Genomic DNA, 288,358 nt, shown 5'->3' on the forward strand with positions numbered 1-288,358 from the left:
CAATTTACCGGGGCAGCTTCTCCACACAGGGCTATATCGCATTTTGCGTTGTTACTGACAATGATCGCTACCAGTGAGCTTTTTATGAATGAGCGATTTTCCACTAAATAAATGTCAAGCTTATTTACGTTTTTGGGGGTATATTTTCAGTTAGCAGATGGTACTGTTTGAATCGCGATTCCATCTTCTACTGCCGGTAACGTCGTAGAATAATCTTCAAAGAGGGTTCTTTATTAATGAATGAATGCAATATGAGTAGGCTAAATGCCTGAAAATATCATGAGAAGGGAAAAACTTAAAAGGATGTTTAAATCATAGAGATAACCCTTACAAAAAAGTATATTAAAGTATACTATAAGTATACTAAAATATGGATAGTACACTTTTAGTTAACTTTTGATATACTTTTAAGAAGTATGCTTTGAAAATAGTTCACGTTCCACCCCATTACAGTCGCGACCGTTTCTTACGTTCATTTGTTAAAGATTTGCCACAGCAACTAAGAAAAGAAGCCTCCTACATTGATATATCTAAACACTATCTCAAACTAACAACGTGTAGCTTATCATAATTGTCTTGTCAATTTTTACACTTGCTCCCAACACACCTGATTCAAATGAATGGTCGTTATCCAAGCCTGATAACGACCATTCATTTGAATCAGGTGTGTTGGAGCAGGGAAACATCTAAAACATGCAGGACAGGGAGGCCCGAGGACCAGGATTGGGAACCCTTGCTTTAGAGTATTCCAAGGTATACTTTGAAGTACTTTAGGAAGTATACTTCATGAACTGAAAGAGCACTACACAGGCTACTTTACAGTATTCAAAAGTAAACCTCAAATACACTATAAGTGTACTTTAAAGTGTACTAAATGACCTAAGAAGTGGGCCAATTCAGTTTACTTAGTACAACATAGTATAGAAATAAGTACACTGCTAGTACACTTTAAGTACCATGATAATAATATACTTTTTATACTTAAGTATACTTACAAATTAAACTTGAAGTATACTTCTTTTTCGTAAGGGTAGGTCAATTTTTACACCGGTCTGCCAAATGTGTTCGTTTTGATTCAGCTATGAGGCTGCCTCTTGCAGGGGAAATGAGAAGACATCTATTTCATTCTACACTTCACTCGTATTTTGAGTTGTAAATGAGCAGCAAAAAAAAAGATGCTTTTAAATCTATGTAATCTTTATAAATAATACGTATGCATTTTATATAAAATATACAGAAATATCAGTTGTAAAAATGTCATAAAAAAACTGACCCCTGTGCAACCGACGCAAGCAAGCACACCCTACAATTTCCCCAGAAATTGGACCCTCTTTAGTTATGTACTTAATTTAATGAACAATACACACACCTCTCCCCACTCAGATTTCTTGCTCATACTCATTCAATTACTCAAAGGCTTAACGTAATCCATTTGCGAATACAGAATATTTAATAGTCTGTTTATTTTGAGGGGACTGCTTTCAGCTCTGATTAGTATTTAACTTTGCAAAGACACTCAAGATTACTCATCATCTGTAACAAGTGTCTTTATTCGACAGTGTGCCTGTTTTGAGCTGCGGTCCACTGTGAATTGGGAGCTTCCCTGTTGGTTCCTATCGTTTAAATTACTCTGATGAATAAAGTCAAGGTGTGGAGATTGTCTGGGACATGTCTGAACCATTTCTGCAGCTCTATAAGAGAACCAGTCTCAATTATATACCTTGAAAATCCTACGGCCAACAATGTCCTCTCTTTACCTCTCATGTCTCTCATTAGAGAAACCTTTTGCTGTGATATAATGAGGGGAAGACAGTCAAGCTTGCTTTGATGAAAATGAATGTGGAGAATCAATGATTGTGCTGAAATTGTTCCTTGTGTGATGTGGGTTGTTTGTGCATAAGTTTCCACTGTTTGTGGCTTTTTTGGATGAATTGCCAAGTTTTTGTTAATGGCACAGTACATCAAGATATAAATCAAATACCCTGTCTTGTTTTGTCGTGGCATATCCTGAGCATTTTGAAATGGGTTGACAGGTGGAGCACAGACCCAATTAAGGAGGCAATCCATAATCAATGCAAGGGGGATTTTGCTGATGTAGAAATATTTTGGGGGTAACATGTTATGCTAAGTGTACTCTATGTGTAAATGAATATTATGACATATATTAGCATGGATAGTAGGGGTGCAACAATTCAACAAGCCCACGGTTTCGGTTTGGTTAGTTTTTTTGGGTCACGGTTTCGGTTTTGGTTTGGTTTGTTTAGCAAATTAGGGGGAAGAAAAAAACATTACCATTTCAGTGTTCTCTGTATTTTCGGTGTATTTTCTGTATATCCGGCGAAGTGGGAGGTCCCTAAGCGCAGAAGTGGGGTGGATCCGGCGACTCATAACGGGGGTTGGAGGAAACCGAAAAACCGAACACAAAGGAATACACTGCCTACATAGCTTCTCTGACAAAAAAACCTGCTTGTACATCAGGGCAATGTATATTTTAACTTCAGAACATGCACTGCATGTGTGTGAAACGTAAAAAAATAAACACTGCAACAATCGTTTTTACAAGCAGCAATCCATCGGATTAAATTAACCAAAAAACGGATGAGATGGAGGGTCAGTTAGAGACAAACAGTCCATCATGTGACCATGACCATGTAAACAGCACAGGCTAGTTGTGGGATTTATAGTGAGACTGACCGCCCGTGAGTGCTTTGGGAAGGCGGAGGAGCTCACGGCAGCAACCGCTGATCGTTGAGGACAGTACTGCGATCCTTGCTTTCATGTCAGAGTCTCTAAAACACCAGCAAGTCTTCAACAACATAAAACTCGCTAGGAGGGTTTGGAAAGATCGCCAGATATAGCGAGAAAGTCGCTAAGTTGGCAACACTGCTCTGTGGGTGTTTGGTAAAAAAAAATAAAAAAAAGGGTTTCTCGTAGATCCGAAAGAGCGCGGTTACATGTAAAACCGAACCGAGGGTAGTGTGTTGAATGGTTCGTTTTTTTCCGTTTAGTTTTGCACCCCTAATGGATAGGTATCCCCACAAATGCAATTGTAAAAGCTGTTGTCATTGGTTGTAGCTTTGATATCATGCTTAAAAATAAATAATGTTGCTAATATAAAATGGTTTGGTTTGTAGTTTGTTGCACTCACTAAATTTGAACAACCTAAGCAGAACCCAATTATTTGCCCTAAACATCTGGAGCAAAATTAATTGCACTGCTAATTGGGAACATGGGTGGCTTGAGCATGACCTTCAAGTCAAATGGCTAGTTACAACCTTTGTGAGTTACTCAGTAAAAACTATTTTTTGTTCAATCACAGATTTTAATTCTTCCTGGACAAAATACATAGACAGTAGCTCTGTTACAATTTGAATGATTATTATACATCTGTCTCTGTGTCAGGCTGCATGACAGCTGCATAAACTTCGTATAAAAAACATATATTATCCTGACATCAAAATATAAGATGTGGGTCCCCACTTGGGGGGCGGTTGGGTGGTTGGAAGAGGTTTGGGGCAGTCATGGCCGTTTGTTATAGTCTTGGTAACCATTGGTCAAATAGTTCTTTGAGGGTATAGGTTGGTTGAGGGGCAGTTCTATGTGCGTATGTGAAGCCCTCTGTGACATGCTTGCGTGTAAAAAGGGCTATACAAATACATTTTGATTTGATTCTTGTAGATTCTGTCCATGTAATATTCTGGGGGTAACATCCATAAAGGCTAATTTCCATATGCTGCAACAATTAGGCCTAATAACTTTTAATTTCTTGCACCGTTTTGCACACAAATCAGTGTTATGCCCTCTTTGCACTTCATGACTTATGATCCATTTGATGCACAGCACAGTATAATACTGTATAAAGACCATGGCTTTAAGCAGATTATCCACAATGTAATTATTTCTCTAAGAAAACAACAAACAGCTTTAACACAAAATGGCAATACAAAATATACTGTGATCCTAAGCCTTTTAACATGGAACTTTAGAGTGCATAGGATACATTTCATTCACTGGAGCTATGTTCTCAGTAGCCTATTGGAAAAATACACCAAGTGTGCAAAATATATACAGTATATGCAACCTTAAAGCTTAAATGACATATCAACAAATTGAAGACAACAGTGTTGATAGATGCTTTGGGATTTATTTAGATCAATGTGTATAAACACATTTGTCATCTGGAAAGATTGTGTTTTGTGTTCTTTATTTCTCATTAGATGCTGTTTTTATCCTTTCACACTTCTTGAGTACACATACCCATTACCATGAATGATGTACATCTAATTTTCTCTTCTACAATATCAAGTGAGCTCACTGCCTGCTGAATTGTACACAAACTCACATTCTATCCATTCCCCACATGAAAAAATATCTTTTTGCAATTACAAAGAATAGCAAGAACTGATCATGCATCAACAACACTTTATGAATACTTCAAAGGGGAAGATTCTGTGTATTTACTAAACACTCAAAAGAGCAAAACCATATCAAGGTACAGACTGAAATGCTTTAGGGGGTTTCTCAACCAAAGAGTAATTTCTTAGCTTGGCTGGATAAAAGGGGTGACTTAAAACGCTTTACATTAAGGTTCTACCGTGTAACTACATAGCAATACCTATAGCATTGTAGTTATATAGGAACTGCTTTGTAGTGATGCTTCTTTAAGTTTTTAACAAATTAATGCATAAGTGTCACTTTGCATGGGGGAAGTTGGGTAAGTGGATGCTATGGTGACAACTTTCAACTGCCCCTTATACTCATTTACATAGAAATTGCTTTTACTGTATGTATTACTACGTAATTACATAGTAGTTCATGTTACCTTAAAGTAATATGTTGCCTAGTCATTTAATAATAACATATTTGGGTTTTAGAAGATTTGTGTTCATGGCACTTACACTATTACTATTGAAGCCAAAGGTGATCTTCTACTTGATAATTCTAGTCATTCAGTTCCACTTAAAACTTTTCCATGAAGAACTGCAAACATGTCATACACAACAGCCTCCTTCCTGTTCACCTAACCCATCAGTCCTGTTTTTTCTCCATCTGTGAGAGGGTTGAAAGTGAACACTGGGTTGGGCTTTGTCATTTTCCAGCACATTGAATCCATTCATTATACATGACAAGACAGGCTGCCACCTTCCTGGAGGACAAACAGAGAACAGGTGCTGCCCATTCTGTTCAGTTTTCACCACTTCCTCTGTTACAGGAAGTCCTTATGTATGCTCACTTATCTGTGATGATGTCAATAGGTTTGTGTTTTTGTCTTTGATACGTATTATGATAAAAATGTTAGTGCAAAATAGAGTGGTGAAACTGAATTAAGTGTTAACCAAGTGGTTGGTCACAGAGATTAGACTTCCAAAAGAACTCAACATGCTGATGAACACATCAATATATATTTGATTTATACTTCTATTATGCAGTATAATGAAACATTGCTTGTGGATATTTGTGGGGAATGCTCAGTACTAAATCTTCCAGTGTGAATAGAGCAACATTATCATTTCATCTGAATCAGACTAAAACCTTCTAATTTGTTCCTGAAAAACAGTACTCCAGGCTTCTGTGTGGCCAAAAAAATTGAAAATCAACCTAATTTAATGATAATCAGCTTCCCACCAAAAATGACACAAGGCATGCTGATTATGGTTGACCTGTCTTTGATCATCTGGTACAAACGGGTCGCTAGTAAATTGTTCTGAAACACAATTAGGAGCCATTTTCTAATGCTTTACAAGTTCCTAACCCTTGGGGTCAGATGGCTGAGCGGTTAGGGAGTCGGGCTATTAATCAGAAGGTTGTTGGTTCGATTCCCGGCCATGCAAAATGATGTTGTGTCCTTGGGAAAGGCACTTCACCCTACTTGCCTCGGGGGGAATGTCCCTGTACTTACTGTAAGTCGCTCTGGATAAGAGCGTCTGCTAAATGGCTAAATGTACCTAACACATGCGTTGGTCAATTGATCTGCTAAGAGTTTGTTTTGGGTTTTTGAATGACGATGGATATCCACTGCTCTATCGCCACACCAGATAAACCAAATTGTCAGTAAACTGTTCAGAGAGACACACTACAATGTGACTGATTGGAATAAACAATGGCATACTAATTAAGACTTTTATTGAGTGTGGTGACAGTATTATTTGACAGCGCTACAACTCTATATGAAACATCTGCCAAACACACAAAAAACATTACAGTGACTTTTGAATGACTTTGGAAATGGCTTGAAGTAAAATGAAGGGAATTTAAATGAATACATGAATTAGATACAGAAAACTGCTGTGTCACTCATTTACATTTACATTTAGTCATTTAGCAGACGCTCTTATCCAGAGCGACTTACAGTAAGTACAGGGACATTCTCCCCGAGGCAAGTAGGGTGAAGTGCCTTGCCCAAGGACACAACGTCATTTTTTTTTGGCACGGCTGGGAATCGAACTGGCAACCTTCAGATTACTAGCCCGACTCCCTCACCACTCAGCCATCTGACTCACCGCGCTTTTATGGTCAGTGCTACTTCACTGGTGACAAATACGTGGGTATATTTAATAATTAAGGATATTTTGTAAATGAATAAAAAATAAGCGCTAGACCTCTGCAGCTGGTCTGTTGGATTTTAGCATTTCATTTTACACCCATAAATTATGGAGTCCTGTCTGCAAACCTGCATTTTGAATATTTCATTGAAGACAGCAAATTCCCCTCCAAACCAAGCCAATTAAGTAAGCCTAGAGTTCCTGTATAAACCACAGTCTGACGGAGGCACACGATAAAGAGTCAAGTGAGGTCAAGTCACACAGGAGCTGTATTATCACCCTTGAGTCATCTGCATTGGTGGGGTTTATTCCAACCAATATGTCTGTAACCTCTGTAACCTCTTTATTAACCTCTTAAAATAAGTTTGTCAGCTCTGGTCCAGCTCTGGTCCAGCTCTGGTCCAGCTCTGGTCCAGCTCTGGTCCAGCTCTGGTCCAGCTCTGGTCCAGCTCTGGTCCAGCTCTGGTCCAGCTCTGGTCCAGCTCTGGTCCAGCTCTGGTCCAGCTCCTTTTTCCACAGCATTCTATAGCCATTACTCTTTAACTACCTGCCCATGTTTACAGAACATGAGTGCTTGGATGGTAATTGAGGCAATATGCTGATTATTTTAAAAAGAAAAACAGTAAAATGGAGAGCCCCATTGATAATTGGGAGTCAGGTGGCTGAGCGGTTAGGGAAGCGCGCTAGTAATCTGAAGGTTGCCAGTTTGATTCCCCGGCAGTGCAAAATGACGTTGTGTCCTTGGGCAAGACACTTCACCCTACTTGCCTTGGGGGGAATGTCCCTGTACTTAATGTAAGTCGCTCTGGATAAGAGCGTCTGCTAAATGACTAAATGTAAATTTAAATAATTTGTTTCTGCTGTTAACTATTTATTCATCTTTTAAACATAATATCTGGGTCTCCCAAAAATACACGATTTGATGATCCATACAAAAATACATACAAGATTTGTTCTTTAGGCTTGAATGAGGTTAAGTTATGCTTTGTTACAGATTAATTTACCTCCACTTTGGTTGAAATGACAGCTGCACAGACCTTTCACACAGGGCTTTGGTCAAGGTCTTGAAATAACTCTTCAATTCTAGACTTTAAACAATGTCTTGTTTTAGCAGTTATGCAGTAACCATTAATATTTTGTTTATTATTTAAGTGACAAACTGCCAAACACAGGCCAAGAACGTACACCTTCTGCAGTCCTGTAGGGTATAATTTAATTTGTGTACAAAGCCAATTTATATTCTGTAAAGAGCAAGAGATTCTTAATGCATCCATGCTACAAGCTTCAAAGGTTCATGCTACAAAAGAAAGGAAAATAGAAACAAATCAGAATTATTTCTGTGAAAACAGTATTCTATTTAAGAATGTGTATGAGCTGCCAAGGAATGTGACATGTTATATTTTCAAATAACACCTCTATTGATCAATCAAAAAGGTTACCACTACATTAAACTGTGGGCATACCAGATGAAAAATATAATCACCACTGACAGTGGGCTGCTGATGGGACTTATTTTAGGGCCTTGCATGAGTATGAATTATAAATGGCAGCAGTGAAGTCTTTAACTGCAACAGATGAGCTGGAGACTGACCAGAGCACCTCCTGGGGGAGCAAATGATAAGAGTGCAGCAGCCTGGTGCATACAAAACTCTTTACTTAAAGGCCTTTGTGAACTCAATGAACAAGTGCCTTCTCTGTTTGTCTCCTATGTACTGACTAAAACAGCCCCATGTTGACTTCAGCTGCTGCCCTGCTGGGTTTGTTCTCCTCAATTATCTGGTGCACCTGGGTCTGTGTGTGCTAGATATCTTGTTTATGTGTTAAGGTAGATGCACTACCGTCCAGTGGAAGGTCACAGTTTTATTCCATGGCTGAATATGAAGATTAATTATTTTGTGTTGGCATATTAGATATACTGTACAAAACTGGGATACACATGCATTTTTTTTTAGATAATTAACAAATAACTTGGTTTTGTTAGTCCCACTCTGTAAACTCTTTGAATCTCCAGTTGCACAATGAAGAACTAACCTCTTTAATTACAGCTTGCAGATTTTTTTTGATTTACATACATTGCTCATTACATACCCTTCATTTTAATGATTAACATCAGATACATGAAAGCCTCAACCCAACAAAGTAACTGGTGTCACCAATGAGACAACACACTAGAACGCAGCCAAAATCCTTTCGGAGGGCTGTTTGGGAAAAACAGGCTTCTTCCAGATCTCTAACAAAATTATGTCACGGTGTCTAGCTATGTGCTATCGCGTTGATTGCAACCCGCCTTAATTGGCATGGGCACCTCAGATCAAATAGATCAGCAACCTAGATTAAACAAAAAATGGACCTCCAATCAAGCCATATGTCGCCTGCCGTGTATTATTGACGTCTCCACCTCTTGTTTATGTCGCTCCCTTAATTAAAACGTCCTCCCATAAGGTGATATTCACTGCCAGCATCAACAAATGACGCCCTCCAGCAGTGCCAGTTTGGGGAGTAATTACTGGCCAAGATGGGCCAAGCTGTTCTCTGTGGCACACATCTGCCACCTTGTCACCACCGGTGCTGAGTGGAACACTCTGCTGTCTCTGTGTGAGGCAGAGACCGCTGCTGAGAAGGTGTCGTAGACAAGGAGAGGTGGTCCACGCATAAGTCTTGTTTAAAAGGTGCAGACGACATGATGGACTTGTGGTAATGAGGCACACTGCTAAGACTGACCCGTGGTGCCTTGCCATCTGGGAGGCAGGTGGTTGACCAGGCTTTGTGTGGCCATGCCAAGGGCCAGGAGATCACTGGCTCCAACTAGAAAGTGGAATAGGGGACTCAACTGGGCACCAGCAATTATCATGAAATATTCATAATTATGTTTGCAAAGTAATTACAGTGCTGGTGTCAGGGTGTGAGGAGGGGTAAGACCCAAATGCACGAGAGATGCGAGGCATGGTTGAAACAAGGGTTTATTCTCAAAAACTGGGAACAGATAGGGTACTCACACGGACAGGTATGGTAAGGACAAGACAAAGACTGGACACAAAACAGAAACCTAAATACACAGAACCAAACGACACACTAACACAATAACGCTAACGAGAACAGGTGAAGACAATGACAGGGAAACACTAGGGCAGGACAAAATACTGAAACCGAGGGGGGGGGGGCACGGCTGTGGCCGTGACAGCTGGTCATTATGTTACATTTCATTACTATGTCCACCATTTTGTCTTATACAACAACATGTTTTTGTAGCTATCTTACAAGACTTGGATTTAATGCTCTTTAATTCTGTGATTATTGGTAACATTTTTGGATCATAGTCGAGATTATTTGCACAGAAGTGATCCATAAGAATGATATAGTCAGTTCAGAGTGTTTCCATAGCTTGACTTACTTACATAAGCTTACCAAATATGCCTAATTTGATGTGTCTGATTTGTAAATTGCTAAATGTTTCCACTGCCATCTATAATATGCTATATCTAATGAAATGTCTCAGAAAAAATACCAACCCAAACCAGACACCACAGTAGAAATGTAGATTACTTAGTCAGAGCATTTTGGTTAACCCTCACGCTCTCCTCATTGTCTATGCAGCTTGAACTGTATTTCTTTATCCTTCGCACTGTCTCGGGGTTGTTGTGACCCACAGCGTGGGAATAAAAGGTTTCACTTTATTTTTTTATTATGAAACGTTGTCAGAAGACGGCTGTGGGTCACAAGGAAGCGGAGACAGTGCGAGGGTCGCGTAATAAACAACGCAGACGATGCAGTGTCTAACAAAAAGGCAGAGACAGCGCAATGAGCAAGCATCTCCCTGGTGGTCTAGTGGCTAGCCTGTGGGGCTTTCACCTCCGTGGCCTGGGTTTGCTTCCCGGTCAGGGAAAATCTGGTTTATTTTTTACCGTTCAGGGTCAACAGGAACCTCTCCTTGGCCGAAGCCCAGCTCGGTGGGGAATGTGGGCAGTATAAATGCGAACAGGATTTGCAGACATGCCTCTTACACCCGCGACAAACGGTGAACGTTTTACGGGCCTTCTTCACCAGGCAGACTTGACATCTCTTCCTCTTACTGGCAAGGACCGGCGAGGTCGGTCCTGCCGACGAGGAGGCGGCGGCGGCTGCTGCGCCATCCTCTTCGGGTTGCCGTTGAGGAGGTGGATCGCGACAGCTGGCCATCCGGAGATCTTTCACAACCGCAGCAGCCTCTTCCGTGCGGGGCAGACATCGTCTTCTTTCGATGAGCGGAGTCACAAGGGCCCTTCCGAGCTGCTCGAGGAAGAACCTCCTCTTGTTGCGCTTACGCGGCATCCAGTTGGGGTTGACCTCTCTCCATATCACAAAAGCGTTGTAGGAGGAGACGTCAACGTTGTTGCTGAAGATGACGAGGGGCCAGCGGGCCGTCTTCCTTTTACAGCTGTAGGCCGTGATGACCTTATCCAGATTGTCGACACCTCCTTTGTTGCAGTTGTAGTCTAGGACGATGGTCAGTTTGCCGTCGTATCAGTCACTGATTTCAGCGACTGTGTGGCGTGTGCTCATGAGTAAAACGTTCTTATTTTTCTTCGCGAGGTAGGAAACCAGAGTGGTGGTGGGAGTGAAGGCGAACAGCGACGACAGCACCCGTTGCCTCTTCGTCACTAGCAGCTCGGACAGGAGCTCGGTCCTGTTCTTTCGCACCGTGCCAACCATGGTCATGTTTCTCGTCGTCATGAGCTCTCGTCCGAGTTCGTAAGAGGTGAAGAAATTGTCACACGTGACATTGCGAACCCTCAGGCCCTCTGTCACGTCGAGCACGACGCGCATCCCCTGGTTCTTCTCTGGGAGGTCCATCGGCTTCCCGGTGTAGACCTGCATTTTCCAAGCGTAGCTTGATTTTTCAGCGCACGCGACCCACAACTTGATCCTATATTTCGCCTGTTTGCTTGGCATGTACTGCTTGAAAGAGTTGAGAGAGCCCAATGACACCTACCTAATTCGACCGCCATAATTGACAACGCAGACACTGCGGTGGGTCACAACGACCCGGAGACAGCTCCACCTAGTGTTAACTAGTGATATAACCTGATATATAAACTTCTGGGGCGGGCGGCGGGTTCATAATTGACAAAGCAGATACTGCGGTGGGTCACGACGACCCGAAGGTAGCACAAGGGTTAAAAAAAAAATGCTTCACTTTATTTTCGTATTAGGTAAAGTTGTCGCAACACAACAGTGGTTCACAACGACCCGAGGACGGCGCGAGTGTTCCTCCTAGTTTTAACTGGTGATACGTATCTACGTTTTTGAATTAGGAAGAGTCGCACCGACATGGCGATGGCAGGGTTAATACAAAAATAATACTTAATTTTTTTATTAGGTAAAGGTATCGGTAATAGGGAGTCAGATGGCTGAGCGGTTAGCGAGTCGGGCTATTAATCAGAAGGTTGTTGATTCGATTCCCGGCCGTGCCAAATGATGTTGTGTCCTTGGGCAGGGCAGGGCACTTCACCCTACTTGCCTTGGGGAGAATGTCCCTGTACTTACTGTAAGTCGCTCTGGATAAGAGCGTCTGCTAAATGACTAAATGTAAATGTATCGCTACACGACGGTGGGTCACAATGACCCGAAGGTAGCACAAGGGTTAGGTAAAGTTATCGCAACACGACGGTGGGTCACAATGACCAGAAGGTAGCACAAGGGTTAGGTAAAGGTATCGCTACGCAACGGTGGGTCACAATGACCCGAAGGTCGCACAAGGGTTAAGATAGTGTGATGATAGCATGTGAAATTCTAATGTTTGAAATCTGAACCTAATCTATTGTAAACCTTCCAAGAAAAATATTGACAGAATTGCCTTGTGACAATGATTCCCGAAAATAAACAAAATAGCATATAAAAAAAGATAATCTTGCCAACAGGGGAGTATTCAAGTAAGCAGGTTTAGTGAAAACCCTGAGTTGGGTAACCCTGAGATGAAGCAAACTCTATGTGTCTATGTCCTTAGTAACAAACTCTGTGAGGATTATAAGACCACAATTAGATGTAGCCTACTTTTATTCCCTGATGAATACCTAAGTGAACGTTACCGTTTTCCATCACTCTAAATAATTAGTAATAGTAAAATAGTTTGCAACATTCTCAGCCCTTACATCGCTAATGTGGACGTGCACTCGGAACCGACTCAATGCTTTTTGGCACTGAATTAAAGAAAAATCTTGAAAATGTAATTGGTCTTTTTTATTGCCAACAAATAGAAATCCAACAGTATTTAGCCTATTGTTCCTACAATTGATCAACATTATTCACCTGTGACCATGTAACTGGTGTTTTTAAGTTCAGCCTTCCTAATCTTCTGCCCTGGTACCCCATCTCTTGGTCAGTTTTTTTGCACTTGCTTCATGAGATGCAATTTGTACAACTCCTTTACTGGTAACTGGGAATACATTAGATGACATTAAAATCCACAGATCTACATGCAGAATTCACCTGCCAGTACTGAACACCTCACTGTGTGCAGCTATGCAGGCTGATGGACCACCTCTTCTGGAAATGCACATCCAAGGTCAAGGTCAAGGTAAACTTTATTATCCACAAGTAGGAAATTCATATGGTCACCATTACACGCTCCATTGTTAGATAGCCTGCTGCATACAAATAAAAACATAAATACATAAATACAAAAGCATTAAATACAAAAACAGTTAACATTGTAACATATGTAATATATTAAAATACAAAATAAACTAGCTGAATGCTAGCTGATTGTTGTACAGCCTAATTGCTGTAGGCACAAAAGAATTGCTGTACCTTGTGGTCCTAATTTTCCTTTGCAGTAGTCTGCCACTTGACCTGTTGCTTTTCTGATGAAATTTTGATGAAGAGGGTGGGTTGAATCATTTATAAATTGTTCTGTCTTTTTAACACTAAAATTGTTGTACAATTGGGCTACAGATACCTGATCAACTCCAATAATCTTACTGTCTGTTTTGACTATTCGTTGCAATTTATTCTGATCCTTAATATACATGTTACCAAAGGCACAAATAAGACCAAAAGATAAGACACTCTGCAAGAGAGCTTTGTAAAACATCTGAAGAATACAGCTGTCTATTCTAAAATGGTTAAGTTTCCTCAGAAAAAACATCCTCTTCTGCAACTTTTTGGACTTATTTTGTGCACATTCATTAAAAGTCAGTTTATTATCTATTTCAACACCCAAATATGTGTATGTTGTGACCCGCTGACTACTACACCATTTATATTTGAGGGTGGAACTATAATTCCCTTTTTACTAAAATCTATCCTTTGTTTTCTTCGAATTAACCACAAGGAAATGATCTGTACACCAATTAATAAAACCCTGCACCTCCCTCTCGAAGCCCTCTAGGGATGCAGTATTGGACTGTACTAATGCTGTATCATCAGCATATTTAAAAAAGGTGTGGTTTGAGATGGTTGCTTGGCAGTTGTTAGTGTATAAGGTGTATAGAATAGGGGACAGAACATACCCTTGTGGTGCCTCTGTGTTAATGGCTTTTAACGATGTGACACATGAGTTAAATTTGACCTGTTGGCTACGGTTCGTCAAAAAGTCAAATATCCACAAAACTAGTCTTGGGTTAACCCCAAGGTGAACCAATTTTTTTACCATAAGGTGGGGCTGGATTGTGTTGAAGGCACATGCCATGTTCAACAGGATAAGAATGTGCTGATCGTTTTCTATTAATTGTTCTCATCATTTCAGTGCACATTAAAAACTAACCATTCCACACAAGATTATAAATAAAAGTAGGCCTATATGGGGGGAGAGCTACCAGTAGCTACAATACAAGTAGGCCTCTCTGCGCCCCTCTCTGCGGCAGCAGTCAAAGTCTCTTTATCATCCTAATAATCATCCTGTGATGAAAAGCATACTGTAGCGACAATGCCTTCGGTAACCAGAATTCCCTGCGGCAAGCTGGAAAGGCGACTTATAAGTGTGACAGGTCCCCCTGTCTCAGATCAGCATCACCAGAGTACTAAGAGGGCACTCCCTCTTCACACCTGCAAACCATTAAACCAATCAGTCCACTCCCTTCTGCTCTGTATTTAAGCCAGTCACTCCCTTAACTCTGTGCTGAGTCTTGTTAACGTTATAGTGACATTTCTATGCAATATACGGATAGACCCTGTGATATACTGACCTTGTTTTTGCCCCCGACCTCGTATCTGCTCCACCTGAACTATTCCTAGACGCCGTGATCCACACCCTTGCCTGTCCTGTGGAACCTGACCAAGCCTTGCCTTCATTGCCCAGTCCACCCCTGTTTGACCTACGCCAGTGACCTGACTACCCTTTTGGATTTCCTCTCTGGCTCTGGTAACGGTGTATGACCCCTGCTTGTCCGACCACACCTCAATAAACCTGCACTTGGATCCAGTACCCGTTGTCTTGGGAGTCTGTTCATTACAGAAGACTCAGCCTTTACCGACATGGATCCAGCGGAATTGAAGAATGCCTTGACATCTCATGGAACACTACTCGGAGATCACGACTCTCAGATCCGATACCTAGCTCAATCTCTGAGTGAATCAATCAGGGTGGATCATACACGTCCACCCTCCCAGGAACCTTCACCTGGGTCAGACCACGTAAAACCCATTCAGTTGGCTATCCCAGAAAAGTATGACGGCTCTCCCGATGGCTGTGATGGCTTTTTAGTGCAATGTTCTCTCTATTTTGCACACCAACCAGCTGCGTTCTCAGATGACGGGGCACGGATAGCCTTTTTGATAACGCTACTACGCGGAAGAGCGCTACAGTGGGCTTCAGCCATCTGGTCCCGTGGAGGAGAGCTGACACGTTAATTTACGGACTTCACCAACCATTTCCGGGAAGTCTTCGATCATCCAGCTGAAGAACGGTCTGCGGGAGATCAGCTACTCGGTTACGCTTCGGCAAGGATCGCAGTCAGCAGCCGACTACGCTATGCGCTTCCGCACCCTGGCAGCTGCCAGTAGATGGAACGATCAGGCCCTACTGGCGGTCTTCCGTCAAGGACTGTCTCGTGAGTTGCAATCCGAGCTTGCCTGTAGAGACCAAGATGCAGACCTAGAACAATTCATTCAGTTAGCCGTACGCCTTGATAACCTGGTTCGGTCAAGAAGACACCCGCCGGTAATGCCCACTGTGCAGACGTACAGTTCTCAGACACACGCTTCCGCTCCCCAAGAACCTATGCAAATTGGACGTAACCACATCACCATGGAAGAACGAGAGCACCGGATGGCCAACCGGCTATGCCTGTATTGCGGAAAGCCCGGCCACTTTCGCAATCAATGTTCCATGCGAACAAGGACCGCATCCCAGAGACCTCTTCTATTGGTGAGTATAATTCAATGCCCCTTAGTGTCTCTTAAGCAAATGAAGGTGTCCGGGGAAATCAAGTGGAAGGACACGTTACTCTCTGTCTCTGCCCTAGTGGATTCCGGGTCTGCTGGCAACTTCATAGATGTCAACACTGCAGAGCGTCTTGGTGTCCCCCTCCTGCCCTTTAAACCCCCTCTGCGGGTCAGTTCAGTAGACAACCAACCAATTGGGACAGGACATATTTCTTATCGAACGGAAACCCTGTCACTCACAATAGGAGTCCTGCACCAGGAACCAATATCACTGATGGTTATTGATTCACCTGGTACCGACCTCATCCTAGGGCTGCCTTGGTTCTCCTATCATGACCCGGTCATCTCCTGGAGCGATGGGGAACTGCAATCATGGGGGAATCGCTGTTTCTCTCGTTGTATACCTGCTGCCTGTGGTGCTACTCATGTGGAAAGTCCCGAATTGTCAGCGCCATCAGAATCTGAGTACTGTGTTCAGTAAGACCCAGGCAATGCATCTGCCCCCACATCGCCCTTGGGATTGTGCCATTGACCTCCTCCCAGGAACCACACCGCCTAGAGGTCATGTATATCCCCTGTCCGTGGTAGAATCTGAGGCAATGGAGGTGTACATACAAAAGGCACTGGAATTGGGTTTCATTCGCCCCTCCACATCGCCCGCCGCGGCAAGTTTCTTTTTTATTGAGAAGAAAGGAGGGGGCTTGAGACCCTGTGTGGATTATCGGGGCCTGAATGATCTGACTGTCAAATACCGCTACCCATTACCGCTGGTTCCTGCTGCACAGGAACAAGTAAGAGGAGCCCGTTACTTCACCAAACTCGACTTGCGTAGTGGTCCGCATACGAGAATGTAATGAGTGGAAGATTGCATTCATCACTACCAGTGGGCACTATGAGTACTTAGTGATGCCTTATGGACTTGCCAATGCCCCTTCTGTCTTCCAGGCGCTGGTAAATGAGGTCCTGCGTCTGTTTCTGAACCGGTTTGTTATAGCTTACATCGATGATATCCTCATATACTCACCTACATGGTCTGATCATGTCTCAAGTACGTCAAGTCCTCGCACGGCTGCTTCAGCACCAGCTCTATGTCAAAGCGGAAAAATGTGAGTTCCACCAAACCGAAGTCCGCTTCCTGGGCTACATTCTGGATGCCAGGAGCAGTTGCATGGATCAGACCAAAATCACAGCAGTGACAGATTGGCCACGTCCGCAGTCGATACAGGAACTGCAGCGCTTCCTAAGATTCGCAAACTTCTATCGGCGGTTTATACGCAACTTCAGCTCGATCACGGCATCTCTGACTTCCCTGTTGGGGGGTGCAGCACGGAAGTTGTGCTGGACGGACGGGGCTGCCCAGGCCTTTGACAAGCTGAAGACCCTGTTCACCACAGCCCCGGTATTGAGACATCCAGACACCGCGCTACCCTTTGTGGTGGAGGTAGACGCCTCGGAGGCCGGAGTTGGGGCCATCCTCTCACAACGTCAGGGTAAACCCCTGAAGCTGTTCCCATGTGCCTTCTTCTCTAAGAAACTTACTACAGCAGAGCGGAATTATGACATAAGGAACAGGGAGCTGCTGGCTGTTAAGCTGGCCTTTGAGGAGTGGAGGCACTGGCTGGAAGGAGCCAAGCATCCGTTTTTAGTCCTGACTGACCACAAAAACTTGGAATACATCCGCACTGCCAAACGCCTGAATCCCCGTCAAGCCCGCTGGGCCCTTTTTTTCACTCGCTTCCACTTCACTCTGTCTTACCGTCCAAGAACACCAAAGCAGACTCATTATCCCGCCAGTTCGATGGCTATCAGGAACCCCCTGCCACTGAACCCATTCTGCCTCAGACAGTAATCGTCTCACCCATCCGCTGGGAGATGGAGGACCAACTCCAAGCAGCCCTCAGACAGGATCCTGCACCACCTGGATGCCCACCTGGATGCCCACCAGGACTGACCTATGTTCCGGCCACTATGAGACGCCAACTCGTCCTCTGGCTCCACTCCAGCATCAGGTCACCCGGGTATTCAACGCTCTATAGCCCTCACACAGACAAAATACTGGTGGCCATCGTTGATATCCGATGTGAGAAAACTGGTCCGGTCCTGCCAGGTCTGTGCTCAGGCGAAGGCATCTCGCTAACTGCCAGCTGGACTGCTGGAACCACTTCCCATTCCACAACGCCCCTGGTCCCATATAGCTGTGGACTTTGTTACAGACCTTCCCCGCTCCCAGGGCCACACCACCATTCTAGTGGCAGTAGACAGGTTTTCGAAAGCCTGTCACCTAGTGCCTTTGAAGGGACTACCCACAGCCCTAGAAACTGCAGAGGCACTCTTCACCTATGTGTTACAGTCCTCAGTTCACCTCTCGTGTCTGGGCATCTTTCTTTCGTCTGCTGAATGTCACCGTAAGCCTGAGCTCAGGGTAATATCCACAGTCCAATGGCCAAACCGAAAGGCTGCATCAGGAGATCGAACGCTTCTTGAGATCATACTGCAGCAACCAACAGCAGGACTGGTGCCAATACTTACCATGGGAAGAGTACGCACAAAACTCATTGGTGAGCAGCTCCACCGGTCTTACACCGTTCCAGTGTATGTTGGGATACCAGCCCCCGCTATTTCCGTGGTCCGGAGAGACTACTGTCTTGGGAGTCTGTCCGTTACAATAAGGCGTAAGATAAGCGTTAGAGTTTCTATTGTTGTTTGTTCTGTTTTGATATGTATAAAGTTATGGTCTGTTAGTTTGGATAATTTGAGTAATTGTAGTCACCCTGATTGTGAAGAGATCTAGATAGATTGCTATCCAAGCTGTCCGAAGTGAATAAACTGGAAATGTTCCTCGACTAATAAATGGTTGCGAGCTATTCCTTCCCTTCAATTCTCTATGTAAGCCAGGAGTGTTAAACTCATTTTCACCGAGGGCCACATCAGCGTTATGGTTACCCTCAAAGGGCCAGTTGTAACTACGATATAACGATGTTTACGATGTAAAAACATTCGTTTTTTGCTGTAGCTTTTGTGAACATATTCTGCAGCCATTGCAGTCCGCCTTTTAAATCTGGAACAATCATGCTGTTTTTCTTGGAGGCTAAATTTGGCATATTTATCTCCGTGTTTGGTGTCAAAATGCAGACGGAGATTGTAGCCTGTACTCTTTAACGACCGACAAATACATTCCGGTTTTTATCCTTGTAAACGTGTATTTGTTTTCACATCTTTCTTGAAACTGCCTTCCATCCAGGGCCAGATGCAGCCTGCTTTGACTGGGGGTGCAGTGATCTTTTTGGGGGGGTATCATGATTATGGAAAGGGATCGTATTATTTGTTATATTTATACAATTTATGAGACTGCTTATCGATCCGAGTGTTAATCAGGCGCGGCGCCAGACGTTGTAAACATTCGGGGATTAGCCCAAATTTAGGACGTATTTTGGGTTTGATGTGATGCTAGATAGTGACTTCCACAGTTAATGCGAGCGCGCACAGTGCGCATCAGGCGAATAGGCATCAGCCTATTCGATAAGGTAGCTGTTGCGCTGCATTATCGGATTCGTAGTTTGTGTGTTATTGGTGCTTCATATCGCCGGGCCATAAAAAAAAGATGTATATAATGATCCCGCGGGCCGGATGTGGCCTGCGGGCCTTGTGTTTGACACCTATGATGTAAGCTCTACATTTTATGGGGTTACAGCTAGTATGAGTTGAAATAGGCACAAAATGATATTTATTTTCTATCATGTAAAATATAATTAAAAAAACAAGGTAACGTAGGCTACAATCACAAGGTCATAGGCCAAAGCAAAGTATACATTACCTGGTCGTAGTATGTTTTTCTGTTTCAATTTAAGCTGCTGCCAAGGGCGCTTTTCGCCTGTGGGATGCACCTACGTGAACATCAAATGTAGGCATCGACTTCAGACATCCCAAGTCTCCCGGAAGTTCCGGGAGTCTCCCGCATTTCAATAGTGGCTCCCTGATGCCCGCAAATGCTATACAATCTCCCGGAAACCGTGGATTTTGTTATTTTGTTTTGGTAGAGACAGGTGCATATTGCGCGTCCTGATAGCGTCCCGGGGGGGGGGGGGGGGGGGGGGGGTGGGGGTGTATGTGCTGGTTGAGGGGTAACATCATTCGTCCGGATTGCGTCCCGAGGGGGGGGGAGAAGCCACCTCCCTGAAATTAGTCTCTGCAGGTTGGGATGTATGCGACTTGGCCAGCAATTCACTTTCACAACATAGTCAGCTGCTTTCAAATGTGCCAGATAGCTAACCGAATGACAACAACTGCACAATATACCGAAACCAGTAGGGACATAACACCGCTTCAGCTTATATCCGTTTCCTATGTAACGTCACATCAATATTGCTACATGTACCATCTCTTTCTGTGTGAGAAGAATATGAGAAGAAAGGTATTACTAAACATGTTAATTAATAGTTCATTAAATGTGACCTAAAGTGGATATACTTTCAGTATAGATCCGATAATTTTGTTACATAAATTAATGTGTTTACGGATGTCAAAACTGCCCAGGGATGCGTTTCCCGATAACGATGGATCGTAGCTGTTACGAGGGTTCTCTACGATCAAAATAACGATCCATCGTTATTTCTTACATGTTTCCCGAACATGCTCGTAAGGAGAACCACGTGTCTTAAGTTCCAAGTTCCTGTCCATTGTACTGAAATGTGATTCTTCTGATGAAACTTTAAGACTATTAAAACGCTAACCAAAATAATTGACGAATTACGGTACACATTGTGTATTGTATCATATATTCATTGTTGCCTGTCCCATCCTTACATGTTTTTGTTTTTTCACCTTAACCCTCGTGCTGCCTTCGGGTCACATGACCCAAATGTTCATAACGAACCATCGTTGTGTTTACCCAATTTTACCCAATACAAAAACAAATAAAAATAATTTTCTTTTAACCTTCGCAATGTGGGGGGTCTGAGACAGCCCAACGGTTAAAAGAAAATGCTTCACTTTGTTTTTGTATGCGGTAAAGTTGTCGCAATATGACGGTGGGTCACAGTGACTGATGGGTCAGAACGACCCGAAGATAACACAAGGGTTAAAGATCCATGCATGTGAGAAGCAGGAGCAGGGAGAACAAACTCCAATAAAACAACTATTTCTCAAATTACTTTTGCATTGGTTTTTAACTCTTCTTGGTACTCCACTTTCCATAGGCAAATATATATATAGTCCTATATTTACTACTTGATTGAACTACAAGGTTAAAAATCATGCATATAAATGGTATCACACATGGCATGTCCCAGCTAGCAGCCTAAATAATTCAATGTACAAATACAAGCATCTCAATCCAACATATTACCTGTCTTATTTTCTAGTGTTGACTATATCTACAATCTTGTAATAATAGGTTAACAGCTTTCCAAGACCATGTGTGCAATCTCATGATTCTCACATATTGGCCACAAATGACATTGTGACAAATGACAAACACATAAGTAATGAAAACCCCATGTCTTCAACATGGAATAATCAACTCTATTGATGGTTGATCAATTATACTCATTATGAGTGTATCATGATAACATGATGCTCCTGAACCTCATAGAAGCAGACCTGCAGAGGCTAACAAGGAGGTACTTTGCACTGACCCCTGAAACCCAACTACTGGCAGTGTTAAGGTTCTATGCCACTGGCAGTTTTCTGGATGTTCTTGGAGATGGACATGGGCTCTCCAAGGCCTCAGTGTCAAGATCTGTGCAGGCTGTCACAACTGCATTACTTTGCCACATCCCAGACCACATCCAATTCCCTACAACCAGAGGGGACAAGTCTGCGGTGCAGGACTTAGGCTATCTTCAATGGCTATTATGATTTTTGTATGAGTTTTCACTCCCTCCCAGCCCCTTCACCCTGTGTGACTTCCCAGTCAACACTGTGGAGTCCTTCCATTTCCTGGGGGCTACCATCTCCCAACATCAGGCTCGGCTCTGCCACCAGCCTCTTCATCCACGGGGCTTGGTGTGCTACCAGCCCTATAATTCTAATAAACATCTTCAATGTTCAATTGTTGTTGTGTTAATGCACTCGTAAAAGTGTTTCGTTAATGCATTTCTAGTTACTGTTGCACATTACAACAGCCATATTTCAATTTTATAGTATTTTGAATAAGACTGACATTTGTTTGTTAAATCTACCTTCGTTTATTGCGCCAAACCCACCAAATCAAATTATTTTGTGTAACCTAAATTTACTTGAGAATAAACCAGATTCTGATATTTTTTCAGCACTTAAACTTGTATGGTTCACTAACAAATATCCCAGTTCCAGCATAACTGGTGTAAGAAGAGAACCAAAATAATCTTATTTTCCATCTGAAGTTACTTTCAGCATTTGTCTAATGTAGTTTTCATGGTCGGCCTACGTGCGTCTCCACTGAAGGCCTTTAAGGTCAATGGGTAGGCCTACTCCGTTTTCCAAAAAACGGACACATGGGAACGCTTTCGTCTACGTGGAACGCCCTCTCGGAGCTCGTCGTGCAACTCCTGAATTTCCTAACTTTTCGGATAGCTACGGATACCACCTTGGCTGTGATAGGTCCGCTAACGAGTGAATTGTAGCGGTGAATTGTTTTCAGCAGGCCTTGGGTCCTATTTTAACGATCTGTAAGGCAGAGTTTCTGGGTACATGTACAGCTTGTGTCTCTGTAAGGTCAAGAGGTCATGCAGCGAGGCCCCCTCTGAGCAGAATATAGCATGCAGTCCAGACTGTGGGGAGACAGTGAGGAAAATCATGTACAAATAAGGCTTATGTGATTAACAACCACTTCACCTGCTGAACGTTCTAGGGTGTCAATACATTGACCACTGAAGACCCGTTAAGGAAGCAATTCTGTGCATTCTATATCTGTACTGTCCAACTCATGTATTTAAGCACGACTGAGAGACAGAGTTCTCACTCATGCCATCAGCTCGTCTTGAACTGATTGTTTGATCCGGGCCGCTCGACTAATAAACCAAAGTCAACTCCTCTCCTTTGTTGTGACTCCTTCCGGCCTGCCTTCTCCAGAATTTACATCTTATCACCATCTGAAACGCAATTATCAAAACTCAAATCGCAAGTAACTTTGTGGGCGGGACTCCGGCGCTGTTGCTATTATACTGGCGGAATAAATGACTTAGCGCCTAGCGCAAATCCAAAATGGGTTGGTCTGAAGTAGCAACATTACTAATGGGTGTGGTTTAGGCGTAACGTGCAATAAACCAATCAGAGCGTCATCTCACATTCCCTTTAAGATCAGGCGCACTTGTTCCATGGCGGATTGCTAATAGGTGCGTTCGACATGGACTGACTTCATGCAGCCGGCTGCAGGCGGACGACTTGAAACAGTGAATTCTGGTTAGACTTTTTGTCCGACTTGAGAGCGCATTTTCTCAAGAGCAACTGCAAGAGTTCTAATGACGACACAGCTATTTCATTATTGGCCAGACTCACACACGACAACTTGGACGAGTGTTTTGTAATTATTCTGACACCTTCAGTTTCGCCAACGCTCAAATCCGGACCAAACAGTTTAATTGGGTGTGCTTTGCCTTCGGCAAGGGCACAACCTTTGTTCTCTCACATATATATTATTATTATTTTTTTATTTTTATTTTTTTGTCCCCCTAAAACTCAGTCAATATTTGGCCTACATAGACAACGTAGGTGTCAAAAGTTTCGTCTTGGTAGCGATTGAGTTGCTTCTATTGGAATTTACGTTCCGTTGCATAGTTTAGGCTTAAGTTAAGTTTTTGTGGCGAAAAGTGAAGCTAACGGTGGCTAATTTGCTAGCCACAGTCACTGACGTTACTAACGTCACGAAAACACGCGTGACTACCTTTGGCAGAACATTCGTTTCGCATCTGTTAACTTGGGGGATAGGCTAACTATAGCTTTACTGCAAGGCAGCTGCAGAAATGCCACAAGAAAAGAGGCCAGGGTGATAACTATTTACTCATTTTACTTTGTGATATGACACACAATTGTGATGTGTAATGTACAATATAAGCTGATATTATTAAGGAAGTACATCTACTTTCGGAAACAGTAGTCTACTATTTCACTGAAGTATTAGCATCATGACATTAGCCTGTGTTGCCCGGGCAACACATACTACAGTGGTCTATGATGTAGCGTTATCTGTTTTCAATCGTTAAAACAAACATTCCTCACATATACATTTTCGTTGTAGGATTTATTCTGACATTAGAAAACGATTTGTTGGTGAAATTACCATTACCTGTGGTTTCAAACCAGTGTAGCTCACTGCAACGCTGTAGCTTACGCGAGACACACTACAAAAACATCTAAACTACACAGCTGTTTAGGAAGTCAAACGGCAACAGAACATGTTCGGCACTCCCCTTACTTAAATCAAAAGTCTATCTAACTACTAACCTGAACTTCATTGCCACAGCCTAAACGTTGTCAATCTGTTCATGAAAATAATTAATTTCATCTTAAACCGTACAACAGAACGTTAAATCCAATTCAACCAACGCAATCGCTACCAAGACGAACACAGCAGTAGTCTAGTACTGTACCGTAGTAGTACAATTTACCTGGGCAGCTTCTCCACACAGGGCTATATCGCATTTTGCGTTGTTACTGACAATGATCGCTACCAGTGAGCTTTTTATGAATGAGCGATTTTCCACTAAATAAATGTCAAGCTTATTTACGTTTTGGGGGGCATATTTTCAGTTAGCAGATGGTACTGTTTGAATCGCGATTCCATCTTCTACTACCGGGTAACGTCGTAGAATAATCTTCAAAGGGGGTTCTTTATTAATGAATGAATGCAATGAGTAGGCTAAATGCCTGAAAATATCATGAAAAGGGAAAAACTTAAAAGTTTAAGTCATAGAGATTAGGTCAATTTTTACACCGGTCTGCCAAATTTATTCGTTTTGATTCAACGATGAGGCTGCCTCTTGCAGGGGAAATGAGAAGACATCTATTTCATTCTACACTTCACTCGTATTTTCAGTTGTAAATGAGCAGCAAAAAAAAATGCTTTAAAATCTATGTAATCTTTATAAATAATAAGTATGCATTTTTATATAAAATATACAGAAATATCAGTTGTAAAAATGTCATTCAAAAACGGACCCCTGTGCAACCGACGCAAGCAGTGCACACCCTACAATTTCCCCAGAAATTGTACCCTCTCTAGTTATTGTTTATTTTCCCACCCCTAAGTCTCAGTCAATATTTGGACTACATAGACAACCTAGGTGTCAAAAGTTTCGTCTTGGTAGCGATTGAGTTGCTTGTATTTGTATTTACGTTCCGTTGCACGGTTTAAGTAGAAATTAAGTTTTTGTGGCGAAAAGTGAAGCTAACGGTGGCTAACTTGCTAGCCAGAGTCACTGACGCTACTAACGTCACTAACGTCACGAAAACTCGCATGACTATCTCTAGCAGAACATTAGTTTAGCAGCTTGTTAACTTCTGGGAGATGGCTAGGCTAACTGCTTTACTGCAGCTGCAGAAACGCCACAAGCAAAGAGGCCTTGGTGATAACAATTTGCTCATTTTACTTTGTGATATGACACACAATTGTGATGTGTAACGTACAATATAAGATGATATTATTAAGGAAGTACATCTACTTTCGGAAACAGTAGTATACTATTTCACTGAAGCATTAGCATCATGACATTAGCCTCTGTTCCCCGGGCAACACATACTGCAGCGGTCTATGATGCATCTGTTTTCAATCGTTAAAATAAACATTCCTCACAAATACATTTTCGTTGTAGGATTTATTATGAAATTAGATTACAAGTAAACGATTTGTGGGTGAAATGATCATTACCTGTGGTTTCAAACCAGTGTAGCTCACTGCAACGCTGTAGCCTACCCGAGACACTAGTGAGTAGCTAACATCTCCACAGCTGTTTAGGAAGTCAAACGGCGACAGAACATGTTCGGCACTCCCCTTACTTAAATCAAAAGTCTATCTAACTACTAACCTGAACTTCATTGCCACAGCCTAAACTTTGTCAATCTGTTCATGAAAATAATTAATTTCAGCCTAAACCGTACAACGGAACGTTAAATCCAATTCAACCAATGCAATAGCTACCAAGACGAACACAGCAGTAGTCTGTACTGTAGTAGTACAATTTACCGGGGCAGCTTCTCCACACAGGGCAATATTGCATTTTGCGTTGTTACTGACAATGTTCGCTACCAGTTTTTATGAATGAGCGATTTTCCACTAAATAAATGTCAACCTTATTTACGTTTTTGGGGGCATATTTTCAGTTAGCAGATGGTACTGTTTGAATCGCGATTCCATCTTCTACTGCCGGCTAACGTTGTAGAATAATCTTCAAAGGGGGTTCTTTATTAATGAATGAATGCAATATGAGTAGGCTAAATGCCTGAAAATATCACGAGAAGGGAAAAACTTAAAAGGAAGTTTAAGTCATAGAGATTAGGTCAATTTTTACACCGGTCTGCCAAATTTATTCGTTTTGATTCAACTATGAGGCTGCCTCTTGCAGGGGAAATGAGAAGACATCTATTTCATTCTACACTTCACTCGTATTTTGAGTTGTAAATGAGTAGCAAAAAAAATATGCTTTTAAATCTACGTAATCTTTATAAATAATAGGTATGCATTTTGATATAAAATATACAGAAATATCAGTTCAATCAGGAGAGACCAGGGGCCTGTTCCATAAAGGCCACTCAAATAAGTTGGACTTAAAGTCCCAAACCAGACTTGAATTAGCTTAACAAGTCAAGTGGGGCTAAAGCGGTTCCATAAAGGCCAATTTCAGCTCACGCAGTCCTAATAATTCAAGTCAGATTTAAGTAGTCAAGCTAATTGCGCGTGCACCCTATTCTTAAGCAGCCAGAGAGGTAAAACATGGATCATATAATCCACCACGGCAAAAGCAATGCACACGGCCACGTGACTTCTTCCAGAAAGAACGTTCCCTTTAAGCCGTGTACTATGACAGCTCCCTCATCCACCGCTTCATCAAAATGAAACGACACACCATGATTGACGTGAATGATAGGTCGAGGTCCTTTTTTGGACCTTTAGTTACTTCGTTGATTAAAAAACAGACACCCTCTAAACACATGTAAATTTACTTTTTTGACATTGTTTTAAATAAATAGCCTACTATTAATCAATACATTACCCAGTAGCCTAACTTTTTAACATGGTTGTGTTGGGAAAATGGAGGATATAGATGTAGCCTATGGATTTAGGTGTGTTTTGCAATTGTATACTACTGTTAACAACTATACAGCTATGCTAATTATACTCAGATAATTTAGATTGAGATAGGCCTATGCCTGATGCCTAAACATTTGAAATCACAAACTAGGCAAGCCATAGGCTACGTTTAATGTGGCGTGTATCAAATCATTGTTCATCATCGTTTAATGCATTAGGCTAAATGTTGTAGCCTATGTAGGCTATTTAAGTTGATTTTCTATCAATGTTGAACATATTGAACTGATGAGAAAATGAGAATATCCGTGGTAAATCATCGTTTTCCCGTTGGGTCAGTGTTACAGGAAGGTATGGTTAAGCACCAAGTCACGCTAAGCCTGACATTAAGCCTGCCCCGGACCAGAATAGTTTCGCAGCCTAAGTTGCCATAGTAACCAAGTTCGAACTATGTTGAGCTAGCTTTATGGAACCGAATGAACTAGAAATGAGTCCGACTAACTGACATAAGTCTGGCTTATTCGGTAAACTTGCTTCATGGAACAGGCCTCAGGTATGAGTAGAGTGATGTTTATTACGGAATGGTAATTGTACTACAAAGTTTGGAGCTTAGACCCCGTGGGGAAGCATAGATCAGAGGGCGCCTGCCCGACATCCGAGAAGAATCCCCCACAGAGTCTAGACACTGATGGCGGTGGCGGCAGCCGACGACCAACAAGTCGAAGACAGAGACAGGAACCGGGCGGCGACGGGGAGGTGGAGGGTCGCGCACTTGATAGCCTGGAGAAACTACACGGGGAGATAATCTTATTAAAAGACACGATCATGTGATTCTTCGACAGCGTTAATTGATAAACAAGAGCGATGATCGAACCGTATGACAGCGCAACATAGGAAAGAGGGAAAGAAGAGCTTTCTTAGTGGGGGGAGTTAGTAGTGAAACATTGTCGAAGATGCCCGAGTGCGGGGAGCGGTCTTGCCTGACTGAACTTGCGCTATGCTTCATTTGTAAAAATGGCATTAAAAAACGGACCCCTGTGCAACCGATGCAAGCAAGCACACCCTACAATTTCCCCAGAAATTGTACCCTCTCTAGTTGAATAAAAAATTTGTTGAAGGGTTTTAGTCCGTCTCTTCACTAACGGAAAGACTAAGTTTAATTATAAATAAAGTAAAGTAAGCAAACAGCGCTTGATCGGCCATGACTGACGTCAACGCAGCAAACCACGAGAAGCTGGAATGTCCGACTTTACAGAGCCGTTTTCAACTCCTCCCCACTCCTCTCCTCCTACTCTCGTCGGTCGTTTCATGCAGCCGCAGTCCATGTCGAACGCACCTATTATAACGGCGTATTTGCCAGGCGCACGCCAGGAGCGGTTCACAGCCGAGGAGACCGACGTTCTCGTCAGGGCCGTAAAAGATAGAGATGTGACATTGTATGTGAAAGGCAGAGTAGTTTTCTCATTGCACGTTGCCCACTCATGCTGCTCATTCAAATTCTTCGTCTTATTTTTATATAAATCATAAATCAAAACAATGTGACGCAGCTTCGCCAAAAATTATAAAATAGCATCTGAATAAAGTACGAAATATGCTTCTGTGTCTCCGTTTACGGATGGGCGGGCGCACGGATACGCATGGATACGGACGGATAGACTTCGTTTATGGTTCTCCGTAGGCTGTGGGTGCTGAAAACAATTCACCGCCAGAAGAGTAGGTGGCGCAACGGTTTTTTGTAAGTCGTCGTGGAGTGTTTATTTACCTAGGTTATCGAGAAGTCGGAGCAAATTTACAAATTAGCCGTTTTATCAATAAAATACGCACATTTTCAGCAACTACACTACCCATTTTTTCGTCACATTTTAATACAGATGCTGATTTACATGTACTGTTTAGCTAAAATATGAATTCTAAAAACTTACAGCAGTGGCGGTCAAAGGATTCTGTTCGTCCTGTTTATTATGGCAACCCCGCCCCTGACGCAAGCGGTTCTTAATACTGACCAATCACAGCCAAGGGGGTCTCCGTAGCTCTCCGTAGCTCTCCGAAATTACGACGGACAGTTAGAAAATTCAGGAGGCGCACGTCAAGGTGTCCGAGGCTGTCCGAGGGCTGACAGAGAGCTCGTAGAGGGCGTTCCACGGAGACAAGGGCGTTCCCATGTGTCCGTTTTTATGAAAAACGCCGAAGCATATATCGGCCTTTAGAAAATGCAGGAGGCGCACGTCAAGGTGTCCGAGGGCTGACGGAGAGCTCGTAGAGGGCATTCCACAGAGACGAGGGCGTTCCCATGTGTCCGTTTTTCGAAAAACGCAGAGGCATATATCGGCCTTAACGCGCCATTGACTTTAGACTAAGTTGGTTTTTCCCATAGACACATATACATAGACGCCCCATTGTCTGCTTCAGAAGCTGCAAGCTCGCGTGTCAACTCTCCGCCTATCTTGGGGAGGTGATGACTCACCTGTAAACAAACGCAAGTGAACGGTGGAGCTGCGTCTTTTCTGGTTAAAAAGCACTTTAGCGTGATCTATGTGGAAAAACCACGTAGATCATAAACCCTTGAATATATAAACGACTCAATGGAATCGGTTGAGCAATGTAAACGCTGAAGTGCTTCTTAACCAGAAAAGCTGCAGCGCCACCGTTCACTTGCGTTTGTTTACAGGTGAGTCATCACCTCCCCAAGATAGGCGGAGAGTTGACACGCGAGCTTGCAGCTTGGCAAAAAATTGACGATAAGCTAAATGCGTAAGTTTTGGGAAAATGTATAGGCCCATCTTAAGTGCCTCATTACCCCAATCAATCAGATCACATTTCTTTAAATGTGCCTGCTGGCAGTAGTCTTAATGGAAATTAATAATCGAATGATATCTTGCTAGCTAAAATAATGATCTCAACTCTTTCAGAATAAGTAGATAAAGACAAGTTCAAAGAGTATCTAATTGATACGAATTCATAGACACTTATGAGGATATATGTACTGAAAGCGCTTATATCATGTACTATATATGTGTATATGCATGTAGGCCTATGTGTAAATCCCTCTTTGATTTCATTGACTGGGACATGGCAGGGAATATGATTAATTGATTCATCAGCTGGTTTTGACTTGTCGTTATTAGAACCCGTGCAGTTGCTCTTGAGAAAATGCGCTCGGCTACACAGCCGGCAGTTCTCGAATCGATCTCACGGTACTTTGATGGCTACGTCACAGTGACCTAGCCTCGGCGCCGTCTCAAGTCGGACAAAAAGTCTAACCAGAATTCACTGTTTCAAGGCAGCCGGCTGCAGCGCTGCATGAAGTCAGTCCATGTCGAACGCACCTTTTGTTCTGAACATAACTGGGTGTGCAGACACATACGATACGTTTCTCCTCCATCTTGAAATTGTAAGACCTAGAAATGTTTACCATGAACAACAGTTGCTACGTTACAAGTAACAAGAAACCAATTTGATTGGCCAACGCTAGCGTTTTCACATTAGGGTTCCTCCGGTAGGAGGGAACCTATTGTTTTTGTTAGTATTCTTATTCTTATTTTTCTTCTCCTTGCGCCCCAATATCTCAAAAAGTTGATTGATACATTGATACTACATCCAAGTGGGTACCCCCACACCAAATATGGGCCACATCGGACCATAGGGGCCGCCACAGGCCACGCCCAAAAGTCAAATTTTCAAAGGGATGGCATTTCCACCCCATTGCTCCAATTCATCTGAAACTTGGTGTGCATGCCTCATTTTTCATGAGGAACAAAAAAGCCTCGAGGACCCATAAGGTCCGCCATGATGGATTTTCCTGTACAGTGATAATTTTGGAAAACATAAAAAATTCCTCTTCTCTTGAACCAAAGCTCTAATTGACTTGAAGTTTTGTACAGATATGTATCATTGATGTATTTAAAAACTTTACTTAAGACAATTGAATCAAATACAGAATGGCTGAATTTATGTAAATGTACACATTGCCTCAATATGTTTGTGTCACTAAATCAAATGTATATTTGAAGGATGGTTCAAACCTAATAGGTTTTAAGGTGACACGCCCCTGAAGTACCATGCAAAGTTTCACCTTGATATGTCAAAATATGACTGAATTACAGCTGTTTGAACTTGGACCAAATCTGACAATGCTCGCCATTGGAGAAACGGCTTTTTTTATTATCCAGTTACTGAACTTTGTGTAATCCATGTCTGGGAATGGCTCAATTGGCTGAGATGTTGTGCTGGTAAGCAAAGGGTTGTGAGTTCAAAACCAGTCAGGTGCATAGTTTATATTTTTTATTCTGACAAAACGGTTTCTAGTCTTCCGATCAATCCTCCGGTTGTAAAACATAGCAATACGTGTTTATTTGAGCCCATCACAACACTCCGATCATCTGTTTAGCGAGACTGTGTAAACCATTGCAAAACAAGCCAGGTTCACCACAGTAGCTAGCTACTTGTAGTCTACGCATGGTAGAGATAACTCTAATGGATAACTCTATGGTTAATTTTTTTTTTATTTGGCCCAATGATACACCAGGTCACTCACTACTCCCAGACCACTAATGGCCCATGTACGCCCATAGGTGGAGGTGGTGCTCGGTCATCCAGGCGGAGATGTCTGTGAGGCAGGCCTCAATCCTAGCTGAGATCCCCGGATCGGTCGGGGGGAACGACAGGTACAGCTGCATGTCGTCAGCGTAGCAGTGGTAGGAGAAGCCATGGGAGGTGATGATTGGTCCAAGTGAGGTGGTGTACAGAGAGAAGAGGAGGGGTCCAAGGACGGAGCCCTGTGGGACACCAGTGGAGAGCTGGCGAGGGCCTGACAGTTTGCCTCCCCAGGAAACCTGGTAGGATCTTCCCGACAGGTAGGATGAGATCCACTGGAGTGCAGTGCGAGGGGTCAAGCAGGTTGTTCTGAGAGAGAAAGTTAGACAGTTGGTTAGATACAGCACGTTCAATTGTTTTTGAAAGGAAGGGTAACAGTGATACCGGTCTGTAGTTCTGGAGGACGGCAGGGTTAAGGGAGGGTTTTTTGAGTAGAGGGGTAACTCTAGCCTGTTTGAAGGCAGAGGGGAAGGTGCCAGAGGTAAGAGAGTAGTTTAGGACATGGAGAAGAAAAGTTATGATGGAGGGGGAGATGGTTTGAAAGAGAGGGGAGGGGATAGGATCAAGGGGACAGGAGGTGGGGCGATGAGAGAGAATGAGGTCAGAGATCTCTGCCTCAGACAGGGGAGAAAAAGAGTTTAGACATTTAGTTGGGTCAGTCATGGAGGGTGAGAGGGTAGGAAAAGTGGGTTTAGGGAACCGACTGCTAATGTCGGCGACTTTTTTCTCAAAGAAGCAGGAGAAGTCGTCTGCTGTCAGGGTGAAGGGAGGTGGGTTAAGAAGGGTGGAGAAGGTAGAAAAAAGTTTGTAGGGGTTTGAAGCGGAGTTAATTTTGTTCAGAAAGTAGAGGGTTTTAGCACCAGTTATGTGAGAAGAGAAGGATTTGAGGAGGGAGCGATACTTATCAAGGTCCAGACCGCCTTTGGACTTGCGCCATCTCCTCTCAGCTGCCCAAAGGGTGGACCATTCTTCACGAATAACATCCGTAAGCCACGGGCAGGAGGGAGAAGATCGTGCAGGCCTGGTTGACAGGGGACAGAGAGAGTCAAGTGATGCAGTTAAAGTGGTTAACAAGGTGTCGGTGGCAGTGTTAGTGGGGTGGGACGAGAACTTGTCAATGGGGGGGAGGGAAGATGTTACAATAGAGGTGAAATGGGAGGAGGATGGGAGCGGAGGTTGCGCCGGAAAGTTACAAGTGGAGGGGAGGTAGAAGGAGTTGGAGGGAGAGAGATAGAGAATTGGATAAAGTAGTGTTCATAAATATGCAGTGGGGTTACAGAGGTTAAGTCAGTGATACAGTTACGTGTCAGGATGAGGTCTAGCTGTTTGCCTGCCTTGTGGGTCGCCGGTGTGCTCAGCAGCGTCAGGTCGAAGGAGGTCAGGAGAGACAAGAAGTCGACGGCCTGCATTCCTTGGAGGTGGATGTTGAAGTCCCCAAGGACTATCAGGGGGGTTCCATCATCCGGGAGGACGCTGAGGAGCATGTCCAGCTCCTCCACAAAGTCGGCTAGCGGGCCTGGTGGGCGATAAAGAACAATTAAGCATGCTTTGATAGGATCAGTTAGCATCACATAATGGTGTTCAAATGATTTGGCAGTAACAGGGAGTGGTGTGGATGTGTATTTAATATGTGGGGAAAGAAGCAACCCTGTTCCACCACCCCGCCTGGTTGAGCGGGGTGAGTGAGTGAAGGAGTGGTTGACGGAGAGAGCAGCTGGAGTTGCAGTGTTCTCAGGGCGGATCCATGTCTCTGTCAGCGCCAGGGCATGAAGAGAAGCATGAGATGCAAACGCTGGGATGAAGTCTGCCTTGTTCACAGCAGACTGGCAGTTCCAGAGCCCTATAGAAAGAGAGAGGGCAGGTGGAGAAGATGTGGATAGGTACTGAAGGTTAGAAGTTGACCGTATATACTTTGTGATATATCTACGTCTACGAGTAGTGTAATGAACAGGAATGCTCAGGAAACCCATGCTGGCTATGAATATGTTCTAGGTAGAATAGAATATAAATAGGGTGATACTTATCAGAAGAGGTGATCCTCCTCGGTGGACTCCCGCAGGTAGACTCCCTGTCTTTTTTCGACCGAGTATTTGTGCACCGAGGCTGCCAGCCGAGGCTGCCTCTGCAGTGCTAATCGCCTAAATATGCTAAAGGCGCAGCTGACAATGTCCCTAATTATGTACACAAAGCCAGGGTCTCACTCGGTGGCAAGTACCCTGAAACTCGATCTCTAGCTAGCTACCTATTGACCAATTTAGCTGCTATACCCTTACCCTCTGTCCTTGAGGCAAAGTTTTAGCTAAACACAAATGAATGAAACAAACTCTGGTTACTTAGTCAGATGGCAGTCACAAAGTACACTCAGTAAGACACTATTCGCTCGGTTTCTAGTCTTCCGATCAATCCTCCGGTTGTAAAAACATAGCAATGCGTGTTTATTTGAGCCCATCACAACACGCTGATCATCTGTTTAGCGAGACTGTGTAAACCACTGCAAAACAAGCCAGTTTTGCAGTGGGAGTCAGGTGGCTGAGCGGGTGGCTGAGCGGTTAGGGAATCGGGCTAGTAATCTGAAGGTTGCCAGTTCGATTCCCGGCAGTGCCAAATGACGTTGTGTCCTTGGGCAAGGCAATTCACCCTACTTGCCTCAGGGGGAATGTCCCTGTACTTACTGTAAGTCGCTCTGGATAAGAGCGTCTGCTAAATGACTAAATGTAAATGTAAGCCAGGTTCACCACAGTAGCTAGCTACTTGTAATCTACGCATGGTAGAGATAAATCTAATGGTTATCTGTAAGTAAATTGATTGTTCAGGTGGATCCCTTGCCTGTTGCACAAATTCATTTCAGTAACCTAAGCCAGGACACATTCCCACTGATGCTAGGCATGATTTAAAATTCCCTTCCATGACAAGTTATGGCACTCCAAACAACTTGTTTAAAAAAACGATGAGAAAGTTATTCTTTCCAGCAGCAACCCAGTCATCCCGTTGTCCCGTTTTTATAGGAAATGTACAAGCAGTTTCAACTTAGGCTGAATCTAACACCGCTTACCACAGGAGAAACAGCTTACTTTTTTATACAGTAACTGAACATGACAATATTCAACACTGAGAATAGCTCAATGGGCTGGGATGGTGACCTGTAAAGTATAAGGTCGTAGGTTATAATCCAGCCATAGTCTTTTGGCCTGTCATAATTTTGATTATCTGTTTAGTTCAACAGGATGACATCTTTCTGAAGTACCACAAACAATTTCACCTTGGTATGTCAAAATATGATTGAATTAAAGCTGTTTCAACGTTGGCTGAATCTAACAACGCTTACCACAGGAGAAACAGCTTACTTTTTTATACAGTAACTGAACATGACAATATTCAACACTGAGAATAGCTCAATGGGCTGGGATGGTGACCTGTAAAGTATAAGGTAGTTGGTTGGAATCCAGCCATTATCTTTTGGCCTGTCATAATTTTGATTATCTGTTTAGTTAAACAGGATGACATCATTCTGAAATACCATGCACAATTTCATGCAATTTCACCTTGAAATGTCAACCGTTTCTCAACCTTTGTCAAAAAGCTGACCAGAGATAATACTAATGCCCTTTCTATTCATACAATCTCAACAGATGGTGTGTAGCAAAGAGGATAGAGAGACTGACTTGTAACCTTATGCTCATGAGTTCAAATCCCCATTCAGCCTGTTGTTGGCCAAACATGAAGTAGTTTTGCTCCCTTGTTGTCCAACTCTCGATCTTCTGCAGTGTACATGTTTATAATATTTTGCCATTTTGCAGAGGAACCCTCATCGCTGCTTGCAGCTATATTTATAATTAGGGTTCCTCCACAAATACATTGAATTATAAATACATTGATGTATTTAAAAACGTTACTTAAGACATTTGAATCAAATACAAAATGGCTGAAAGGGGTGTATTTCTGCTCCCTGATCGGGGCTGTTTGGTCCCTGTACGACCGGTGCAAGAGTTTGGTCCGCATTGCCGGTAGTAAGTCGAACTTATTCCCGGTGAGGGTTGGACTCCGCCAGGGCTGCCCTTTGTCACCGATTCTGTTCATAACTTATATGGACAGAATTTCTAAGCGCAGCCAGGGCGTTGAGGGGGTCCGGTTTGGTGATCTCAGGATCGGGTCGCTGCTTTTTGCAGATGATGTGGTCCTGTTGGCTTCATCGGGCCGTGACCTTCAGCTCTCACTGGAGCGGTTCGCAACCGAATGCGAAGCGGCTGGGATGGGAATCAGCACCTCCAAATCTGAGGCCATGGTTATCGACCGGAAAAGGGTGGAGTGCAATCTCCGGGTCGGGGAGGAGATCTTGTCCCAAGCGGAGGAGTTCAAGTATCTCGGGGTCTTGTTCACGAGTGAGGGAAGGATGGAGCGTGAGATCGACAGACGGATCGGTGCGGCGTCCGCAGTGATGCAGGCTCTGCATCGGTCCGTCGTGGTGAAGAAGGAGCTGAGTCGAAAGGCGAAGCTCTCTATTTACCAGTCGATCTACGTTCCTACCCTCACCTATGGTCACAAACTGTGGGTAGTGACCGAAAGAACGAGATCGCGAATACAAGCGGCCGAAATGAGTTTTCTCCGCAGGGTGTCCGGGCTCTCCCTTAGAGATAGGGTGAGAAGCTCGTTCATCCGGGAGGGGCTCAGAGTAGAACCGCTGCTCCTCCGCATCAAGAGGGGCCAGTTGATGTGGCTCGGGCACCTGATAAGGATGCCTCCTGGACGCCTCCCTGGTGAGGTGTTCTGGGCACGTCCCACTGGGAAGAGGCCCCGGGGAAGACCCAGGACACGCTGGAGGGACTATGTCTCTCGGTTGGCCTGGAAACGCCTCGGGGTCCCCCAGGAAGAGCTGGTGGAAGTGGCCAGGGAGAGGGAAGTCTGGGCCTCCCTGCTTAGGTTGCTGCCCCCGCGACCCGACCCCCGGATAAGCGAAAGATGATGGATGGATGGGGTGTATTTATGTAAATGTCCACATTGCCTCAATATGTTTGTGTCACTTAATCAAATGTCATTTTGAATGATGGTTTTTCAAACCTAATAGGCTTTAAGGTGACACCCCCCTGAAGTACCCTGCAAAGTTTCTTGATATGTGAAAATATGACTGAATTACATCTGTTTGAGCTTGGACCAAATCTGACAATGCTTGCCTTATTTTATTATCCAGTTACTGAACGTGGCAAATATATGATATAGATATAGATATAGATATGGGAATGGCTCAATTGGATGAGATGTTGTACTGGTTAATGTAGGGTTGTAGGTTCAAAACCATTTAAAGGCAATTATTTTTTTTGGGGACAGAACGGTTTCTAGTCTTCCGGTCAATCCTCCGGTTGTAAAACATAGCAATGAGTGTTTATTTGAGCCCATAACAACACTCCGATCATCTGTTTAGTGAGCCTGTGTAAACCACTGCAAAACAAGACAGGTTTACCACAGTAGCTAGTTACTTGGAGTCTATGCATGGTAGTGTCAGATTCACAACCGAGTTAGCTTTAAGCATCCTGTAAAGTAAATTCCATGTTTTGTTTCTAAGTACATTATATACGTGTGAAATGAGTTCCTGAAAGCATGTGCAAAGCGCTAAAACTTTGTCACACTGAAATGTGGAGTTAAACCGAAGAACAGTTTCTCTTCCGTTTTCAGATCAGGTTTTAATGGGCGGAGCCAAAAAATGCCCTATCTACATCATTTTGCCCTATCTACGTCAGATCACTGAATGGCTCCTCCTGCTGTACTGTTATTGTAGCCTACATCAGCTAGCTAGCTAGCTTCAGGATGTCTCCCACCACCCGCAACTGCATCTTCCCTGGATGCAAGAACTCCAGCTGCGCTGCAAGGCCATTTAAGTTCCCTATTGATAATGAAAGGAAAAATAGGTGGATAGATTTTGTGAAGAGCCACGCTCATGGAAAGCTTCGGATAAACTCCAACAGCCGCCTTTATACTGACCATTTCACAGCGGATAGTTTTAACATGGACCAGAGACAGACGGGGTTCGCAGACACACGGCTTCTCTTGCAGCGCAGAGCCATACCGAGCATCGCCCTCCCGGCCGTTCCTCCTCCGGTCGCACCTGGACAATCCACCGCTGCCAGCAGTTCATCACTCTGTTCTGTGTACTTGTTATAATTATACTAGATAACTTTTCCAGAGGTATCTCTGCTATGAGTTAGTGCAAACCGCTAAATTGATATTAGGCTACTCGGTGTAGAATGATGGTATTTTGGTGAAATGGTAGCTAATTTGTTAGAAGTAGCCTAGTTGGAGAGCTCACTGTCTGCTGTCTCTGGTGTCCATTTTTACTGTTACAGCTCAGTGGAACATTTCATTTATATGCATCTAGCTGGGTCGGAGGTAGGCACTAGGCAGCGAGGGGCGGAGCTTCAGCTAAGCGACAGGCCCCCCCAGTCTCAAGCAGAGAAGACTGCTGATTTTTTCACGATTTCAAAGCCTTATTTAACATACTTGTCGGTGTTATTTTTTCATTAGAATTTGGATGGGTAGTTAATAACACATTATTCTGTGGTGTGGCAAACTTAAAACTTGTTTCCAGGTCCACTTTACAGGATCTTTAATGAAGTATATTTATTGTTCAGGTGGATGCCTTGCCTGTTGCACAAATTCATTTCAGTAACCTAAGCCAGGACAATTCGCCACTGATGCTAGGCATGATTTGAAATTCCCTTCCATGATAAGTTATGGCACCCCAAACAACCTTTTTAAAGCACTACGAGTAAGCTTTCTTTACAGCAGCAACCGTCATCCCGTTGTCCCATTTTTATGTCCCATATTCAAATAGGACTAAATTACAGCTGTTTGAACTTTAACCAAATCTGACAATGCTTGCTGTTGGAGAAATGTCTTATTTCCTGATAAAAAACTGAACAATCGAATGGCTTAGTAGGATGAGACACAATTCTGATGTGTGAAGGGTGGTGGGTTCTAATCCAGGAAAAGGTATAAACTAGTGGTGGGCAGTTAATGCACGTTAAAGTGCTGCGACTCTTATCGGCGATAAAAAAATATCGCTGTTAATCTATTCTCAAAGTTGGGTTGGGAGCTGGGTCTATACTGCGCAAGCTATGATGACTTTCACGTTGATATTTTAGCGCGGATGTATACCTAGCCGAATTGCACTGTAGGGGGCGAGAACGAGTCTTCAAACCTGTGTGTATGCCTTGTGTATGAAATTATCACATCAAACGTGACGTGCTAACATGGATGCAGCTATGAAGCAGCCTGGTTTGCTTCAGGGAAAATTTATTTTTAAGAAGCTTCCCAATGGAAACCTCGACAAGACTAAGGTTGTTTGCACCTTGTGCTATGCGGAATTAGTTTACTGTAGGTGTTTTTCCAGTCTCAAATACCACCTAAACGCAAAGCATCCCTTAGCTAATGCGGAAGATGCTGGGCCAAGCACTGATGTAGCGCAGGGGAAGAGTCGTCGTCAAACTACGATGTTTGAGTGCAACCGAGGCAAGCCCGTCAGCACAGCTCTATCAGCCAAGCTAACTAATCTAATAAACAGTTAATAAACACAAGTACATCTTATTGAACATAATTAATTTTCATCACCAATTATCATAGTAGAACAGCTTTCTCAAGCAGTTTGTGATGCATTTTGGAAACAGGAGATGAGATCCTGGTCTAATGCGCCACCTGGCTTGAGAAACCCGTTCTCAAAGACTTACTTTTAGTCATTATTTGGGTAGCACACATATTCTGAATGCCTTCGGCGGAATTCAAATGAGACATTTTAATCTAGATGAATCTAGATTAACGCCAAGATTACAGTGAGATTAATCTAGATAAAAAAAAAAATCTATTCCCAACACTAGTATAGTAACTTTTTTTTAATTTTTATTATGACAGAAATTACAGTTTCAAGTCTACTGGTTATTCCCAGTGTAACTATCTATTATGTAAATTTTACAACATTTTGAAGGAGGAATCCGCCATTGCTGCTTGCAGCTATATTTGAAAATGAATTGGAAGCCGACGCGCCGCCCGCTCCGCTGTAGTGGACACGCACCGTTAGCGATCTACGACTGCTCTGGAGCTCTAGTTAATCTACGAGCATTTTCAAGTGCCTCTTTAGCTACGGTGGCTTCGGGAAATGGCCCGTACAACTAGATCCATTGTACGATGGACTCATACGACGCACCCCCAGTTAGCCTACCGCGATATAACTAATGCGATTAACAAAGGCATTCGCAATTAAATAAAACTAAGGTAGCCTAGTAAGGAAAATAGGCAAATTATGTTTAGTTATTTTGAAGCAAATTCGCTTTTACAACAGATAATCGGCTGCTTTCAAAGGCTGGCTAGCAAACAGAACGACAATATAAAGTGGATTTACTTTTAGTAAAGATCAGTGAATTTTGTTACATACATTTATGTGTTTACTGATGTCAAAACTGCCAGCACATTGCAAATGTAAAGCGCTGTTTGGTGAATTAGGCCTACAATTATGACAACTGGCTCAACCATTGTGCATGTAATTACTTCTGTTATGAACTAAATGTTTGTGGTGGTAAGACAATTAAACAGTGAACCAATATAGTACATTTTGATCAACATAACATGAGCAATTTATAATGTAGGAAACAGCAGACAAATGAAGGCTACATAATTATTTGCATGAATTTAGGCTACCACAGCATTGGTAATTTGACTAGAATAGATGTTGAACAAGTACTTGAGAGCTGACAGAGCATTTCAATTGTGATCTGAAAAATATAGGTACAAAAACCACTGAGAAGAACTGTCATCACCAGCTACATCACAGGCACTGCACTATCTATCTACAATTTCAGAAATGAGTGTGTGTCACCAACATCATCGAGGGCACTGTGCCCTCTATAATTCCAGGAATCTCTGTGTGTGTGCCACCAATTTTATCACAGGCACTATGCACTATCTGTATTTGTAACACATATACGGGGATCACATCTTAATCACTGACTGCATCACGGGCACTGTGCACTATTTTAACTAATTCAAATAAGCTGTTCTGGAACTGAAAAGTCAGAGTATCCCATTTTAGGGTAAATCAACTCAGAGTTCAGGGTTAGGATTACAGTTTGTTAAACCCGCATTGTGGAACACTCCCCAGGTTTCAATAGTATGTGCTGGAGAGAGAAAAACAGTACACAAGGCACAACACCTTGAGATCATCATGGCTGTCTTAAGACATTTCCAGACCATCCCTCAAGTCTAGTTCCAAGGAAAAACAACTATCGTCCTTTCTCCATACCACTTGTTAAAAGGTCATTTTGAGTAATGTATTTTTTTTAATATTTTTTCAACATTTTGTCCTTTGGCAGAGCATCGCAGTATTTTATTAACTCTCCCATTCTGCTCTCAGAGTTGATACAGATGCATGCAGGGCCTCAAACTCCAGGCTTAAAAGATTTACTGCCAAGCACCCTAAGGTATTTCATCATTTGCGGCACTGCCTCTGTGCAAGTAATTATCTCCATCTGTAAACACAACTCCCCAGAGCTTGTCCACCACTCCACTATTGAACTTCCTCCCAGCACATCAGAGTAAATGCGCTGGTGCAGCAGGCTGTCTGGTCACTTCATTAGAAATGCTTCACCTCATGGGCTTTGTCACCCCCCTTCATCAGACAAAATTAAAAGTGAACACCGAAGAAAGAGGCTAAGGTGGTTAACCTTAATATTTCGGATGGTGATTTGATAGGTTTAACTCATGTTTAGGATGATAATTTGATAGGATGCCTTTTTGTAATGCAATTTATGAAGCAATTAGGATATTTCCCACCTCAGCTCATATTCAGAAATAGGTAGATCTTTTCTTGCATGGACTTAATTTGAAATTAACTTTAACTTTACTACTCCAAAAGGGTAGTAAAGTAAAAAAAAAAAACTACTTTTGGCACTTTGTCAAGGTTACATAAACTACTACCATGTAACTACAAAGCCATACATATGGTAACAAATTGTCTTGAAAAAACAATGCTACGTGCTTACACATTGTTTTTGTTATTACACAAGTGAAACTTGGTATGGGAGACATTGGGCTTTCATTGGGTGAATGTTAACATTGTTGATCTTGTTTCGGTAACACAACATGCAACTGCCCCTTTACAACATCCAGGTACCCTACACCCCTTCCCCATAGTGTTCTTTCTTACACTTTTGTAATAACCTTTACCATTAACACATGTAGGTTTAGATTGTACCACTTGTAGTAACATATTACATTTACATTACATATAGTCATTTAGCAGACGCTCTTATCCAGAGCGACTTACAGTAAGTACAGGGACATTCCCCCGAGGCAAGTAGGGTGAAGTGCCTTGCCCGAGGACACAACGTCATTTGGCATGGCCAGGAATCGAACTGGCAACCTTCAGATTACTAGCCCGACTCCCTCACCGCTCAGCCACCTGACTCCCTGTACATATGCATCTATACTTTATTTATAATTATTGTGCATATGTATGAGCTATATGTATGTATGTATGTATGTTTTGTACATTCCCTTTATGTAATATGTGGTAGTCAGAATCAGAATCAGAATGGGATTTATTCGCCATGAAAGTTAGCACAGACAAGGAATTTGCTTTGGCAGGAAGGTGCATACAATAAACATATAGGGACCTAAAATTTAAATATGTGGACTATCTATACTAAGGGTACATAAACTAGCAGTACTAAGTGGAATTAGAATTAAATAAAATATACAATAAAATAAAATATAAGTTGCCGTAATTTACAATATAAAAATACAAATATTATAAAAATACAAATGGACAAGATACAATTTTGTAAAGCAGTGCAAAAAGCAGTGTGCTTTAACCCTTGTGTTATCTTCGGGTCATTCTGACCCATCAGTCATTGTGACCCACCTTCGTATTGCGACAAATTTACCTCATACAAAAACAAAGTGAAGCATTTTCTTTTAACTGTCGGGCTGTCTCAGACCCCCCACATTGGAATGGTTAAAAGAAAATTATTTTTATTTGTTTTTGTATTGGGTAAAATTGGGTAAACACAACGATGGTTCGTTATGAACCTTTGGGTCATGTGACCCGAAGGCAGCACGAGGGTTAAGCAGGAAGTCATTAGAGTCAGTGTGGTCCCTTGGCCTTGTTGAAGAGGCCAACAGCGGAAGGGAAGAAACTGTTTTTGTGGCGTGAGGTATTGGTCCTGATGGACCGCAGCCTTCTGCCGGAGGGGAGTGACTGAAACAGGGAGTGTCCAGGGTGGGAGGAGTCGGCCACAATCTTCCTCGCTCGCCTCAGGGTCCTCGAGGTGTGCAGGTCCTCGAGGGTAGGCATATTGCAGCCAATCACCTTCTCAGCAGGGCAGAGTTGTTCTGGCTGCACCAGGTCACCAGGTTGGCCGCTTCCCACCTATAATCAGACTCGTCTCCACCAGAGATGAGCCCAATAAGGGTGGTGTCGTCCGCAAACTTCAGGAGTTTGACGGACGGATGACTGGAGGTGCAGCTGTTGGTGTACAGGGAGAAGAGCAGAGGAGAAAGGATGCAGCCCTGAGGTGATCCGGTGCTGATGGACCGGGAGTCAGAGACTTGTGTTCCCAGCTTAACGCACTGCTTCCTGTCAGACAGGAAGTCTGTGATCCACCTGCAGGTGGAATCAGGCACGTTCAGCTGGGAGAGCTTGTCCTGAAGCAGGGCGGGGATGATGGTATTGAAGGCAGAGCTGAAGTCCACAAACAGGATCCTGGCATAGGATGCTGGGGAGTCCAGGTGCTGTAGGGTGAAGTGGAGGGCCATGTTAACTGCATCGTCCACAGACCTGTTGGCTCTGTAGGCAAACTGCAGGGGGTCCAGTAGAGGGTCTGTGATGGATTTAAGGTGTGCCAGCACCAGGCGCTCGAAAGACTTCATTACCACAGAGGTCAGGGCGAGGGGTCTGTAGTCATCGTGTCCTGTTGGCGTTGGCTTTTTGGGCACAGGGATAATGGTGGAGGACTTGAGACAGGCTTGCACATGGCATGTCTCAAGGGAGGGGTTAAAGATGTAGGTAAACACCGGAGACAGCTGGTCAGCGCAGTGCTTGAGGGTGGCTGGAGAGTCCGGCCCAGCTGTTTGCGGGGATTCTGCCTCTTGAAAATTCTGTTAACTTCACCCTCCTGAGTGGAGAGAGTCGTCACTGTAGAGGGGGGAGGTGGGAGGCCTCCTGGGTGGGAAGGGGTAGTTTAGGACTGTCCAATTGTATTTCAAATCTGCAGTGGAACTAATTCAGGTCGTTGGCCAGGCGGGAGTCGTTAGTGGAGTGGGGAGCTCTGGGCTTGTAGTTGGTAATCTGCCTGAGCCCTCTCCAGACAGAAGCAGAGTCGTTTGCAGAGAATTGGTGTTTTAGTCTCTCCGAGTACAGTCGTTTAGCCTTCCTCACCGCCTTGCTAAACCTGTTCTTCAACTCTTGAAACTATCTTTGTCCCCACTCCTAAACGCGGCCTCTTTTGCTGACCTCAACCTTTTGAGTTTAGCTGTAAACCAGGGTTTGTCGTTGTTTTAGCTCACCCTGGTGCGTGCTGGTATACAGCAGTCCTCACAGAAGCTGATGTATGATGTCACAGCCTCTGTGAACTCATCCAGACTATTGGTAGCAGTCGTGAACATGTCCCAGTCAGTGCAGTCCAAGCACGCCCGCAAATTCTCCATAGCTTCACTGGTCCACTGTTTTGATGTCCTCACAGCAGGCTTACAGCACTTTAGCTTCTGCCTCAGGAATCAGGTGGACCATGGCGTGGTCAGAGTGACCCAGTGCTGCTCGGGGGACCGCATGGTATGCTTTGCTGATTGTAGAGTAGCAGTGATCCAAGGTGTTTCCTTCTCTGGTAGGGCATTTGATGAATTGTCTATATTTTGGGAGTTCTTGAGTGAGATTGCTTTTGTTAAAGTCGCCTAGCACAATAACCAAGGAATACGGATTTTCATGCTCCACACTCAGTATCTGGCTGGCGAGCACACGTTGAGCCTGGTTGACGCTAGCCTGCGGAGGCATGTAGACGCCAACCAGAATGAATGATGCAAACTCTCGTGGCGAGTAAAAAGATCTACAGTTTAAAAAAAAATATTCCAGATCAGGAGAACAGTGCTGCAGAATCACTGTCACATCTTCACACCAGCCACTGTTAATGTAAAAACAAATACCACCGCCTTTCGTTTTGCCAGAGAGCACAGGGTCACGATCCGCTCTCAGCAGTTTGAAACCTGCTAGCTGTAGCGCAGAGTCTGGGATCAGTTCACTCAGCCATGTCTCCGTAAAGCACAAAACGGAAGATGAATGAAAGTCTGTTTTTCCACACCAGTAGCTGAAGTTCACCCAGTTTGTTGCTCAGTGAACGCACGTTGGAGAGAAATATCCCCGGTAACGCTGTGCGTGCACCACGCCGACGGAGTCGCACCAGAGCACCGGCTTGTTTGCCTCTCCTACGACGCTTCGCTGCTAGGACAATGCCGAGGGTGGCTTTCACTATAATTCCCATATAATTGTTGTAGTCTGATGTTTAGAAGTACTTCTCTTGTTTGAGAACCCCGGAAATCTTGGCAGAACATTGAATTAACAGACAAAACAAGACAAAAAAGAGCGCACCTAACGACCGAGGCAGCATTCATCGGCGCCATCTTGGATCTCAGTATGTAGTCAGTATGTCTGTATGTATTTGTTTGTGTGTACCCCTCTTGTAATATGTTACGTGTACTTTTTTATCTGGACCTTGAGTCTGCAAAATAAAGTTATATGATGTAGTAACACATAGTAGTAACATATGTTTGTAGTTAATGTAAAGTGTTGGCCATCTCTTTTTTTTTGCATATTCAGTAGTTAAAGATCCTGTAAAGCAAATGCCATGATTTGCTTCTCAGTACATTATATACGTGTGAAATGAGTTCCTGAAAGCATGTGCAAAGCGCGAAAAATTTGTCGCACTGAAATGTGGAGTTAGACCGTAGAACAGTTTCTCTTCCGTTTTCCAGATCAGGTTTTAATGGGCGGAGCAAATCTACGTCAGATCACTGAATGGCTCCTCCTGCTGTACTGTTATTGTAACCTACATCAGCTAGCTAGCTAGCTTCAGGATGTCTCCCTCCACCCGCAACGGCATCTTCCCTGGATGCAAGAACTTCAGCTGCGTTGCAGCGCTATTTAATTTCCCTATTGATGAGGAAAGGCAAAATAGGTGGATTGATTTTGTGAAGAACCACAGAATGGAAAGCTTCGGATAAACTCCAACAGCCGCCTCTGCAGTGACCATTTCACGGCGGATAATTTTAACATGGACCAGAGACAGACGGGGTTCAGGAACACACAGCTTCTCTTGCAGCGCGGAGCCGTACCGAGCATCGCCCCCCCTGGCCGTTCCTCCTCCGGTCACACCTGGACCATCCACCGCCGCCAGCAGTTCATCACTCAGTTCTGTGTGCTTGTTGGGCATGCTTTGCCTTCGGCAAGGGCACAACCTTTGTTCTCTCACATATATATTTCTTTATTATTATTGTTTATTTTCCCACCCCTAAGTCTCAGTCAATATTTGGACTATATAGACAACCTAGGTGTCAAAAGTTTTGTCTTGGTAGCGATTGAGTTGCTTTTATTTGTATTTACGTTACGTTGCACGGTTTAAATTACGTTTTTGTGGCGAAAAGTGAAGCTAACGGTGGCTAACTTGCTAGCCACAGTCACTGATGCTACTAACGTCACTCACGTCACGAAAACTCACGTGACTATCTCTAACAGAACATTAGTTTTGCAGCTCGTTAACTTCTGGGAGATGGCTAGGCTAACTGCTTTACTGCAATGCAGCTGCAGAAACGCCACAATCAAAGAGGCCTTGGTGATAACTATTTGCTAATTTTACTTTGTGATATGACACACAATTGTGATGTGTAACGTACAATATAAGCTGATATTATTAAGGAAGTACATCTACTTTCGGAAACAGTAGTCTACTATTTCACTGAAGCATTAGCATCATGACATTAGCCTCTGTTCCCCGGGCAACACATACTGCAGCGGTCTATGATGCATCTGTTTTCAATCGTTAAAATAAACATTCCTCACAAATACATTTTCGTTGTAGGATTTATTATGACATTAGATTACAAGTAAACGATTTGTGGGTGAAATGATCATTACCTGTGGTTTCAAACCAGTGTAGCTCACTGCAGCTAACATCTCCACAGCTGTTTAGGAAGTCAAACGGCGACAGAACATGTTCGGCACTCCCCTTACTTAAATCAAAAGTCTATCTAACTACTAACCTGAACTTCATTGCCACAGCCTAAACTTTGTCAATCTGTTCATGAAAATAATTAATTTCAGCCTAAACCGTACAACGGAACGTTAAATCCAATTCAACCAACGCAATAGCTACCAAGACGAACACAGCAGTAGTCTGTACTGTAGTAGTACAATTTACCAGGGCAGCTTCTACACACAGGGCTATATCGCATTTTGCGTTGTTACTGACAATGATCGCTACCAGTTTTTATGAATGAGCGATTTTCAACTAAATAAATGTCAACCTTATTTACGTTTTTGGGGGCATATTTTCAGTTAGCAGATGGTACTGTTTGAATCGCGATTCCATCTTCTACTGTCGGCTAACGTCGTAGAATAATCTTCAAAGGGGGTTGTGAAGTCGGTATGCGTTACACGCTAGTTTGCCCTTAGCTGACTACGTACTCGGGTAAGAGAGTAGCCACAACCTTCAGGTGTAGTAGAAACAGGTTTATTGATGTTTAACCTCCAGCAGGTTAACCGAGTGCATTTGGTGCTTGCAGTAGAATAAACATACATTACAAGAATTATTTGTACATGTTTGTGTGGTTTCTGTAGAATAAACAAAATACAGAATATAACATATATATACATAATTAGCAATATGTACCAATATACATAAATATATGCATATCTGAACAATATACATAACTACATATCAATTATGAATATATAATTCACTATTATGAATTGCTATGCAAACCTATTGCTATGAAATAATAATATATTAATACCTGCACTCAGTGTATCAGTAACACCGTAATCACAATGCTGTTACGCTAACTCCAAGCAACCAGCGATATCAAAACAATTGGATCTCCTGGGGCCTGTTCTCTGTACGTCGCTTATTACATCCGAGATCAAATGACACATCCAAGATGACATCATCTTACTTTTCATGATCTGGCTAATTCGGTTCTTCGAACACACTTGTTGTTTATGATTAGTATAGCTGGATTGAGTTATACGTTGGTCTAAAAGGGGGTATGTATCGATAGTAGAAACCTTGATCAGCAACGTTGCTATTGGCTGCTCACATAAGTCTATGGCTGCTCACCGTGGCCAAAATGAGCGCCCTGTTTTTTCCGCAACAGAGCAACAGCTTGTTCGAAGGTTACTCCGAATTTGAAGATTTTATCAGAACGCCAGGGAACACCTCAAAGTCTGCAAAATCCAAGAAAGAGGGCTGGCAAAAAGTAGCAGACCAAATTAAATGTAGAGGAGTGACGAGTTGTATCACTTATTACAGTAAGCTAGGCCTATGTTTTTTTTTATTTTCATACTTTCATATTTTCATTTATCATCTTTAATGTCATATGATGTGGTTTCAACAAATGTATTATGTAAATGAAAAACTCACAAAAAAACGATAGGCTATCCTCTCAAAAAGTATGCTAGCATAATATCGCGCTATGCTTAAGGAGCCTATCTATCACGCAATGAGCAATTAATTCGGTTTCATGTTAAATTCTGCTAATTATTCTTGCACCTTCTGCAACAGGTTCCTGTAGTAAAAACGGACAAGACATGTCTGTGACAGACTTCCTGTATCACCTCTGCTTGTAAAGCCTCAATCTAATCGTGTTTACATAAAATAAACCTGCTCCCGAGCAGGTTTAAGCTTACGGACCTGTTGCTATGACAGCAAGTCCAGGATGAGCTTTGAAGAACCGAGCAATCCAAGATAATGACAAATCGTCAACAATCAAATCCAGCTAACTGAGTTAGCGACGTACGGAGAACGGGCCCCAGATCAGCGTCGGAGACAGGCTAGAACAAATCGATGCAACGTAGGCGAGAAATAACTAGTTATAACAGCTAGTGCTTGTAAACATCACATGAGGAAAGTAATGCTAGCAATAACATGAAACCATATACTTACATTGGCAGTAACGCACACGGCGACACAACATTAACTTTATGCTAGCATGACATATTGAAAGCACGTCCACTCGTATTAGCAGCTGGTATAAAAAGGAAATGGAAAGTTTGTACGTGTGCGCAACACCTCGGCCCTAACAGTGACGTGAGCTCACAGTCCAGAATGGAGTTTTCCACAGGGGTTCTTTATTAATGAATGAATGCAATATGAGTAGGCTAAATGCCTGAAAATATCACGAGAAGGGAAAAACTTAAAATGACGTTTAAGTTATAGAGATTAGGTCAATTTTTACACCGGTCTGCCAAATTTATTCATTTTGATTCAACTATGAGGATGCCTCTTGCAGGGGAAATGAGAAGACATCTATTTCATTCTACACTTCACTCGTATTTTGAGTTGTAAATGAGTAGCAAAAAAAATATGCTTTTAAATCTATGTAATCTTTATAAATAATACGTATGCATTTTGATATAAATTATACAGAAATATCAGTTCAATCAGGAGAGACCAGGGGGGTATTCCAGGTAGCGGGTTTAACAAACTCTGAGCCTAACCCTGAACTCTGAGTTGAGTTACTTTACAATTGGAAACTCTGAAAACTCGGTTCCAGAAAAGCTGATTTGAATTTGTTAACTCAACTCGGAGTACGTCAACTCTGAGTTAAGCGCGCGCATGAGAACTATTAAAAGCCAACATCAATGGAGCTCCGATATTGGGATCAACCATGGCACCCAGCAACAAAAAACCTTGTCCTACTTCACCACACTTCAGATATAAGTTTTATTTCGTGTTCAATCTGAGCACATATTACGGAAAAAAAGCAAGACGGCTGTAGCAGCGTATACAATTGACGTGGGAGACAAACTGCCAAGTCAATGCATACATTTGATGTAATAGCCAGTCCATACCGTTAATATTACAGAAGAAAAAGTGGGACACTTAATAAAATAGCATGTTCAATGTTATATTAAATATAAAAACATACTACAAACAGGTCAAACATATTTTGCTTAAGCTATACGCTTGTGATTGTAGCCTCGAAGTCACCTTGGTTTTAATCATATATCGACATGATACAAAGTAAATATCAATTGGTGCCTATTTCAACTTGTAATAGCAGTTTCCCCCAACAGAATGCTTTTCAAATCAAATCAAAATGTATTTGTATAGCCCTTTTTACACGCAAGCATGTCGAGGGGTTCACATACGCCCATAGAACTGCCCCTCAACCAACCTAAACCCTCAAGGAAGACAAGGAAAAACTCCCAGAAAAACTCACTGCAGGAGAAAAAATTGAAGAAACCTTGGGAGGAGCAATTCATATGCATATTTTCAGTTAGCAGATGGTACTGTTTCAATCGCTATTCTATCTAATACTGCCGGTGACAACGTTATTACTTAGAATAGCTTGTTTCAAGGGGGTTCAGCTTGTTTCAAAGGTGGTTCTTAATGAATGAATGCAATGAGTGGGCTAAATGCTTGAAAATATCACTACTGTAGAAGGGAAAAACTTTAGGTGACGTTTAAGTCATGGTTAGGTTCATTTTACATAACATTTAGTCATTTAGCAGACGCCCGTATCCAGAGCGACTTACAGTAAGTACAGGGACATGCTACACTTTTTGTATTTCGAAGTGTACATGAGCAGCAACAAATGTAGGCTATGCTTTTAAATCTATGCAATCTTCATAAATAATAAGTAGGCATTTTTATATTAAATATACAGAAATATCAGTTGTAAAATGTACAGTTAATAAACGGACCCATTCGCAACCGACGCAAGCAAGCACACCCTACAATTTCCCCAGAAATTGTACCCTCTCTAGTTAATGGATTGCTTCTTGGACTTCGATAGTAATGGGGAGACTGGGGTGCTGCTGACTCATCTGTTGTTAAGTCTGTTAAAAGGGGCAGGGAGTCGGGACAATGATTTAATCTGAATATCTTGCTAAATGTTTCCCTGCACTGATTAAATGTTGATGAAATGTAGGCTAACACTGTACCCAGCTAACAAAATGACGTCCCCAGGACGTCCCTTGTTTGGCTACCCAACTTTCTTGGTAAAAAAAAAATGGTTACTGATTGAAACCCTCTCTTTTGTCTATCCTCTCTTTCTTTTTTCTCTGATCTTTTCCGAAACCCTGATTTGTGTTTGCGGCCCGACATTCTAGCGACTATAGCGCATATATGACTGCAACTAAACACCGTCACCGATAAGTGCGCTAAGGCAGGATCAAACCATTTCATGCAGATACAGGGGGATGGTCGGTCAATATGGATGTTTACTTTTTGTTCAATAGGGATATTTAACCTTTATTGCCAAACACAAGTAAAAACAAAGAGATCATTCATTGTATTATTATATTTTAAATGTATTATATACTAGATGGTTTATGTAATATCATTTGATATTACTTTTTGCCTATTTTTTGGGGCCCCTGTCAGTCAGGGGCCCTTAGTATCGTCCTAACTTTTCCCCCCTATATGGCGCCCCTGGGTGGAGGGTCGCGCACTTGATAGCCTGGAGAAACTACACTGGGAGATAATCTTAAGGCACGATCATGTGATTCTTGGACAGCGTTAATTGATAGACGAGAGCGATGATCGAACCGTATGACAGCCCAACATATAGGAAAGAGAGATAGAAGAGCGTTCTTAGTGGGGGGAGTTAGTAGTGAAACATTGTCGAAGATGCCTGAATGCGGGGAGCGGTCTTGCCTGACTGAACTTGCGCTATACTTCATTTGTAAAAATGGCATTAAAAAACTGACCCCTGTGCAACCGACGCAAGCAAGCACACCCTACAATTTTCCCAGGAATTGTAGCCTCTCTAGGTATAATTATACTAGATAACTTTTCCAGAGGTATCTCTGCTATGAGTTAGTGCAAACCGCTAACTTGATATTAGGCTAGGCTACTCGGTGTAGAATTATGGTATTTTGGTGAAATGGTAGCTAATGTGCTAGAAGTAGTTGGAGAGCTCACTGTCTGTTGTCTCTGGTGTCCATTTTTACTCCTGTGTTACAGCTCAGGGGAACATTTCATTTATATGCATCTGTATGTTTCACTCATTGAACAAATAAATTCTAATTAGTGTGTTTGCTGCAAGCAAAAACACTATTGTTATTCTGCATACTTATTGTTGGAATGCTGCTTCAGCATTCCAAGTATTGTTCTTTGAGTCTTTATTGTTGGAACGCTGCTTCAGCATTCCAAGTATTGTTCTTTGAATCTTTATTGGGTGTGCTCAAGCCTTCGGCGAGACTGTCTGAATCGCGATTCCATCTTCTACTGCCGGGTAACGTCGTAGAATAATCTTCAAAGGGGGTTCTTTATGAATGCAATGAGTAGGCTACATGCCTGAAAATATCACGAGAAGGGAAAAACTTAAAATGACGTTTAAATCATAGAGATTAGGTCCATTTTTACACCGGTCTGCCAAATGTATTCGTTTTGATTCAACGATGAGGCTGCCTCTTGCAGGGGAAATGAGAAGACATCTATTTCATTCTACACTTCACTCGTATTTTCAGTTGTAAATGAGCAGCAAAAAAAAAATGCTTTTAAATCTATTTAATCTTTATAAATAATAAGTATGCATTTTCATATAAAATATACAGAAATCAGTTGTAAAAATGTCATTCAAAAACGGACCCCTGTGCAACCGACGCAAGCAAGCACACCCTACAATTTCCCCAGAAATTGTACCCTCTCTAGTTCAAGCATCTTCTTCTTCTATTTATATTTAGTCATTTAGCAGACGCTCTTATCCAGAGCGACTTACAGTAAGTACAGGGACATTCCCCCGAGGCAAGTAGGGTGAAGTGCCTTGCCCAAGGACACAACGTCAGTTTGCACGGCCGGGAATCGAACTGGCAACCTTCGGATTACTAGCCCGATTACCTCACCGCTCAGCCACCTGACTCCCTATTTCTTCCAAGACACCTTTCAGCGCCTTCAAATCTTCAGCTATTAAAACCGTTCAGCTATCAAAAAATTCAGCAGTTTCAGGCCATGGGTGCTATGACTTTTCAGCTTTGTACCTCTTATGCTTGAATTAATATAAATCAATATTCATAATATTTTTAACATGGGTTTCCAATGGAGTTTTCTTTCAAATCCTCTCAAACTTATTTAAACTTCTTCAACTTCCAAATCCTTCTTCTTCCTCAATCTTTCAGCTAGAGCCACCATTTAAACTTTAAAATGTTGACAAAACCCTAAACTATTTTTAAATAATTCAGCTTTTTGATATCTATTCAACTTTTTTCAATATCACTGATTATGTTTCATGACTTTTTCAAGCCGTTTCTGAGATTTACATGGGCGTGTACGTGAAACCCTAGAGTGCAGACTGAAACGCTTAGAGTGGACGGCAGCTTCGGATGTCGTTGAAAAAATCTTTCCAGTTTGCCAGCATTGCCACAATTTGCGCTCTTCATGCTTCGTTTTTGGATCAATAGATAGCTAATTTTGTGCTGGTCGTAGACAGTTGTCTGTTGAATCCAACAGACGTAAACATTTGTTCAGAGCCCCACGAAAGCGAGACAAAGTCCAACTCTCGCCCCATAGAGACCAATGCAAATCTGGTGACAAAATCGTCAGAGAAAGCAAAAAGAACAAGATTTTGAAACTGCCGGTAGAGTCGTATTTCTGACCGCACAGAAATATAAAGGACATCTCTGGTTTCGGCAGAGTCTTGGGTCTCGGACAATATCCTCATTTTTTGGATTGGACGTATAGTTTTGCGTCTAGGTCAACTTGTTTGAGGTGTGGATGCTAGGTAAATGTTCGTTTTTCTCTCTGCCTAGCTCGTTAGCCATCACAGCTGCTCCATCACCGTGGCAACCAAACAAACACGCACCAGGAAAGCAAAAGGAACACGTTTTCGAAACTGCAGGTAGAGTCGTATTTCTGACTGCACAAACATATAAAGAATATCTCTGGTTTAGGCAGAGTCTTGGGTCTCGGAAAATATCCTTATTTTTTGGATTGGACGTACAGTTTTGCGTCTAGGTTATCTTGTTTGAGGTGTGGATTCTAGCTACATTTCTGTTATTCTCTCGTGATGGCTCTCCATAACTAAAAACGGTTCGACTTTTTTTCCACAATCGACCAAATTGGCCAAACAAGGTATGTACATTGAGCTTAAAGTGTACATAATCTAGCTAGATCGTTTTTATTGTAGCAAGTTTCACAGAAATCTGCAAAAATCGAGGCTCAAGACTGTTATAGCTGACCGTCACGAACAGCCAAAACCCGGGGCTGGGTCATGTGTTTGCTGCAGCTGGCGTTAATCCTACGAACAAACGCTTCGTAACTGGAAAGTTTTTACTTTTAATTGACATATTGAACACAGATGTTAAGTAAATTGTCTTTACTCTAAATATCTTCTCCGTTTTCAATTTGAAGCAGTAAATCTAACACAGTAGGAATTCTCCCACGACATCCGCTCGCTCTGCTTTGACTAACAAATATGTTCTCAGTCCACCATACATTAGACGAGCTAATTTTCGAGCACTTTCGATACAAGATACAGGCCATGTTAGAGTTGAATTGTGTGGGCAATGTAGAACAGCAGACAGATTTGAAATATGATCTTTTGTTATGGCCATTCTAGTGACACTACGACTGTCATCATAGGCGAAACCATGTCACATAGTTAGCTACGTTTTTCCAGACATGATATTCGTTACCTAGCTACAAACAAATGCTTCGTAACTGAAGAGTATTTACTTTTTATTGGCGATATTGACAATAGAGGTTAAGGAACTTGTCTTTAATCAAAAGATGGTCTCCGTTTTCAATTTGAAGCAGTAGATATGGGTTACTGTAGAAAGTCTCCCATTGCATCCTCTCTCTAGCTTAGCTTCGGCTACAGATGGACGACAATCACTATGCATGCATTATTCACGCCTACGGTGTTAACACTTTCCTGCCTGAATATGCAGACTTTTTCAAATAATATACCTGAACAGTTTATACCATTTTGAAGACAAGATTTAGGGCTTTCTAATGATGTAAATATTTATATGATCATGTTAGGCAAATCATCCTTTATCAAGACGATTTCACGGAGCCATTCTGACAAAAATCTTCTCCGTCTGCATTACTTTTTTAGTTTTTTCTTTTTTCATTTTTAACCACTTTCACTACAAGATAAAGGATATGTTAGAGCGTATGAAATGTGCGTACTTTTGTCGTGAATTCAGAACAGCAGACAGATTTAAGATAGACTATTTTGTTTAAAAGTTATGACCACTGAAGTGATGAGTGGGATAACGCAATTCCAAGCTAGCGCGATGGCTCTCCATAACTAAAAACGGTTCTACTTTTTTCCACAATCGACCAAATTGGCCAAACAAGGTATGTACATTGATCTTAAAGTGTACATAATCTAGCTTGATTATTTTTCTTTAAGAAAGTTTCACAGAAATCTGCAAAAATCGAGCCTCAACACTGTCATATCCGACTGTCACGAACAGCCAAACCGGGGTCACGAAAGGTTTACTGCAGCTGGCGTTACTACGAACAAAAGCTTCGTAACTGAAAGGTTTTTACTTTTAGTTGACGATATTGAACACAGACATTAATAAACTTGTCTTTACTCTAAATATCTTCTCCGTTTTGAATTTGAAGCAGTAAATCGAACAGTAGGAATTCTCCCACGACATCCGCTCGCTCCGCTTTGACATATGTTTTCTCAGTCCACCATACATTAGACAAGCTAATTTTCGAGCACTTTCAATACAAGATACAGGCCATGTTAGAGTTGATATATATACATAATTGTGTGGGCAATGTAGAACAGCAGACAGATTTGAAATATGATCTTTTGTTTTAAAGTTATGGCCATTCTAGTGACGAGTGCTTACAACGCTAGCTACGACTGTCATCATACAGTACTGTAGCTGCCATAGAACGGCGAAACTGGCTACGTCTATCGTTCGTTACCTACAAACAAATGCTTCGTAACAGTATTTACTTTTTATCGGCGATATTGACAACAGAGGTTAAGGAACTTGTCTTTAATCAAAAGATCGTCTCCGTTTTCAATTTGAAGCAGTATCTAGCTTACTGTAGGAAATCTCCCATTGCATCCTCTCTCTAGCTTCTTCGGCTAAAGATGGACGACAATGACGATGCATGCATTATTCACGCCTACGGTGTTAATACAGTCTGTAAAAATACCACTTTGACACACTTGCAAGAAATGATCCGCTGGCTAGATGTAGTATGATCTTATTTACCACCCACAATAGTTCTGCATTTTTTGCAGCAGCATTCTGAGTTAGAGTAGCTAGCTTTTCCAGTTGCACAACAAAGTCACATAATGTGACGAGATTTAATTTAAAAAACTCACCAGGGACAACAACAACATCGGCAACCCTGCACTATGGATTATTATTTTGATGTCATCTTTAAATTAAGTGTGTGAACAGGACTGGTTGTGCAGGCACACATGATTATTTTCTCCTTCATCTTGAACCTAAAACCTAGATTCTAGGTTAGAAATGTTGACAATGACCAACAGTTGCTATGTTTCAAGAAACAAGGAACCAATCCGATTGGCCAACGCTCTTCACTGTTCCACTGTTCAAACTTTTTTTCTGTTTCTACATCTTTCAATTATTAATACTTTTCAGAATGGGTTTTATTCGCCAAGAAACATCACACAGACAAGGAATTTACTGTGGCAGGAAGGTGCACACATTAAACATATAAGAATCTTAAATAAGAAGTGTACAAGTCTAACTAATACGAAGGGTTTAAAAATGTAAAAGGTTTAGAATGAAATAAAATATAAAATGGCTCTAACATAACGCTTTAACATTTATGAAATTAAATAAGATACCCTTTTCATCACTCTTTTTTCTCCTTTTTCAACCGTGAGAAAATATTGCAATGCATAACAATGACAGATATACTTTTAACACTGTCTCAACATTTTGGTTTCAAAGCAACACTTTTTTTCACCTTCATACTGCTGACATACTTTTGTCTGCTATGATATTGATAACTGTTATGCAATATACTCTTCATCGCTATATTTGCTCATTTTTCTAACTTCAAACTTTTTTCTGTTTCTTAATCTTTCATTCTTTAATACTTTTAACGCTTAAAAATGTATGAAAGTCCATAAGATACTCTTTTCATCACTGTTTTTTTTCTTCAATTTTCAACAGTAAGAAAATATCGCAATGCATAACAATGACAGATATACTTTTAACACTTTTTCTCACCATTTTGTTTTTAAAGCACATACCTCTTTTACATTTTTTGTAAAACCTTCACTATTCAAGCCATCAAAACAATCGTTTCAACTGCTTTCAGCAAACACACACATTTTCTTCAGGAAATGTACCTTTCTAGTTCTATACTGTTTTGTTCGGCTTGACGTAGCGTCAATTATCTGGGTCGTTCCTCCGTAAGTAGGAAACCTATTGTTATTGTTAGTTTTATTAGGGGCCAAGCAGCGAAGCTGCGAGGCACCTATTGTAATTGGTAGTATTATTATTAGGATTCCTCCGTAAGGAGGAAACCTATTGTTATTGTTAGTTTTATTAGGATTCCTCCGTAAGGAGGAAACCTATTGTTATTGTTAGTTTTATTATTAGGGGCCAAGCAGCGAAGCTGCGAGGCACCTATTGTTATTGTTAGTATTATTATTATTAGGGTTCCTCCGGTAGGAGGAAACCTATTGTTATTGGTGGTATTATTATTATTATTATTTTTTACCCATGGGAGTCAATGGCAGCCCCTAGACCAGTACCGTAAAAAGTTGTGAAATTTGGCATGTTGAAACTGCAGACCATTAGTAACTACCATACCAAACATGGGCCATGTGAGACAATAGGTGGCGCTACAGGCCACGCCCCAATATGTCAATTTTCAAATTGCTGCCATTTGCAGGCCATAAGTCCCAAAATTCTGAAATTCATTACATATGCCTTATTTCTCATGAGGAACAAAAAAGCCTCTGGAAGCTATAACGGCCGCCATATTGGATTTTTCTGTGCAATAAAGATTAAGGAAACACGTTTTATCGCTACTCCTCCTACATTTTTGGTCGAATTTTCCTCAAAATTGCCATAGATGATCTCCAGACTGAGCCTCAAAAAAATTTTCGTAGGGATTTCTGATTTTCAAAACCGTTTGTCCGGTAGAGCCAATCAAAATCTGAAACAAAGCAACCAAACAGGACGTTTGGTCAAATCTAAGCAAATCTTTGAGATATCAACACCAAACTTGGTATGTCACGTGGAAAACACTACAACATGTTACCATGTGCAAAGGCAACTTCATACCTCAAAAAATGATTGATATAAAGCAAATCGAATTTATCGCTAACGCTAAAATAATGCATTACACATCCGCCGGCCAAAAATGTATACTCTGATCCAATCACAAGTTCATATGAAGACTCTTGAGAATGTTTAGTATACAAATCTGAGAAAAAGTCGACTGTAAGATGAAAAGTCGATTTTTAGTGAATATTTGAAACATGCATGCTTGGCTAATTGCTCCCCTCGCCTGCTCCAAATTCTCACACACTCAGCCTTCCCTTGACACACACATGCTTTCTTGAAATTGTGTGCTGACCAAGCCCCCACCCCGTTTTTTAGCCCCTGTTTCATTTTGCTTCCAATCGCAGCTCGCCGTTACGAATATAAATTCTTTTTCGGCGGCCATTGTTGTTTTCAACTGGAGTCCCGTGATAGCCGTGTTGGAGGCAGCCACTTTCGGTAAGTCCTGTTTTTACACATTTTAAGCTAGAATTAATGATTGGGTTTGTGAAAGTACACTACTCTTGAATTATGGTGAAAGTTTAGCACTTTTAGACCTTTTAGATCGTGATTCTGAAGTGACGGAAAACCGAACTCGAAAAGTAGCTACTGTAGCTCTAGCTTTTTTCCTCTCTGTTTTTAATTAGTGAGTGATTTTGCATCTCGGCGAATTGTTCATCAAAAATGTCGAGGAGAGCAGCCTTTAGGAGAAAAAGCAATTCCCCACAGACCTGTTGGCTCATAATTGTGATTTGGGGCGTGAAAGTCTTTGTAATAAGCCTATGCGGCAGGGAGACCGCATAGGCGCTTAGGCGGCAGCCTTGCTTTCGTCGCGTCATGTTCATAAGTTCACCATTTTACAGTTACGTCTACACGAAAAAGGTCGAGGAGGGAAGCCTTTAGGAGATGTGGGAATTGTGCTTTTAGCCAGATGCTCCGATAATTTTTGTGTTTTGTGGACTTGCAATTGGAGTGATACTGCGTCCCGGGGGTACATTGTTTTGACGTTAGCCTCAGAGTCAGGCTCGGCTCGCCCACTGGCAGTGTGTAAACAATTTTGTATTTCACTCAATTCTACTCCAAAAACGTCAGGGAGGACTGCTTTTTGTAGACAAGGGCCTGCTAAAGATAGTCAGTATATCTGATTTTTCAAGGCAAGCCTGTTTCATTCGTCATATGCCCTGAGAAAGCGACTTACGTTAGCCAGGCTAGTTTAGCCAATTTCGGTAAGTCAGGCTATTTAAAGGTCTCTGACAGTCAGAATCACTGTTAACAAGCAAAGGTCGAGCTGGTCTTTTGTCAGATGTGTATATATTGACCAGTTTAGAGGTAAATACTCTTGCCAGAGCCTGGAATCGAACCCGTGTTTTGAGTGACTGCATGGGTCTCCATGAGGTCAACCCATTTGGATTCAAGTTCAAGTAATGACACTGCATTTCACAGTCAAAACTGAAGTTTATATCAAGTGTAGATGGGAAAAGCTTCATTTTTCACAACTGACATGGACCCTTTCTTCACTTTGACAGGTCTGGAGGGTCATGCAGAGGCCTGCTCAACAGAGTTCAACAGAGGATGCAACAGACTCGAGGATGGTGAGATCCACACAGACCCCTTGCTGGACTACCCCTCTCTAGCTGGACAGCTTCTCTTCAGACCTGACCCCAGGACAGCTTCATCCAGCTGGCCTGCCTGCCTGCCTGCCTGCCTGCAGGCCCTGCTTGCCCCTGCCTGCCAGCCCTCCAGAGACAGTCACCCCACAGACACAGTAGCTCTGCAGCCTGCTTTTTTGAGGACATTGATGAAAAAGGACAAGCCAGCATTACTTTGATGAAAGTCTAAATGTTTAATCCTTTCCATGTGCCAGTATGCCAAGCTGCTGACTTTGTGTCTTAAGTGATGAAACTAGTTCAAGTGATAGACTTTTGACCTGAATCCAATGATTATTCATCTGAATAAAAACCACTCAAGAGAAGTACTGCTTCTTGGATCATTTGTGCTCCACATCAGTACATCTCACACATTTGCCTTTGTTTCCATGGGATTCATGGAATTGTTAGTTTCTGCTCCACCATTTCCACCCTAGTGTAATAATAAGTATAATTTAGGACAGCAATTACATTTTTGTGTTATCCTTCCGCATTAGACACATTTAGTCAATGTTCTTAAACTCAACCGATTATTGTAATTTTACCATACTGTTCATATTGAACAGACATCAGTGTTTACTTGGAAAGATGACTGTATATTTCCACTTTTGATTTGTATTTCCATCGTAAGTTTGGTCTTTAATTTCATTTGGAAGTGGTATTAAAAGGTCTTACATTTAACTTGTTTATACCTGTAGACACCCTGTGAAGCCCCCACCCCCCACTCCAGAGACAGTTGGTGACAGAGAGGTGCAGACATTAAGTTAAACATGCCTTAAGAGTAGAGTAACAAATAGAGACTAAATGTGTAAATGGCTGTTGAAACTCAGTTCTCTGAGTTGGTGCATGTCAGTTTAGGCAAAGGTAGCCTTTTAAACCTCTAGGTTTAAAACAAATTCAGATTTGATTGGAACTCTCTCTTTTATACATTTATAGTTGGATTTGACATTTAACAGACATTTAATTCATTTAGCGAGTTGTTTAACTCAAACAACCATAACACGGAACATATGGTATACAAAGCTGCAGTCAGATTTGGCGAAATTGTTAGCTTGGATGTTATCTTTACATATAGACAAGTTTATGAGCCGTTTCCGCTCTACTTCCTAAACTCCTCCCTTCGATGCAACTTCCGTTCTGGCGAGCTGGGTTTGTTTTGCTAGCTAGCTCCGTTGTGCCGACAAAGCACTGATATCGCAGTGACAAAGAGGATATACAATTTACAACATGAAGAAAAGTGGTTCGGGAACGACGGGTGCGGTAGTTGGTGGCAAACACGCGAGAAAGCACCTGAACGAGTGGTTAGATAGAGTGCTACGACCACCAGTTTTAAAACCTAGAATCGCCTCTAGCCTGTTACAGTTATACTACAGTAGTATGGTTATTGTTTGTAGGCTATTCACATTTTGTTGGTGTTACTTTGTAGTGGATTTAATAATTATACATTGATATGTGGATATAATAATTCAAACCTTTCAAAGTGCCAATACACACATCTGTAAAAGCCCGGCATGAGGTGTGTAGCCAACCGGTGCTTGTTTAAAGCAGTCATAACCGGGTTCATAGGAAGAATAGATAGATAAGTAGGCACTTCAGGCAGTGACAAGCCACTTAAATAAGGATAACAGTGTACTGCCTGTCTTGTCCTTCTGAAGTTGTTAATAGGCTGAACATCAACATGTAACATCAATAGCCTAGAAATTCCAAACGAATTAGCTTTCAATGTTATGTATACCTAGGCTACTTGGACCGTGTCCTGGCAATAAATAAAGAAACATTATGCTACATGTTTTGCCAGGATAACTGGCAAGACCATTGAATGTTCATGATGTTCCTGTGTGTTTATTCCTTTGACTGGGTACAACAACGCGATCAGTCAACCGACTATAAATGTTTTTAATGCCGGGCTACGAATTTATAGAACAACTTCTGTCTAATACGTGTGGCATCCTTTAGCCAAATAATTAGCCTACATTTTGCTGAGAGATTGAAGAGCTACACAAAAATGTTCTAATGAATCACCGACTAAAGTCATCTTCTGACATTGCCTTTTCTCCACGTTAAAAGCTACAAAATGATGGACTGGCAAAAGCTTTATAACTATAAATCTACTCTAAAATGTACTTAAAAGTATGGCGACGACGTTGGCAACTTATCCCGTAGTAAATGTCAAACGACAAGTATGTCAAAGTAGTAGAACCGTGATCCCAAGCTAGCATCAACATCGCTCTGTTTACACCGGCAGACGCTTTGCAAACCACTTCCGGCGGAAATGAAATGCATTTGTGTAGAGTTATGGCGGCCCCCTGGGATTTGGCGCGTAAACTTGTCTATAGATGGGGTCTTGTTGATGCGCACGCAGCTTCAAGGCAGAAAGACGCGTTCCATTTCACTTTTACTGTACCTACACCTTTAATGTTCCCGCCATCCCCCCATTTCTGAATAAAGTTCGACTAATCTGATTTGTTGATTTCTGTTGCTATGAAAACCAGTTTAGCCAAGCTATCTAACATTGTTTTTAGCTAGCTTGCATTACCATTCAATTGCTAACAAAACATTAGTAAAAATAGCTTGCTAATCGGGCAGAACTTGAACTCGGGCAGGAGACTCTGAGACCTCAGCGCGCCACTAGCATCTCGTCATATCACGCAGTTGGAGCACAGCTAGATAATCAGCGTCAGCGCTCTTGGGTACCCAGCATGCAGTGCGGCATTTAAAAAAACAACAGCTACGCAAGGGATTTCAGTTGTTGTGTTCGTTCAGTTAGATGTTTGTAATGTTATTGTTTGTTAGTTAATATAATCTTGTTGGTCACCTTGAGTGTGCATGCTGTGTAGTTTAATGGGAACAGAGAGTCGGCCATTTTACTATCACAGGCTATACTTGCAAGGAGCTGAACGTGGGCTGTGCCCTAGACCAGACCAATTGCCTATGAGGCTAATCTTGATTCTGGATTGACTGAGATTCTGGAAAGAGATTTACTCAAGAAGAGAGTCAATATCTGTGGTTTTCAAGCCATCTTTGAGAACATTTGAAAACAATGTTGCGGTTAATATGTTTTGATTGTGGGAGGCAACTTTTGGACTACACCTAAACCTCATGCGGCCACCGCACCACATGCACTGGGAAAGAGGGAAACGGCATGGATGGGGAAAGTGTGTGGGCAGAGCAAGCAGTAGTAGTACATAAACTACACACGTCCTTTACTAAAGTGTATTCTGACTTTCATAAAGTTATTGTTGTAATCAAAGCTTTTAAAGAATGGATCTCTGCATGATGGGCCTGACCAGAGCACAGGTGGCCTGACAGAACACGCTTCAAAGTTGTCACTTTCAAAAGGGTGGCATTTTAACCCTGTCAGTCCAAAATGTCTAAAAGTTGGTACGCATGCCATATTTACATTTAGTCATTTAGCAGACGCTCTTATCCAGAGCGACTTACAGTAAGTACAGGGACATTCTCCCCGAGGCAAGTAGGGTGAAGTGCCTTGCCCAAGGACACAACGTCATCTTGCACGGCCGGGAATCGAACTGGCAACCTTCTGATTACAAGCCCGCTTCCCTAACCGCTCAGCCACCTGACTCCCATATTGCCAATGGGGAACAAAGAAGTCTCAAGAAACCATAATGTCGGCAGCATGGATATTTCTCTACAGTGACAATTTGTGAAGAATTTCAAAAAATGACTTCAAATCAGCCATTGATCCAATTGTCTTGAAATGTTGTGTACATGTATGAAATACATGTCTGTGTCATGTCAATTTTGTAATGGTTTGCAAGGCTGAGGAGGAACCCGCCATTGCTGCCTGCAGCTATATTTATTAGGATTCCTCCGTAAGGAGGAAACCTATTGTTATTGTTAGTTTTATTAGGGGCCAAGCAGCGAAGCTGCGAGGCACCTATTGTTATTGTTAGTATTATTATTAGGGGCCAAGCAGCGAAGCTGCGAGGCACCTATTGTTATTGTTAGTATTATTGGGTGTGCTCAAGCCTTCGGCGAGAACACAACCTTTGTTCTCTCACATATATATTATTATTGAATAAATGTAAATTATTATTATTCTTTTTGCCCCCCTAAAACTCAGCCAATATTTGGCCTACATAGACAACGTAGGTGTCAAAAGTTTCGTCTTGGTAGTGATTGAGTTGCTTCTATTGGAATTTACGTTCCGTTGCATGGTTTGGGCGTAGGTTAAGTTTTGTGGCGAAAAGTGAAGCTAACGGTGGCTAATTTGCTAGCCACAGTCACTGACGTTACTAACGTCACTACGTCACTAACGTCACGCAAACACGCGTGACTACCTTTGCCAGAACATTCGTTTCGCATCTGTTAACTTGGGGGATAGCTAGGCTAACTATAGCTTTACTGCAAGGCAGCTGCAGAAACGCCACAAGCAAAGAGGCCAGGGTGATAAATATTTACTCATTTTACTTTGTGATATGACACACAATTGTGATGTGTAATGTACAATATAAGCTGATATTATTAAGGAAGTACATCTACTTTCGGAAACAGTAGTCTACTATTTCACTGAAGTATTAGCATCATGACATTAGCCTGTGTTGCCCGGGCAACACATACTACAGTGGTCTATGATGTATCTGTTTTCAATCGTTAAAATAAACATTCCTCACATATACATTTTCGTTGTAGGATTTATTATGACATTAGATTACAAGTAAACGATTTGTGGGTGAAATTATCATTACCTGTGGTTTCAATCCAGTGTATCACTGCAACGCTGTAGCCTACGCGAGACACTACAAAAACATCTACACAGCTGTAGGAAGTCAAACGGCGACAGAACATGTTCGGCACTCCCCTTATATCGCATTTTGCGTTGTTACTGACAATGATCGCTACCAGTGAGCTTTTTATGAATGAGCGATTTTCCACTAAATAAATGTCAAGCTTATTTACGTTTTGGGGGGCATATTTTCAGTTAGCAGATGGTACTGTTTGAATCGCGATTCTATCTTCTGCCGGTAACGTCGTAGAATAATCTTCAAAGGGGGTTCTTTATTAATGAATGAATGCAATATGAGTGGGCTAAATTCCTGAAAATATCACGAGAAGGAAAAACTTAAAAGGACGTTTAAGTCATAGAGATTAGGTCCATTTTTACACCGGTCTGCCAAATGTATTCGTTTTGATTCAGCCTGTCAGCTGCCTCTTGCAGGGGAAATGAGAAGACATCATATTTCATTCTACACTTCACTCGTATTTTCAGTTGTAAATGAGCAGCAAAAAAAAGATGCTTTTAAATCTATGTAATCTTTATAAATAATAAGTAGGCCCGATGCATTTTTATATAAAATATACAGACGCCTGTGCAACCGACGCAAGCAAGCACACCCTACAATTTCCCCAGAATTTGTATCCTCTCTAGTTAGGATTCCTCCGTAAGGAGGAAACCTATTGTTATTGTTAGTTTTATTATTAGTATGTAATAGTAACCGTATGACTGATTTTCAAAAATGAAGTACCATTGGATTCCCTGGATCAAGACGAGTTCAACGCACCCTATGACGTCAATTTCCGGTTATATAGATTTTCCGCTATTTCCGGTTGTATCAAAAACCTTTGAAAGCCTACTCCTCCTACAATTTTTGTCATATCTTCTTCAAAATGACCAGAGATGATCTTCAGACCAAGCCTCACAAAAGTTATCCCATGGCGTTTGGATTTTCTAAACCGTTTGTCCGGCACAGCCAATCAAAATCAGCAAAAAAGTAACCAAACAGGAACTTGGGTCAAATCTCAGCAAATCTTTGAGATATCAACACTAAACTTGATATATCGGTGGACGACACTACAACATGTTACCATGTGCAAAGGCAACTTCATATCTCAAAAAATGATTGATATAAAGCAAATCGAATTTATCGCTAACGCTAAAATAATGCTTTACACATCCGCCGGTCAAAAACTGATACTTTGATTCAATCACAAGTTCATATGAAGACTTTTGAGAATGTTTAGTACACAAATCTGAGGAAAAGTTGACTGTAACATGAAAAGTCGATTTTATGTGAATATTTGAAACATGCATGCTTGGCTAATTGCTAACGAAATTCTCAATGAAATTTCTCCCCTGCTCTTCAGCGCGCGCGTGCTCCACATTCTCACACACTCAGCCTTTCCCTTGACACACGCGCGGGCTTGGCGAGACGCATACACAACATTTCAGGAAATTGTGGGCTGACCAAGCCCCCACTCATTCCTTGGCTTGAAGTGAAGGCCCTTGTGGATCTTGATGGTAATGCATTTTAGAAAAAGTTCTCAAAATCCTGAAACATTGATAGTATAGGCCAGGAGTAACTACCACACCACAAATGACGCACCATTATCCATAGGTGGCGCTACGGCCAAGCCCCAATTGTCTATTTACAAAGTGATGCCATTCTCATCCCATTTGTCCCAAAATTCTGAAATTCAATTAGATATGCCTTATTTCTCACGAGGAACAAAAAAGCCTCAATAACCTATAACGGCCGCCATATTGGATTTTTTTGTACAATAAAGATTTAGGAAACACGTTTTTTCGCTACTTCTATTAAAATTTTTGTCCAATCTTCCCCAGAATTGCCAGGTATCATCGTCAGATTAACCCTCACTGAATTCTTCAACAGATTTTTGAATTTCAAAACCGTTTGTCCGGTACAGCCAATCAAAATCGTCAACAAAGCAACCAAACAGGAAGTTGGATCAAATCTCAGCAAATCTTTGAAATATCAACACCAAACTTGGTGTGTCACGTGAAAGACACTACGTCATGTTCCCATGTGAGAAGGCAAATTAATATCTTAAAAAATGATTGAAATAAAGGAAATCTAATTTATTTCTAACGCTAAAATAATGCTTTACACATACGCCAGTCAAAAAACTCTGATTCAATCACAAGTTCATGAAGACTCTTGAGAATGTTTAGTACACAAATCTCAGAAAAAGTTGATTGTAAGATGAAAAGTTGAATTTAGGTGAATATTTGAAAAATGCTTGCTTGGCTAATTGTTAAGGACATTTCCAATGAAATGTCTCCCCTGCTCCTCAGCGCGCGCGTGCTCCACATTCTCACACACTCAGCCTTTCCCTGACACACGCGCAAGCTTGGCGAGACGCATACACAACATTTCAGGCAATTGTGGGCTGACCAAGCCCCACTCATTGCTTGGTCTTTAGCAAAGGCCCATGTGGATCTTGATGGTATTGCATTTCCGATTTTGTATGCAATGGTAAAAAGTTCTCAAAATCCTGAAACATTGATAGTATAGGCCAAGAGTAACTATCACACCACAAATGGCCCAATATCACCCATAAGTGACGCTACAGGCCACGACCTGATACACAAAGATACAAGGCTTTCTGGAATGGGTAGGCTCACCAAGCCCCCTCCCTTCACTCCTTGGCTTGAAGTGAAGGCCCTTGTGGATCTTGATGGTAATGCATTTTAGAAAAAGTTCTCAAAATCCTGAAACATTGATAGTATAGGCCAGGAGTAACTACCACACCACAAATGACGCACCATTATCCATAGGTGGCGCTACGGCCAAGCCCCAATTTTCCATTTACAAAGTGATGCCATTCGCATCCCATTTGTCCCAAAATTCTGAAATTCATTAGATATGCCTTATTTCTCATGAGGAACAAAAAAGCCTCAATAACCTATAACGGCCGCCATATTGGATTTTTTTGTACAATAAAGATTTAGGAAACACGTTTTTTCTTTACTTCTCCTACAATTTTTGTCCAATCTTCCCCAGAATTGGCAGGTATCATCGTCAGAGCAACCCTCACTGAATTCTTCAACAGATTTTTGAATTTCAAAGACATTACATCATGTTCCCATGTGAGAAGGCAAATTAATATCTTAAAAAATGATTGAAATAAAGGAAATCTAATTTATTTCTATCTAACGCTAAAATAATGCTTTACACATCCGCCAGTCAAAAAACTCTGATTCAATCACATGTTCATAAAGACTCTTGAGAATGTTTAGTACACAAATCTCAGAAAAAGTTGACTCTAAGATGAAAAGTTGATTTTTGGTGAATATTTGAAAAATGCATGCTTGGCTAATTGTTAAGGAAATTTCTAATTAAATGTCTCCCCTGCTCCTCAGTGCGTGCGCTCCACATTCTCACACACTCAGCCTTTCCCTTGACACACGCGGAAGCTTAGCGAGACGCATACACAACATTTCAGGCAATTGTGGGCTGACCAAGCCCCCACTCATTGCTTGGTCTTTAGCAAAGGCCCATGTGGATCTTGATGGTACTGCATTTCCGATTTTGTATGCAATGGTAAAAAGTTCTCAAAATCCTGAAACATTGATAGTATAGGCCATGAGAAACTACCACACCACAAATGACCCACCATTACCCATAGGTGGCGCTACGGCCACGCCCCAATTGTCCATTTTCAAAGTGATGGCATTTCCACACCATCAGTCTAAAACGTCGGAAACTATACATGCCTTATTTATAATGGGAAACTATACAGTGGTGACCCATACAGTCCACCATGTACGGTGAACATTTTGAAAACGTACAAATATCTTCTTATGAACCATGACTCCAATTGACTAGAAATTTTGTTTGATGTGTAGGCCACACGTAGTTATGCTTGTTTGCTACCACAATAGCTATGGGAATAAGAGTGAATGCAATGAGGAGGTTATTGAAACGCAATACTCTGAGTTGGTGCATGTCAGTTTAGGCAGAGGTAGCTTTTTAAACCTCTACAGCCATGCCCCAATTTGCCTATATTCAAAGTGATGCCATTTGCATCCCATTTGTCCCAAAATTCTGAAATTCATTAGATATGCCTTATTTCTCATGAGGAACAAAAAAGCCTCAAGAACCTATAACGGGCGCCATATTGGATTTTTCTGTACAATAAAGATTAAGGAAACACGTTTTTTCGCTACTCCTCCTTCAATTCAGGTGCAATCTTCCCCAGAATTGGCACACATCATCGTCAGAGCAGCCCTCACTCGTGTATTCAACAGATTTTCTATTTTCACAACCGTTTGTCTGGTACAGGTCCTCAGCGCGCGCTTGCTCCACATTCTCACACACTCAGCCTTTCCCTTGACACACGCGCAAGCTTGGCGAGACGCAAACACAACATTTCAGGAGAGTGTGGGCTGACCAAGCCCCCACTCATTGCTTGGTCTTTAGCAAAGGCCCATGTGGATCTTGATGGTATTGCATTTCCGATTTTTTATGCAATGGTAAAAAGTTCTCAAAACCCTAAAACATTGATAGTATAGGCCAAGAGTAACTACCACACCACAAATGGCCCAATATCACCAATAGTTGACGCTACAGGCCACACCCTGATGCACAAAGACACAAGGCTTTCTGGAATGGGTAGGCTCACCATAGACCCTGAAGCCGACGCCAAGTGCCACCAAGCGGTGCCATTTGAGTTTCAGCCAAAGCCAGCTAATATTTTGTAAGCCAAATTGAGCCACCATCTGATATTTTTTGGCTCAGCAAGATGAAATTATTTGCGTCAAACAATAATTATATCTATCACATAGAGACATACACACTCAAAAAATCAATGATAAACTAAATCAATTTTGCACACCGGATTCGCCACAGTCTTGTACTCGTTGCTATGATACACAGGACTCACAGTGAATTGATGACCAATTAAAATTGTGCCTTTTCCGATAGTGATGATCATAGACATAGACAGTAAAAGAAGCAATGCGTTTTTCTCTCACGCTGAGCTGAAATGGCGGAAACAACTAGAAAAGGTAATTGTGTTGTTCTCACATACTTTCTTAATTTCTATTTTGCATACTCAGACGTTTGTTAGATCTTCAGTTTTTGGAAGTAAGAATGCTGTTTTGTCAGGACTAGGGTTTTGTCGATATTTTTGTACTCTTTTAAAACTTGGAAATATTGAGATCTAGTAAATCAGTATAACATAAACATCTGTAGACATGAAGTGGCAGCTTCAGGCATTTGTAGCTATTAACATTTTGGCGGCTGCAGCAGCCATTTAGGTTTTGGCTGAGCTGGCTAGCCAGCCAATAACTTCATCAGCCAGCCATTATTCTCAAAACAAATGGCTTCGGGGTCTAGCTCACCAAGCCCCCTCCCTTCACTCCTTGGCTTGAAATAAAAGCCCTTGTGGATCTTGATGGTATTGCATTTCAGATTTGGTATCCCATTGGTAAGTCTACAGCATGGATGTTTCTATACAGTGACAATTTGTGAAGAATATACATTTTTCAATGGTTCGCAATGTTTTGGAGGAATCCGCCATTGCTGCTTGCAGCTATATTTATTGGGTGTGCTCAAGCCTTCGGCGAGAGCACAACCTTTGTTCTCTCACATATATATTATTATTATTATTATATTTTTTTTTTTTTCTTTTTGCCCCCCTAAAACTCAGTAAATACTTGGCCTACATAGACAACGTAGGTGTCAAAAGTTTCGTCTTGGTAGCGATTGAGTTGCTTCTATTGGAATTTACGTTCCGTTGCATGGTTTAAGCTTAAATTAAGTTTTTGTGGCGAAAAGTGAAGCTAACGGTGGCTAATTTGCTAGCCACAGTCACTGACGTTACTAACGTCACTGCGTCACTAACGTCACGAAAACACGCGTGACTACCTTTGCCAGAACATTCGTTTAGCATCTGTTAACTTGGGGGATAGCTAGGCTAACTATAGCTTTACTGCAAGGCAGCTGCAGAAACGCCACAAGAAAAGAGGCCAGGGTGATAACTATTTACTCATTTTACTTTGTGATATGACACACAATTGTGATGTGTAATGTACAATATAAGCTGATATTATTAAGGAAGTACATCTACTTTCGGAAACAGTAGTCTACTATTTCACTGAAGTATTAGCATCATGACATTAGCCTGTGTTTCCCGGGCAACACATACTACAGTGGTCTATGATGTAGCGTTATCTGTTTTCAATCGTTAAAATAAACATTCCTCACATATACATTTTCGTTGTAGGATTTATTCTGACATTAGAAACCGATTTGTTGGTGAAATTACCATTACCTGTGGTTTCAAACCAGTGTAGCTCACTGCAACGCTGTAGCTTACGCGAGACACACTACAAAAACATCTAGCTACAGTACACAGCTGTTTAGGAAGTCAAACGGCGACAGAAAATGTTCGGCACTCCCCTTACTTAAATCAAAAGTCTATCTAACTACTAACCTGAACTTCATTGCCACAGCCTAAACGTTGTCAATCTGTTCATGAAAATAATTAATTTCAGCCTAAACCGTACAACGGAACGTTAAATCCAATTCAACCAACGCAATCGCTACCAAGACGAACACAGCAGTAGCCTAGTACTGTACCGTAGTAGTACAATTTACCGGGGCAGCTTCTCAACACAGGGCTATATCGCATTTTGCGTTGTTACTGACAATGATCGCTACCAGTGAGCTTTTTATGAATGAGCAATTTTCCACTAAATAAATGTCAAGCTTATTTACGTTTTGGGGGGCATATTTTCAGTTAGCAGATGGTACCGTTTGAATTGCGATTCCATCTTCTACTGCCGGGTAACGTCGTAGAATAATCTTCAAAGGGGTTGTTTATTCATGAATGAATGCAATATGAGTAGGCTAAATGCCTGAAAATATCATGAGAAGAGAAAAACTTAAAATGACGTTTAAATCATAGAGATTAGGTCAATTTTTACACCGGTCTGCAATAATGTCACGAAAACACGCGTGACTACCTTTGGCAGAACATTCGTTTGGCATCTGTTAACTTGGGGGATAGCTAGGCTAACTATAGCTTTACTGCAAGGCAGCTGCAGAAACGCCACAAACAAAGAGGCCAGGGTGATAAATATTTACTCATTTTACTTTGTGATATGACACACAATTGTGATGTGTAATGTACAATATAAGCTGATATTATTAAGGAAGTACATCTACTTTCGGAAACAGTAGTCTACTATTTCACTGACATATTAGCATCATGACATTAGCCTGTGTTGCCCGGGCAACACATACTACAGTGGTCTATGATGTATCTGTTTTCAATCGTTAAAATAAACATTCCTCACATATACATTTTCGTTGTAGGATTTATTCTGACATTAGTAAACGATTTGTTGGTGAAATTACCATTACCTGTGGTTTCAAACCAGTGTAGCTCACTGCAACGCTGTAGCCTACTGTACCCGAGACACTAGTGTGAGTAGCTAACAACAACTCCTCAGCTGTTTAAGTCAAACGGCAACAGAACATGTTCGGCACTCCCCTTACTCAAAAGTCTTTCAGTAGGGAAACTATCTGACTACTAACCTGAACTTCATTGCCACAGCCTAAACTTTGTCAATCTGTTCATGAAAATAATTAATTTCAGCCTAAACCGTACAACGGAACGTTTAATCGAATTCAACCAACGCAATCGCTATCAAGACGAACACAGCAGTAGTCTACTAGTAGTACTGTACTGTAGTAGTAGAATTTACCGGGGCAGCTTCTCCACACAGGGCTATATCGCATTTTGAGTTGTTACTGACAATGATCGCTACCAGTGAGCTTTTTATGAATGAGCTATTTTCCACTAAATAAATGTCAAGCTTATTTACGTTTTTGGGGGCATATTTTCAGTTAGCAGATGGTACTGTTTGAATCGCGATTCTATCTTCTGCCGGTAAAGTCGTAGAATAATCTTCAAAGGGGGTTCTTTATTAATGAATGAATGCAATATGAGTAGGCTAAATGCCTGAAAATATCACGAGAAGGGACAACTTAAAAGGACGTTTAAGTCATAGAGATTAGGTCCATTTGTACACCGGTCTGCCAAATGTATTCGTTTTGATTCAGCCTGTCAGCTGCCTCTTGCAGGGGAAATGAGAAGACATCATATTTCATTCTACACTTCACTCGTATTTTGAGTTGTAAATGAGCAGCAAAAAAAAGATGCTTTTAAATCTATGTAATCTTTATAAATAATAAGTAGGCCCGATGCATTTTTATATAAAATATACAGACCCCTGTGCAACCGACTCAAGCAAGCACACCCTACAATTTCCCCAGAAATTGTATCCTCTCTAGTTATTATTATTCTAGTTCCATGGGAGTCAATGGCAGCCCCTAGAACCCTTGGATAACTTTTTGTTAAATTTGGCACACTCATTAAGGACAGTTCCTTCTATACCTACACCAAGTTTCATGTATCCCATCAGACCACTCTAGCGCCACCAATGGGTCAAAGTTGGACTTGTGTTTACACACGCAACTTTTGAACCGTATGACTGATTTTCAAAAATGAGGTACCATTGGATTCCCTGGATCAAGACGAGTTCAACGCACCCTATGACGTCAATTTCCGGTTATATAGATTTTCCGCTATTTCCGGTTGTATCAAAAACCTTTGAAAGCCTACTCCTCCTACAATTTTTGTCATATCTTCTTCAAAATGACCAGAGATGATCTTCAGACCAAGCCTCACAAAAGTTATCCCATGGCGTTTGGATTTTCTAAACCGTTTGTCCGGCACAGCCAATCAAAATCAGCAAAAAAGTAACCAAACAGGAACTTGGGTCAAATCTCAGCAAATCTTTGAGATATCAACACTAAACTTGATATATCGGTGGACGACACTACAACATGTTACCATGTGCAAAGGCAACTTCATATCTCAAAAAATGATTGATATAAAGCAAATCGAATTTATCGCTAACGCTAAAATAATGCTTTACACATCCGCCGGTCAAAAACTGATACTTTGATTCAATCACAAGTTCATATGAAGACTTTTGAGAATGTTTAGTACACAAATCTGAGGAAAAGTTGACTGTAACATGAAAAGTCGATTTTATGTGAATATTTGAAACATGCATGCTTGGCTAATTGCTAACGAAATTTTCAATGAAATGTCTCCCCTGCTCTTCAGCGCGCGCGTGCTCCACATTCTCACACACTCAGCCTTTCCCTTGACACACACGCGGGCTTGGCGAGACGCATACACAACATTTCAGGCAATTGTGGGCTGACAAAGCCCCCACTCATTCCTTGGCTTGAAGTGAAGGCCCTTGTGGATCTTGATGGTAATGCATTTTAGAAAAAGTTCTCAAAATCCTGAAACATTGATAGTATAGGCCAGGAGTAACTACCACACCACAAATGACGCACCATTATCCATAGGTGGCGCTACGGCCAAGCCCCAATTGTCTATTTACAAAGTGATGCCATTCTCATCCCATTTGTCCCAAAATTCTGAAATTCAATTAGATATGCCTTATTTCTCACGAGGAACAAAAAAGCCTCAATAACCTATAACGGCCGCCATATTGGATTTTTTTGTACAATAAAGATTTAGGAAACACGTTTTTTCGCTACTTCTATTAAAATTTTTGTCCAATCTTCCCCAGAATTGCCAGGTATCATCGTCAGATTAACCCTCACTGAAATCTTCAACAGATTTTTGAATTTCAAAACCGTTTGTCCGGTACAGCCAATCAAAATCGTCAACAAAGCAACCAAACAGGAAGTTGGATCAAATCTCAGCAAATCTTTGAAATATCAACACCAAACTTGGTGTGTCACGTGAAAGACACTACGTCATGTTCCCATGTGAGAAGGCAAATTAATATCTTAAAAAATGATTGAAATAAAGGAAATCTAATTTATTTCTAACGCTAAAATAATGCTTTACACATTCGCCGGTGCAAAACTGATACTCTGATTCAATCACAAGTTCATGAAGACTCTTGAGAATGTTTAGTACACAAATCTCAGAAAAAGTTGACTGTAAGGTGAAAAGTTTAATTTTGGTGAATATTTGAAAAATGCTTGCTTGGCTAATTGTTAAGGAAATTTCCAATGAAATGTCTCCCCTGCTCCTCAGCCCGCGTGCTCAACATTCTCACACACTCAGCCTTTCCCTTGACACACGCGCAAGCTTGACGAGACGCATACACAACATTTCAGGCAATTGTGGGCTGACCAAGGCCCCACTCATAGCTTGGTCTTTAGCAAAGGCCCATGTGGATCTTGATGGTATTGCATTTCCGATTTTGTATGCAATGGTAAAAAGTTCTCAAAATCCTGAAACATTGATAGTATAGGCCATGAGAAACTACCACACCACAAATGACCCACCATTACCCATAGGTGGCGCTACGGCCACGCCCCAATTGTCCATTTTCAAAGTGATGGCATTTCCACACCATCAGTCTAAAACGTCGGAAACTATACATGCCTTATTTATAATGGGAAACTATACAGTGGTGACCCATACAGTCCACCATGTACGGTGAACATTTTGAAAACGTACAAATATCTTCTTATGAACCATGACTCCAATTGACTAGAAGTTTTGTTTGATGTGTAGGCCACACGTAGTTATGCTTGTTTGCTACCACAATAGCTATGGGAATAAGAGTGAATGCAATGAGGAGGTTATTGAAACGCAATACTCTGAGTTGGTGCATGTCAGTTTAGGCAGAGGTAGCTTTTTAAACCTCTACAGCCATGCCCCAATTTGCCTATATTCAAAGTGATGCCATTTGCATCCCATTTGTCCCAAAATTCTGAAATTCATTAGATATGCCTTATTTCTCATGAGGAACAAAAAAGCCTCAAGAACCTATAACGGGCGCCATATTGGATTTTTCTGTACAATAAAGATTAAGGAAACACGTTTTTTCGCTACTCCTCCTTCAATTCTGGTGCAATCTTCCCCAGAATTGGCACACATCATCGTCAGAGCAACCCTCACTCATGTATTGAACAGATTTTTTATTTTCACAACCGTTTGTCTGGTACAGCTCCTCAGCGCGCGCGTGCTCCACATTCTCACACACTCAGCCTTTCCCTTGACACACGCGCAAGCTTGACGAGACGCATACACAACATTTCAGGCAATTGTGGGCTGACCAAGCCCCCACTCATTGCTTGGTCTTTAGCAAAGGCCCATGTGGATCTTGATGGTATTGCATTTCCGATTTTGTATACAATGGTAAAAAGTTCTCCAAATCCTGAAACATTGATAGTATAGGCCAAGAGTAACTACCACACCACAAATGGCCCAATATCACCCATAAGTGACGCTACAGGCCACGCCCTGATACACAAAGATACAAGGCTTTCTGGAATGGGTAGGCTCACCAAGCCCCCTCCCTTCACTCCTTGGCTTGAAATAAAAGCCCTTGTGGATCTTGATGGTATTGCATTTCAGATTTGGTATCCCATTGGTAAGTTTGCAGCATGGAATTTTACAGTGACAATTTGTAAAGAATATACATTTTTCAGTGGTTTGCAATGTTTGGAGGAATCCGCCATTGCTGCTTGCAGTTATATTTAGGATTCCTCCGTAAGGAGGAAACCTATTGTTATTGTTAGTTTTATTATTATTATTATTCTAGTTCCATGGGAGTCAATGGCAGCCCCTAGAACCCTTGGATAACTTTTTGTTAAATTTGGCACACTCATTAAGGACAGTTCCTTCTATACCTACACCAAGTTTCATGTATCCCATCAGACCACTCTAGCGCCACCAATGGGTCAAAGTTGGACTTGTGTTTACACACGCAACTTTTGAACCGTATGACTGATTTTCAAAAATGAAGTACCATTGGATTCCCTGGATCAAGACGAGTTCAACGCACCCTATGACGTCAATTTCCGGTTATATAGATTTTCCGCTATTTCCGGTTGTATCAAAAACCTTTGAAAGCCTACTCCTCCTACAATTTTTGTCATATCTTCTTCAAAATGACCAGAGATGATCTTCAGACCAAGCCTCACAAAAGTTATCCCATGGCGTTTTGATTTTCTAAACCGTTTGTCCGGCACAGCCAATCAAAATCAGCAAAAAAGTAACCAAACAGGAACTTGGGTCAAATCTCAGCAAATCTTTGAGATATCAACACTAAACTTGGTATATCGGTGGACGACACTACAACATGTTACCATGTGCAAAGGCAACTTCATATCTCAAAAAAATTTTGATATAAAGCAAATCGAATTTATCGCTAACGCTAAAATAATGCTTTACACATCCGCCGGTCAAAAACTGATACTTTGATTCAATCACAAGTTCATATGAAGACTCTTGAGAATGTTTAGTACACAAATCTGAGGAAAAGTTGACTGTAACATGAAAAGTCGATTTTATGTGAATATTTGAAACATGCATGCTTGGCTAATTGCTAACGAAATTCTCAATGAAATTTCTCCCCTGCTCTTCAGCGCGCGCGTGCTCCACATTCTCACACACTCAGCCTTTCCCTTGACACACGCGCGGGCTTGGCGAGACGCATACACAACATTTCAGGCAATTGTGGGCTGACCAAGCCCCCACTCATTCCTTGGCTTGAAGTGAAGGCCCTTGTGGATCTTGATGGTAATGCATTTTAGAAAAAGTTCTCAAAATCCTGAAACATTGATAGTATAGGCCAGGAGTAACTACCACACCACAAATGACGCACCATTATCCATAGGTGGCGCTACGGCCAAGCCCCAATTTTCCATTTACAAAGTGATGCCATTCGCATCCCATTTGTCCCAAAATTCTGAAATTCATTAGATATGCCTTATTTCTCATGAGGAACAAAAAAGCCTCAATAACCTATAACAGCCGCCATATTGGATTTTTTTGTACAATAAAGATTTAGGAAACACGTTTTTTCACTACTTCTCCTACAGATTTTTGAATTCCAAAACAGTTTGTCCAGGACAGGCAATCAAAATCGTCAACAAAGAAACCAAACAGGAAGTTGGATCAAATCTCAGCAAATCTTTGAAATATCAACACCAAACTTGGTGTGTCACGTGAAAGACACTACATCATGTTCCCATGTGAGAAGGCAAAGTAATATCTTAAAAAATGATTGAAATAAAGGAAATCTAATTTATTTCTAACGCTAAAATAATGCTTTACACATCCGCCAGTCAAAAAACTGATTCACTGTGAGCATGTCTATGTTCTTTATCTCTCATGCAGTCAAGTGGGAATATGAGTAGGGGGAGAGAGCTACAGTAGGGTTAGTAATAATTAGCACCAAAAACCTTCACAGGAGCTGGTGCCTAACACACAGTCTTTTCCAATAAGACATGTTCTGGGCAGGCTTCTTAACTTAGCCCAATCAATTGTTTCTTCATTGAAATGCCTAATTAGGCAGGGGTTTATACGGAGAGGAGGCAGCGATCCAGGAAAACGCAAAGCGTCTTCTGAGTGACAGTCAGTGAGAGAGGCAGTAGTCCTGAAGGCCTAATCAAAAGGGAATGGGTTCAAAGCTTCCTCAACTTTCAAAGACCCGCTACATGTGCAGTGGTAGAGGAATTGCAGAGAACTTACTATTTATGAGGTAGACATTATGTGGCAGTTGTGAGAACCCTTCAGCCATTTCCATGGTCAATGATAATCATTGTGAAACAAAATTGCCTTTGTGTGCTACATTTAACTGATGATTACTAAATGCTGGCCTCCCATACTTACAGCCCCCCCTTTTAATCCAAAATCACTATCTGACCTGAAAGCAAGACTTTTGGATTTGTTTTCAATTGGTAGGCCAGGCGGATATGTGGGGAGGCTATACCCTGTGGAAGACAAATCTCCACTTACCATGACTAGGACAGAGGAGATGATCACTGAAGCATAGCCAAGATTTGCCTGGGACAATGAATCGATGGGGTCTGATAGGAGGAGAAGGCTATTGATTGTCTTAGTACCTCTTGTGAAACACAATAAGTCACAAAGGTAAGCAATAGTGGCTCTGATTGTTGGCCCTGTGCACTCACTGTTGTTCCCTCCGACCCATGATACCCACCCAGAAAATAGCAACAAAGTGAAGGCCTGTTAAGGTATTGTTCTACCTATCATTTTCTTTTCGTCTGCTTCGGTGAAATACAATTGATTGAGAAAAATATCCTCTTCGATATACCTTACCTTCATTTATTTAAGGTCGATAATGGCTCTGCCCCAAATGAGCACAAAGCACTAAACCCTTCACAAAGTCGGCATTTCGGTGATTCCAAGGTGTCAGCCAAACGGTGCAAGTATCTGATGGCATGTTAGTACAAAGGGAGGGTTATTAAATACATTAAAAGGGAAAACTACCCTTTACATGTTTAGTAAACAGCCGCAATCGAGCTTGGACTAAAAAGTAGTTTTTTCAGAGTGACTGAATGTCTGTAATACTCAGATAAACAAAATGTCATGTACATATCAAGTCTTAAAATGATTTACTTTCTCATAGTGACTCATTACTTGTGGTCTCTAGCCATGGGAACATTGGAGTTGGTTGTCATGCACCATAGCAGCGTCAAGTGATTGCAAAAGAGCTCTGTGGGTGAAACTCGGCTCAGGAGAGAACAAGCTCTGCATTAAATATGTAGATGTGGCGCGGTGGTGTCACATATCTACATAAATCGACACTTTCCATCTCCTGATAAGGTGCATGTCTTACACAGAGGCCTAAAATCCTGTGTTGCGATCCTGTGTGTTCCATTTTGGGAGACTTCACCTGTCCGTCAATCCTCTTTACCTGGCCCGATACCCTAGTCCCCTTGAAGTGTGTGCGTGTGTATAAAATACAGGGCTTCATAACTGCAAATAAAAAGAACAGTTGAAGATTAAATATCATGTGTACATACAATATTAATGATCACCAAGTCTAGCAGCACTAATAAGAGGCAAACATTTTCTTGCCTTGTGTCAGCAGATATTGAAAAAATGGACTGTTCTAAAGTTATGTATTCCTAATTATTGGCTATTTTGAACACAGATACCATAGTCCTCCCACACAAGTGTCAGCAGTCACATTCTGGTAGTTTGAGTTGCTTGATACCAGAGAAGAAGTCATGTTCGTGCAACTACATGATGGGAATCCTTACAGTCTGGAGAGTGGGATTTGTAGTTCAAGAGAGTGGGCCATAGCTACTGGTGAGGGAACATGCCGTGGATTATTTAACCTGAGCAAAATTCCCATTAGAACTGTGCGGGTCTCAGGGGAGTTTATTATTCTCCAAAGAAGTGTCTAAACTCCCCCTTGAGAAAGACAGTGAAGCTGAATCAGCTGAAAAGCTAAATGACAGGGCTCGATCACCTTGTCATTTTCCTGTACTTGCAAGACAGAACTTATTTGACTGGGAAAATACATGCTTGGTAGCAAGGGCTAGCCCAGGGTTGGATGCTGGGTAGAGCTGAACTCAAATGACTTGGCTTGAAAAGGAATTGACCCCAGCTCTTGTAACTAGTGATTTTGAAGGGAGTATAGCAGTCAGTTCAGTATTTACCTTACACTATGAATAGGTAACACAAGTGTAAGACATTCCACAAAGTTACATCAAAACTCATTTAGGTCTCTAAATTTATGTGTTAGGATCTATCGAAGCAATCTATGTCACCTTTTGGCAATTCACAGTTATAACAATGGAGCGGTGGATTTAGGCTAGATTATAGGGAGTAGGCAAACATTAAACCTGATGTAATTAAATGATAAAGAGGGGTAGTGTCCAAAACTTAAAATTGCAGTTCTTTCTCCCATGTCTGAAATAGATCCTAATCACTGTCTTGCTGTACTCCATCCCCCTTTTCAAGCCTACCCAAATCAGCTCATAGCCATCTCATTATAAGGTTCCTCATTTATCTCTGAATTAAGAAAAAAGACAGGCAATGGAAAAAGTCTACAAGCTCATTTCTGACCAAAACAAATCCGGTTAATGTTTTGGGATCTCTATACAAATTTTACTTGAGGTGATTTGTGTTTGTATTGTTTCAAATCTCAAAGATCAGTTGACTTGTGGGTTGTCTTTGAAATTGTTAGAGTTCTGGATAACTAAGCTTTGAATTTGAATGCAATTTGTTCAATATTCTCAAATATGCATAAATCAGTACACCTGGTAACATCCATGCAGAGGTGCTTTTAAGAAAGTTCACTAAAGGGCATTACAACCATAGTAATATGACCTCCAACTCCAACTTAAATATCCAGTATATTCAGTAGCCAATTAAATCTTAATGTCAGCTGTGTCAGCCTAGATATTGATTCAGAGTATGAATGGGGTCTATCTCCATTTCTTTGTGAGATAGTTAAATGCACTGACATGCTCTAAGAAACTTCAAGGTAATCAGAGATTGCCATGGCTGACCCATTTTCTAAAATGAAAAAGAGTACCGTATAGATTTATATGTAACCATAGTCGAAAACTAAATTTTTATCAGGAATGGATCAATCACCGTTCATTAATGGGATTGTGTGGCTGTTGGGATGGTGGCCTTGTTCAAATGTTTTCCATTTTATTTCCTTTCAGGAGAGGTTAAAGTTAAACCTTTTAAAAGCTTCAGACTTTGTTTAGTCCCTTTACACAGCGCAGTTAGTGATTTACATTTAAATTCAAATGGTCAACCATTGGAAGTGAGGGGAGACACCCTGCCCCAACCTCTTATGCTGAAGACTTTAACTGCTGGATGAAGTTTTTCTTCATCCATCCGGTTGTGTGCCCCTGCTGCATTGGTAGTAACATATGCTAATAAGTAAGGCTCATGAAGTGGTCTGCCTGGTTGTTTTTCACAGAAGATGGATGCACTTGCACACACAAAAAGGGAATGCACTGTAATTAACCTGACCGAGGTCTGACTACTGGATGAGGAGAAGACTGAGCACGAAGAACCCAGCACCAAATAAAATGAAATCTGTATTTGTTTAGCCATTTTTACAAGCAATCTCACAGAGGGATTCACATACACCCATATAACTGTGTATTAACCAACCTAACCCCTCAAGGAACAAATAACAGTTACAATAGCATTAAGGGTGAGTTTTTTGATGTACGCCTAGACACCAAGACAGTGCCAGCCCCCCTAGATTGGAACATGAAGGGCCCTATCTTGCACCCAGCGCAATTGACTTTGTCAACGACGCAAGTATCATTCCTAGTTTGCACTCGACGCAAAGCGGACTTTTCCCTCCACAGACGCATGTCGGTAAATTAGGGAATGACCTTGCGCTCCCAGGGGCGGTTCAGCGAAAAAAGTAGGCGTGTTCCGGCGCAAACGTTCCCTGGTGCTGTTTTGCAGTTTCCGAAAAACAATTTGCATTATTCAGATGCTATTTTAAGGGTACAAGCTTGGCCAGGGTTTTCTTCCTGAGAAGCTACATTACACAGTTTTGATTTATTGTATGGCTGTGTTACATTTCTTTCTTTTCATGTCAAAGATTTTCATGAGAAATCTCTATGTATGTGAACTTGATTTGTAACAATTGTGGCAATTTCCTCCCACGCCTGTTTAACCAAAGCTAATTTGGGTGGGTTTCTTCTCCCATCCCAATCAGAATCAGAATTCGGTTTTACTGCCAGGTAGCCTATGTTACACAAACACGGAATTTACTGTGGCAGGAAGGTGCAAACGATAAACATATACGGGTCTTAAATTAAGTTAAAAAGTACAATGGTTAAACTAATTCTAAGACCTAAACCATAAAAAATATAACAATTTAAAAAATATATAAAAATAAGAATAAGAATTTGAATGAGCAGCATGAGTGGGCAACTTAGTGCAATGAGAAAACTGCTCTGCCTTTCCTATACAATGTCACTTTTCTATCTTTTACAGCCCTGACGAGAACGTCAGTCTCCTCGGCTGTGAACCGCTCCCGGCGTGCGCCTGGCAAATCCGCCGTTATAATAGCAATCCGCCATGGAACAAGCGCGCCTGCTCTTACAGGGAATGTGAGATGACGCTCTGATTGGTTTATTGCACATTACGCCCAAACCACACCCATTAGTAATGTAGCCACTTCAGACCAACCCATTTTAGATTTGCGACAGGCGCAAAGTCATTTATCCCGCCGGTATAATAGCAACAGAGCCCGAGTCCCGCCCACAAAGTTACTTGCGTTTTGATACTTGCGTTTCCACATTGCATTGACCACGTCAGTGGATCAGATCATCTACATTGCATTGACCATGTCAGTGGATCAGATCATCTTTCATATACCTGTAAATACTGCACATGCCTGTGTGCATGCTACATTTTGTATGTTTCTGACACCACAAAGTTCTGGAAAAGTGAAGTTATATTCTATTCTATTCGCTATGGCTTTTGCAGTCACTCAATCTCAACCACAAATGTGTAATGTTAGAGAGGCAAGACACAAGGTTGACTCTCAGGGCAGATTCAAGATATACATTGTTTATTTTGAACAATTGTCAAACAATGACAATCACCCCTCCATATCACTCCATCCCCCCTCCATATCACTCCATCCTCCATATCGACATCCATACCGACCTCCATACAACTTCATCCTTCAATGAGAGACAGATATATATATGTATATAACAAATATAAAAAAACATTATGGATATTTGACTTTTCCTGACCCTTCAATATTCAAACCCCAGATTGTGAAGTCGGTAACAGCACTACTCACATTTACATTTATGCATTTAGCAGACGCTTTTATCCAAAGCAACTTCCAAGAGAGAGCTTTACAAAAGAGCATAGGTCACTGATCATAACAACGAGATAGCCCCAAACATTGCTAGCAGCCAAAACATGAAGATTACATTGTGAAAAACCAAATAAGTGCCAAAGGGAAGAACCATAAGAGCTTACTAGTTGAATTGTCTCCCTTCTGTGCGCAATTGTTTAGATTAACTACTTCACTGAAATAGTACAGACAATATTACTTCTAGGTAAGCATAAATATCAGTTACACGAACAAAGTAGTGTACATTAATTAGCAATACTTAAGTGGTTGATAATAAAGGTATTAATAGTAGATGATAAAGTTGTATGGCATTGTTCAGAAAATGTACATTCTCTACTTACCTCCGATGATAAACTCGTCCAGAGATGAAGACCTTTTCTGTATCCTGCAGGGACAGATTCCTCAGCATACTCAGGCCGTATATGATGGCCTACAAAAATTATATGGTTAATTTTTAAGACAGTAGGCTGCAGATTTCATTTAGCTGACAAATCAAATCCACTTGCTTTTATCATTTTTGTTTTGTTTTATTAATGTGCTGGCTTTATCACACCTACAGTAGTTGGGCTTGCCAAAATCGCAAAATGGTTTCAATATAACAAAACAAATAGTCTAAAAGTTCGTATTTCATAAAATTATCATAAGTGAACAGATAATTGTACCCACATTTTTTTAAACGTTTAGCTAACTTAAATATGTTGATCAATACTTGATTCACATAAGCTACGTCGCGCTACTGTTTCATTAAACAAACAAAGAGTAACAATTTACAGTTCGTCTTGAAGCAAGCTATTTGTGTGGCTAGCTAGTGCTATAACTACTGAATGTTAGCTAATCAAGTAGTTTGTTTGACGTTGAAAACCACTCCGGTGTCGTGAAATGATTTTGGCAGCAAAGTTGAAGTTAGCTATCTAGCTAACGTTAACCTTATTGTCCAATTCAAGACACCAGAATTGTTTTATACATAACCATACGCGATTCACATTAGCTACTTACACACGGATTCTAGTCCATCTTGTTCTGAGCCATAATCCTACAATATTCACTACTGCAAATATTGATTATCTTGTTCCGGTCCATGTTTATCCAATTCGCTTGGTGGCGCTGTCAGGTTAAACGAGGGTCCTAGGACTGTGGTCCTGAAACTGCGGTCCTGAAACTGCAGCTCTCTAGCCTGGGTGCCAGCCAAACTTAGCCCCGCCCACGAAAAACATTTTGGTCGGGAAGTTGGGTCTGGGGTCGCTCGGTTGGGGAAAAACTATGTCCAAACAAGAGCTGTTCGGACCAATCAAATTGTTAGGGTGGGCTTTATACGATGATGGACAGATGATCAACAGTAACGTAATCAACCACGTCACCAAAGAACGCTTGGGTTGAATTTGTTTTCAACAAACAACATAGGGTGGATTGCCCTAATGTGGGACACTGCCTAATGTGGGACACCTAAGCTCCAGTGAGTGTGGCCAGAGCCTGTTTAAGGAGAGCCTGGCCACTCCCTATTAAGCCCCATTGTACCGAATTTTGTTGCAGTTCCACCAGAGTTCCACTGGGAGTGATCGCGGTCAAGTGCAGAATGAATGAGATGGGTATGGCTGCAGCCATTCCCTCTCATGCCCTCCCGTCTCATGCCCTCCCGTCTCATGCCCTCCCATCTCATGCCCAGGCTGTCCAACGGTAAGTTCAGAGGGTCAAAAATACTAAATCGCGAATTATTTTACGGATGGAGTAAGTTCGTGAGCACGTTTGTTACAATAAATTGAAAAACTTAAAATTGAAAAATGTTATCCATATAGTTTGCTGATTTCTGGATGTTATTGTTCTGTCCCTGATCTTAACGTATATTTAATGAAACCTGCGATGACCTTCATTTAAAACTGCATCAGCGTTTTATGTTGACATTTGTTAGCGAATATTAACGTTACCTAGAGAAATTTATGGTTGCAGACTTTGATGGTTTCTTTTTGTGATTTTCCTTAAGGTAGGCTACACATCAGTGTCTTTAAAAAAAAGAACACATCGCAGGTGACAAAATGTGCGGTGTGCTGTACCGACCATCATTGTCCCCCAACCGTCGTGGTTGTGCCTAACTTTAACCTCGACCTCTGTGCTCTTACTTGACTCTGCTTGCTGACCTTAACCTCTCTCCTCTGCTACGACTCCTGGCCATAAACTAATCCTAACCTCAACTGTCGTTGTGACGCGTAAACTCAACGGGGTCTCCCAGGCTGCAGCTGTAGAATGGATTTTTAGTTTGTAGTCTAGCTTAAAAAAAAACACGTACAACAAAGTAGGAAGGAGAAAAAGCGGACCAGACAAGCTTTTATTTTGAAAAGTAAAAGCATGAGACGGGAGGGCATGAGACGGGAGGGCATGAGGCGGGAGGCTGTAGGCTGCAGCCATATACTCTTGGAATTAATGGGAGTCTATGGAGCTAAACGGCTAAATTTGTCTCTTTCACCTGATTGTCGTTGAGAAATCTCAGATTTTATTGTAGTTTTTATATGTTCAACATGGATTATAGGTCGAAAATTGAATGAACGAGCACTTATGTCCTTTCTATTTCTTACAGGGTGAGTCGTTGTTGCCCATAACACGCTAGCATTCTGCTAATGAATGCTGATTGGTTAGTGAAGGACTGACTACGACCAGAGATCCCGCTTGATGGCATCCGAAGCAGAATCAGAATGTCAGAGCATTAGCAACATTAGCAACAACATTAGCAACCCAAAACTCTTTCAGCATGTGTATTGACAAGGAGAACCTGTCAGCTGTGTTGTCGATAGCTCGAGAGAAAAAAGGAAGTGACCAGAGCTTGCCGTAAAACAATATCTCTGGTCGTACGATGTGTATGACGTCAATGACATTTTAAAAGGCTTTTTAGAACAGAAAGGCGACTTCAAAAAAATCTAACACCCAGCAGTGTGTATTTGTTTTGCCTCCCCTTTCAAATTCAAAATTCTAATTACTAGAAAAAAAATTATATCCTGAGAAAAGTGGATTTTGAGGGGTATAGCTCCATAGACCTCCATTCATTCTGCACTCGACCGTTAGCGCCCTGATATGGAACTAGAGTGGAACTGCAACCAGTTCAGAACCCGGAAGTTTCCCGAGAGTGGCAGTTCTCTCTATATTAGACATTCTCTGGTGTGGCTCTTCCCCTATGGAACGCCGAGTTAGTCAAAATTAAATAAATAAATAGGTAAATAAATAAATAAATACATAAATAAATATGGATATTAAAAGAATTCTGAAATTCAAAAAAGATGGAAATAAATATATAAATATAGCATTATATAATTATATAGCTGAATCCATTTACCGACATCAATAAATAAATACATTTGTTTATTTCAAAATGACATTTTTGTAAAGACAACATTTATTTATTTTATGGGACTTTTATTTCCTCAGAATCAGAATCAGAATTCGGTTTATTCGCCATGTATGTTATACAAACACGGAATTTACTGTGGCAGGGAGGTGCAAAACACTAAACATATACAGATCTTAAATTAAGTAAGAGTACAAAAGTTTAACTATTTCTAAGAACTAAACAATCTAAGAATACAACAATTTAAATATAAAATAAAATATATATAAAAATAAGAATAGAATGAGCAGCGTGAATGGTCAACATAGTGCAATCAGATACTGAGATAAAGTGGCTTATGCATACTGAATTGCCATTTGATGGACTTATAATAGTTAAATAAGAGAATGAATGTCAATGGGAGTCCTTGGCCTTGTTGAAGAGGCCAGTAGCAGATGGAAAGAAACTGTTCTTATGGCGTGAGGTTTTGGTCCTGATGGACCGCAGCCTTCTGCCAGAGGGGAGTAGCTGGAAAAGGGAGTGACCAGGGTGGGAGGGGTCGGCCACAATCTTCCTCGCACGCCTCAGGGTCCTCGAGGTGTGCAGGTCCTCGAGGGTAGGCAGATTGCAGCCGATCACCTTCTCAGCAGTGCGGATGACACGTTGCAGTCTGCTCTTGTCCTTGGCAGTGGCAGCAGCGTACCAGATGGTGATGGAAGAGGTGAGGATGGACTCAGTGATGGCTGTGTAGAAGTGCACCATCATTGTCTTTGGCAGGTTGAATTTCTTCAGCTGCCGTAGGAAGTACATCCTCTGTTGTGCTTTTTTGGTGAGGGAGCTGATGTTCAGTTCCCACTTGAGGTCCTGGGAGAGGATGGTGCCCAGGAAGCGGAAGGACTCCACAGTGTTGACTGGGGAGTCGCACAGGGTGATGGGGGTGAGTGGGGCTGTATTCTTCCTGAAGTCCACAACCATCTCCACGGTCTTAAGAGCATTGAGCTCTAAGTTGTTCTGGCTACACCAGGTCACCAGGTTGTCAGCTTCCCACCTATAGTCAGACTCATCCCCGTCAGAGATGAGCCCAATGAGGGTGGTGTCGTCCGCAAACTTCAGAAGTTTGACAGACGGATGACTGGAGGTGCAGCTGTTGGTGTACAGGGAGAAGAGCAGAGGGGAAAGGACGCAGCCCTGAGGAGATCCGGTGCTGATGGACCGGGAGTCAGAGACTTGTGTTCCCAGCTTAACGCACTGCTTCCTGTCAGACAGGAAGTCTGTGATCCATCTGCAGGTGGAGTCAGGCACGTTCAGCTGGGAGAGCTTGTCCTGAAGCAGGGCAGGGATGATGGTGTTGAAAGCAGAGCTGAAGTCCACAAACAGGATCCTGGCATAGGATGCTGGGGAGTCCAGGTGCTGTAGGGTGAAGTGGAGGGCCATGTTAACGGTGTCATCCACAGATATGTTGGCTCTGTAGGCAAACTGCAGTGGGTCCAGGAAAGGGTCTGTGATGGCTTTGAGGTGTGCCAGCACAAGGCGCTCAAAAGACTTCATTACCACAGAGGTCAGGGCGACGGATCTGTAGTCATTGAGTCCTGTTGGCCTTGGCTTTTTGGACACAGGGATGATGGTGGAGGACTTGAGACAGGCTGGCACATGGCATGTCTCCAGGGAGGTGTTAAAGATGTATGTGAACACCGGAGACAGCTGGTCAGCGCAGTGCTTGAGGGTGGCAGGAGAGACAGAGTCCGGCCCAGCTGCTTTGCGGGGGTTCTGCCTCTTGAAAAGTCTGTTAACTTCACCCTCCTGAATGGAGAGAGTCGTCACTGTAGAGGGGGTGAGGGAGGAGGCCTCGTGGTTGGGAAGGGGTAGTTCAGGACAGTCCAATTGTCTTTCAAATCTACAGTAGAACTCATTCAGGTCGTTGGCCAGGCGGGAGTCGTTAGTGGAGTGGGGGGCTCTGGGCTTGTAGTTGGTAATCTGCCTACAAGGGGTGCAGAGACAAATAAATGCTGTAATATCAGGCTGACTGGCTGTCTGGCTTGGAGCTTTGTGAACTTCCCTTGCACTGCGATTTAGTTTCACTGCCAACATTCCTTAAGGTAAGAGGCAAATGCGCAAACTTAGTTGGTGGCAAAATACAACTGTTGTTAGGCTAATCTTCAAGTCTTAAATTTTCAATTGCATATGATTGTACATAATAAAAACGAAACAGAGTTTCAAGTTCAAGTCTTTTAATGTCAGATGCACAGAACAACACAGGGTCTGACTGTGCACTGAAAGTCTTAGGACAAGACAACGCAAAGCAACCTGGCATAACATGACATATAAGTACTCAGAACAAGTTTACACCTATGACAAGCAAACATATAATGTAATAAACCTCCTAAATAAATACAAAATAAACAATAGTCTACTAAACCTATAGGACCACAGGACTAAACCTATTTCCCCAGGACCATGATGCCATATAAAACAACATATAACAGTAATTGGTGCCAGTGCAAACGTATGTAGCCTACAGTTACAGGACAGTATGTACAGTGACAGGACATATGTACAGTGATTGGGGGTATAGCAGTTATGAAGTGATAGGTTCTCATGCCAATATATTGTGATGCCAATTTGTTGAGCGGTCATCTTCTTTGTATAGACCTAGAAAAGTGAAATACACAGCCAAGGTGACAGAAATAAAGGTTCATCGGTTGTCCTTCACATTCACACACTGCTGTCTTTATACTTAACAGATCATATACTGGACTGGGGGTCAGATGGCTGAGTGGTTAGGGAGTCGGGCTATTAATCAGGTTGTTGGTTCGATTCCTGACCATGCCAAATGACGTTGTGTCCTTGGGCAAGGCACTTCACCCTACTTGCCTCAGGGAGAATGTCCCTGTACTTACTGTAAGTCGCTCTGGATAAGAGCGTCTGCTAAATGACTAAATGTAAATGTAAACATACGATGTCCCAAAGGCCCAACTCCTTCTCAGGTCACCTTCTGGCAGCAACGTTGCAGCTGGGTTTCACTGTGCAACCAGGCCTACCACGCTGCTGCTGGGCCAAGGGCTGATTGTAATGGCACACTGGGACTTGCAGATTACCTGAAATAAATATTTGTCTTTCTGCTGTGTAAGATGTAGGCCTACAGCTTTTAACTTGAGGTTATGGTAACGTCCTATTGACTCATAAAGCAGTGAACAGTATCCTTTCTGAAGTAGAGCAATGGCTAGTGTTTGCGGACCATGGCAGTGTTTAATAGCATTCAACTCAAGTTAAAAGCAGTAGGCCTACATCTTACACAGCAGAAAGAAAAATATGTATTTCAGGTCATCTGCAAGTCCCAGTGTGCCATTACAATCAACCCTGGGCCCAGCAGCAGCTTGGGTAAGCCAGGTTGTCATCTGGCACAGCCGGGAATCAACCTGGCAACCTTCTGATTACAAGCCCTCTTCCCTAACCGCTCTGCCACCTGACTCCCTACATGTACAACCATATGTAATTGAAAATGACAATAAAATATACTTGACTTGAAGATTAGCCTAACAACAGTTGTATATTGCCACCAACTAAGTTTGCGCATTTGCTTCTTACATTAAGGAATGTTGGCAGTGAAACCAAATTGCGCACAATACTTAGGCAACGCAATCGCAGTGCAAGGGAAGTTCACAAAGCTCCAAGCCAGACAGCCAGCCAGCCTGATATTACTGCATTTATTTGTCTCTACATCCCTTGTTATATCATAGAGTATTGCAATTGTGACCACCAACTTCATACTAATAGCTAACTAGCTAACCAACATTGTATTTGATAGTAGCCTAGCTCGCACAAGCATCCTAAGACCTACTTTACTTACGTATTAGATGTTACAATTGTTGTCATCATTTCCCATCGGAGATTCAAGCAAGCAAACTTTTTTGGGAAAACCAGACGCTGATTGAGCCAAACCAGGCGTTAATTTTGTGTGGTTTGCTAGACACGTCTCAAAAAAGCACGCGTTTATTTAGACGCGTGCTTTGAACGTGTCACGTGACACGGTTCAATTTGAGGCGAAAAAGACGGCGACTTTGTATGGAAGTCGGCGCAATGGACGCGTTAATTACGCGTGGTTGACACACGGGGGCATCTTAATACTTGCCCATTAGGCCTCCCATAGACGTTATGTAAGGAACGTCTACCGGCTGCAACGTCGCGGCAACACATGTTCGAAAGAATAAAAAACCTTACGCCTACTAAGTACGTCTGACATAAGTACGTCGCCACTTAGCCGTTTGAGACACGTCGTCGCCAAACAACACAACTACTAAGTAGCTACGTCGCAGCCATCACTGACTTGTTTTTTCAAACCTTATTGAGTGAAATCAAGTCGTGCATTAGGCTACATGTTCCATATGTTAAAATGTCTTTATTGAGAACTATAGTAGCCAACTGTGCACAGCCTGTAGCATAGAGGATTTTTACCGCAGATGCAGGGAGTGCTCGTTCTCGTCAAGTGATGCAAGATTGGTGGTGTTGGAGGGGCCCCTAAACATATAAAAATGATAGTAAATCATAGTAAATGGACATTTATTAAGTTTACTTCTTGAAGTACTAGTGATGGGAAGTTCGGATCATTTTACTGATTCGGTTCTTTGAATCTCGTTCAGTAAAATGAACAAATCTTTTTCGAGTCATTCGTTCATTTCAACAGGGGGGGGGGGGGGGGGGGGCTATCCATCCACTACAAACACGTATCATATTCTCATGTAGGTTAGTGCATGACGTGCACCAGCAGATACTATTTTAAAAGAAATTCCTGCATTAAAATAATGTATCATGACAGTTTGTATGATTTGGTCATTTATTATCACACTAGCATTTAATTATCACAGCAAACAATTACACTGCACTAAACTGTAAGTGTAAATGTAAAGTAAAAATAACAAAACCAGTCAGTATGATGACTTGAGCGAATATCATTCACGTCTAACTAAAACACCGTCCAGGCGAAACGGAATGAGGAAACTGTTTCCTCTACAAAAAAATACAATGCGGGTCACGTGAAAAAAAGGATCCAAAGACTTGTAGAAAGACAGAGTCGGGAAATGAACGAATCGTTTGTTTCCTCCAGTACAGAGCCTATGCAGGTCACGTGAAAAATGATCCAAAGACTCGTAGAAAGACCGAGTCGGGAAATGAACAAATCGTTCGTTTCCTCTAGCTACCACTACAGAGCCTATGCAGGTCACGTGAAAAATGATCCAAAGACTCGTAGAAAGACCGAGTCGGGAAATGAACGAATCGTTCCCTCTAGCGTTTCCTCTAGCTACCACTACAGAGCCTATGCAGGTCACGTGAAAAATTATCCAAAGACTCTTACCCGAAGACCGAGTCGGGAAATGAACGAATCATTTCTGTTTACTTGGACGAGCCGATGCAACAGTCCCGATGTGCGGCCACGAGAAAATGAACGAATCACTCTTTGAGAGGACTCGTTACTCCCGAGTCCTTGTAAGGACTCGGGAGTACCCCTACTGTTGGGATGAAAACATTACATTTTCAAATTAATGTAAAAAACCGAAGAAGTGTTTTTAGAACACGTTATAGAGATGTCAGAGTTGTATGTTCTATCATGGATTGTTGTACTCTAATGATTAATTACACATTTTAATATCTATTTGATGTGTTTGCTAACTTGGTGGTGCTAATGAGTTACTAATGAATATAGCCTATTGCTAATGGGAGTTTTAATTTATAATTTTGCCTTCTGACTACACTTCTCTGTTCAGCAGTGGTGTAGAAGTGCAAGATAGCAAATTAAACATCTTCAGACCATCAGTAAAGGTTTCAATTTTTTTGTGTGCACCAACACTAACAAAACCAGCAGACTGTTATAACCTGATACAAAAGTTTATTTGACACTAGCCTATTGATATTGCTCATAATATTAAGCTTTAACACATGATTCTATACCATTAAATTCACAAACTTACAGGGTTAAGACTGAAGACATATTAGATAGTACCCAATTGCTGTGAAAGTACCAAGTCAATGAAGTGAATCACCAAGGACAAGTTCAAGACAAAATCAACGTATTTATTATAGATCTATAAAGTGCAGGTGTCTGATACAAGGTTGAGCAACTCAGAAGACTGGACAAAGAATACAGGAGTCAGGGCAGTTAAATAGTATTACAATATGGGGAGTTTTACTCTCACAAGAAACATCAGGGGGTGATAATCCACATAGTCTTTGCAAGCACAGATGCTGCATGCTAGATAGCTTTTGTTTAGGTCTTTAGATATAGGGCTCCTAGAAATAGCCTTGACGCTCCTCCTATTTTCTTCATTCAGAGTTGTATGGCATTATACACTTTGGTAATATTGTGACCACCTACCTACACTAGTGTCACAGGCATTTCCTAGTCACACCTTACAAAGAACTACCTTATGGCTATGCAGGAATAAGCAAACAGCAAAATGTTGGTTTGTCAATGATACAAGCAACATACAGTTAGGTCCATAAGTATTTGGACATTGACACAATTGTCATCATTTTGGCTCTGTATACCACCACAATGGATTTGAAATGAAACAATCAAGATGAACGGTGTAGGAATTACAACACACTTTATATGTGCCCCCCCCCCCTTTTTAAGGGACCAAAAATAATTGGACAAACTAACATAATCATAAATCTAATTGTCACTTTTAATACTTGGTTGCAAATCCTTTGCAGTCAATGACAGCCTGAAGTCTGGAACCCATAGACATCACCAGACTTTGGGTTTCGTCCCTGGTGATGCTCTGCCAGGCCTCTACTGCAACTGTCTTCAGTTCCTGCTTGTTCTTGGGGCATTTTCCCTTCAGTTTTGTCTTTAGCAAGTGAAATGCATGCTCAATTGGATTTAGGTCAGGTGATTGACTTGGCCATTGCAGAACATTCCACTTCTTTGCCTTAAAAAACTCTTTGGTTGCTTCGAGTCATTGTCCATCTGCACTGTGAAGCGCCGTCCTATGAGTTCTGAAGCATTTGGCTGAATCTGAGCAGATAATATTGCCCGAAACACTTCAGAATTCATCCTACTGCTTTTGTCAGCAGTCACATCATCGATAAATACAAGGGAACCAGTTCCATTGGCAGCCATACATGCCCACGCCATAACACTACCTCCACCATGCTTCACTGATGAGGTGGTATGCTTTGGATCATGAGCAGTTCCTTCCCTTCTCCATACTCTTCTCTTCCCTTCATTCTGGTACAAGTTGATCTTGGTCTCATCTGTCCATAGGATGTTGTTCCAGAACTGTACAGGCTCTTTTAGATGTTTTTTGGCAAACTCTAATCTGGTCTTCCTGTTTTTGAGACTCACCAATGGCTTACATCTTGTGGTGAACCCTCTGTATTTACTCTGGTGAAGTATTCTCTTAATTGTTGACTTTGACACAGATACGCCTACCTCCTGGAGAGTGTTCTTGATCTGGCCAACTGTTGTGAAGGTTTTTCTTCACCAGGGAAAGAATTCTTCTGTCATCCACCACAGTTGTTTTCCGTGGTCTTCCGGATCTTTTGGTGTTGCTGAGCTCACCAGTGCGTTCTTTCTTTTTAAGAATGTACCAAACAGTTGATTTTGCCACACCTAATGTTTTTGCTATCTCTCTGATAGGTTTGTTTTGATTTTTCAGCCTAACGATGGCTTGCTTCACTGATGGTGACAGCTCTTTGGACTTCATATTGAGAGTTGACAGCAACAGATTCCAAACACAAATACCATACTTGAAATGAACTCTAGACCTTTTATCTGCTCATTGTCAATGAAATAACGAACTCCCTTTATGAGGGAATAACATACACCTGGCCATGGAACAGCTGAGCAGCCAATTGTCCAATTACTTTTGGTCCCTTAAAAAGGGGGGGGCCACATATAAAATGTATTGTAATTCCTACACCGTTCACCTGATTTGGATGTAAATACCCTGAAATTAAAGCTGAAAGTCTGCACTTAAAGCACATCTTGATTGTTTCATTTCAAATCCATTGAGGTGGTATACAGAGCCAAAATGATGAAAATTGTGTCAATGTCAAAATACTTATGGACCTAACTGTAATTCATAGATAGGAATATTTCTCTCCTGGACATGACCAAGGGTTATGTTCTCATGAGCTTAATATAGCAGGGTATAGATCAAACGTTGTTTATTATATTCAGAGTATTCCAAACAGTATAAAAGTAAAAAAGTAATCATTATCTTTAATTATTGTTAACTGATCAGTGGTTAAGGACAGACCTCTTCAATACACAGCAGCCAAGGGGTGTAGGGTCAGAGGCTACGCCTCTAAAACAAAATGTAAGGCAGTATCAAAAATGGGAAAAGATTGAAGTTAATAACAAATAGACTACATATACATTTATGTCTTTAACAAGCATTGTTTTGGCTACACAAAGGAAAGAATGAAAGTGACATAGGCTACAAAAAAAGAAAATACACCAAAAAAAGATATTATCCACTGCCTGTCTTGTCCTTCTGAAAGTTGTTAAATTGAATAGGCTGAACATCAACATGTAACATCAAGTATAGCCTAGAATTTCCAAACGAATTAGCTTTCATTTTTACGTATGCCACTTTGGACCATGTCCTGGCAATAAATAAAGAACATTATGCTACATGTTTTGCCAGGATATCTGGATAGAACATTGAATGTTTATAATGTTTGACTGGGTACAACAACTCTATCAGTCAACCGACTATTGAAGGATTCTAAATCTTTGTGTCTATTCCAATATGTAATGATAGTATTCAATGACACAAATCTGTGTTCTAGAAAGAGTGGTCTGGAGTCGCAGAGGTCCCATAATATCAGCTTTAATGCAGCAGTTGGAAATCAACAAGTACAGAGCTCTGGGGTTGTCTACGTTTCCCTACCCGCAACAGAGTTTGGGCTGGTTCACGAAGTCCAACTGGCTATCTGTCCCTCCCCAGCATATATTTATACAGTGCAATTAAAACAGAAAGATGAAAAGAGGGTTGAGCTTGTTCTCTCGTGCATCAGGGAGTTGTTCTTGCCTCCGCGTCCCACCTGCTCGGGTGCCATCTCCACCCAGATTCAAGGTTGTTTCTGAAAATGAAAAGATAGAGACACAAAGAACAGCCTGCTTCCCACACCCAGTGTGAGACCCAATGTTTAAGCCTGAGCACACTTCTAAGTTCATAACTTTAATAAGCACAATGCATAACTTTAATAAGCACAATATATTCTTTAATCCCTCTTTTGATCTCTGAAAACACCAGAGATCAATCAACATAGCCCGGACCAACTACCGTCTCCTCGTCCTGGTCAGCCAGCCCCAGCAACGGCATTTGGAACCCCGTCTTTGGGTTCTCCACAGCCGAGACAATGATCCTGTTACACAGGGACCTGATACATGGGATACAGCAACAGTCATGTTGATATTGATATAGCACACTCTTAAGTAAAATAGCGGAAACCTTCTTAGTCCAGTACAATTCTAGTGTGGTCAAGCAGTATCACTCTTGGCCTAGTCGTAACCCTCTTTTCCGGACTCTCACATTCGTAACAATAGCAAAAGGTTCACTGGCCCTTCTCCACCAACTCCTGCAACGTACAACTGGATTCTGGAGCAGCACAACACATGCTCCAGTGGTACCACATACTTCCTTTCCCCAGCACCCTTAGGGCGTGCAAGGTTCTCTCGATGACCTTGAATGGTCCTGTCCATAAATGTACAACAGGCTTCTCCGAACATCGGATGATGTATTGGGGCAGGTGGGGCAGGGTCTTCAAGGGGAAGGGGGGGGGCAGACCACTCCTAGGTCTGATGGGGCATAGGGGCAGGGTCTCAAAGGGGAAGGGGTAGATCATCCAGTGAGAAGGGGGGGGGGACAGGGTCTCCAGGGGAATGGGGCCTTAGAACAGGGGTTAGGTAGTCAGACCCGCCGGTCTGACTCGTCCTGAAGCAGAAAAGAGTTACAGTCCCAGCATCACCTTATCTCCCATGATCCATGATCAAGCAGTAACTGAGTCAAATGAGATGCGAACAGTCGAACACCAATGATTAAACACAGATATTGAAATCAAGAACCCATTTAAGGATTTAAAGTGGATATTTTTAAAGTTCAAATAAAACCCTCCTTTCACACCCTTTTAGGGTGTGACAACAAACACAAATTTAAAAATATCCCATTACTGATTACACAATGTTGGCATACAAATCAACAATAATGATGAGACTATGCAGCGTTATGGCCAAGTGGTGAGGACACACTGGACACAGTGGGAAAACCCTAATGATGTTATAGGGGAAAACCCACCGTCACTCCACAGAGTGGACATTCGACATCCATGTATCCATGGCAGACCTGGACATGCTCCCTTCACCACATACATACCACTTCAGCCAAGCTTTTAGAATTGTAATAAAATAAACTAAATTCGAAACAAATAGAAAAACCAGAAATTAGACAGGATATTTTAAAGATTTCATAAGATCCCTCCTTTCATTGATAACTTTAATCAATACCCAATCTCCTCGTTTGACTCCTCCACTCTTTGGTTTACTGCTTCACCTGGAACAGAATTTAGCAGAAGACATCTCTTTTCTAGTTAGCATTTTTTATAAAATTGGTTAACCATTTGATTCGCCTCTTCATCATGCTATGTGAAAGGTTTAAGTTGTGGTATTACATATGATCTCCAATAAATCAATTCAAATGGTGTTATGCATCTGGTATAGGACTGGGAAAGACTTCAATTCACATAGTAAACATACTGTATCTATAATTACCAGGCAGTATTGACCCTTCAGTTTTCTTATTGTTGAGCAAACACATGTAACAGCATCTAATAAGACCATACATCATCATTTGATATTCAACTCCTATTATTCATGCCTAGAAATTACAATCTGTTTCTTTGTTCCCTTCTTTAGAAAATCAACTGTTAGTCTAATTTCTTTCACTCCAAAAAACCTTTTCTGTCTTTTAAAACAGTTAAGTTTAAGACCAATATTGTTTTAGATTCTCTATTTTACCAAATCACAGCTCTTTTTTATCAAAGATATGATCAAAGCAATTTTCATTATGCCAAACCAGAATCCGTATGCTTCTTAAATGAAATATAAACCAAATCATGTTCTTAATGTAGCTATTAACCAAACATTTTTCCCAACTATATTTTCTATAAAGGTCAGATAGGTAGAACTTCATAACTCGTTTTGCTGCAGTTCAAAACGAGCCAATTAGCTCAAACCATCATAACCACAATTTATCAGACTTGATGAGTCTTCCCAAATTATTTCAGAACTGAATGTTATAATAACCCTCTTCATAATACAACATTATCACAGCCTAACTGTTTATCCCAAACAGTATTCCAGGCTCTGATAAAACTCTCAAATAAAACTTAAAACCAAATTACAATTAAACTCCAAATAAAAGTACATTTAGTTTTTTTCTCTTTCTCATTTTTAACCAAATTACATCTAATACCTTTATCAAAACTCTTAAAAACACTAGATTTTACTATTTTGACTTAAAATGTTATCCCATATACCTTCAAAGTATATTCATAGTTTCCTCTTCAAAACATCAGTGTTTAAACCAATCATCTCTTCACATCCACAAAACGTTCTTGTTTTATTTCATAACCTTCCATGATCCTCTCTAAACCAATCCTTTATGTAACTTTCCAATTGCTTCCTCATAATTTTTCACATACATTTCCTCAAACCATTCTTTGACCAACACAGCTGTTTAGAGTTTACCGTCTATTCACTTAATTTTGCTCTAGTATAACTCTTCCAATTGTATTAGAACCAATTTATAAACCAGGGGTATACCCTCTGGGATCACCTTTGTAACATCTCAACGTAACTGACTCTTTTAGCCCCCACCCTTCTCCAACTCTCCTCGGGATTTCTTTAACTTCTTGGTCAAAGGAAAAAACACTCCTCTCTATTTTTATTAAACTCAATCTGACTCCACACAAATAGACAGTGTTCAGGGATTCTAACCATTGGAGAGGACTCTAACCTCCCTCTGGACAAAGACAACAAGTTCAGGGACTCTAACCCTTGGAGAGGACTCTAACCTCCCCTTGGACAAAGACAACGAGTTCAGGGACTCTAACCCCTGGAGAGGACTCTAACCTCCCCTTGGACAAGGACAACGAGTTTAGGGACTCTAACCCCTGGAGAGGACTCTAACCTCCCCTTGGACAAGACAACGAATTTAGGGACTCTAACCCCTGGAGAGGACTCTAACCTCCCCTTGGACAAGACAACGAATTTAGGGACTCTAACCCCTGGAGAGGACTCTAACCTCCCCTTGGACAAGGACAACGAGTTTAGGGACTCTAACCCCTGGAGAGGACTCTAACCTCCCCTTGGACAAGACAACGAGTTTAGGGACTCTAACCCCTGGAGAGGACTCTAACCTCCCCTTGGACAAGACAACGAATTTAGGGACTCTAACCCCTGGAGAGGACTCTAACCTCCCCTTGGACAAGACAACGAATTTAGGGACTCTAACCCCTGGAGAGGACTCTAACCTCCCCTTGGACAAGACAACAAGTTTAGGGACTCTAACCCCTGGAGAGGACTCTAACCTCCCCTTGGACAAGACAACGAATTTAGGGACTCTAACCCCTGGAGAGGACTCTAACCTCCCCTTGGACAAGGACAACGAATTTAGGGACTCTAACCCCTGGAGAGGACTCTAACCTCCCCTTGGACAAGGACAACGAGTTTAGGGACTCTAACCCCTGGAGAGGACTCTAACCTCCCCTTGGACAAGACAACGAATTTAGGGACTCTAACCCCTGGAGAGGACTCTAACCTCCCCTTGGACAAGACAACGAATTTAGGGACTCTAACCCCTGGAGAGGACTCTAACCTCCCCTTGGACAAGACAACGAATTTAGGGACTCTAACCCCTGGAGAGGACTTTAACCTCCCCTTGGACAAGGACAACGAGTTTAGGGACTCTAACCCCTGGAGAGGACTCTAACCTCCCCTTGGATAAGGACAACGAATTTAGGGACTCTAACCCCTGGAGAGGACTCTAACCTCCCCTTGGACAAGACAACGAGTTTAGGGACTCTAACCCCTGGAGAGGACTCTAACCTCCCCTTGGACAAGGACAAAACACAAAAACGGTTGATTTCCCACCACTGTTGGTTTGACTAGGTACGATGAAACATAGTAATCGTCTAAATTTGGTTCTCAGTTCCGAATAGCAGTACTTTGAATTAACAGGTGTCTGCTTACCTTTTTTTATGTTGAGGCCTCTGACGATTACGTCTGTCTCCTCGCACCGGTGTATGGGTCTCTCCCCCGATCCGTCGGTCGGGCCGGAACCCTCTGGACTCCCTCTTTTCAGCGTCGGGGTCACCAGTTGAAGGATTGTAAATCTTTGTGTCTATTCCAATATGTAATGATAGTATTCAATGACACAAATCTGTGTTCTAGAAAGAGTGGTCTGGAGTCGCAGAGGTCCCATAATATCAGCTTTAATGCAGCAGTTGGAAATCAACAAGTACAGAGCTCTGGGGTTGTCTACGTTTCCCTACCCGCAACAGAGTTTGGGCTGGTTCACGAAGTCCAACTGGCTATCTGTCCCTCCCCAGCATATATTTATACAGTGCAATTAAAACAGAAAGATGAAAAGAGGGTTGAGCTTGTTCTCTCGTGCATCAGGGAGTTGTTCTTGCCTCCGCGTCCCACCTGCTCGGGTGCCATCTCCACCCAGATTCAAGGTTGTTTCTGAAAATGAAAAGATAGAGACACAAAGAACAGCCTGCTTCCCACACCCAGTGTGAGACCCAATGTTTAAGCCTGAGCACACTTCTAAGTTCATAACTTTAATAAGCACAATGCATAACTTTAATAAGCACAATATATTCTTTACTATAAAAAAAATATGACGGGCTAGCATATAGCACAACTTCAGATACGCAAAGTGTGTGGCATCCTTTAGCCAAATAATTTGCCTACATTTTGCTGAGAGATTGAAGGGCTACACAACAAATGTTCTAATGAATCACCGACTAGTCATCTTCTGACATTGCCTTTGCTCCGTGTTAAATTTACTCTAAAATGTAGGCTACTTAAAAGTATGGCAACGACGTACTTATCCAAAAGTAGTTGCGACGAGGTATGCAACTTATCCAGAAGTAGACGTCACACGACAGTCTCCTTAGGCAGGTTCTCGATGTCCCTATCCGCCCTCCATACTATGGGGTGTGATTAGTGCCCTCACACACTCGGACAACATACACTGCGTACTAGCTTTGCCCACAATGTGCGTGCCCACAATGTGCGTGTTGTCTCAGCCTTTTTATCATTGGCCCCTCAATGGGGGTGATGGCGGCGACGTAGTACGTGAGGGAACTTTGATAGCGGCGACGTATATGGCGACGTTATCTTTGTAAACGTTACATTAGTGCGTGTGACGTGCAGCCCGTCTGACAATCGTGGAGGCCGCTACGCCAAGCGTCTGCAATCATGGAGGCCGCTACGCCAAGCGTCTGCAATGATGGACGCCGCTACGCCAAGCATCTGCAATCACGGACGCCGCTACGCCAAGCGTCTGACATTATGTGGTAAGTTAGCTATGCTATTATGTGGTAAGTTAGCTATAACCGGTCTCAAGTTGGCAACTGTATGCTAAGTGGCTAGCTAGCTATCAATGGGAGAAAAACATGAAAGTACATGATCAAGTGTGGCTATTTCAGCTAGCTAGTGTTGGGCTGTATTGGCAGACCTGAATTAGACTCCGAAATTACCATAGAAAATTGTGTTGTGTGTAAATATAGTTTGAAGCAAGTTTTCATGTCATGTTTGGTATTAATTTCGTATTTTATGCATCATGTTTGAAGGATTATTAATCTTTAGTGTCTAGTAATGTTTTCAGTGTTGTAAAATGTATATTTGCTGGTTTGATAGCCTAGAGTTTTGTCGTGCAGAGGCCCAAAATGTGTTTACATATTCTCTTGTCTTGCAAAGGCATATTTGGCTTACTGCAGCCAAGTACCGGTGATGGGTCATTTCAATTTGTATGTGTCAGGCAATTGTTTCTTCATATAGCCGGCGTCGCTATTTTAGTATGCAGGATGGGTTTACAAAAGGAGAAGCTAAACCAATGAGTTTGATTAGCCTCCTATATTTGCTCAGGTTAGGTGCGCTATGTTTATTTGCATTTAAAATACCTTTGTTATTGTTTGCTCTGAAGGTAGCGTTTGTTTCTGTATTGATTTTGTTACATTGTCATAATGTATTGATTATCTTACTATTTTGATAATAAACTTGTAATGTTTTTGCATTTAAAGTTACTTGTCCTTGTGCCTGCTTTCAATGTTTGTACAACATTACAACATTAATAAATGGTTTAGTTTGTAGATTAGAATCATTTTGATATCAAGATTGACTGATTTATCATAACAGGAAAGGAAGTTACATTAAAACATCAAATTATATCAACACAGCATTAAAGGGAAAGCATACATTATAACACATCAACTGTCATTGAAATAGTGTCCATGAGCCATGTAGTCCTTGAGAATATGTTTGTAAATCCAGAAAAGTTAGTTCTTCCTTAAAATCCTTTGTCTCCATACTGTAAGGCCATTTTGGTCTACCTTCTGACCCCATGCTGGGCCAGAAGCTTTGAAGCTCCTGCTCTGGAGATAAGGACAAGGGGAAAAACCCCCTTTCTCCTTGTCGGGGGTAGGGGAAAGGTGTGATGGTACGTGGTTTGTCTGTTGGCTCTGTTACATATCCCCCTGCTGGCAACGTCCGATGACTCGACGTCGTTGGGCTGTTGGCACGTAAGAAGAGCAGAGAAAAGACAAACACGACACTACGACAGCATTTCTACTGTAAACATTGGCATGAGTGGACACTAAACAATGTAGGAATCAATGGGCGCTAACTTGGGTCCTATTACTAAGTTTCTTAGAATGAAAGGAAAGAAAAGAGAGATAGAAGTGGAAGTGGGTGCCTTGACTTCCTGGAGTCATGGTCTTATTTGTCAGGGGCCAGGGAAGGTGGCTTATGCGGTGGTAGCTCTAAGGCATTCCTTTTGACAGTACCTCAAAGTAAATCATGTTGGGTTTCTGGTAACAGATTTAAGAAATAAAAATATTGGTAGATTGGTGGAGCCATATTCGTCTTGTGACGGTGTTTGCCTATTATTTTGGTTTAAAGGAGGGTTTGTTTTTGTGACTTTGAGACACTTTGGTCAAGGCACCTGTTGTGCACCTGTTTCATCAGCAGTTTGACAGGGTCAGGTTGCTGGTATAAGGCCAGGCCTCTGTGCATGGCCTGTTGTCCGCGAGTAGCGGTGTTTTCTTCCGGGGGTTGTGCCACCTTGTCACAGTTGGGGTGCTTCTTCTGGGATGCTTGTCGGCCATGGTAGGTTTTCCTACTTTCTGCACTCTCATCCAGTTGGCATCATGTGACTTCTTTTGGACCTGTGATGCTTCTCGTCGCAGGTGGGTTTCCCATGGCGCCTGACGGTCATGGCGTTGTGCTGATTCTGTTTGAACCTTGTGTCTCGATGGGTGAGTGGCGTAGCTCAGGGGCGGTCTGGAGCGGCCATCTAACCCATAGATCGGGTCCTCTTCTGAGAGATGTGGATTAGACGTGTGTAACAAAGTTGTTAACTATACTAAATGGGAAGAATAGGCCAATTGATCAGAAGAAATTAGATGCGAACAAGAGGTAGCAGTAGTACTGAGTTGCAACAAGTATTATTATTTTTTACTTGCAGACAAAGCAACGGTCTCACATGCATTAATAGAACAATCTTCCACAGATATTAATACAATCAATTATTTTCTGGGTGCACCCTTTGACTCTAATACCATCCGTAATTACAAATTGGATCACACAGAAACATAAAAAACAATATTCGTAAATGTTGGTTCCAGCTAAATTCGGTTACACCAAAGAAAATAAATCACCACCAATGGTGATTTTGGAATCAGTCTGTTACCAGTCCGATATGAAAGAAGGGAATAGTTCGTCCTCAAATTGAAGTTTCCAAGTCTTCCAGCTTTATCCTCGTGGGTTAGCTCGCCATCCAATTCAACGTATCCCAACAAAAAACCTGACCAAGACGGTCAAAAATGTTCAACTGGCGTTTCCAAATACCGATGGTTCTAAAAGATCAATCTCTAAAAATAATATTTTTGTTATTATTACTTTACTAGTTTTAGCACTTTGATTTTATTTATAATCGTTCTCTTTTTCCTTACATCAAGCTCTTCCAACGAAATCTCTGTTTTTTTTCTTATGGTTTTTCCCCGCTCTTTTCTAAAGCCGACCCTCAATATCTAGATGTAATTTAATTGGCCCAACTACCGAACCATCTTAATCTGATAGGTTATCTCCACAGTCAGTTAAGACTAAATCCGTTTAACATTAACCCATTAGTTACCCTGCGTTACACGTGGGATGTCCCCCCCCCTTCCACTGTGAAGACTGTGTTCTGGACTTCAGGGTGAGGCAGTGGATAGGGCTTCTTGACGTGGGTCCACATCTGGTTTTGTTTGAAGTCAATGAGGGGTTTCAGTCTGTTGAGTATATTGTGTCCAATCAGCAGTTTTTCAGTCTCAAGCGGAGAGACATGGATGGGGAGGATTAGGGACATTTCCCCAAATGTTAGCTTCAAGTACAGTGTCTCTGTGACTGGAGCTTTGTTTTGGGTGAAGCTTGTGATGTTGAATTCACTTCACTTTTAATCCATCTTCTGTTTGATCTGGCTATTCCTTTTAGCTGAGCGGCCATGGTGGGTGCGATTAGGCAGATTTCTGCACCTGTGTCCAGCAGTCCTTCGCAGGGGACTTCATCTTCAAGGGTGACTGACACATAGATCCGGTTCGCTCTCCCTTTCCTGGAGAGGTCTCCTAGAAATTTGTGTAACTGTGGGGCTTGGAGGGGTGTTGGTGCCGATGGAGGTCGTCTTATTGTGGGTTTGTTTTGTTCTTTTCTCATTTGTCCTTTTTCCCATCCAATGAGGAGCACCTGAGGTGAGTTTCCAGTGTTGGGGCCTTCTAGTCATGCTGGTTTTGATGGATCTTTTTTCTTTTCTTCATTAAATTGTCTTTGTAGGTCGATGAGGCTTTTCTTTATGATTTCCATGTCCTCTTCATGTTTATCTCTTTTTTGTTGGTACCCTTGGTGTTTGTTTGTTTTTTTATAGTTGTCCTGGGGTCGTCCAGGGTTGTTGTGTGTCGTATTCGTTTTGGTATTGTTGGGGTCTTGTTGAATAGTCTCTTGCTTGATGGGAGTGCTGGGTGTAGCCGTAGTTATTGTGGCGTGATCTGTTTTCGTTTTGGTATTGTTGGGGTCTGGAGTTGTCTCCATTTTGATGGGTGTGTTGCTTGTAGGTGGGTCTGGGTTCATAGGGTCTCTGGAGTTCTCTTCCTTATAGTTGTAGGTGTGAATCTGATTCCACCGCATAGACGTTTTGTTGTTGAGGTTCGTTGTTCGTCCATGATTTATATGCCAGGTCTCTTAGCTGCAGAGCAGTCATGGATTCCTGGTTTGCAAGGGCCATCATGAAGGTTCTTATGGATTGGGAGAGGTTGTTTATGAACATTGACTTGAAAATGGGAGTTTATTCTCCTCCAGGTTGGTTTTCTGTTGCAAAATAGGCTTTTCGGAACCTCTCATAGAATACTTTTGGGTTTTCGTTTGCCTTTTGTCTTGCGTTCATGGCGGCAGTGCAGCCGGAGCTTTTAGTTTCTGAGTGCCACGCCTTGAGGGTCCGGCAAGCCATGTCATAGCTGTGGCGTTCTCCAGCTGGTTGCCTTTCAAGCAGGGCTCTGATTGAGCTGGAAGAGGTGCTCTTCAACAGGTACAGCTTGTCTGTGTCTGTAGCTCTAGGTAGGCGATCGAGATTAAAGTTCAGTTGTTCCAGATACATCTCAATGCTTTGAGTGGGATTGTCTGGATCGAACTTTTCTATGTTCCTGCTCATTTTCAATAGCAGATTTAGTGACACTGCTGGTGGCAGGTCATGCATTTCCCATGCATTTTGTGGATAGGCTGAACGTGAGGGTTCATCATTGTTATCCCATCTGTTTGGGGATGTGGTCTGAGTGCGTCGTTCAGGTTGGGATTGTAGTTCCATTTTCTGGTCATCCCGTTTCCTGCTCAGCTGTTCCGCATCTTCTGGTCTCCTTCTTCCATCAGTGTTTGGATCATCTCTGGGCTGGATTGTGGCGGTCGCTTTGTACAGCTTTTGAAGGGTAGATAGTTGTTCAGTTCTTGCTTCAAGTAACTCGTCCCTCATCGTCTTCCGATCAGCTGTGGCGTGCGCGAGATCTTGGTACAGGAGTTGGATTTTTGTGTGGAGAGCGTGGCATTCTTCTTTTAAGTGGTAGTAGTCTTCTATTTTTTCAGTGGTTTCACCCAAAACCTTTGTTGTGTTTTTCAGTAGTGATGTTGAGTCCTCGTTGCTTTTCTGAACCCCCTGCATTTCTTCTTTCAGTTCTTCCAGTTCCTTTTCTTTTGCCTTGAGGGCATCCCTGAGGGTACTTTCTTGTTGCGTTAACTGTGTTTTAGCTCTTTCTAGTTCCTCAGACAGGCCGCTGGCTTCTCGTTCCAGTCGTCTTTGTTGGTCTTGTCCTTTCCCTGTTGCTTTGAGAACATTCATGAAGGTTCTTTCTTTATCTTGAAGAGCATGTGCCCATTGCTTTTCGACCTCTGCTATCGATAACCTGAGTTGTGCAGCATAGTTTAGACCGAGGCTGGATATGCATTTGATGGTTTGGTCTTTGTTCAATACTTGGCCCACATTTTGTGCGACCACTTCCAGGGTTTTCCTGGTGACCTCTTCGAAAGGTAGTCCGGTCAGTTTCCACATATCCTGGGTTTTCTTTCCTGGATAGGTAGACCATCAGTTTCTCAGCTTCCGTGAGGTGAGACATGTTTGGTTCGGCTACTGGAAGTTATTAACACAATGCTATTGTGATAATGTTGATAGGCACTTTAGTTTTGTAGTGGTTTTTCCAAAATGTTGGATACTGATGAGGGGTAAATAGAATTACAGTTAAGTATGGTCAACAGCGCCGATATTCTGACAACTTCCACTTTTAAGTGTGCGGAATGAAAATCAAATTACAGGTCTTTGTTGACGAAAGGTAACTATTTCCGGTTAAGCGACAATAAAAGTCCTTAAATAAGCAGCTTCTCCTGTCTCGACAATTATTTTACTGTTACTTTACTGATTCTAGAAAGTTGAGTGTTTACATTAATGTTGAATTAGATGCAAAACAAAGTGAAGCTTTTTCCGAAAGCTAGGTTAATCAATTACCAATTGTTTAACAATATAGAAGCATATAGCTTAGTAGAGGACTGCGTAGTCTCCTTCAAAATCAAAGTCCTTTTGGACTGATCAATGTCTGTTATCTTCCTCTAACTAGACAATGGCAACTTATCAGTTGCTTGGTTGATTTACTCAACCCAAATGGCCAACACTACTATAATACACCTTTTCGAAGCGTGTATGGTACCAATATAAGTAGTGGTTATGACTCGTTAAAAGGTTCTTATGCCTTCTCTTGGAAGCGCTGCCTTGTAGATTTTACAAAATGAAATGAGACGGGTCGCAGTGTCACTGCGCACGCGTGTACCTCCGCTCAAATGTACCTTCAGAAGCTAGATAGCTACCATACAATCCTCCAGTTGTCACGACAAAGCCAATTCAATGAGTACACAGCACAGTATTCAAACAGTGTTTAAAACCGTAGCTATCTGGGGGAATAGTTAAATACAACGGAGCGAATTTAACCAAAAGGGTGGGAGGGTGGGTTTCAGACGGAAAATGTATCTCCGTTATAGATCGCTCATTTCAATCTGTTTCAAAGCCTCACACGGGGCACCAATATGTAGCGGGGTTTGCTCGTTTAAGATTAGCAATACTTAATTTATAATTAAGTATGTAGTTCTTAGGGGCACCACCTCTTATTTGTTAAAGGGACAGAGGAAACCTTATTGAATAATAGCCTTCGTAATAATCAGTCTAATCTTAAGTAGTGAATTCTATGAAAGTAGAGCAGATCAGATAACGTGAGGGATAACGCGAGTATTATAAACAATGATTTATTTCATGAAATGTAATTATAATGAACAAATACCAGAGAAGTTTTAGGTTAGTTGAAAGTGAGTTGAGTTGAACTGTATACAGTAGGTCCTAAACTATGATGAGGGTTGGTACAAGATGGTAGGTTGAGAGCGCGTGGGGAGGGGGAAGGGAGAGGAAAAGAGATAGGCTTCTGGAGAACAATGTCAATGGGAGAGTATGTTAACTAATCCTAATGAAAGTTAGGTTAAATCATTTGCAAACTAAAATCAAACGTAACAAATTAAATCACAATATGCCAATGTTCACAAGTAAGAAATGTAGCAATATCGCAGTTACTGTTGTGAGTTTGAAGAAGAAGAGTCAAAGTTCCGTTCGTCGTTGTCAAACGGTTAGAGCAAAGGAATCTTTCATTCAAGTTCCGGGTGGTCCAGTGAGTTGCTGATTGAGAGGGATAGGTCAGATGTGCCGCGAACACTTCCGGTGAATCCTTGCGAAAAAGCCAGGTTTGCTTGTGCGTCGAGGTTTTATAATCCTTGCGAAAGGGGGTATCCTTTTGGAGGTGAACTCTTTGATTGGTCAGTTACTCCCACCTGGGCATCCATCCTGAGATTGACGTATGGGTGTGAAGTGGTTGATAACTTTTCAGAGTTCAGCTATTTCAAATGTCCATGTATTGCTTATACTTCAAAATATAACAATACAACATTAATAAATGGTTTAGTTTGTAGATTAGAATCATTTTGATGTAAGATTGACTGATTTATCATAACAGGAAAGGAAGTTACATTAAAACATCAAATTATATCAACACAGCATTAAAGGGAAAGTATACATTATAACACATCAACTCTCATTGAAATAGTGTCCATGAGCCATGTACATTACATTTACATTTAGCAGACGCTCTTATCCAGAGCGACTTACAGTAAGTACAGGGACATTCCCCTGAGGCAAGTAGGGTGAAGTGCCTTGCCCAAGGACACAACGTAATTTTGCAGAGCCGGGAATCGAACCGGTAACCTTCAGATTACTAGCCCGACTCCCTAACCGCTCAGCCACCTGACTCCCTATGTAGTCCTTGAGAATATGTTTGTAAATCCAGAAAAGTTAGTTCTTCCTTAAAATCCTTTGTCTCCATACTGTAAGGCCATTTTGGTCTACCTTCTGACCCCATGCTGGGCCAGAAGCTTTGAAGCTCCTGCTCTGGAGATAAGGACAAGGGGAAAAACCCCCTTTCTCCTTGTCGGGGGTAGGGGAAAGGTGTGATGGTATGTGGTTTGTCTGTTGGCTCTGCTACAAGAACAAGGCGGTTTTCCCTACTTACAACACGGATGGACGCTCACAAGCCCCCGGCTGAGCGCCACTATGTTGGAGCTTCCCCCGAGAGGGTCGCAGAGGGTCGCCTCCCTACACCTACGGGTTGTGGGGGGGGGAAAACTCTGACTGTTGTCTGTACATATGCACCGAACAGCAGCTCAAAGTATTCTGCCTTTTTGGAGACCCTGAATGGAGTCCTATATAGGGTCCATTCAGGAGCATTGATCCGGAGTGGGTAATGTTCAGGGCTGCGTTTCCAGATAACGATGGATCGTAGCTGTTACGAGGATTCTCTACGATCAAAATAACGATCCATCGTTATTTCTTACGTGCGTTTCCCGAACATGCTCGTAAGGAGAATCATCGTACGTGTCCATTGTACTGAAATGTGATTCTTCTGACGCAACTTTAAGGCTTTAAAATTAAAACGTCAACCAAAATAATTGACGAATTACGGTACACAAAAAATATTTTCTGTCGCTACAGAAAACTTTACATTTATTATAAGCTACTTATTTTAGTACTTTTTAATGTAGGCTACATTGTATGATGCAAAGACAAGGTGAACGTGCAAACTATGCTGCATCTGAGTTTTACACCGGTGTCAGGACCCTGCAATCAGCGACACAGGATGCTAAATATCAAGAGGAGGTCTTGGAAATTAAGTGGGCTCGTCTCCAAATTGAGGTGAGGAAGCTCTTGTTTGAAGAGATGAAGTTCACAAGGCCCTCCATGTCTGTGCCTATTCTTCTGCCCAATCAACAAGGTAGTGTCAAATTTAGGTTACCTTATAGCCTAAGCATACAATGTTTATTTAAATTAAGTAAAGGCTGAATTGTGTACTGTATCATATATTCAGTGTTGCCTGTCCAATCCTTACATTTTTACATCCTTACAGTTTACCTTATAGATCCATGTGAGGAGCAGGAGCAGGTAGAATAAACTCCCATAAAACAACAATTTCTCAAATTACTCTTCTTGGTACTCCACTTCCCATAGGCAAATATATATATCTCTGGCCCACTACCTGTTAGGGGGACTGACGAGATCTACAGCAGACTTGTCTCTCTTAACCGCTGGTTGGCTCGCTTCTGTTCAGAACAGGGTTTAGGATTTGTAGATAATTGGTCTAGTTTCTGGGCCAAACCTGGCTTGGTGAAAAGTGACGGGCTCCATCCGAGCTGGAGAGGTGCTTTCCTATTGTCTAGGAATATTGAAGCTATTTTAGAGCAGGCCTGACACTCACTAGAACAAGCCGGGCTACAGTCTCTTAGAGAGTCTGATAGGTATGCTGTGAGCTGTTGGGGGCCCGATAGCCTAGCTTGTAGTGTAGTCAGTGGGGTTGCTGATGTCGTTTCTCCCATTGAGACGGTGTCGGTCCCCCGCCCTTTCTCTAAATTTCGGCCTTCAAGTATTAGGAATTATACCAATTTAATATGTATTCAGCCTTGCTCCCCCGTTGCGCTTCCTACTAAGTTTTCTGATGACAGTGCCACCTTCTCAGAAGAATTATTTACGTCTAAATCTGCCAAAAACCAATACTGGAATGTTGGGCTCCTAAACATCAGATCTCTATCCACAAAGGCCGTTTTGATTAATGATCTAATGTCTGAATACAGCCTGGACTTGATTGGACTCACCGAAACCTGGTTAAAACCTGATCAATATTCCCCCCTGAATGAAGCATCGCCTCCGGATTTTCCGTACTCACACATCCCTCGTGTATCAAAGAAAGGTGGTGGTGTTGCTATGATATATAAAGCTAGCTTCAACCTCAGCCTAAAATCTGTAAATACCTTTAAATCATTTGAAATTATTTGCATGAAACCACCAACTATTTCAAAAAGGAATAATGCTACTACTCCTGGCCCCCCTCCCTCATTTTGTATAGTTACTCTATACCGGCCCCCCGTCCCGTATTCCCTCTTCCTGGAGGAATTTGCAGATTTTAGTGCTGATCTTGTGACATATACTGATAACGTCTTGATTATGGGTGATTTTAACATTCATGTGGATGACCCAAAAGATCCTTTAAGTAAGGCCTTTACTGCTCTAATGTATTCCACAGGTCTCACTCAGGTGGTTTCCAAACCTACCCATCTTCACTCGCATACATTGGATTTAGTTCTCACGCGGGGAATTAAGATTAGTGACGTCATTGTCCACCCCCACAATCCTATATTATCAGACCATTGTCTGTCACCTTCAAAATGGACCTCTGCCAGAGCCTTGGAGGCACTAAGAATATTTTTACTAGCCGCTGCATAAACCCAAACACAGCTCTGGAACTGGCTAATATTCTACCCGCTGCACTAGAAGTCCTTGACGTCCCAAATAAACCATTAAATACTAAAACGAGGGATCTGAATTTGGTTCTTCAGCTATCCCTAGACTCTGTTGCCCCTCTCAAACCAAGGAAAAGAAAGGACAAGAAACTGGCTCCATGGTATTCAGAGGAAACCCGCACTCTTAAGAGGTCCACTTGAAAACTAGAACATAAGTGGCGTACCACTAAATTGGAGGTTTTCTGCCTGGCCTGGAAGGACAGCCTAATGGAGTACAAGCATGTCCTCATCAGGTCCAGATCGGATTATTTCTCTAGGTTGATTAGTAAGAACAAACACAACACTAAGTTCCTATTTGATACTGTTGCAAGTCTCACTAAGAAAAGTACACTCTGTGTTAGTTCAGATTTCTCTCCCAATGATTTCTTAGATTTCTTTGACCAAAAAATCTATGCAATAAGGGACAAACTACAGACTAGTCCTGGAGGAGTGGCCATCAACACTGAACTTTCCCCTATACCAAGCATGCTGCATGTTGAGGCTCTCACTCACTTTAACCCTATTTCTATGGAAGCGTTCATCAAGCTGATAGACTCCTCGAAACCCACTAGCTGCCTTCTCGATCCCCTCCCTGCTAAACCCTGTAGGGAACTTCTCCCTATTATTGGACCACCCATGCTTAGTATTATTAATGAATCTATTGTAATTGGCCAAGTCCCCATCGATTTCAAACAAGCTATTATTAAGCCCCTTCTAAAAAAAACAAACCTGGATCCAGGTTGTCTTAGCAACTACAGGCCAATTTCAAATTTGCCATTTCTCTCCAAAATTTTAGAGAAGGCTGTGGCACAACAGCTCACTGAGCACCTCTCCTCAAATCAGCTTTATGAACCTCTCCAGTCTGGATTTCGTCTCCACCACAGCACTGAAACTGCATTAGCCAGGGTAGTCAATGATCTACTGTTAACCTCTGACGCGGGTTCTATCTCTGTCCTGGTTCTTTTAGACCTAAGTGCAGCTTTTGACACGATGGATCATGAGATTCTCTTGGAACGTATGGAGAACTATGTTGGGATTTCTGGTACGTCACTTCAGTGGTTTAGATCGTATCTATCTGATAGATCACAATATGTCCACTATGATGGCTGCTCATCCAGGAGCTCCACTGTAAAATACGGAGTACCACAGGGTTCAGTTCTAGGCCCTCTGTTATTCTCTCTCTATATGCTGCCTTTAGGAAACATAATTAGAAGCTCTGGGGTAAATTTTCACTGTTATGCAGATGATACTCAGCTATATATGTCTATAAAGTCTGGAGAATGCTTTATAGACACATGCTATGGAAAAATGTGTTTCTAGGTTGAGAGCTTGGATGACTGTAAATTTCCTTCTTCTAAATTCGGATAAAACCGAGGTTCAAATTTTCGGTCCTAAAAAATATAGAAATAATTTTCCCAATCTGACCTTAGACCTAGACGGCGTCAAAGTCTCTCAAAGCCAGCTAGTAAAAAATTTAGGAGTCACAATGGACCCAGACTTTTCGTTTGAGTACCATATTAAGCAAATTACCAGAACTGCATTTTTCCATCTACGTAATATTGCCAAAATACGAAAATTTCTCTCAAAGGATGATGCCGAAAAACTAATACATGCATTTGTTACGTCCCGATTGGACTATTGCAATGTGTTGTTCTCTGGCCTCCCAATTACCCACCTAAAAAATGTACAGCGGGTGCAAAATGCTGCTGCTAGACTATTGACCAGATCAAGAAAGTTTGATCACATAACATCTACTCTTATCTCTCTACACTGGCTCCCTATCCAAGCCAGAGCTGACTTCAAAGTTCTACTACTAACATACAAATCTCTGCATGGATTGGCACCACTGTACCTCTCCGGTCTCCTTGCACCCTATTGCCCCGCAAGGACACTTAGATCTCAAGATGCCGGCTATCTGGTGGTTCCCAAAGTTTAAAAAAAAAACAGCTGGAGGTAGGGCGTTCTCATATAGAGCACCTCTTCTCTGGAACAAATTACCCGTCTCAATTAAGGAGTCTGATACTGTTTCGACATTTAAAATTAGGTTAAAAACGTTATTGTTTAGTCAATTCTACGACTATTAAAGGTAAGTATGTTACTAGTTGGAGGCAATGGGGGACGGGTTGCTTCCATCCTTATTCTATAAGTATAACTTATTTTAGAGTTCTCTTCCCCTGGAACAGATTTCATGTTCCAAATGGGGGGGGCTGTCGCTGTCTTGGTGTGTGGGGTTGCATCAAATTCCCCTTTTTTGCTCTGTTAAATTGCTGCACCAGTCCACACTTGACCGGTGGGGATTTCATTCTATTATGACTGTAACTGTTATCTGCTCCTGGCATCCTCTAATCCCTGCTCTCCTCTCTCTGTCCCCCCCCACACACATCCCTTGTGGTGTGGGGGGTTTGAGTTGTCAGCACCTGCCTGGTCGTCGGTCAGCCAACGCTGGACCTGGTTGCGAGTCTCCTGGTCCTGTCCTACATCTATAAAGTTGAACAATGGATTTTGGTGTTTTAAAAACCCACCGACACTGTATGACTATGTTTAGCCTGTGTTCTGCTCCTCTCTCTCACCAACCGTCTCTGGAGGAGGGGATCCCTCTCTGAATTGCTCCTCCCAAGGTTTCTTCCATTTTTCTCCTGTTGAGAGTTTTTTGGGAGTTTTTCCTTGTCTTCCTTGAGGGTTTAGGTTGGTTGAGGGGCAGTTCTATGGGCATATGTGAAGCCCTCTGTGACATGCTTGCGTGTAAAAAGGGCTATACAAATAAATTAGATTTGATTTGATATATATGAGTCCTATATTTACTACTTGATTGAACTACAAGGTTAAAAACCATGCATATAAATGGTATCACACATGGCATGTCCCAGCTGGCAGCCTAAATAATTCAATGTACAAATACAAGCATCTCAATTCAACATATGTACTGTCTTATTTTCTAGTGTTGACTATATCTACAATCTTGCATAGGCCAACAGCTTTCCAAGACCATGTTTGCAATCTCATGATTCTCACATATTGGCCACAAATGACATTGTGACAAATGACAAACACATAAGTAATGAATACCCCATGTCTTCAACATGGAATCATTGTTTCTGACATGAATAATCAACTTTACTTTAATTGATGGTTGATCAATTATACTCTTTATGAGTGTAAGATATGTCAGATGACATCATGATATCATGATGCTCCTGAACCTCATACAAGCAGACCTGCAGAGGCTAACAAGGAGGTCCTTTGCACTGACCCCTGCAACCCTTCTGGCAGTGTTAAAGTTCTAGGCCACTGGAAGTTTTCTGGATGTTCTTGGAGATGGACATGGGCTCTCCAAGGCCTCAGTGTCAAGATCTGTGCAGGCTGTCACAACTGCATTACTTTGCCACATCCCAGACCACATCCAATTCCCCACAACCAGAGGGGACAAGTCAGCGGTGCAGGACTTAGGCTATCTTCAATGGCTTTTATGATTCTTGTTTGAGTTTTCACTCCCTCCCAGCCCCTTCACCCTGTGTGACTTCCCAGTCAACCCTGTGGAATCCTTCCATTTCCTGGGCACTACCATCTCCCAGCACTTTTTGTAAATCTCTCTCTTAGAGGCGCTTTGGATAAAAGCGTCTGCTAAATGAATACATGTAAATGTAACATCAGCTCCCTCGCCAAGAAGACACAACAGGATGTACTTCCTGAAGAAGTTGATCTGTCAAAGACAATGATGGTGCAGTATTGGGTACTGACAATGATGGGTACCATATTTGAGTGCATCCTCACCTACTTCATCACCATCTGGTACCCTGCCTTGGACACACTGTTCCAGCCACTCCCCTCCGGCAGGAGGCTGCGGTCTACCCAGACTAGAACCTCTCGCCCAAGGAACAGTTTCTTCCAACTCTCACTGACTCATGTCTAAATGGAATTAGGCATAACTTGAATCCAGGAAAAGAATACCACATTAGGCCAAATGAAGTACGGGACAATTGGACTGCACCTCCCTCTTCCCAGGTAGGCTATTGTTTCCGCATATACACTCTATTCCTCCTGTCTGCATGCTCACATGTTTTGTTGCCCTCCCACCCTCTGCTTCTCTCAGGCACGCCAGGGGGATCTGCTCGTGCTTCTGCTCAGTCGTGACCCTCAAGGACTCTTCCACCACACCTCCAGCCCGGTAACTATCCCATCCTTACCAACTTCATTCAGTCTTGATCATATTCTAGAGAATGACACTCTTGTCTTCACAGGACGCTAGGCTCGGCCTCGTTACCAGCCTCCCCAATGTCAGGCTTGGCTTTGCCACCAGCCTCTTCATCCACCGGGCTTGAAGTGCTACCAGCCCTATAATTCTAATAAACATCTTCAATGTTCAATTGTTGTTGTGTTATTGCACTCGTAAACGCGTTACGTTAATGCATTTCTAGTTACTATTGCACATTACAACCGCCATATTTCAATGTTATAGTATTTTGAATAAGACTGACATTTGTTTGTTAAATCTACCTTCGTTTATTGCATGCGCCAAACCCACCAAATCAAATTATTTTGTGTAACCTAAATTTACTTGAGAATAAACCGGATTCTGATATTGTTTCGGCACTTAAACTTATATGGTTCACTAACAAATATCCCAGTTCCAACGCAACAGGTGGAAAAAGAGAACCAAAACAATCTTATTTTCCATCGGAAGTAACTTTCAGCATTAGTCTAATGTAGTTTTTATGGTCTGCCTGCGTGTGCCTCCACTGAGTCTCTGCGCTACGATGCATTTAGCGATCTACGACTGCTCTGGAGCTCTCGTTAATCTACGAGGATTTTCAAGTGCCTTTAGCTACGATGGTTTTAGGAAATGTCCCATACAACTAAGATCCGTCGTACGTTGGACTCTACGATCAATTTAGGCTTACGACGCTTTCAGGAAACGCAGCCCAGAGCTTCCATTTCTGAAACCACGGTGGAGAGCTGCGGTAACCCTGAACACCGTGGTGGACACTGGTGATCAGGGAAGCTGTCCGACTGAAGAAAGAGGCCTTCCGGGATATGTTGTCCCAGAGGTCTTGGATGAGGTCTGAGGGTGATGACCCCACAAAGGTCAGTTGACCATTTTGGATGGTCAACCTCTGGAGTTTTATGACGTCCTGACTTGGAGAGAAATGCAGCATGAGAGATCTTATCATCTGGGGAGAGGAGCTTTTGGATGTCAGGTTCTTAGGCTGTGTTGTTTCAACTATGATTATACTGTCTGAGTGGGCTAATGATAGGAAGAGACTGAAAACAGATACATGTCTGGTTTCAGTTCAGGAGATCATTTTATAAAAGAATGTGTTCAATGTCTATATTGATTAACTGATGTTTAGAATGACCAGATACTGTGAGTGTATATAAGACATGGTATGTTTTAGTGTCCTTATCGATCTGCTGAACGACATTGGCGATACGTGTCCTCCGGTAGATTGGTCACAGAGTACTTGTCTTGTACTATTATGTTGAATATAGAATTGGTATTAATCCGGCAATCCTAGCAATCCAAGTACACAGTGTCTTCATAATATTTCCTTAACAGGCATCTGGTAAGGATGCCCCCTGGGCACCTCCCTAGGGAGGTGTTCCAGGCACGTCCAGCTGGGAGGAGGCCTCGGGAAAGACCCAGGAAATACTTAGGCCGAATCCCAATTCTCTGTCTTACCCCTACCCCTTACCCCTATCCCTTAGTTTACCCTTAGCCCTTGTGTCTTGAAACTGAGGGGTAAGGGCTACATAGCCCTATGAAATGAAACACCACTTGGTTACGGTTACGTATATCGATGTCTCCAAAGCAAGTAGTGTTATGCACTGATATCAAACGAAATTCGTTTGAAATTCCCTGCTAATGGAGATTAATGAAAACTGTAGACATGCATGGAGTCCATTCAAGGCTAATCAGATAAATGCGGGACTTGTGCAAATCAGCAATGTCTAACGTTAGTGTTGCAAACTAGCGATTTTTTTAAACGTTTCAATTAAGAACATGGTTGCAAATACATATGTACAGGGCTGTGTAGAGCACAAAACAAGACTTTCATACTTTTTTAATCAATTATTTAAGCTGAAAATATTACATTTAAGGGACTCTCTGGATGATCTGTCCGCCATTGTTGCAGGTAGCGCAGTATTCACATACCCCTAGGTTTCAAGTAAGCTCCCGAGCTCACTTGGTTTTAACCCTTGTGTTATCTTCGGGTCATTCTGACCCATCAGTCATTGTGACCCACCGTCGTATTGCGACAACTTTACTGCATACAAAAACAAAGTGAAGCATTTTCTTTTAACCATTGGGCTGTCTCAGACCCCCCACATTGCGATGGTTAAAATAAAATTATTTTATTTGTTTTTGTATTGGGTAAAATTGGGTAAACACAACGATGGTTCGTTATGAACCTTTGGGTCATGTGACCCGAAGGCAGCACAAGGGTTAAGGGGTGTATACCCCTTCGACTTAGCCCTAGCCCTCGATCAAAAAGAGTATTGGGACACCACTTACTCTCAAGTGAACGCGCAAAACTAAGGGCTATGGGTAAGGGGTAGGGGTAAGGCCGAATCCCAATACTACCCCTACCACTTACCCCTAGCCCTTAATTTACCCCTAGCTCTTGGCCCTCGAAACTGAGGGGTAAGGGCTACATATCCCTAAGAAATGGGACGCCACTTGGTTACGGGTACATCATTTAGCACGTATCAATATCTCCAAAGCAAGTAGTGTTCAAATGAAATTCGCTGCTAAAGGAGTTAACTTTAGACTGTAGACATGCTAGTGAGAGAAATGCGAGACTGTTGTGCAAATCAGTACTGTAACATTAGCGTATCAAACTAGCGATTTTTTTAAATGTTTCAATTAGGAAAATTGTCTTGTTTGTGTGTATAGCACAAAACAAGACTGTCATAATTTTTGTATATAATAATGCTGCTTCAGCATTCCAAGTATTGTTCTGTGAATCTTTATTGTTGGAATGCTGCTTCAGCATTCCAAGTATTGTTCTTTGAATCTTTATTCAAGCATCTTCTTCTTCTATTTCTTCCAAGACACCTTTCAGCGCCTTCAAATCTTCAGCTATTAAAACCGTTCAGCTATCAAAAAATTCAGCAGTTTCAGGCCATGGGTGCTATGACTTTTCAGCTTTGTACCTCTTATGCTTGAATTAATATAAATCAATATTCATAATATTTTTAACATGGGTTTCCAATAGAGTTTTCTTTCAAATCCTCTCAAACTTCTTTAAACTTCTTCAACTTCCAAATCCTTCTTCTTCCTCAATCTTTCAGCTAGAGCCACCATTTAAACTTTAAAATGTTGACAAAACCCTAAACTATTTTTAAATAATTCAGCTTTTTGATATCTATTCAACTTTTCAATATTTACATGGGTGTTTACGTGAAACCCTAGAGTGCAGACTGAAACGCTTAGAGTGGAGTGCAGCTTCGGATGTCGTTGAAAAAATATTTCTAGTTTGCCAGCATTGCCACAATTTGCGCTCTTCATGCTTCGTTTTTGGATCAATAGATAGCTACATATATATGTAATATGTTGTGCTGGTCGTAGACAGTTGTATGTTGAATCCAACAGACGTACACATTTGTTCAGAGCCCCACGAAAGCGAGACAAAGTCCAACTCTCGCCCCATAGAGACCAATGCAAATCTGGTGACAAAATTGTCAGAGAAAGCAAAAAGAACAAGATTTTGAAACTGCCGGTAGAGTCGTATTTCTGACCGCACAGAAATATAAAGGACATCTCTGGTTTCGGCAGAGTCTTGGGTCTCGGAATATATCCTTATTTTTTGGATTGGACGTATAGTTTTGCGTCTAGGTCAACTTGTTTGAGGTGTGGATGCTAGGTAAATGTTCATTTTTCTCTCTGCCTAGCTCGTTTGCCATCACAGCTGCGCCATCACCGTGGCAACCAAACAAACACGCACCAGGAAAGCAGAAGGAACACGTTTTTGAAACTGCAGGTAGAGTCGTATTTCTGACTGCACAGACATATAAAGAATATCTCTGGTTTCGGCAGATTCTTGGGTCTCAGAAAATATCCTTAGATTTTGGATTGGACGTACAGTTTTGCGTCTAGGTTATCTTGATTGAGGTGTGGATTCTAGCTACATTTCTCTTATTCTCTGCCCTCAGCGCGTTAGCAATCATAGCTGCACCATCACCGTAACGACAGACACGCACCACTCAGTCTCTCACACAGGTGATTGGTACGTTTACTTGACCATGAGAAACCCGATTACTAGAAATTGAGGGTTTATCCCAATAATACGATTACTCCGTTTACATGTGTAATTAGTTATGCGATTACTCAATAAACGCGTCTACATGATTCTTTTTTATTAATCGTTGTATGCTCCACGGACAAAACTTGCACCATCATCCTTCTGCAACAAAGTGTCGCCGTGTCCTCCTGTATCGGCCCTACTGATGTATGTTTCATTCCATCAACACATTGAATCCTACTAAGAAAGCCGAGTAAACGCACTCAATGCACACATCTGCTACTGCTATTACTATCCCAACTATAATTTCAGCTGATAAGACTATAATATTCTTTTTATGACTAGCTAGCCTAGGCCTACTTCTTCTTCTGTTTAACAGTTCAGCTTCCAGCTTCTCCCGCATTGTATTTCAGCTCTTAGCGTTGTTAGATGATGCAGTTCAGTTTCCACACTGCCTCTTGTGTGACACACATTTCTTGACATTCATTTCAGCTTGCGGGTATTTTCTTATTTCTGTATTTTCTGCAATTTAAGAAAAATAATTTCATCTTTCAGCATTCCAACGCATTTTCAGCAGGAAATGCCTTTCTAGTTATTGGGTGTGCTCAAGCCTTCGGCGAGAGCACAACCTTTGTTCTCTCATATATATATTTATTGGGTGTGCTCAAGCCTTCGGCGAGAGCACAACCTTTGTTCTCTCACATATATATTTATTGGGTGTGCTCAAGCCTTCGGAGAGAGCACAACCTTTGTTCTCTCACATATATATTTATTTATTTTCGCCCCCCTAAGGATCAGTCAATATTTGGAATACATACACAACGGCGGTGTCAAAAGGTTCGTCTTGATAGCGATTGCGTTGGTTGTATTTTTATTTACGTTCCGTTGCATGGTTTAAGTAGAAATTGCGTTTTTGTGGTGAAAAGTGAAGCTAACGGTGGCTAATTTGCTAGCCACAGTCACTGACGTTACTAACGTCACTACGTCACTAACGTCACGAAAACACGCGTGACTACCTGTAGCAGAACATTCGTTTCACATCTGTTAACTTGGGGGATAGCTAGGCTAACTATAGCTTTACTGCAAGGCAGCTGCAGGAACGCCACAAGCAAAGAGGCCAGGGTGATAACTATTTACTCATTTTACTTTGTGATGTGAAACACAATTATGAAATGTAATGTACAATATTAGCTGATATTATTAAGGAAGTAGGCCCACATCTACTTTTGGAAACGGTAGTCTACTATTTCACTGAAGCATTAGCATCATGACATTAGCCTCTGTTGCCCGGGCAACACATACTACAGTGGTCTATGATGCATCTGTTTTCAATCTTTAAAATAAACATTCCTCACAAATAAATTTTCGTTGTAGGATTTATTATGACATTACATTACAAGTAAACGATTTGTGGGTGAAATTATCATTACCTGTGGTTTCAAACCAGTGTTGCTCACTGCAATGCTGTAGCCTACGCGAGACACTACAAAAACATCTACACAGCTGTAGGAAGTCAAACGGCGACAGAACATGTTCGGCACTCCCCTTACTTAATCAAAAGTCTATCTAACTACTAACCTGAACTTCATTGCCACAGCCTAAACGTTGCCAATCTGTTCATGAAAATAATTAATTTCAGCCTAAACCGTACAACGGAACGTTAAATCCAATTCAACCAACGCAATCGCTACCAAGACGAACACAGCAGTAGTCTACTAGTACTGTACCGTAGTAGTACAATTTACCGGGGCAGCTTCTCCACACAGGGCTATATCGCATTTTGCGTTGTTACTGACAATGATCGCTACCAGTGAGCTTTTTATGAATGAGCGATTTTCCACTAAATAAATGTCAAGCTTATTTACGTTTTGGGGGGCATATTTTCAGTTAGCAGATGGGACTGTCTGAATCGCGATTCCATCTTCTACTGCCGGGTAACGTCGTAGAATAATCTTCAAAGGGGGTTCTTTATTAATGAATGAATGCAATGAGTAGGCTACATGCCTGAAAATATCACGAGAAGGGAAAAACTTAAAATGACGTTTAAGTCATAGAGATTAGGTCCATTTTTACACCGGTCTGCCAAATTTATTCGTTTTGATTCAACGATGAGGCTGCCTCTTGCAGGGGAAATGAGAAGACATCTATTTCATTCTACACTTCACTCGTATTTTCAGTTGTAAATGAGCAGCAAAAAAAAATGCCTTTAATTCTATTTAATCTTTCTAAATAATAAGTATGCATTTTCATATAAAATATACATAAATCAGTTGTAAAAATGTCATTCAAAAACGGACCCCTGTGCAACCGACGCAAGCAAGCACACCCTACAATTTCCCCAGAAATTGTACCCTCTCTAGTTATTATTATTTATTTTCGCCCCCCTAAGGATCAGTCAATATTTGGACTACATACACAACGGCGGTGTCAAAAGGTTCGTCTTGGTAGCGATTGCGTTGGTTGTATTTTTATTTACGTTCCGTTGCATGGTTTAAGTAGAAATTGCGTTTTTGTGGTGAAAAGTGAAGCTAACGGTGGCTAATTTGCTAGCCACAGTCACTGACGTTACTAACGTCACTAACGTCACGAAAACACGCGTGACTACCTGTAGCAGAACATTCGTTTCACATCTGTTAACTTGGGGGATAGCAAGGCTAACTATAGCTTTACTGCAAGGCAGCTGCAGGAACGCCACAAGCAAAGAGGCCAGGGTGATAACTATTTACTAATTTTACTTTGTGATGTGAAACACAATTATGAAATGTAATGTACAATATTAGCTGATATTATTAAGGAAGTAAGCCCACATATACTTTCGGAAACGGTAGTCTACTATTTCACTGAAGCATTAGCATGACATTAGCCTCTGTTGCCCGGGCAACACATACCACAGTGGTCTATGATGCATCTGTTTTCAATCGTTAAAATAAACATTCCTCACAAATACATTTTCTTTGTAGGATTTACTATGACATTACATTACAAGTAAACGATTTGTTGGTGAAATTATCATTACCTGTGGTTTCAAACCAGTGTTGCTCATTGCATCACTGGCACTGCACTCCAGTGGATCTCATCCTACCTGTCGGGAAGATCCTACCAGGTTTCCTGGGGAGGCAAACTGTCGGGCCCTCGCCAGCTCTCCACTGGTGTCCCACAGGGCTCCGTCCTTGGACCCCTCCTCTTCTCTCTGTACACCACCTCACTTGGACCAATCATCACCTCCCATGGCTTCTCGTACCACTGCTACGCTGACGACACGCAGCTGTACCTGTCGTTCCCCCCGACCGATCCGGGGATCTCAGCTAGGATTGAGGCCTGCCTCACAGACATCTCCGCCTGGATGACCGAGCACCACCTCCAGCTGAACCTCGCCAAAACAGAACTTCTCATCATCCCGGCTAAACCCTCCATCTCCCACGATCTCTCAATCACCCTGGGATCTGCGACGGTGACCCCTTCATCCTCTGCCAGGAACCTTGGGGTTACCATGGACGACGAGCTCTCCCTCACGGCCCACATTGCTGCGGTCTCCCGGTCGTGTAGATTCACCCTCTACAACATCCGGAAGATCAGGAGATACCTGTCTGAGCACTCCACCCAGCTGCTAGTCCAAGCACTCGTCCTCTCCAAGTTGGACTATTGCAACTCTCTGCTCGCTGGTCTCCCAGCATGTGCAACCCGCCCTCTTCAGAGGATTCAGAACGCGGCGGCCCGCCTGGTCTACAATCTACCCAGACGCTCCCATGTTACCCCGCTCCTCATCTCTCTCCACTGGCTACCTATCATGGCCCGTATCAGATTCAAGACCCTGGTATTGACCTTCCGAGCAGTGAACGGGACTGCACCCGTCTACATCAAGTCTCTCCTGCAGCCTTACACCCCCACCCGCCACCTACGGTCTTCTTCAGACAACCGCCTGGTGGTCCCACCGCTCAAGACCGCCCGGTCCCAACACAAGCTCTTCTCCTGTCTGGCCCCCCAGTGGTGGAATCAACTCCCCACCTCCATCAGAGACACTGACTGTCTCTCCACCTTCAAGAAAAGGCTCAAGACGCACTTGTTCCGGGAGTACAACGGTACTTAGGAACGGTTCGCTTGACCCGATGTTAGTTTCCTCAAGGATCACAATGACTCTTGCTTAGAGACTTGTTGCTCTTGTGGTTAGTGGTAACTGATTTAAATTTTTGGTTCTCGCTGTGATATATTGTTTTATTACTGTTGCTTGCTTTTTCCCACAGGTACACTTGCACTTATAGCTGTTCATGTTGTTTGGTTGTGACTTGTTTAACTACATGCTCTTATGGTTCTTCCCTTTGGCACTTACTTTGGTTGTTCACAATGTGTGCTTCATGTTTTGGCTACTCGCGATGTTTTTTGGCTATCTTGTTGTTATGATCAGTGACCTATGCACTTTGTAAAGCTCTCTCTTGGAAGTCGCTTTGGATAAAAGCGTCTGCTAAATGAATAAATGTAAATAAATGTAAATGTAGCCTACGCGAGACACACGACAAAAACATCTACACAGCTGTTTAGGAAGTCAAACGGCGACAGAAAATGTTCGGCACTCCCCTTACTTAAATCAAAAGTCTTTCAATAGGTGAAACTATCTGACTACTAACCTGAACTTCATTGCCACAGCCTAAACTTTGTCAATCTGTTCATGAAAATAATTAATTTCAGCCTAAACCGTACAACGGAACGTTTAATCGAATTCAACCAACGCAATCGCTACCAAGACGAACACAGCAGTAGTCTAGTACTGTACTGTAGTAGTAGAATTTACCGGGGCAGCTTCTCCACACAGGGCTATATCGCATTTTGCGTTGTTACTGACAATGATCGCTACCAGTGAGCTTTTTATGAATGAGCGATTTTCCACTAAATAAATGTCAAGCTTATTTACGTTTTTGGGGGCATATTTTCAGTTAGCAGATGGTACTGTTTGAATCGCAATTCTATCTTCTGCCGGTAACGTCGTAGAATAATCTTCAAAGGGGGTTCTTTATTAATGAATGAATGCAATATGAGTAGGCTAAATGCGTGAAAATATCACGAGAAGGGAAAACTTAAAAGGACGTTTAAGTCATAGAGATTAGGTCCATTTTTACACCGGTCTGCCAAATGTATTCGTTTTGATTCAGCTATGAGGCTGCCTCTTGCAGGGGAAATGAGAAGACATCATATTTCATTCTACACTTCACTCGTATTTTGAGTTGTAAATGAGCAGCAAAAAAAGATGCTTTTAAATCTATGTAATATTTATACATAATAAGTAGGCCCTATGCATTTTTATATAAAATATACAGGAATATCAGTTGTAAAAATGGCATTAAAATGCCTGTACAACCGACGCAAGCAAGCACACCCTACAATTTCCCCAGAAATTGTACCCTCTAGTTTTTATTGTTGGAATGCTGCTTCAGCATTCCAAGTATTGTTCTTTGAATCTTTATTCAAGCATCTTCTTCTTCTATTTCTTCCAAGACAAATCAAAATCAAATCAAATTTATTTGTATAGCCCTTTTTACACCCAAGCATGTCACAGAGGGCTTCACATATGCCCATAGAACTGCCCCTCAACCAACCTAAACCCTCAAGGAAGACAAGGAAAAACTCCCAAAAAACTCTCAACAGGAGAAAAAAATGGAAGAAACCTTGGGAGGAGCAATTCAGAGAGGGATCCCCTCCTCCAGAGATGGTTGGTGAGAGAGAGGAGCAGAACACAGGCTAAACATAGTCATACAGTGTCGGTGGGTTTTTAAAACACCAAAATCCATTGTTCAACTTTATAGATGTAGGACAGGACCGGGAGACTCGCGACCAGGTCCAGCGTTGGCTGACCGACGACCAGTTAGGTGCTGACAACTCAAACCCCCCACACCACAAGGGATGTGTGTGGGGGGGGACAGAGAGAGGAGAGCAGGGATTAGAGAATGCCAGGAGCAGCTAACAGTTACAGTCATAATAGAATGAGATCCCCACCGGTCAAGTGTGGACTGGTGCAGCAATTTAACAGAGAAAAAAAGGGGAATTTGATGCAACCCCACACACCAAGACAGCGATAGCCCCCCCCATTTGGAACATGAAATCTGTTCCAAGGCAAGAGAACTCTAAAATAAGTTATACTTATAGAATAAGGATGGAAGCAACCGGTCCCCCGTTGCCTCCAACTAGTAACATACTTACCTTTAAGACACCTTTCAGCGCCTTCAAATCTTCAGCTATTAAAACCGTTCAGCTATCATAAAATTCAGCAGTTTCAGGCCATGGGTGCTATGACGTTTCAGCTTTGTACCTCTTATGCTTGAATTAATATAAATCAATATTCATAATATTTTTAACATGGTTTTCCAATGGAGTTTTCTTTCAAATCCTCTCAAACTTCTTAAAACTTCTTCAACTTCCAAATCCTTCTTCTTCCTCAATCTTCAGCTGGAGCCACCATTTAAACTTTAAAATGTTGACAAAATCCTAAACTATTTTTTAAAAGTTCATCTTTTTGATATCTATTCAACTTTTTTCTATATCACTGATTATGTTTCATGAGTTTTTCATATGGCGTGAAATTAGTGCCAGGAGAGCGAGCTCTGTAAAAACGATTTGTAACTTGCAAAAAAGATTTGTATCTTTGTAGAAAATGATTCGTGTACTTGCAAAAAAAAGTTTTGTGTCTCCGTAGAAGAAGGCAAGATTTGTGTACTTGCAAAAAAGATTTGTAACTTGCAAAAAAGATTTGTGTACTTGTAAAAAAAAGTTGTGTCTCCGTAGAAGAAAAAGATTTGTGCACTTGTAAAAAAAAGTTTTGTGTCTCCGTAGAAGAAAAAGATTTGTGTACTTGTAAAAAAAAGTTGTGTGTCTCCGTAGAAGAAGGCGGGAACACTGCTCCCAAAACCATCTAAGCCAATCAAATATAGCCATTTCTGTGTCTAATATCATTGGACATTTTCGTCTGTCTATCACACAAAGAACGTCAGTGAATAAGAACAAAACTAGAATGCTGATGATTTCAATGGTGAGTCATTTGGTAAGTAGTTCAAAATATCCATGGGCATGTATCTTTAATGCAACATTTAAAGATTATTCGGTTAGCACACTCTTAACAGTATAAGGTATCCAGTATATGGATAACAGTCGTAGTAAGTTGAATGTTTTTTAATGTAAATATGTATACGGATATTTAATTAGACGACCAGTCATTACTGGCAGTAAATAATACACTCTAGAGTGAAAGATCCCTATCTTTGCGCTTAACTTTCCCAGCCAACATTTGAAATCTATCCAGTGTGTCCAGCTCATGTTTAGTTTAGCATGGCGAATACACCAACATTGCAGCCGGTAAGCATCATACTAAGCGTTCACAACTTTACATGTTTTTTAATGTAACTAATGTCACTTTTTAAAATCAAAGTAATGCTGTAACTGACCTCTGAATCTTGTTATTACAGGACATTTTTGTTCAAGATTGTACGTCAAGGCTAATGACAAGACTGCAGCATGCCCTCAATGACAACCCGCTAGACCTTGACTACTTAAAGTATATGGTCACACTGGAGAGGACTTTCCTCAGTGCAGCAGGCCAAATCCTGCCAAATGGAATCAGTGAAGCCCTTGAACATCTCTATCATTTGCTTATGAGGCAAACTCATTCTTCACCCTCACCATCCGTGACATGGCAGATTACACCCAATGGACGTCTGATACTTGAAGTTTCAGAAGAACACATAAGAAGTCTGCTTGATCTTGGCCTTTCTGATACCTGCATTGCAGAAGTAACTGGGGTGTCGAGAAGAACCATCTTTCGCCGGATGAGTGACTTCAACCTGTCAGTGAGAAGTCAGTATTCCACCATGACTGATGATGAACTAGACGGTAAAGTGAGGGCAATCAAGTCAAGACTCCCCCACACAGGTTACCGCCTTATGAAAGGGCGCCTGCAGTCAGAGGGCTACCATGTGCAGTGGGAGAGAGTGAAGGCTTCCATGCACCGTGTGGATACAGCTGGGATCTTGGACAGGTTGACAGGCATGGGCTGTGTTGTTCGTCGTGTATATTCAGTTCGTGGACCAAGACACTTACAGCACATAGACACAAACCATAAACTCATCAGGTATATCACATCAAACCTTGGCTTTGTTACTGATCAACCAGATATAACATATCTAAATAGTGACAATGCTTTAAATTTTCTATTTAGATACAACATAGTGATCTTTGGTGGGATCGACGGGTTTTCACCCAAGGTACTGTAATTTGTCTATTTTCTTTGTCCATTTGTTCATTTGGGGCACAAGCTAGAGGTTAATGCATTGTCCTACTGACTGTTAACCATCCTCACACACATGCTATCTTGACAATCTATTTGCAACTTATAGACTGCGCTAAGTGTCACATCTCCTGTTCAAGAATGTATATCTAATTTTTTGGTCTGTTTCATCATTATCTATGCACCATTTCCTAATCTTTGATACATACTTTGATGAGTCAATGTTCTAAATTGGGATTTTTATTTCCCTACAGATCATGTACCTTAAAACAGCCACCAACAACCGTGCTGCCACTGCCTTTGACTTTTTCATGGAAGGTGTTATGATGTTTGGTTGGCCTTACAAGTAAAGTTTTTCTCACCTCTTAGTTTTGTAAATGGTTCAATTTATGATGAGTGATTGTCATAGTGTTTTCAATAATTAATACAGCATGTTTGAAATGTCCTTTACTATTGCAAAACAGATCATAGACTTTCTCTTTGAAGGGTGAGAGCTGATCAGGGTGTAGAGAATGTTGACATTGCTAGAGCAATGTTCACCGCCCGAGGAACTGGACATGGAAGCTTCATATCTGGAAAGAGCGTCCATAACCAGAGGTAATACCAGCACACTCAACTCAGCCTTGTCTCAATGTGCCAGCTTTTTGTAACTTAACACATGTAGGTGTGAATCGTAAAGCCGGACACACTTTGTGTTTGTCCCCACTAGAAAAGTTGTCTAACGCATACAAATTCAAATAGGATCATTAATCAAGGCTGCAGTAGACCAAGTGTGCCTTTGCAAGACAAGGAAATATGTTAAACACCTACACACATTAAGGCAGATCAATTGACATTTATCCAATTGAGTTAAGAATCATTCTAAATACATTTTTAGATTACCCATTATCTACAGAAAGAAAATGTCCCAACGTGATTAGATTCATGTTATGTTGTACAAACTGATTCTTCTATCATGGCCTTATTTTAAAGGATTGAACGCCTATGGAGGGACATGTGGACTGCAGTGACCCATGTCTACTACGATGTCCTGCACAGCTTAGAGGATGAAGGACTCCTGGACCTTGCTAACAGTTTGCATCTGTTGTGTGTACACTTTGTCTTTGTACCTCGGCTGCAGCAGGACCTTGAACATTTTGCTAAAGGCTGGGATGACCACTCTCTGCGCACAGAGAGGCCGGACCCCAAACCAGCTTTGGCACTTGGGTCTCATGGAGAATCCAGTTACCGAGCCAGACGCTGCAGAGGTAATTCACTTAAAGGCCTAATTACAATAAGCCCTGTCAGCACACTGAAATAACAGACTGTTGGAAAAATTGAAGATGTCACAACTTTTATTCTGTATAAAATGATACTGTGCTTAGCATTCTTTGTCAGTAGATAAGAGACTCCCTAAACAAACTCTAGGCTTTTCTTATAACTCTGGGGGATGGGTGAGTATTTGTTAAGACTAGATTTTGGGGTTTTTCGTTGTTTTAAGGAGATACTGTGTGACAAGGACTAGGTGGAGACGCAAGGTCTGGTGACCATTTGCTTGACATCTGTGGAGGAGCTAGAGATCACAAGATCCTGTTGTTGTGATTGAATCAGGGTTGATGTCGTAAACACGCACACACGTAAACATGCACGCACACACACGCGCCAGGTCTATGCAAGGGAGCCAATGAAAGAAGGGCCATGGGACATTTGCATGCCTGTGTATGAACCAATGACTGTTTAGCATGGTGTTGCTTAAATAGTTTAGCTAGCACAACATACTGACAGACAAACTTTGTATTGCGATCAGATTTTGTCTCATTGCCGGCAAGCATTGAACCATTGTACTTTCTTTGAATCCGACAACTGCATTACTTGAGAAATTATCCTAACACAGATCCTGGAACCCATTCGATTGCTAAAGGGTTTTAAAATTGGAAGTATTTCTAATGATCTGTTCTCCATTTTAGGGAATGCAGATGGATGACATTGACTGGGATGCCACAGGATTTGAAGAAGATCCAGACAGTGGAGTTGTAGTCCCAGACATCGACTGCCCATTAGACCTGGCCGCCATTGCGGAGCTGCGCATGGCTGTACAACCTACTGCACATTCAGTCAGTTTTGGCAGGGACATTTACCTAATGTGTGTCAGGCATGCGTCACATCTTGCTGGTAGAGTATAGTATCTTTGACATGGCAATCTGATAATTGAATGAATCCTGACAATGAAAAATATTCTGAGTGTTTAATTTGTGAATAAAACCTTGTACAAAAACGAAACGTTGAATGAAATGGTACATTTGTCTAGACCTTCCTAATATATATATTGCAAATTGAACAAGCCTGGTGTATTCATGGCCTTAGACGAGACCAAAACCTGTGTCACAGGTTGATATGCAGGACTCCAGTGACAAGCTGAACATGGCATAATTGTCATAGTTTCCAGGCAACTTCAGGGACTGGAAACAAGTGGAAGATCGAGGGTGCGAGCCATGGACCACCTCCATGTGGAGATCCTCTGTTGGGACCTCCCATCCTGTCCAAAACCGAAGCAGGGCCCTCAAAGACTTTTGTGACGCTGAGTAAGAAATCTAAATTCAATACATATTACAGGAAGCTTCCTGCCTTTTACTTTTGCCTGGTTGATGTGCAACTTTGAATGCTTAAAACCTCACAACTAAAAAAGAATATCTTTATGTGCTACACCTTTAAGCAAGCATAATAGGCAAAAACCTGTCTCAATGAATTGGCGGAGGTATCCTGCTACGGTGCATCTAATTTCCAGAGAGTAGGGCTCATCCTCCTCCTCCTCCATTGGTTTCTCCACAGGCCAGATAATGCGATCAAGGATCGTCTGATGTATAAAAAAATAAACAAAAAAAGCATGTTGAACCATTCCAAATGTTAGTCACTTTCATTGTACTCATCTGCACATGATTACACTAAAAGGTGCTAAGAGGAAAATGACTAAATAGGTGCAAGTCCATTGTGACTTCTGATTTAAACAAATGTATATTCAAAATCATTATAGATTCAATACCAACAAAGTATATTACCAACATTTTTAAATGACTTACTGACACACAACAACCTTATTTTACCTCAGGGCTGATGGCCACATCGGCCAAGCGGGGAAACATCAATCTGGCTGTTGGTGGATAGCAAAGGCCACACTCCAGTCTGTTTGATGCCTTTTCTTAACTGTACTATCTGTTGTGCAGTTCTACCAAGGACCTAAAAAACAGTAAAACATAGGTAACATGATCATAAAAGTTAAGGCAAGACAAATATCAATGTGAGACGCTAGTGTGGTCTGGTGACCATCCTCAAGTCTAGTACAGTAAGAACTAACTTCTGTGAAGAACTTCATATTAAATTGACAGCTCCGTGTCTTAAGATGTGTAATGTTTTTTGGATAGAAAGATAAATTCTGCCTCTGTTTAAATCTGACTAGATATGTAGAGTACCACATGTTGTAGAAAGCGGTGGAACAGCCAGTGGCGGGTCTCCTCTGTGAGGAACTGTCTCCCTATCTCCCAGCTCTCCGCCAACTGCTTTACAGCGCTCTGTTCTTCCTCGCTTATATCTGCTTGACCCTCCAGCTTCAAACAACCAAGTCACTTAATTAAAGCTCAATGTGTAGTTTAAATGTGCTCTTTATCCCTTGTGTTATCTTCGGGTCATTCTGACCCATCAGTCATTGTGACCCACCGTCGTATTGCGACAAATTTACCTCCTACAAAAACAAAGTGAAGCATTTTCTTTTAACTGCCGGGCTGTCTCAGACCCCCCACATTGAGGATGAATACACCGCCATAACATTATGACCATTGTCATGTGACGTGAATAACACTGATAATTTCATTGTCATAGACCCTGTCAGTGGGTGAGATATATTGGTCCGATCCAACAGACGGAATCTTATCGTTCAAAAAATCAGTTAACCTGGACCATAAAATAACAAAACAATGTTTGTTATTACTGTTATACATACAGATGCAATAATCTTCCGCATGTCCATATCAGGAACATCATCCAGGGTGATGGTAGTAGCGTCTGGCTTGTCTCCCAAGAGCACGCACACCACGGCTGGACATAGTCCGGCCAGCACAGGGCCTCCATGAAGGAAGGAATGTCCCAGAATCCTCCCAGCCATGAGGAAGAGGTCACTATCCAGAAGAAGTTGAGAAGCACAGGGCACTAAGTGGTCCTGCTGCCCTTCAAAAAGTATGGTTACATCTCCGTTACCTGAGTAAAAAAGTAATGGAGATACGGGAGATAAAAACAGCATTAAGCACTTATCATAAAAGGACTTGCTAGATGACAAAAACTTTGATTATTGGGCCACATACCATAGTTTACATTGAAGCCAGTTTGGAGAGTCTGAACTGTTAGGTTTAGGACATGACGGTTCACACCTTCACCAATGGTAGCATCCCCTGTGAGTTAGGTAGATTATGATAGAAATAAATAGATATAAGTGAGTCTATATTACATGATTCTGGTTCTGGCCAAATGCTAGCCCCCTCAGATCCTTTTCATGATAAGGTAAATATCTTTTCACTTAAATAATACTGTTAAAGCTATGAAAATGTATGGTGTAAAGAGAGCTATTGTTGACATATGAAAAGTTGACCCATCAAATTCAATGAAAGTGTTAAAAAAGAAAGTGCTGTAGATTCCCAATTTCATATTGATATTGCAATAAATGGTTTGAATATATGAGCTACAAAAGTCCAAATGCTTTGTGTATGTATACACACGATAATGGGAGGATGACCATTTGCGAATAGGTCTGTTTCAAAAGTGACATCCTACCTTCCAGCCAGCACCGAAGAGGTCTAGCCCAGTTTGTGGTGTTGGCCTTGTAAAAGCAGATTATGGCCCTCTCTCTGTCCTCAACACTCTGTCTGAGATCCAGGCTAAACTTGAGCGGTTCGCTGTCAACCTCCTTTGCCAATAAACTCCTTTTGAAAAGCACTGCTGCTCGTTGGGGGCACTCAGTGAGCATCCAGTCTTAAATGTAGCCAAAAAGTGTACTTATGATTTTTTTTTTAACTGGGAGGAATTCAGCACCATAATTATACAAGACATCTAAAAGTATACCTACAAAGAACATCTATCCTAAGACTTGTTGACGCAAGAAATGGGTTAACATCAAGTATCACTGCAATCACAATCTTTTAAATAGGTAGTACAAGTTTGAGATGGCAACATGCTTACCCGGTGTTGGTTCAGTAATAGACCTGCCAAGCCCAAATGCAACCTCTTCACTGGGACCTCCCGCTTCAGCTCCTCCTCTCTGGACCGTACTGGGACCTCCCGCTTCAGCTCCTCCTCTCTGGACCGTACTGGGACCTCCTGCTTCAGCTCCTCCTCTCTGGACCGTACTGGGACCTCCTGCTTCAGCTCCTCCTCTCTGGACCGTACTGGGACCTCCTGCTTCAGCTCCTCCTCTCTGGACCGTACTGGGACCTCCTGCTTCAGCTCTCTGCTCTCTATCTCCTCCTGCCACAGTTCCTCTTAATATACCGCCTTCCGGAGATGCAGAAGGATCTTCTTTGTCATCCGCATCAATGATCAGACTTGCATAAAACAATTTGCAGTCACAATCAAGACAGATCAAATAACAGAAAGATTTCAGATTTTATGTAAGGTTATACTTACATGTCACCACAGGAGCTGGCATGGAGCTCTATGAAGGCTTTTAAGAATTATTTTCCACATGTTGGACATCTCTCCTAAAAGAATATGTAAAATGCTCATGAAAATATTTATATGTCAACTATTTATTATCATACTACAAAATATTGTATGCCAAGATACTTCGGACAAAAAAGCTTTTGCTTACATTTTCCACATTCCATGCCGGTGTAGCCTCTTCAGTTACCTCCTCTTCAGTTACCTCCTTAATGTAGTCTACCTCAATGATCTCTTCCATGCACTGTTCAATATGCATAGGCAGGAATGGAAGAGGCATGGTCTTGCCACATGTGTTGCAAATTGATTTAGGCATTCTTGAAAATTCTGGTGATGTGTGTGGCAGTGGAGATGTGTCCAGACTGTTTTGTAAGGGTACTATGTAAAGAATGTTCTTTCCGTTCGTGGTTGCAGCTTTCAGCATGGTGGCATTATACCCTTCTGTTTCCGAAGGTATCACAGACAGCTTTCTCTGTCCACTACCACCTTAATTTGGAAAAAAATATGAATATTCTATCAAAGAGAGAATTCATGATGAATTGTAACAGCATTAGGTATAATATCCATCACTGCACTGTCATCGGACCCTCCTAACAATGACTTTCTTGGCCTACAAATCATTACATTTTACCTGCCGCTTTATAGAACAGCCATCCCCCCGATAACAGCTTTAGTTTCGGATAGGTGTCTTCAAGAAGGCCGACAATCTGAACACATTCAATCAAAAATAAATATTTTAACTATGATGGCAAACCATCACATTTTCACAAAGTCTCCACATCACATTAACAGTTAATACCGGTAACCATCACATCCCTACACACAACATTCTACAACGATATTCAACATACCAAAAGATACATTTTACAATACCTCTTCATATTCAGCTCTCTCCGGCATATTAATGGTCCTTCTCCCAAGGCCCGCCTCAAGGAGTTGGGTCTCCTGTTTTGGTTTTGGAGTCTTGTCCGTGACCTCCGCCATCAGTATGAACTGCAACCTGATGTATTTCACTGGTTGAATCTTATTTGATGGCGGAGGCCTCCTTCCAGGCACCCCCTTCCTCCGCTTTCCGTAGTATAGAAAGGATCTGAGTAAAGATTCAAGCAATTTCAAGAATTGATAACAGTTTACATGGAGACAACATATGAAGATAAACAATGCTGTTCAATCTGTTATAACCTCTCCATCTCCTCCTGTACTGATGGATGGCCACGGCCACCAGCTGGGACTAGGTGGTGAGTAGGTGGCGGCTGGTGTACTAGATGCAGGCTTGGGCTCGCACCACGGCCACCAGCTGGGACTAGGTGGTGAGTAGGTGGCGGCTGGTGTACTAGATGCAGGCTTGGGCTCGCACCACAGCCACCACTAAATGCAGGGCCAGGAAGTGATTGGGAGGGGGTGTCCACCAGGGATGCGGTTGGGCTGCTGGTATGTCTGGCTGGTATGTCTGGAGAGAACAGGTTTTGAGCTGCATCCTTGATTTGGTTCTGTAGCTCGTCCTGAAGAAGATAATTATGTTGATGTGGCTGACGTTAACACTAGTAGAGTTTATTCATTAAAACATTAGTTAAGCTATATAACAACACTTAACTAACATTCAGCTGGGCCACTAGTTAGCTAACCAAAAGATTGGTAATAGTTCAATGACACCATAGCAATGGTGGTTATGTAAGCTGTGAACGCTTAGTATGATGCTTACCGGCTGCAATGTTGGTGTATTCGCCATGCTTAACTAAACATGAGCTGGACACACTGATCTCAAATGTTGGCTGGGAAATTTAAGCGCAAAAAATTAAAAAGATATGGATCTTTCACTCTAGAGTGTATTATTTACTGCCAGCTTTCATTTCGAATGAAAACCACTAACTACATTGAGTGATTTCGCGGCAGTTCCTTGCCATTTAGCTGCACATTGTCCAACTAATGCTAGGTTTAATGACTGGTCGTCTAATTAAATATCCGTATACATATTTACATTAAAAAACTATTCAACTTACTACGACTCTTATCCATATACTGGATACCTTATACTGTTAAGAGTGTGCTCACCGAATAATCTTTAAATGTTGCATTAAAGATACATGCCCATGGATATTTTGAACTACTTACCAAATGACTCACCATTGAAATCATCAGCATTCTAGTTTTGACATTCTTTGTGTGATAGACAGACGAAGATGTCCAATGATATTAGACACAGAAATGGCTATATTTGATTGGCTTAGATGGTTTTGGGAGCAGTGTTCCCGCCTTCTTCTACGGAGACACAACTTTTTTTTACAAGTACACGAATCTTTTTCTTCTACGGAGACACAAAACTTTTTTTTACAAGTACACAAATCTTTTTCTTCTACGGAGACACAAAACTTTTTTTTACAAGTACACAAATCTTGCCTTCTTCTACGGAGACACAACTTTTTTTTGCAAGTACACAAATCATTTTCTACAGAGACAAATCTTTTTTGCAAGTTACAAATCGTTTTTACAGAGCTCGCTCTCCTGGCACTAATTTCACGCCATATTTTCAAACCGTTTCTGAGATTTACATGGGTTTCTATGTAGAGAGCTACAGTGAGGCATTGGAATGTTGCGCAAATTCAGAGTGACAGCAGAGTCCGAAACCGTTTTTTTTTAAATGGCACTTTTGCTCTCACGGCCACAATATTAAATTTTCAAGCTTCATTTTGGATCAAAACGATGCCGTGCTTGTGCTGGTCGGACTCATGGGTATGGAAACCCAGAGTTATTTACTTTTTGCGTGAGGAGCCCGTGAGTGAGACTGCCGGTAGAGACGTATTTCTGACCGCACAGAAATATAAAGGACATCTCTGGTTTCGGCAGAGTCTTGGGTCTCGGAAAATATCCTTATTTTTTGGATAGGACGTATAGCTTTGCGTCTAGGTCAACTTGTTTGAGGTGTGGATGCTAGGTAAATGTTCGTTTTTCTCTCTGCCTAGCTCGTTAGCCATCACAGCTGCGCCATCACCGTGGCAACCAAACAAACACGCACCAGGAAAGCAAAATAAACACGTTTTCGAAACTGCAGGTAGAGTAGTATTTCTGACTGCACAGACATATAAAGAATATCTCTGGTTTAGGCAGAGTCTTGGGTCTCGGAAAATATCCTTATTTTTTGGATTGGACGTACAGTTTTGCGTCTCGGTTAACTTGTGTGAGGTGTGGATTCTAGCTACATTTCTGTTATTCTCTCTTATAATCGAGCTAGCGCGATGGCTCTCCATAACTAAAAACGGTTCGACTTTTTTTTCCACAATCGACCAAATTGGCCAAACAAGGTATGTACATTGAGCTTAAAGTGTACATAATCTAGCTAGATCGTTTTTATTTTATCATGCAAAAGCTGGGGCATGTGTTTGCTGCATCTGGCGTTAATCCTACGAACAAACGCTTCGTAACTGGAAAGTTTTTACTTTTAATTGAGGATATTGAACACAGATGTTAAGTAAATTGTTTTTACTCTAAATATCTTCTGCGTTTTCAATTTGAAGCAGTAAATCTAACACAGTAGGAATTCTCCCACGACATCCGCTCGCTCTGCTTTGACTAACAAATATGTTCTCAGTCCACCATACATTAGATGAGCTAATTTTCGAGCACTTTCGATACAAGATACAGGCCATGTTAGAGTTGAATTGTGTGGGCAATGTAGAACAGCAGACAGATTTGAAATATGATCTTTTGTTATGGCCATTCTAGTGACACTACGACTGTCATCATACGGCGAAACCAGGTCACATAGCTAGCTACGTTTTTCCAGACATAATATTCGTTATCTAGCTACAAACAAATGCTTCGTAACTGAAGAGTATTTACTTTTTATCGGCGATATTTACAACAGAGGTTAAGGAACTTGTCCTTAATCAAAAGATGGTCTCCGTTTTCAATTTGAAGCAGTAGATATGGCTTACTGTAGAAAGTCTCCCATTGCATCCTCTCTCTAGCTTAGCTTCGGCTACAGATGGACACAATCACTATGCATGCATTATTCACGCCTACGGTGTTAATACAGTCTGTAAAAATACCACTTTGACACACTTGCAAGATGATCCGCTGGTTAGATGTAGCATGATCTTATTTACTACCCACAATAGCTCAACTTTTTTAGCAGCAGCATTTTAATCAGTTAGCTCCAGGTCCTCTCTAAAATACATTTCAGACCAATTGGAAACCTGAGCAAATGACTTTCTACTAAATTTTCAAATTCTTCTGAATTATTTCATTTTCAGCAGGAAATGCCTTTCTAGTTATTATTTATCTTCTATTTCTTCTGTGGCACCTTTCAGCGCCTTCAAATCTTCAGCTATTAAAACCGTTCAGCTATCAAAAAATTCAGCACTTCCAGGCCATGGGTGCTATGACTTTTCAGCTTTGTACCTCTTATGCTTGAATTAATATAAATCAATATTCATAATATTTTTAACATGGGTTTCCAATGGAGTTTTCTTTCAAATCCTCTCAAACTTCTTTAAACTTCTTCAACTTCCAAATCCTTCTTCTTCCTCAATCTTTCAGCTAGAGCCACCATTTAAACTTTGAAATGTTGACAAAACCCTAAACTATTTTTAAATAATTCAGCTTTTTGATATCTATTCAACTTTTTTCAATATCACTGATTATGTTTCATGGCTTTTTCAAACCGTTTCTGAGATTTACATGGGTTTCTATGTAGAGAGCTACAGTGAGGCATTGGAATGTTGCGCAAATTCAGTGACAGCAGAGTCCGAAACCGTTTTTTTTTTAAATGGCACTTTTGCCCTTACGGCCACAATATTAACTTTTCAAGCTTCATTTTGGAACAAAACGATGCCGTGCTTGTGCTGGTCGGACTCATATGGGTATGGAAACCCAGTTATTTACTTTTTGCGTGTGGAGCCCGAGAGTGAGACAAAGTCTGTCTCAAGCCCCATAGAGACTAATGCAAATGTTGGGACAAATTCGTCAGAGAAAGCAAAAGGAACAAGATTTTGAAACTGCCGGTAGAGTCGTATTTCTGACCGCACAGACATATAAAATACATCTCTGGTTTCGGCAGAGTCTTGGGTCTCGGAAAATATCCTTATTTTTTGAATTGGACGTATAGTTTTGCGTCTAGGTTAACTTGTTTGAGGTGTGGATTCTGGCAAAATTTCTGTTATTCTCTGCCCTCAGCGCGTTAGCAATCATAGCTGCACCATCACCGTGGCAACGACAGACGCGCACCACTCAGTCTCTCACACAGGTGATTTGTATTAGCTGATTAGTGGAGTCACAAGACAGAGCTGTTCAGTCAACTCGTCTCATTAAAAGACTATGGCTGGGTTGCACCAACAAGGATTAACTCTTAAACTAGGTTTAAACCAAGTTTGTCTTTTAATCCAGTTGCACCAAACTTTAAACCTAGTTTAACCTTAGTTTACAATTAATCCTGGGTAAATCTAACCCTTTGGCAATCTCTGTTTAATTTCCATTTAAATCTAGATTAAATTTAAATCTGTTGCACCAGTCATTTTAAACCTAGTCTAAACCTGGATTAGCAGTTATATTTAAACCACCCCTGGAGGAGGTTTATCTCAGTTTTATTGACAACATGGCTGCATATCTTCGCTGGATGGGGTTAGAGGAAAGAGTTCCTCGCAGGAAAATTAGAGATAGGTTAAACCCAATTGAATTCTATGACAACAGCGAGTTTTCACAGCGGTACAGATTTACAAAGGAGTCTGTCATATACCTGAATGGGAAGGTTGGACCAGCAATCAAGCATGGAAGTGAGAGGAATTTTCCGGTGCCACCGCTTCTCCAGCTCCTAGTAGCTTTGCGATTTTATGCTACAGGGTGTTTTCAGATGGTTGATGGGGATCTTTTCGGAGTTCATAAATCCACAGTCTGCAGAATTGTCAGCAGAGTGTCCAAGGCAATTGCAAGTTTAAAGGCTCAGTACATTCACTTTGAACCAAGGAGACAACAGCTGGATTTTATGGGAGAGCAGTTTTTCCAGGAGTAATTGGGGCTATCGACTGCACCCACATTCCCATTACCAACCCAGGTGGTGAGAATGGGGAACTGTTTCGGAATCGAAAGGGCTACTGCTCAATTAATGTCCAAGTTGTGTGTGATAATCAGGCCCAGATCACACACGTTGTTGCAAGATGGCCAGGATCCACACATGACAGCCGAATCTTTGACAACAGTCAACTTTGTGCACTGCTGGAGAGAGGGAAGATCCGTGGACACCTAGTGGGGGACAATGGCTATGCATATCGCCCATACCTGATGACTCCACTTTTGAACCCTCAGACCCAGGCAGAAAAAAACTACAACTACTCTCACATTCAAACAAGAGGGGTAATAGAGAGAGTGTTTGGGGTGTGGAAGCGGAGATTTCCATGTATACAGGAGGGACTCCGCACAAAATTGGACACTACCCTGACCATCATTGTTGCAGTAGCTGTTTTGTACAACTTTGGGAAGAGAGTAGGAGATGAGCTACCCGAGGAGGATGAGCACCCACTTGAGGATGATCTGGAAGATTCTCAAGTGCAGAATGCTGCAAACGCAAATGGCAATGCTGTCAGGAGAACACTGATTGAAAACCACTTTGCAGCGTAATTAAGGTCAGTATTGGCAGAATATTGTTATATTTTGATTGATATGTGCACTTGTACAATAGATGACCTTAACCCATACTTATTAACTAATGTGCTTCTTACTTTCTCATCCATACAGGGAGGAACTAATAAGAACAGCAAGACAAGGGGACTGCCAATTTGATTGAAAAAAAAACATTTTACTCCAATAAATACATTAGACAATTTCAGTTTCAGAATTCATTCAAAAATCTTTCTATTTCTTGTGACTGGCTTAGATCCAGTAGCCTCTGCTTCTGAAGAGTTAGGACCTCTTTCTGTAGCAACAGGACATATTTTTTAATTTTTGCATTTTCAATGTCGAGCATGCATCTCTCCTTCTCTAATGTGAGAAGCTCCTGGTGAGAGCTAAGCTTAGGGTGCTTAGCAGGTGGTTTCACAGGTGATGCTGCTGCTTCGATGTTTCCATGAGGCTCCACTTGCTCCAGTATGATGATAGTGTCAGCTAGACAAAACAAAAACAAAAAAATGCATTAGGAGGCTACCTACAACTGTATATGCACAATGTACTTTACTCTTGAGGTCTCTTGAGGTCCAATGACATAGGAAATAACTAATTTAATAAATTACCGTAGGCTACTAAAGAGAACATGGAACTGTTATTTCTGTAGTATGATGTGCTATTCAATTTGAAAATGATTAACATCTGAGGGGTATTTACAGTAATACATAGGCAAAATTATAGCCTTATTTCGTCATTTTTGTTACGTTATTGCTGAAACCAACGGCGTTGGAGTTCGTAGTTACTTACTTGCAGCTTCTGTGGCTGTACTGTCATCTAATGCGCCTTCATCGTCGTAGGGGTTGGGGAGGGGCGAAATCTGCTGCGGGATCATATCAATGATCTTCTTTGACAGAGGATCCGTAGCATTGGTCGGTGGTCCTCCGCCGGTTTGAAATTGGCTACGCCTCTCTTCTGCCGCATCTTTTTTTGCTTTAGCTTTAAGATTTTTCCAGCAGGCTTTCAGTTGTGCCCTGTCCCTCGTCTCTTTGATTCCGGTAGAGCCATTAAAGTGGTCAGCTAACTGGACCCAGCTCCTCTCCTTCTTCTCTAAAGTACTGCTGTCAGTCCTTTTATCTTCTATCGTTACCCCAAACTCCTCCATTAACTCGGTCACCAACATCTTTTCAAATGTTGAAAAGTTAGAACCTCTTTGACGTGCCATAGCCTACTGTAATAGTTAGCTAACGTTAGCTGGCTAAAGTGATGGGGTTGATTAGCTATCTTAGCCGCTGTAGTGGTAGCTAGGTATAAACGGTAACTAACGGTATCGATAACGGCATTTATTCAAAAAGCTCTAGTTTAAGAAAAAGAGCGCATGCATTCATCAGTTAGGCTTTAAATGAATGCATGCACTCTTTTAGTTCTGTATTTGTTGAACATACATTGTGAATTTGTTTACATTTCGTCGGAATCCATCATGGCAGACATTGAACATAAACTAATCCTGTTTTAAACCTTGTTTAAACTAGTTTAACTAATCCAGGGTTAAAATTAAGATGTGCAACACATCTCTGATTAATTATAAACCAGTTTAAACATAGATTTACTAACCCTAGATTAACTCTAAACCAGGATTAATTTAATCCATGTTGGTGCAACCCAGCCTAAGAGCACTATAATTTCAACTACTAAGACGAATATACTACTTCTACTAGCAATTGTCGGTTTATGCCATACGATTACTCCGTTTACATGTGTAATTAGTTATGCGATTACTCAATAAGCGCGTCTACATGATTCTTTTTATTAATTGTTGTATGCTCCACGGACAAAACTTGCACCATCATCCTTCTGCAACAAAGTGTCGCCGTGTCTTCCTGTATCGGCCCTACTGCTGTATGTTTCATTCAATCAAACACATTGAAGTAGGATTCAAACACATTGAATCCTACTAAGAAAGCCGAGTAAACGCACTCAATGCACACATCTGCTACTGCTATTACTATCCCAACTATAATTTCAGCTTTTAAAACGATAATAATCTTGTTACGACTAGCTAGCCTACTTCTTCTGTTTAACAGTTCAGCTTTCAGCTTCTCCCGCATTGTAGGCTATTTTAGCTGTTACCTTTGTTATATGATGCAGTTCAGCTTCCACACTGCCTCTTTTGTGTGACTCACACATTTTTAAAATTAATTTAGGCTTTCAGCTTGCGGGTATTTTCTCATTTCTCAGTTTTATACTTTTTAAAATATTAAGGTTTTTGTGCAAATTATTCTCCCTTTAAAAGTAATGGTAAATACTTTCAAATCATTGTTGGAATGCTGCTCCAGCCCCTTTCAAAAATACCTTTCGGTTGCTTTGAAGCTTCAGCTTATAACTTTCTACTAAATCTTCACTATTTTCAGCTTTTTTAGCATGGTCAGCTATCCCCATTCGGGTTTTCAGCATTCTCACTGCTGTTTCGCAGGAACAGCCGTTTCTAGATATTGTTTATTTTCGCCCCCCTAAGGATCAGTCAATATTTGGACTACATAGACAACCTAGGTGTCAAACGTTTCGTATTGGTAGCCATTGCGTTGGTTGTATTTTTATTTACGTTCCGTTGGATGGTTTAAGTTCAAATTACGTTTTTATGGCGAAAAGTGAAGCTAACGGTGGCTAACTTGCTAGCCACAGTCACTAACGTCACTAACGTCACGAAAACACGCGTGACTACCTGTAGCAGAACATTCGTTTCGCATCTGTTAACTTGGGGGATAGCTAGGCTAACTATAGCTTTACTGCAAGGTAGCTGCAGAAACGCCATAAGCAAAGAGGCCAGGGTGATAACTATTTACTCATTTTACTTTGTGATGTGAAACACAATTGTGAAATGTAATGTACAATTGTGAAATTTAATGTACAATATTAGCTGATATTATTAAGGAAGTAGGCCCACATCTACTCCCCTTACTTAAATCAAAAATCTATCTAACTACTAACCTTAACTTCATTGCCACAGCCTAAACTTTGTCAATCTGTTCATGAAAATAATTAATTTCAGCCTAAACCGTACAAGGGAACGTTAAATCCAATTCAACCAACGCAATCGCTACCAATACAACACAGCTTTTGAGCGATTTTCCACTAAATAAATGTCAAGCTTATTTACGTTTTGGGGGACATATTTTCAGTTAGCAGATGGTACTGTTTGAATCGCGATTCCATCTTCTACTGCCGGTAACGTCGTAGAATAATCTTCGACGGGGGTTCTTTATTAATGAATGAATGCAATGAGTAGGCTAAATGCCTGAAAATATCACGAGAAGGGAAAAACTTAAAAGGACGTTTAAGTTATAGAGATTAGGTCAATTTTTACACCGGTCTGCCAAATTTATTCGTTTTGATTCAACGATGAGGCTGCCTCCCCAGACAGCATTTACATCTGTGCCAGATCCGTTTTCGAATAAGCAGATTCGCGCAGCAGTCGCACTCACTATGCAGATCTGCATCAAATTTGCACCAGACCTCTATAGCAATTCTGGCTGTGACATTCCGTCCGGCGGTTGCGGCGCCGATCCAGGGCAGCTGCGCAGACCAGACGCGCCACAACTGAATCGAGTCCGCCCGGCGGGTGTGGGCCGGATCAGAGCCATATACAAATATGATAACAAATATTTTTCTATGGCTCTGGGCCGGATCCGCGGGAGCTGCGCAGACCAGACGCGCCACAACTGAATCGAGTCCGCCCGGCGGGTGTGGGCCAGATCCGCGGGAGCTGCGCAGACCAGACGCGCCACAACTAACGGAACGCTTTTCCCCCCGCATAAACCTGCCACTCTGACTGCAGAGTGGAAGACCGCAGGCTGCACCGTCTTTGTGATTGTTGTGATTTGTGATTGTTGGTAAGTGCATTATTAGTAGGCCTAAGTACACATGTTAAAGTAAACTGGTGTTGATGTCATGTTAGTCTGTTAAATATTTATATTAAACATAAAAGTTTACAAACTTAGTTTACACCACATTATTCTGACAACCTCAGACGTAGGCTACGTGCTAGACAAGCTAGTAGCATAGCTACGGTTAGCTGGTACAGTAGGTTCTTTTAAACATCCACAACTAATGTGAACAGAAGGCCAAAACGGTTATCTTTGCTTATTATTTACCAACATTGCTGAATATAATGTCCATTGTGTGTTAGCTGCAACATCGTAGCCATGTTAGCGCTAGCCACTATACCCACTCTTTGGTCTGTAGCTAGCCTAGCTGCTAGTACTACACTGCGGTGATCGCTGCTAGCTACTGCTAGCGCCCACTTCTCACGTCCAAATACATTCACTAGTTCGGACGTCAGTACCATATCCAAAGTTTCACTATTATACACATATAATCTTCAACATCAACACACTATAAAATGAAATTTAAATGAACCGGTGCATATTCCCGTAACAGATGTTTTTTATGCTGTAATGTTCTCTTTTGCCTGTTTAAAATAAAAATAAAACGTTTGAAAATTACAAATTGCGTGGGTATTTGTTTGGTCCTTAATGGTCTGATAGCCTAAGTATGAATCACAGACCAGGGCCAGATGAGCCCTTGATGTGAGTCGCGGATCTGGGCCAGATCCGCACCACACGTCATGGCATTAATAACTGTACTGGGCCACTTCTGGCCTGATCCGGTATTGGGCCGTTGGAAAGGATGAGCCCGGTCCAGGTCCGTTTAGCAGATCTGCGCCAAATGCTAATGAAGACCTGGTCCAAATCTGGCCCAAACACATTTTGCTGTCTGGGTCTTGCAGGGGAAATTAGAAGACATCTATTTCATTCTATACTTCACTCGTATTTTCAGTTGTAAATGAGCAGCAAAAAAAAAATGCTTTTAAATCTATGTAATCTTTATAAATAGTAAGTATGCATTTTTATATAAAATATACAGAAATATCAGTTGTAAAAATGTCATTCAAAAACGGATCCCTGTGCAACCTACGCAAGCAAGCACACCCTACAATTTCCCCAGAAATTGTACCCTCTCTAGTTCTTATTCTTATATATATTTTATTTTATATTTAAATTGTTTTATTCTTAGATTGTTTAGTTCTTAGGAATAGTTAAACTTCTGTACCTTTACTTAATTTAAGATTCATATATGTTTAGTGTTTGCACCTCCCTGCCACAGTAAATTCTGTGTTTGTATAACATACATGGCGAATAAACCGAATTATGATTCTGATGACATTCATCATATTAGTCATGGTCACCAGCCCCTATTCTTTCATCTCACGTTCTACAATTGATTTTCAGCACTTATCTTCAAAGCGTGAAGACTGGTCTTTTGATTTCAAGTCTGAACATTCCTGTTTTTATTTGCCATCATTCCATTGAGAACAGTTGCTGTTGCCATGGCTTCCTAAACGTTAGATTTACACAGACATGTTCAGGTTACATTATTTGTAACAGTAGGTCGATTTTGTTTGCAGTAAGACAAGGCATCCATCTTGACAGAGTACACAATACAGACATCATAAAAGTAATCATTTCAACAGACACACATTCCAACCTCAAATATAGAAGTTTTGAATCAAATCTTGTCAGACCCATGTTGTGTCATCTCACTCATGAATTCCTGGAAATGTGGTTGGAGAGAAAATAAAATCTAACAATTATGCAGATAATTTTCAAGACGCTGGAATATTCAGATAAAAAAAAGCAATATAACAGATAAAAGAAGAGCTATCAATGAAATGATTTCATTGAAAGAAGCGTATTGTGTTGTGCTTCTTTTTTCAAGAATATTTCAAGTCCATTTTAGTGTCACTCATTAACCCCTTTCACATGAGGTCAAACCAGACATGCTGATTCTTCTTCCCAGGCCCTCAAAACTATAACATTATTCATCTACGTTAATTAATGTTGGGGTTCCTCTGCTTCCTTGGTTAAACCAACAGCTCTTTTACGTAAACAGCCTGACGGAGTCTTGGCTCAACAGGGCCAGGGGACAGAGCAGGGAGGAGACACAGCTGAATATGCATGAGGAAGGTAAACATCATACAGGCATTCAGCTCCCTGGTGCACTTGACTCAAAGAAGGTCATTTGCAGGCTACAAAACAAACAACTGATTAGTACTTCCATTGCTGTCGTACATCCCTTTTGATTACCAGGAGAGGATACAAAAGCTGTAACCGTATCACAAAGGCTAATTCATAAATTAGTGGTGGTGGTTTTGAAGAGTTTGAAAGATACACAAGCCTACTAATTTGGAGGCAGATCCATCAAGTGGAGGCAGACACATTTTTGTGTCTGCCTTGTGTCCCCCTGGTCTGTAATGTAAAGTGAATTTCCAAAGTGAACGAACAACAGTCATTCGCCTGGATTATGAAATACATGCTCTTTTACAGTTTTTTACAATCACTTTGACACAAATTTTAGAACCTTGATGTTCTTTTTCAAAACTCTAGATACAAAACTCGAAACAGTCATTACTTGTAACACACACTGTCACATGTTAAAGCATAGCATTGTATGTTCATAACTTTAAAGAGACCTTGCGCATGCAGAATCATTAGTTCAAAAAACTAATTTATCATGAAATACCATAGGAACATTCACTTAGATCATCCACACACAAGATACCCATAGTTTCACCATGTAGTTGTTTGTACAATCATTACGTAAATATTGTACTACAAAATGTGTGATACATGTTTCATAAGACACTACATCACCATAAATGGACTAAGAGAGAATACTACAGACAGTGGAATCATTGAGCAAAATCAGAAATGTATTGATGAAATACAATCTTTTTTTTTTTTATCAAAGCAATTATAATTAGATACAAAAGAAAACTATGCTACAGTACGTAAAACATGTATTGCAGTGTTCCTCGCTTGGCTCAAAAAACGAACAAACAGAGCAAAGCAAAGGATTTATTACTTTCCTACATTTCCATCAACCCTGTCTTGTGGATTTGGCCACAAGTTTTCATCCACATCGCAATGGATGTTTTCATTTGACAAACATCTCTGAAAGAATCTCCGGGCATGGCGAATCCAGACCTGATACTGGTCGGCCGTGATGTAATTGCATGCCTCATCCATGTTCTGGAGAAGGGTAACTTGTTCATGAGGGTGCCTATTGTGGAAGAAATTGGGATTTCCTGTGAGCTTACATTAATCACTAATCAATAGAACTAGTCATTGGATACTAGTTAGTACGTTTATCATGTAAGCTTGCTATTAATAACAGTATATTGTGTCTATGTGTCAGGTTAATAGATGTTCGGGGTCAGGAGAAAGTACTGGCTAAACGGTCCTTGTCATGACTACAAGGAGAGCTCCAACTATGAACTCTCTAGTGTGGGAGTTGTCATGTGTTGGGAGCAGTGAAACTTTTTCTCTGAGACTGTTGTAACGTCATTCCTGCCTGACTGTCACAATCTATGTTTACATTCTTGTGCCCTATAAAAGATGGTCCTCCGGCTTTCGGAGCGGAGAGAGACCTGGTTGAGACCTAAGCTTGGTGTTGTGTTGTCATTTATGGTCAGAAGACTGGTTTTCTCTCCCAATCTGCAGATTGATAAATACGTATTAAAATCCAGAACTCAACTGAACTTAGTCACTCCGTTTATGAAGAGACGGACAAACACTTTCTTCATCAATATCGTACACCTTCCACCTTCATGTGGAGAAGTACAAGGCTGTATATTGTGGATGGGCCTGAAACCATGCTTGCACCAATTGAGCGTGGTGTCAATGGATGTCAATGAATACCAAAATGGTAATACTTTGATGTTAAATTGTGTCATTTTGAACAGATGATTATAGTTCTATGAACAAATGATCTAAGATGTATGTGTATTGTATCCAAGCAATTGAAAATTGCGTTAGGGTTTTGAAAAACGTCATTTTGATCATCAGTTGTGAGTTTTGTGTCTAGAGTTTTGAAAAAGGATGTCAAGGTTCTGAAATTAGTGTCAAAGTGATAGTAAAAAACTGTAATACACATGGTGAGTTGGTTTCCATGTTCCGCAACCTTTTGTTAGCTCCAAAAACAAATGAATAGAGAATAATAAAAATACTTTCACAGTGAGTTCCAAACATAGTTAACATCGCACAGCCGGCCACAGTTTTCGAAGCTAACATTTTCTTTAAGAGATACCCTGCCTTGACAACAAATTGTATGATTTATTTCTCCTACACTACTGCATAACCGTAAATTGATCTATTTGCGCGTACAATCAGAAATGTGATGTTGTGAATCTCTAATTATAGCCAATTTTATCCTTATAAACAAAGAGGTGGGAGTAATGGTTCAAATGGCAATGAATGCCCTCAACAACACTTGACATTATCTAAGTGCGTGTGTGCACGCCTGCTACCAATAAGTAACATGATTGTAATGCTTATTCAACTATCATTCCCCCCTTTCATTGTATACTTTGTGTCGCACAGTAGTGTAGTGGGAGCTTAAAGTGTATGCAGAGATCTCATCAGTAAATCAATAGGTGGGCATGAGGCCACAGATGAGATGAAATTCTTCTCAGTTTTTCACAATAGAAACTATTTGCGTGGCTCTTATTTGAACAACTGAATCATGGCTGGAAAAGGTCTACTCTTGTTTATGAATAAGCAATTAAAACAAGCCCATTGGTTGCAGTCCTCACAATGCTAATGAAGTTGTGGAGGTAAGGCTATTGTTAAGTTTCCCAAGTGTGTAATTCAGTTCTGGAAACTTAATTAAAGTATGTATTAGCCAAAGCTCGAACATGAGTGTCGCTACCAGCCAATAATATCACAGTATGTCGATTATACTGATCTGCTCGTCCTACTGTAGAATAGCTTTAATCAATAATTCAAGACTGTTCATTAATTGAGATAACTGTATTAATCAGTTATCAGTCAATGGCATGCATATACTTTCATATCACATGATGACTTGGAGTACAATGGTAAAATTAACATCACCCCCTAATATATTACAGTTTCTTATATACTAGTGTAATAGTTGGACCAATACGCTGTTCCTATTGGTAGGGATGGGTATCGAGAACCGGTTCTTGTTTAGAACCGGTTCCCAGTGAATCGATTCCTTGGAATTGTTAGCACAATTCCTTAACGATTCTGTTAACGATTCTCTGTGCCGTTAAACAATTATAATGCTAAATTTAATAATGGATAAAAAATCGATATGCTCAGTTTAATAATGGGACACGCGAACGTCTGTCTGAATAAACTATAAAAGTTCGCGCATAGACTGCAGCAAACATGGCAACTAGGAAGAAGCGTTCTAAAGTTTGGTTGTATTTCACATGACAAAATGACAACAACGCCACTTGTAACGCGTGTAAAAAGTCTATTTCGTCGAAGGGAGGAAATACTACAAATCTGAAGAAGCATTTGAACACACAGCATGGAATGAACTACTACTACTGATGTCTTCGACGCATGCAGCAGCGCAGCCAACGTTCACGCTTCATCTCTAACTATCTAAGGTAGAGCTAAACTGCTCAAAAGTGATCACAACCACTTGTTACTGTGTGAAGCAATTTGCCTTTATTGTGTAGTCGATCTAGTTATCTTCTGTCCCGTCGTTTGAAGCATACATTTTAGCTCCGGTGTTGTGTCCCTAATGGTTTCCGAACTATCAGTTTGCCTCTATCACCAGATTCGTCATATATGAAATGAATTGATTTCAAAAGATATAGCGAAGAAACACAGCCATAGGCTACACGAAATCGCATAGGAAACGAATGTTTCCATGTTGTGTTACGCGTATTTTGATCGTATTGTCTGGGATAGCAGCTTTGGTGTCAGGGTAAATACGGCTATTGCCTCGGAACAAACCCCAAATACGTGATTAGTAGCCTACATTCGGGTAGTGTCTATGGTAACCAGTTGTTCCAGAAGAAGCCAAATCAAAATGTTACCTGAAGGCCAAGATGGTTATTAAGTACGTAACTGATTTGTGTAAATTCCATGAACTAGAATAGCTCGTGGTGTAAAGCAATGGCCTTTGGTGTATTACGTGTTTTGCTCTAGTGCGATCGAATCCCACTTCATGCGAGCCTGCAAATGTTTTATTTTGTCTCCATTTATTTTGTCGTTAATGGTAATGTAGTGCGTACGCAGCTTATACTTTCATATTCGCCGCAGCAAATATGAGATCCGACTTGAAAATAGCCAGTAATATGTTTGTGAATTTGTGACGAATCTGGTGTTAGAGGCAGACTGATAGGTGCACGCACCTCTGGGAAACCAGTTAGTTCGGAAACCAGTAGGGACATAACACCGGCATTCGTTTCCCATTAGTATTGATCTTATTGATCATTTCACGTTATCGGGGCGGCGTGTGTTATCAGCAAACGTTCGCGAGTCGCATTATTAAACTGAGCATATAGATTTTTAATCCATTATTAAACTTAGCATTTTAATTGTTTAACCTTTTAATAGTCCTGTTAAATGTGCCTGAAAACGCCTAAACAACATACCCAAAGTACATTGAAAGCTGTTGTTGAACCATTTGGAGTACATGCATGTAAATGGTTTCTTTTGAAAGGTGACACTGAGGTTATTTCCCCTGTTGTTAGGACCCCTGTAAGTCCTACTGGTGTTGAGTAATAGAAGCTTGAACACAAGGAAACTGAACGTTTCTATCTCCGACTAGATTTTGTTTTTAAAAGGGTAGAGGTGGTAGGTATTAGCTCATTTCAGAGCCAGTCAAAGCCAGTTTGAGAAATTCGTTTAGAGTGTGTGTGTGGGGGGGTGCAGGACGCACAGACCTATGGCTGTAGAGGGGAACATCGATAAGAGAATCGATAAGGAATCAAATCGATAAGCAGGAATTGATAAGGAGTTGGAATCGTTAAAATCTTATCAATACGCATCCCTACCTATTGGTCCAGAAGACGTTCTCAAAAGTTAATAAATCCGTTGATATACCTCCTGACAGTTCGCAGAGGTAAATAAACGTTTTTACGGACCTAGCAACAAGCGGTTGCCTTGGAGATGTAGCCATTGACCTTAACAACGTGGCATCTGCTCGGCAACACAGTAGCCTAAATTGCCCCCCAAAAAACTACTAAAACAACCACATATGTTTTTTGCACAGGTCCGCAAACGCCCCGCAATCGCTTCCCGTTTTAAAGAAGTATCTGAAGCAGACAGAAGACGAATTGATGTTGTTGATATGTTGCCTTGGAGATGTAGTGACGTCACCAGTGCAAGTGCAGCTGATTGCTCTGACAACATGGCGTCTGCTCCAGATTCAACGTGTTTGATTTGAGATCTTCCCACGTATTGTTGTAGTATATAAGAAACCAAATGTTTACTCCTCGATAAGTCAACAAACGCCTCGATTTGTTAAAACAATTTGTTTGTAAACCTCGACCTACGGTCTCGGCAGTGGTGTAGTGGTAAAATTGAGGTGGGTAAACAGTGAATTGAATTTTTTATTTACAGGGGGGGCGTCGTCACCTGATATCCATGGCTAATTAATCCATTCCGAACAGGGGGGTATTCGTCGTAGCTCGCTAAGCAGTTTAGCGAGCTAATTTTCAGGCTAAGATAAAAAACGCCCCTCTTTTTGGTTCGTGGAAGCAACTTTCGATAAATCACCATAGTAACATATCAATTAGCACTAACCTGCTCCAGAGCAGGCTAACGTAAGTGTAGCTGGATAAGCTTGCCACACCCCCGGAAAATAACATGGCAGCTCCCTTTTTGAGAGACCCAGTTGACCAAGGAGCTATATTTTAGTTCGATTAGCTTTCCATACCAATAGAGTTCTTCGCGATTGCCAAGATCCTTTATTTCACACGGATGAGTTCTTGTTTGAGCGATATCGATTCAGCCGACAAGGACTCATTTATTTGCAAGACCTTCTCGGGCCGTACATTGCAAATATATCACACGCTGCAGCAAGCTTTATGCTTTATTATGAGCTTATGCTGCTGTATGTGAATATGTAACGCTATGTTTTACGAAATGTCTTGTCTTATCTGTTGTGCCTGTGCTTTTTATATGTTTCACTGTGGGAGAGTGGGAAACGTCATATCGATTCCTTTTTATGTCTTGACATGTGAAGAAATTGACAATAAAGCTACTTGACACTTTAACTGTGCTTCAGACTGCATAGCCTTGAGGTTTTTTGCGTCAGGTAGGCTATAGGCTACATTTTTATACAGTATAGGCGATGCAGAAAACATTGGCAAAGCCGCAGCATGCGTTGCTGTAAGAAAAGTGTACTTGGCGCTTAACCAGCTGATGAATCAATTCATCATATTCCCTGGCCATGTCCCAGTCAATGAAATCAAAGAGGGATTTACACATAGGCCTACATGCATATACACATATATAGTACATGATATAAGCGCAGTAGCCTACATATATCCTCATAATTGTCTATGAATTCGTATCACTTAGATACTCGTTGGCCTTGCTTTTATCTAGCCTACTTATTCTGAAAGAGTTGAGATCATTATTTTCGCTAGCAAGATCTCATTCGATTATTAATTTCCATTAAGTCTATATCAGCAGGCACATTTAAAGAAATGTGATCTGATTGATTGGGGTAATGAGGCACTTAAGATGAGCCTATACATTTCCCCAAAACTTTCGCATTTAGCTTATTGGCAATTTTTTGCCAAGCTGCTTGTCTTGCTCTGGCAGCGGTGGCGGTGTTTGACTTAGGCATGATAATATATGCTTATTGTCTTATAGAGACTCATTATAATAGTTTGCTCGGATGGCGAGAATAGCCTATCACCGCTCTCTCTTTCGTATTTTCCGCCATCATACCGTTAGAAAATCACGGTTTTGGTGATCTACCTTTCCTGCCTTTTGAAGTAGGACGTGCACGTGCAATTTCCCTGATAAGTTTAGCCTGATTGAAATTAACCACATGATTTGGATGCGGATCAGCCGTTGACGAACCGATATTTGCTATTCTCACTCATCTCGCTAATGTTAACGGCTAAAGGGACAATTGATTAACTTAGCTTCAACCCTTACGACGAACGGGGCCCTGGAAAACTAATCCACAACGTGTGTGTAGGCCTACATAGCCTACTTCGTGGATCCTGATTGGTGTCGCCGTCGCAGCCGCAACGCATTGATTGGAGGGTCACAGACAATACAGCGCAAATAAAATGATTCAAACTACATCGTTTATATGTTAAACAATATGAAATTTAGTCTTTGGTGTTTTAAAATTACACCAAATTTATTTCGGATTATTCCAACGGCAGAATACGAGGCGCAGGGAACTTAGATGTGCGTAAACGCGCAAAAACGCTATTTAGAGGTGGATAAACGCAATTTCTGCAATTTAGAGGTGGATAAACGCTATTTCCGAATTTCGGGAGGTGCGTAAACGGCGTTTACATGCGTGTAGCCCCCACTACATCCCTGGGTCTCGGTTAACAAACGTTTTAACAAATCTCGGTTTACAAAGGCGTTTGCAGACCTGTCAAGGAGTAAACATTTGCTGTTTAATAGGATTTGTGGATATTTTCCACAGTTTGTTTCCATAAACCATTATGTAACCACATGTTCTGAATTACAGTTTGAAATGCATTCAGAATTCATCAACATCTATACTCACACAACCTTGTTTTTCTTTTTCAAAGTTCACAGTAACTTGAAACTGTGGCAGTAGGCGTATTAATGATTTACTAGTTTTGGATGGAGCTTCTAAATCCATGAAACAACTGACTTATGACATACAAACATTTGATAAAATATGGTTACATTGTATTTCGTAAATAGTGTCCAACATAAACAATGTCATCTGCACAATAATGTTACAAAAATCCTTGCTTGACTTACTATATGAACAAAATATCTTACATTTTTTACATGATCAGACAGTACTTCTATAATACAGTACCAGTCAAAACTTATATATAAGTATATAACATTATATAACTAGATGTGTGTGTTTTGAAGATAATGATAGTCTCAGGCACTAGGTAGGCAATACTATATAATTCAAATCAATTATCAATGTGGCTGTCTATACACCCATGACAGCCTCCCATACAGCCAACCACCTGAACCAGTTCTACTGTCGCTTTGAAAGACTATTTGACTGTCTTGACCCACACCTGCCTACCTCAGATGATCTCCTCAGGGCTGCGTCCTTTTCCCTCTGCTCTTATCCCTGTACAGCAACAGCTGCACCTCCAGTCCCCAGTCCGTCAAACTTCTGAAGTTTGCGGATGACACCACCCTCATTGGGCTCATCTCTGGTGGGGATGAGTCTGACTACAGGTAGGAAGTTGACAACATGGTAACCTAGTGCAGCCAGAACAACTTGGAGCTAAATGCTCTCAAGACAATGGAGATGGTTGTGGACTTCAGGAAGAACCCAGCCCCACTCAGCCCCATCACCATGTGCGACTCCCCAGTCAAAACTGTGGAGTCCTTCCGCTTCTTGGGCACTATCGTCTCCCAGGACATAAGTGGGAACTGTACTTACAGCTGCAGCTGAAGAATTTCAACTTGCCAAAGACAATGATAGTGCACTTCTACACAGCCATCATTGAGTCCATCCTCACCTCCTCCATCACCATCTGGTACACTGCTGCCACTGCTAAGGACAAGGGCAGACTTCAGCGTGTCATCCGCGCTGCCGAGAGGGTGATCGGCTGCAATCTGCCATCTCTCGAGGACCTGCACACCTCTAGGTCCCTGAGGCGAGCAAGAAAGATTGTGGCCAACCCCTCCCATCCTGGACACACACACTGGTCCAGCCACTCCCTTCCAGCAGGAGGCTGCGGTCCAAGAGGACCAAAGCCTCATGCCATAAGAACAGTTTCTTTCCATCCGCAGCTGGCCTCATCAACAAGGCCAAGGACTGCCAACTGTCACTAACACATTTATGAAGTCCATCTGTCACTTTATTACATGTTGCACAACATTGCCAGTCATTCTACTTTCTTTCTTATTTTATATCTTGTTTTATATTTTATATTTTACATTGTATAGGATTGTTATTATTTTAACTTTATAAATTATTTAGACTGTTGAACATTTTCAACTTTTTATATTTAAGATTCTTATATGTTTATCGTATGCACCTTCCTGCCACAGTAAATTACTTGTTTGTGTAAATAAAGCCGATTCTAATTCTGATTCTGATGAAATATCTGAATTTCACAAAAAATGCTAATTGTGAAAGAGGGGAATATTTTTTCTAGATGTAGGATTTAGATGCAAGCTAAAAAGCAATCTCTGTTCTGTTATGAAAAAATAGACTGAATCTATTACTGTTTCACTTTCTTCTCAGCTATACTTCCTCCACCGCAAATGTGGAACATTTTTATCAGAGATTTCACCTTTTCAACTGAGTAATGGCTACTGTAACCAAGAGAACATATAGTACTGTAAGATGCCATAAAGGCCCACCAGGGACCCATTCCAGAAGCCCGGCCAAGCACAGCAGGCCTCCACCCCTCTCTAATTACCATTAATTATTTTCTCCAGCTAACTTTAAACATTGCTGTAGGTACTTAAACGAGCATATCATGTATTTAATGGCATGAAGAGTTTGCAAGAGGGAATGAGAGAGTGAGTTACAATAGTAGACAGCTGAAAGGGCCATTTGACACTTAATGAACCACAGGGCCTGTACTAAAGGGTGAGATGATGTAATTTGGCGACTGTGTGACACTTGGACTTTACATTAAATTGAACCATCTTTACTTTAACACATAACAAAGAACAAGAAGGCTCGCCATGCTAATTTATGGAATTTCTAGCATAACATCTGGAGATTCCTCCCCAGCCTATTAGTGGCCTGGTGCATATTTGTTACAATCACAGAACACGGTAAATATGCAGCTGAAATTTTCTACATTTCATTAATCGCCATAGGACGTAGTGGGTGAACACTGCTGAATAAACAAAAAAGTCTGCAAAGTCAAGTGTGGGGCTTGCTTACAGGATTCAGTAAAACCAGTCAATACTTGTAAAGGAGAGGGCAATAGGATGGTATGGTACCAAACCACCTGCATCTCAAGAGGATGGAGCACACGGGGTAGCATTTTACCTTTAATTTATGTAGATGGTAAAGTAAGCTCTTTTCTTGTTAATTTTGTCAGATGATGAAGAAAGTGTTTTGTCTGTCTCTTCATAAACGGAGTGACTAAGTTCAGTTGAGTTCTGGATTTTAATAAGTATTATCAATCTGCAGATTGGGAGAGAAAACCAGACCTCTGACAATAAATGACAACACAACACCAGGCTTAGGTCTCAATCATGTCTCTCTCAGCTCTGAAAGCCGGAGGACCATCTTTTATAGGGCACAGGAATGTAAACATAGATAGTGACAGTCAAGCAGTAATGACGTTACAACAGTCTCAGAGGAAGAGATTCACAGCTCCCAACACATGACCACTCAGACTAGAGAGATCATAGTTGGCGCTCTCCTTGTAGTCATGACAAAGGACGTTTACCCAGTACTTTCTCCTGATCACGAACATCTATTAACCCTGACACATAGACACAATCTACTCTTATTAATAGCAAGCTTACATGAGAACATACTAACTAGTATCCAATGACTAGTTATATTGATTAGTGAATAATGTAAGCACACCGGAAATCGCAATTTCTTCCACAGTCCCCCCTTTTGACATTTAACGTCAACAAAACAACCATTCATCAACTGTTTATCTGGGGCCTGCTGTAGTGCCTTACATTTCACAAATTTCATACCATTTAAAAACCTTAGAGATCCTGTAAAGTGGAATTAAAAACGAGTTTCATTTGTTCACCACACCACAGAATAATGTGTTATTAACTACCCATCCAAATTCGAATGAAAAAAAACTGACAAGTATGTTAAATTTGGCTTTGCTATGTAAGAAAATCAGCAGTCTTCTCTGTTCGAGACTGGGGGGGCGTGTCGCCTGAAGGAGCTGAAGCTCGGCCCCCTTGCTGGAAGGCGCCGCCTTTCTCAAGTAAGTTACCTACGACCCAGATAATGGATGCTACGTCAAGCCGAACAAAACAGTTTAGAATTATAATGTATTTGTTCAATGAGTGACACATACAGATGCATATAAATGAAATATCCCCCTGAGCTGTAACACAGGAGTAAACATGTACAGCAGAGACAGCAGACAGTGAGCTCTCCAACTACTTCTAGCACATTAGCTACCATTTTACCAAAATACCATCATTCTACACCGAGTAGCCTAATATCAAGTTAGCGGTTTGCACTAATTATAGCAGAGATACCTCTGGAAAAGTTATCTAGTACAATTATAACAAGCACACAGAACTGAGTGATGAACTGGCGGCGGTGGATGGTCCAGGTGCGACCGGAGGATGAACGGCCGGGGGGGCGATGCTCGGTACGGCTCCGCGCTGCAAGAGAAGCCGTGTGTTGGTGAACCCCGTCTGTCTCTGGTCCATGTTAAAACTGTCCGCCGTCAAATGGTCAGTGGCGCAGAGGCGGCTGTTGGAGTTTATCCGAAGCTTTCCATGAGCGTGTCTCTTCACAAAATCTATCCACCTATTTTTCCTTTCATTATCAACAGGGAACTTAAATGGTGTTGCAGCGCAGCTGGAGTTCTTGCATCCAGGGAAGATGCAGTTGCGGGTGGTGGGAGACATCCTGAAGCTGATGTAAGCTACAACTAGAGAGGGTACAATTTCTGGGGAAATTGTAGGGTGTGCTTGCTTGCGTCGGTTGCACAGGGGTCCGTTTTATAATGACATTTTTACAACTGATATTTCTGTATATTTTATATAAAAATGCATAGGGCCTACTTATTATTTATAAAGATTACATAGATTTAAAAGCATCTTTTTTTGCTGCTCATTTACAACTCAAAATACGAGTGAAGTGTAGAATGAAATATGATGTCTTCTCATTTCCCCTGCAAGAGGCAGCCTCATAACTGAATCAAAACGAAGAAATTTGGCAGACCGGTGTAAAAATTGACCTAATCTCTATGACTTAAACGTCCTTTTAAGTTTTCCCTTCTCGTGATATTTTAAGGCATTTAGCCTACTCATATTGCATTCATTCATTAATAAAGAACCCCCTTTGAAGATTATTCTACGACGTTACCGGCAGTAGAAGATGGAATCGCGATTCAAACAGTACCATCTGCTAACTGAAAATATGCCCCCAAAAACGTAAATAAGCTTGACATTTATTTAGTGGAAAATCGCTCATTCATTAAAAGCTCACTGGTAGCGATCATTGTCAGTAACAACGCAAAATGCGATATAGCCCTGTGTGGAGAAGCTGCTAGTACTAGACTACTACTGTGTTCGTCTTGGTAGCGATTGCATTGGTTGAATTCGATTTAACGTTCCGTTGTACGGTTTAGGCTGAAATTAATTATTATCATGATTGACAAAGTTTAGGCTGTGGCAATGAAGTTAGTAGTCAGATAGTTTCACCTATTGAAAGACTTTTGATTTAAGTAAGGGGAGTGCCGCACATGTTCTGTCGACTTCCTAAACAGCTGTGTAGATGTTTTTGTAGTGTCTCGCGTAGGCTACAGCGTTGCAGATAGCAACACTGGTTTGAAACCACAGGTAATGATAATTTCACCAACAAATCGTTTACTTGTAATGTAATGTCATAATAAATCCTACAACGAAAATGTATTTGTGAGGAATGTTTATTTTAACGATTGAAAACAGATGCATCATAGACCACTGTAGTATGGGTTGCCTGGGCAACAGAGGCTAATGTCATGCTAATGCTTCAGTGAAATAGTAGACTACCGTTTCCGAAAGTAGATGTGGGCCTACTTCCTTAATAATATCAGCTAATATTGTACATTACACATCACAATTGTGTGTCATATCACAAAGTAAAATGAGTAAATATGTATCACCTGGCCTCTTTGCTTGTGGCGTTTCTGCAGCTGCCTTGCAGTAAAGCTATAGTTAGCCTAGCTATCCCCCAAGTTAACAGATGCGAAACGAATGTTCCGCCAAAGGTAGTCACGCGTGTTTTCGTGACGTTAGTGACGTAGTGACGTTAGTAACGTCAGTGACTGTGGCTAGAAAATTAGCCACCGTTAGCTTCACTTTTCGCCACGAAAACTTAACTTAAGCCCAAACCATGCAACGGAACGTAAATTCCAATAGAAGCAACTCAATCGCTACCAAGACGAAACTTTTGACACCTACGTTGTCTATGTAGGCCAAATATTGACTGAGTTTTAGGGGGGCAAAAAGAATAATAATAATATATATGTGAGAGAACAAAGGTTGTGCTCTCGCCGAAGGCTTGAGCACACCCAATAACAGTACAGCAGGAGGAGCCATTCAGTGATCTGACGTAGATAGGGCATTTTTTGGCTCCGCCCATTAAAACCTGATCTGAAAACGGAAGAGAAACTGTTCTTCGGTCTAACTCCACATTTCAGTGCAAAATAGTTTTAGCGCTTTACACATGCTTTCAGGAACTCATTTCACACGTATATAATGTTACAGGATCTTTAACAATCAAACAATACAGTATCTGTAACTACTCAGCACAGCATACATGATTATAGGATTTAAAGAAATATTAGGTAGTACCCAATCACAGGTGAAAAGGTACAAAGTCAATGAAGTGAATAGCTTTTTGCTTAGTTCTCAAGATAGGGCTCCCAGAAATGACTTTAACGCTCCTTCTATTTTCCTTGTTCAAAGTTGCATGGCATTATACACTTTGGCGATATTGTGACCTCTGATTCATCCTAGTAACACAGGCATTTCCTAAGACCCCACAAAAGAACCAGCTTCTAGCTATTCACTTCTTAAGCAAACAGCATAATGACAGTTTATCAATAGTTCTAGAAACATAGGCATATTTCTCTGCTGGACATACCCACTGGTCATGCTCTCGTGAGCTCAACACATCAGGGTATAGGTCAAACACTGTTCATTAAATTCAGAGTATTTCAAACAGTATAAAAAGTAATAAAGTAACCATCTTTAATTATTTTTAACTGATCTGTGGTCAAAGACAGATCTATTCACATTGCATACAGCATTGTATATCAGTTGGAAAATAGAAGGAGGCAAATGGCCATCTTTATTAAATTGGCAAAATAGTCACTTGGTACTTGAGATTACATATCAGACATTTCAATCATTCCCAGGGCAATAAAGTAATCATCAGTCTTGCTTGCTTTTGTCTGTGGCTTGATTTGGACTACCATAATCTTACTGGCAGCCTTACGAGAGCCTACTGCACAGCACTGTACACAGCAGGCAGTACACATCTTCCAAGCACAAACCACAACCAGCACAACAACGATTAACATGCCCAATCCAGTGATTCCTATTTGAATGATAGTCGAAAAAGAAACCCCGAACAGAGGAGGTCAGTCAGCACAATTCCTAGCTTCAGGTTCCCCCAAAGCTGACATTATGTTTTAATGTGAGCAGCCATATTTGCTAAGCTCCTAATATCTCTAAAGGCAGTGATAACACCATACACAGGGAGAATGGCAGCTGAAAAACGTGAAAAGTGACTGTGTACTATTGAATCCACGTGATGTGATCCCAGCTTCTTAGCATCTGCATTAATAATACTTCTCTTGTGGCGGTGCCACCAATGTTTGGGAAAGGGGTGCAGGGGCAACCCATCTACAGGTCTGAGGGCTTCTACAATAAACCCAAGGTAACACGTTCCTGACCAGTCGGCCGGCAGGAAATAATAAGCACTCTTAGCTCATGAACCCAAAATGGTGATGCCCTTATACTTACAGGTCCATCTGCAACAGGCAAATACCTACCACAATACATACCACAGTGTGGTTACATGTATTTTTCCAAATACCTTCCCATAATTATTTAAACATTTAATCAACCATATACTACATCTTCTGTAGTATGCTAAAAGTGTAGGAATAGCATAGTCAGCAACATCAGGAATTTATGTCACCCGCCCAAATGGTATACAGGACAAGTGACATTGAACTCAGATACAATTGAACTTACAAATCATCCAGTAGAGTGTGAGCATGCATATAAACCGTATCCTTGCATGTATTTTTTTCTACACTCACTGTACCACTGTGCCATACACATAACCATGCAGGTGGGGCATATTCAAGAGATGACTGACTCGTTTGACAGAACAGTCACATTTGTTACATCCAACCCTACACAAGGCCACTTCTTGATCTTATACATATCAGCCATTTACAGAGGGACAGATATCCCTGGATAACCTCCACAATGCTTGGGACTCTAACCACAAACTCTGCAAGGTCTGTCCCCTCTAATGCTGGTCCAGTCATTTTTCCGTCCATGGTAAGGTGTTATTGTACAGATTGTTCTTCATGTGTGCTTTCTGATGAATCTCAATGTTCACATCAGTATAATTGGGAGCGTGCAATAGTGACTCTCGGTGTGGCTCATGTATGCGATGTCTGTGGACTCGTGCGTCCAGTATCAGTAAATGTCTGTCAGGTCTGTGCGGCTATGTCTGGATCTCATCTCTCATCGTAGCTCAGGCAGTGGCCTCGGTTTCCTTGAAACAACTGAGGGCCTCCGCCACAGTATCCTCTCGTCCCCGTTCTGGGTGCTGTCATCTGCTTCACGTAGAGGCCGGAGGAAGACTGAAAGTGTCTTCCCCTCTCCAGGCTCCTCTCTCTGGTTTCCCGTCTGGGTGCTGTCATCTGCTTCATGAATCACACATGGGGAAGAGAGGCATGGTAGAAACAGCAGCCCCTCTCTGGCTTTCTCCACATGTGACTCACCTTTCGACGTCTTCAACAACTCCGGGTGGGTGCTCTTTGGGACCTCCTTCTCAGTGCCCCTGGATTGGAGTGCTGGATGGCGGGGTCCTGGTTCTGGCTCAAATCGGTCCGCTGGACTGGAACCTGCTCCCGGATCAGCCGCTGCAAACGGGTCTCCACCCCCCTTGGTGTACTCCTGGAGGAGTAACCCAGTGGGGATGAGACAAATGACAAGTTGGAGCAGGCACCATTTGGAGGTGCACCTGCTCCTCCACCGGCCCCTGGCTCTCCGTTGGGACCCTCCACCGTGTTGTTCGGTGGAGGGGCCATTTTGCACTCCGTTGCATGAATCCATGTCGGACGACCCTCCACTTTTACAGCTGTGTGAGTCACCAAGAGAAACCAGGTATGGACCGGTCCATCTCGGTGAGAGGGCAGTCCTCCGTTTGTGCACTTTCACATAGTCTCCCGGTTGATAGGGATGACATGGCTCCCCAGCGGACAGCTTTCACCTGTGAATGCACAACCCTGGTTGCTCTAGTTAGGGCAAAACAAAAGTTTAACATTGTATCATCCATCTGGTGGATATCCATCTGTTTCAATGATAGTGGGGGAGAGACAGGCAATTTCATTGGTCTCCCTAAAACTATCTTGTGTGGGGAAAGTCCATTCCTCCTCTGGGCTCATGGCCATATGAGCTAGTGGGAGTGCATCAGGCCATTTTAGGCCATTCTCTTCACATATCTTGGCTAGTTTGTTTTTCAAAGTTCCATTTTGCTTCTCCACTGCCCCCGCAGACTGTGGGTGGTAGGGACAGTGAAAATGCTGGTTGATATGGAGCGCTTTACAAAGTTCCTGAACAATTTGACCCGTGAAATGTGAACCTCTATCACTGGACAGTCTTGTGAGGATCCCATATCTACAGATCACATCTCTAATAATAAGAATCTTGGCTATCGTGGTAGCATCAACTTTCCGACATGGGTAGGCTTCTACCAATTTCGAGAACATGTCAACAATTACAAGTACATACTCAAACACTTGTTCATCTACATAAAATCAATTTGTAAATTAATAAAAGGACCACTTGGTGGTGGGTGGGCTGCGTCTCTTCTCTTTGGTCCCTTTTTGGGATTATGCTGCTGGTAAATATGACACTGAGCACAATGTTTCTCAGCCTTTGTGGAAAAACCAGGTGCAAACCAATCTGTATTTACTATTGAGACCATACCCCCCTTGCTCGTATGGGCACATCCGTGCGCCATGCGAGCCAACCAAGGGAACAATGCACGTAGAATCTTTCACACAGCCAACAGATAACCAACCATCCCTCAGTGTTATCAGCAGCGGCTCGAAGGTCCGCCACAACATGAAGAGAGGGAGTGCGTGTTTCTGGTTGCTGAGACACAAACAAATAGAGACCTGGGACACATCAGAGGAGTTGGCCGCAGCCTTTGCTGCTAAATCAGCTCTAGCATTTCCTCTTGAAACATCATCTGTATTGTTAGTATGAGCCTCACACTTAGTAACAATAGCTAGCTTTCTCTTGACAACAAATTATCAATCATCTTTCCATTCTTGATTGCTCCACCTGAGGAGATAATGAAACCTCTTTCTCGCCATATGGCACCAAAATCGTAAGTAACTCCAGATCCATACCTTGAGTCAGTGTGAATATTTACGACCTTGCCTTCTGACAAACAACATGCCCTTGTCAAAGCAAAACTCTGCCTGCTGTGCAGTGCATTGTGGAGACAGTTTACCAGATTTGAATGTCTCACTGTCCGTACAGACCGCATATCCGGAGTTTAGAGATCCATCTACGTACAACACAAGTTCAGCATTATCCATAGGTCTGTCAAACATATCAAGTCTGGGTGTTACCACTTTATCGACAACCATCTCACAGTCATGTGGTTCACCATCATCAGGGGTGGGCAACAATGAAGCTGGATTCAATGGGGAGCATCTATGGATTGTAATGTCACTTTGAGTCAACAATTACAGTTCATACTTTGTAGCTCTAGTGGCTGACAGGTGTTGAGTTTTGGTGCGTAACAGAAAAGCACTTACTGCATGAGGAACCATCACTGCCAAGGGCGACCCCAGCACTATATCTGAAGTTGCTTCCACACATGTTGCCGCAGCACAGACTGCTCATAAGCACGGGGGGAAACCTGCTGCCACAGTATCTAAAGAAGAACTCACATAGGCAATAGGCCTCTTAAGATTACCATACTGCTGGGTCAGTACACCCTGGTGTAGTCTGGCAGACCGAGAGCTGGCGCCTGGGCCCAGGCCTGCTTGAGAGATACAAATGATTTATCAGCTTCAGTTTTCCACAACAAATGAGTATCAGTCTCCTTCCTTAAATCAAGAAGAGGTATAGCCAACACAGCATAATCAAGGATCTACTAACGACAATACCCGGCTGAACCTGGAAAAAGACTTGAATTGTTTTGGTGTTCTAGGCTTCGGTATCCATCGGATGGCCTCCACTCTATCAGGTGTCAATAGATGCTCTGTACCTTTTGAGTGTATGGCCCAGATACTTGACCTCCTAAGAACAAGCGGAGCTGGTTCATGAAGGAGGACGTGAGACATAGCGCGCCACTAGCAACGCGTCATTTTATGCGCAGGGCACTCCCTCCTAATAGGGCGGGGTATATAAGGGGTTCCCGGCATATGCATCGCTAGTGCGACATAGACTTCAGTCTTCCTGCTGCCTCCGCCTCCCCGGCCTCCACCCTTGGTTCTGTTTTCTGTTTCCTGTTTCAGGGGGAATGCGTCGCTGCTCTCTGCTCGGAGGTCGAGACGGTGTCTCGTTGGATGCGGCAGGGAGCCGATGCGAGCAGAACCACAATGCCAAATCAAATGTACAATCGTGTTTTGTATAGTGGGAAATAAAGTATTCGTAAAGTCATACTGAGTCCTCCTGCCTGAACCATAACTGCAGTTTTGCCTTTGAGGCCTTGTGGCCCTTCTCAGCCAGTGCCTGTAGCACAGCAATAGTGTCCTGTTGGCAGGAGGCAAGATTCTTAGAACATATCAAAAAGGTCATTAATATACTGCACCAGAGTAGAGCCGGCTGCTAAGGTGACATCCTGGAGGTCCTCTCGTAATGCTTGACTAAACAACGTAGGTGATTCGGTGTACCCCTGTGGTAGAACTGAAATGTATAGTGGACCTGGCGAAACGTGAATGCAAACAGATACTGGCTCTCTTCTGCCATGGGAACAGAAAAGAAAGCAAACAATAGTCATTCACAGAGCTAGAAAGTAACAGAGTTACTTGCTAAGTATCGTAATAGGGTTAGGCACAACAGGATGTATAACACAGGCATTACCTGCTTATAAACCCATAATAAACTTCCAAGTATTTCATTAGCCTTAAAGGATCAAATTGACCTTAAGTCTACCTATGACTCCTTGTTTCAACAAAGCATCAATAACTGGGACAATACCTTTCCCTACTTCTCTATTACTAGCATACTGAGGTACGGTTCTCAAGAGTCGTACTACAAACAATGATAACAACTGGGGTAGCATTCTTAATGCGCCCAATATGATTAGCGTGTGGACCACAGTAGCTCAGGCCCAGCTTCTAGCAAGGCCACATCTGCGGTCGCTAAAATCTCTGCGTTCCACTGCTGGGGGATGTGTATGGGATTGCTAGGCCAAGTATTCTTTATCCTAAGGAATAGATAAGAAAAAAGTCAGTAGTGCATTAAATTTGGGTTCAGTTTGCACAACAAATTCCTTTCCAACAGATTTACTTGTTACTTACTTTTACATAGTTGAAAGAAATACATGTTCATCTTTCAAAGATCCATCTATCCACCCATAAGAGCTAACTGACAGTTGTGTCCACAGGAACCCCAGAAACTACCACTATCATCTCATTGATTTGGGTACTGTATACTGTTGAACTGGCTAACCTAGTAGCTCTGGGTCTTACTTGAAAAAGAGAAGCTCTCTGCCTCCCCTATTCTTGATTATTATTATTTATTTATTTATTTAGAGGACTCTAACCTCAAGGATTTGAACCAAATTTTTTTCTTTACTTTAGAGGACTCTAACCTCAGGGACTCTAACCCTATTTTTTAGAGAACTCTAACCTCAATGATTTGAACCTATTTTTAGTAATTTTTTTTACATATTATTATTCTCCGTAAGACATTGATTCGCAATGTCATTAATTTCTCAACTTTCTTTCCTGCATCAATGTACAATTATGTTTGACATAATCCATAATCATATCAACAGTTTTGTTCTCCCAATTTAGAACCTGTTTCTTAACTTCTACCTGGAGTTCAGGAAGCAATCCACACATGATAAAGTGGCATGGGGATGCAGCTGCTGTAAAACCGGAATTGTCACAGGGGCTGGCTGGCAGGTAGACCCAAATGCAGGACTCAGACCCAGGAGGTAAATTAAAGATTTATTTGACTTGAAAGAATAAGGTTGGAGAAAAAAAAAGGCAGGGCTGCGGTAGCGGAGAATCCGGGGGGAATACTGGAACGACGGGACAAGGTTGGAGCAAGCAGGGGTATGAACCGGGTCTAGAAAAGGCAGAACAAAAACTGGTTATTTAACAGAATACGAGGCAAGACTGACTAAGGTAATTCAGACGGCCGACTGACGTGGACGATAATGACGATGTTGAACTGGCGAAGCTTGGATGGGAAACCGGGGTTGATATACAGATGGTGATGAGCAAATGATCCGCAGATGTGCGTCGTTAACACGGAGTGTGTGGACAGGAATGCAGGAGCCTGTAATTGAAAATAAAGGGACCGAAGCCAAAGAACAGACAGAACGAAAAGGGCAGGTCCAACCCAGGGACATGACAGTATCCCCCGACCGGAGCAGCCCGGGTGGGTGCGATGGAAGTCCCGGATGAGAGAGGGGTCGAATATACGGGAACGGGGCACCCAGCACCGCTCCTCTGGACCATAACCCTCCCAGTCCACAAGGTATTGGAACCCGCGTCCACGGCGGCGCACCTCCAGCAGGCGGTTCACCGTATACACTGGGTGACTGTCAATCAGCCTGGGAGGCGGTGGAGCTGGATCGGGAGGGCACAGCGGACTGGATGACATAGGCTTTAAGAGGGAGGTGTGGAACACTGGGTGGACTTTCAGTGAGGCCGGCAGCTTCAGGCGGACAGCCACTGGGTTGATCATCGATACGACCTCGAAGGGACCCACGTAGCGGGGAGCCAGTTTACGCGAGGCCACCTTGAGGGGCAGGTGCTTAGCCAGGAGCCAAACCCGTTGTCTGGGGGTGTAAGCCGGGGCGGGGACCCGTCGTCGGTCTGCTCGGCGTTTGGTGGTGGCTGAGGTGCGCAGCAGGGCGGAACGGGCTTTCCTCCACACTCGCTGGCAGCGGCGGACGTGGACCTGGACCGAGGGAACAGATATCTCCTCCTCTTGGTGCGGAAACAGAGGTGGCTGGTAGCCCAGGGAGCAGTGAAACGGTGACAACCCGGAGGATGTGCTGATTAGGGAGTTGTGTGCGTACTCCAGCCAGGGCAGGTAAGAGCTCCAGGACGTGGGTTTGGAGGAGCACACACTGCGGAGAGCCGCCTCCATCTCCTGGTTGACCCGTTCTGTCTGGCCGTTGGTCTGGGGGTGGTACCCGAGGACAGGCTGACTGTTGCCCCCATGGCTTTGCAGAAAGCCCTCCAGACTTGTGACGTGAACTGTGGACCACGGTCAGATACAATGTCCATCGGGATCCCATGCAGGCGTAACACGTGGGCAACCAAAAGATCTGCTGTCTCGCGGGCTGACGGGAGCTTGGGCAAGGCACTGAAATGAGTTGCCTTGGAGAAACGGTCAATTATGGTGAGGACTGTGGTGTTGTTGTCAGAAGGAGGGAGACCGGTGGCGAAATCCATGGCGATGTGGGACCAAGGGCGGCCAGGAACCGGTAGGGGGCGCAGGAGACCCGCTGGTGGGTGTGTGGAGGTCTTGCTGCGGGCACAGGTAGAGCAGGCAGACACAAAAGAGCGTGTGTCCTTCGCCATGGTAGGCCACCAGAAGTGTTGCTGTAAAAACGCTATGGTGCGTGTGTTTCCGGGATGGCATTTGAGTCTGGTGGACGGGACAAACCGGAGGCTCTGTGGGCCGGGTCTGGGGTGGGCTGCTGTTGTTGGGCTCGAGTGATGAGGGACTCCACCTCCCAGGTGACGGCGGCTAACAGACAGGTTGGGGGCAAGATGGTTTCTGGTGGTGAGTCGTCCTCATCAGCAGCGTGTATCCGAGAAAGAGCGTCGGGCTTGGTGTTCCGGGAGCCTGGTCGGTAGGTCAGGTGGAAATTAAACCTACCGAAAAACAGCGCCCAACGTGCCTGACGGGAGTTAAGGCGTTTAGCTGTCTGGATGTACGACAAGTTTTTGTGGTCCGTCCAGACCACAAAGGGTTGTTCTGAACCCAGTGATGCCATTCCTCCAACGCCTGCTTGACTGCGAGTAGTTCCTTGTTACCAACATCATAGTTCCGTTCAGCAGGGGTTAGCTTGCGGGAAAAGTAGGCGCAGGGATGGAGCTTCAGGTCCTGGGGAGACCTCTGAGAGAGGACAGCTCCCACTCCGGTGTTGGACGCATCTACCTCCACCACAAACTGTAGGGATGGGTCAGGCTGAGTGAGTAACGGGGCTGAGAAGAACCGGGTCTTGAGAGTGTTGAAGGCGGTGTCCGCTTCCGACGTCCATTTGAATGGAGAGGCGGTGGAGGTGAGCGTGGTGAGCGGAGCAGCAACCTGACTGTACCCAAGAATAAACCTTCTATAAAAGTTAGCAAAACCCAGGAACCGTTGGAGTTGTTTTAGGGTCCCTGGAACTGGCCACTCCTTCACCGCGGCCACTTTGGCTGGATCCATCTCCACTCTCCCCTCGGAAATAACGTGACCCAGGAACGAGACAGTAGAGGCGTGGAAGTGGCATTTCTCCAACTTGGCGAACAACCGGTTCCGAAACAGATGTTCCAGGACCAACCGAACATGTTGGATGTGTTCCGGAAGGGAGTGAGAAAAGATGAGGATGTCGTCAAGGTAGACGAAGACGAAGCGGTTTAGCATGTCTCGGAGGACGTCATTCACCAGGGCCTGGAAGACCGAGGGAGCATTGGTGAGGCCAAACGGAACCACTAAATACTCAAAATGGCCCAGGGGTGTGTTAAAGGCCGTCTTCCATTCATCCCCCTCCCGGATGCGCACCAGATGGTAAGCGTTGCGCAGGTCTAACTTAGTGAAAATAGAGGCTCCGTGGAGGGGAACGAAAGCAGAGCTGAGGAGTGGCAAAGGATATTTGTTGCGGGTTGAGATGGCGTTCAAGCCCCGGTAATCTATACACGGACGCAGGCCTCCGTCCTTCTTGCCCACGAAGAAGAATCCTGCCCCCAACGGCGAAAAGGAGGGTCGGATAATACCGGCTGCTACCGAGTCCTTAATGTACTCCTCCATGGCAGCGGTCTCAGGTCGTGACAGGTTATAGAGACGCCCGCTGGGGAGAGGCACACCAGGAAGCAGATCTATGGAAAGGTCGTAAGGACGATGGCGTGGTAGAGACAGAGCGCTCTTCTTGTTAAAAACCGGGGCTAAGTCATGGTAGTCCTTGGGTACCGTGGACAGGTCGGGTGGATCGGAACCAAGGGGCTCGGAGGAGTCTGGCGTTGTAGCCGAGCCCAGGCAACTGGAGAAGCAGTGGGAATCCCAGGAGGTAACTTCGCCCGAGGTCCAGTTAATGTGGGGGTTGTGTCGTTGTAGCCATGGGTATCCAAGGATGAGAGGGAACTGGGGACTCTCCAGGACAAGCGAAGATGTTCGTGATGATTTCCGGCAAGAAGGATACTGAGTGAAGCGGTTGGATGTTCGATGAATGCAATCCGACGACCGCTCAGCCCTCTAACGATCATCGGTGGGATCACCGATGATCGATGAACTCGGAGCTCCACTCCGAGTTGTATGGCGACCTCCCGGTCTATGAAGCTCCCAACCGCGCCTGACTCAACGAGAGCCTGGAGAGGTAGGGATGTTGCTTGGCACCGTACGACAGCTTCTAGGGTGGAGCGCGGAACAGAGGGAGCAGCGGCCCTGCCCGTCAGTATCTCCCCTTTCACCGACGGGCACGGTCGTTTCCCGACTGCGTGGTGCAGTTAGCGATGGTATGGCCGGATTGACCGCAGTAGAAACAAGCACCCTCCACTCGCCTGCGTGCTCTCTCTTCTGGAGACAACCCCGTGCGGCCAATTTGCATGGGTTCGGACTCAAGAGAGGATCTACCTCGGGAGGACTCCGGAAAGCGGGGCGACACTGGAGGACTCCTTGCAGGAGACAACGGTCGGGGTAACGGACGGGAAGACCTCTCTATTCGTCTCTCTCATAGTCGATTATCGATCCTGATGGCGAGCTCGAGGAGTTGGTCCAAACTCTGAGGTTCATCCCGGGAAGCCAACTCGTCCTTCATGTTGTCCGCCAGACCACAGTAGAACGTAGCCCGCAGTGCGGCGTCGTCCCAGTCGCTCTCAGCCGCAAGCGTACGGAACTCGATGGCATAGTCAGCCACACTGCGGGAACCCTGACGGAGAGAGGCGAGCCGCCCCCCAGGATCGGGACCGCCATCCGGATGATGAAACACCTTCATGAGGTCCTCGGTGAAGGCGTCATAAGAGGAAGACCGCGATCCCCCTGAACGCCACACTGCGGTGGCCCAGGACAAGGCCTTTCCTGAAAGGACCCCGATGACGTAGGCAATGCGTGATCTATCCGAGGGATCAGAATCAGAATGGGATTTATTTGCCATGAAAGTTTGCACAGACAAGGAATTTGCTTTGGCAGGAAGGTGCATACAATAAACATATAGGGACCAAAAATTTAAATATGTGGACTATCTATACTAAGGGTACATAAACTAGCAGTACTAAGTGGAATTAGAATTAAATAAAATATACAATAAAATAAAATATAAGTTGCCGTAATTTACAATATAAAAATACAAATATTACAAAAAATACAAATGTACAAGATGCAATTTTGTAATGCAGTGCAAAAAGCAGTGTGTTTTAAGCAGGAAGTCATTAGAGTCAGTGTGGTCCCTTGGCCTTGTTGAAGAGGCCAACAGCGGAAGGGAAGAAACTGTTTTTGTGGCGTTAGGTATTGGTCCTGATGGACCGCAGCCTTCTGCCGGAGGGGAGTGACTGAAACAGGGAGTGTCCAGGGTGGGAGGAGTCGGCCACAATCTTCCTCGCTCGCCTCAGGGTCCTCGAGGTGTGCAGGTCCTCGAGGGTAAGCAGATTGCAGCCAATCACCTTCTCAGCAGTGCGGATGATACGCTGCAGCCTGCTCTTTTCCTTGGCAGTGGCAGCAGCATACCACAGCATACGGTGATGGAGGAGGTGAGGATGGACTCAATGATGGCTGAGTAGAAGTGCACCATCATTGTCTTTGGCAGGTTGAACTTCTTCAGCTGCCGAAGGAAGTACATCCTCTGTTGTGCTTTCTTGATGAGGGAGCTGATGTTCAGTTCCCACTTGAGGTCCTGGGAGAGGATAGTGCCCAGGAAGCAGAAGGACTCCACAGTGTTGACTGGGGAGTCACACAGGGTGATGGGGGTGAGTGGGGCTGTGTTCTTCCTGAAGTCCACAACCATCTCCACTGTCTTAAGAGCATTGAGCTCTAAGTTGTTCTGGTTGCACCAGGTCACCAGGTTGGCCGCTTCCCACCTATAATCAGACTCGTCTCCACCAGAGATGAGCCCAATAAGGGTGGTGTCGTCCGTAAACTTCAGGAGTTTGACGGACGGATGACTGGAGGTGCAGCTGTTGGTGTACAGGGAGAAGAGCAGAGGAGAAAGGACGCAGCCCTGAGGTGATCTGGTGCTGATGGACCGGGAGTCAGAGACTTGTGTTCCCAGCTTAACGCACTGCTTCCTGTCAGACAGGAAGTCTGTGATCCACCTGCAGGTGGAGTCGGGCACGTTCAGCTGGGAGAGCTTGTCCTGAAGCAGGGTGGGGATGATGGTATTGAAGGCAGAGCTGAAGTCCACAAACAGGATCCTGGCATAGGATGCTGGGGAGTCCAGGTGCTGTAGGGTGAAGTGGAGGGCCATGTTAACTGCATCGTCCACAGACCTGTTGGCTCTGTAGGCAAACTGCAGGGGGTCCAGTAGAGGGTCTGTGATGGATTTAAGGTGTGCCAGCACCAGGCGCTCGGGATACGACGATGGCTGCTGGGCGAACACCAGGGAGCACTGCATGAGAAAGTCCCGGCAGCGGTGAGGTTCTCCGGCATACCTCTCCGGGGGGGGCTACTTGGGGTTCCCGTTGTAGTTGAGGTGGAGGCGGGTTGACAGGCTCTGTTACAGGGGCTGGTACCGGTAGTGTCTTGGTGGACAACTCCGTCCGGGGGCTGTTGAAAGCGGCGACGAGTTGTGCCATCTGGTTAGACAAGGATTGGAGCGCCTCTTCGTGTCGGCCCAAGGCGGCACCCTGGTATGAAAGGGCTTGGCGGAGCTCCTCAAATGCAGGACTCAGACCCAGGAGGTAAATTAAAGATTTATTTGACTTGAAAAAATAAGGTCAGAGAAAACAAAAGGCAGGGCTGCGGTAGCGGAGAATCCGGGGGGAATGCTGGAACTACGGGACAAGGTTGGAGCAAGCAGGGGTATGAACCGGGTCTAGAAAAGGCAGAACAAAAACTGGTTATTTAACAGAATACGAGGCAAGACTGACTAAGGTAATTCAGACGGCCGACTGACGTGGACGATAATGACGAAGTTGAACTGGCGAAGCTTGGATGGGAAACCGGGGTTGATATACAGATGGTGATGAGCAAATGATTCGCAGATGTGCGTCTTTAACACGGAGCGTGTGGACAGGAATGCAGGAGCCTGTAATTGAAAATAAAGGGACCGAAGCAAAAGAACAGACAGAACGAAAAGGGCAGATCCAACCCAGGGACATGACAAGAATGATTTTTCAACAAAAAAAATCCTGGTAAGTCTTTCCAGATCATCTGTAGGATCCTCATCTTTTCTGTTTGCGATCATACACTTTGCTCCAGTCAAGCAACACCCCTCCAGTATTACTGCCATTAAACACCATCAGAAATCTATGCTTTAAGTTTTCTCAACATACCGGTCTGGAGTTCACCCTCTAAGCCTTGATTCAAATCAATAAAAGTAGGTATGTTGGCATTGATAGCTATTTGCAAATCTCTTAGAAATGTTGCTGAGTCCTCTCATGTCAGGAAATCCCTTTCCTAGCTCCCTCAGCTCAGTCACTGACCATGGGCGATAAAGGTAAATAGGCTGTCATACATCCGGACCTGGATATGCACACATAGGGTTCATTGATACCTGGGGGTTCAACTGACAGGCCTTCCTGATTAACCTCACCCATCATGTTTTGCTGTGATATAAACCTTCTCTTGTAGATTCTGTTCTGGCTGCACCTGACCCGCTGCTTCCCCTAATAATGCATTTTCCCTGTCTCTGGCTCTCCTCTGCATAGCCACAGCTATAGCAACAACATAATCTTCATCGTAGGTAAATAGGCTACAAATGTTTGGTAGACTCTCGTTTCCCTTGAGAATTAGCGCTACCTTCAGCCTGTTTCACAACTACTGACTTCTCACAATTACTTTTGGCACTGTTAGTCTGTTCAAGCAACTTCATGTTAACATGTTCGAGCAATGTCTTGAGTTCCCTCACTTTATAAACATACATCACATACAAATCTCTGCATGGATTGGCACCACTGTACCTCTCCGGTCTCCTTGCACCCTATTGCCCCGCAAGGACACTTAGATCTCAAGATGCCGGCTATCTGGTGGTTCCCAAAGTTAAGAAAAAGACAGCTGGAGGTAGGGCGTTCTCATATAGAGCACCTCTTCTCTGGAACAAATTACCCGTCTCAATTAAGGAGTCTGATACTGTTTTGACATTTAAAATTAGGTTAAAAACGTTATTGTTTAGTCAATTCTACGACTGTTAAAGGTAAGTATGTTACTAGTTGGAGGCAATGGGGGACGGGTTGCTTCCATCCTTATTCTATAAGTATAACTTATTTTAGAGTTCTCTTCCCCTGGAACAGATTTCATGTTCCAAATGGGGGGGGCTGTCGCTGTCTTGGTGTGTGGGGTTGCATCAAATTCCCCTTTTTTGCTCTGTTAAATTGCTGCACCAGTCCACACTTGACCGGTGGGGATCTCATTCTATTATGACTGTAACTGTTATCTGCTCCTGGCATCCTCTAATCCCTGCTCTCCTCTCTCTGTCCCCCCCCACACACATCCCTTGTGGTGTGGGGGGTTTGAGTTGTCAGCACCTGCCTGGTCGTCGGTCAGCCAACGCTGGACCTGGTTGCGAGTCTCCCGGTCCTGTCCTACATCTATAAAGTTGAACAATGGATTTTGGTGTTTTAAAAACCCACCGACACTGTATGACTATGTTTAGCCTGTGTTCTGCTCCTCTCTCTCACCAACCGTCTCTGGAGGAGGGGATCCCTCTCTGAATTGCTCCTCCCAAGGTTTCTTCCATTTTTCTCCTGTTGAGAGTTTTTTGGGAGTTTTTCCTTGTCTTCCTTGAGGGTTTAGGTTGGTTGAGGGGCAGTTCTATGGGCATATGTGAAGCCCTCTGTGACATGCTTGCGTGTAAAAAGGGCTATACAAATAAATTTGATTTGATTAGATTTATGACTTTGTTCAGTCTGATCATCTTTTCTCTGTCTCAAGACGCTCCGGGTCATTTCTTGCTTCTCTATCAGAATCAGTTTTAGCTTGATCTGATTGTATTTTCTCAAGATACACATTGCCACGTCGTCTCGTAGCTTCAGTTAACCATATCATAAACATTGGCCAGCTGACAAATTGTTTACACGTCCGACTTGTTTCCTTGTCTTTCAAAACCGCTTTTAAACTCTCCTATATATTTTTTTTTACATCAAACGTTCACTCCAGCGGAAAACGATGTCTCGGGGTCATGATTAATCCACGCATGCCATCTCTCAATGCTTGACACTGCTTGAATTCCATGTAAATCAAATCATATATCGGGCTGGACTAACAACGTCTCTATCGCTCCTGTACTGGAAGCTAGATTACCCATACTGAATTACAATGTATCTGAATACAAATTATCTAACAAATCTCATAACGGTAGGCTATGTAGCCAACTCTTATGATTTACTGCAGCAAGAATCCCACAGCACTTTAGATATAGTCACAAAATCACATGGCACTATAAAACAGTCGCACAATCTCATAGCACTGTAAAACGGTCACAATATTGAAGAATAAAAGAACTACAATATCATGTGGTAGTGAACTACAAATACGGCCTTTTTCAAGCCCTCCGGCGCTCGATCATGGGACGCGCCTACAAAGACCCAACTCTTTGGGAATGCGCATACAATAATTTCCTCAACTCCGTTACCTCATAAGTAACAAAATAACCACAATTCGTGCTTAAAAGAGACAAGTTAATTCATAAACTGCCAGTCTATATCTTTCCCTTAGTATTTGATTGTGTCCCTCGCTGATCATTAAATGCCAAGCTTGTCAGTTAAAAGCCTAACTGCCCCTTTACATTGTCAAAGTATCCCTAACTTGTTTAAAACCACTTTACCCTTAAAAGTTGGTCTCTCGCATAAAGCCTGTGACCCTGATACATTATGACCGCCCACCTACTGTGCTTGGTCTTAAGAAAAGCCCAAAACAAAACTTAATACAGTTACAATTCAAACCAAAATAAAAGTCCCAATAAGATCTCTGTTCAAAAGATAAAAGCCCAACACAAAACTTAATACAGTTACAATTCAAACCAAAATTAAAGTCCCACTAAGATCTCTGTTCAAAAGAGAAAAGCCCAACACAAAACTTAATACAGTTACAATTCAACTCAATACAATTCAAACCAACATAAGATCTCTGTTCAACTAAAGTTTTCAGCTGTAAACATGCATTTTAAAAGAAACACATACCTTTCCTTGTTTGGTTCACCCCTGGTCTGCATCTGTAAAACCATACTCTCTGTTATCAGATCCTTTTCCTCAGATCAAGAGTATGGGATGTATTCTCTTAACAGATCCTTTGCCTCAGATCAAGAACACAGATTGTTTTACATACTTTTTCAATACTTCACACGACCAGAGTTCTTGTACGCTATCAGAGTTTGCCAACTCTGACCAAGACAAAGTAAAAATAGCAAGTCAATTAATGACCCAAATTTACTAAACCAAAACTCTAATATTATCTTCCTCCTGTTGAGGCCTAGCAGACTCTGGTCTGCTAAGACCAGGCTCCCAACTGAACGTCACAATAAAAGGTTCTTAAATAGTTTACGTTACCAGCATCGCAGAGGGACAGCAGGCGCACCAAGCATAAAGCAGTCCGTGAATGGGGTTTTGGAAAAGGATCCCCTTACCATTTAGTTTTGTGCACCACGGGTTCTGCTTTATACTGGTGCCGCCGTGGGTCTCTCCTGGATCTGGTTCTGCAATCCTGCTGCTCGACAACGCCAATTGATGAAGAAAGTGTTTTGTCCGTCTCTTCATAAATGGAGTGACTAAGTTCAGTTGAGTTCTGGATTTTAATAAGTATTATCAATCTGCAGATTGGGAGAGAAAACCAGACCTCTGACAATAAATGACAACACAACACCAGGCTTAGGTCTCAATCATGTCTCTCTCAGCTCTGAAAGCCGGAGGACCATCTTTTATAGGGCACAGGAATGTAAACATAGATAGTGACAGTCAAGCAGTAATGACGTTACAACAGTCTCAGAGGAAGAGATTCACAGCTCCCAACACATGACCACTCAGACTAGAGAGATCATAGTTGGCGCTCTCCTTGCAGTCATGACAAAGGACGTTTACCCAGTACTTTCTCCTGATCACGAACATCTATTAACCCTGACACATAGACACAATCTACTCTTATTAATAGCAAGGTTACATGAGAACATACTAACTAGTATCCAATAACTAGTTATATTGATTAGTGAATAATGTAAGCACACCGGAAATCGCAATTTCTTCCACACAGGTCGAGTCAAACGTTTTTATTTATGTCAAGCACTTTAGTGTCTTGTGCCTTTGCTGCCCTATTGTTTCTAGTTTTTGATCTCTTAGTGCAATGTTGATTTAGGTTTGCCTTTTAGTGATCTTTCATTACACTATGCATTTGTTGTTTATGGTTTTCTTGGCCTTTGCATTCATTTAACCATTACTGTTTTTGCTTTCTTAGAGAACCACACACTCACACACCTACACACCCTCCACCTGTGAGAGACCACGGTGTGGCATTTCAGAGACGTTTTGAAATTGTCTATATAAATCATGATGTAAGTGTGCAAGTTATTGCTAGTCAGCCATGGCAAGTGCCTTGCAGAGAAAGTCTGTCAGAGAATATATGTAAAATACTGCATCATGGGACTATGCACTGTGCATTTAATAGTCCCAGAGGAAGTCCTTTTTGTTTTTCTCTGTTTGAAGGTAATTATACCCCCTTGCCTGTTGAGCAAGCTGTTAAAACACATCAGATAAAATCCCCAAGTGGCAAATCAAACCGTTTGAGAAAAGAGCCATTTGTTCTAAACATTTCAAAAATAGACCCGCATCTATTCAAAATGGGTGTACATGTTTATCAGTTTACCATCTGAAGAACACAAAATAGCAAGTACTGAGCAATACTTTTGTTTCCTTAGCAAACATTGAATGAGGTATTTATCGGTAGCTGTTTCTTGATAGACAACAGTATTTGTATTTGTGTGTTTCACTGATGTCTTAATCACCGACTGCATCATGGGCACTATGTACTAGTTTGTTTAAATGCAGCATTCTGGTTAAAACTGGTCGTGAATACTGCAGAATAGACAAGAATGCAATAAGAGTGGTATAAAAGAAAAGAAACACGTCACGTTCCAACTGTAATCAAACCATTCGGCACTGAGAACCAATTTAATGGCTGGATGATTCTCAACTCAATACTGTGTGTGTGCACATGTGTGTGTACGCATTTGTACATCTGGGCATGTGAATGTGTGTGAATGAGTAGACTAGACAATGAAAATTGATCTTCCAAAGGGATTCAAGAATGTGAGGGTCTTCATGGTTTTTGAGCCTTTAGGTGAGTGGGTTCTCTGAATCTGGTCTATTTGTGCCACTTTGTTGTTTGTGTTACATTTCTGGGAGCTAAGTTTTTACTGGAATCGGCCAAGCAAAAGGTTACACCACTTCACAATTTGTACACGTTTTCTATTCCTTGCAGCAGCACCAGTTGCTGGGTTTTTACCACAGGGAAAGATCATCAAGGAAGACTGACAATTAACCAGAATTATTTTGGAGACTGAACATTTTATTTAACAAAAAGCATTCAAGAATGCTTACATGAAAATGTAGTCATATAAGTCACAAATATGTAAAAGTCCAAATTAGCTTCTCACAGATGTGGTTGAAAATTACTAGATTGGTGAAAATGTTGTTGGCCAACTGACAGGTTGCAATGGAACTGTAGGATATACTGTAGGTGTAGTGTAGAACATTGTCATCTACACAGTAAAGAATATATTGTGCTTATTAAAGTTATGCATTGTGCTTATTAAAGTTATGAACTTAGAAGTGTGCTCAGGCTTAAACATTGGGTCTCACACTGGGTGTGGGAAGCAGGCTGTTCTTTGTGTCTCTATCTCTTCATTTTCAGAAACAACCTTGAAACCGGGTGGAGACGGCACCCGAGCAGGTGGGACGCGTAGGCAAGAACAACTCCCTGATGCACGAGAGAACAAGCTCAACCCTTTTTTGATACTTGTGTTTCAATTGCACTGTATAAATATATGCTGGGGAGGGACAGATGGCCAGTTGGACTTCGTGAACCAGCCCAAACTCTGTTGCGGGTAGGGAAACGTAGACAACCCCAGAGCTCTGTACTTGTTGATTTCCAACTGCTGCATTAAAGCTGATATTATCGGACCTCTGCGACTCCAGACCACTCTTTCTAGAACACAGATTTGTGTCATTGAATACCATCATTACATATTGGAATAGACACATAGATTTATGAATCCTTCAACAGTCCAATTATTTTCTAATAATATTTTTATGTTGAATAATATTAAAAGGGAAGGAAGTATTAAATGTGTTTGCCATGCAGTTATGTAGTTGTATCCACTACACCAGCCTCCATTCTTGCTACCTGTCTGGAAAAATTGTACTATACATGTGATTTAGTTTTCTTCCATTAGCTCGTTGTTGCTCAGCAAACAATGAGCCCATTGTTGGGAAGCACGGTGGCTCAGTGGTTAGCACTGTCGCCTCACAGCAAGAAAGGTCCTTGGTTTGAACCCTGGTCGTTCAGGGGCCTCATTTATCAAGCGTGCGTAGAAATTGTTCTTACGTGGAGGTTTGGAATATTCCCACGAACAGTTGAAGGTGCGATTTATCAAACATTCGTACGAGCGCCGTACGCACACTTCAAGGAGATTATCCTTGATAAATGTCACCTGTTCTTAGTCTATAAACTCGTGCACGAACACAAGCATTTGCATACGAAACGCCCCATATTATCTAAATTAGTTGAATCACCACCAATAAAAAGGGAGCTAACAAGTTCAACTAGAAATTGGTAATGAAAATGGAGCAAGAAAAGAAAGGAAAGAAAAAGAATTTTTTCGCAAAACGAAATTGAGGTTTTAGTGTCGGAGGTTGAGTACAACCACAAAGTTTTATTTGGAACACTTAGCGGTGTTTTGACCAACAAAAAAAAGAATATGCTTTGGGAAAAGGTAGCGATTGCTGTTAACGCAGCATCTTCTCAGAGGCGCTCATTGGCAGATATAAAAAAAAAGTGGTTTGATTTAAAATCAAGTGCAAAAAAGGCCGTAGCCGCACACAGGCGAGACATTGCTGCAACTGGAGGTGGACAAGTTGAGACGAGCGTTTCTCCCATGCAATTAAGAATTGCAGCAATTATTGGAGAAACATCGCTGTCTGGAATTGTGTCAGGTGGAGACAGTGACCTAGTCGCAGGTCCTACCGTGTCCAATTCACCGGTGTCTACTCGTGGTCAGGTTGAAGGTAAGTAGAATAATTTGATTTTCAACAGTGTTGTCAATATTGTGGTCACCACTTTATTTGACAGGAAATTATAATCTGCTCTGATGCAGTAATCAAATAATTCCATAAATTGCAGTGAGTGGAGAGAGTTCCGGAGTCATCCTGGGAGAGGCATTTATTCCCCCCGCTGCGCCCCACAGTGAGGCACCACGCTCCCGCGCCACATCAAGCCGTGAACCAAGGGTTCTGACAGACTCACTCCTACAGAAACAAGACGAAATCATCAACTCCATCAAAGATATAAATGGGAAATTAACTGTCATCTGCACTGCACTCAATGACATTAACAAATCCCTACAACAACTGGTTAACTGTGCCAGTCAAATGTTAAATAAATGAGCTGAAGGCATGTGGGCTTTTCTCTTCTTGGGGAGGTACTTACTCGAAAACGTAGAATAATCTCCATCCTCCTTTGAACTGCCAAGGCATTTGGACGTTGGAAAGGTGGTGCGTCTGGCATCGTTTCGTCAGGTTGGTCTTCCTCAACAAGTGGAATGCCATGTTATGTAGTACACAACAAGCCATGACTATGTTGCAAGCCTTTTCCGGTGTATACTGCAAAGCACCCCCAGCAGATGACAAACAGAGCCACCGGCCTTTCAGAGTTCCTATTGTGCGCTCCACGATCGACCTTGTGCGACTGTGTGCAGCATTATAGGCTCTCTCCTGTGCCGTCACAGGATTGGTCAAAGGAGTCATCAGCCACGGTTTCAATGGATAACCTCTGTCTCCTACAGGGAAACCAATAGGTAAATAGAATACACTAATGGCAAGTACTTGATGCCTGGGCAATACATACCAATAAGCCATCCATCCTGAACAGCTCCCTCCTCTAAGCGAAGGCCAACGTTGCTGTTCTGCAAAATGAATGAGTCGTGCGTTCCCCCCGGCCATCTCGCCACCACATTCAACAAGTTCTTTTGCGCATCCGAGATGATTTGCACATTAATTGAGTGGAAGCATTTTCTGTTCACGTAATTGAACTCGTTCAGGGATGGTGCTTTAATTGCAATGTGGGTGCAGTCCACCGCTCCAATTGTGTTTGGGAAGCCGTCGACCGCAAAGAAGCCTTGTTTGACTTCTACCTGTTGTGCTACTGTATATGTGAAAAGTATGTACTGACGGGATCTACTGATTATTGCATTTAAAACAGCAGGCATCGTTAGGCTGATGGAGGGTTGTGAGATGCCAGACCGATCAGCAAGCTCACGCTGAAAAGTGCCCGTCGCCAAGATACCCAAGGTGGATAGCACCTGAATGTGCACTGGAATGGCATTCGTTCTCCTTGTTGGTCTTTGTAGAGTTGGTCTTAGATCTTCGCATAATTCCACTAAAATGGGTTTAGGGAAACGATATCTACTAATGAGCCACTCATTACTTTCTGCAAAGAAGTCATATCTGTCTCTGAAAATGCGCTCTCGGCGAAATGCGGCGTGTGCTAAATCTTCCAACACAGCTAGATCTGCCATCTTCTCTTAGATATTCCGTGTTAATTGACTGTCTTTTATAGTGGTCCACAAGCATATTGTAACATTACACTACATTACATCAATTCGACAATATTAACAACTCCCCTTATGGTGTTCAATTAGGCTATATCATTACAATATTTCATGATTTTAAAATGTTATTTCATGGAAATCCTTGCAAAATGCTTTCATTATTGATTTCAATCTTATAGGCCTATATAGTTCCCGTGTTCACGATGCAATTGCCTTGTTTCACCACTTGGAATTGTTCGTACTCAGCTACGCATAGTATTGACCATTCTTAGATTTACGCACACTTCCAAGAAATCTCTTGGCATGATAAATCGCTACTTTTGCGTGGATTCATTCGTACGCACGGTTTACGCACATTTTAGTGCGTACGAACGGTTGATAAATGAGGCCCCTGGTCCTTTCTGTGTGGAGTTTACATGTTCTCCCCATGCCTGGTTGGGTTTGCTCCGGGTACTCCGGTTTCCCCCACCATCATAAAGACATGCATCGTATGAATGTTGGTGGTGGTCAGAGGGGCCGTAGGCGCTGATTGGTAGCCATGCTTCTGTCAGTCTGCCCCAGGGCAGCTGTGGCTACAGTTGTAGTTTACCACCACCGGTTTGACTGTGTCTGAATGAATACTGGACTCTGTAAAGCGACCTTGAGTAGTAGAAAGCGCTATATAAGATCAACTAATTAACAATTAATTAATTAATTAGCAAATTACATGCAAACAAGGGTCGTTTTTTTGGCAAATTTGAAACTGAAAAAAAATTACGGCAACATTGAATTTCATACATCTAATATTAAACCAAGACTAGAGTCTGATTGACTGAAATACCTTTGTATAAAGGCAAGCTTTCAAGTGAGACATGTAACAGTTTAAACATTGTTTTTTTATTTGCTTCAAGTGTATCTTTTATCTATTATACATACTGTACCTTATACTATTACCTTCTTAAATACTCTCCATCGAAATAAAAAGTATAATTTTAATTTGATGGTTTGTTATATTACTTACAATGATAAACAACTATATTCAATAAACTGTTATTTAAGTATGATACATTTAGACTTTAATACATTTCTACATGTATTAAATGTATAAATGACTAAATGTACATTAGACCATAATGCAACCGAAAGACACATTATGACTGAAAGCTTTTTGGTTGACAGTTTTCTCACTATGAACCTTGTAGCATCACTTGTAGCATTACCTTTTTATTATGTCCAAAAGGCATTGCTAACAGTTTGTTTGTTAATAGTTTGTTTCATCCACAATTCTCCTGGCTCTGACAAGACATTTCTAACTATCAACCATGATAGCTGTTATTTAACTCTAGAGCTAATCAGTCCTCAGCTCTTCTAACTCTCTCTTTCTCTGGCAATTTCATGCTATTAATTGTGTCTTGGCTATTTATTCGTTCTCCTTTGTTGACATTTACAATAATCTAAATAACAATCAACTATATTTTTGGATTATGCCATTACGCTAACCCTAACCCCACTTAGAAGACGCATTTTCTGCGCCTTCATTCTGTGTCATTCACACACTATGCCCCTGCTTGAGATTTTCTTCACTCCTTGCACCCATTGTAATCTCTACTCCAATCTCATTACCGACATCTGTTTCTCCCAAGCTCGACCATGGCTATCTGTCCTCTACCAGTCTGTGCATCATGTTGCTTCAGTCACAATATGTAACCTAGGTTCTGGGTCTTCCTCGCCAGGCACTAGCCATCACCAGGCTTTCTCAGATGCTGTATCAGCTGTCCCACCATCTGTAATCAAACTTTAATCTCAGGTTATTAGGAAACCATCGCTATCCTCCCCTTTGTACATTATTTTAGCTGCAGCTCATCTATCTTCCTTCCATTGTTATTGTTTTTCCCGCCATGTGGAACACATTCTTCTCATGAGTGCTCTCTCTGTAAATAAATTCAACAGATTAGTACCTTAAAACACTTTACATTCCCTTCCCCTGTTCCTAATAAGAAGAGAACACATGAACCATGTGCCATTTTTACACCATAAACACACAAAAGGAGGAAAGAAAATAGATAATTTGCTTGGAATGTTATTTATATTCAAACCACACATCTTTATATTTTCTGTGTTCACGCAGACAAAGGTAGTAGTGGTGTCCTTGGGGAAACAGCAGTTTCGTCGATTGTATGTATTCCACAATAGGAAGCTAAAAATAGACGGCAAACCCTATTTTCTCTGATGACTAACCACATGTTACACAACAGCAGTGTCAGTTTGTCACCTGTCTGTCAATGGGATTAAAGATACCAAGCCCTTAGGTTATCCATTTCTGAGTTTGGTATGGTTTTTTAAGAGACGGAAAATCAGGCTGTGTTGTTATCTCAGTTGTAAATGCTTCTCTGTGGATCTTTTATCAACATGGTGTCCTTTTAAAAAGCGGTTCGGTCTCCTGGGGAAAGACAAAACCTAGGAGCAACTGATGTCACAAAAAGAGGCAAATGTACTCTGCAGGTGAAACTGAACAGTAACAGCAGACAGCTGTCTCTTGCTCTATCATGTTTATACTTCATTGGAGAAAACCTTTGGACCTCAATCCGATTTCTCCTCCTTTTTACCTCTGTTTATCTTTCTACTCACATAACAAACAAGAGAGGCTTCAGATGTATTTTCACCATGGCTCTTTAACTCACCTTAAAGGTCAGAAGTGGCAGTACTACAGATACTTCCCCATTTTGTATTTTCCTATAATTACGTCTCGTAATTGAGTGTGCCTCAATCACAGCAGAGTGCCAAATGTGGACCTGTGAACAGTCCCCTGTTAACCTGCTGTAAAATTCCTTCCAAAATTCCATTATTAGAAGAAAGATATACAGTAAGGCCATAAGTGTTAAAACAAAAACAAGATTTGTTCTAATTTTTTATGTAACCTCTACCAAGTATCTTATTTAATTCTTACATCAAGATATAAAATATGTTATCTATGTACAGTATGAAACTGTATGAGAACTGCAGGATTTGAAGGATCTAAACTAGTGTTCTAAATAATGGTCCTTTCAGCAGGTGTACATCACTTCAATGAAATCAAGGTATGCCCTGTAACGACTACCATGTTGTAAACCTTGACCCTTGATGACTTAAATTATACTGTACCGTAAAAACCTTTCATGTCACAGGAGCATATGACACCGTCATTCTCCCTACTACAGCACGTAGGCCTAAATAACCACTGATGACACAAGGAACCCCGGCAGTTTTCAGAGTTCATGGAGACTCTGCTAATCTCTTTAGCCTTACTTAGGGATCTACACCCAAAGGCTCTATTCTATGTCTTTTATCTTACAAGCAATTGAGCTTGTAAGACATATTGAACTAATTGAGAAAATGTCAGTGGTGTCACTGGTTGCATACTTAGCTTACCACTTAGTCTATTCAAGACGGAATCTTGACTTGGCTGTATGTAGTGTTGAAAGCATATAGATAGAATTTAAAGTAAGAGAAGGAAGAAAAAAGATAGGAATAATCCAAAATCCCTCACCAAATGTCTCATCTTCCTTAAGGCTGGAAACATGAGTGGGGACGTCTGGGGTTGGCTTAGAGTTGTGGAGCTTTCAGAGAGGACCAAAATTGTAGGCCTTCTCATGTGAAACATGCATTTTCTTTTTTCTTTTATCAAAGTTATTTTACTCACCCTCCTTTATCATTCATTGTATTGAAAAATCTGCCATATCATTATGTAAAAAACCAAAAACAAGACGTTCTTACTTATGCCACAATAAAATGACTGATTGTGACAGTTAATGATTGAGTTGAGCAAGATTATACACAGTCCATCCATAACAGAATTGCTCAATGTCTCCAACCTAGAATTCAGTCCATTCTAAAAAGCCTGTCACTATTTCTAAGTCATGTACAAATCTATTCCACAGTACATCCTTTGTCTTAGCAGGGACTTTGGGTTGGTGAGCATGCTTGAATTACTCAACGTGGGTAAAACTCAGGAAGGATGGGACTACAGGATGGCTTAATTAGAAATCAAATAACCTAAACAGACAAAGTGAAACAGAGAGAAGAATTTCATTGTGAGTTGCTGTGGGGACATGGCTGAGAAAAAGGCTGGGAAAAACAGTTAACTTTCAAGGCCAATGTCAATTGATGTTGTGTGGAAAAATGCTACAGGGAGTGAGATGAATAGAGGCAGAGCATACTAAATACTAAAGGCAGAGCATAGATTAAATGCCCAGCCATTTTAGTGGCCTGGAATCAATGAAAATAATTATGTTACAATGCCCATTTTCATCACTGACGGGAGAGGAGAAAAAACCAACAGTCTAATTTTCCATAGATTTTGTCAGAGCAAACCACATGCATGTCCTTCAAAAAAAAAATTGGTGCTGGATTGATACAATGCCTAAATGACAGTTCCAACACATTTTATTTTGATGTAGTAATTAGAAAATTCTTGAATACAGTAATAATGCATTTGTTAAGAAGATGTGTCTTTGTATACCTATTGTCTGTATGCATAATTGTAGTAGAACTAGTAAAGGTGCTGGATCTAAACACTATACATTTAAAACATGTCATCATGGTTAATGAACCCATATGATTCAGTATCTTTTCTCTTTGTCTGTGTATCTGTATTTTCCACAAATAGAAATGTTATTTTTTGTTTCTGGAAGCCTTTGCAATACATGAGCTAGGCTGCAGTATTAGCCCCTCATGAGTCTGATTTCAGTGTAATTTACTTTGTTCTTAATTGTGGCCCAGTGACCATAGAATGCTGAGTCATTTAATTATTTCCTCCTTGCACTGCCCTGTGGAACCTGTGCCTGCTATCCCGTAATTGAGTTTGGTAGAGTGCTTGGGGGCTTTTCACCACATCCAAATGTAAAATAATTAAATGAAACACAAGATTTCAAGGAGGAAAAATCAATAATTTTGTGGGAGTATTTATGTGGAGGGCGGGGTTATAATTCTTGCTGCAGTATTTTACATGGCTTAAATTTGCCAAGTCAAATGCCACATTTGGATTTCTCAAATGTGCAATGTGTTTATACACCAGATTCGAATAGATTCACAGTTACTTCATATTAGATTTGAATAAGTTATATAATTATATCCAATATCATTCAGGATAATATTCAACATTTCATTGTTTTGAATCTGAAAAATAAGAGTCAATGAAGTCTGGGTCTTAACACTAAAACTGCAGATTATTTTTCTGTTCAATAATGTTCATTGACTTAATTGACTTCTGTAAGGGTACATTGCTTTAAGTTATAATGGACAACATTTTAAAAAGGGTTGCATGTTGTCTTTGACTAAGCCAGATTTGTATGCAGCAGTCTCATTACTTTGATGTACTGGTAACCACATTAAACCTTTCCACATTCATTTGAAATCCTGGATGTTTGTTTATTATGCTGTCCGTCACACAGGACCATGTGCAAATTAAAGAAGAAAACAGTGTGTTGAGGTGTCCTTAATTGCAATTCGCAGCAAAGCCTGGTGATAGGTTAATTAGATTTTGAAGTTATCCTCAACACAAGCCCTGTATTTATTTCACAGGAAAATTTGTGAAATGCAAATCAACAGGGAGGGTTGTTTCTTCAGGCCATGGTTCTCTTGGGCCCTGTGCACAAGCGACTGAAACACATTTACACTGCATGACCAGAATTCAACTTGCATACGATTACCTAAATATGGTTGCTGCTGTAAAATTAATTTGACACTGTATTTTCATCCTTCTTAAGTTGACAGATGTTTTTATGGCATGTGGCATGTCACATTCTCATCAATACATAAGACAATTAATCTTTTAAGTATGACTAAGGGATTTGCTAATAAACAGAATGACCAACAAGATCCTGAGATACTCTGGTTGGAAACAACTGCCTCTAGCTTCCATCCCCCTTGACCTGCAAGTCAGTCTCTGCCAATTGTCAACACATTAAAGTAATGGTTTTCTGTTCTCCTTGGTGGGCTGTGTTCTCCATCTTACCTTAAGCCAGCTAAAATGTTTAACCGTTTGACTGAACGGGGCATTTCCTCCCTGATGGCTGGCATTACATTTCTTTAACAGTTGGGAGTCGCAGTGTGGGGCCTTGGGTCTCACTGTCTCAAACAGCACTGACACTGCTGTTAAAACAAATCCCCTGGTGTTTCATGTCAGATAGGTTTTTGTTCAAAGAAGGTGGTATTTATGTCATTGATACCATTTTAATGTTTACAGAAGTATTTGTTTCTGAAATGGAGATTACTTTGAATTCCATAACGGTGACATCAGTGTCCTTCAGTGTCAGTGAATGTATTAACCTTGATAAGCATAGGGTTGTCAATATTTCAGTCTCTTATAATGATTGTCCATCATCAACAGTTATGCTTCTTAGATCAATGCACTACTTATGTATTGGTGGTGCAATTTGTTTTTGGCTCTGGCAGCAAATCTTAATGGGACCAATTATGTTTGTGACATCTGTCAGCAGTGTGTGACTGGGGATCAGGGTGTATTACTTAGGGCAACCTTTTCACCAGCTGCTTCAAGAACAAATGAGATGAATTGATCCTATGTCAAATGAAAGGTTCATTGCATATGGCTTGTGTCAATAAGATCATAAATGAGTGAATTATGTGAGCTAAATTAATATTACTCTTATCAGAAGAATGGTGGAATAGCTGGCTATTCCACCATTCTGGACATTGTAAAGGTTCTTCAGCGATATACTCTTTAATGTCTCACTGGCTGCCTCTTGAAGTATTTTGATCCAAGCTATATGAAGAGGATTGGTTGTAGGAGTGCCAATACTTGTCCCACAGTCATAGCCCACAGCATCTGAGAAGTATCGGTTGTCTTGCTTTTATTCATGTTCCCTTGGGCAAGCAAAACCATTCAGCAAAGTTTATGCGGAAGACATTTTTGTGGAAGAAATAGGTTTCCCTCTTTACCGCTCACAAATGCTCCATCTCTCAGAATGAAATATCTGTGTCCGTAATCAAGGCCATGCAGGAGATGAAGGAATATGAATGTTGGAACCATGGTTTCAATCGTGCAATTACTTTATTTAATGGCATTACTGCCACCCCTTGTGCATAGATGGAAATGCAAGCTAAGTTTAAATGATACCATAACATTTAGGATGCTACTTCGCATTATTATTGCATTGTTTACACTATCCCATGCCTATTTAATGTGTTTACCACACATGAATGAGAAATTTAAGAAATCTTATGGCTAGCCTAAATCAGGGATCCCCAAACCTTTTTCTGCGAGGGCCAGATAATTGTTCCTTTCTTTAATGCGGAGCCGGGTCGGTCTGTAACAGAAAATTACATGGGCCGGAGTGACTACCATTATTATTGTGGAGATTTTATTATGATTTTAAATGTATATGCTTGATTAATTTTTTATTTTGTTATGCACCATACATATCAAGGGATATAAGCCCATTAAAAGAGCATTATTACTATCGTAATGACCTTTTTTCATATTAATTGCTATTGAAATCAAAACAGTTACTTATGTATGCATATTATCCAGTGTGAACTGAATAATATGCACGGCCCTCTGGCATAGTTCAGAGGGCCGGTCCAAATGCGTGGGCGGGCCGTATTCGGGGCCGTAGTTTGGGGACACATGGCCTAAATCCTCATAAAAGCTCAATCAAAATTCTTCTTTTGAAAATGCTGTTTTATACAGTACAGGTGTGCTCCAATGTGAGATAAGTAAGCATTTTGAATTTGTAAATATAATATTATAATTTCAGACACTTAAGCCTAAAGAGACAGAAGAAAAGATCTTTGATTTAACACGATCATATTTTTTTGTATTATTGCAGAACACAGATCCATGTTAACGTGAACAGATTTTCTGTCGGCATAATTATAATGTATGGCAAAAAAGGACATGCGCAGAACACAGGAAATACAAGCAAACAAAGAGGAAGCATGGTAGCATTTAAAGGCATGTGTTTAAAGCGACAATGGACTAACGCTTGTCCATTAACTGAAAACTGAATTGTTTTGTCATTTTTTAGCAAAGACGCTTATTTACGGGTGATTTTTTCAAAGCAGACAATTAACTTTATTCGTTTTGTTACGGTAAAGAAAATATTACTTTAAATTTCATCACACTGAGCAGTATTGTTTAGTTTGGTGGTGGTAGTTAGTGTGTGCCAGAGCCATGGCTCTGGTGTGTGCTAGCTAGTAATATAGCCAGTCTAGTTTATGTACCAAAAGATTATACGTAGCTCACTAGCTAAGTAGACTGACATGTTGGCAGATTGCAAGACTTGTCAACAAACGTATTTGTATCGTATTTTCTGATACGTAATATTTAATGTAAGCCTCTAGCTTCTTGTGATATTACGAGTGATTTATCTAACGCTGGCTGACACTGAACATTGTTAGATTGAATGGATGCATAAGCGACAATGATGTTTGTGATAGCTAATTTAACTGTAGCTGTCTTGCACTGGCTATCAGTCCTGTAAAGAAGCGCTTAGCTTAGCTTAGCTAGTAGTGGCATGCTAACATTTAGACTTTCTAGAATCTGCAGTTCAGAATAAATATGTACCTAGCTCGCTACCGTGAAGTTTGGCTCGTTAGTTAAGCAAACGGTTAGATACTTTCCAAGTTACCTTTAAGTTTACCATGGAAATCAAACGATCTAATTCAACGTATTGTTTCTAGGCATCACAAAAAACATCAGATCAGACTGGATGCAGAGACTATGCATTTCATGGACACTTGAGTCTCTCTGCAGAACACATCTAGGACAAGTCTGCAGTGTTCAGCCTCACAGGAGTTTATCGTTTTGGAAATATCCCTTCCAGAATTTAAAACTCTTGTTCAGGTCCAAGTACTCATTCCCTTGGAACAGCCAACATTGCAGACAAGCACCCACAAAACACAAACTCTCCTTAGACTCTCATTTAAAGGTTTTGTGGCATCAGTATTTCACTGACCAGTCAAATATGGCAGAACAGAGATTCTGTGTGGAGTATGCCAAACGTGGCACAGCTGGATGTAAGAAATGTAAGGATAAAATTGCAAAGGGCTTTGTCCGCATCGGAAAGATTGTGCCAAACCCGTTCAGCGAGTCTGCTGGGGAGATGAAGGAGTGGTACCACATGAAATGTATCTTCGAGAAGCTAGAGAGGGCGCGGGCCACCACAAAGAAGATTGAGGACATCACAGACTTGGAGGGCTGGGAGGAGCTGCAGGATGAGGACAAGGAGCTGATCAACAAGCAAGTCTCAGGTAGGATACAACCCCCCCACCCTACTTATTCAGATCTACAGTAACTTAAGAACACCAAAGCCAGTCAATAGGCTCTGACAGAAATGGAATGTCTGGGTTACATTTACATTTAGTCATTTAGCAGACGCTCTTATCCAGAGCGACTTACAGTAAGTACAGGGACATTCTCCCCGAGGCAAGTAGGGTGAAGTGCCTTGCCCAAGGACACAACGTCATTGGCAGAGCCGGGGATCGAACCAGCAACCTTCTGATTACTAGCCTGATTCTTTAACCGCTCAGCCACCTGACTCCAGGTGATCTGGGTTGATCTGTAACTTCCAGATCTCGAAAATGTGTTTACTGAGACAGTGTCAAAGTGTTTTACTACTGTGTGTTTACTGTTATGCTATCCAGAGTTAATGGCCAAGGCTAACGCCAGCCCAAAGAAGAAGGTGCAAACCAAACTGAACACCAGTGGTCAGTTATCATCTCCACCAGCAGACCCATCCCTTAATGCCCCACGGAAGTTCTCAGGTTTTACAGGTGAGAAATTATTCCAGTAGTTCAACATTACGCTTCTTTAAAAAATAAGTTTTGAGCACAGTCCTTTTGGCACATGTATCTCTTTTATGAAACTGAGTTAAGAAGTATATATTTTGTCATCACTGAATTATCGTGGATGGAGTCAATATTCTCTATTTACACACTAAGCCTTCTATAACATCTATCTGGTGTTGTTAATTCTGTAATTGTTTTGATTAATCAGCTACAAAGGCTGGGAGTTCAAGCAGTCCGGGACCCTCTCCAGCCAAACCCAGCCAGGGCAGTGCCCTGTCCACCCAGCTGTGTGACCTCACGCACAAAGACTGCCTGCTCAGAGAGTTCCGGAAGCTCTGTGCCATGGTGGCAGACAAGAACAGCTACAATGTCAAGACTTCAATCATCCAGGATTTCCTCAGGAAAGGCTCTGGGGGAGGTGGGTCTGGCAGCACCTCAGTGGACTGCAGGGAATGTGTGGTCCCCAAACTTGTGTTTTGCCTCTTTGCTGAGAACTGACCAAAGATGGCCTATTATGGTTGAATATTCTTGATTGCAGATCATGTCTTACAAATCCCCCTTCAGAAGGAATCATTTAATTATTTTACCAAGATGGATGACACTCACACTGACTTCATGCCCCTCCAGATAAGTTTAGGGGGGATCTGTACTTGACGGTGAAGCTTCTTCTCCCAGGGGTGGTGAAGAGCGTGTATAACCTCAACGACAAACAGATTGTAAAGCTCTTCAGCCGAATCTTCAACTGCAACCACGATGACATGGTGCGAGATCTGGAACAGGTAAGTATTCATAATATTCCATCCTGTTATGGATAAGCCTAATATGACATGGCTCCTTGTTGTTTTAGGCATACACAAACATGCATGTTAGCTGTTGTCTTCCTTCCTTATGATCAATATGCTGTTGAGCCTTGTCTATTTTTCCATCAGGTTCCGTTTTGATGCCCGGCAAAGTTTAGCCAATTGGAAGAAGAAAAACATGAATTAATCTAGTGAACCTTTTTTTATTTGAAGACTTGACCAGTGTGTTTTTGTTTTTGATGCTGTAGGGGGATGTGTCTGAGACGGTGAGAATGTTTTTTGAGGAGAGCAAGTCTTTCCCACCGGCTGCCAAGAGTCTGTTGACCATCCAGCAGGTAGACTCCTCATTGACCCGCCTGGCTCAGTTAACAAAAGAGGATGAGCAGCAGAAAGAATTGGAAGACATCTCTAGAAAGTGAGACTTTGTGTTGTTGTTGTGTAAAGTATCTTGGTGTACAGAATGAGCTAACTGTGGAGTGAAATGTTTATCTTTTTTTTTCTTTTCATAATTTAAATGTCAGTACTGAACCTCCCTTCCTCCTTTTCTCCCCCCAGATGTACAAGCAACGACTTAAAATGTATCATACGCCTCATAAAGCATGATTTAAAGATGAACTCTGGAGCAAAGCATGTGTAAGTCGCCTCATAATAGGACATAACTGTTTAACAGACTTTTAAAACTGAGTCTTGGGGGTGCCCCGGTGGCTCACCCGTTAGAGCAGTAGGCGAAGGCCTCACTGCAGGTCCCCTGTATGGTTCCTGTATGTCCTCTCCTCTCTACATTTTCCTATTCCTCCACACTGTTGATACTGCAGTAAAGATGAAATGCCGAAAATATATATTTTCCGGTTCACAGCTTGGATGCAGTGGACCCTAATGCCTACGATGCTTTCAAGGCCTCCCGTAACCTGGGAGACGTGGTGGAGCGTGTGTTGAGGAACCAGCAGGAGGCTTCCAATGGCTCGGGCCCCAAGAAGCTCCTGACTGTGGAGGCTTCGCTGATGACCCCAGTGCAGCCCATGCTGGTGAGGGGTCTCACACACACACATCTGTACACACCTATGCTCTGATGCATAACATAACCTCATTTGGCTAAGCTGGTGGAAAATCAAACTTCTCAGTCCATTTACACAATTAATGCAGGTTATTGGCATTTATTAATTTCTATCTACAGTTTTTTCTAATCTTGGCACCATGCTAGAACATGCCTTCTGTTGACATCAGTTGCATTAGTATGTGCCACCATTTCCCTTCTCCAGGCAGAGGCATGCAAGTCCATAGAGCAAGCCATGAAAAAGTGTCCAAATGGCATGTACTCGGAAATTAAGTATGACGGTGAGCGTGTGCAGGTCCACAAGAACGGAGACCACTTCAGCTACTTCAGTCGCAGTCTCAAGCCAGTCCTTCCACACAAGGTCAGTCCACTCACACACAGACACACTCAAACCTACAGTAAATGCAAAACAAAAACTTTATGTATTCACTGAAGCATTGCAAGTCAAAGTGTAAATCCTCTTGTCTATTCTCTTCATGACTGGGCGACAAAGGTGATTTGTTTTTCCAAGGCTGCTGCTTTGGTTATTACCTCAGGAAGGGTTGAGTCGTATCTTTTGTAAAAGTGTTAAATGGGCTACAGTTACTGTAGAATTTTTTTTGGGGGGGTTTTCTTAGCAGTTCCTTTTGTTAGGATTTGTTTGCATACCCAACGTGTGTGTGTTGCAGGTGGCCCATTTTAAAGAGTTCATCCCCCAAGCGTTTGTAGGTGGCCACAGTATGATCCTGGATACCGAGGTCCTCCTCATTGACACAAACACGAGCAAACCACTGCCTTTCGGGACTCTGGGAGTACACAAGGTGAGGAAGGGTCAAGCAATTGGTCCTCCTCCGTAAAATGTTTGCCGTGTGAGTGCGTGTATCATGGGAAATCAATGTCTCTCTCTATAAACTCTCTCATTTTAGAAAGCAGCCTTCCAAGACGCCAAAGTGTGCTTGTTTGTCTTTGACTGCATCTATTTCAACGGCGTGAGCCTGATGGAGAGGTAAGTTGTTTTTGTCAAGGGTTACAGGCCTGTGGCCATTTTATTTTGCTCATCCTGAAGATTTCATTGGATTCATATTGATTAACCTGTGACAACAGCAAACATGATTGGTCGCCTTAACAACCGACCTCTTGACCAGCTTTCTTTATCGAATGTACTGTTTTGTGCTTCTTTTTTCCCCGTCAACGATTTCTGGAAAGAAACCTCAGAGTGTATTTGTAGCGTTGACTAAGAAGGATAACATCCTATTATCTCTGTTCCAGGCCATTGAACGAACGAAGGAAATTCCTAAATGACAACATGGTGGAAGTCCCTAACAGAATTCTGTTCTCTGAAATGAAACACGTCACTGTAGGTCTACCAATCACTGATTATTACTTATCCCCTCATCCTTCTCAGCAAACAGGGTGGTCGGCATACTAAGGAGTTTTGATATTGCACTCAATTTTCGCTGCACTGTACAATGCACTTTTACTGAGACATTATTGCAAGACTGTAGATGAGGAATTGAGATCTTATTATTGCATTATTATTTTTCATTCACCAGACAGTAATTAGTTAGTTACTGTAATCGAGATATTGTTGCCCCATATTTTAAATTGAAACTTTATTGTAGTTCTGTTATTATCTTTTTGTTTACCGTGCCTGGTCTTGTGTTTTGACCATGTAGCTTCTTGAAACCGGTGTACAGGTTGTGTGTGACAGTTGTGTGTTTTGGCCACCAGAGGGCAGCAGATCTGGCAGAGATGATCACACGGGTCATCAGAGAGGGACTGGAGGGGCTTGTCCTCAAAGACATCAGGGTGAGATGCCAAAAAAACCATCAAACTATTCTGGCCTAACAGATTCCTGGTTTCAAATGATCTTTACTTGTGTGGGGAACTTGTTTATGGAGATGAGAAATACTGTTAGAACCCTCCTCTCTGAATGACCTTTTAATGCTATTAAAACAATTTAAATCCTGTTTATCTGCTAACATATCTGTGTGTTTGACTGGGTCCTGTCATGTGTGCCCTAAGGGAACCTATGAGCCAGGCAAGCGCCACTGGCTGAAGGTGAAGAAGGACTACCTGAACGAGGGGGCCATGGCTGACACCGCTGACCTGGTTGTTCTGGGTGCATTCTATGGGAAAGGCTCAAATGGTCAGTACACCAAAAGTGTCAGCACTACAACATAGTAACATGGACTTCCTGTTTAAATATGAAAAAGTTGTATATTTTTTTGCAACCAAGCTTCTTTTCAGTATGCTGTATTGTGACATGTCCAGTTCAACTTCATTCCTTCAAGACCAGTTTGAGTAAAGTTTAATTTGAAAGATTGTCCTTGGGTGACATACCAGATGTCATTGTGTCCTATTGCCATCCACCAGGTGGGATAATGTCCAGTTTCCTAATGGGCTGCTATGACCCTGATTCAAAGAAATGGTGCACCGTCACTAAGTGCTCCGGAGGATACGACGATGCCATGCTGGCTAGGCTCCAGAAAGAGCTGGACGTGATCAAAATCAGCAAGGTGAGGGGATTGGAACTTCATAGTTTGTCTGGCTACAGAGAGGGTATATTCTTGTGTGCGTACATATTGTTACAGCATGCGTGTCTCTCTATTGTCTCTTCAGGAGCCCAGCAAAATCCCTGGTTGGTTGAAAATCATCAAGAACTATTATCCCGATTTCATTATACGGGATCCTGAGGTAAGGTTTAACTGTTAAAAATTCCCTTGTAGCTTTCTGAAGGACAAACGACAGGAGTTCTTGACGATTTTGAAGAAGTTCTAGCTTAACTGACATATTTACTTTGGTAAATAAGTTTGAATCTTAAAACCAGATGCGAGAGAACAATTGATAAAAAATATAAAATAACAATACAGTCAGGTCCATAAATATTTGGACATTGACACAATTTTCATCATTTTGGCTCTGTATACCACCACAATGGATTTGAAATGAAACAATCAATATGTGCTTTAAGTGCAGACTTTCAGCTTTAATTTCAGGGTATTTACATCCAAATCAGGTGAACGGTGTAGGAATTACAACACATTTTATATGTGCCCCCCCCCCCCCCTTTTTAAGGGACCAAAAATAATTGGACAAACTAACATAATCATAAATCTAATTGTCACTTTTAATACTTGGTTGCAAATCCTTTGCAGTCAATGACAGCCTGAAGTCTGGAACCCATAGACATCACCCATCATGGGTTTCGTCCCTGGTGATGCTCTGCCAGGCCTCTACTGCAACTGTCTTCAGTTCCTGCTTGTTCTTGTGGCATTTTCCCTTCAGTTTTGTCTTTAGCAAGTGAAATGCATGCTCAATTGGATTTAGGTCAGGTGATTCAAATCAAATTTATTTGTATAGCCCTTTTTACACGCAAGCATGTCACAGAGGGCTTCACATATGCCCATAGAACTGCCCCTCAACCAACCTAAACCCTCAAGGGGTTTACTTGGGCTGATTGACTTGGCCATTGCAGAACATTCCACTTCTTTGCCTTAAAAAACTCTTTGGTTGCTTTCGCAGTATGCTTCGGGTCATTGTCCATCTGCACTGTGAAGCGTCGTCCTGAGTTCTGAAGCATTTGGCTGAATCTGAGCAGATAATATTGCCCGAAACACTTCAGAATTCATCCTACTGCTTTTGTCAGCAGTCACATCATTGATAAATACAAGGGAACCAGTTCCATTGGCAGCCATACATGCCCACGCCATAACACTACCTCCACCATGCTTCACTGATGAGGTGGTATGCTTTGGATCATGAGCAGTTCCTTCCCTTCTCCATAGTCTTCTCTTCCCATCATTCTGGTACAAGTTGATCTTGGTCTCATCTGTCCATAGGATGTTGTTCCAGAACTGTACAGGCTCTTTTAGATGTTTTTTGGCAAACTCTAATCTGGTCTTCCTGTTTTTGAGACTCACCAATGGTTTACATCTTGTGGTGAACCTTCTGTATTTACTCTGGTGAAGTCATCTCTTAATTGTTGACTTTGACACAGATACGCCTACCTCCTGGAGTGTTCTTGATCTGGCCAACTGTTGTGAAGGGGTTTTTCTTCACCAGGGAAAGAATTCTTCTGTCATCCACCACAGTTGTTTTCGGTGGTCTTCCGGGTCTTTTGGTGTTGCTGAGCTCACCAGTGCGTTCTTTCTTTTTAAGAATGTACCAAACAGTTGATTTGGCCACACCTAGGGCCCGATCTTGCACCCAGCGCAATTGACTTTGTCAACGACGCAAGTATCATTCCTAGTTTGCACTCGACGCAAAGCTGACTTTTCCCTCCACAGACGCACGTCGAAATGACCTTGCGCTCCCGTGGGCGGTTCAGCGAAAAAGGAGGCGTGTTCCGGCGCAAAAGTTCAATGGTGCTATTTTGCAGTTTCCGAAAAACAATTCCGCCACTGACCACGAAAAACGTGGTCTAAAGTCAATGGCGCATTATTCAGATGCTATTTTAAGGGCGCAAGCTTGGTCCGTGCACACTGCTGGCGAGGCCAGGGTCTTCTTTCTGCGAAGCTACCTTACATTGTTTTGATTTATGGCGTGTTACATTTCTTCAATGATTATAAAAAGATTTTCATGAGAAATCTCTATGTATGTGAACATGATTTGTAACAATTGTGCCAATTTTCTCCCACGCCTGTTTAACCGAAGCTAATTGGGGTGGGTTTCTTCTCCCATCTCTCAGAATCAGAATTCGGTTTATTCGCCATGTAGCCTATGTTACACAAACACGGAATTTACTGTGGCAGGAAGGTGCAAACAATAAACATATACGGGTCTTAAATTAAGTAAAAAAGTACAATAGTTAAACTAATTCCTAGAACCAAACAATTAAAAAAATAAAATATAGGGTAGGCTATATAAAAATAAGAATTTGAATGAGCAGCATGCAATTTAGTGGAATGAGAGAACTGCTCTGCCTTTCCCATACAATGTCACTTGTCTATCTGTTACGGCCCTGACTAGAACGTCGGTCTCCTTGGCTGTGAACTGCTCCTGGCGTGCGCCTGGCAAATCCGCCATTATAATAGCAATACGCCATGGAACAAGCGCTGCTCTTAAAGGGAATGTGAGATGACGCTCTGATTGGTTTATTGCACGTTACGCCCAAACCACACCCATTAGTAATGTAGCTACTTCGGACCTACCCATTTTAGATTTGCGCCAGGCGCAAAGTCATTTATCCCGCCGGCAAAATAGCAACCGAGCCGGAGTCCCCCCCACAAAGTTACTTGCGCTTTGCGGTTTGGTACTTGCGTTTCAGATCGTCAAAATAGGGGGGCTAATGTTTTTGCTATCTCTCTGATAGGTTTGTTTTGATTTTTCAGCCTAACGATGGCTTGCTTCACTGATGGTGACAGCTCTTTGGACTTCATATTGAGAGTTGACAGCAACAGATTCCAAACACAAATACCATACTTGAAATGAACTCTAGACCTTTTATCTGCTCCTTGTCAATGAAATAACGAACTCCCTTTATGAGGGAATAACATACACCTGGCCATGGAGCAGCCAATTGTCCAATTACTTTTGGTCCCTTAAAAAGGGGGGGGCCACATATCAAATGTGTTGTAATTCCTACACCGTTCACCTGATTTGGATGTAAATACCCTGAAATTAAAGCTGAAAGTCTGCACTTAAAGCACATCTTGATTGTTTCATTTCAAATCCATTGTGGTGGTATACAGAGCCAAAATGATGAAAATTTTGTCAATGTCCAAATATTTATGGACCTGACTGTATATGACAAATATAATAATTATATTTATATCTCACTTATCAAACAAATTGACACAATGTAAATATATCTATATCTGTGTTGATTTGACCTTAGGCTCTGTTTCTTGTAACTGTTCTGATTGATATGATTTATATTGATTATCAGACAGCACCGGTGTGGGAGATCACTGGGGCGGAGTTCTCAAAGTCAGAGATGCACACCGCCGACGGCATCTCCATCCGTTTCCCTCGCTGCACCCGCATTCGAGATGACAAAGACTGGAAGACCGCCACCAACCTCCACCAGCTCAGAGTACGACATCTCTCCTGCCAACTGTGCTCTTATTTGTGACGTTCTAATTAAATTCAATCATATTGAATAATCCATATACATTCACATAAAAGCCATGACCTATGATTTTACCCAAGGAGGACATTACCAATAAGAGCACAATTTATTGCTGTGCCTTTACAACACAAATGTATAAACGCAAATTTTATTTCAATGTTCCGTTTAGACGGCAGACCATTATATTTTTTATGTTCTGTGTCTTTCCAGGAGCTGTACCGTATCTCCAAGGAAAATTGTGACTTTGAGGTGACAGCTGGAACCTCCAAAGCCAACGATGATAAGAGTTCCTCTGGGGGCGACAGCAGGAGCGGTTCCCCGCCTTCCACTTCCCACAGACCTCCCAGCAAGCCTAGTGAGTGACTACCAGCTGCCTCCACGCTCACCCAGGACATAAGACCAACTCCCATTTAGCCGCTTACTCATTGTTGACCCAAGGGTCTACCGCATTGTGCTCAAATCAGTCAAATTCCACAATGACAATACAGCTGCACCTGAGTTGGATCAAATAACAATCTTTCGTGTTTTTAAATGTGCTTCATTCAGGCAGACATATTATTCTTTCATTAGTATCTGCTTTTTTCTCTGTGACATATTGTGCTCTTTCTCACAGGCAAGAACAGTGCTCCCAAAGCAAAGGCAGTGAAGAAAGAGCCTTCTTCTCCTGCTGCAAAGAGGAAAATGCCTGCCGAGGAGCCAAGTGCCAAGAAGGTAGACACTGACAAATACCGCCAGGGACAGGTCTGACCTGCCAAGTCTTCAGTTGTTTTATGACCATTGTGGCCGGCCCACTATGTTGAAATGTACAGAGTACGAAGAGAACCATCATATTTATCTTTTGTCCAAATTTTAATTGCAACATTACAACTTGAATTTACCTCAGGCCAAGAAAACAACCGAAACTCTGCATAGCAACGGACAAGGCAAGCTGAAGGTTGAATCTCAGTTAGTAGAACCTAGGAACGACAAGGTAGGTGTCTCAGTACGACTGGGATGGTGTCTGAGACTGCCAAAACTCTTCGGACCAAACAACTGATAATTAATCTGTATAGCATGGTTTTGTACACCTTCATAAGAACATTTTACACTATGCCCCTCCCTCCCCCAGACTTTACTAGACATCTTCAGCGGCGTAAAACTCTTCCTGCCTGACTCGATTCCGGACTACGAGAAGCTGCGGCGCTACTTTGTAGCGTACGACGGAGATCTGGTGACGGAGTACGACGCTGCCTCGGCCACACACACCCTGGAAGATCCAGAGGAAGGCCAGGCCCAGAGGGTCACTTCTGACTGGATCTGGGAATGTATCCGCAAGAGAAGAGTGGTCCCTCCCTGCTGATAAGACACACCAGCGTACCCCTCCAGCCCTGCTTTTTAACATGCTGCATTAGTGCTTTACTAAAAGCCAATGTATATCTGACAGACAATAGTCCAGTATATCTACAATGTGTTAAACTTCTGAACCACTCAGAATACACACAGTGCAACGCTAAACCTTGTGACTTTTGTTGAATGATTGATTATTGTGATGGATACTGAATCATGTTGTTTTTTTTGCAACCTGGGGAAATGTTTGTCTCTGCAAGTTGTGTGTCCATGGTGGCACTTGAGTTGTTTTCCTCTATTATTCAAGCAATGGAATATTGTACTAATATTGTAAAGTACTACTTTTTCCTATTAGGTTGAGTTGGTAAATGGTTTAGCCAGCTTAAGTAGTTTTTGTAACGTCAATACATCATTTAAGCTTAGGCTTATAACTCACGAACGACAAGGATATGAAACAACTTTATTTTACATGTGCAGTATGTGTTGATGAATTTAACACATTGGTTTTGCAAACCATAAAAATGGCAATGATTTTCCCAAGGGAAAAGTTAAATGGATTGGTTTGCGAAGTTAAGGAACAGCCTTGAATTGAAACAATGTTTTGAGGTGCTAATAAAAGGCTTGAATATTCTGTTGTCATTTTTTTGTTCATTATAATCCACGTGCGTGGCCTGAAACTTGTTTTAATACATTCACAAGTCACACTTTTGTAACAAAACGCAATCATTTTATTTTTACATTTGTAGTATATATAGTATTACATAGCCCCTGGGGCCTCGGTTGATTTCCAAACAGACATTCTAAGCTAGAATATATAGTCAAATAGCCTCTGCAAACCTCTTCAGTTTGATATTAAGCATTATTAGTTCTCCAGCTTTCTTTTTCCAGACACAGCAGTCATATCCTCTGGCCTGCCCCAGCACTGTAAGTCAAACTCTGTTTTGAGAAGACATGGCTAAGGAGGAAGAACAAGTTCATGAAACTTAACATGCATATTTAACAAATATTTCATTCAGGCCCATTTGTTTTTAGGATTATGTCTAGTACATTACACATACAAGATTGAGGTAACTAGCATTTTAAACCTTAGTTGTCATAGAATGAGGTCCCATGTCTAAGAATTGAATGCAGACGTGTTTTCACTGTGGGTTTCAATATTGCATACCTGTCTAGAAGACTTAGTTAAAGTTGCAGTGCGTAGGCTAGAACATGAGGAGCCAGGCATCTCCACCCGCTCAAGTAAAACTCTGGTTCTAGGTACATGACTCCAAGATAGACCCAATCCAGCTTTCGGCTGCCCACTGCCATCTCTTGTTGTGTGGTTGGTCACCTAAAAACACGTGATTATTTGGTTTAAAGAATATTAATCTTGTATGTAGAATCTTAAATGGGGGGAAAATGATCCATCTGCATATATTTTGCTCACCAAAGCTGCTACATTGAAGTCCTTGGCTATAGTTTTCAGAACTCCAGCAACTTGCATCATTAATGACATGCCTGGAGAGATCATCACTGTGTCAATATGGTGCTTGTGAGGCCCACACACACCATGTGATAAAAACTAGTAATGAACCAGTTGACAGATATAGTCTGAACATTATCAAAGTCTTTAAATACGTCTGCCCTAAATAGGCTTATTTTATTAGATGCAACACCACTTGCCAGAGGATTGGGCCATATTGATTTATCATAGAGAGGGTGCAGGTATAGTATGTCTGAGTTGAAAAGGTTATTGTACGTGATACTGTGCCAACTGATTGCCCTATTACCTTCATTATGTTTGCCTCCCAGTATGGGAGAGATTACGGCTGACACTGAATCCACTATCACTGCTTTGACTGAGCCCCCACCAAGAGAAGCCTGGAAAGACAGACAAATAGCATATTCACAAATCCTAGGATTTGTGAATATGTATTTAGTTACATTAAGTTGAAAATGTCCTCCTTGAGATAATGTACTGGGTAGGTGAATCAATGTGCTTCCCTAAACATTTAGTCATTTTAGCAGACGCTCTTATCCAGAGCGACTAAACAACTGTTGTTGATCTATGTCATAACATTGATTTCCCCAAGAAGGTAGGATGCATTTTACACAGTTGAACATGGGCCTTAGACATGCAAGTTAATAGTTTGTCACAGGTAGAATGTTTACTAAAAACAACAAAACAAAAACATGCATCTGTGATACCTGCTGTAGACCACCGCATCGCAGACTATGTAGACAGCCAAGTAAGGAAAATACATCAAACAAGCGGATAATCTGAATTCTCTGTAGCGTCTCCATCTGAAAAGGGCCATAGCAACTGCCATGTAATAATTTACCTGTCTAATTGTTTAAAATTCTAATAAAATAGAATGTCCTTTAGCTCATATGAGTCTCTCAGCTGACCTGTTCCTCCATATTACAGGATTTCGCTTGTAACATCTGAAGTAAGTGGCTAGCAGACATTCCTCCAGTGGAGTCAATATATACCACACTTTGTTTTAGTTGGTAAGATATACTCAATATTACACCAAAACACACCTGAAAGATACAAACATGGTTGGATGAAGCTCAACACTGTGCATTAAACTAAGTAAATGCAGATGGAAAATGAATGGCAGCACTAGAAACAGTGGGATTGGATTATTAGGCTAATTATAGTCTGGAAAACCAGTCAGACGAATTAAGTGTTATCTTTGTCAATGATGTGTGTAATGGTGGGAAACATTCACCTGGGTTTTACCACTTCCCGGGCCTCCTGCCAGCTCTGTTAATTCCCCAGTGTACAAACCTGAGTCTAGCATTTTATCAAGCCTGGAATAAAACCAAAACACAAACCTTGATTAACCAAGCCAAGAACATTATAGTAGGTGCTAAAACTTAAGGTCAAATTGCTCTATTTCTCATTAGACAAGTCCCAATGTAGGTTATACATAGTGTAAATACTAACATTGGATTGCCAGTGGACAGGATGGCAGTGGAACTCAGCAGTTCCTCATACAGATCAGCACCTGAGACAGGAAAGGCTGCGTGTTGTGCAAGTAGAACCCTGCGCACGGCCAATAAAGCCTGAAACGCAATCAATCAAACGATGACATTCTTTGTCACCCATGATTTCGATTTTTTCACATTTCTGTTGTGTGTGGCATTAGCCTCCGAATGCCTGATGTAATTCGTATGCAGAGTATGAAAATGACATAACATTTTAGTGCTTGACACGAATGCTGATCATCACTATTGAATCCTCTGTCAATAAAATAAGACAAATTAAACACTAATAGTGCATGCTTTACCTTATAAGACACGGAGCATTTTTGTGACAGATCTTCAGTGTCAGATGACACCAAATCTTCCACTGTAAACATAATACACGTGCGCACTTAAGTTTATGGTGTTTTAGCTAGTTTTCCAGTAAAAATTACTTATCGTGAGTTATACTGTACAATCGATCGTTTGAGAAGAAAAACGTGAGTAATCAAACACACCGGTTTTGACATCTTCTGCTCGTAGTGCTTGTATCAATTCCTCATCCAATCCAGGACACATGCCATCTCTGAGGACAACCATGGCATCATAAATCGGATGTGGTAACAGCAAACTTGAAAATGTTACTACTACACTTAGCTAACTAGCTAAAAACGACTGTCTGAGTCGCCTCAAATAGTTATGGGTTTAATATCTCCCCGCCACGGGTTTGACTGACGCTGCATTGTCTTCTTCTTCTTCTATTGAGGTAAATGGCAGATTGACGATCCCACGTGTATGAGGTGCATCATCGCCATCTACTGTTTGGGAGTGTGATGCAGTCGCTTAAACCTTAACATTGTTTTTATGCTTATAGACACCTGCAGCTGACCAGAGGAGCACCAGAAATAACCGCCTGTCTTGGGGAGATAAAGGCATGGATGAGAAACAGCTTTCTCCAGTTAAACAGTAAAAAAAAATGCCCTTTTTGTTGGCACTCCACAGCAGGTTCAGTCATCCTCCATAACTCATCTCACCTTCGACAGTCAGGTCATACCCCTCTCCTAAATAGTCACTAATCTAGGAGTTAGGTTTGACCCTCACCTGACCTTTAATGACCAAAAATTGAAGATGTAACACTTGTATTCTGTATAAAATGATACTGTGTTTAGCTTTGTGCGCAGAGGCCTACCCCCAAATCTGAACTCTGGGTAAACATACAAGACCCTTATCTTGGGGCTAAGGACTAAGAAGAGGGGGGTTTGTTTGTTTATTTAAATGAGATACTGTTTGACAGAGCTAGAAGGAAGACTGAGGTCTGGTGACCATTAGCTTGTCACCTAGTGGGGGTAGAGTTGATGTTGTAAATGCCCATTGCAAGGGACGCACACACGTAAACACGCCCGCACGCACACATGTGGGCCAGGTCTATGCAAGGGAGCCAATGAAGGAAGAGCCATGGGACATTTGCATGCCTTTGTTTTAGCCAATAACTGTCAAGAGCGGTTTCTGTTTAAATAGTTTGCTGGCACAACATGCTAGCGGACAAACTTTGTAGCACAATGGAGTGTGATGTTTTGTCTCCTTGCGGCCGCAAGCAATGAAGCTTTCTTAACTTGTTCACCGACTGACTGTGCAATGCTTGATAGATTAATATTTCTGACAGTCCCCAACACCAAGCTCCGCACCATGGGCGACCGGGCCTTTTGCACGGCAGTGCCGCACCTGTGGAACAGCCTCCCTGACCAGCTAAGGGCAACACAGACACTGGACTCTTTTAACCCTTGTGCTACCTTCGGGTCATTGTGACCCACCGTTGTGTTGCGATAACTATACCTACCCCTTGTACTACCTTCGGGTCATTGTGACCCACCGTCGTGTAGCGATACCTTTACCTAATAAAAAAAAAGGATTATTATTTTTGTATTAACCCGGCCATCGCCGTGTCGGTGCGACTCTTCCTAATACAAAAACGTAGATACGTAGGGGAGGGGTATATCACATAATATCAACAGTTAAAACTAGGAGGAACACTCGCGCTGCCCTCAGGTCATTGTGACCCACCGCAGTGTCTGCGTTGTCAAAGTGCATATATCACGTTATATCACTAGTTAACACTAGGTGGAGCTGTCTCCGGGTCATTGTGACCCAGCGCAGTGTCTGCGTTGTCAATTATGAACCCGCCGCCCGCCCCAGAAGTTTATATATCAGGTTATATCACTAGTTGACACTAGGTGGAGCTGTCCGCGGGTCGTTGTGACCCACCGCAGTAGAGGTGTCAGGCCTCAAAATGAGACAGGCAACGTTGACCTAGATTAAATTGATAAGGTCGGAACGAAGGGAGATAAATGAAATCGACGCGTCGCCGACCTCGTCTCGTCCACTTTATTTTTGGTCTAACCGCGCGCACGGCCTTTTACGATTCGACGATTGGCGATCCCTCTCGGCGGGAGTTGCAGGTCGGACGGCCTCGGAAGCAGACGGGCGACGTGACGTCTGGCTTCAGAGAAACCGCGGTCGGACCCGTCTGCCAAGCGGCCGTGCGGAGGCCCTCGGAATCAGACGGGCCACGTTGACCTAGATTTAATTGATAAGGTCGGAACGGCGGGAGACAAATGAAAACCGCGGTCGGACCCGTCTGCCAAGCGTCCGTGTGGCGGCCCTCGAAATGAGACGGGCAATGTTGACCTTGATTAAATTGATAAGGTCGGAACGAAGGGAGACAAATGAAATCGACGCGTGTCGCCGACCTCGTCTCGTCCACGTATTTCTTTTGGGTCCAACCGCGCGTGCGCGGCCTTTTACGATTCGACGATTGGCGATCCCTCTCGGCGGGAGAATTGGCCTGGCGTCAGAGAAAACCGCGGTCGGACCCTTCTGCCAAGTTGCAGGTCGGACGGCCTCGGAAGCAGATGGGCGACGTGACGTCTGGCTTCAGAGAAACCGCGGTCGGACCCGTCTGCCAAGCGGCCGTGCGGCGGCCCTCGAAATGAGACGGGCAACATTGACCTAGATTAAATTGATAAGGTCGGAACGGCGGGAGACAAATGAAACCGCAGCTGGACCTCTTCGCCGAGCCCACGGGCCGAGAGGGGTCGTCGCAGGCCAACATTTCAAAGACGGCCTTTACGATTCGACGATCCTTGATCGCTCTTTGGCGGTCGAATTAGGGAGGCGTCCTTAGAATAATTTGTCCATGCAATCACGTAAGCTGTAGGCAAGTGCTACTAACACACATTCCGTGGGGGTAAGGACAGCTTCTGTCTAGGGTAACGCAGCTATGGCTCGGGATTTCAGTGCGCTGCAAGTTCTACAGCAGATGTTTGCCAATATTGAGCAAAGTGAGTCTGAAGAGGAGGCCGAGGATGTGTCAGAAGAAGACGGGGAAGAGTGTACAGAGAATGTGGCAGAAGAGGAGGAAGAAGAAGAAGACGGGCAAGAGTACGCGGAGCATGTGTCAGAAGAGGAAGACGGGCAAGAGTACGACGCAGTCAACCACGACGACGACGCTGCCACCGCCGCTGACCAAGCCCCTCACATCGACAAAGATACTTTGTTGTCGAAAAACGGCCAAATTGAATGGTGTTCGACTGCGTATCGGAGGAATCCGAGGCTGCTGTCGCAACGTGACAGTACGGAGAGGACCCCCAGAGGACCCACAGCTTACGCCGTTTCCCACGCTCAAGACATCGTCTCCGCATTTTTACTCTTTGTCACGCCACAAATCGAAAGAGTAATCTTGGACGTGACAAATCGGGAAGGTTATCTGAAACGCGGAGAGGAGTGGAAAGCCATGGACACCACTGACCTACGTGCCTACATAGGGCTGCTAATCCTGGCAGGGGTGTACAAGTCCCAAGGCGAAGCGGCCGCCAGTCTATGGGACGCGCAAAGCGGCAGAGCGATTTTCCGCGCTACCATGCAGTTGAAACTCTTCTACACCTATTCGACGTCGATACGATTTGACGACCGTGGGACACGAGTGGCGAGACGCGCGACGGACAAGTTGGCGGCGATAAGAGAGGTCTGGGATATGTGGGTAGAGAGATTACCACGCCTCTACGACCCAGGGCCCGAAGTGACCATGGATGAACAACTGCTCGCGTTCAGAGGACAGTGTCCTTTCAAGCAGTACATGCCAAGCAAACCGGCGAAATACGGCATCAAGTCGTGGGTCGCGTGTGATGCAAAATCAAGCTACGCTTGGAAGATGCAAGTCTACACCGGGAAGCAGATGGACGGAGTCCCGGAGAGGAACCAGGGGATGCGCGTCTTTCTCGTTGTGACAGAGGGCCTGAACGATCGCAATGTCGAACTCGGACGAGAGCTCATGGCGACGAGAAACATGACCGTGGTTGGCACCGTGCGAAAGAACAGGGCCGAGCTCCCGTCCGAGCTGCTGACGACGAAGACGCGATGGGTGCTGTCGTCGCAGTTCGCCTTCACTCCCACCACCACTCTGGTTTCCTACCTCACACGCCACACAGACGCTGAAATCAGTGACAGAAACGACGGCAAACCGACCATCGTCCTAGATTACTTTTGAACAAAGGAGGAGTCGACAATCTGGATAAGGTCATCACGGCCTACAGCTGTAAAAGGAAGACGGCCCGCTGGCCCCTCGTCATCTTCAGCAACATCGTTGACGTCTCCTCCTACAACGCCTTTGTGATATGGAGAGAGGTCAACCCCAACTGGATGCCGCGTAAGCGCAACAAGAGGAGGTTTTTCCTCAAGCAGCTCGGAAGGGCCCTCGTGACTCCGCTGATCGAAAGAAGACGATGTCTGCCCCGCACGGGAGCTGCTGCCGCGGTTGTGAAAGATCTACGGATGGCCAGCTGTCGCGATCCACCTCCTCAATGGCGACCCGGAGAGGATGGCACAGCGGCAACAGCAGCAGCAGCAGCAGCCGCCGCCTCCTCATCGGCAGGACCGACCTCGCCGGTCCCTGCCAGTAAGAGGAAGAGATGTCAAGTCTGCCCGGTGAAGAAGGACCGTAAAACGTTCACCGTTTGTCGCGGGTGTAAGAGGCCTGTCTGCAAATCCTGTTCGCATGTATACTGCCCCACATGCCCCACCGAGCTGGGCTTCGGCCAAGGAGAGGTTCCCGTTGACCCTGGACGACCTGCGGGAGTGTGTGCAGAAGACTGAACAACTCATTCGAGTGAAGAAGAGGGCTTTGCTCAAGCCACAGCACAGTGCTGCTAACGCTACCACCACCACATGCATGGGATGTATAGATGATGTATCAGGACGGCGGGCTGGAGGTTCTATCCCTAGTGCTGTCTGCGGGTCGTTGTGAAGCACGGTGTCATGCGTGGTGTGACAACTTTTCATAATACAAAAATAAAGTGAAACATTTGATTTTATTCCTCGCGTTGTCTGCCTAGTCTATGATGCCACTCTCGTGCCGTTTCGGGGTCGTGGTGAAGCAAACTGACGTTTTTCATAATAAAAAATTAATAAAGTGAAACCTTTTATTTCTAGCCTTGTCTGCCTAGCCTATTAGTACACTCTCGCGCTGTATCCTAGTCTGCGCTGTGACTCACCATACCTAGTCTGTTACGCCACTCTCGTGCTGACAACCTTTCGTAATACAAAAATAGTGAAGTGAAACATTATCCGTCGAAATAAAAATGAAATCATATGTGCCCTGACCGTGAAGCGAACCCGGGTCACGGAGCTGAAAGCCCCACAGGACTATTTCCTGAGTACTTATATGTTATGTAATGCAAGGTTGCTTTGAGTTGTCTTGTCCTAAGAATTTGACCTTGTGTTGTTCTGTGCATCTGATAATAAAAGACTGGAACTTGACCATTATTTATGTATCAATTCCTGCTTAACCCCAACACTTAATTGCCTCTATCACCAATCAGTTCCTGGTTAATCTCAACACTTTATCTTTCCATTTATCTCCATTACTTCAAAAGTCACGTGAAAGTGACGGGTTTTCTCTCCTTCACTCGCAGTGCACAGGCATGAGAATACAAACAATGTCATGTGACTGGGGGCAGAGGGCAACGCTGATGTTTTGGTGGAAAAATAAATTAACACAGAACTGGATGATGTCGCAAGTTAATTTAATTTAACTTTACTAATGATGGGCTTATCATATTGATGCAGCCACAAAAAAAAAGTTTATTTAGGCTCTTTCTCCAAAGGGGCAGATCAGCCAATCAGGGCAAACGGGCTGTTGCCCGGGCAACAAGCACCTGTAACATGTTCTTGGGCCCTTTGAGAGGTTTGAACGTGTCAGAGTTGAGGAAGCTGCTGCCATACTGGAGCTGAATTTATGTCTCGTGAGATCAGCATGAGGGAAGTAAAATGTAGAAAAAAGGATAGTTTTCAGCTAACGTTTTGGTCGTTTTGGGCCTAAAGATAAAAGCTGTACAAAATAAGCTGCTGTATGCAAGGGCGTAGGATTTATTTTTACATTGGGGGGGGGGGGGGGGGACATACCAGCTATCTATCTATAGCTATGTTGCTATCTATCTAACGTAACGTTAGTTAGCACCTCTCGCAAAGCATAACACACGTGCCATTCAAAATTCCATTATTGATTTAATCGTCATATGCCTCGCATCCATAATTCAATTTAAAAAAGATTGCTAATTTCAAACGCTTGACAGACTAATTTACCTCATACAAAGTCGAGTCAAGTTCAAAACTGGTGCGCACCGGTAACGTATTTTATGTTCCTAGTGTAATTTTAACTTCACTCTACCAATCAGATGCTTCGACTATAGGTGAAGAATATGAAACTGGTGATTGGTGAATGGTGATTATTCAAACATAGCATGAAATTGTCGCGCTTTCAAAATAAAAGTTTGAAATATACAGTTTTTGTACCTGCGGTATAGGAATTCTTTTTGGGTGGGACACATGCAGAATTTTCCATTATTGAGGGGGACATGTCCCCCCGGTTCCTACGCCAATGCCTTTATGATTTCCACCATTTCATAAGTAAAAATCGAAAACATAATGCAACCACAATCATGATGGCTTATTTTTTGGATGAAGCCCAATGTGTGGGCGGGCCTGTTATCTTGAGTCACTCACAGCGATTCTAAATGCCAAAGATTAGATGCGTATACTACTGATAACTTTTAATGCCGTTTAAAGTCCTTAATCTACCAAACTTGTTGCAAAGAAATCCCAGCAACATGTATTTACAAAACAGGAGGACAAATGACGATTGTCAAGTTAGCCTATAAATAGTGTGGGACTAAAATATCCGAGCACTCAGCACTCCGGCTTTGAATTTCCGAAATGTAGGCAGGGTGTCAGTAGCCTGGCTCTGCCCTCCTATGTACTTCCGCTCAATTTTGATTTTGCTTCTGTACTAGGTCTGGCCATGAGGTACGTAAGTCAGATGTCTTTCTACCGGCGAATCAGCGAACAGAGGGAGTGGCTGATAACGATGACGTTGTGCGCTACTTTGTGTTGTAGTTCCGTACTGGCGGCAGAGAAAGATGCGAGCGAAGCCATTCGGTCCATTGTGGCAACACTGCCGAATATCTATAAACTAAAGCCGGAGCAAGAACAAGTTTTGCTGAGTTTTGTTGGTGGCCATGATGTTGTGGCCCTCCTCCCCACGGGGTTCGGGAACAGTTTGATTTTCCAGCTACGGCAGCTAGCTCTGTTACAGTAGTGGTGAAAGAATTGGCCAAGGCGAATGCTAGCGATTGGTTATGGCAGATCAGAGTGGTTCTGGGCAGATCCAATAGTTTTAAACTTCAACAGAGTACCCACCTACAAGGAAGTCAACGCTTGTCAATGGAGCGAAGCCAGACTCTGTACAAATGAAATGTACGAGGGTCTGGTTAGGACCAGGCTAGGGTGTCAAGGGAAGACTCATTCATATTTATAAAATAAGCACCATCTTATTGGCCATCTTAAGAGAGAGTTGCGTCAACGGAAGTCCAAAATGTATTGTCTCGTGGTTCACGTAGCGTCAAATAGTTCCTGGAAGTTATTGGCGGGCCATTTGAATAGCTTAAAACAGACAGAACAAGTTTTTTTTGTCATTATTAGTAAATTAATGCATTAATTTTCAATATAACACACCAAAATGTGTATGTAAATGGGATTCCTTAATTTTTTTTTTTACACTATTATGTTCTTAAAACCTGTTAGCGATCCCAGGCCAATGGCTGGGGATTAATGGTAGACATGGCTTATATGGTTAGAAAGCTAAGATTCTTGTGATTCTATTTATGTAAACCATATCAAAATCAATTCACAAAAGCAGATACAATCAACAGCTTTGTCCAAACACCAACACATAAAATACACGACTCACCTATCACTATACTATGGCTTTCCTCCTAGGTCACATGAGAAATTGGGACTGTTGTGGCAGTCCGAACCAATAGGCTGAACTTAATTCTGCTCAAAATCAATTTTATTACTTTATAATCAATTATACAATAAGGCTATGAAAATATGTCAAAAGTGTCATCATCTTTTCATCATTCTGATGATACTGATATGTTCATTGACATAAATATTTACTTTAATGATTTTAAGTGAATTACTAGCTTTTCCAACATATCCATTGTGTAATGTTGTTTGTACAAATTGTTGTAGAAATGCATTTACTATTTTGCACAAGTTAGGGATGATGTGAAAAACGCACCAAAGCAACTGAGAAAAATTGTAAGTCCGGAGAGGTGTGCAGCTGACATTAGTTAACTTTGATGTAAGGTAACTTTATATTCATCCTGAGCTACATAGCTGTATAGCCTGGCTCGTCATTGTTTATCACAAACAAAAACTGGCAGAACCAGCAACTGAAACTAGTGCACTGAAACATACAGTAGGCTATATAACGTATAGCTTACCTTTTTATGTTTTTTTTCTAAATGCCGGTAAAAGTTTGATGTAGTCCCATTCGTCTCAGTGAGTGTCTCTTTGCAGAATTTACACACTGCTGTGAGTTTTCTTTTGGACGCTATTGTAAACTCTTTCTGGTTCAGGTAACCAAATCTAATGCAATGGGTGTGTTGTTCTGTTAACAATGCAATAGGCTACACCAAAATATATTTTTGTGGGTTTCTTTTATTCTGATGCTGAGAAAAGTATTGGAACTAGGACTAGGAATTATTGGATTATTTTAAATATGAAACCCATCCTCACATACCTCTTACAGACCCCTCCCATTGGGTACCAAGGGAGGTGGCAACTCCTATCAAAACACTGGTTCAGTAGGACTTGTCTTTAGGAGGCTTCAGACCTAGACCTGTGACAAAACAGAATCTCAGCACAATAGAACTGCAAGCCATTAAAACCTTGGCAGACAATAAGACTACTGTTATTAAACCGGCGGACAAGGGTTCACAGATAGTCATCATGGACAGGACTTTGTATCTTTTAGAGGCAAATAGACAGCTGTCAAACAGAAATCATTATGCGCCGTTACTCCACTCTATGCAACCTGAAACACAAAACATGGTTAAAGATATCATTTGTGAAATGTAGACCCAGACAGTTGTATATCCTTCCAAAAATACATAAGGCCCTGGATAAACAGACCATCCCTGGTCAGGTGCCCTGTAGTCGGCCAATCGTTAGTGACTGTGGCTCGGAGTCGTCTCACATCGCAGAATATCTGGACTTTCACATTAATCCCTTGCCACAAAAACATACTTCATACATTAAAGATACGTATGATTTTGTGAAGAAAATAAGGGACATTTCAGTTTTTGACGATGCCTTTTTGTTTTCTATAGATATTAATTCTCTATATACAAACATTGACACAACCTTGGGCCTACAGTCCGTTAGAGCTGCTTTCAATACATTTTTCCCGTCCCAGGACGGCCTGATGAAAAGACTTAAGAACTTTTAGAAATAAGTCTCAACAGGAATGATTTTGAGTTCAATAACAAACATTATCTCCAAATCCATGGTACAGCGATGGGTAAAAAATTCGCCCCAGCCTACGCCAGCCTGTACATGTGTGGCTGGGAAGAATCAGCTTTTTAAAAGTGTAGACATCTACCTTTGCTGTACTTTAGATACCTTGATGACATCTTTGGTATATGGGAGGGCGGCATGGATGAATTCGAAGAATTCCTGGGAATTTTTAAGCAATTACTATTACACACAATGTCCAAAGGGAAAACTGGAGTTTTTAGACACATAGGTCTTCATTGTACCCTGGGGAGCAAAAAAAGCATTAGCCACCAGAGTATTTTTTAAAGAAAAGGATAGGCATGCTTTACATTTAGTCATTTAGCAGACGCTCTTATCCAGAGCAACTTACAGTAAGTACAGGGACATTCCCCCAAGGCAAGTAGGGTGAAATGCCTTGCCCAAGGACACAACGTCAGTTGGCACTGCCGGGAACCGAACTGGCAACCTTCGGATTACTAGCCCGACTCCCTCACCGCTCAGCCAACTGACTCCCTACCTGGCTCCCTACCTCCCTCCCTGCTTTACTCCACAAACAAAGTTATCATCCTAAAATACACGTACAAAGGATTAATTAAATCACAGCTAGTTAGATTTCACAGAATCTGTACTTACTCTGTACTTAATCTGTACTCACTCTGTACTCACTCTGTACTTACCCGGGGCAACATTGATTCTGTTTGCAGCTCTTAGGCCTCGGGGTTACTCCCGGAGGTTCCTGAGAGAAATAAAACAGGGAGACAGATCTTTGAGACTAATGGTAATTATGTGTTTCAAAGAGATGATAAAGGGGTTATACCTATGGTGACGACGTACTCGCAGCCTTTGGGATGATTGGGTGGTCAGTTGAGACTTTCAGCAGGCCCAAGAGGTTATGGGGGATTTAACCCTCACGCTCTCCTCATTGTCTATGCAGCCTGAAATTATCCTTCACGCTGTCTCCGGGTCGTTGTGACCCACAGCGTTGTCTATTACGCCACCTTCGCGCTGTCTCTGGGTCGTTGTGACCCACAGCGTGGGAATAAAAGGTTTCACGTTATTTATTTTTGTATTATGAAACGTTGTCAGAAGACCGCTGTGGGTCACAAGGAACCGGAGACAGTGCAGGGTCGCGTAATAGACAACACAGACGTTGCAGTTTCTAACAAAAAGGCAGCGCAACATACAAGTGTCTCCCTGGTGGTCTAGTGGCAAGGCTGTGGGGCTTTCAACTCGGCAGCCCAGGTTTGCTTCTTGGTCAGGGCAAATATTATTTCTTTTTTATTTTTATTTCGACAGATAATGTTTCACTTTTATTTTTGTATTACGAAAGGTTTTCAGCACGAGAGTGGCGTAACAGACTAGGTATGGTGAGTCACAGCGCAGACTAGGATACAGCGCGAGAGTGTACTAATAGGCAAGGCAGACAAGGCTAGAAATAAAAGGTTTCACTTTATTTGTATTATGAAAAAGTTGTCACAACGTCAGTTTGACTCACAACAACCCCGAAACGGCACGAGAGAGGCGTCATAGACTAGGCAGACAAGGCGAGGAATAAAATCAAATGTTTCTCCTTATTTTTGTATCATGAAAAGTTGTCACACCATGCATGACACTGTGCTTCACAACGACCCGCAGACAGCACTAGGGATAGACCTCCAGCCCGCCGTCCTGATACATCATCTATACATCCCATGCATGTGGTTGCCGTTGAGGATGTGGATTGCGACAGCTGGCCATCCGGAGTTCTTTCACAACCGCGACAGCAGCTTCCGTGCGGGGCAGACATCGTCTTCTTTCGATCAGCAGAGTCACGAGGGCCCTTCTGAGCTGCTCGAGGAAAAACCTCCTCTTGTTGCGCTTACGCGGCATCCAGTTGGGGTTGACCTCTCTTCATATCACAAAGGCGTTGTAGGAGGAGACGTCAACGATGTTGCTGAAGATGACGAGGGGCCAGCGGGCCGTCTTCCTTTTACAGCTGTAGGCCGTGATGACCTTATCCAGATTGTCGACACCTCCTTTGTTGCGGTTGTAGTCTAAGACGATGGTCAGTTTGCCGTCGTTTCTGTCACTGATTTCAGCGTTTGTGTGGCGTGTGCTCATGAGTAAAGGCCGAAATATGCTTCTGCGTCTCCGTTTACGGATGGGCGGGCGCACGGATACGGACGGATAGACTTTGTTTATGGTTCTCCGTAGGCTGTGGGTGCTGAAAACAATTCACCGCCAGAAGAGTAGGTGGCGCAACGTTTTTTGTAATTCGTCGTGGAGTGTTTATTTAACTAGGTTATCGAGAAGTCGGAGCAAATTTACAAATTAGCCGCTTCATCAATAAAATACGCACATTTTCAGCAACTACACTGCCCATTTCTCGTCACATTTTAATTCAGATGCTGATTTACATGTACTGTTTAGCTGAAATATGAATTGTAAAAACTTACAACAATGGCGGTCAAAGGATTCTGTTCGTCCTGTTTATCACGGCAACCCTGCCCCCGCCCCTGACGCAAGCGGTTCTTAATACTGACCAATAACAGCCAAGGGGGTCTCCGTAGCTCTCCGTCGCTACGACGGATAGTTAGAAAATTCAGGAGGTGCACGTCGAGCTCTCCGGGGCTCTCCGAGGGCTGACGGAGAGCTCTCCGAGGGCGTTCCACGGAGACGAGGGCGTTCCCATGTGTCAGTTTTTTTTGCCTTAAAACGTTCTTATTTTTCTTTGCGAGGTAGGAAACCAGAGTAGTGGTGGGAGTGAAGGCAAACTGCTATGATAGCACCCGTCACCTCTTCGTCGTCAGCAGCTCGGACGGGAGTTCGGTCCTGTTCTTTCGCACAGTGCCAACCATGGTCATGTTTCTCGTCGCCATGAGCTCCCGTCCGAGTTCGTAAGAGGTGAAAAAATTGTCACACGTGACATTAGGTGCGTTCGACATGGTCTGACTTCATGCAGCGCTGCAGCCGGCTGACTTGAAACAATGAATTCTGGTTAGACTTTTTGTCTAACGTAGCCATCAAAGTACCGTGAGATCGATTCGAGAACTGCCGGCTGTGTAACTGAGCGCATTTTCTCAAGAGCAACTGCACGGGTTCAAATGACGACACAGCTATTTCATGATTGGCCAGACTCACACACGACAACTTTGACGCGTGTTTTGTAATTATTCTGACACCTTCAGTTTTGCCAATGCTCAAATCCTGACCAAAAAGTTGAATTGAATAAAAAATGTGTTGAAGAAAGGGTTTTAGTCCACCTCTTCAGTAACGGAAAGAGTATATTTAATTATAAATAAAGTAAAGTAAGCAAACAGCACTTGATCGGCCATGACTGACGTCAACGCAGCAAACCACGAGAAGCAGGAATGTCTGACTTTGAGGTGTTTTTAACCCCTCCCTGACTGCAAGAGGCTACTCTCGCCGGTCGTTTCATGCAGCCGCAGTCCATGTCGAACGCACCTAATGTGATCCTTCAGGCCCTCTGTCACGTCGAGCATGACGCGCATCCCCTGGTTCTTCTCCGGGACTCCGTCCATCGGCTACCCGGTGTAGACTTGCATCTTCCAAGCATAGCTTGATTTTGCATTGCACGCGACCCACGACTTGATGCCGTATTTCGCCGGTTTGCTTGGCATGTACTGCTTGAAAGGACACCGTCCTCTGAACGCGAGCAGTTGTTCATCCACGGTCACTTAGGGCCCTGGGTCGTAGAGGCGTGGTAATCTCTCTACCCACATATCCCAGACCTCTCTTATCGCCGACAACTTGTCCGTCGCGCGTCTCTCCGCTTGTGTCCCACGGTCGTCAAATTGTATCGACGTCGAATAGATGTAGAAGAGTTTCAGCTGCATGGTAGCGCGGAAAATCTCGCTGCCGCTTTGCACGTCCAATACACTGGCAGCCGCTTCGCCTCGGGACTTGTACACCACTGCCAGGATTGGCAGCCCTATGTAGGCACGTAGGTCAGTGGCGTCCATGGCTTTCCATTCCTCTCCGCGTTACAGATAGCCTTCCCGATTTGTCACGTCCAAGATTACTCTTTCGATTTGTGGCGTGACAAAGAGTAAAAACGCAGAGACGATGTCGTGAGTGTGGGAAACGGTGTAAGCTGTGGGTCCTCTGGGGGTCCTCTCCGTGCTGTCACGTTGCGACAGCAGCCTCGGATTCCTCCGATACGCAATCGAATAACATTCCATTTTGCAGTTTTTCGACACAAAACTATCTCTGTCCATTTGAGGGGCTTAGTTGGTGGCGTCGTCATCGTCGTTGTTGACTGCGTTGTACTCTTGCCCGTTACAAGTTACAATCAATTATGGCGTATCTGTTCTTTGACAAGCCTGTGGTGGATGAAGGTGCTCAGATTATACAAAGAGCGTTTATCCCACCAGCCCCAAGGGTCTTCAGAGACAGAAGTAATGCTTCCCTGACCAGTATCTGTGGAAGAAGTATAGGTTCAGCAGGCCCAGCATAGTTTATCTAGATAGATTTAATTGTCAGTCTTAAATAAATAAATACATAAATAATATATATATATATATATAAAATAAAAATTTTGCAACTCTTAAGGATGGCAATGAACACATAAGAGCAGCCTACCATCCTTTGTAGAAAGTAATAGAAAGGAGAGTAGACTATAATAGTAGAAGGGAGGGTAGTAGACTGCAGTCTATGTAGGTAGGCCTAGACTATGTAGTCTGCTGGAATCACAAACAAGGAAGCAAACCCACTGTAGCCAAGCCTTGACACTGTTCAGTCTGTCTGCATCTGTCTATGTCCTTTGCATTCTTGAACGGGCAACTATGTCAGGAAATATGAAGGGTATACCAAAGTAGTACCTGAATATTATCATCAGTTTTTCAGGTAATCTTGAAACACAAAGAATCAAGGAGACTTTTTATTCAATTGTATAAAGTATTTTCATTGTTTAAAGTAGCCTATATGTTGACAAGCCTCTATATTACCTCTCCTCTGGCTTCCCCAATATTATAGGTGCAATATACTGTCCCCATGGGTGTATCCAGGCCCATTGGAAGACTCAGGGGGTGACTGCCTGGTGCCCCCATGGTTGAAAGTGTTTCTAAAATGCCCTCTAGAGTGGCAAAAATTCGATCAAGTGCCCTACTGTCTGCCATTCACATTGTGAAATATGCTTGAGTCAACAGGAAGCACCATGCAATAAATGACAGTGTGCCCTCTATAAACATGTCTTAATGAGTTCCTTTATAGTATAGAAAATGTGATGCAGTACCCTATAAGGTGCCCTTACAATGGTCTAAATTGGACTGTTCCCATGCCCTTACTTCCAATGGAAAAAGGTGCTGTTATGAAGTGCCCTTTATGCTGCCCCTACATGACAGTGTCCCAAATGTTGCCCTTTCCATAGAAGACAATTAGATGTTGTGCCCAACAGTCTCCCCTATGTTCCCAGTAGGGCATGCTTTCCCAAAGTCAGGCTGTGACAACACTTGGCACAGCCACAGTCTGTCACTGTCCAAGCCCCCCTCTGGATCTGGATTTGGAAATACTCGTAATATAATAATGATAGTCATGCTGAGCAATTTTAAATGACTGTTCTGCCAATCAAAGTGTGTAGTTTGGGTCACCTTCTGATCTACAAAGTCAGTGCTGGATCTGTGCAATACTAGTCATTTCAGTGAATCCCCATTTTAGTCATGGTTATCTTTCCCTTTTACAGTTTTTCTCAATTGCTAAGACACATTTCTTGAATGTGTACTGTGTTTTCTCCAAACTCTAAACACACATCTTCATACTTACACTGTTTTGGCCAAACCCTTGACTTTTGACCCAAAATCAAACACTGTAGTCAAAACCATATCATCTGTCGTATAAACCTAACTTTGCATTCAAAATACACACAAAGCCCTCAAATAAATTAAACCTTCTGAATACCCTTTAGACACTGCTGGGAGGAATTGAAAAAACTATTAAAAAAAGGTTTTCAAGAACCATTGACTATAACGTGTCCCTGAATTTTAGATATGTTCCACCTCATGAGTTTGACATGATGTAAATCATAAAACTCACAATTACTGCCATTGTCCTTCTTACAGGCTGTTTATTTTCTATTATACAGCAATTGCATTTTGAGCTGTTGTTACTGTAGTAGTCACAGTATACAAATAGTAGTACTGTTAGTCAACAACACAAATGTATTGCTGTAAATTGTAATTTGGGGAACAAAGGCTAAGAAGACAAGGAAATAAACAAATCATCAGGGATTTCTGTCATAGTGTGGCATGGATCTCATTTGAGATTGTTGTCCTCTTCCTCTCCCTTGTCCACCTCCTCTCATTTGGACAATTCTTCCTTTTCTTCTGATATTTTCATCCATGATTTCAAAGTACAGATGAGCTTACCTTTGTATTCATTCCAAACCCCTGATTGCTTGTTGAGTATATTTGCTTGTTAGTGCTTACACATGGATAATTGGTTGGTAAGGGTGTTTGAATTGCGCTGGTTTGGGTTTACTTATCAAATGGCAGTGTTTTCTGAATGACATAATGGTGATAATTGTGTCTTAAAGTAAGAGGTGTGTTTAGACTTTTGCAAAGAAGTGTGAATGAACCTGAGAAATGTGTCAAAAAGGGTAAATTGTGTTTGAAGATTGGGGTACATGGTCTTTCTGCTGGGATTTGGCTAAATGGTTTTGTGGGGATGGCTTGCACATACCATTTTTGTGTGTTAGCAATCGAGAAAAACGGTATCTTAAAGCTCAGCATTTTGCCGATCAGTTAATAAATGCGTGTGGCAAAGTTATTTTGAAGTAATTTATTGATTTTGTTCAAGATGTGAAGACAAAAACATGATTAGCCCACATCAAGTGCAATTAACCATGGCCTTCTTCAGTGTTTTGAATTTTATCCTACAATTTTCAATTGCTGCCACGTTCTTTTTTGGGCTATTATTCTCAATCTCCTGTTGAGAATATCGGCCATAGGCTAGCCTACTGTCAGAACGATTTCAGACAGCTCATCAAATTACGCTAATTATCAGTAGGCCTAAATGCATATATATATATATGTTAAGTAGATTTGGTAGGTCTACAATTTACGCATTTTAACAGTCATAATGGTTTGACAAGTTGGACAACTCAAACGCAAAAAAACAATTTACGCTGCTGAAACAACACCCCTCTGCTGCTTTACGCTTTACTTTTTGCGACATAACTCCTCTTTTCGACGATCGCCTGATCTGGGCTGCACAGTCTAAGCTTATTGAGGTCGAGCTTGAATTAGCATTGCCTGTTAGTGGAACGGAACGTTAGTGGAATGGCTTGAGGCTTAAGTCTAAGTTGACGTTTACCCAAGTGCGACTTATTCATGTAAGCGCGACTTGCGTTAGCGACGTTGATGGAACACCCCCCAGGTCTTGCGCACCTTTCCTTTATAAATCACAATCAACGTGAGATTGGCCGCACGTGAACGAGCCACTGACCCTGCCTTGCCTCCTCCCATAAATGAATATGCAGATAGCCGATAAATGTGCTCCTGAGGTCATTTCTTTGTCTGAATTAAAATGTTTAAACACAAAATAACAATTTCACAGACTGTGAGATCGAGGTTCTAACAATAGAGGTGGAGGTCGAGAAAATGTTTCCTGTTTGTCGGTCTGTCATCAGGCATTAGCAACATAAGAAAGTCGGCGGAGTAAACTGTCAGGCTCATGCGTCTTTTCTTTTTTTTACCTGTAGCACTTTGAGATGTAGCTAAATATAAAGTGCATTACAAATACAATTATTATTATTATTAAAGGGCCGTAAATGCTGTGGATTCGGAGAACCGGACCATGGCAGAAATTAAGAAGAAATGGTCCGATGTAAAACTCGAAATTAAGAAACGAGTGGTGGCGCATCGTAAGAGCATGATTTCCTGAGTGAATTTGTTGTTCGTTTGACACCCTCAAATTTGACAGAAGTTATTAAGTGGTGGCGGATTAAACAGTAGCGTATAGAGCTAGCATTTCCCGTTTCGGTTTTGGCATTTTGATGTGATCATCCAGATTCATGAAAAAAAAAAGAAGATAAAAAAATGAAAATGTGATTTGAATAGTCAACATCATAGACGTATGACAGTAAGTGGAAACTTTATTTTGTAATGTTTGGTGAGTTTCGGCACTTTTCAGTTAGAATTCGCCATGTTACAGAGCCAGACAAGACTTTGCGGACGGTCCGCACATTCTCACGTCTGCTCAAAAGTTTCTGTGACATTCTCACGTCAAGTAATTCTTTATACATCACATCGTGTGCGTGAAACCAGCGTACGCAAGCTTTTTGTGCGTACGCAACGTTTATACATGAGGCCCTTGCTGTAGAACTTGCAGCGCACTGAAATCCCGAGCCATAGCTGCATGACCCTAGACAACAGCTGTCCTGACCCCCACGGAATGTGTGTTAGTAGCACTTGCCTACAGCTACGTGATTACATAGACAAATGATTCTAAGGACACCTCCCCTATTCGACCGCTGATAAGATGTAAATTCTGGAGAAGGCAGGCCGGAAGGAGTCACGACAATTATGAAAAGGGTTGACTCGGTTTTATTAGCTCAACGTCGGATCATGCCACCAATCCACAACAGAGTGGCTAGCATGAGTGAAGACTCTCTCTTACAAGAGTGCTTAAATACAGTATCTGGACATGTTCAAACATAGAATGCACAGAATCGCTTCCTTAACGGGTCTTCAGTGGTCAGTACACTGATACACTAGAACGTTCAGCAGGTGAAGTGGTCGTTAATCACATAAGCCTTATTTGTACATGATTTTCCTCACTGTCTCCCCACTGTCTGGACTGCATGCTATATTCTGCTCAGAGGGAGCCTTGCTGTATGACCTCTTGACCTTACAGAGACACACGCTGTACATGTATCCAGAAACTCTGCCTTACAGTTGCTTCCTCTTTCTATATTTGTAAATCAATTTTAAGTGATTTGCATCCTGCGAAACCTCTCTACAAATGTCTAATAAGCCTGCACCCTTTAAATCACTATGAAATCAAATTAAATTCCCATCACAATTATCAATGATGCATGAGTTATCAGCCATCTGTAACCTATACTCGCATAACCAAAATCCCACTCCACACTTGACAAAGAGTGAGTAAAAGATCATGCACCTAATCTACTCTACACTTCACACTTAGACAATCCCTTGGTCAAAACTCCTTTCCGGTTAAGGATAAAATCACCAAATGTCATCTAGTGTGACAAAACTAATTCACAACACTCACATGCTAAATATACATAACTCTCAACAAAATTATTACTTCACCCCTAAATAGTATTCCTTAATACATCCCTACGACTAGGAAGGCTGTAAACGTTTTTCAATTAAAATTAACATCACACGCAAACAAGTTCCAAGAAAGAGAATGTCTTCTATTCGTGGTTCAGCCGAACTCGAATTCCTCTCTTAGGCAGGATCTTTCCGTCTCCTGTCCTTCTCCATCTGTTTGACTCATTTGCAATCAGAATTAGACATTTCATGACATGCAACACTATCTCTCTTAATCAACATTATTGATGGAATCTATGGATGAGAATTAACTTTCAGAAGAAGTATCAGAACGACCTCTAATAGATTTTATGTTAACCGCAATATTACCCGTAATCCATTGGGGTTGACCTGTAACCTTAACAGCTGTTCTGGTTGCCAAAGGAACCTGAGTCGGAGGTCCAAATCGTGGCTTTAAACTGCGTACCAAAACATAATCACCCGGCTGAAAATTATGAATACTCTGATCACCTGGAGTAGGAAGAGAATCTGTTACTTGTTGATTAATAGACACAAAAGACCCCAACTGTTTCACATACTGTTGTTGAGTTTCCTGCAACAAAGTAAAATCATTTGCTGGTGTCTTGTCCATCAGCACTCCTAGAGGAAAAGGTCTAGCCATCAAAACTTCATGAGGAGCAAATCCTGTGTCTGAATTTGCCATCGCTCTGATTGATAGAATCACCTGTAGAAGGGCGTATATCCAAGTTGTCTGTTTTGTCTGATGTATTTTCACCAGTTTATTTTTCATAATGGTCCTATTTGTCCTTTCCACTTGTGCTGAGCTTTGAGGATTATAAGGAATGTGAAATGTCCAATTAATCCCTAATGCTGCTGCTAATTGTTTGGTTACTCTAGAAGTATAAGGAGTTCCATTGTCAGAATCTATTCCATTTGGTATTCCAAAGCGAGGAATAACATGTTCCATTAAACATTATTTGAGCTATACAAGTTATGGTCAAATCTATCAACTCTGTAGCCTAAGTAGCATACACAGATCTATGGGCTTTGATACAATTACCTAAATTATCCACTATGGAATATCCGGAAAGAATAGTTTTATCATTTGGTCGCATTGCTGAACCGTCACAAAATAGGACAAAATCACTGTGTTCCAAAGCTGTTTGTTATAAATCTGTCCTTACTCTGGATGTAGAATCAATAATATTCATGCAATCATGAGAATAGACATCATCTGAGTCAGTTTCTATAAATCTTTAAGTGCACAGCTGGATTAGTGTGTTTGTGGAAGTAGTCAAACGTTTTTGAGTTCCTGTCAAACTGTGTTCGTGATTACTACGTCTCTGGCTTGTCATGTGTTGCGTCGTAATATGTACTAAGATAATGTTCACAGTATGTGAAGTGTGTAATGTCATGGATGTCAAATAACTATTATTTGTGCCTTTTCCACCATTAAAGCAGCGGATGCAACAGCTCTTAAACAGGGAACCATGCCCTTGACGATTAGTGGCAACATTTTACCGTAATAGGCTACTGGCCTAACTCCATTTCCATGTTCCTGTCCCAGAACTGCGTATACTATTTCACCATTGTCTGCAACGTACAGATGAAAAGTTAGTTTGTAGTCAGGTAATCCCAGTGCAGGAGCAGTACACAAGAGATATTTGATATGACGGAAGGCATGTTTCATTTCCTCATTCCATTGAATGACTTCAGGAGAGTCTTTGAGTGTGGCCTTGCTCAATTCTGCATAGTGAATTGTGTATTCAGAAATCCCATTTCTGCAATAGTTCACCAGTCCTAGGAAAGACAACATCTCAGTTTTGTTCCTTGGTCATACAATGTCCTTAATGCTGTTCACTCTTTCCTGTGACAAAATCGACAGCCATATCCCCGATAGTTCATTGATTCTTGACAGAATTGGAGTTGGGCAAATGAGGCCCAGTGTCCACCTGTTGCCAATGTTTGAGCAGGGCTCTCGATTCTGAGACACATTCTGTCTCATTTCTTGCCGCCACCAGAATATAGTCTACATTTTGCAATAAGGTCGAGTTACATGGGAGTGATAATTGTGACAGATGCCTATTAACTATTGCACTATAGACAGCTGCTGAATCAACATAGCTCTTTGGAGGGCGTGTCCAAATATACTATTGTTGTAATATACTGTCAATAACAGGGTTCATCCCCTCTTCTTTATCTTTGAATAAAGGATAATGTGTAATAATTATATTTTAACATTACCATACCGAATCCGTGGTTCAACGTCAGTCTGTATTGTTCAATAAAGAAATGCCTAGGTTCCAATCCATACGTCCAGATGATACAACTATTAAAATTCCTCCTACTCTGTGGGCATTAATAAATATTGATTAAAAGCAACTATCAAATGAGGGACATCAGAAAAATCCTTCCTGACTGCACACACAACGGTTACAACGTTACCAGAAATAGTCTTCCCCAATAACAGAATCCCATGTGGTGAGATAAATATGTACCTTGAAACGTCTTGTAAGACCTCAGGATCTATGAGCTTCTCTGAAAAAGGAAAATCAACTTATTTCAAGTAAACAATCCTAGCAGCTGCAGTGACAGTACAAGAGGCCAATTTCTTAATATCACTAATGGTAGACAAAGTTTTCACAAACTCAACATCCCCTAAAATAGACTCAGCTCTGTGGTATGCCTTTACACTACTGGAAAAAAACTGAGGTATGTGGATCTCTATCCCATCATGAAAACGTAAGATGGTTACATTCAATTTACTCACCAAGCCCAATATTGCCATCGGAGAAGTTGCGCTACCAATAAAATAATGTTGTAATGTGTAATCATCAAAATCTATTTCCTGTTTTCCTCAAACAGGAAATATGGTGGTTTTTACATCAACCATAAAGGGAATTATTTTTCCTGCAATACTCAAACTTAATTGCGGTATTTCATATGGTATATCTGAAACTTGAAATTGTGGAACATTAATGATACATTTAACATTGTCCAAGTCCATGGCAGTATACAGCGTCACTACTCCCACATCAAGTCGACAAGTGTGTCAGTCTGGTGTGTGGCCTGTGGTGCCATGTTTGGTCTTGGAGAGGTCGTGTGAGGAGGGGCGAGTCTCTCCTTGAGCATATCTCCTTTCTCTCATCTTTCCTCCTAAAGGGACACCTTCGGAACGAATGACTTGCGAATAAAATTTATAGTTGGAACTTTTTTTAAATATAGATCCATTTTTAGTGACTCTGACATGATATTTTTCTCCTTGCGTGGTCTCTGTCCTGAATTTAATTACCATAGGCACATTCGGTTTACTAGATTGGCTCCCCATTTTTTTCATGCACGTTTAGTAAAAGAAAAACGTTAGTAACTAATATCCTAAGTCAAACCTTTTATTTCTTTACGTTCATTTGTGTATTTATCTTTTAAGTTTTGATTATCTTTTAAGAAGATCTTTACATATGAATTTAACACTTGAATGACTGTAATTTATCATAATACGTTTTTAGTCCTTGGGAAACATTGCTCGAGTCCTACACTTCAATTTAACGTGTCTTTCAAAGTTTTACTAATCACGTGCGTATCTACAACCATTAACCTAAGTTTTTATATCGTTCGAACCAGCAACGAGACTTGTTAACGGACTTTACAGTACCGGGAATCCTGCCCTTAAATTACTGACCTTCTAACCAAGTTTTGTTACATGTTTTTACGGTCCATACGTCTTACCATGACACATCATCTCATATGTCCTACGCAGATACAAAACTTTTTAACCAATTAGACGTCAAGCGGACAAGCCCTTGCTCATGGTTTCTGTTTGCATCTGTACCGTAGATTATCGCTTCCCAAGAAACTGTTAGGCCTTCTCGTATTTACCATTAATTAACAGTCATCGAGTGAAATAAGATACATTTTGCCAATTCCCTATTAATCTACTAGACTACTTCAAAGTCGTGCCTCCTGCCTTCTCTTCATACAAAACTCATCCATTCCCCTTTTTATAAATATATTTTGAACAGGTTTGTTCTCTTAACAGCTATGGGACCACAGGTAAGCAGAAGTTAATATAACCATTCAAAAATGACAATCAAAGTCTGCTCACCTGCTGGTACCCTTTTTCTGAAGATCATTGTTCGGTGACGCCACTTGATAAGATGTAAATTCTGGAGAAGCCAGGCCGGAAGGAGTCACGAAAATTATGAAAAGGGTTGACTCGGTTTTATTAGCTCGATGTCGGATCATGCCACCAATCCACAACAGAGTGGCTAGCATGAGTGAAGACTCTCTCTTACAAGAGTGCTTAAATACAGTATCTGGACATGTTCAAACATAGAATGCACAGAATCGCTTCCTTAACGGGTCTTCAGTGGTCAGTACACTGATACACTAGAACGTTCAGCAGGTGAAGTGGTCGTTAATCACATAAGCCTTATTTGTACATGATTTTCCTCACTGTCTCCCCACTGTCTGGACTGCATGCTATATTCTGCTCAGAGGGAGCCTTGCTGTATGACCTCTTGACCTTACAGAGACACACGCTGTACATGTACCCAGAAACTCTGCCTTACAACCGCCAAAGAGCGATCGCGGATCGTCGAATCATAAAGGCAGTCTTTGAGCTGTTGGCCTGCGATGACCCCTCTCGGCCGTGGGCTTGGCGGAGAGGTCCGGCTGCGGTTTCTCTGACGCCAGACGTAATGTCACCCGTCTCATTCCAAGGCCTGCCACGCCTGGCCAATTCTCCCGCCGAGAGGGATTGCCGATCGGCGAATCGTAAAGGCATCATTAGACTCAGGGGAGATGTTGGAGGCGTATCGAAGATGTTGGAGGCGTGGATACGACCTCGTCAAGTTGAGAGAGTCCAATGACGCCTACCTAATTCGACCACCGTAATTGACAACGCAGACACTGCGGTGGGTCACAACATCCCGGAGACAGCTCCACCTAGTGTTAACTAGTGATATAACCTGATGTATAAACTCCTGGGGCGGGCGGCAGGTTCATAATTGACAACGCAGACACTGCGCTGGGTCACAATGACCCGGAGACAGCTCCACCTAGTGTTAACTAGTGATATACCGTGATATATACACCTTGGGGGCGGGTTCGTAATTGACAACACAGACACTGCGGTGGGTCACAATGACCCGAAGGTAGCACAAGGTTTAGGTAAAGTTGTCGCAACACGAGGGTGGGTCACAATGACCCGAAGGTAGCACAAGGGTAAGGGAGGGGGGGTGGGTCACGACGACCCGAGGGCGGCGCGAGTGTTCCTCCTAGTTTTAACTGGTGATATTACGTGATATACCCCTCCCCTACGTATCTACGTTGTTGTATTAGGAAGAGTCGCACCGACACGGCGGTGGCAGGGTTAATACAAAAATAATACTTTTTTTTTTTATTAGGTAAAGGTATCGCTACACGATGGTGGGTCACAATGACCCGAAGGTAGAGCTCAATGCTCTTAAGACAGTGGAGATGGTTGTGGACTTCAGGAGGAACACAGCCCCACTCACCCCCATCACCCTGTGTGACTCCCCAGTCAACACTGTGGAGTCCTTCCGCTTCCTGGGCACTATCCTCTCCCAGGACCTCAAGTGGGAACTGAACATCAGCTCCCTCATCAAGAAAGCACAACAGAGGATGTACTTCCTTCGGCAGCTGAAGAAGTTCAACCTGCCAAAGACAATGATGGTGCACTTCTACTCAGCCATCATTGAGTCCATCCTCACCTCCTCCATCACCGTCTGGTACGCTGCTGCCACTGCCAAGGACAAGAGCAGACTGCAGCGTATCATCCGTACTGCTGAGAAGGTGATTGGCTGCAATCTGCCTACCCTCGAGGACCTGCACACCTCGAGGACCCTGAGGCGAGTGAGGAAGATTGTGGCCGACCCCTCCCACCCTGGACACTCCCTGTTTCAGTCACTCCCCTCCGGCAGAAGGCTGCGGTGTATCAGGACCAATACCTCACGCCACAAAAACAGTTTCTTCCCTTCCGCTGTTGGCCTCTTCAACAAGGCCAAGGGACCACACTGACTCAAATGACTTCTTGCTTAAAACACTCTGCTTTTTGCACTGCATTACAACATGGTATCTTGTACATTTGTATTTTTTGTAATATTTGTATTTTTTTATTTTTATATTGTAATTTACGGCAATTTATATTTTATTGTATATTTAATTCTATTCTAATCCCACTTAGTACTGCTAGTTTATGTACCCTTAGTATAGTTAGTCCACATATTTAAATTTTAGGTATATGTTTATTGTATGCACCTTCCTGCCAAAGCAAATTCCTTGTCTGTGCAAACTTTCATGGCGAATAAATCCCTTTCTGATTCTGATTCTGAGGTAGCACAAGGGTTAGGTAAAGTTATCGCAACACGACGGTGGGTCACAATGACCCGAAGGTAGCACAAGGATTAAGACATTTTAAAATCATCTCCGCTTGTAGGAGAAATAAAAAACTCAAAGATAGGCTTGTGGACTCAAACCTAAATAAAAAAACCTAGGATATCCCTTGAAAAAAATCATTTCGACCAGGATGTCTATAGAGGGAACAGATATTCTGGTAGAGGGGTACCAATAAAGGGAAAGATAGACTTTACGACAAATAATACGGTCTATGCTATTAGATGTGCACAATGTCAAAAACTATACACAGGGGAAACTAAAAACTTCATGGAGATTCATTTTAAACAACATAGGTATCAAGTCAGGAAAGGGAATAAGGATACTGTTTTATACAGACATTTGATAGCACTTAAGGTTTTAAACATGAGGATTGAAGGTCTGGAAAGCCACTATTGTTTTCCTGTTTCTCTTTATTATTGTGAGAATTATTTAAGCATTCTCACTATTGTTTTCCTGTTTCTCTTTATTGTGAGAAACTATTGTTTTTCAACTTCTTAGTTCTTCCGCCGTTTTTTGGCCTTTAACTAGTCCTGCATACTTTCACCGATTCCTACAATATTTGTATCAAAACGTTCAGCTCTGTCAGGAGATGTTGGCTATGACTTTTGGTATTTCTCACTTTTATACTTTTTAAGACATTAAGGTTTTTGTGCAAATTATTCTCCCATTAAAAGTAATGGTAAATCCTTTCAAATCATTAAAAAGCTTCCTCCTCTTTCAAACGCCCAAATGATATATCTTTTTCAAATATTCTGCCAATTTTTAATTGTGACAGTTTGAAATACATTAAAATGTTTGCTCCTTCTTGATTTTTATGAATGCTCTTTTTCTGATATTAAACTAAATTGTCAAACAAATTCCTCTAACGTTCATATAGTTTAACTTATAGAAACAAGTTATACTTTAAAATGTAGGAAAAATTATCCTCTTTCAGCCAATGTAACTACTAAAGAGCTCACACTTACAGATTTTCAGCTATGAGCCTTGAAGCGAGAGCAGCCTTTCAAATTATCTCACTAACTTCAATGGAGAGGTGGGTAAAATCCGTCAGAGAAAGCAATTTTAGATTTTCAGAGAATCCTCATTTTATTGATTGGACGTGTAGTTTTGCGTCTAGGTCAACTTGTTTGAGGTGTGGATGCTAGGTAAATGTTCGTTTTTCTCTCTGCCTAGCTCCTTAGCTATCACAGCTGCGCCATCACCGTGGCAACCAAACAGACACGCACCATGAAAGCAGAGTTACACGTTTTCGAAACTGCCAAGAGTTGTATTTCTGACCGCACAGTCATATAAAGGATATCTATGGTTTCGGCAGAGTTTGGGTCTCGGAAAATATCCTTATTTTTTGGATTGAACGTATAGATTTGCGTCTAGGTTAACTTGTTCGAGGTGTGGATACTAGCTACATTTCTGTTATTCTCTATTATAATCTAGCTAGCGCGATGGCTCTCCATAACTAAAAACGTTTCGACTTCTTTTCCACAATCGACCAAATTGGCCAAACAAGGAATGTACATTGAGCTTAAAGTGTACATAATCTAGCTAGATCGTTTTTATTTGAGCAAGTTTCACAGAAATCTGCAAAAATCGAGGCTCAAGACTGTCAGAGCTGACCGTCACGAACAGCCAAACCGGGGCTGGGGTAAGTGTTTGCTGCAGCTGGTGTTAATCCTATGAACAAACGCTTCCTAACTGGAAAGTTTTTACTTTTAATTGACGATATTAAACACAGATGTTAAGTAAATTGTCTTTACTCTAAATATCTTCCCCGTTTTCAATTTGAATCAGTAAATTTAACACAGTAGGAATTCTCCCACGACATCCGCTCGCTCTGCTTTGACTAATATGTTCTCAGTCCACCATAGCTACATTAACGAGCTAATTTTCGAGCACTTTCGATACAAGATACAGGCCATGTTAGAGTTGATATATATATATATATATATATATATATATATATAATTGTGTGGGCAATGTAGAACAGCAGACAGATTTGACATATGATCTTTTGTTATGGCCATTCTAGTGACACTACGACTGTCATCATACGGCGAAACCAGGTCACATAGCTAGCTACGTTTTTCCAGACATAATATTCGTTACCTAGCTACAAACAAATGCTTCGTAACTGGAGTATTTACTTTTTATTGGCGATATTGACAACAGAGGTTAAGGAACTTGTCTTTAATCAAAAGATGGTCTCCGTTTTCAATTTGAAGCAGTAGATATGGCTTACTGTAGAAAGTCTCACATTGCATCCTCTCTCTAGCTTAGCTTCGGCTACAGATGGACTACAATCACGATGCATGCATTATTCACGCCTACGGTGTTAATACAGTCTGTAAAATTACCACTTTGACACGCGTGCAAGATGATCCACTGGTTAGATGTAGCATGATCTTATTTACTACCCACAATAGTTCAACTTTTTTTGCAGCAGCATTTTAATCCGTTAGCTCCAGGTCCTCTCTAAAATACATTTCAGACCTTTTGAAACCTGAGCAAATGACTTTCTACTAAATTTTCAAATTCTTCTAAATTTTCACTTTTTGCATTGTTCTCTTTTCTGTACTTTTATGCCTTAGTCCAGCTCCTGCCCCTTTCAAAAATACCTTTCGGGCGCTGTGAAGCTTCAGCTTATAACTTTCTACAAAATTCACTATTTTCAGCTTTTTTAGCATGGTCAGCTATCCCCATTCAGGTTTTCAGCATTCTCACTGCTGTTTCGCAGGAACAGCCTTTTCTAGTTATTGTTTATTTTCGCCCCCCTAAGGATCAGTCAATATTTGGACTTCATACACAACGGCGGTGTCAAAAGGTTCGTCTTGGTAGCGATTGCGTTGGTTGTATTTTTATTTACGTTCCGTTGGATGGTGTAAGTTCAAATTACGTTTTTGTGGCGAAAAGTGAAGCTAACGGTGGCTAACTTGCTAGCCACAGTCACTGACGTTACTTACGTCACTAACGTCACGAAAACACGCGTGACAACCTGTAGCAGAACATTCGTTTCACATCTGTTAACTTGGGGGATAGCTAGGCTAACTATAGCTTTACTGCAGGCAGCTGCAGAAACGCCACAAGCAAAGAGGCCAGGGTGATAACTATTTACTCATTTTACTTTGTGATGTGAAACACAATTGTGACATGTAATGTACAATATTAGCTGATATTATTAAGGAAGTAGGCCCACATCTACTTTCGGAAACGATAGTCTACTATTTCACTGAAGCATTAGCATCATGACATTAGCCTCTGTTGCCCGGGCAACACGTACTACAGTGGTCTATGATGCATCTGTTTTCAATCATAAAATAATAATAAAATAAACATTCCTTGCAAATACATTTTCGTTGTAGGATTTATTATGACATTACATTAAAAGTAAACGATTTGTGGGTGAAATTATCATTACCTGTGGTTTCAAACCAGTGTTGCTCACTGCAACGCTGTAGAATCAGAATCAGAATCAGAAAGGGATTTATTCGCCATGAAAGTTTGCACAGACAAGGAATTTGCTTTGGCAGGAAGGTGTATACAATAAACATATACCTAAAATTTCAATATGTGGACTAACTATACTAAGGGTACATAAACTAGCAGTACTAAGTGGGATTAGAATAGAATTAAATATACAATAAAATAAAATATAAGTTGCCGGGAAATATAAGTTGCCGTTTTTAAATTACAATATAAAAATACAAAAATACAAATATTACAAAAAATACAAATGTACAAGATACCATGTTGTGGTGCAGTGCAAAAGCAGAGTGTTTTAAGCAATAAGTCATTTGAGTCAGTGTGGTCCTTTGGCCTTGTTGAAGAGGCCAACAGCGGAAGGGAAGAAACTGTTTTTGTGGCGTGAGGTAGCCTACGCGAGACACTACAAAAACATCTAACTACACAGCTGTAGGAAGTCAAACGGCGACAGAACATGTTCGGCACTCCCCTTACTTAAATCAAAAGTCTATCTTAACTACTAACTTTAACTTCATTGCCACAGCCTAAACTTTGTCAATTTGTTCATGAAAATAATTAATTTCAGCCTAAACCGTACAACGGAACGTTAAATCCAATTCAACCAACGCAATCGCTATCGTTAATCGCTATCGGTTATCGTTAATCGCTATTGTTATCATAATCGTTCTTTATTAATGAATGAATGCAATATGAGAAGACTAAATGGCTGAAAATATCACGAGAAGGGAAAAACTTAAAAGGACGTTTAAGTCAAAGAGATTACGTCAATTTGTACACCGGTCTGCCAAATTTATTAGTTTTGATTCAACTATGAGGCTGCCTCTTGCAGGGGAAATGAGAAGACATCTATTTCATTCTACACTTCATTCTTATTTTGAGTTGTAAATGAGCAGCAAAAAAAAAATGCTTTTAAATCTATGTAATCTTTATAAATAATAAGTATGCATTTTTATTTAAAATATACAGAAATATCAGTTATAAAAATGTCAGAAAAAAACGGACCCCCCTGTACAACCGACGGAAGCAAGCACACCCTACAATTTCCCCAGAAATTGTAACCTCTCTTGTTTTACTTATTTTTTCACCTCTTTTCTCTGGGATGATAAATCATTACAAATTAACATAGTGGACTTGTGCCGGTGCAACTCCAACCCAGCAATGGGTTGAGACTTTCCTCAACCCTAACCCTAACTGTTTTCGGACCCCCCCAATACAGTAAAACTGCACATTTTAGAGTGGCCTTTTATTCTGGCCAGCCTAAGGCACACCTGGTCAATAATCATGCTGTCTAATAAGCATCTTTATATGCCACAACTGTGAGGGGGATGGATTTTCTTGGCAAAGAAGAAGTGCTCACTAACACAGATTTAGACAGATTTGTGAATAATATTTGAGATAAATAGGCATTTTGTGTACATAGAAAAAGTCTTAGATCTTTGAGTTCCGCTCATGAAAAATGGGGGCAAACACAAAAGTGTTGAACGAACGCCAAAATCACTCAGGAAATGCATGTCACGCTAACCCTATAGTTGCCATGCTGTTACGATGCGCCACCACTCGTTTCTTCATTTAAAGTTTTACATCGGACCATTTCTTCTTAATTTCTGCCATGGTCCGGTTCTCTGAACCCACATCATTTATGGCCCTATAATAATAATAATAATTTTATTTGTAATGTACTTTACATTTAGCTAAATCTCAAAGTGTTACAGGTTGAAAACAAGAAAGGGCGAAAATGGTGACAGTTTTCCACTACGCCGACTTTCTTTTGTTGCTAATACCTGATGACAGGCTGACAAACAGGACACATTTTCTCGCCTCCACCTCTGTTGTCAGAACCTCGATCTCACAGTCACCGTATATGGTATTTCGAATAAACGCTGCGGCGTTTATTAAATAACGTTCATTTTTGGTGCGGCGTTTATTCGAGGGCGGCGTTTATTCGAAGAAATACGGTAATTCAGACAAAGAAATGACCTTAGGAGCGCATTTATTGTCCATCTGCATATTAATTTATGGGAGGAGGCAAGGCGGGGTCAGTGGCTCGTTCACGTGCGGTCAATCTCACGTTGATTGTGATTTATGAAGGAAAGGTGCGCAGGACCTGGCGTACGACCGGTTTTATACATGTGAATATTTCTGTGCGTAGGTACTTTTCGAGTTTTGGCCGTACGCCATCTTCTGGTATGAAAGCTGCGCAATCCTTTATACATGAGGCCCCTGGCCGCTACTGACTGAGCAGCCTATTATCTGAGCAATGTAACGGTACTTGTGCATAAATACTCATTTTCAGTACTCTTTCCACCACTGAGTATTAATGTTTGTGATTTTGCTGACTATTACAGATTGATGGTATAGGGTGAGGAATGTTGGAGGAGCCAAGTGAGGTTGAAAACACAAGGTAAGTTTAAAGGCCAGCCATTTTGAAATACAAATCATACTAAGCTAAATGCGGAATCATACTAAGTACTAGAAGCATGACACTACTGTAATCATACTAAACATGTATTCTAGTATATAAGCAATCTTGTTAGTGTATATTAGCAACCTACTGTAGGAGCACAGGGTTCTGCATGGTGGAGGCCCATTGATACCGCAGGACTGATGTGATGGACCATCTTTGGTGCTGAGTGGACCATGGTGAGATCGAAAATATGAGGTTTCATATTAGTCAGCAATAATGAGTCATACACAATATGTATTATACTGCCAGATGGATCCAGACTATATATTCTATATAAATGTAGCCCTGTGGGATTTTGGGGTATTTCTGAAATTCTGTATTTTCATTTGTTTATTTTCTTTGAAATTGTACAATTCATAATGTCAAGAATGGTTATGTAATGTTTGCATGTATTAAGAATTCAGTTAGTTAATATTCACGGGAACGGGCTTATAGTGATTCAAAGTGCATGGTTATGTAGGATACTCCATTACCCTTTACATGGGTAATATTAGTAGTTGGTTAAAAAGGGTTGAAATAGTAGGCTAAAGGAACATAAAAAGCTAAATGTTAGGGTAGGATACATAGGACAGTTAAATTAGTGCATGAATAAATAATTAGAGAGAGAGATCTCTCACCAACAGAAGAATTCGGGGAGCACACTCCACACTAATAGCAAGACAAGCTAGGGGGCGCTACATAAATTAAATTAGTAATCATACAGAATATATTAGAAGGAATCATTTGAAAGAATCATACTTCATTCAAGTCATGCTGCATGTCTGGATAGCTACAAGGTGTTGTGTTCTAGGTTCGACTGCTGGCTGGCTCGAGCATACATTTCACCAATTCTGTATTTGGGCAATGAGGGAAAGTTGTCTGTCAAGTAGTTGAGCATAGCGCGCCAACCTAAAAGAACGGGCGTTATGACGTTTTCACTAAAGTTCTTACTTTGATTCCTCACCGTTAAGCAAATACCAAGAAGGAAGCGCCTGAATGAACGTTTTGATGCAACAGGTATTGAAAGAGCTTGGGAAAAGGTAGTAAAAAAGATAATGGTGGCCCATGTGACCATACAAGGATTTGACGCAAACAAGAAAGGCAAGAATCATAATTTGTTTCCGAAAAAGGACACTATGCAGGGAATGAGTATCCCTTCCGCGCCATTCTTGTAAAACGCTCAACAATCTTGTCAAAACCAAATAAAAAAGTGACGCCCCTTGAAATGTGGCAGAGAAAACAAGGTGGAAAATGGTTTGTTTGGAAAATGGGACGTTGTTGCTATAGCTGTGGCTATGCAGAGGAGAGCCAGAGACAGGGAAAATGCATTATTAGGGGAAGCAGCGGGTCAGGTGCAGCCAGAACAGAACCTACAAGAGAAGATTCATATCACAGCAAAAAATTATGGGTGAGGTTAATCAGGAAGGCCTGTCAGTTGAACCCCCAGGTATCAATGAACCCTATGTGTGCATATCCAGGTCCTGATGTATGACAGCCTATGTACCTTTATCGCCCATGGTCAGTGACTGAGCTGAGCGAGCTAGGAAAGGGATTTCCTGACATGAGAGAACTAAGCAACATTTCTAAGAGATTTGCAAATAGCTATCAATGCCAACATACCTACTTTTATTGATTTGAATCAAGGCTTATTTGAATTAAGGCTTAGAGGGTGAACTCCAGACCGGTATGTTGAGAAAACTTAAAGCATAGATTTCTGATGGTGTTTAATGGCAGTAATACTGGAGGGGTGTTGCTTGACTGGAGCAAAGTGTATGATCGGAAACAGAAAAGATGAGGATCCTACAGATGATCTGGAAAGACTTACTAGGAATTTTTTTTGGGGGGGGGGGGGGAAAAACAAAAAAACATTCTGGTTTTACAGCAGCTGCATCCCCATGCCACTTTGTCATGTGTTCATATGTAGATTGCTTCCTGAACTCCAGGTAGTAGTTAAGAAACTGGTTCTAAATTGGGAGAACAAATCTGTTGATATGATTATGGATTATGTCAAACATAATTGTACATTGATGCAGGAGAATGCAGGAAAGAAAGTTGAGAAATTAATGACATTGCAAATGAATGTCTTACGGAGAATAATAATATGTACATTTAAAAAAAATAAAAATAAGTTCAAATCCTTGAAGTTAAGAGTCCTCTAAAAAAATTAGAGTTAGAGTCCCTGAGGTTGGAGACCTCTAAAGTAAAGAAAAAAGCGAGAGATTTTAGCGACCGCAGATGTGGCCTTGCTAGAAGCTGGGCCTGAGCTACTGTGGTCCACACGCTAATCATATTGGGCGCATTAAGAATGCTACCCCAGTTGTTATCATTGTTTGCATTACGACTCTTGAGAACCGTACCTCAGTATGCTAGTAATAGAGAAGTAGGGAAAGGTATTGTCCCAGTTATTGATGCTTTGTTGAAACAAGGAGTCATAGGTAGACTTAAGGTCAATTTGATCCTTTAAGGCTAATAAAATACTTGGAAGTTTATTATGGGTTTATAAGCAGGTAATGCCTGTGTTATACATCCTGTTGTGCCTAACCCTATTACGATACTTAGCAAGTAACTCTGTTACTTTCTAGCTCTGTGAATGACTATTGTTTGCTTTCTTTTCTGTTCCCATTGCAGAAGAGAGCCAGTATCTGTTTGCATTCACGTTTCGCCAGGTCCACTATACATTTCAGTTCTACCACAGGGGTACACCGAATCACGTACGTTGTTTAGTCAAGCATTACGAGAGGACCTCCAGGATGTCACCTTAGCAGCCAGCTCTACTCTGGTGCAGTATATTAATGACCTTTTTGATATGTTCTAAGAATCTTGCCTCCTGCCAACAGGACACTATTGCTGTGCTACAGGCACTGGCTGAGAAGGGCCACAAGGCCTCAAAGGCAAAACTGCAGTTATGGTCTTAGGAGGTCAAGTATCTGGGCCATACACTCAAAAGGTACAGAGCATCTATTGACACCTGATAGAGTGGAGGCCATCCGATGGATACCGAAGCCTAGAACACCAAAACAACTCAAGTCTTTTTCTAGGTTCAGCCGGGTATTGTCGTTAGTAGATCCTTGATTATGCTGTGTTGGCTATACCTCTTCTTGATTTAAGGAAGGAGACTGATACTCATTTGTTGTGGAAAACTGAAGCTGATAAATCATTTGTATCTCTCAAGCAGGCCTGGGCCCAGGCGCCAGCTCTCGGTCTGCCAGACTACACCAGGGTGTACTGAACCAGCAGTATGGTAATCTTAAGAGGCCTATTGCCTATGTGAGTTCTTCTTTAGATACTGTGGCAGCAGGTTTCCCCCCGTGCTTATGAGCAGTCTGTGCTGCGGCAACAGGTGTGGAAGCAACTTCAGATATAGTGCTGGGGTCTCCCTTGGCAGTGATGGTTCCTCATGCAGTAAGTGCTTTTCTGTTACGCACCAAAACTCAACACCTGTCAGCCACTAGAGCTACAAAGTATGAACTGTAATTGTTGACTCAAAGTGACATTACAATCCATAGATGCTCCCCATTGAATCCAGCTTCATTGTTGCCCACCCCTGATGATGGTGAACCACATGACTGTGAGATGGTTGTCGATAAAGTGGTAACACCCAGACTTGATATGTTTGACAAACCTATGGATAATGCTGAACTTGTGTTGTACGTAGATGGATCTCTAAACTCCGGATATGCGGTCTGCACGGACAGTGAGACATTCAAATCTGGTAAACTGTCTCCACAATGCACTGCACAGCAGGCAGAGTTTTGCTTTGACAAGGGCATGTTGTTTGTCAGAAGGCAAGGTCGTAAATATTCACACTGACTCAAGGTATGGATCTGGAGTTACTTACGATTTTGGTGCCATATGGCGAGAAAGAGGTTTCATTAACTCCTCAGGTGGAGCAATCAAGAATGGAAAGATGATTGATAATTTGTTGTCAAGAGAAAGCTAGCTATTGTTACTAAGTGTGAGGCTCATACTAACAATACAGATGATGTTTCAAGAGGAAATGCTAGAGCTGATTTAGCAGCAAAGGCTGCGGCCAACTCCTCTGATGTGTCCCAGGTCTCTATTTGTTTGTGTCTCAGCAACCGGAAACACGCACTCCCTCTCTTCATGTTGTGGCGGACCTTCAAGCCGCTGCTGATAACACTGAGAGGGATGGTTGGTTATCTGTTGGCTGTGTGAAAGATTCTACGTGCATTGTTCCCTTGGTTGGCTCGCATGGCGCACGGATGTGCCCATACGAGCAAGGGGGGTATGGTCTCAATAGTAAATACTGATTGGTTTGCATCTGGTTTTTCCACAAAGGCTGAGCAACATTGTGCTCAGTGTCATATTTACCAGCAGCATAATCCCAAAAAGGGACCAAAGAGAAGAGACGCAGCCCACCCACCACCAAGTGGTCCTTTTATTAATTTACAAATTGATTTTATGTAGATGAACAAGTGTTTGAGTATGTACTTGTAATTGTTGACATGTTCTCGAAATGGGTAGAAGCCTACCCATGTCGGAAAGTTGATGCTACCACGATAGCCAAGATTCTTATTATTAGAGATGTGATCTGTAGATATGGGATCCTCACAAGACTGTCCAGTGATAGAGGTTCACATTTCACGGGTCAAATTGTTCAGGAACTTTGTAAAGCGCTCCATATCAACCAGCATTTTCACTGTCCCTACCACCCACAGTCTGCGGGGGCAGTGGAGAAGCAAAATGGAACTTTGAAAAACAAACTAGCCAAGATATGTGAAGAGAATGGCCTAAAATGGCCTGATGCACTCCCACTAGCTCATATGGCCATGAGCCCAGAGGAGGAATGGACTTTCCCCACACAAGATAGTTTTAGGGAGACCAATGAAATTGCCTGTCTCTCCCCCACTATCATTGAAACAGATGGATATCCACCAGATGGATGATACAATGTTAAACTTTTGTTTTGCCCTAACTAGAGCAACCAGGGTTGTGCATTCACAGGTGAAAGCTGTCCGCTGGGGAGCCATGTCATCCCTATCAACCGGGAGACTATGTGAAAGTGCACAAACGGAGGACTGCCCTCTCACCGAGATGGACCGGTCCATACCTGGTTTCTCTTGGTGACTCACACAGCTGTAAAAGTGGAGGGTCGTCCGACATGGATTCATGCAACGGAGTGCAAAATGGCCCCTCCACCGAACAACACGGTGGAGGGTCCCAACGGCGAGCCAGGGGCCGGTGGAGGAGCAGGTGCACCTCCAAATGGTGCCTGCTCCAACTTGTCATTTGTCTCATCCCCACTGGGTTACTCCTCCAGGAGTACACCAAGGGGGGTGGAGACCCGTTTGCAGCGGCTGATCCGGGAGCAGGTTCCAGTCCAGCGGACCGATTTGAGCCAGAACCAGGAACCCGCCATCCAGCACTCCAATCCAGGGGCACTGAGAAGGAGGTCCCAAAGAGCACCCACCCGGAGTTGTTGAAGACGTCGAAAGGTGAGTCACATGTGGAGAAAGCCAGAGAGGGGCTGCTGTTTCTACCATGCCTCTCTTCCCCATGTGTGATTCATGAAGCAGATGACAGCACCCAGACGGGAAACCAGAGAGAGGAGCCTGGAGAGGGGAAGACACTTTCAGTCTTCCTCCGGCCTCTACGTGAAGCAGATGACAGCACCCAGAACGGGGACGAGAGGATACTGTGGCGGAGGCCCTCAGTTGTTTCAAGGAAACCGAGGCCGCTGCCTGAGCTACGATGAGAGATGAGATCCAGACATACTGACGCACACACCTGACAGACATTTACTGATACTGGACGCACAAGTCCACAGACATCGCATACATGAGCCACACTGAGAGTCACTATTGCACGCTCCCAATTATACTGATGTGAACATTGAGATTCATCAGAAAGCACACATGAAGAACAATCTGTACAACAACACCTTACCGTGGATGGAAAAATTACTGGACCAGCATTAGAGGGGACAGACCTTGCAGAGTTTGTGGTTAGAGTCCCAAGCATTGTGGAGGTTATCCAGGGATACCTGTCCCTCTGTAAATGGCTGATACAGTTAGGTCCATAAGTATTTGGACATTGACACAATTTTCATCATTTTGGCTCTGTATACCACCACAATGGATTTGAAATGAAACCATCAAGATGTGCTTTAAGTGCAGACTTTCAGCTTTAATTTCAGGGTATTTACATCCAAATCAGGTGAACGGTGTAGGAATAACAATACATTTTATATGTGGCCCCCCCCTTTTTAAGGGACCAAAAGTAATTGGACAATTGGCTGCTCAGCTGTTCCATGGCCAGGTGTATGTTATTCCCTCATAAGGGAGTTCGTTATTTATATATAAGGAGCAGATAAAAGGTCTAGAGTTCATTTCAAGTATGGTATTTGTGTTTGGAATCTGTTGCTGTCAACTTTCAATATGAAGTCCAAAGAGCTGTCACCATCAGTGAAGCAAGCCATCGTTAGGCTGAAAAATCAAAACAAACCTATCAGAGAGATTGCAAAAACATCAACTGTTTGGTACATTCTTAAAAAGAAAGAACGCACTGGTGAGCTCAGCAACACCAAAAGACCCGGAAGACCACGGAAAACAACTGTGGTGGATGACAGAAGAATTCGTTATGGCGTGGGCATGTATGGCTGCCGATGGAACAGGTTCCCTTGTATTTATCGATGATGTGACTGCTGACAAAAGCAGTAGGATGAATTCTGAAGTGTTTCGGGCAATATTATCTGCTCAGATTCAGCCAAATGCTTCAGAACTCAGGACGGCGCTTCACAGTGCAGATGGACAATGACCCGAAGCATACTGCGAAAGCAACCAAAGAGTTTTTTAAGGCAAAGAAGTGGAATGTTCTGCAATGGCCAAGTCAATCACCTGACCTAAATCAAATTGATCATTTCACTCGCTAAAGACAAAACTGAAGGGAAAATGCCCCAAGAACAAGTAGGAACTGAAGACAGTTGCAGTAGAGGCCTGGCAGAGCATCACCAGGGACGAAACCCAGCGTCTGGTGATGTCTATGGGTTCCAGACTTCAGGCTGTCATTGACTGCAAAGGATTTGCATCCAATTATTTTTGGTCCCTTAAAAAGGGGGGGGGGGCACATATAAAATGTGTTGTAATTCCTACACCGTTCACCTGATTTGGATGTAAATACCCTGAAATTAAAGCTGAAAGTCTGCACTTAAAGCACATCTTGATTGTTTCATTTCAAATCCATTGTGGTGGTATACAGAGCCAAAATGATGAAAATTGTGTCAATGTCCAAATACTTATGGACCTAACTGTATGTATAAGATCAAGAAGTGGCCTTGTGTAGGGTTGGATGTAACAAATGTGACTGTTCTGTCAAACGAGTCAGTCATCTCTTGAATATGCCCCACCTGCATGGTTATGTGTATGGCACAGTGGTACAGTGAGTGTAGAAAAAAATACATGCAAGGATACGGTTTATATGTATGCTCACACTCTACTGGATGATTTGTAAGTTCAATTGTATCTGAGTTCAATGTCACTTGTCCTGTATACCATTTGGGCGGGTGACATAAATTCCTGATGTTGCTGACTATGCTATTCCTACACTTTTAGCATACTACAGAAGATGTAGTATATGGTTGATTAAATGTTCAAATAATTACGGGAAGGTATTTGGAAAAATACATGTAACCACGCTGTGGTATGTATGCTAACAGCCTGTTGCATGATTTGCCTGTTGCAGATGGACCTGTAAGTATAAGGGCATCACCATTTTGGGTTCCTCGTGCAGCTAACAAGGGCACCATGTGGGCATGTGCTAAGAGTGCTTATTATTTCCTGCCGGCCGACTGGTCAGGAACCTGTTACCTTGGGTTTATTGTAGGAGCCCTCAGACCTGTAGATGGGTTGCCCCTGCACCCCTTGCCCAAACATTGGTGGCACCACCACAAGAGAAGTATTATTAATGCAGATGCTAAGAAGCTGGGATCACATCACGTGGATTCAATAGTACACAGTCACTTTTCACGTTTTCAGCTGCCATTCTGCCTTTGTATGGTGTTATCACTGCCTTTAGAGATATTAGGAGCTTAGCAGTAGGGTTGGAGTCCATTGGTAATGAGACAACCGACGCCTTAACTGCGGTTGCTTTTGAGATGAAGGCCATAAGGTAGTGCTACAGAACCATATGGCACTGGATTATCTGTTGTCAGCTCATCTGTTGTCAGCTCAGGGAAGAAGATGGTGTCGTGGGCCGAAAACTGGATAGAACATCCCATTCTAGGCCTATCTAGGGAACTAGATGGAAAACTACCAACTGAACGAGTTTATCTTAAGGGTTATTCCAGTGTTATGGATGTGACATTTGTACTCAAAATGACAAGAAAAATGTCTCAGTAAAACAAAGGTTCTTACAATATTTAAATTACTCATGCATATTCTGAAAGCATTCAATGGGTAGAATAGAGGAGGAAAATTCATTTTAGCAAAAAATATTTTTCAGACACAAAATTATTACAAAAACACTTGCGTTATGGATGTGACGAGAAATTACAGTCATTTTATGGAGACTATACTTTTTTCTGTAACTCTGTGAAACATTAAGTCTAATGTAGAAAGTTTGATATTGACATGATCATGGAGTCTTAGGTGAACATAAAAATAGCAATTTCTAAAGAATAGCAATTTTTAAAACATGTAGTCTTTTATGTAGATTTTTATGAGGGAAAAAACCTGCGTTATGGATGTGACATTATTCTGTTATGGATGTGACGTGTCTGAAATACACACAGAATCTGTTTGGGAAATCAAGAATCAAACTTTCAAAGCGCTTTTCTCAACATCTAAAATAACTAGTGAATTAGTTTTAACATTAAGAACACCATCTGAAATGTCCCTGAAGATTTTCAAGATGGCCGCCAAAATAGCATTGATAATGGCTAATCTTATCTTTTTTAGATGGAGTTGTTGTCAAATTACTATTATAAAAGTTCAGAATGGTCACAGATCATGTTTAGCTGTGAATACTCCCACACAGTCTTACAAATGAGTTTGAGTAATGAACACAAAAAAAGTATTTTTGAAAATATTTGTCTTTTTTGGAAAACCAGCATGTCGGATATGACGTTTGAACGTTATGGATGTGACGTGTCTGGACCAGTCCTCTGCAAATTACATAAAACACCTACTTGAATAGTGAGTTTCAACATTAAACTATTAATTTAGCACTGAAACACTGAGTTAGCAAAAAAAAAATTTGAATAATTTAATTATTGCATCCTCAGTCCTCACTGAGATCCAGAGGAAGAATCAGGACAAATGCTCTTTTAAAATTAATACAGTATTTAATCAAATCAATACAAATGTATATTAATTCACATAAAATAGACCATCAGTTTACAATAAATAAATAACAATTATATACGTATAATGTATAAAGTACATTACATTAGGTACAGAAGGTCAGCTGCTGCTGATATTTTGTCAACAGAATTAGGGCCTAATCAATCTGACAGCAAGAGGATTGATTTGGTTGAGGACAACCAAAGGATAATTAACTGCTTTTCAGTATATGTCTCAAATATATACTGTCTGTACACATTGTCTGTGGCTAATGGATCATTTTGTTGACAGATCTGCATTAATCAATCTGCCAGCACAGGTTTGGCAAAGTGGTATCTTCCCCTGTTGTCCACAACAGGGCTTAGAACATCATTAAGTTGATCATAACCCACCCAAGATATATCCTCTTTAGGAGGTAAGCAATACACAAGTCCATGCATGTCATTCCTTCTCAAGCACTGGACCTCCACTCCCTCATCATCAACGTTAGTTGCCAGCCCTACAAACTGCCTGGAAGACTTTTTGTCCTAAAGGTAACAAGCATGCAGTCTCCTGTCTTAATCTTTGTGTTGTTCGGCTGTGGAGGTTGTAAACTAACGGCTGAGGGACCCATGTGGTTAGACTGTACAAATGTGTGTGTAGTTGCCTCTGAAGAGGATGTATACAGCTGATGTTTGATGTGACCCCAAGAGCTAGGCTCAACATGGTGTACATTCCGGGTACCTAAGTAAAGGGTAGAGGGTAAAGAGGTTAAGATTTGCATTTAGTGAAGACTCACATAATAAATAGATATCTCTTCACTAACTCCAACATACATAAGTTCATTAGTGAACACAACATGCTCTGAAATTCTTACCTACAAGAGATGCCACATTTGCCCACAGACTCTCCAGCTGGTGTTGCTGAGTGAACACATGGATGTCCCTTTCCACCACCAGTTTCACATTGATGTTAGGGCAACATTCAGCAGCTGTCTTGGCAAAAGACTGTGCATTGTTGACTATAACCTTCCGACTTAACACTGCTGAACTGACACACCTTTTAACTGTTCCACCCACTCCATCAACAGCTCCCTTGCCATGGCTTGTGGCAAAGAAGTGCCATTCCACCTGGATTAAACAAAATTAAATTAAGATAAGTGAAAAACTTAATCTGAACACCCCTGAATGTTAGAACACCATGTTTAATCTTTTAATACTGAAAAGTCCATTATGATGCAAAAATATTTGAATACATGTTCATACCTTCAGGCTTGGAAACATGTCCCTAAAGGTTGTAGACATGAAGGACCAAATGAATCTGTTTTTGAACTGGGATGCTGCTCCATCACTGAAGATGTGCAGATCCTTCATGTTTGGATTTTTTTCCATCAGGTCCTCCACCACATTGGACAGGAATGTAGCCACAGCCTTCTTTCCATGCTCCAGTGTATCACTGACAATGGCATATGATTGCACCTCTCCTCTGCTCCATCCAACAGCAGTGAAAAGTGTAATTTGGCTGCTGGTCCAATGGGCTGCCTGGATCTCATCTTGATATGCAGTGGTGTAATTTTCTGCAAAATCAATCTGTAACACTGCAACAGCTTCACTTGTGTCTTTCCTCTTCTCTTGGAAAGTTGCACTTTGTTTTCTTTTTATAAAGCAGTGCTTCAGGAATGTAGTGGCTGATACCAGCAGTGATGCAAGCACATCCCCCAACACTCCACTCTTCATTAACTTCACCTGAAACCCTCCTTCAGATTCCCATGAATACCACCTTGTTAGGATGTTCTTGTCTTCATCTGGGATGTTGCTAATTATGTTCTGAAGGAGAACTGCATCACAACATGTCTCACATCTATTTAACATGCAGTCTGCAGAGTCAGGACTGCAGACCAGAGCGCTGATATACGTTAAGATGCTTTGGAAGGCATGTCGTGGAATGTGTTTGTGTATACTCTCGAGGAGCATTTGTGTGTTTTCATGGTATTTACAGAGGCAAACATTCCGTGGTGTTTCTGATTTTGTGAAGACCTCCCCTGGCCTCAGCGCTGCAAATTTAGATTTTCCGATTTTGACTTCTGGGTGCTCTTCCCGAAAGACTCTATATGCCTCTAAAATAGACATAGTTAAGTGCCTCTTTTGGTATGTCTTCTTAACTCCATCTTCTTTTACAGTTACAGCATCTTTCTTCCCAGGCGCTTGTCGAGAGACGTCATCACGCACATAAAACTGCCTGACGTTTTGTTTTATGTCATCTGTGGTAAATGATATCGTTTTTTTCCTTTCAGTGTGCTCATTGTATCCAATTACATCAGTAATCTTTTGTACCACTGCCCTTTTTTTGTTTGGACTTTGAGGAAGAGCATCAAGGACTCGTTTGACTGCTCTCCCAAGTGACTGTTTTGTCTTGTATGCACACACGGGAGATCCTGGTAGAGCTAAAGTTAGATTTTTAAGACGGAGTCTCTTTTCTCTGTCTGTATTTTGCAAGAGCCCGCAGTCTTTCTTTCTCTTTATCGGTTTGCATTTTTTTTTTTCTGGCCTCTTTCTTTTCCTCTCTTTTCCTTTGTAGTTTTCGCCTTTGCCTTTCCCAGAAAGCTTTTTGACGCTCAGCATTGGACTTAACTTTTACCTATAAATTAAACAGCAAAGTCAATATAAACTAGAGAGGATACAATTTCTGGGGAAATTGTAGGGTGTGCTTGCTTGCGTCGGTTGCACAGGGGTCTGTATATTTTATATAAAAATGCATCGGGCCTACTTATTATTTATAAAGATTACATAGATTTAAAAGCATCTTTTTTTTGCTGCTCATTTACAACTCAAAATACGAGTGAAGTGTAGAATGAAATATGATGTCTTCTCATTTCCCCTGCAAGAGGCAGCTGACAGGCTGAATCAAAACGAATACATTTGGCAGACCGGTGTACAAATGGACCTAATCTCTATGACTTAAACGTCCTTTTAAGTTGTCCCTTCTCGTGATATTTTCAGGCATTTAGCCTACTCATATTGCATTCATTCATTAATAAAGAACCCCCTTTGAAGATTATTCTACGACTTTACCGGCAGAAGATAGAATCGCGATTCAAACAGTACCATCTGCTAACTGAAAATATGCCCCCAAAAACGTAAATAAGCTTGACATTTATTTAGTGGAAAATAGCTCATTCATAAAAAGCTCACTGGTAGCGATCATTGTCAGTAACAACTCAAAATGCGATATAGCCCTGTGTGGAGAAGCTGCCCCGGTAAATTCTACTACTACAGTACAGTACTAGACCACTGCTGTGTTCGTCTTGATAGCGATTGCGTTGGTTGAATTCGATTAAACGTTCCGTTGTACGGTTTAGGCTGAAATTAATTATTTTCATGAACAGATTGACAAAGTTTAGGCTGTGGCAATGAAGTTCAGGTTAGTAGTCAGATAGTTTCCCTACTGAAAGACTTTTGAGTAAGGGGAGTGCCGAACATGTTCTGTTGCCGTTTGACTTAAACAGCTGAGGAGTTGTTGTTAGCTACTCACACTAGTGTCTCGGGTACAGTAGGCTACAGCGTTGCAGTGAGCTACACTGGTTTGAAACCACAGGTAATGGTAATTTCACCAACAAATCGTTTACTAATGTCAGAATAAATCCTACAACGAAAATGTATATGTGAGGAATGTTTATTTTAACGATTGAAAACAGATACATCATAGACCACTGTAGTATGTGTTGCCCGGGCAACACAGGCTAATGTCATGATGCTATTATGTCAGTGAAATAGTAGACTACTGTTTCCGAAAGTAGATGTACTTCCTTAATAATATCAGCTTATATTGTACATTACACATCACAATTGTGTGTCATATCACAAAGTAAAATGAGTAAATATTTATCACCCTGGCCTCTTTGTTTGTGGCGTTTCTGCAGCTGCCTTGCAGTAAAGCTATAGTTAGCCTAGCTATCCCCCAAGTTAACAGATGCGAAACGAATGTTCTGCCAAAGGTAGTCACGCGTGTTTTCGTGACATTATTGCAGACCGGTGTAAAAATTGACCTAATCTCTATGATTTAAACGTCATTTTAAGTTTTTCTCTTCTCATGATATTTTCAGGCATTTAGCCTACTCATATTGCATTCATTCATGAATAAACAACCCCTTTGAAGATTATTCTACGACGTTACCCGGCAGTAGAAGATGGAATCGCAATTCAAACGGTACCATCTGCTAACTGAAAATATGCCCCCCAAAACGTAAATAAGCTTGACATTTATTTAGTGGAAAATTGCTCATTCATAAAAAGCTCACTGGTAGCGATCATTGTCAGTAACAACGCAAAATGCGATATAGCCCTGTGTTGAGAAGCTGCCCCGGTAAATTGTACTACTACGGTACAGTACTAGGCTACTGCTGTGTTGGTCTTGGTAGCGATTGCGTTGGTTGAATTGGTTTTAACGTTCCGTTGTACGGTTTAGGCTGAAATTAATTATTTTTATGAACAGATTGACAACGTTTAGGCTGTGGCAATGAAGTTCAGGTTAGTAGTTAGATAGACTTTTGATTTAAGTAAGGGGAGTGCCGAACATTTTCTGTCGCCGTTTGACTTCCTAAACAGCTGTGTACTGTAGCTAGATGTTTTTGTAGTGTGTCTCGCATAAGCTACAGCGTTGCAGTGAGCTACACTGGTTTGAAACCACAGGTAATGGTAATTTCACCAACAAATCGTTTTCTAATGTCAGAATAAATCCTACAACGAAAATGTATATGTGAGGAATGTTTATTTTAACGATTGAAAACAGATAACTACATCATAGACCACTGTAGTATGTGTTGCCCGGGAAACACAGGCTAATGTCATGATGCTAATACTTCAGTGAAATAGTAGACTACTGTTTCCGAAAGTAGATGTACTTCCTTAATAATATCAGCTTATATTGTACATTACACATCACAATTGTGTGTCATATCACAAAGTAAAATGAGTAAATAGTTATCACCCTGGCCTCTTTTCTTGTGGCGTTTCTGCAGCTGCCTTGCAGTAAAGCTATAGTTAGCCTAGCTATCCCCCAAGTTAACAGATGTGAAACGAATGTTCTGGCAAAGGTAGTCACGCGTGTTTTCGTGACGTTAGTGACGCAGTGACGTTAGTAACGTCAGTGACTGTGGCTAGCAAATTAGCCACCGTTAGCTTCACTTTTCGCCACAAAAACTTAACTTACGCTTAAACCATGCAACGGAACGTAAATTCCAATAGAAGCAACTCAATCGCTACCAAGACGAAACTTTTGACACCTACGTTGTCTATGTAGGCCAAGTATTTACTGAGTTTTAGGGGGGCAAAAAGAAATAAAAAATAAAATAATAATAATAATAACTAGAGAGGATACAATTTCTGGGGAAATTGTAGGGTGTGCTTGCTTGCGTCGGTTGCACAGGGGTCTGTATATTTTATATAAAAATGCATCGGGCCTACTTATTATTTATAAAGATTACATAGATTTAAAAGCATCTTTTTTTTGCTGCTCATTTACAACTCAAAATACGAGTGAAGTGTAGAATGAAATATGATGTCTTCTCATTTCCCCTGCAAGAGGCAGCTGACAGGCTGAATCAAAACGAATACATTTGGCAGACCGGTGTACAAATGGACCTAATCTCTATGACTTAAACGTCCTTTTAAGTTGTCCCTTCTTGTGATATTTTCAGGCATTTAGCCTACTCATATTGCATTCATTCATTAATAAAGAACCCCCTTTGAAGATTATTCTACGACTTTACCGGCAGAAGATAGAATCGCGATTCAAACAGTACCATCTGCTAACTGAAAATATGCCCCCAAAAACGTAAATAAGCTTGACATTTATTTAGTGGAAAATAGCTCATTCATAAAAAGCTCACTGGTAGCGATCATTGTCAGTAACAACTCAAAATGCGATATAGCCCTGTGTGGAGAAGCTGCCCCGGTAAATTCTACTACTACAGTACAGTACTAGACTACTGCTGTGTTCGTCTTGATAGCGATTGCGTTGGTTGAATTCGATTAAACGTTCCGTTGTACGGTTTAGGCTGAAATTAATTATTTTCATGAACAGATTGACAAAGTTTAGGCTGTGGCAATGAAGTTCAGGTTAGTAGTCAGATAGTTTCCCTACGGAAAGACTTTTGAGTAAGGGGAGTGCCGAACATGTTCTGTTGCCGTTTGACTTAAACAGCTGAGGAGTTGTTGTTAGCTACTCACACTAGTGTCTCGGGTACAGTAGGCTACAGCGTTGCAGTGAGCTACACTGGTTTGAAACCACAGGTAATGGTAATTTCACCAACAAATCGTTTACTAATGTCAGAATAAATCCTACAACGAAAATGTATATGTGAGGAATGTTTATTTTAACGATTGAAAACAGATACATCATAGACCACTGTAGTATGTGTTGCCCGGGCAACACAGGCTAATGTCATGATGCTAATATGTCAGTGAAATAGTAGACTACTGTTTCCGAAAGTAGATGTACTTCCTTAATAATATCAGCTTATATTGTACATTACACATCACAATTGTGTGTCATATCACAAAGTAAAATGAGTAAATATTTATCACCCTGGCCTCTTTGTTTGTGGCGTTTCTGCAGCTGCCTTGCAGTAAAGCTATAGTTAGCCTAGCTATCCCCCAAGTTAACAGATGTGAAACGAATGTTCTGCCAAAGGTAGTCACGCGTGTTTTCGTGACATTATTGCAGACCGGTGTAAAAATTGACCTAATCTCTATGATTTAAACGTCATTTTAAGTTTTTCTCTTCTCATGATATTTTCAGGCATTTAGCCTACTCATATTGCATTCATTCATGAATAAACAACCCCTTTGAAGATTATTCTACGACGTTACCCGGCAGTAGTAGATGGAATCGCAATTCAAACGGTACCATCTGCTAACTGAAAATATGCCCCCCAAAACGTAAATAAGCTTGACATTTATTTAGTGGAAAATTGCTCATTCATAAAAAGCTCACTGGTAGCGATCATTGTCAGTAACAACGCAAAATGCGATATAGCCCTGTGTTGAGAAGCTGCCCCGGTAAATTGTACTACCACGGTACAGTACTAGACTACTGCTGTGTTCGTCTTGGTAGCGATTGCCTTGGTTGAATTGGATTTAACGTTCCGTTGTACGGTTTAGGCTGAAATTAATTATTGTCATGAACAGATTGACAACGTTTAGGCTGTGGCAATGAAGTTCAGGTTAGTAGTTAGATAGACTTTTGATTTAAGTAAGGGGAGTGCCGAACATTTTCTGTCGCCGTTTGACTTCCTAAACAGCTGTGTACTGTAGCTAGATGTTTTTGTAGTGTGTCTCGCGTAAGCTACAGCGTTGCAGTGAGCTACACTGGTTTGAAACCACAGGTAATGGTAATTTCACCAACAAATCGTTTTCTAATGTCAGAATAAATCCTACAACGAAAATGTATATGTGAGGAATGTTTATTTTAACGATTGAAAACAGATAACGCTACATCATAGACCACTGTAGTATGTGTTGCCCGGGAAACACAGGCTAATGTCATGATGCTAATACTTCAGTGAAATAGTAGACTACTGTTTCCGAAAGTAGATGTACTTCCTTAATAATATCAGCTTATATTGTACATTACACATCACAATTGTGTGTCATATCACAAAGTAAAATGAGTAAATAGTTATCACCCTGGCCTCTTTTCTTGTGGCGTTTCTGCAGCTGCCTTGCAGTAAAGCTATAGTTAGCCTAGCTATCCCCCAAGTTAACAGATGTGAAACGAATGTTCTGGCAAAGGTAGTCACGCGTGTTTTCGTGACGTTAGTGACGCAGTGACGTTAGTAACGTCAGTGACTGTGGCTAGCAAATTAGCCACCGTTAGCTTCACTTTTCGCCACAAAAACTTAACTTACGCTTAAACCATGCAACGGAACGTAAATTCCAATAGAAGCAACTCAATCGCTACCAAGACGAAACTTTTGACACCTACGTTGTCTATGTAGGCCAAGTATTTACTGAGTTTTAGGGGGGCAAAAAGAAATAAAAATAATAATAATAATAATATATATGTGAGAGAACAAAGGTTGTGCTCTCGCCGAAGGCTTGAGCACACCCAATAATATATATGTGAGAGAACAAAGGTTGTGCTCTCGCCGAAGGCTTGAGCACACCCAACAATGCAGTAACCTAGCATTTTTGGTGTATCAGTATGGTCTGGTAAGAACCCTATGGATAATGCCTACTGAAAATGAATCCTAATGAATAGTCATAATTCATAGGGAAAATCCTATTAAATAGCCATGATTCATAGGGTAATTAGAAAGTTTTAAAAGTAGGCCTTTAACTCATAATGTAATGTAATATAAAATTGCCTTGACCCATGTTATCTGAGAAAGGAATAGAATTGTCTCAGATGCTAATTTCAGGCTAGCTGTTACTGTCCGGCCAGGGTCCTTGATATTACATATTAATATAACAGTATTCAATTCCACTTCACAAATGGTTTTCAGATTGTGTGCTGTTTTTAATAATATCTTACCGTTTTACCCATTGGTCTTCGTAGTAGGCGTTCAGCTTTAAGACATCTTCGACCGAAGCTGTCAACTCTACCTCAGCTTGATCGACAGGTAGTGCGAGCAAATTAGAGAGCGCCGCCTTAAACACCTAAACCAATCGAGTCCCTCGCGCACTTTCGAGTTGCCTCTCTAGTAGGAAGTAAATACTATAAACATAGAGCGGGGATCGAGGTTATGTCAAAGACAGTTACGGCAAGATAATTAGGCTGCCCTAAATGTCAGTGTCACTCGAGAAGATGTCAATGGTTGAAGATATGTTTATATCATGTTTGGTTTACCCATGATTGCGACTATAATCATCACTGGAATGTCCGTTTCACTGAAACACGTCGGTGAAAGGGGTTATAATAGCCATTATGCCGAAAAACACGATTGTCAGCTTTGCCGTTTCATTTGAGAACATTTACATTGTGTTATGAACAGTGTATTGTGAAAATTAACATTGTGTAGCGTCCGTAACGTCACGTCCATAACACATCATTAAAGTTTTTTAAAGTAACAAAGGGGAAAGATTTGTTAATTAAACTAACCATTGGTATAAATAAGCTTTGCACAGAAAATTTGGATGTTGTAGCATCGGCACTGTTTGAATGGCATAAACTTATTCTACTAAACTTTACGGATGTGACTTGGCCATAGAACTCACTGACTCATAAACAAGAGGCTTATGCATTTAAGGAGTTGTGCTTTTAACTCAAGCTGAGCATACACAATGCTCTATCATTCCATTGTCAATCAGGAAAATGCTAAATGGTAACATTTTATTGAAAACTGCAGTCTATTTACCCCGTTCTTGAAACGGTACAAAACGGCCGTTTAAAAAAAGAAGAAGTTTTGCATGAGTGCACAACTTGTATATTATGTAAAAGAGTGCAATTGTCTATAAATTTAGATCTGAGTGGGGAAGGCAACAAAATATAGACCTATGTGAACATTTTAACAACAGTTATATTTGTGTATGCACAACTTTTTTTTTCTATGGTGAGGGTGACCTTTCCATGGAATTGCCCTTAAACTATAGGCCACTGAGCATAAAACCTAAATAGCACTATTGATTCCACGATCATGTAAGAGACATGATCGTGCATCAGAGGTCATAACGAGAACATTACATATGAGTACAGAGACAATTAGCATACAAAGACAAATCTTCCATTGAAGGACCCTGAGTGGGTCCTGCTGACCAGATAGTGAAAGATGGCTAACGAAGACCAGACTGAACGGCTAGTACAAATAGGCCCAGACCTCTGGGACCACAGATCAGTGAACGATAATTAAAGATAGTGGTTACTTTATCACTTTTATACAGTTTGAAATAATCTTAATTTAGGAACAGTGTTTGATCTATACCATGTTGTGTTGAGCTCATGAGAGCATGACCCTTGGTTATGTCCAGGAGAGAAATATGCCTATGTTTCTAGTATCTTTGATAAACTGTCATTATGCAGTTTTCTTATGAAGTGAATAGCTATAAGCTAGTTCTTTTGTAAGGTCCTAGGGGGTGCCTGTGTTACTTGGATGAATCAGAGGTCACAATATCACCAAAGTGTATAATGCCATGCAACTTTGAATGAGGAAAATAGAAGGAGCTTTAAGGTCATTTTTAGGAGCCATTCACTTCATTGACTATGTACTTTTTCACCTGATTGGGTACTATCTAATACTTCTTCAAATCCTATAATCATGTATGCTGTGCTGAGTAGTAACATACAGTATTATTTGATTGTTAAGGTTTTGAAATGTTATGAAACTTGTGAAATGTAAGGCACTACAGCAGGCCCCAGATAAACAGTTGATAAATGTTTGTTGTGTTGACGTTAAACGTCAAAAGGGGGGACTGTGGAAGAAATTGGAATTTCCTGTGTGCTTACATTATTCACTAATCAATAGAACTAGTCATTGGATACTAGTTAGTACGTTCTCATGTAAGCTTGCTATTAATAAAGAGTATATTTTGTCTATGTGTCAGGGTTAATAGATGTTCGGGGTCAGGAGACAGTACTGGCTAAACGTTCCTTGTCATGACTACAAGGAGAGCTCCAACTATGAACTCTCTAGTCTGAGAGTTGTCATGTGTTGGGAGCAGTGAATCTCTTTCTCTGAGACTGTTGAAACGTCATTACTACCTTACTGTCACAATCTATGTTTACATTCTTGTGCCCTATAAAAGATGGTCCTCTGGCTTTCAGAGCTGAGAGAGACATGATTGAGACCTAAGCCTGGTGTTGTGTTGTCATTTATTGTCAGAGGTCTGGTTTTCTCTCCCAATCTGCAGATTGATGAATACGTATTAAAATACAGAACTCAACTGAACTTTGTCACTCCGTTTATGAAGACGGACAAAACACTTTCTTCATCACAGGGAATGAGTAGCCCTTCCGCGCCATTCTTGTAAAACGCTCCACAATCTTGTCATAACCAAATTAAAAAGTGACGCCCCTTGAAATGTGGCAGAGAAAACAAGGTGGAAAATGGCTTGTTTGGAAATTGAGACGGCTTAGACAAAGGGAGAGAGGCTGGGAACTTACGTTCGCAGTTTATTCATGTGGCACAGCACAGGTCAGAACACCCGTGGCCACCAGCTCTCGTGTGTCCAGCGAGAAGCGGCTAGCCGTGATCGTATAGTGGTTAGTACTCTGCGTTGTGGTCGCAGCAACCCCGGTTCGAATCTGGGTCACGGCACATTTTTCGTTTTCCCTATGTGCAGACAAGGGACGTTGCGCGCCGTGCGTATACGCGACCAGTGCCATGCGCAGAGCTACTCCCCCTCGTCTCTGTTTAAAAAGAGCGTTTAGATATATAGTCTCGGTTAGTAGACCTGCGAAAGAGGAAGACCACTGTCGGCTGTTTCCCCATCACTTCTTTCGCTCCGAGCGAGTGTCCTGGGTCGGTGACATGGCAAGCAGCAAACACCTTGGGCCAGTGGCGCAATGGATAACGCGTCTGACTACGGATCAGAAGATTCCAGGTTCGACTCCTGGCTGGTTCGAGCATCCATTTAACCAATTCTGTATTTGGGCGACGAGGGAAAGATGTCTGTCAAGTAGTTGAGCGTAGCGCGCCAAACTAAAAGAACAGGCCTTATGCCTTTTTCACCAAAGCTCCTACTTTGATTCCTCACCGTTGCGCAGATACCACGAAGGAAGCGCCTGAATGAACGTTTTGCTGCAGCAGGTATTGAAAGAGCTTGGGAAAATGGAATGCTTTTCTTCAACCGGTAGAAAAAAGAAAAAGCTGGCTATGGTGTGACCATACAAGGATTTGACGCAAACGAGTGAAAATGCATGTGCTGCATGCCATCAATACAAGCTGGTGCGAGTATAGTCACTTCAAAGCCGTTTTGGGGCGGATGAGTACCTATTTGAACTTGATTTAGGACCATTGAAAGTGTGAGAGTGACTGGCCTTGTTCTGCTTCGGGGACACAAAGGCAAGAATCATAATTTGTGTCCGAAAAAGGACACTATGCAGGGAATGAGTAGCCCTTCCGCGCCATTCTTGTAAAACGCTCCACAATCTTGTCATAACCAAATCAAAAAGTGACGCCCCTTGAAATGTGGCATAGAAAACAAGGTGGAAAATGGCTTGTTTGGAAATTGAGAGGGCTTAGACAAAGGGAGAGAGGCTGGGAACTTACGTTCGCAGTTTATTCATGTGGCACAGCACAGTATAGAACACCCGTGGCCACCAGCTCTCGTGTGTCCAGCGAGAAGCGGCGAGCCGTGATCGTACAGTGGTTAGTACTCTGCGTTGTGGTCGCAGCAACCCAGGTTCGAATCCGGGTCACGGCACATTTTTCGTTGTCCCTATGTGCAGACAAGGGACGTTGCGCGCCGTGCGTATACGCGACCAGTGCCATGCGCAGAGCTACTCCCCCTCGTCTCTGTTTAAAAAGAGCGTTTAGATATATAGTCTCGGTTAGTAGACCTGCGAAAGAGGAAGACCACTGTCGGCTGTTTCCCCATCACTTCTTTCGCTCCGAGCGAGTGTCCTGGGTCGGTGACATGGCAAGCAGCAAACACCTTGGGCCAGTGGCGCAATGGATAACGCGTCTGACTACGGATCAGAAGATTCCAGGTTCGACTCCTGGCTGGTTCGAGCATCCATTTAACCAATTCTGTATTTGGGCGACGAGGGAAAGATGTCTGTCAAGTAGTTGAGCGTAGCGCGCCAAACTAAAAGAACAGGCCTTATGCCTTTTTCACCAAAGCTCCTACTTTGATTCCTCACCGTTGCGCAGATACCACGAAGGAAGCGCCTGAATGAACGTTTTGCTGCAGCAGGTATTGAAAGAGCTTGGGAAAATGGAATGCTTTTCTTCAACCGGTAGAAAAAAGAAAAAGCTGGCTATGGTGTGACCATACAAGGATTTGACGCAAACGAGTGAAAATGCATGTGCTGCATGCCATCAATACAAGCTGGTGCGAGTATAGTCACTTCAAAGCCGTTTTGGGGCGGATGAGTACCTATTTGAACTTGATTTAGGACCATTGAAAGTGTGAGAGTGACTGGCCTTGTTCTGCTTCGGGGACACAAAGGCAAGAATCATAATTTGTGTCCGAAAAAGGACACTATGCAGGGAATGAGTAGCCCTTCCGCGCCATTCTTGTAAAACGCTCCACAATCTTGTCATAACCAAATCAAAAAGTGACGCCCCTTGAAATGTGGCATAGAAAACAAGGTGGAAAATGGCTTGTTTGGAAATTGAGACGGCTTAGACAAAGGGAGAGAGGCTGGGAACTTACGTTCGCAGTTTATTCATGTGGCACAGCACAGTATAGAACACCCGAGGCCACCAGCTCTCGTGTTTCCAGCGAGATGCGGCGAGCCGTGATCGTATAGTGGTTAGTACTCTGCGTTGTGGTCGCAGCAACCCCGGTTCGAATCCGGGGCACGGCACATTTTTCGTTGTCCCTATGTGCAGACAAGGGACGTTGCGCGCCGTGCGTATACGCGACCAGTGCCATGCGCAGAGCTACTCCCCCTCGTCTCTGTTTAAAAAGAGCGTTTAGATATATAGTCTCGGTTAGTAGACCTGCGAAAGAGGAAGACCACTGTCGGCTGTTTCCCCATCACTTCTTTCGCTCCGAGCGAGTGTCCTGGGTCGGTGACATGGCAAGCAGCAAACACCTTGGGCCAGTGGCGCAATGGATAACGCGTCTGACTACGGATCAGAAGATTCCAGGTTCGACTCCTGGCTGGCTCGAGCATCCATTTAACCAATTCTGTATTTGGGCGACGAGGGAAAGATGTCTGTCAAGTAGTTGAGCGTAGCGCGCCAAACTAAAAGAACAGGCCTTATGCCTTTTTCACCAAAGCTCCTACTTTGATTCCTCACCGTTGCGCAGATACCACGAAGGAAGCGCCTGAATGAACGTTTTGCTGCAGCAGGTATTGAAAGAGCTTGGGAAAAGGGAATGCTTTTCTTCAACCGGTAGAAAAAAGAAAAAGCTGGCTATGGTGTGACCATACAAGGATTTGACGCAAACGAGTGAAAATGCATGTGCTGCGTGCCATCAATACAAGCTGGTGCGAGTATAGTCACTTCAAAGCCGTTTTGGGGCGGATGAGTACCTATTTGAACTTGATTTAGGACCATTGAAAGTGTGAGAGTGACTGGCCTTGTTCTGCTTCGGGGACACAAAGGCAAGAATCATAATTTGTGTCCGAAAAAGGACACTATGCAGGGAATGAGTAGCCCTTCCGCGCCATTCTTGTAAAACGCTCCACAATCTTGTCATAACCAAATCAAAAAGTGACAAACCTTGAAATGTGGCATAGATAACAAGGTGGAAAATGGCTTGTTTGGAAATTGAGACGGCTTAGACAAAGGGAGAGAGGCTGGGAACTTACGTTCGCAGTTTATTCATGTGGCACAGCACAGTATAGAACACCCGTGGCCACCAGCTCTCGTGTGTCCAGCGAGAAGCGGCGAGCCGTGATCGTACAGTGGTTAGTACTCTGCGTTGTGGTCGCAGCAACCCAGGTTCGAATCCGGGTCACGGCACATTTTTCGTTGTCCCTATGTGCAGACAAGGGACGTTGCGCGCCGTGCGTATACGCGACCAGTGCCATGCGCAGAGCTACTCCCCCTCGTCTCTGTTTAAAAAGAGCGTTTAGATATATAGTCTCGGTTAGTAGACCTGCGAAAGAGGAAGACCACTGTCGGCTGTTTCCCCATCACTTCTTTCGCTCCGAGCGAGTGTCCTGGGTCGGTGACATGGCAAGCAGCAAACACCTTGGGCCAGTGGCGCAATGGATAACGCGTCTGACTACGGATCAGAAGATTCCAGGTTCGACTCCTGGCTGGCTCGAGCATCCATTTAACCAATTCTGTATTTGGGCGACGAGGGAAAGATGTCTGTCAAGTAGTTGAGCGTAGCGCGCCAAACTAAAAGAACAGGCCTTATGCCTTTTTCACCAAAGCTCCTACTTTGATTCCTCACCGTTGCGCAGATACCACGAAGGAAGCGCCTGAATGAACGTTTTGCTGCAGCAGGTATTGAAAGAGCTTGGGAAAAGGGAATGCTTTTCTTCAACCGGTAGAAAAAAGAAAAAGCTGGCTATGGTGTGACCATACAAGGATTTGACGCAAACGAGTGAAAATGCATGTGCTGCGTGCCATCAATACAAGCTGGTGCGAGTATAGTCACTTCAAAGCCGTTTTGGGGCGGATGAGTACCTATTTGAACTTGATTTAGGACCATTGAAAGTGTGAGAGTGACTGGCCTTGTTCTGCTTCGGGGACACAAAGGCAAGAATCATAATTTGTGTCCGAAAAAGGACACTATGCAGGGAATGAGTAGCCCTTCCGCGCCATTCTTGTAAAACGCTCCACAATCTTGTCATAACCAAATCAAAAAGTGACGCCCCTTGAAATGTGGCATAGAAAACAAGGTGGAAAATGGCTTGTTTGGAAATTGAGACGGCTTAGACAAAGGGAGAGAGGCTGGGAACTTACGTTCGCAGTTTATTCATGTGGCACAGCACAGTATAGAACACCCGAGGCCACCAGCTCTTGTGTTTCCAGCGAGAAGCGGCGAGCCGTGATCGTATAGTGGTTAGTACTCTGCGTTGTGGTCGCAGCAACCCCGGTTCGAATCCGGGTCACGGCACATTTTTCGTTGTCCCTATGTGCAGACAAGGGACGTTGCGCGCCGTGCGTATACGCGACCAGTGCCATGCGCAGAGCTACTCCCCCTCGTCTCTGTTTAAAAAGAGCGTTTAGATATATAGTCTCGGTTAGTAGACCTGCGAAAGAGGAAGACCACTGTCGGCTGTTTCCCCATCACTTCTTTCGCTCCGAGCGAGTGTCCTGGGTCGGTGACATGGCAAGCAGCAAACACCTTGGGCCAGTGGCGCAATGGATAACGCGTCTGACTACGGATCAGAAGATTCCAGGTTCGACTCCTGGCTGGCTCGAGCATCCATTTAACCAATTCTGTATTTGGGCGACGAGGGAAAGATGTCTGTCAAGTAGTTGAGCGTAGCGCGCCAAACTAAAAGAACAGGCCTTATGCCTTTTTCACCAAAGCTCCTACTTTGATTCCTCACCGTTGCGCAGATACCACGAAGGAAGCGCCTGAATGAACGTTTTGCTGCAGCAGGTATTGAAAGAGCTTGGGAAAAGGGAATGCTTTTCTTCAACCGGTAGAAAAAAGAAAAAGCTGGCTATGGTGTGACCATACAAGGATTTGACGCAAACGAGTGAAAATGCATGTGCTGCGTGCCATCAATACAAGCTGGTGCGAGTATAGTCACTTCAAAGCCGTTTTGGGGCGGATGAGTACCTATTTGAACTTGATTTAGGACCATTGAAAGTGTGAGAGTGACTGGCCTTGTTCTGCTTCGGGGACACAAAGGCAAGAATCATAATTTGTGTCCGAAAAAGGACACTATGCAGGGAATGAGTAGCCCTTCCGCGCCATTCTTGTAAAACGCTCCACAATCTTGTCATAACCAAATCAAAAAGTGACAAACCTTGAAATGTGGCATAGATAACAGGGTGGAAAATGGCTTGTTTGGAAATTGAGACGGCTTAGACAAAGGGAGAGAGGCTGGGAACTTACGTTCGCAGTTTATTCATGTGGCACAGCACAGTATAGAACACCCGTGGCCACCAGCTCTCGTGTGTCCAGCAAGAAGCGGCGAGCCGTGATCGTATAGTGGTTAGTACTCTGCGTTGTGGTCGCAGCAACCCAGGTTCGAATCCGGGTCACGGCACATTTTTCGTTGTCCCTATGTGCAGACAAGGGAAGTTGCGCGCCGTGCGTATACGCGACCAGTGCCATGCGCAGAGCTACTCCCCCTCGTCTCTGTTTAAAAAGAGCGTTTAGATATATAGTCTCGGTTAGTAGACCTGCGAAAGAGGAAGACCACTGTCGGCTGTTTCCCCATCACTTCTTTCGCTCCGAGCGAGTGTCCTGGGTCGGTGACATGGCAAGCAGCAAACACCTTGGGCCAGTGGCGCAATGGATAACGCGTCTGACTACGGATCAGAAGATTCCAGGTTCGACTCCTGGCTGGCTCGAGCATCCATTTAACCAATTCTGTATTTGGGCGACGAGGGAAAGATGTCTGTCAAGTAGTTGAGCGTAGCGCGCCAAACTAAAAGAACAGGCCTTATGCCTTTTTCACCAAAGCTCCTACTTTGATTCCTCACCGTTGCGCAGATACCACGAAGGAAGCGCCTGAATGAACGTTTTGCTGCAGCAGGTATTGAAAGAGCTTGGGAAAAGGGAATGCTTTTCTTCAAACCGGTAGAAAAAAGAAAAAGCTGGCTATGGTGTGACCATACAAGGATTTGACGCAAACGAGTGAAAATGCATGTGCTGCGTGCCATCAATACAAGCTGGTGCGAGTATAGTCACTTCAAAGCCGTTTTGGGGCGGATGAGTACCTATTTGAACTTGATTTAGGACCATTGAAAGTGTGAGAGTGACTGGCCTTGTTCTGCTTCGGGGACACAAAGGCAAGAATCATAATTTGTGTCCGAAAAAGGACACTATGCAGGGAATGAGTAGCCCTTCCGCGCCATTCTTGTAAAACGCTCCACAATCTTGTCATAACCAAATCAAAAAGTGACGCCCCTTGAAATGTGGCATAGAAAACAAGGTGGAAAATGGCTTGTTTGGAAATTGAGACGGCTTAGACAAAGGGAGAGAGGCTGGGAACTTACGTTCGCAGTTTATTCATGTGGCACAGCACAGTATAGAACACCCGAGGCCACCAGCTCTTGTGTTTCCAGCGAGAAGCGGCGAGCCGTGATCGTATAGTGGTTAGTACTCTGCGTTGTGGTCGCAGCAACCCCGGTTCGAATCCGGGTCACGGCACATTTTTCGTTGTCCCTATGTGCAGACAAGGGACGTTGCGCGCCGTGCGTATACGCGACCAGTGCCATGCGCAGAGCTACTCCCCCTCGTCTCTGTTTAAAAAGAGCGTTTAGATATATAGTCTCGGTTAGTAGACCTGCGAAAGAGGAAGACCACTGTCGGCTGTTTCCCCATCACTTCTTTCGCTCCGAGCGAGTGTCCTGGGTCGGTGACATGGCAAGAAGCAAACACCTTGGGCCAGTGGCGCAATGGATAACGCGTCTGACTACGGATCAGAAGATTCCAGGTTCGACTCCTGGCTGGCTCGAGCATCCATTTAACCAATTCTGTATTTGGGCGATGAGGGAAAAAAGTCTGTCAAGTAGTTGAGCGTAGCGCGCCAAACTAAAAGAACAGGCCTTATGCCTTTTTCACCAAAGCTCCTACTTTGATTCCTCACCGTTGCGCAGATACCACGAAGGAAGCGCCTGAATGAACGTTTTGCTGCAGCAGGTATTGAAAGAGCTTGGGAAAAGGGAATGCTTTTCTTCAAACCGGTAGAAAAAAGAAAAAGCTGGCTATGGTGTGACCATACAAGGATTTGACGCAAACGAGTGAAAATGCATGTGCTGCGTGCCATCAATACAAGCTGGTGCGAGTATAGTCACTTCAAAGCCGTTTTGGGGCGGATGAGTACCTATTTGAACTTGATTTAGGACCATTGAAAGTGTGAGAGTGACTGGCCTTGTTCTGCTTCGGGGACACAAAGGCAAGAATCATAATTTGTGTCCGAAAAAGGACACTATGCAGGGAATGAGTAGCCCTTCCGCGCCATTCTTGTAAAACGCTCCACAATCTTGTCATAACCAAATTAAAAAGTGACAAACCTTGAAATGTGGCATAGATAACGAGGTGGAAAATGGCTTGTTTGGAAATTGAGACGGCTTAGACAAAGGGAGAGAGGCTGGGAACTTACGTTCGCAGTTTATTCATGTGGCACAGTATAGAACACCCGTGGCCACCAGCTCTCGTGTGTCCAGCGAGAAGCGGCGAGCCGTGATCGTATAGTGGTTAGTACTCTGCGTTGTGGTCGCAGCAACCCCGGTTCGAATCCGGGTCACGGCACATTTTTCGTTGTCCCTATGTGCAGACAAGGGACGTTGCGCGCCGTGCGTATACGCGACCAGTGCCATGCGCAGAGCTACTCCCCCTCGTCTCTGTTTAAAAAGAGCGTTTAGATATATAGTCTCGGTTAGTAGACCTGCGAAAGAGGAAGACCACTGTCGGCTGTTTCCCCATCACTTCTTTCGCTCCGAGCGAGTGTCCTGGGTCGGTGACATGGCAAGCAGCAAACACCTTGGGCCAGTGGCGCAATGGATAACGCGTCTGACTACGGATCAGAAGATTCCAGATTCGACTCCTGGCTGGCTCGAGCATCCATTTAACCAATTCTGTATTTGGGCGATGAGGGAAAAAAGTCTGTCAAGTAGTTGAGCGTAGCGCGCCAAACTAAAAGAACAGGCCTTATGCCTTTTTCACCAAAGCTCCTACTTTGATTCCTCACCGTTGCGCAGATACCACGAAGGAAGCGCCTGAATGAACGTTTTGCTGCAGCAGGTATTGAAAGAGCTTGGGAAAAGGGAATGCTTTTCTTCAAACCGGTAGAAAAAAGAAAAAGCTGGCTATGGTGTGACCATACAAGGATTTGACGCAAACGAGTGAAAATGCATGTGCTGCGTGCCATCAATACAAGCTGGTGCGAGTATAGTCACTTCAAAGCCGTTTTGGGGCGGATGAGTACCTATTTGAACTTGATTTAGGACCATTGAAAGTGTGAGAGTGACTGGCCTTGTTCTGCTTCGGGGACACAAAGGCAAGAATCATAATTTGTGTCCGAAAAAGGACACTATGCAGGGAATGAGTAGCCCTTCCGCGCCATTCTTGTAAAACGCTCCACAATCTTGTCATAACCAAATTAAAAAGTGACAAACCTTGAAATGTGGCATAGATAACGAGGTGGAAAATGGCTTGTTTGGAAATTGAGACGGCTTAGACAAAGGGAGAGAGGCTGGGAACTTACGTTCGCAGTTTATTCATGTGGCACAGCACAGTATAGAACACCCGTGGCCACCGGCTCTCGTGTGTCCAGCGAGAAGCGGCGAGCCGTGATCGTATAGTGGTTAGTACTCTGCGTTGTGGTCGCAGCAACCCCGGTTCGAATCCGGGTCATGGCACATTTTTCGTTGTCCCTATGTGCAGACAAGGGACGTTGCGCGCCGTGCGTATACGCGACCAGTGCCATGCGCAGAGCTAATCCCCCTCGTCTCTGTTTAAAAAGAGCGTTTAGATATATAGTCTCGGTTAGTAGACCTGCGAAAGAGGAAGACCACTGTCGGCTGTTTCCCCATCACTTCTTTCGCTCCGAGCGAGTGTCCTGGGTCGGTGACATGGCAAGAAGCAAACACCTTGGGCCAGTGGCGCAATGGATAACGCGTCTGACTACGGATCAGAAGATTCCAGGTTCGACTCCTGGCTGGCTCGAGCATCCATTTAACCAATTCTGTATTTGGGCGATGAGGGAAAAAAGTCTGTCAAGTAGTTGAGCGTAGCGCGCCAAACTAAAAGAACAGGCCTTATGCCTTTTTCACCAAAGCTCCTACTTTGATTCCTCACCGTTGCGCAGATACCACGAAGGAAGCGCCTGAATGAACGTTTTGCTGCAGCAGGTATTGAAAGAGCTTGGGAAAAGGGAATGCTTTTCTTCAAACCGGTAGAAAAAAGAAAAAGCTGGCTATGGTGTGACCATACAAGGATTTGACGCAAACGAGTGAAAATGCATGTGCTGCGTGCCATCAATACAAGCTGGTGCGAGTATAGTCACTTCAAAGCCGTTTTGGGGCGGATGAGTACCTATTTGAACTTGATTTAGGACCATTGAAAGTGTGAGAGTGACTGGCCTTGTTCTGCTTCGGGGACACAAAGGCAAGAATCATAATTTGTGTCCGAAAAAGGACACTATGCAGGGAATGAGTAGCCCTTCCGCGCCATTCTTGTAAAACGCTCCACAATCTTGTCATAACCAAATTAAAAAGTGACAAACCTTGAAATGTGGCATAGATAACGAGGTGGAAAATGGCTTGTTTGGAAATTGAGACGGCTTAGACAAAGGGAGAGAGGCTGGGAACTTACGTTCGCAGTTTATTCATGTGGCACAGCACAGTATAGAACACCCGTGGCCACCGGCTCTCGTGTGTCCAGCGAGAAGCGGCGAGCCGTGATCGTATAGTGGTTAGTACTCTGCGTTGTGGTCGCAGCAACCCCGGTTCGAATCCGGGTCATGGCACATTTTTCGTTGTCCCTATGTGCAGACAAGGGACGTTGCGCGCCGTGCGTATACGCGACCAGTGCCATGCGCAGAGCTAATCCCCCTCGTCTCTGTTTAAAAAGAGCGTTTAGATATATAGTCTCGGTTAGTAGACCTGCGAAAGAGGAAGACCACTGTCGGCTGTTTCCCCATCACTTCTTTCGCTCCGAGCGAGTGTCCTGGGTCGGTGACATGGCAAGAAGCAAACACCTTGGGCCAGTGGCGCAATGGATAACGCGTCTGACTACGGATCAGAAGATTCCAGGTTCGACTCCTGGCTGGCTCGAGCATCCATTTAACCAATTCTGTATTTGGGCGATGAGGGAAAAAAGTCTGTCAAGTAGTTGAGCGTAGCGCGCCAAACTAAAAGAACAGGCCTTATGCCTTTTTCACCAAAGCTCCTACTTTGATTCCTCACCGTTGCGCAGATACCACGAAGGAAGCGCCTGAATGAACGTTTTGCTGCAGCAGGTATTGAAAGAGCTTGGGAAAAGGGAATGCTTTTCTTCAAACCGGTAGAAAAAAGAAAAAGCTGGCTATGGTGTGACCATACAAGGATTTGACGCAAACGAGTGAAAATGCATGTGCTGCGTGCCATCAATACAAGCTGGTGCGAGTATAGTCACTTCAAAGCCGTTTTGGGGCGGATGAGTACCTATTTGAACTTGATTTAGGACCATTGAAAGTGTGAGAGTGACTGGCCTTGTTCTGCTTCGGGGACACAAAGGCAAGAATCATAATTTGTGTCCGAAAAAGGACACTATGCAGGGAATGAGTAGCCCTTCCGCGCCATTCTTGTAAAACGCTCCACAATCTTGTCATAACCAAATTAAAAAGTGACAAACCTTGAAATGTGGCATAGATAACGAGGTGGAAAATGGCTTGTTTGGAAATTGAGACGGCTTAGACAAAGGGAGAGAGGCTGGGAACTTACGTTCGCAGTTTATTCATGTGGCACAGTATAGAACACCCGTGGCCACCGGCTCTCGTGTGTCCAGCGAGAAGCGGCGAGCCGTGATCGTATAGTGGTTAGTACTCTGCGTTGTGGTCGCAGCAACCCCGGTTCGAATCCGGGTCACGGCACATTTTTCGTTGTCCCTATGTGCAGACAAGGGACGTTGCGCGCCGTGCGTATACGCGACCAGTGCCATGCGCAGAGCTACTCCCCCTCGTCTCTGTTTAAAAAGAGCGTTTAGATATATAGTCTCGGTTAGTAGACCTGCGAAAGAGGAAGACCACTGTCGGCTGTTTCCCCATCACTTCTTTCGCTCCGAGCGAGTGTCCTGGGTCGGTGACATGGCAAGAAGCAAACACCTTGGGCCAGTGGCGCAATGGATAACGCGTCTGACTACGGATCAGAAGATTCCAGGTTCGACTCCTGGCTGGCTCGAGCATCCATTTAACCAATTCTGTATTTGGGCGATGAGGGAAAAAAGTCTGTCAAGTAGTTGAGCGTAGCGCGCCAAACTAAAAGAACAGGCCTTATGCCTTTTTCACCAAAGCTCCTACTTTGATTCCTCACCGTTGCGCAGATACCACGAAGGAAGCGCCTGAATGAACGTTTTGCTGCAGCAGGTATTGAAAGAGCTTGGGAAAAGGGAATGCTTTTCTTCAAACCGGTAGAAAAAAGAAAAAGCTGGCTATGGTGTGACCATACAAGGATTTGACGCAAACGAGTGAAAATGCATGTGCTGCGTGCCATCAATACAAGCTGGTGCGAGTATAGTCACTTCAAAGCCGTTTTGGGGCGGATGAGTACCTATTTGAACTTGATTTAGGACCATTGAAAGTGTGAGAGTGACTGGCCTTGTTCTGCTTCGGGGACACAAAGGCAAGAATCATAATTTGTGTCCGAAAAAGGACACTATGCAGGGAATGAGTAGCCCTTCCGCGCCATTCTTGTAAAACGCTCCACAATCTTGTCATAACCAAATTAAAAAGTGACAAACCTTGAAATGTGGCATAGATAACGAGGTGGAAAATGGCTTGTTTGGAAATTGAGACGGCTTAGACAAAGGGAGAGAGGCTGGGAACTTACGTTCGCAGTTTATTCATGTGGCACAGCACAGTATAGAACACCCGTGGCCACCGGCTCTCGTGTGTCCAGCGAGAAGCGGCGAGCCGTGATCGTATAGTGGTTAGTACTCTGCGTTGTGGTCGCAGCAACCCCGGTTCGAATCCGGGTCACGGCACAATTTTCGTTGTCCCTATGTGCAGACAAGGGACGTTGCGCGCCGTGCGTATACGCGACCAGTGCCATGCGCAGAGCTACTCCCCCTCGTCTCTGTTTAAAAAGAGCGTTTAGATATATAGTCTCGGTTAGTAGACCTGCGAAAGAGGAAGACCACTGTCGGCTGTTTCCCCATCACTTCTTTCGCTCCGAGCGAGTGTCCTGGGTCGGTGACATGGCAAGAAGCAAACACCTTGGGCCAGTGGCGCAATGGATAACGCGTCTGACTACGGATCAGAAGATTCCAGGTTCGACTCCTGGCTGGCTCGAGCATCCATTTAACCAATTCTGTATTTGGGCGATGAGGGAAAAAAGTCTGTCAAGTAGTTGAGCGTAGCGCGCCAAACTAAAAGAACAGGCCTTATGCCTTTTTCACCAAAGCTCCTACTTTGATTCCTCACCGTTGCGCAGATACCACGAAGGAAGCGCCTGAATGAACGTTTTGCTGCAGCAGGTATTGAAAGAGCTTGGGAAAAGGGAATGCTTTTCTTCAAACCGGTAGAAAAAAGAAAAAGCTGGCTATGGTGTGACCATACAAGGATTTGACGCAAACGAGTGAAAATGCATGTGCTGCGTGCCATCAATACAAGCTGGTGCGAGTATAGTCACTTCAAAGCCGTTTTGGGGCGGATGAGTACCTATTTGAACTTGATTTAGGACCATTGAAAGTGTGAGAGTGACTGGCCTTGTTCTGCTTCGGGGACACAAAGGCAAGAATCATAATTTGTGTCCGAAAAAGGACACTATGCAGGGAATGAGTAGCCCTTCCGCGCCATTCTTGTAAAACGCTCCACAATCTTGTCATAACCAAATTAAAAAGTGACAAACCTTGAAATGTGGCATAGATAACGAGGTGGAAAATGGCTTGTTTGGAAATTGAGACGGCTTAGACAAAGGGAGAGAGGCTGGGAACTTACGTTCGCAGTTTATTCATGTGGCACAGCACAGTATAGAACACCCGTGGCCACCGGCTCTCGTGTGTCCAGCGAGAAGCGGCGAGCCGTGATCGTATAGTGGTTAGTACTCTGCGTTGTGGTCGCAGCAACCCCGGTTCGAATCCGGGTCACGGCACAATTTTCGTTGTCCCTATGTGCAGACAAGGGACGTTGCGCGCCGTGCGTATACGCGACCAGTGCCATGCGCAGAGCTACTCCCCCTCGTCTCTGTTTAAAAAGAGCGTTTAGATATATAGTCTCGGTTAGTAGACCTGCGAAAGAGGAAGACCACTGTCGGCTGTTTCCCCATCACTTCTTTCGCTCCGAGCGAGTGTCCTGGGTCGGTGACATGGCAAGAAGCAAACACCTTGGGCCAGTGGCGCAATGGATAACGCGTCTGACTACGGATCAGAAGATTCCAGGTTCGACTCCTGGCTGGCTCGAGCATCCATTTAACCAATTCTGTATTTGGGCGATGAGGGAAAAAAGTCTGTCAAGTAGTTGAGCGTAGCGCGCCAAACTAAAAGAACAGGCCTTATGCCTTTTTCACCAAAGCTCCTACTTTGATTCCTCACCGTTGCGCAGATACCACGAAGGAAGCGCCTGAATGAACGTTTTGCTGCAGCAGGTATTGAAAGAGCTTGGGAAAAGGGAATGCTTTTCTTCAAACCGGTAGAAAAAAGAAAAAGCTGGCTATGGTGTGACCATACAAGGATTTGACGCAAACGAGTGAAAATGCATGTGCTGCGTGCCATCAATACAAGCTGGTGCGAGTATAGTCACTTCAAAGCCGTTTTGGGGCGGATGAGTACCTATTTGAACTTGATTTAGGACCATTGAAAGTGTGAGAGTGACTGGCCTTGTTCTGCTTCGGGGACACAAAGGCAAGAATCATAATTTGTGTCCGAAAAAGGACACTATGCAGGGAATGAGTAGCCCTTCCGCGCCATTCTTGTAAAACGCTCCACAATCTTGTCATAACCAAATTAAAAAGTGACAAACCTTGAAATGTGGCATAGATAACGAGGTGGAAAATGGCTTGTTTGGAAATTGAGACGGCTTAGACAAAGGGAGAGAGGCTGGGAACTTACGTTCGCAGTTTATTCATGTGGCACAGCACAGTATAGAACACCCGTGGCCACCGGCTCTCGTGTGTCCAGCGAGAAGCGGCGAGCCGTGATCGTATAGTGGTTAGTACTCTGCGTTGTGGTCGCAGCAACCCCGGTTCGAATCCGGGTCACGGCACAATTTTCGTTGTCCCTATGTGCAGACAAGGGACGTTGCGCGCCGTGCGTATACGCGACCAGTGCCATGCGCAGAGCTACTCCCCCTCGTCTCTGTTTAAAAAGAGCGTTTAGATATATAGTCTCGGTTAGTAGACCTGCGAAAGAGGAAGACCACTGTCGGCTGTTTCCCCATCACTTCTTTCGCTCCGAGCGAGTGTCCTGGGTCGGTGACATGGCAAGAAGCAAACACCTTGGGCCAGTGGCGCAATGGATAACGCGTCTGACTACGGATCAGAAGATTCCAGGTTCGACTCCTGGCTGGCTCGAGCATCCATTTAACCAATTCTGTATTTGGGCGATGAGGGAAAAAAGTCTGTCAAGTAGTTGAGCGTAGCGCGCCAAACTAAAAGAACAGGCCTTATGCCTTTTTCACCAAAGCTCCTACTTTGATTCCTCACCGTTGCGCAGATACCACGAAGGAAGCGCCTGAATGAACGTTTTGCTGCAGCAGGTATTGAAAGAGCTTGGGAAAAGGGAATGCTTTTCTTCAACCGGTAGAAAAAAGAAAAAGCTGGCTATGGTGTGACCATACAAGGATTTGACGCAAACGAGTGAAAATGCATGTGCTGCGTGCCATCAATACAAGCTGGTGCGAGTATAGTCACTTCAAAGCCGTTTTGGGGCGGATGAGTACCTATTTGAACTTGATTTAGGACCATTGAAAGTGTGAGAGTGACTGGCCTTGTTCTGCTTCGGGGACACAAAGGCAAGAATCATAATTTGTGTCCGAAAAAGGACACTATGCAGGGAATGAGTAGCCCTTCCGCGCCATTCTTGTAAAACGCTCCACAATCTTGTCATAACCAAATTAAAAAGTGACAAACCTTGAAATGTGGCATAGATAACGAGGTGGAAAATGGCTTGTTTGGAAATTGAGACGGCTTAGACAAAGGGAGAGAGGCTGGGAACTTACGTTCGCAGTTTATTCATGTGGCACAGCACAGTATAGAACACCCGTGGCCACCGGCTCTCGTGTGTCCAGCGAGAAGCGGCGAGCCGTGATCGTATAGTGGTTAGTACTCTGCGTTGTGGTCGCAGCAACCCCGGTTCGAATCCGGGTCACGGCACAATTTTCGTTGTCCCTATGTGCAGACAAGGGACGTTGCGCGCCGTGCGTATACGCGACCAGTGCCATGCGCAGAGCTACTCCCCCTCGTCTCTGTTTAAAAAGAGCGTTTAGATATATAGTCTCGGTTAGTAGACCTGCGAAAGAGGAAGACCACTGTCGGCTGTTTCCCCATCACTTCTTTCGCTCCGAGCGAGTGTCCTGGGTCGGTGACATGGCAAGAAGCAAACACCTTGGGCCAGTGGCGCAATGGATAACGCGTCTGACTACGGATCAGAAGATTCCAGGTTCGACTCCTGGCTGGCTCGAGCATCCATTTAACCAATTCTGTATTTGGGCGATGAGGGAAAAAAGTCTGTCAAGTAGTTGAGCGTAGCGCGCCAAACTAAAAGAACAGGCCTTATGCCTTTTTCACCAAAGCTCCTACTTTGATTCCTCACCGTTGCGCAGATACCACGAAGGAAGCGCCTGAATGAACGTTTTGCTGCAGCAGGTATTGAAAGAGCTTGGGAAAAGGGAATGCTTTTCTTCAACCGGTAGAAAAAAGAAAAAGCTGGCTATGGTGTGACCATACAAGGATTTGACGCAAACGAGTGAAAATGCATGTGCTGCGTGCCATCAATACAAGCTGGTGCGAGTATAGTCACTTCAAAGCCGTTTTGGGGCGGATGAGTACCTATTTGAACTTGATTTAGGACCATTGAAAGTGTGAGAGTGACTGGCCTTGTTCTGCTTCGGGGACACAAAGGCAAGAATCATAATTTGTGTCCGAAAAAGGACACTATGCAGGGAATGAGTAGCCCTTCCGCGCCATTCTTGTAAAACGCTCCACAATCTTGTCATAACCAAATTAAAAAGTGACAAACCTTGAAATGTGGCATAGATAACGAGGTGGAAAATGGCTTGTTTGGAAATTGAGACGGCTTAGACAAAGGGAGAGAGGCTGGGAACTTACGTTCGCAGTTTATTCATGTGGCACAGCACAGTATAGAACACCCGTGGCCACCGGCTCTCGTGTGTCCAGAGAGAAGCGGCGAGCCGTGATCGTATAGTGGTTAGTACTCTGCGTTGTGGTCGCAGCAACCCCGGTTCGAATCCGGGTCACGGCACATTTTTCGTTGTCCCTATGTGCAGACAAGGGACGTTGCGCGCCGTGCGTATACGCGACCAGTGCCATGCGCAGAGCTACTCCCCCTCGTCTCTGTTTAAAAAGAGCGTTTAGATATATAGTCTCGGTTAGTAGACCTGCGAAAGAGGAAGACCACTGTCGGCTGTTTCCCCATCACTTCTTTCGCTCCGAGCGAGTGTCCTGGGTCGGTGACATGGCAAGAAGCAAACACCTTGGGCCAGTGGCGCAATGGATAACGCGTCTGACTACGGATCAGAAGATTCCAGGTTCGACTCCTGGCTGGCTCGAGCATCCATTTAACCAATTCTGTATTTGGGCGATGAGGGAAAAAAGTCTGTCAAGTAGTTGAGCGTAGCGCGCCAAACTAAAAGAACAGGCCTTATGCCTTTTTCACCAAAGCTCCTACTTTGATTCCTCACCGTTGCGCAGATACCACGAAGGAAGCGCCTGAATGAACGTTTTGCTGCAGCAGGTATTGAAAGAGCTTGGGAAAAGGGAATGCTTTTCTTCAACCGGTAGAAAAAAGAAAAAGCTGGCTATGGTGTGACCATACATGGATTTGACGCAAACGAGTGAAAATGCATGTGCTGCGTGCCATCAATACAAGCTGGTGCGAGTATAGTCACTTCAAAGCCGTTTTGGGGCGGATGAGTACCTATTTGAACTTGATTTAGGACCATTGAAAGTGTGAGAGTGACTGGCCTTGTTCTGCTTCGGGGACACAAAGGCAAGAATCATAATTTGTGTCCGAAAAAGGACACTATGCAGGGAATGAGTAGCCCTTCCGCGCCATTCTTGTAAAACGCTCCACAATCTTGTCATAACCAAATTAAAAAGTGACAAACCTTGAAATGTGGCATAGATAACGAGGTGGAAAATGGCTTGTTTGGAAATTGAGACGGCTTAGACAAAGGGAGAGAGGCTGGGAACTTACGTTCGCAGTTTATTCATGTGGCACAGCACAGTATAGAACACCCGTGGCCACCGGCTCTCGTGTGTCCAGCGAGAAGCGGCGAGCCGTGATCGTATAGTGGTTAGTACTCTGCGTTGTGGTCGCAGCAACCCCGGTTCGAATCCGGGTCACGGCACAATTTTCGTTGTCCCTATGTGCAGACAAGGGACGTTGCGCGCCGTGCGTATACGCGACCAGTGCCATGCGCAGAGCTACTCCCCCTCGTCTCTGTTTAAAAAGAGCGTTTAGATATATAGTCTCGGTTAGTAGACCTGCGAAAGAGGAAGACCACTGTCGGCTGTTTCCCCGTCACTTCTTTCGCTCCGAGCGAGTGTCCTGGGTCGGTGACATGGCAAGAAGCAAACACCTTGGGCCAGTGGCGCAATGGATAACGCGTCTGACTACGGATCAGAAGATTCCAGGTTCGACTCCTGGCTGGCTCGAGCATCCATTTAACCAATTCTGTATTTGGGCGATGAGGGAAAAAAGTCTGTCAAGTAGTTGAGCGTAGCGCGCCAAACTAAAAGAACAGGCCTTATGCCTTTTTCACCAAAGCTCCTACTTTGATTCCTCACCGTTGCGCAGATACCACGAAGGAAGCGCCTGAATGAACGTTTTGCTGCAGCAGGTATTGAAAGAGCTTGGGAAAAGGGAATGCTTTTCTTCAACCGGTAGAAAAAAGAAAAAGCTGGCTATGGTGTGACCATACAAGGATTTGACGCAAACGAGTGAAAATGCATGTGCTGCGTGCCATCAATACAAGCTGGTGCGAGTATAGTCACTTCAAAGCCGTTTTGGGGCGGATGAGTACCTATTTGAACTTGATTTAGGACCATTGAAAGTGTGAGAGTGACTGGCCTTGTTCTGCTTCGGGGACACAAAGGCAAGAATCATAATTTGTGTCCGAAAAAGGACACTATGCAGGGAATGAGTAGCCCTTCCGCGCCATTCTTGTAAAACGCTCCACAATCTTGTCATAACCAAATTAAAAAGTGACAAACCTTGAAATGTGGCATAGATAACGAGGTGGAAAATGGCTTGTTTGGAAATTGAGACGGCTTAGACAAAGGGAGAGAGGCTGGGAACTTACGTTCGCAGTTTATTCATGTGGCACAGCACAGTATAGAACACCCGTGGCCACCGGCTCTCGTGTGTCCAGAGAGAAGCGGCGAGCCGTGATCGTATAGTGGTTAGTACTCTGCGTTGTGGTCGCAGCAACCCCGGTTCGAATCCGGGTCACGGCACATTTTTCGTTGTCCCTATGTGCAGACAAGGGACGTTGCGCGCCGTGCGTATACGCGACCAGTGCCATGCGCAGAGCTACTCCCCCTCGTCTCTGTTTAAAAAGAGCGTTTAGATATATAGTCTCGGTTAGTAGACCTGCGAAAGAGGAAGACCACTGTCGGCTGTTTCCCCGTCACTTCTTTTGCTCCGAGCGAGTGTCCTGGGTCGGTGACATGGCAAGCAGCAAACACCTTGGGCCAGTGGCGCAATGGATAACGCGTCTGACTACGGATCAGAAGATTCCAGGTTCGACTCCTGGCTGGCTCGAGCATCCATTTAACCAATTCTGTATTTGGGCGATGAGGGAAAAAAGTCTGTCAAGTAGTTGAGCGTAGCGCGCCAAACTAAAAGAACAGGCCTTATGCCTTTTTCACCAAAGCTCCTACTTTGATTCCTCACCGTTGCGCAGATACCACGAAGGAAGCGCCTGAATGAACGTTTTGCTGCAGCAGGTATTGAAAGAGCTTGGGAAAAGGGAATGCTTTTCTTCAAACCGGTAGAAAAAAGAAAAAGCTGGCTATGGTGTGACCATACAAGGATTTGACGCAAACGAGTGAAAATGCATGTGCTGCGTGCCATCAATACAAGCTGGTGCGAGTATAGTCACTTCAAAGCCGTTTTGGGGCGGATGAGTACCTATTTGAACTTGATTTAGGACCATTGAAAGTGTGAGAGTGACTGGCCTTGTTCTGCTTCGGGGACACAAAGGCAAGAATCATAATTTGTGTCCGAAAAAGGACACTATGCAGGGAATGAGTAGCCCTTCCGCGCCATTCTTGTAAAACGCTCCACAATCTTGTCATAACCAAATTAAAAAGTGACAAACCTTGAAATGTGGCATAGATAACGAGGTGGAAAATGGCTTGTTTGGAAATTGAGACGGCTTAGACAAAGGGAGAGAGGCTGGGAACTTACGTTCGCAGTTTATTCATGTGGCACAGCACAGTATAGAACACCCGTGGCCACCGGCTCTCGTGTGTCCAGCGAGAAGCGGCGAGCCGTGATCGTATAGTGGTTAGTACTCTGCGTTGTGGTCGCAGCAGCCCCGGTTCGAATCCGGGTCACGGCACATTTTTCGTTGTCCCTATGTGCAGACAAGGGACGTTGCGCGCCGTGCGTATACGCGACCAGTGCCATGCGCAGAGCTACTCCCCCTCGTCTCTGTTTAAAAAGAGCGTTTAGATATATAGTCTCGGTTAGTAGACCTGCGAAAGAGGAAGACCACTGTCGGCTGTTTCCCCGTCACTTCTTTCGCTCCGAGCGAGTGTCCTGGGTCGGTGACATGGCAAGAAGCAAACACCTTGGGCCAGTGGCGCAATGGATAACGCGTCTGACTACGGATCAGAAGATTCCAGGTTCGACTCCTGGCTGGCTCGAGCATCCATTTAACCAATTCTGTATTTGGGCGATGAGGGAAAAAAGTCTGTCAAGTAGTTGAGCGTAGCGCGCCAAACTAAAAGAACAGGCCTTATGCCTTTTTCACCAAAGCTCCTACTTTGATTCCTCACCGTTGCGCAGATACCACGAAGGAAGCGCCTGAATGAACGTTTTGCTGCAGCAGGTATTGAAAGAGCTTGGGAAAAGGGAATGCTTTTCTTCAAACCGGTAGAAAAAAGAAAAAGCTGGCTATGGTGTGACCATACAAGGATTTGACGCAAACGAGTGAAAATGCATGTGCTGCGTGCCATCAATACAAGCTGGTGCGAGTATAGTCACTTCAAAGCCGTTTTGGGGCGGATGAGTACCTATTTGAACTTGATTTAGGACCATTGAAAGTGTGAGAGTGACTGGCCTTGTTCTGCTTCGGGGACACAAAGGCAAGAATCATAATTTGTGTCCGAAAAAGGACACTATGCAGGGAATGAGTAGCCCTTCCGCGCCATTCTTGTAAAACGCTCCACAATCTTGTCATAACCAAATTAAAAAGTGACAAACCTTGAAATGTGGCATAGATAACGAGGTGGAAAATGGCTTGTTTGGAAATTGAGACGGCTTAGACAAAGGGAGAGAGGCTGGGAACTTACGTTCGCAGTTTATTCATGTGGCACAGTATAGAACACCCGTGGCCACCAGCTCTCACGTGTCCAGCGAGAAGCGGCGAGCCGTGATCGTATAGTGGTTAGTACTCTGCGTTGTGGTCGCAGCAACCCCGGTTAGAATCTGGGTCGCGGCACATTTTTCGTTGTCCCTATGTGCAGACAAGGGACGTTGCGCGCCGTGCGTATACGCGACCAGTGCCATGCGCAGAGCTACTCCCCCTCGTCTCTGTTTAAAAAGAGCGTTTAGATATATAGTCTCGGTTAGTAGACCTGCGAAAGAGGAAGACCACTGTCGGCTGTTTCCCCATCACTTCTTTCGCTCCGAGCGAGTGTCCTGGGTCGGTGACATGGCAAGCAGCAAACACCTTGGGCCAGTGGCGCAATGGATAACGCGTCTGACTACGGATCAGAAGATTCCAGATTCGACTCCTGGCTGGCTCGAGCATCCATTTAACCAATTCTGTATTTGGGCGATGAGGGAAAAAAGTCTGTCAAGTAGTTGAGCGTAGCGCGCCAAACTAAAAGAACAGGCCTTATGCCTTTTTCACCAAAGCTCCTACTTTGATTCCTCACCGTTGCGCAGATACCACGAAGGAAGCGCCTGAATGAACGTTTTGCTGCAGCAGGTATTGAAAGAGCTTGGGAAAAGGGAATGCTTTTCTTCAAACCGGTAGAAAAAAGAAAAAGCTGGCTATGGTGTGACCATACAAGGATTTGACGCAAACGAGTGAAAATGCATGTGCTGCGTGCCATCAATACAAGCTGGTGCGAGTATAGTCACTTGAGTACCTATTTGAACTTGATTTAGGACCATTGAAAGTGTGAGAGTGACTGGCCTTGTTCTGCTTCGGGGACACAAAGGCAAGAATCATAATTTGTGTCCGAAAAAGGACACTATGCAGGGAATGAGTAGCCCTTCCGCGCCATTCTTGTAAAACGCTCCACAATCTTGTCATAACCAAATTAAAAAGTGACAAACCTTGAAATGTGGCATAGATAACGAGGTGGAAAATGGCTTGTTTGGAAATTGAGACGGCTTAGACAAAGGGAGAGAGGCTGGGAACTTACGTTTGCAGTTTATTCATGTGGCACAGCACAGTATAGAACACCCGTGGCCACCGGCTCTCGTGTGTCCAGCGAGAAGCGGCGAGCCGTGATCGTATAGTGGTTAGTACTCTGCGTTGTGGTCGCAGCAACCCCGGTTCGAATCCGGGTCACGGCACATTTTTCGTTGTCCCTATGTGCAGACAAGGGACGTTGCGCGCCGTGCGTATACGCGACCAGTGCCATGCGCAGAGCTACTCCCCCTCGTCTCTGTTTAAAAAGAGCGTTTAGATATATAGTCTCGGTTAGTAGACCTGCGAAAGAGGAAGACCACTGTCGGCTGTTTCCCCGTCACTTCTTTCGCTCCGAGCGAGTGTCCTGGGTCGGTGACATGGCAAGCAGCAAACACCTTGGGCCAGTGGCGCAATGGATAATGCGTCTGACTACGGATCAGAAGATTCCAGGTTCGACTCCTGGCTGGCTCGAGCATCCATTTAACCAATTCTGTATTTGGGCGATGAGGGAAAAAAGTCTGTCAAGTAGTTGAGCGTAGCGCGCCAAACTAAAAGAACAGGCCTTATGCCTTTTTCACCAAAGCTCCTACTTTGATTCCTCACCGTTGCGCAGATACCACGAAGGAAGCGCCTGAATGAACGTTTTGCTGCAGCAGGTATTGAAAGAGCTTGGGAAAAGGGAATGCTTTTCTTCAACCGGTAGAAAAAAGAAAAAGCTGGCTATGGTGTGACCATACAAGGATTTGACGCAAACGAGTGAAAATGCATGTGCTGCGTGCCATCAATACAAGCTGGTGCGAGTATAGTCACTTCAAAGCAGTTTTGGGGCGGATGAGTACCTATTTGAACTTGATTTAGGACCATTGAAAGTGTGAGAGTGACTGGCCTTGTTCTGCTTCGGGGACACAAAGGCAAGAATCATAATTTGTGTCCGAAAAAGGACACTATGCAGGGAATGAGTAGCCCTTCCGCGCCATTCTTGTAAAACGCTCCACAATCTTGTCATAACCAAATTAAAAAGTGACAAACCTTGAAATGTGGCATAGATAACGAGGTGGAAAATGGCTTGTTTGGAAATTGAGACGGCTTAGACAAAGGGAGAGAGGCTGGGAACTTACGTTCGCAGTTTATTCATGTGGCACAGCACAGTATAGAACACCCGTGGCCACCGGCTCTCGTGTGTCCAGCGAGAAGCGGCGAGCCGTGATCGTATAGTGGTTAGTACTCTGCGTTGTGGTCGCAGCAACCCCGGTTCGAATCCGGGTCACGGCACATTTTTCGTTGTCCCTATGTGCAGACAAGGGACGTTGCGCGCCGTGCGTATACGCGACCAGTGCCATGCGCAGAGCTACTCCCCCTCGTCTCTGTTTAAAAAGAGCGTTTAGATATATAGTCTCGGTTAGTAGACCTGCGAAAGAGGAAGACCACTGTCGGCTGTTTCCCCATCACTTCTTTCACTCCGAGCGAGTGTCCTGGGTCGGTGACATGGCAAGAAGCAAACACCTTGGGCCAGTGGCGCAATGGATAACGCGTCTGACTACGGATCAGAAGATTCCAGGTTCGACTCCTGGCTGGCTCGAGCATCCATTTAACCAATTCTGTATTTGGGCGATGAGGGAAAAAAGTCTGTCAAGTAGTTGAGCGTAGCGCGCCAAACTAAAAGAACAGGCCTTATGCCTTTTTCACCAAAGCTCCTACTTTGATTCCTCACCGTTGCGCAGATACCACGAAGGAAGCGCCTGAATGAACGTTTTGCTGCAGCAGGTATTGAAAGAGCTTGGGAAAAGGGAATGCTTTTCTTCAACCGGTAGAAAAAAGAAAAAGCTGGCTATGGTGTGACCATACAAGGATTTGACGCAAACGAGTGAAAATGCATGTGCTGCGTGCCATCAATACAAGCTGGTGCGAGTATAGTCACTTCAAAGCCGTTTTGGGGCGGATGAGTACCTATTTGAACTTGATTTAGGACCATTGAAAGTGTGAGAGTGACTGGCCTTGTTCTGCTTCGGGGACACAAAGGCAAGAATCATAATTTGTGTCCGAAAAAGGACACTATGCAGGGAATGAGTAGCCCTTCCGCGCCATTCTTGTAAAACGCTCCACAATCTTGTCATAACCAAATTAAAAAGTGACAAACCTTGAAATGTGGCATAGATAACGAGGTGGAAAATGGCTTGTTTGGAAATTGAGACGGCTTAGACAAAGGGAGAGAGGCTGGGAACTTACGTTCGCAGTTTATTCATGTGGCACAGCACAGTATAGAACACCCGTGGCCACCAGCTCTCGTGTGTCCAGCGAGAAGCGGCGAGCCGTGATCGTATAGTGGTTAGTACTCTGCGTTGTGGTCGCAGCATCCCCGGGTCACGGCACATTTTTCGTTGTCCCTATGTGCAGACAAGGGACGTTGCGCGCCGTGCGTATACGCGACCAGTGCCATGCGCAGAGCTACTCCCCCTCGTCTCTGTTTAAAAAGAGCGTTTAGATATATAGTCTCGGTTAGTAGACCTGCGAAAGAGGAAGACCACTGTCGGCTGTTTCCCCGTCACTTCTTTCGCTCCGAGCGAGTGTCCTGGGTCGGTGACATGGCAAGAAGCAAACACCTTGGGCCAGTGGCGCAATGGATAACGCGTCTGACTACGGATCAGAAGATTCCAGGTTCGACTCCTGGCTGGCTCGAGCATCCATTTAACCAATTCTGTATTTGGGCGATGAGGGAAAAAAGTCTGTCAAGTAGTTGAGCGTAGCGCGCCAAACTAAAAGAACAGGCCTTATGCCTTTTTCACCAAAGCTCCTACTTTGATTCCTCACCGTTGCGCAGATACCACGAAGGAAGCGCCTGAATGAACGTTTTGCTGCAGCAGGTATTGAAAGAGCTTGGGAAAAGGGAATGCTTTTCTTCAACCGGTAGAAAAAAGAAAAAGCTGGCTATGGTGTGACCATACAAGGATTTGACGCAAACGAGTGAAAATGCATGTGCTGCGTGCCATCAATACAAGCTGGTGCGAGTATAGTCACTTCAAAGCCGTTTTGGGGCGGATGAGTACCTATTTGAACTTGATTTAGGACCATTGAAAGTGTGAGAGTGACTGGCCTTGTTCTGCTTCGGGGACACAAAGGCAAGAATCATAATTTGTGTCCGAAAAAGGACACTATGCAGGGAATGAGTAGCCCTTCCGCGCCATTCTTGTAAAACGCTCCACAATCTTGTCATAACCAAATTAAAAAGTGACAAACCTTGAAATGTGGCATAGATAACGAGGTGGAAAATGGCTTGTTTGGAAATTGAGACGGCTTATACAAAGGGAGAGAGGCTGGGAACTTACGTTCGCAGTTTATTCATGTGGCACAGTATAGAACACCCGTGGCCACCAGCTCTCATGTGTCCAGCGAGAAGCGGCGAGCCGTGATCGTATAGTGGTTAGTACTCTGCGTTGTGGTCGCAGCAACCCCGGTTCGAATCCGGGTCACGGCACATTTTTCGTTGTCCCTATGTGCAGACAAGGGACGTTGCGCGCCGTGCGTATACGCGACCAGTGCCATGCGCAGAGCTACTCCCCCTCGTCTCTGTTTAAAAAGAGCGTTTAGATATATAGTCTCGGTTAGTAGACCTGCGAAAGAGGAAGACCACTGTCGGCTGTTTCCCCGTCACTTCTTTCGCTCCGAGCGAGTGTCCTGGGTCGGTGACATGGCAAGAAGCAAACACCTTGGGCCAGTGGCGCAATGGATAACGCGTCTGACTACGGATCAGAAGATTCCAGGTTCGACTCCTGGCTGGCTCGAGCATCCATTTAACCAATTCTGTATTTGGGCGATGAGGGAAAAAAGTCTGTCAAGTAGTTGAGCGTAGCGCGCCAAACTAAAAGAACAGGCCTTATGCCTTTTTCACCAAAGCTCCTACTTTGATTCCTCACCGTTGCGCAGATACCACGAAGGAAGCGCCTGAATGAACGTTTTGCTGCAGCAGGTATTGAAAGAGCTTGGGAAAAGGGAATGCTTTTCTTCAACCGGTAGAAAAAAGAAAAAGCTGGCTATGGTGTGACCATACAAGGATTTGACGCAAACGAGTGAAAATGCATGTGCTGCGTGCCATCAATACAAGCTGGTGCGAGTATAGTCACTTCAAAGCCGTTTTGGGGCGGATGAGTACCTATTTGAACTTGATTTAGGACCATTGAAAGTGTGAGAGTGACTGGCCTTGTTCTGCTTCGGGGACACAAAGGCAAGAATCATAATTTGTGTCCGAAAAAGGACACTATGCAGGGAATGAGTAGCCCTTCCGCGCCATTCTTGTAAAACGCTCCACAATCTTGTCATAACCAAATTAAAAAGTGACAAACCTTGAAATGTGGCATAGATAACGAGGTGGAAAATGGCTTGTTTGGAAATTGAGACGGCTTAGACAAAGGGAGAGAGGCTGGGAACTTACGTTCGCAGTTTATTCATGTGGCACAGCACAGTATAGAACACCCGTGGCCACCGGCTCTCGTGTGTCCAGCGAGAAGCGGCGAGCCGTGATCGTATAGTGGTTAGTACTCTGCGTTGTGGTCGCAGCAACCCCGGTTCGAATCCGGGTCACGGCACAATTTTCGTTGTCCCTATGTGCAGACAAGGGACGTTGCGCGCCGTGCGTATACGCGACCAGTGCCATGCGCAGAGCTACTCCCCCTCGTCTCTGTTTAAAAAGAGCGTTTAGATATATAGTCTCGGTTAGTAGACCTGCGAAAGAGGAAGACCACTGTCGGCTGTTTCCCCATCACTTCTTTCGCTCCGAGCGAGTGTCCTGGGTCGGTGACATGGCAAGAAGCAAACACCTTGGGCCAGTGGCGCAATGGATAACGCGTCTGACTACGGATCAGAAGATTCCAGGTTCGACTCCTGGCTGGCTCGAGCATCCATTTAACCAATTCTGTATTTGGGCGATGAGGGAAAAAAGTCTGTCAAGTAGTTGAGCGTAGCGCGCCAAACTAAAAGAACAGGCCTTATGCCTTTTTCACCAAAGCTCCTACTTTGATTCCTCACCGTTGCGCAGATACCACGAAGGAAGCGCCTGAATGAACGTTTTGCTGCAGCAGGTATTGAAAGAGCTTGGGAAAAGGGAATGCTTTTCTTCAACCGGTAGAAAAAAGAAAAAGCTGGCTATGGTGTGACCATACAAGGATTTGACGCAAACGAGTGAAAATGCATGTGCTGCGTGCCATCAATACAAGCTGGTGCGAGTATAGTCACTTCAAAGCCGTTTTGGGGCGGATGAGTACCTATTTGAACTTGATTTAGGACCATTGAAAGTGTGAGAGTGACTGGCCTTGTTCTGCTTCGGGGACACAAAGGCAAGAATCATAATTTGTGTCCGAAAAAGGACACTATGCAGGGAATGAGTAGCCCTTCCGCGCCATTCTTGTAAAACGCTCCACAATCTTGTCATAACCAAATTAAAAAGTGACAAACCTTGAAATGTGGCATAGATAACGAGGTGGAAAATGGCTTGTTTGGAAATTGAGACGGCTTAGACAAAGGGAGAGAGGCTGGGAACTTACGTTCGCAGTTTATTCATGTGGCACAGCACAGTATAGAACACCCGTGGCCACCGGCTCTCGTGTGTCCAGCGAGAAGCGGCGAGCCGTGATCGTATAGTGGTTAGTACTCTGCGTTGTGGTCGCAGCAACCCCGGTTCGAATCCGGGTCACGGCACATTTTTCGTTGTCCCTATGTGCAGACAAGGGACGTTGCGCGCCGTGCGTATACGCGACCAGTGCCATGCGCAGAGCTACTCCCCCTCGTCTCTGTTTAAAAAGAGCGTTTAGATATATAGTCTCGGTTAGTAGACCTGCGAAAGAGGAAGACCACTGTCGGCTGTTTCCCCGTCACTTCTTTCGCTCCGAGCGAGTGTCCTGGGTCGGTGACATGGCAAGAAGCAAACACCTTGGGCCAGTGGCGCAATGGATAACGCGTCTGACTACGGATCAGAAGATTCCAGGTTCGACTCCTGGCTGGCTCGAGCATCCATTTAACCAATTCTGTATTTGGGCGATGAGGGAAAAAAGTCTGTCAAGTAGTTGAGCGTAGCGCGCCAAACTAAAAGAACAGGCCTTATGCCTTTTTCACCAAAGCTCCTACTTTGATTCCTCACCGTTGCGCAGATACCACGAAGGAAGCGCCTGAATGAACGTTTTGCTGCAGCAGGTATTGAAAGAGCTTGGGAAAAGGGAATGCTTTTCTTCAAACCGGTAGAAAAAAGAAAAAGCTGGCTATGGTGTGACCATACAAGGATTTGACGCAAACGAGTGAAAATGCATGTGCTGCGTGCCATCAATACAAGCTGGTGCGAGTATAGTCACTTCAAAGCCGTTTTGGGGCGGATGAGTACCTATTTGAACTTGATTTAGGACCATTGAAAGTGTGAGAGTGACTGGCCTTGTTCTGCTTCGGGGACACAAAGGCAAGAATCATAATTTGTGTCCGAAAAAGGACACTATGCAGGGAATGAGTAGCCCTTCCGCGCCATTCTTGTAAAACGCTCCACAATCTTGTCATAACCAAATTAAAAAGTGACAAACCTTGAAATGTGGCATAGATAACGAGGTGGAAAATGGCTTGTTTGGAAATTGAGACGGCTTAGACAAAGGGAGAGAGGCTGGGAACTTACGTTCGCAGTTTATTCATGTGGCACAGCACAGTATAGAACACCCGTGGCCACCGGCTCTCGTGTGTCCAGCGAAAAGCGGCGAGCCGTGACCGTATAGTGGTTAGTACTCTGCGTTGTGGTCTCGGCAACCCCGGTTCGAATCCGGGTCACGGCACATTTTTCGTTGTCCCTATGTGCAGACAAGGGACGTTGCGCGCCGTGCGTATACGCGACCAGTGCCATGCGCAGAGCTACTCCCCCTCGTCTCTGTTTAAAAAGAGCGTTTAGATATATAGTCTCGGTTAGTAGACCTTCGAAAGAGGAAGACCACTGTCGGCTGTTTCCCCGTCACTTCTTTCGCTCCGAGCGAGTGTCCTGGGTCGGTGACATGGCAAGAAGCAAACACCTTGGGCCAGTGGCGCAATGGATAACGCGTCTGACTACGGATCAGAAGATTCCAGGTTCGACTCCTGGCTGGCTCGAGCATCCATTTAACCAATTCTGTATTTGGGCGATGAGGGAAAAAAGTCTGTCAAGTAGTTGAGCGTAGCGCGCCAAACTAAAAGAACAGGCCTTATGCCTTTTTCACCAAAGCTCCTACTTTGATTCCTCACCGTTGCGCAGATACCACGAAGGAAGCGCCTGAATGAACGTTTTGCTGCAGCAGGTATTGAAAGAGCTTGGGAAAAGGGAATGCTTTTCTTCAACCGGTAGAAAAAAGAAAAAGCAGGCTATGGTGTGACCATACAAGGATTTGACGCAAACGAGTGAAAATGCATGTGCTGCGTGCCATCAATACAAGCTGGTGCGAGTATAGTCACTTCAAAGCCGTTTTGGGGCGGATGAGTACCTATTTGAACTTGATTTAGGACCATTGAAAGTGTGAGAGTGACTGGCCTTGTTCTGCTTCGGGGACACAAAGGCAAGAATCATAATTTGTGTCCGAAAAAGGACACTATGCAGGGAATGAGTAGCCCTTCCGCGACATTCTTGTAAAACGCTCCACAATCTTGTCATAACCAAATTAAAAAGTGACAAACCTTGAAATGTGGCATAGATAACGAGGTGGAAAATGGCTTGTTTGGAAATTGAGACGGCTTAGACAAAGGGAGAGAGGCTGGGAACTTACGTTCGCAGTTTATTCATGTGGCACAGCACAGTATAGAACACCCGTGGCCACCGGCTCTCGTGTGTCCAGCGAGAAGCGGCGAGCCGTGATCGTATAGTGGTTAGTACTCTGCGTTGTGGTCGCAGCAACCCCGGTTCGAATCCGGGTCACGGCACATTTTTCGTTGTCCCTATGTGCAGACAAGGGACGTTGCGCGCCGTGCGTATACGCGACCAGTGCCATGCGCAGAGCTACTCCCCCTCGTCTCTGTTTAAAAAGAGCGTTTAGATATATAGTCTCGGTTAGTAGACCTGCGAAAGAGGAAGACCACTGTCGGCTGTTTCCCCATCACTTCTTTCGCTCCGAGCGAGTGTCCTGGGTCGGTGACATGGCAAGAAGCAAACACCTTGGGCCAGTGGCGCAATGGATAACGCGTCTGACTACGGATCAGAAGATTCCAGGTTCGACTCCTGGCTGGCTCGAGCATCCATTTAACCAATTCTGTATTTGGGCGATGAGGGAAAAAAGTCTGTCAAGTAGTTGAGCGTAGCGCGCCAAACTAAAAGAACAGGCCTTATGCCTTTTTCACCAAAGCTCCTACTTTGATTCCTCACCGTTGCGCAGATACCACGAAGGAAGCGCCTGAATGAACGTTTTGCTGCAGCAGGTATTGAAAGAGCTTGGGAAAAGGGAATGCTTTTCTTCAACCGGTAGAAAAAAGAAAAAGCTGGCTATGGTGTGACCATACAAGGATTTGACGCAAACGAGTGAAAATGCATGTGCTGCGTGCCATCAATACAAGCTGGTGCGAGTATAGTCACTTCAAAGCCGTTTTGGGGCGGATGAGTACCTATTTGAACTTGATTTAGGACCATTGAAAGTGTGAGAGTGACTGGCCTTGTTCTGCTTCGGGGACACAAAGGCAAGAATCATAATTTGTGTCCGAAAAAGGACACTATGCAGGGAATGAGTAGCCCTTCCGCGACATTCTTGTAAAACGCTCCACAATCTTGTCATAACCAAATTAAAAAGTGACAAACCTTGAAATGTGGCATAGATAACGAGGTGGAAAATGGCTTGTTTGGAAATTGAGACGGCTTAGACAAAGGGAGAGAGGCTGGGAACTTACGTTCGCAGTTTATTCATGTGGCACAGCACAGTATAGAACACCCGTGGCCACCGGCTCTCGTGTGTCCAGCGAGAAGCGGCGAGCCGTGATCGTATAGTGGTTAGTACTCTGCGTTGTGGTCGCAGCATCCCCGGGTCACGGCACATTTTTCGTTGTCCCTATGTGCAGACAAGGGACGTTGCGCGCCGTGCGTATACGCGACCAGTGCCATGCGCAGAGCTACTCCCCCTCGTCTCTGTTTAAAAAGAGCGTTTAGATATATAGTCTCGGTTAGTAGACCTGCGAAAGAGGAAGACCACTGTCGGCTGTTTCCCCATCACTTCTTTCGCTCCGAGCGAGTGTCCTGGGTCGGTGACATGGCAAGAAGCAAACACCTTGGGCCAGTGGCGCAATGGATAACGCGTCTGACTACGGATCAGAAGATTCCAGGTTCGACTCCTGGCTGGCTCGAGCATCCATTTAACCAATTCTGTATTTGGGCGATGAGGGAAAAAAGTCTGTCAAGTAGTTGAGCGTAGCGCGCCAAACTAAAAGAACAGGCCTTATGCCTTTTTCACCAAAGCTCCTACTTTGATTCCTCACCGTTGCGCAGATACCACGAAGGAAGCGCCTGAATGAACGTTTTGCTGCAGCAGGTATTGAAAGAGCTTGGGAAAAGGGAATGCTTTTCTTCAAACCGGTAGAAAAAAGAAAAAGCTGGCTATGGTGTGACCATACAAGGATTTGACGCAAACGAGTGAAAATGCATGTGCTGCGTGCCATCAATACAAGCTGGTGCGAGTATAGTCACTTCAAAGCCGTTTTGGGGCGGATGAGTACCTATTTGAACTTGATTTAGGACCATTGAAAGTGTGAGAGTGACTGGCCTTGTTCTGCTTCGGGGACACAAAGGCAAGAATCATAATTTGTGTCCGAAAAAGGACACTATGCAGGGAATGAGTAGCCCTTCCGCGCCATTCTTGTAAAACGCTCCACAATCTTGTCATAACCAAATTAAAAAGTGACAAACCTTGAAATGTGGCATAGATAACGAGGTGGAAAATGGCTTGTTTGGAAATTGAGACGGCTTAGACAAAGGGAGAGAGGCTGGGAACTTACGTTCGCAGTTTATTCATGTGGCACAGCACAGTATAGAACACCCGTGGCCACCGGCTCTCGTGTGTCCAGCGAAAAGCGGCGAGCCGTGACCGTATAGTGGTTAGTACTCTGCGTTGTGGTCTCGGCAACCCCGGTTCGAATCCGGGTCACGGCACATTTTTCGTTGTCCCTATGTGCAGACAAGGGACGTTGCGCGCCGTGCGTATACGCGACCAGTGCCATGCGCAGAGCTACTCCCCCTCGTCTCTGTTTAAAAAGAGCGTTTAGATATATAGTCTCGGTTAGTAGACCTTCGAAAGAGGAAGACCACTGTCGGCTGTTTCCCCGTCACTTCTTTCGCTCCGAGCGAGTGTCCTGGGTCGGTGACATGGCAAGAAGCAAACACCTTGGGCCAGTGGCGCAATGGATAACGCGTCTGACTACGGATCAGAAGATTCCAGGTTCGACTCCTGGCTGGCTCGAGCATCCATTTAACCAATTCTGTATTTGGGCGATGAGGGAAAAAAGTCTGTCAAGTAGTTGAGCGTAGCGCGCCAAACTAAAAGAACAGGCCTTATGCCTTTTTCACCAAAGCTCCTACTTTGATTCCTCACCGTTGCGCAGATACCACGAAGGAAGCGCCTGAATGAACGTTTTGCTGCAGCAGGTATTGAAAGAGCTTGGGAAAAGGGAATGCTTTTCTTCAACCGGTAGAAAAAAGAAAAAGCAGGCTATGGTGTGACCATACAAGGATTTGACGCAAACGAGTGAAAATGCATGTGCTGCGTGCCATCAATACAAGCTGGTGCGAGTATAGTCACTTCAAAGCCGTTTTGGGGCGGATGAGTACCTATTTGAACTTGATTTAGGACCATTGAAAGTGTGAGAGTGACTGGCCTTGTTCTGCTTCGGGGACACAAAGGCAAGAATCATAATTTGTGTCCGAAAAAGGACACTATGCAGGGAATGAGTAGCCCTTCCGCGACATTCTTGTAAAACGCTCCACAATCTTGTCATAACCAAATTAAAAAGTGACAAACCTTGAAATGTGGCATAGATAACGAGGTGGAAAATGGCTTGTTTGGAAATTGAGACGGCTTAGACAAAGGGAGAG

The 288,358-nt window shown here is 42.8% G+C and overlaps 3 protein-coding genes, 52 non-coding genes and 1 pseudogene across 55 annotated transcripts; 54 read left to right on the top strand and 2 right to left on the bottom strand.

Annotated features, from left to right (window-relative positions):
* Positions 1–9,045: 9,045 nt before the first annotated feature.
* LOC136963507 (piggyBac transposable element-derived protein 4-like) lies at positions 9,046–217,416 on the bottom strand (annotated as a pseudogene).
* Positions 189,339–201,023, top strand: lig3 (ligase III, DNA, ATP-dependent). The gene is made up of 21 exons (XM_067257479.1): positions 189,339–189,462; positions 190,054–190,623; positions 191,017–191,145; positions 191,369–191,578; positions 191,788–191,939; positions 192,209–192,375; positions 192,516–192,593; positions 192,817–192,985; positions 193,220–193,375; positions 193,683–193,814; positions 193,920–193,999; positions 194,263–194,350; positions 194,725–194,802; positions 195,019–195,142; positions 195,370–195,512; positions 195,616–195,690; positions 198,884–199,030; positions 199,277–199,421; positions 199,680–199,777; positions 199,950–200,036; positions 200,175–201,023. Exons 2-21 carry the CDS (start codon positions 190,083–190,085, stop codon positions 200,403–200,405), a joined length of 3,030 nt encoding a protein of 1,009 aa, XP_067113580.1. The 5' UTR covers positions 189,339–189,462; positions 190,054–190,082; the 3' UTR covers positions 200,406–201,023.
* Positions 201,097–204,005, bottom strand: rad51d (RAD51 paralog D). The gene is made up of 10 exons (XM_067257480.1): positions 203,860–204,005; positions 203,668–203,729; positions 203,325–203,443; positions 203,107–203,188; positions 202,781–202,915; positions 202,580–202,675; positions 202,162–202,252; positions 201,819–201,889; positions 201,558–201,722; positions 201,097–201,347 (listed from the first exon to the last, which is right to left on the bottom strand). The coding sequence occupies exons 1-10, from the start codon at positions 203,939–203,941 to the stop codon at positions 201,255–201,257; spliced, it is 996 nt and encodes a 331-aa protein (XP_067113581.1). The 5' UTR covers positions 203,942–204,005; the 3' UTR covers positions 201,097–201,254.
* On the top strand, positions 206,480–208,489 carry LOC136963497 (piggyBac transposable element-derived protein 4-like). The gene is given in 2 exon segments (XM_067257652.1): positions 206,480–207,876; positions 207,879–208,489. Coding segments are annotated over 2 exon segments (1,869 nt in total). The 5' UTR covers positions 206,480–206,618.
* Positions 217,417–255,571: 38,155 nt separating the features above from the next.
* On the top strand, positions 255,572–255,644 carry trnar-acg (transfer RNA arginine (anticodon ACG)). The gene has a single exon. It is a non-coding gene; the product is annotated as a tRNA-Arg (tRNA).
* Positions 255,645–256,373: 729 nt separating this feature from the next.
* Positions 256,374–256,445, top strand: trnah-gug (transfer RNA histidin (anticodon GUG)). Its single transcript has one exon. It is a non-coding gene; the product is annotated as a tRNA-His (tRNA).
* Positions 256,446–256,679: 234 nt separating this feature from the next.
* On the top strand, positions 256,680–256,752 carry trnar-acg (transfer RNA arginine (anticodon ACG)). The gene has a single exon. It is a non-coding gene; the product is annotated as a tRNA-Arg (tRNA).
* A 1,035-nt stretch (positions 256,753–257,787) lies between these two features.
* trnar-acg (transfer RNA arginine (anticodon ACG)) lies at positions 257,788–257,860 on the top strand. The gene has a single exon. It is a non-coding gene; the product is annotated as a tRNA-Arg (tRNA).
* Positions 257,861–258,589: 729 nt separating this feature from the next.
* Positions 258,590–258,661, top strand: trnah-gug (transfer RNA histidin (anticodon GUG)). Its single transcript has one exon. It is a non-coding gene; the product is annotated as a tRNA-His (tRNA).
* A 234-nt stretch (positions 258,662–258,895) lies between these two features.
* trnar-acg (transfer RNA arginine (anticodon ACG)) lies at positions 258,896–258,968 on the top strand. Its single transcript has one exon. It is a non-coding gene; the product is annotated as a tRNA-Arg (tRNA).
* A 729-nt stretch (positions 258,969–259,697) lies between these two features.
* On the top strand, positions 259,698–259,769 carry trnah-gug (transfer RNA histidin (anticodon GUG)). Its single transcript has one exon. It is a non-coding gene; the product is annotated as a tRNA-His (tRNA).
* A 234-nt stretch (positions 259,770–260,003) lies between these two features.
* trnar-acg (transfer RNA arginine (anticodon ACG)) lies at positions 260,004–260,076 on the top strand. Its single transcript has one exon. It is a non-coding gene; the product is annotated as a tRNA-Arg (tRNA).
* Positions 260,077–261,111: 1,035 nt separating this feature from the next.
* Positions 261,112–261,184, top strand: trnar-acg (transfer RNA arginine (anticodon ACG)). Its single transcript has one exon. It is a non-coding gene; the product is annotated as a tRNA-Arg (tRNA).
* A 730-nt stretch (positions 261,185–261,914) lies between these two features.
* Positions 261,915–261,986, top strand: trnah-gug (transfer RNA histidin (anticodon GUG)). Its single transcript has one exon. It is a non-coding gene; the product is annotated as a tRNA-His (tRNA).
* A 234-nt stretch (positions 261,987–262,220) lies between these two features.
* trnar-acg (transfer RNA arginine (anticodon ACG)) lies at positions 262,221–262,293 on the top strand. Its single transcript has one exon. It is a non-coding gene; the product is annotated as a tRNA-Arg (tRNA).
* A 725-nt stretch (positions 262,294–263,018) lies between these two features.
* Positions 263,019–263,090, top strand: trnah-gug (transfer RNA histidin (anticodon GUG)). The gene has a single exon. It is a non-coding gene; the product is annotated as a tRNA-His (tRNA).
* Positions 263,091–263,324: 234 nt separating this feature from the next.
* On the top strand, positions 263,325–263,397 carry trnar-acg (transfer RNA arginine (anticodon ACG)). Its single transcript has one exon. It is a non-coding gene; the product is annotated as a tRNA-Arg (tRNA).
* Positions 263,398–264,127: 730 nt separating this feature from the next.
* trnah-gug (transfer RNA histidin (anticodon GUG)) lies at positions 264,128–264,199 on the top strand. The gene has a single exon. It is a non-coding gene; the product is annotated as a tRNA-His (tRNA).
* Positions 264,200–264,433: 234 nt separating this feature from the next.
* On the top strand, positions 264,434–264,506 carry trnar-acg (transfer RNA arginine (anticodon ACG)). Its single transcript has one exon. It is a non-coding gene; the product is annotated as a tRNA-Arg (tRNA).
* Positions 264,507–265,236: 730 nt separating this feature from the next.
* Positions 265,237–265,308, top strand: trnah-gug (transfer RNA histidin (anticodon GUG)). The gene has a single exon. It is a non-coding gene; the product is annotated as a tRNA-His (tRNA).
* A 234-nt stretch (positions 265,309–265,542) lies between these two features.
* On the top strand, positions 265,543–265,615 carry trnar-acg (transfer RNA arginine (anticodon ACG)). The gene has a single exon. It is a non-coding gene; the product is annotated as a tRNA-Arg (tRNA).
* Positions 265,616–266,340: 725 nt separating this feature from the next.
* trnah-gug (transfer RNA histidin (anticodon GUG)) lies at positions 266,341–266,412 on the top strand. Its single transcript has one exon. It is a non-coding gene; the product is annotated as a tRNA-His (tRNA).
* Positions 266,413–266,646: 234 nt separating this feature from the next.
* trnar-acg (transfer RNA arginine (anticodon ACG)) lies at positions 266,647–266,719 on the top strand. Its single transcript has one exon. It is a non-coding gene; the product is annotated as a tRNA-Arg (tRNA).
* A 730-nt stretch (positions 266,720–267,449) lies between these two features.
* On the top strand, positions 267,450–267,521 carry trnah-gug (transfer RNA histidin (anticodon GUG)). Its single transcript has one exon. It is a non-coding gene; the product is annotated as a tRNA-His (tRNA).
* Positions 267,522–267,755: 234 nt separating this feature from the next.
* Positions 267,756–267,828, top strand: trnar-acg (transfer RNA arginine (anticodon ACG)). Its single transcript has one exon. It is a non-coding gene; the product is annotated as a tRNA-Arg (tRNA).
* A 730-nt stretch (positions 267,829–268,558) lies between these two features.
* On the top strand, positions 268,559–268,630 carry trnah-gug (transfer RNA histidin (anticodon GUG)). Its single transcript has one exon. It is a non-coding gene; the product is annotated as a tRNA-His (tRNA).
* Positions 268,631–268,864: 234 nt separating this feature from the next.
* trnar-acg (transfer RNA arginine (anticodon ACG)) lies at positions 268,865–268,937 on the top strand. Its single transcript has one exon. It is a non-coding gene; the product is annotated as a tRNA-Arg (tRNA).
* A 730-nt stretch (positions 268,938–269,667) lies between these two features.
* trnah-gug (transfer RNA histidin (anticodon GUG)) lies at positions 269,668–269,739 on the top strand. The gene has a single exon. It is a non-coding gene; the product is annotated as a tRNA-His (tRNA).
* A 234-nt stretch (positions 269,740–269,973) lies between these two features.
* On the top strand, positions 269,974–270,046 carry trnar-acg (transfer RNA arginine (anticodon ACG)). The gene has a single exon. It is a non-coding gene; the product is annotated as a tRNA-Arg (tRNA).
* A 729-nt stretch (positions 270,047–270,775) lies between these two features.
* trnah-gug (transfer RNA histidin (anticodon GUG)) lies at positions 270,776–270,847 on the top strand. The gene has a single exon. It is a non-coding gene; the product is annotated as a tRNA-His (tRNA).
* A 234-nt stretch (positions 270,848–271,081) lies between these two features.
* On the top strand, positions 271,082–271,154 carry trnar-acg (transfer RNA arginine (anticodon ACG)). Its single transcript has one exon. It is a non-coding gene; the product is annotated as a tRNA-Arg (tRNA).
* Positions 271,155–271,883: 729 nt separating this feature from the next.
* trnah-gug (transfer RNA histidin (anticodon GUG)) lies at positions 271,884–271,955 on the top strand. The gene has a single exon. It is a non-coding gene; the product is annotated as a tRNA-His (tRNA).
* Positions 271,956–272,189: 234 nt separating this feature from the next.
* On the top strand, positions 272,190–272,262 carry trnar-acg (transfer RNA arginine (anticodon ACG)). The gene has a single exon. It is a non-coding gene; the product is annotated as a tRNA-Arg (tRNA).
* A 729-nt stretch (positions 272,263–272,991) lies between these two features.
* trnah-gug (transfer RNA histidin (anticodon GUG)) lies at positions 272,992–273,063 on the top strand. Its single transcript has one exon. It is a non-coding gene; the product is annotated as a tRNA-His (tRNA).
* Positions 273,064–273,297: 234 nt separating this feature from the next.
* trnar-acg (transfer RNA arginine (anticodon ACG)) lies at positions 273,298–273,370 on the top strand. Its single transcript has one exon. It is a non-coding gene; the product is annotated as a tRNA-Arg (tRNA).
* A 729-nt stretch (positions 273,371–274,099) lies between these two features.
* On the top strand, positions 274,100–274,171 carry trnah-gug (transfer RNA histidin (anticodon GUG)). Its single transcript has one exon. It is a non-coding gene; the product is annotated as a tRNA-His (tRNA).
* A 234-nt stretch (positions 274,172–274,405) lies between these two features.
* Positions 274,406–274,478, top strand: trnar-acg (transfer RNA arginine (anticodon ACG)). The gene has a single exon. It is a non-coding gene; the product is annotated as a tRNA-Arg (tRNA).
* A 730-nt stretch (positions 274,479–275,208) lies between these two features.
* Positions 275,209–275,280, top strand: trnah-gug (transfer RNA histidin (anticodon GUG)). The gene has a single exon. It is a non-coding gene; the product is annotated as a tRNA-His (tRNA).
* A 234-nt stretch (positions 275,281–275,514) lies between these two features.
* Positions 275,515–275,587, top strand: trnar-acg (transfer RNA arginine (anticodon ACG)). Its single transcript has one exon. It is a non-coding gene; the product is annotated as a tRNA-Arg (tRNA).
* A 1,031-nt stretch (positions 275,588–276,618) lies between these two features.
* Positions 276,619–276,691, top strand: trnar-acg (transfer RNA arginine (anticodon ACG)). Its single transcript has one exon. It is a non-coding gene; the product is annotated as a tRNA-Arg (tRNA).
* Positions 276,692–277,400: 709 nt separating this feature from the next.
* trnah-gug (transfer RNA histidin (anticodon GUG)) lies at positions 277,401–277,472 on the top strand. Its single transcript has one exon. It is a non-coding gene; the product is annotated as a tRNA-His (tRNA).
* A 234-nt stretch (positions 277,473–277,706) lies between these two features.
* trnar-acg (transfer RNA arginine (anticodon ACG)) lies at positions 277,707–277,779 on the top strand. The gene has a single exon. It is a non-coding gene; the product is annotated as a tRNA-Arg (tRNA).
* A 729-nt stretch (positions 277,780–278,508) lies between these two features.
* On the top strand, positions 278,509–278,580 carry trnah-gug (transfer RNA histidin (anticodon GUG)). The gene has a single exon. It is a non-coding gene; the product is annotated as a tRNA-His (tRNA).
* A 234-nt stretch (positions 278,581–278,814) lies between these two features.
* Positions 278,815–278,887, top strand: trnar-acg (transfer RNA arginine (anticodon ACG)). Its single transcript has one exon. It is a non-coding gene; the product is annotated as a tRNA-Arg (tRNA).
* Positions 278,888–279,911: 1,024 nt separating this feature from the next.
* trnar-acg (transfer RNA arginine (anticodon ACG)) lies at positions 279,912–279,984 on the top strand. The gene has a single exon. It is a non-coding gene; the product is annotated as a tRNA-Arg (tRNA).
* Positions 279,985–280,708: 724 nt separating this feature from the next.
* On the top strand, positions 280,709–280,780 carry trnah-gug (transfer RNA histidin (anticodon GUG)). The gene has a single exon. It is a non-coding gene; the product is annotated as a tRNA-His (tRNA).
* Positions 280,781–281,014: 234 nt separating this feature from the next.
* trnar-acg (transfer RNA arginine (anticodon ACG)) lies at positions 281,015–281,087 on the top strand. Its single transcript has one exon. It is a non-coding gene; the product is annotated as a tRNA-Arg (tRNA).
* A 729-nt stretch (positions 281,088–281,816) lies between these two features.
* Positions 281,817–281,888, top strand: trnah-gug (transfer RNA histidin (anticodon GUG)). Its single transcript has one exon. It is a non-coding gene; the product is annotated as a tRNA-His (tRNA).
* Positions 281,889–282,122: 234 nt separating this feature from the next.
* On the top strand, positions 282,123–282,195 carry trnar-acg (transfer RNA arginine (anticodon ACG)). The gene has a single exon. It is a non-coding gene; the product is annotated as a tRNA-Arg (tRNA).
* Positions 282,196–282,924: 729 nt separating this feature from the next.
* Positions 282,925–282,996, top strand: trnah-gug (transfer RNA histidin (anticodon GUG)). Its single transcript has one exon. It is a non-coding gene; the product is annotated as a tRNA-His (tRNA).
* Positions 282,997–283,230: 234 nt separating this feature from the next.
* trnar-acg (transfer RNA arginine (anticodon ACG)) lies at positions 283,231–283,303 on the top strand. The gene has a single exon. It is a non-coding gene; the product is annotated as a tRNA-Arg (tRNA).
* Positions 283,304–284,339: 1,036 nt separating this feature from the next.
* On the top strand, positions 284,340–284,412 carry trnar-acg (transfer RNA arginine (anticodon ACG)). The gene has a single exon. It is a non-coding gene; the product is annotated as a tRNA-Arg (tRNA).
* Positions 284,413–285,141: 729 nt separating this feature from the next.
* Positions 285,142–285,213, top strand: trnah-gug (transfer RNA histidin (anticodon GUG)). The gene has a single exon. It is a non-coding gene; the product is annotated as a tRNA-His (tRNA).
* A 234-nt stretch (positions 285,214–285,447) lies between these two features.
* Positions 285,448–285,520, top strand: trnar-acg (transfer RNA arginine (anticodon ACG)). The gene has a single exon. It is a non-coding gene; the product is annotated as a tRNA-Arg (tRNA).
* Positions 285,521–286,544: 1,024 nt separating this feature from the next.
* trnar-acg (transfer RNA arginine (anticodon ACG)) lies at positions 286,545–286,617 on the top strand. Its single transcript has one exon. It is a non-coding gene; the product is annotated as a tRNA-Arg (tRNA).
* A 1,036-nt stretch (positions 286,618–287,653) lies between these two features.
* trnar-acg (transfer RNA arginine (anticodon ACG)) lies at positions 287,654–287,726 on the top strand. The gene has a single exon. It is a non-coding gene; the product is annotated as a tRNA-Arg (tRNA).
* The last annotated feature ends 632 nt before the right edge of the window (positions 287,727–288,358 follow it).

The sequence above is a fragment of the Osmerus mordax genome, chromosome 19 (assembly GCF_038355195.1).
Source record: "Osmerus mordax isolate fOsmMor3 chromosome 19, fOsmMor3.pri, whole genome shotgun sequence".
Taxonomy (NCBI): Eukaryota; Metazoa; Chordata; class Actinopteri; order Osmeriformes; family Osmeridae; genus Osmerus; species Osmerus mordax.

Bases quoted from the DNA above. Each gene is read 5' to 3' on its own strand.
- lig3 (XM_067257479.1), top strand. From the start codon at position 190,083: ATGCAGAGACTATGCATTTCATGGACACTTGAGTCTCTCTGCAGAACA. The intron at 195,513-195,615 runs GTGAGGGGATTG...TTGTCTCTTCAG, and splicing joins ACGTGATCAAAATCAGCAAG to GAGCCCAGCAAAATCCCTGG. The intron at 199,031-199,276 runs GTACGACATCTC...GTGTCTTTCCAG, and splicing joins CCAACCTCCACCAGCTCAGA to GAGCTGTACCGTATCTCCAA.
- rad51d (XM_067257480.1), bottom strand. From the start codon at position 203,941: ATGGTTGTCCTCAGAGATGGCATGTGTCCTGGATTGGATGAGGAATTG. The intron at 203,444-203,667 runs GTAAAGCATGCA...ATTGCGTTTCAG, and splicing joins AATGCTCCGTGTCTTATAAG to GCTTTATTGGCCGTGCGCAG. The intron at 203,189-203,324 runs GTTAGTATTTAC...GTTTTATTCCAG, and splicing joins CTGTCCACTGGCAATCCAAT to GCTTGATAAAATGCTAGACT.